The following is a 257,948-nucleotide window of genomic DNA, read 5'->3' as shown; positions in this document are numbered from 1 at the left end:
CAAAATGTATGGAGTTTCAATGTCAACCCAATTTTCTCTGATTTACTGTAATTTTTCTAATCATCATAAAAATAATCTTTGAAAAGTTCCTGTGAGCTTGAAATCTGAAGATTTTTTGATATGTTCAGCTCAAACTCGACAAAACGGTCACTTACACCTCTTTGCATCTGGGCCCCTCAATAGCATAAGGATATGTTCCAGAAAATTTGGACTTTTGGGAATACCGCGTAACCCAATCGTTCTATTCGCATAACCAATCAATAAAAAAAAAAGATTTCTTATTCAAACGAGTCGAAGTTCACTTAAATCGGTTCAAAGTTGAAAAAATATGAGTACTTTTCAGTTTTGAGGGTAGCCGGATACGCTTCCGGCATTCTACGCAATGAAAAACAAGCAAAACTGCAGCCCCTCAACAGCAATTGAATTTTTTTTTTAATTTTTCAATTACATAGAATAAAGCTGTTTCCTTATAAACATTTTCTGATCTTTTACCTGCTATCCATCGACCTTTTGCTCTACAAGCAATGAAAAAAAACGAATACTTAATCAAATTTCTCATTTTTTGTAAAATAGCTTAAAATTAAAATTATTTCATATTCTGATATAATTATGTTATTTTTGCAACTGATTATTTTGTTCAGTTGCAAAAATAACAAAGTTATAACAGAGTTTGTTCTGATTTATTTGTAACAAAACTAGTTACAAAAGATTATAATATATTTTGTTATAATTTAGTTTGAAAAAGTTTGAAACAGTCCATGTCATAACAAAATTATAACATAATTTGTTAGTTATATCACATTAAGATATAATTATATATATATTTTTGTTATGTTCATCTAGTCGGGTATGGCCTCCACTTTAGCATCCTATTCTACATCATATATGACTTCGTGATGGCTGAGAATTCTATATATTTAGACCAACATGTGAGAATGCGAACTTCAGTTTCTCTCTTCCCTAATAGGTGATCGTTTTTTTTTTTTGATCGTTTTGATCGTCCCTAATAGGTGTACTTTCAACTCTTCATGTACCTATCTTTCAAATAGGTAGATCCGACTTCATCCTCTGGAACGACAGGGAAAACATGTGAAATACAAAATATTTCTGAAAAATCCCATTCAAAACCATCTACAATTTTGGATTCAGCTGTCTGTATTAGCTTCGTTCAAACAAGTTTATTCCATAAGTTTGACATTTTTATCATTGAAATTCACATGTCAAAGGCGGAATCTGGAATGTCCCTTTGAAAACCTTAAAAACCTTCAATATCGTCTGCTATGTTCTCGTTTAGATGTATGCAGGGTACTGCGCCACTTGGGCAGTGGCTGGTATTTTGGGTACTTTTCAGCTACAACTCAGTCAATTTCAGAAATTTAGCAAATCCTCGCGCCGCCCAGCAGGGACTTTGTTTTGTACACATTACAGCACCTCCATGTCACGTAATATACCACACCTCTTATCAAATGTGATACCGTAAGCGTACCTTACTTTGCGCACCTAGGGCCTAACTTTGCGCACTTTTAAAAAAATCGTTAAACAGTTTTTCTGATGCATTATACAAACTTTTTCCCACGGAATACTAGCTAGTGATATGGGGCATGCACTTTGTCTCAGTTTGGATGTAATGATAAATGGAAGAGGAAGACAAATTGATGAGTGAATATGCAGTTGCTTTCCCTCAAATGCTGTAAATAACGTTGTAGAATGACGTAGGTTTTGTTTCAAAATTTGTTTTAGTTTAGATAGCAATACCATAAAGTATTTGTGCACTCTCAATAATACAATAATAACCAAACTTGTTCCACAACAGAATGTAATATTGAGATGTTATTTAAGGGCTGCATACCAATTGCTTGGTCATAACAAAATAAGATTGTCCAACAAAACATGTTATGGAAACGTAATGCCTTGATAATTCAATAATAACAAAACAAGATATAAAAACAGGTTTTGTGATTTCGTAGTTATTAATTTAATATTCCCCTCTGCTCGGGTACAATAGACGGGGATACCTTCGAGGTGGTGGAGGAATTCGTCTACCTCGGATCCTTACTGACGGCTTACAACAATGTGAGCCGTGAAATTCGAAGACGCATCGTCAGCGGCAGTCGGGCCTACTACGGGCTCCAGAAGAAGCTGCGGTCTGAAAAGATTCACCCACGCACACACTGGATAGTTCACTCGAAACCCTTACGTAGTTCTGCGCACCGACCATCGTTGCTCTTATCAGTCTGATAAGCTTCCCGGGAAAGCTGTTCTCGTCCATGATTTGCCATAGCTCTGTGCGGTCGATACTGTCGTATACAGCCTTGAAATCGATGAATTTTGGACACCTCATATTTGAAGCGTTCTAGATGAATGTTAAGAGATAGGCTGCCTAGTGCTTCTGTATTAAACATTTTTCATTGCAAAAAGGCTTTTAAATATCTTGAAATTATTGATTCAACCATTTTGAGGTGAATATTTTATGTGACTATGAAGTGCATGTCGTCTTGCATACCTGTGCATTTGAGGGGTTTTAGTGAAATAATTTACACTTTCGATAATTTTTAAGTAAATTTCTTATTGTTAAGCGTATTTTCAACGTAAGTCATCAGAATAGGGTCAATTTGATCCAATAATCGATATTGAGAAGTATCTTCTTTTATTAGCTTTCCGGAACAAGGCATGCATCGCCGTACATGTCCAATTTATATACATGTCCAAATTATATTTTTTATCCTAGTCATTTTCTCCGCTGCCTTGATTCCCTACATTCTCTTCGCCATTCAGGCGCTCGTCGAAGAGCTGCTTACACCTTTCGATCACCTCACGTTTGTCCGTCAGGAGGCTCCCGTCCTTATCCCTGCAGATTTCGGCTTGCGGCACGAAGTCTTTGCGGGATGCGTTGAGCTTCTGATAGAACTTACGTGTTTCTTGTGAACGGCACAGCAGTTCTATTTCCTCGCACTCCGCTTTTTCCAGGCGGCGCTTTTTCTCCCCGAAGAGACGGGTCGGCTGCTTTCGCTTCTGTCTGTATTGCTCCACACCACATTCTGTCGGGTTCCATGCTGCAACAATGCGCTCTCGCCTAGGCCTTACATATACAATAGATGCGTTGTGTGGATGGACATCTAATTCATCCTAAAGAAGTGGAGTCTGTGAAAAAGATAATCTCGGAATTTCGAGCTGATCTTGAACTCTGGTTAATCACTACATCTTCGAGTCTTCTCGTGGTGTAGTTGGTAACGCGCCCGTCTAGTGAATAGGAGTCGTGTGAGTTCGAGTCTCACCGAAAGGACGAGTAACTTTTTTCGCAAATTCCACTCCAATTTGTCCATTTCTTACTCACGCCAGTATTTGTAAAGTCTAGCTTTTGGACAGAAATATGTGTTGAATTGGCTATAAGGCATTAATACAAATTGGCTATAATCATTATACAAATGTTAAGCCAGATGATGGCTTTGATGGCATTGTTTCAAGTTTAGAGCGATATTTTTGACAAATAAAAATGCTCCTTACGTCGATCAATTTCACCCCACTGATCAACTGATGATTACCCGAAATGACGGTTATTAACTTACTCTGTTGAACAAAATAGATGAAAAATGATCTACTTTCCTCCGATTTATGGTGCAAGGTTCTTTTTTGTGTCACGACATTTTCATTTTCATCTCGGGACTCTCCAGGACTAAAACTGTTTGCGTCTATGACTAAAAGTTAAAAATAGACGCAGACATTTTTCTTCCATAAAAGCACTGCCGGTCAGTGGGAGATGGATTGTACATACACAAGGCTATCAGGCTTATTCTGCGCGGCGTGTGAGGTGAGACGAGTCGAATGAGGTGACAAAAGTCGACTCGCCCCATTTGATTTACATTAGTCGTCTCACGTCACGTGAGACGAAACCGTCCGTCTCACCTCACACGCCGCGCAGAATAAGCCTGTATAGTTCATCTCGGGACCCAAGATTTACTTCCCTTCCGTAGAAAGAACTCACTTTGTCGGGAATGGTATTCGATCCCAGGTCTTCCCCATAACGTTCTTCTTGGTTTGTTTCTCTTTACCATTAGGAATTCACTTAAGTTATTGTCGCGCTTATCGTTTATTAGAGCCCTGCGGCGGTCGTACGCTCGCAAGGCATACCGCCGCATGACAGTCGCAAGGCAAAACAAAAGAAAAAGTGTTCCCGCCAAAAACAAAAGCACGTGGGTTTCGCGAAGTGACAGATGTTTATGAATGTATTTGTGACGAACGGCAAGAGTGGCTCAGCGGAATGAGTGTTCTTGCTGTCAAATCCCATGTAATGGAACTATATACTTTCAAATCTGGTGACGCTGTTATGATTAGTGACTGTCGCGCTTATATCAGAAAACAGAGGCAGATAATCGTCATATTCTGATTTTTTTTGAGAGGCATAATACCAATAAATAGCAATTTACCGCATGGCGATATAAAGAAGCCTTCACCAGCCATTAAATTGAGCGTGCTTACCAAGTGCATTCTCTACTTACTGCATTTCCCATTACTTATTATTAAACTACCAATTGCGTTCCACATTGCTATACTTGTGGAAATATAATTTACTTAAAATTTACCTACACTTGAATGGGATCACATGTGCATATGGTTTATAATTCACACTCGGTGTGATTTATCCTCAAGATTGTGCTCCTCTCTGCGCGACCACCTCTTGATCCATCTATTCTTTTTACCGGGGAGACGATAAGTGATAAAGTGACCGATTGTTACTCTGCTCTGCGACTTCGGAGCCAGCGAAAAAAGCTGTACGACAAAAACTGCGGGTACAAAGCTGGAGACGGTCCCTAATTAGATCTACATTTTTAAATGAGATAATGACCATAATGGGTGACAGTTTTCATATATATTAACTAACAACAAGCCCAAGTCAACCGAATGCGCGACACGATATTGAATCAGAACCGTAGATGATCATCATGAGCATTGTTATTCGTTAAATAAAATCAGGGCCACGTTGGAACTGCTTTACTCCGACTCGCTGTGTGGTGAGGCATCATAAACGATGGACCAGTCAGCCAGCCAGCAGAGCGGCGAGACCGAAGAGTGTTGATTATTTAACGAGTCGGATTTTACGGGATGTGTCCAATGAGTGAATGAGCTCGCCCCAAACGACCGCAATGTGTGAAATGTATGGAAACATTGATAATTTTGGTTGATTAGAGCGTAGATAACATCAGAACGGTAGTCAGTTCAACGATGATGAGAACCGCAATGGTAAATTTTATTAGACAGGGTGTTTAGGGCAATCACCGAGAAAATACTCATTTATTTTCAGAATTCTCATTTCAGAAAGAACGAGGTAACCAGATAAATCTGGAACTCATTCCTTCTTTATACAACGCACGTGCCCTTTCGGGATAAAACTATAGAGTAATTTCACGCCATGAAAACACCCAATAGAAAACTACAAGAGTTCAAAACACGTTGACATACTCAAATCCTTCTGGAGAAAAACAGGACAAAACCCCATTTGCTCCTGGAGATTTGAAGTAAGCAGAGCTTTTTAGTGCCCACTAAATTGATTCTATGGCTGCAATCCTCGGGGCCGAAGCTACAAGTCCTGTTCAACGACGCAGGTTGAACTTGCTCGAAGTTGCTGCATCTTGCTTTTACCCATTTGTCATCAAACGGGTAAGAGCGGGATGCAGTAACTTCGAGCAAGTTCAACCTACGTCGTTGAACAGGACTATAGATTCGTAGCTATACAAAAGACTAGTTTATCCGAAGATATTTTGAACTTGAACAGATCAGAATTCCATTCAGGAACACCTCTTGCGATACACACAGAACGCAGAGGACAAGCTTCTTTCAAAGCAATAGTAATGGTATACCACAATTAAGGGCATTGTAGTAACAAAACCACAATGAAAATCTCTTGGAGTGGCAAAGGAAGCGAGTTATCTATAAAATATGGTCGCAATCAATTAGTGCAGGTTCTCTAGTTTGTTGAGCAGATTCGCCTGAATACGCGAAGTTTGCGAAGGAACACTCAAAAGTGACAAGAAAGTCAAATTGAGACTCCTCATCCGACACATGCCAATCAGTCAACTGCATGCCTGCCATTGCATGAAGCGTTTGTTGATTACACGCTCGTTTCAATTTCAAACGAATATGAGTATAAAGCAGTTAGATGTTGGTTCGATAAAATTCATTGATACCAGGGGCCTGGGATAAAAAATTGAAACAGTCGATTTTATGTCATCCCCATAGTTCCAATTGAGCAGAAGACCTGCAAAACGACCAGGATTCGCCACTTTGGTATACCAGCGAGATTCTCGCTAATGGGACACGTTCGGTGTAGTACTAGATTTGTAGTAATTGTAAACCAGTGTGTATGTCTCTATAAGGCCTGAAGAGACGATGTTTTGTTAGAGGGAATTTTGTGCATCCCTAGATTGGCTAGTCGGGCTCTGTAGTCTGTGTGACAAGTCAACGTACAGACTACTACCGCTCTTGAGATGTGGTATTCATTCGTGTGAAATCTGCCCGCCAATCAAGACGCGGTTGAAAAAGGCCGGAGCTCGGCTAGTTTGATCATTTAGTTTTGAGTCAATAGTGCGAATACTGTTCTCATTTCAGAAGTGGGATATTAGCACGTGAAGAAGGCTACGGTTCGCAATTGGTATAAATTATCGTAAGTTGGGAATATCATCGCAGAATATCATCCATTGTTGGTGGATATTATTGAACAGTAATCGCTTCAACTGAACATGAGAAAATTCTTTGTGACGTGTTCGCGACAATCGCGTTGTACCGTATATGTGCGCATGTATGTGTGAGAGGATTACAGGCAACCCGGATAAAAAATTACCATTCTTTACATGGTAAATATTATTAACAAATGACTGGTTTTATTGTTCACAATAAAACACATAGTAGATATATTGTTACTTTTTACAATAGAAATCAAGCCCATATAGTTCGTACAATAAGTGAACATTAGCTTTATTAGTGACTGATTGATTCGATTGTTTTTGAATAGTTCTATCGCAGACAGACGTTCTAGCTCGAACAAATTTATTCAAATTTTCTATATAAATTTTCACTAGCGACACCTAGGCAACCGATTGCCACAGTGCAGTTGACAGTTTGAGAAACCATGTGCTTCCAGCCGCTTACTTAGCACCCAAATCACCACCCACCGAGAAATAAAATCAAAACAAACACTGTCAAAATCATTCCTACATTTGCGTCACATTCACAAAGATTTTCCAATGCGAGTGAAGTTCATCCAAATGCAGTTCTATTCAAGAGAATCTATGTAATATTAAAGTTATAATGTGTAAAATAGTTTACAAGAGTCCTGCGCTAATTTGTGCAAAAGATTTTAGACATTAAATAAAAGTCATTTACTCTGCACAAATTATGTGGAAACATTATTAGCGTGCAGCACGTGCGGTCTTTTCCCGCCATCCGGCTGGAAGACGACCGTGGTGACAGTTGTTGGTCGCAACGCACATGTGAGGCAGCGATTGAATATCCACGTCGCTAACGCCATCTGTTCGCTGATTGCCACTTGGCAATTTGTGGCGGCCATGTTTTTTACACAAGCTGCTGAGTCAAACTTGAACGTCTGTCTGCGGTTCTATAATAATTTAAAGTTACTATCAGTAAAAATTAATTTAAGTTGTTTTTAAATAGTTGCAAAAGTGCCTGCAAAGTTCTCATGGACTTTTTATTAAAAAAGAGTTTATTTCTCAATTACACTTAAAAACAATTTGTAACAAATGAATAACAATAAGTATTATTGTTGCTTGGATCATGTTTCATCAAATACAAAATCACTTGACACATCTATGTATATAAAAATGTAGTGGCATACGTGGGACCGCGCATAACTTGCGAACGGAGGGTCCGATTTGGATCGTCTTAGTTTTGTTCTGTTAGTTTTCACCCAAGGAAGGTTTATGAGCCATAAAACATGGAAAATTTTTAAGTTTTTGAAAATTGATCTTCCATACATTTTGAACGGGGACTTTGCCTTGGCTAGAAATTCAAAACGTCAAAAAACACAGTAGGCAAGACAAAGTTTGCCGGGTACAGCTAGTTTTTTTTATAGTTTTCGTTTTAAATTTGAGTACAGTAGATGTTTCGGTTATCGAATGTTATTCGCTAAAACTGACAGACGTCAAGTCGTGTTGGCAGAGGAAGCTCTCAATGAATAACTGAGGAAGTACTTATAGAAAACTAGCTGAAAAGCAGATTTAGCCAAGTGAGGATGTTAAGACAAGAAAAAGATGAACAATGATTTTTCTAATGTTTTCCAATAAATTAAAGGAATCTAGTAAATAGTAAACTGCCATTGATAACAATACAAATACAAATACAATTGAACCGATGTTAAAATAAACATGCAATAATATTTGTTGTTCGCCTTTGAAAAACCAAAGAATTCATATTTCTCGGTAACATTTTTCTCCAGCATTTACATATACTAATGGCCACATGAATTGTGAACGATTTATGGTATGGATCATACGACCTGAGGTCTGACTTGTGATATTTGGCAGTTATTTGAAAAGATTGAAGATAGATCTTATCAACAGCTGCCAAGCAATACATACCAGACATACATCAGAGTGTTTGAGTCTTATCATAAAATGTGCATTTCATTCTGGCGGACGTTAGTGCTCGTAAATCTATATATATAAAAATGCAGTAGCATACGTGGGACCGCGCATAACTTGCGAACGGAAGGACCGATTTTCGTCGTCTTAGTTTTGTTCTGTTAGTTTTCCCCCAAGGAAGGTTTATGAGGCAAAAAACATGGAAAAATAGAGAGTTTTTGAAAATCGATCTTCCATACATTTTGAGCGGGGACTTGGTCTTGACTAGAAACTTTAAACGTCAAAAAACGCAGTAGGCAAGACAAAGTTTGCCGGGTACAGCTAGTGCTGGATATAAATGTTAGCGGGAAATATAAATTCTATGGATTTTCAAAAGCGAAAACTGCTCGTCTTAGTTTTGTTCTGTTAGTTTTCCCCCAAGGAAGGTTTATGAGGCAAAAAACATGGAAAAATAGAGAGTTTTTGAAAATCGATCTTCCATACATTTTGACCGGGGACTTGGTCTTGACTAGAAACTTTAAACGTCAAAAAACGCAGTAGGCAAGACAAAGTTTGCCGGGTACAGCTAGTGCTGGATATAAATGTTAGCGGGAAATATAAATTCTATGGATTTTCAAAAGCGAAAACTGCTTACAAATAACAACAAATATTATTGTATTTTTATTGTAACAACGATTCATTTGACGCCATTCAATTAATTATATTTGTATTGTAAGAACAATGAAAAAACATTAAGATATATTGTTATCTTTTGAAAATTGCCCTAAAAATGTCTCATAAAAACCCAATACATTCTATTGTTTTTCGCGAAAAAGTGTATGAAAATTTTCTCAAAATTTTATGGTTAAGATACATAACGACCACCATTTTTTATTGTAAAAGTGCCATTTACCATTCGCCGAATGGTATAGAACAATAGGGGTGATGGTGAGTGTGTTGTGTAAATTACAATATGTTTAATGGTGAATATTTTTCGAAAAAATGGTGTTGTAACAATAAAATTTATCGTATTTTTATGATACTTTTTATCAGGGAACAGCAGCGCCTGTATTGATTTCCGGTGCACATACGAGGAAAAAAACGCATGAACACAAGTGAAGTTTTTGTACCCATATTCCCAGTTATTTTGATCTTATATTGTTGACGAGTGTGCGTGTGTGAGTGGGCGCCCATGAATGTCAAAGAGTGTACATATTAGAATGTGATGTCGAGTTTGTGAATGAAGGTTGTGTGCGTGACTGGCGGGGCGAGTTGCTGCAACTGCAGAAAAGGCCGCCATTGCCAAAGTTTTCCTACCGTCGCACGGACGCCACGATAGACGCTCTGCGATTAAATAGAACATTTTGATCGTGTGTTAACTTTTTCAGCATTCTTCATTACACCAACAAAGCTAGCCATGAAAATGTTTGACATTTCTGAGGTCATTTTGACAGACTACACACATGCAGGAAAAAGACGGATCATATATTCTGCTTTATCGAACTTATTGCCGTCCTTTTCTTGCTAATGTTGCATCTGTCAAAATGACCTGTGAATTGTCAGTCATTTTGAGGTTAGGTTCGTTGGTGTAATAAAGAATTTTGTTGGTATTCCCAGCTACAACTTCTTCGTTCAATTGGCCTCCTAAAGTGAGGTTAAGTTTTGTGAAATCCCATTTCGTATTTTAGTGATTGAGTCGTTTCAGATAAAATTTAATGTGGGATCGGGGTAGAAAAATCCATTTTATCGATAAATTTATCAAGAAATTAATGATTAAACTGATGGGGAACTGGTATTTCCCTTTCAAACTTCCAAATTTTCACGACATAACCTCAACTTTTAATCGCCAATTGATCTAAAACTCGCTTCTGGTTATTGGTAAGTGCTTTATCCGATCTAGTGGGGCATGAATGTACATATATTTCGACAACTTTCAACAGCAAACAGTCACTATGAATCGATTGCGTGTTGATTATGATCGTCGTCCGAGACGTGCCGCTAATGGAGACGATAATGATGCAGGTCTCGCGATGCGGTCGAATGAGGTGGAGGCCGTCATATCCGAATTTGATCCTGACACCAATCGCGGTCAGTCTGTTGAAGACTGGCTCAACGAAATTGACTCGATGGCCGAAATTTTCGGCTGGGACCAACGACGAACTCTATTGTACGCCTGCATGCGGCTCAAAGGCCCCGCAAAGTTTTGGTTTGATGGTTGCAAGCAGGAGCTGCGCAACTGGCAGATTTTCCGAGAGAGATTGTTGGAAAATTTCCCGACCGTCGTCGACACCGCTGGAATTCACAAAAGACTTCTCAACCTGAAACGAAAATCGGACCAATCGGTGGAATCATATTTCCACGAAACAGTGGCTCTGGGTCGAAAGATCAGACTGTCGGATGATTTGATCAAGCATTACCTGATTAAGGGCCTACCATATGCATCGACTCGAGCCGTTATGGCACAGGACCCTGCTGTAACCTTGCCGCAGTTCTTGAACGCGCTCATCCGAGTGGAGCGAGCGACGAAGGATATCGAGAAGCGAGATACTGAAGTTGCTGGGTGATATGGATCCAACAAAACTCCAGGACGGAAATCACTCGATGCAAGACTCGATGCCAGGAAGTCGATGGACACCAATCGAGCTGACGCTGATGTACGCAACTCAACTCCAGCACGAGCGGAACCGCAGCCCGGTCCGTCGAAGACAACCCCATTAAACCAGAAACGCCAATGTTTCATCTGCCGGTCTGAAGAGCATCTAGCACGCAAGTGCCCGTAACGCAAGGATTTTCGTTCCGAGGTGGTATGCAACCGCGCCACCATGTAAATAAAGTGGTTTATTCAAAGATTGCTACTATTAAAGGCGTACAGGTCACTGCTTTCGTGGATTTAGGTAGTGAGAGAACTCTTTTGAAAAAACAAACTGCGAAAATGTTGGCGTTGGATATAGAAAACGAGAAGTCATTGCTGAAGGGATTCGCCGGTGGAGTATGCACAACAATTGGAGCAGTAACAGAAAAAATTGAAATGGACGGATACGTGAATAAGCTCAGGATTCTGGTAGTTCCCGATAGCGCGATGCAGTATGACTTGCTGGTGGGGGACGATTTCTTTGGTAGAGAAGGAGTGAGTGTAGTGAAGACCGCAGATGCACTCGCCATCCAATGTGACAAGCCAGCAGTCCTGAGTGTAGAAGCATCGAGGAACCATATCACTACAGTGCCATTAAAAATCGACGATTTGAATGTTGGACCGTCTTCGGAAAACGCGAAAATGCAACTGGTGACCCTTGTGAATCGATATCGCTCCTGTTTCGCAGTAAACCTGAAGGAGATTGGTTATACGGATATTGAAACAATGCACATTTCGCTTAAAGAGGATAAGGTGGTTAGACATGTCCCTTACAGGGTGGCATACGGACAACGAAAATATTTGCAGGATGAAATAAAAGACCTGCTGGAGAATGACATTATAGAGGTTTCAACATCCGAGTATGCTAGCCCAGTAGTAATCGTACCAAAACGGACTGGTGGCCATCGAATGTGCGTGGATACCGTATGCTCAACTCTATCATCCAAAAGGAATATTTCCCCACCAACCTCGTTGAGGAAGAGATCAACAACTTGAGTGGTAAGCGTGTCTTCACTTTATTGGATATGATGAACGGCTATTTCCAAATCGGCGTTGCTGAAGATTCTAGTCTAGTCTAGTCTAGTCTAGTCTACACATACCGTATGCGTGATAATGTTTGCACCATCGTTAAATAAAATTCCAGTTTTACTTGAGAAGACAATGTATTGGTTTTATTTGCAGGCATTTAAGCTATAACTCATATCATAGTAGGCTGTGAATAAAAAGTGTTGATTTTCTTAGTTTAACACTTGCATAATGACTAAATGGCATCCTAGCTCGTGATTTGTCCACGCGCAAATGTCGAAAAGTATCCGTGGTAGTGTCAAAGTCAAGATTGACAATTTTTGAATTTATTTTTTTATTTTGACATTGCCTCATGGTGTAGACATTGACACACAAACAAAAGTTATAATAACTATTGATTCTGGAATTTGGTACGGATCGATAGTTTTTCGGAAATCGAAAAAAAACGGAGGTTGCGTTCGGGTAAATTCAAGACTTTCTTATATGGCGCTACTCGTAGCTCCTGGATGCCATTGGTAATAATGTAATTTTTTTTTCTATGGTCGAAGGATCATAAAAGCCACCGTAATTTTCCTTTTCGATATGCCATGCCGTTATGTCGCTGATTTCGCGTTTCTATGCCATTTTTCTCATTGAGCGCATATAATTCACCCAAATCTTATTTTTGGTGGCAGCGATGGCTTTCTTAATCCATGTTAACCTTGAACGACCAGTGGACACCTTCGGGAATAGTTGCCCTTGCTTTTTTTCGGTATAAAACTGTTTTACGGTTCTCCTGAACACTCCTGAAATGTCTTTTTCAACATTTGCGCGTGGACAAGTTCCGACTACCGCTGCTACCCCTTCATGGTGCAAATTTTAAACTTAAGAAATCGGATTTTTTTTACCCGCAGCCTACTGTGAGATGAGTTAGAGCTTACGTGCATGCAATAAAAACCAAGACATTGTGTGTACAGGTGATATGGGTACCTTATTTGTACGATGGTGCAAGCATTATCACGCATACGGTACACAGTCATTCATTGAAAGAATCCTGGAAAATGATAGAATCGACTACTTCTATCATTTTTCTTGTCATTATCAATGCTTGCAGCACATCGGGGATGTAATACAAGAATTGAAGCGGCCAGGCCTACTGTGCAGCGTTTTTTTGTGGATATTGATACCACGATAATGCTATAGAACGGGGACATCTCGTACCAACCGCTCAGCATAGTATACAGTATAAACGTGAAGTAAATTCGTTGGGAGTGACTTTGCTAAGAAAGTTACTGTCACTCCGTCGATGGTCTTCCTCCTGGGATGGGACATAGGAATTTGACCCTCATGTCCAGGCTCGAAAGCCTAGGCTTAAGCGCCATTACTCGCTCTCTGAAACGAGAAAAAAGCAGAGTGACCCCTTCCCCATGTACATCTAATAAAATATGTATCTATATCCCAAAAGTAATGCATCTAATAATTGTGACAACAACATGATTTAAATCAGAACGAACTCACCAAATTCATCAATTAGAGTGCGTCGTTCATTAGCTACAGAAACGGATTTCATTTTCTTCTGATCAGCCAAACTATTTTTCTTCAAAAGAAGCTGAGAAAATGTTGCATTCATCCGCTACCAACAGCATCTTCGGCAGGCATGTCAGGTTCCAAAAGGTTTCGGTGTAATTTCTCAGTGCTTTTACTTTAACGGTTTGTGTTTTCCTAGCCCGCGATCTTCGGTAAATATACCCAAGTAACCACGAAGCCGTATATAAGTGCATCAATTTTGCCATATATTGATAATTAAAATTATGAATATAATGCTGCATTACTTTAAACACCCCATTGAAGCAATATTAAAGTGGAAAAGGGCCCCACTAAAATCAAATTAGTGCCACATATTGCAGCACGCTGACAGCCATTGCTAAAGTAATATAAATGCATGTGCTGTACATTTGCATTTGACATGCTTGATACGTGCAACACGAAAAACCAAAACAAAAATCTATTTTTAGCACCATTTCGTTATCGACGGTACTGATGCCCTCACACATTAATGTGTTTTAACCATTATTTTTTGTAGTCGGATCGGGAGTCGAACCAGAAGTGTTGATGACCGCTAGATGAGTTCCATACGCGCTGGCACCTTGGACCGTTTCTGCTGCAGTGATAACAACAGATATTTCATCAACTAAAAGGAAAATGTTCTTCTATCTCAATCATTGTAGAAAAAGGGTAAAACGACTATGTCATATGTAATAGAATACAGTAAACTATCACATTCCGATAAATTACTGAAAATTACATAATGCATTTTAGAAGATATTTAATCAACATAAGAAAATAAAAACCTCGACTAAAACACCTTTCGCACATTGCTCATATGCTAATTGTGATTTCTATCGTTATTGGCATGTGATTGCAGCCTACAGAAAAGAGAAAAGTTCATCTCTAAATAGCTTTTGCTGTCGTCGATCGGTGGCTCAAACGGGGATTAAGTTGGTCGGGAGTCGAACCAGAAATGTTGAAGACCGCTAGAGTTGACCGTAAAGTTGTTCAATCTTCTTGATTTCATTTGTTTACCATTAGAGTCAAGCTTTTATAATTGCATTGTTAGAGCAAACTTTGCTAGTTTGTACATTGCATTTATTCAGTTTTTGCAGTGTTGAATTATTGGATTATCTTATATCACCTTTTAATAAACCCGAATGTAAAGAAAAATGCAATGCATCATCACATTGATAATGCCAATCTAAAGGATTATTGCATGACAAGTGTGGAATTACTACATTTCGCATTGCAAAGGTTGATATTCAGTCTAATTCGTGCAATGTTATAATGCTTGTGGTTACTTGGGGAACTTCTGAACATCTAAGAGATAATCAAAAATACGCCAAGTTGGTCAGTTGATTGCAATAAAATTTTAAAATAATAAAGATTTCATGTCAACTTTCATCCCGCTACAAATACTATTAAAAATATTCAAATTCGTTCAATTGTCCTATCGGTCCTACCACAGACATGTCACTTGGAAGAAAATGCGATAAAAATCATCGTCACGCAAACATAATCGCCCAATGCTAATTATGCTGTGGTACGCAAATCTACTGAGTAGATGGCGGTAGTGAGCAAACGTCAAACAGGAGCAAAAACGATGCGAGCGCCATGAGCGAGCGATTTGCGAACTACGGAATATTTGAATAATCCGTTAAAAAGCGAAACGATGGGAAGTGAGTAGAGTGAGACGTCTGTTTGTCTGTGGTCCTACTATAGATAGTAGAGTAAACATAGATCCGCGTGAGATGAATCCGTTGTATCCAACTATCTATAGTCATACACAAGTAACGTTGTTCAGTTAATATAAAGCAGTCAGTTTTTGTCCAAAATGTCACGTCGAACGCATTGACGTCAACAATGCGTTTAAGTGTTCGCACGTTAGCTTTGAATCTATCAGCACAATTAAGTGCTGCAAATCTCCTTCCCACTATTGATTCTTCGGTCGATTTTTATTGCTTTATTTAAAGAAAATATGACGAAAAAGCGACTATGACATTAATAAATCACTATGTAATAAAAATCAACCGAGAAACGTGGGAAATAGAGCCCAAACAACATTTTGAAGTCAGATGGCTGTAAAAGGTTCCAAAACCTGTCACAAATCACGGGGGTGAATCTTCGTCACGAAAAGCACTGCTCGTTTGATAGCTCAACACTAGCGAACCTGGTGGTGGAAGTCAAGCTTTTTCCTACAGCGAGCATAGGGAGACGACGTAGCACGCTTTGATGATTTTTTATTTTCCCATGAAAATTCATTCCAATCTAGTTCTCCAAGTGACAATTTCACTACTTCCACCTCAAAACTTCAAATTTGTTCGAAGATACACATCTGTTCTGTGCACAAATCCTATAATAGTTTTATTAGGATTTGTAACGATCATCAAAACCTTCTCAAATCCAACCGACTTGGAACTATTGCTTGGGAATAGACTCTACTGAGCCCCGGCGGTTCCTCCTGTTTATCGAGCATGTCTGATGCATATGATCAGCCATACTCCATCTGCAGCAGCCGGTTCGTGATGAACCGTTGGAGGCGCATTAAAGTGTTAAAAAGGTGATATGTTTCACTAAAGAACACTACATTACAATAATCAAAATGAAACTCCTTCACTTTAATACCGTCAACCCCTGCGAACTTGGCCAGGGATATTTCCGCCGTTTGGACCAAAATTAGGTCAAAAAGCAGCTCCACTCACGAGGCTTACAGGAAAGGTTCCTTTTGTTTGGGGAAAAGCTGAACAGATTGCATTTGAAAGCCTTAAATTTGCCTTGACTAGACGACCAGTACTAGCTCTTTATGACCCTTCTCTCGAACACGAAGTTCACTGTGACGCAAGCAGTTTCGGGTTGGCAGGGATTCTCATACAAGTCAACGAGAGAAGTGAGGCTCAGCCCGTAATGTATTACAGCAGAGCTACGTCAGACCCAGAATCTCGATACCACAGCTACGAGTTGGAGGTTTTGGCAGTGGTTGAAAGTTTGAAAAAGTTTCGCTACTACTTGCTCAATAAGCACTTCACCGTTTATACCGACTGCCAGTCCTTGGCTTTAACGCGTGCCAAGAAGGAACTTAATCCTCGCATTGCTCGTTGGTGGCTGACTATTCAAGAGTTCTCCTTTGATTTGAAGTTCCGATCTGGTCGGCAAATGAATTATGTCGATAGTCTTAGCCGTAATGTAATAAGTCGTGCTGGAGAAGTTGAACGCGTTATGGCAATAGCTGTCGATAGCTTCGATTGGGTAGCAGCACTGCAACTCCAAGATGGTAAAATCTGTAAGGTGAAAAAAATGCTTGAGGGATTATTAACGCCAGAAAAGGATATAATCAAGAGCTACAAAGAAGCTAACGGTCGCATTTTCCGTGTAACACCAAATGGCCTGAAATTCGTTGTTCCAACGAAGGTGCGTTTTCATGTCGTCAAGTCATTGCACGACGATATGGGGCATCCCGGAATAGATAAAACAACCGAGTTAGTGAGTCAGGACTTCTGGTTCGAGAATATGAACGCTTTCATCAGGCAGTATGTGAAATGTTGTATTTGTTGAATGGTAGGTACATCCTTGGAGGTGCATCACACAGCTCAGTGGAGAGCTCGATATCAACTGGTAGGTAAATGGAAAAAAATTGTAAATATGTTATACCTAGATTGAATAAAGGAGAGGCACTGCGCTGGTAGCGATATCAGTCAGTGCCTGGGTTTGGAGAACAAAGACTCGCCTGTGTTTTTATTTCCAACAGGTTATGGGCCCAGGGACGCCCTGGTGGTGGTTCGGGAAGCGAGGAGACCGAGATGCGGTATCCAAGATACGATGAGGAGGCCAATACCCGATGAGGTGTCAAGATGCGATGAGGCCTGGTGCCGATATTCGTTGAGACACCAAGATGCGGTGAGGGGACCAACACTCGATGAGGATTGATAGCCGTATGGGACCTGCGCTGGAACCAAGAGGCAGAGGGTGCTGGCTGTAAACAGTAACGGTTCTTTGAGAGTTACTTATAAACGTTGCTTATAATGGTCATGCTATTTATGACCCAATAAAGTCAATTAGTAACGGTGCTTTGAGAGTTACTAAGTTTACAGATAACGGAGCATGATGAGTTGTATGTTAGATATAAAATCCTTTAGGCTGATTAAGGCTTTAGTAGGGCCTATCTCCGGGGCGGAGATAAGCAGGATGGCCGAATGTAAACCAGTGTGTATGTCTCTATAAGGCCTGAAGAGACGATGTTTTGTTAGAGGGAATTTTGTGCATCCCTAGATTGGCTAGTCGGGCTCTGTAGTCTGTGTGACAAGTCAACGTACAGACTACTACCGCTCTTGAGATGTAGTATTCATTCGTGTGGAATCTGCCCGCCAATCAAGACGCGGTTGAAAAAGGCCGGAGCTCGGCTAGTTTGATCATTTAGTTTTGAGTCAATAGTGCGAATACTGTTCTCATAATGAGCTGAATTTTCGTATGGTGAGAAGGTCAATTCTCCGTTTCTGCAATGAAATGGTGCAAAAAGCGTGGGTATTATGATTCCTTGCCTAATTTTATGCTGTTTGAGAAAAACTTTGGATAACTATGTTGTTTATGTTTGCAAGAAATGGAGAAAACAACAACTGTTGCCCAAAGTTTTGCTCAAACAGCATCAAATTAGGCAAGGAATCATAATACAGACGCTTTTTGCACCATTTCATTGCAGAAACGGAGAATAGGAGGCAATCAGTGAAGTACTAGATTGAAAGTAGTGAGCTGGATTTTTGTATGGTGAGATGTTCAATTCTCCATTTTTGCAATGAATTGTTGCAAACAGCGTGGGTTATATGATTTCTTGGCTAATTTGATGATGTTTGAGCAAAAGTTTGGGTAACTTTATTGTTGTATTATTTATTTAATGCAAGTTCAACAACACAGTTACCCAAACTTTTGCTCAAACAGCATCAAATTAGTCAAGAAATCATAATACCCACGCTGTTTGCACCATTTCATTGCAGAAATGGAGAATTGATCATCTCACCATACAAAAATCCAGCTCACTACTTTCAATCTAGTACTTCACTGATTGCCTCCTATTGACCTTCTCACCATACTAAAATGAGGCACGTTCAATGCAACGTATCTAAATACCAAGGTAAGAGATTCCCGCAAACGTCAATAACGAGACGCACCAACACATCTGCGTTAGTTATGAAAGTTGGAGTTTTTACACTAAAATGTCATTATTTCTGCAAAGTTTGTGAAGTTTTACTAGTTTGGAAGCTTCTAAATGCTGTTAAACTATGTTTAGAACCAAAAAAAAAAATTTTGTCACCGATTTTCAAATGGTGATATTCCCGGTTTTATGGCATGGAGGCCACTTTTAATCCAGTGAGATGTAATGAAACAAATACTTCTATGATGTGAGTGCTTAATTTCTCAAAAAAGTTGACTAAATAGTGATGTGCCCATACAAATCTTCGCAAATTTCATAACTATTTTTTGCTTTTTTCTTTTTCTCACTAATACATGAATATTAGTTGGAGTATCTTACCTTGGTATTTAGATACGTTGCGTTCGGTGTAGTACTAGATTTGTAGTAATGAGCTGAATTTTAGTATGATGAGAAGCTCAATAGGACAGATCGCTGAAGTACTAGATTTGTAGTAATGAGCTAAATTTTAGTATGGTGAGAAGGTCAATTCTCCGTTTCTGCAATGAAATTGTGCAAAAAGCGTGGGTATTATGATTCCTTGCCTAATTTGATGCTGTTTGAGCAAAACTTTGGGCAACAGTGTTGTTGTTTTCTCCATTTCTTGCAACATAAACAATATAGTTATCCAAAGTTTTGCTCAAACAGCATCAAATTAGACAAGGAATCATAATACCCACGCTTTGTGTACCATTTCATTGCAGAAACAGAGAACTGACCTTCTCACCATACGAAAATTCAGCTCATTACTACAAATCTAGTACTACACCGAACGTGCCCCATTCTCCGTTTCTGCAATGAAATGGTGCAAAATGCGTGGGTATTATGTTACCTTGCCTAATTTGATGCTGTTTGAGCAAAACTTTGGATAACTATGTTGTTTATGTTGCAAGAAAACAACAACACTGTTGCCCAAAGTTTTGCTCAAACAGAATCAAATTAGGCAAGGAATCATAATACCCACGCTTTTTGCACCGTTTCATTGCAGAAACGGTGAATTGACCTTCTCACCATACTAAAATTCAGCTCATTACTAAAAATCTAGTACTTCACCTATCTGTCCTATTCAGCTCATTACTACAAATCTAGTACTTCATTGATATGTCCTACATGACGCAGTCAGTGAAGTACTAGATTGAACGTATTGAGCTGGATTTTTGTACGGTGCGATGATCAACTCTCCATTTCTGCAATGAAATGTTGCAAACAGCGTGGGTATTATGATTTCTTGCCTAATTTAATGCTGTTTGAGCAAAAGTTTGGATAACTATGTTGTTGAAGTTGCAAGAAATAAATAATACAACACAGTTACCCAAACTTTTGCTCAAATAGCATCAAATTAGTCAAGCAATCATATAACCCACGCTGTTTGTACCATTTCATTACAGAAATGGAGAACTGATCATCTCACCATACAAAAATCCAGCTCACTACTTTCAATCTAGTACTTCACTGATTGCTTCCATTCTCCATTTCTGCAATTAAATGGTGCAAACAGCGTGGGTATTATAATTTGATGATGTTTGAGCAAAAGTTTGGGTAACTGTGTTGTTGTATTATTTATTTCCTGATATATCTTGACTTCAACTACACTGTTATTCAAACTTTTGCTCAAACAGCATCAAATTAGACAAGAAATTATAATACTCACACTGTTTGCACCATTTCATTGCAGAAATCTAGAATTCATCATCTCACCATACAAAAACCCAGCTGCCGACCGGGAATGAAACCCGTCACCTTCACCATGGTCATTGCTCATGCTGAATACCCATGCCTGTACAGCTGGGTCCTGTATGATCCAGATAAGCCCAGAAGACAAAAAGAATTAAGATGTAGAAAGGGATCATAACGAAATATTTAGAGGTAAAATTACCACTGGAAGGATTATATCAGTTCGACGAGGACGACATAGGGAACATTGGTATTGAAATGATAAATGAAAACACCATACGTACATCAAATTATTACAATTGATCAGTCAAAATTTTATTATGCTTGGTTCAGTAGCAAAAAAACGCAACTAATGGGAATTTGTTTTCCTGATCTAATTCAAGACCAACTTATCCTCTCGCATTAGCAATATTGCCGAAAATTAGAATTAGAAAATATTTTAGGATTGTTAAAATCTTCTTAAACGATTAACTAATACACTACGCGTATAAAAACAAAATGTTGTGTAGAGGATATAAACTGGAATAGCCTAGGCTTGTAAGAGTTTTTGTCTGCTGGCAAATTGTGTCACCTATTTTTTCAGTAATATGATAGCTAAATACATCGATTCATAAAAAAGATCTACATTACGGGCTAACTTCACCGTCTATCAGCTTGTCCATCACAGGTCCTTGGAATTCGGGATGAACGGAGATTCTCTCGAATTTACTGGACTGATATTTGTTGTAAACGGCGTGCACTTTCATGTTGGGCGCGTTCTTGACCACCTTGGCCAACCGCTGTATGATCGGTGTCAGATGTTGCACAGTGTAGTGCGTGTAATGTTCGAGAGTTTTGGTCCACACCTTGGGTTCGGTGTTGTTAGCCAATGGGAACAAAGTCAGGGATATGTACAATGCGGCGGCGGCGATCTGGAAGAGATAAAGTTTACTTTTAGTACTTCATCACTTTATAACTAAAAGCAATAGCGTGGGTACAATACGTTTACATATATATTTTTCATTTGTCTGTGAGAATAAAATAGTATGCAAGTTGTTACCTCGGACGGCTTGTAGTGCGCCGTGCTGTAATCGATGCTGGCCATCTCGATCAGATACTTCGCGCACAGGTGGTTCTTGTCGGCGGCCTTGGCAGCCTTGGAATAGCGCCGCAAAAAGTGCGTGGGCAACGGCTTGCCCAGATGGAAGTCCAGCACCTTCACGATCTGCTTCTCCATGTCGAGGATCTGTTTCTTCTTGTAGGTGTCGTCGGTGATGTAGACGAAGTCATCGATGTCTGGGGGAAACAGTTCTTCGTACTTGGAGGCAATGAACATGGCCGTCACGCCAACCAGCTGCAGTTCCTTCTTGGGAGTGTCGACCACCAGCTGTGGAGGGGTAAAAGATAATTTATTGCTGTTTTTCCAAAAAAATAATGTTTTCAATCAAATAATTACCTGAAGATATCTGTCGATAATTGAGACAGTCATATGATACGTATCGATCTCTAGCTTGTACTGGTATTGCACTTCATTGATCCAATCAATGAGGATAGTGCGCATTTTATGATTAATCTGCAAGTATTCGAATCCATGTTAATTATAGAATTAACTGAAATTTCTGCGGGCTCCTAAACCTTACCTGTTTATGGCTATCAAGGAAGTTTTCACGAATGGCAAATATTTCCTCCAAACTGTTCAGATAGTCGTAGATATCATTCACGTACTCCGAGACCAACATGGGATTCCAGGCATCGTTGATGTCGATGTTCTCAACTTCCTCGAGCAATTTGTGGGAATGGGTGTCAGGGGAATCCGGTTTCTATCAGAAAACAAGGGGAAGGATTTTTACTTATGCATTCTCAGCTGTCTAACATCCAATTAAGTTACAATGTTGTGAAGTTGGGCGCAGATTTAGCTAAGTGTCTTCGAAAATAAAAACAGCAGAATTGATTGAAATATAACTCAGAAATTACGATGGCGTTGGAATTGTATTACAGTTTCTTACCGATTTCGGCAACAATTATTTTTTACCGATTTTAGCATCACAAATTTTTGACAAAAAAAAATACAGATAAATCGTCTTAAATACATAGGGTAACGGTCGAATTTTGGACTCCTAGAGGACATGAGTTTCAATTTAAGCTAAAATCAAACAGATTCAGAGGGTGTTACACCTAATGATTATGTTGGTATGATCGTAAAAAGCCTCCACTGTCCGTCAAAAATACCCACAAGGTCATTTCAGGCTGAAAATTTGATGAATATACACCTAAACCTTATTTTACGTCCACTATTGGCTTATCGAAAAAAATTTCTACCGGCAAAATAATGATCAAAATACAAATTTTTATATTTTTGTACACTTCTCCTAATCACGAAGATGTTTTAAAAAATATAAAACTGTTGAGTTTGCTCATTGTCTTAGCGGTAGAATTTTTTGTCGCTCAGCCAAGCATGGACGTAAAAAGAGGACGAGGTGTAATTGATTTTTGAACCATCAGTTTTCACTGTTTTGGACACCCCAATGTATTTTGGACCCTCTTAAGAATATATTTTGGACATCCGGTGTTAAAACCCGCTTGAAACTATTTTCGAAGAATCTGCCACTTGGATATTAGTGCGGGACACACATTTTACTCCTGTACACTTTTTGAGTTCCATTTTGCTGCCCCCACTCGCATAACAGTCCCATTTGCAAAAAGAAGGAATTGAGAAAACGGCATTTGAAGTTTGAAAACTTGTTTCCATATAAAACTTTGAAAAATCGCCAAAATTTGAAAAATATTTCGATCATCTTGAAACTTTCACACATTGCTTTGCCCATGCTTTGCTCCTCGGGACATTTGTCAGTTGTTTGCCGAGAAATTTGCTAGCGTGTTCAATGAAGAGAGCTTAAACGCCGACGAAGTTTCTATCGCCGCTAGAAATGTTCCTCCAAATGGCCAAATGTTCAGTTCCATTCATGTCAACGATGGTATGATCTCCAGGGCCGCATCGCAACTCAAATCATCCAATAATCCTGGACCGGACGGCATTCCATCGGCATTCCTAAAAAAACACATCTCCTGCTTACTAGATCCACTTCAACGCCTCTACCGCATGTCACTCTCCAGCGGCGTATTCCCTTCCTGCTGGAAACTCGCTCATATGTATCCTGTACACAAAAAAGGAAGCAAACGTGACGTGGATAACTATCGTGGAATTACCTCATTGACTGCCATCTCCAAGCTGTTCGAGCTCATCATCATGGAGCCTTTGCTCTCACATTGCAAGCATGTTTTGAGCCCTGACCAACACGGGTTCACTGCTGGTCGCTCCACTTCCACGAATCTGCTTTGCCTCACTTCACACATCACTCAGAGTATGATCGAACGTGCTCAGACCGATGTTATCTACACTGACTTGTCAGCAGCCTTCGACAAGCTGAACCACGCCATTGCGATCGCAAAACTCGATAGGTACGGCATTGGCGGGAGTCTCCTAGCTTGGTTCCGCTCATATCTAACCGACCGTCAGCTGATTGTGACCATAGGTGACTGCAAATCGAACTGCTTTAACGCTACCTCCGGCATACCACAAGGAAGTCATCTTGGTCCATTAATCTTCCTGCTCTATTTCAACGACGTCAATTTCGTGATTGAAGGCCCTCGGTTGTCGTATGCCGATGACATGAAGATCTTTCTTCGGATTCACTCAACTGATGATTGCGTCTTCTTGCAACAGCAGGTCACGCGTTTTGCTAACTGGTGCTCATTGAACCGAATGATTGTAAATCCAACGAAGTGCTCTATTATTACGTTCTCACGAAAGAAGCAGCCGATTATCTTCGTATACAGCATGCTAGGCACAGCTCTCGAACGTGTGCACCATGTCAAGGACTTGGGAGTCATTTTGGATTCGACGTTGACATTTAGGCAACATATCTCGTACATTGTAGAAAAATCGTCCAAGACCCTAGGGTTCATCTTCAGAATAGCCAAAAACTTTTCTGATGTCTATTGCCTGAAATCGTTGTACTGCTCCCTCGTGCGCTCTACGTTAGAGTACTGCTCTACAGTTTGGAGTCCCGGGTACAACAATGGCGTCGAGAGGATTGAATCTGTCCAGCGACGCTTTCTCCGGTTTGCATTACGACGGCTGCCTTGGAGAGACCCGTTCCGATTACCCAGTTACGAGAGCAGATGCCAACTGATCGATCTAGATCTACTGCGTACAAGGAGGGATGCCGCCAGAGCATTGACGACCGCTGATACGTTACAGGGACGAATAGATTGCGGAGCGTTGCTGGAACAAATCGACGTAAATGTCCAGCCGCGATCACTCCGCAATAGCATCATGCTGAGACTACCACTTCGACGAACTAACTATGGACTACATGGAGCTTTTGGGGGCTTGATGCGCGTTTTCAATAGGGTGGCGTCATTCTTCGACTTCCACTTGACACGCAACGCACTACGTCGTAGTTTTTTGTCTTTTTTTAGCAACAGAAATAACTGACGAATTCATTGTTATGTACCTTAGTTTAAGTTTCAATACCTTGACTGCGCTATTATGTTCCAACTTGTTTGTGTTTGACCTTTGAATTTGTTTTCTAATATTATTGTTATCATAACTATTATTATTATTATTTTTAAACCATCATTGGGGCTCTAGTAAGCCTGTTGATGTAGATCAAATAAATAAATAAATAAATAAATACATAACTGTAAAAAATATTACAATCACTACAAAGTTGTTCAGTTGTGTGTTACGTGACACAAAAATCCATGATGGGACTGTTATGCGGGTACTTTTGATATGGGACGCTCATGACTTGGTATTTTTTTCACACATTGACATAAAAATTCGTAATTTCTATTATTGTATTTGGAAGTACATCGAAAATGATGACTATTCATAACGTTAACTCAAAATTGATGAAAAGTCAAATGGGACTGTTATGCGAGTGGGGGCAGTTTGTCCCTATCAACAGTGCAAAATTTCAGCTCGATCGAAGAAACTATATTTTAGCGCCAGCCATTTTAAGTTTTCATACGATTTACTATGGGGAAAATCACTTTTTCAAAGAAAAATCGCCACAGGTTGCCACTTAACCGCTAAAAATAAATCGATAAATGATTTCTGTTGGAAATTTAACAAGGAACAAACCCTCCGAAGACCACAAAGCGATCTAAAGCATGTGGAAAAAGTTATTGAGTGAAAACGCTGTTTAACACGTAAAGAATAACAATAATCAGCTCATTACTACAATTCTAGTACTACACCGAACGTGTAAATAGTATAGATTGGTGAAGTACTAGATTTGTAGTAATGAGCTGAATTTTAGTATGGTGAGAAGGTCAATTCTCCGTTTCCGCAATGAAATGGTGCAAAAAGCGTGGGTATTATGATTTCTTGCCTAATTTGATGCTGTTTGAGCAAAACTTTGGACAACAGTGTTGTTGTTTTCTCCATTCCTTGTGACATAAACAACATAGTTATCAAAAGTTTTGCTCAAACAGCATCAAATTAGACAAGGAATCATAACACCCGCGCTTTTTGCACCATTCCATTGCAGAAACGGAGAATTGACCTTCTCACCATACTAAAATTCAGCTCATTACTACAAATCTAGTACTACACCGAACGTGCCCCATTCTCCGTTTTTGCAATAAAATGGTGCAAAAAGCGTGGGTATTATGGTTCCTTGCCTAATTTGATGCTGTTTGAACAAAACTTTGGATAACTATGTTGTTTATGTTGCAAGAAATGGAGGAAACAACAACACTGTTGCCCAAAGTTTTGCTCAAACAGCATCAAATTAGGCAAGGAATCGTTATACCCACGCTTTTTGCATGGGAGAGGGACATTTGGCATAAAGCCATTTGGCATAAGGTCGTTTGGCATAAGGTCACTTGGCATAAAGACATTTGGCATAACGGTCATTTGGCATAATGGACATTTGGCATAACCGAAATGCACTCTTCTTTATTATGCCAAGTGTCCATTATGCCAAATGACCGTTATGCCAAATGACTTTATGCCAAGTGACCTTATGCCAAACGGCCTTATGCCAAATGACTTTATGCCAAATGACACAGACCCATTTTAATGAGCTGAATTTTTGTATGGTGAGAAGCTCAATTTTCCGTTTCTGCAAAGAAATGGTGCAAAAAGCGTGGGTATTATGATTCCTTGCCTAATTTTATGCTGTTTGAGCAAAACTTTGGGCAACAGTGTTGTTGTTTTCTCCATTTCTTGCAACATAGTTATTATTATCATAATACCCACGCTTTTTGCACCATTTCTTTGCAGAAACGGAGAATTGACCTTCTCACCATACAAAAATTCAGCTCATTACTACAGATCTAGTAATACACCGAACGTGCCCCATTGCAATGCATTGCCTTCATTGAATCATAGGTTTTTATTTCGAGTTAAGGAATCGGAATATCTTGAGGAAGTGCCTCTGGGTATTATTCAGGAGAGATTTAAAACTCCTGCCAGATACTCTTTCTGAATGGGGCACGTTCGGTGTAGTACTAGATTTGTAGTAATGAGCTGAATTTTAGTATGGTGAAAAGGTCAATTCTCCGTTTCTGCAATGAAATGGTGCAAAAAGCGTGGGTATTATGATTCCTTGCCTAATTTGATGCTGTTTGAGCAAAACTTTGGATAACTATGTTGTTTATGTTGCAAGAAATGGAGAAAACAACAACATTGTTGCCCAAAGTTTTGCTCAAACAGCATCAAATTAGGCAAGGAATCATAATACCCACGCTTTTTGCACCATTTCATTGCAGAAACGGAGGATTGACCTTCTCACCATACTAAAATTCAGCTCATTACTACAAATCTAGTACTTCACAGATCTGTCCTATTATTCCTCTTGGGAGTCTTTTCCAGAAAGGAGTTTTTTATTCTGCGAATACTCCAGGACTACCTTCTGGAAATCCTTCAAAAGTTCCTTATGGAAATCCTCAAGAAGTTTCTTCTGAAAATCCTCCAGGAGTTTGTCTGAAAAGCATTCTGATGTCCTTCTAGGTGCCTTCCTAGAGATTTCGCTGGAATTCTTCCAGATTTTTTTCTGGAATTCCTTCACAAGTTTCTTCTGCACATCTTCCAGGAGTTCCTTGTGAGGATCCAACAGAAAGAAGCATTTGGAAATTATTATAAAGCAGTTATTTCTAAAAAATCCTTAGAAGCTTCTGGAAGACCTGCAGGATTTCTCGCGTGGTATATTTCAGGAGTTTCTACTAAAAATCCTTCATGCTTTTCTTCTGCGAGCCTTCCCTAAGCTCCTTCTATAGTAGTCTTCTGGTAGTTTCTTCTAGGAAATGCTCCAGAAGCCCCTGTAGAAATTCCTAAATCCAATTCTTAGAAGAATCTTCAAAAGGAATTCTCGAAGAAATCCCAGGATAAACTACTGTAGTAGTAGATATCTCTAAAAAGTTTCCGAAGGATCCACAAAGGAATCATCTTCAGAATGAGTATCCGCAGCAGAAATTTTTGGAGGAATCCTTAGAAATCATTTACGGATTTACAGATGGAATTCCTAAAGGTGATATCTCCAGATGATAATGCTTGATAAATTGACAGGAGTTTTTAAACGGATCTCCCGAAGGACAGATAGCTCGACATACAAATAGATCGAAGCCTCTTTATAATCGAGTCCGAATTGTACATATTATAAATACGTATTATATTATTTGAATATTTTGCTAATTTATCGTCGTGTGATTGGTAAATCATCATAATTGCTAAATCTCAAACTTGTTCTCCAATGGGAACCATAACAATCCTAATTCCCTGAATGAATCTGGAATTTCCTGATGATTCCAGATTTTCCAGGTAGTATAGACAAGACACCCTGCCTAAAATGTGGTGGTTCTAGTGAAAACGGTTCTCTTTCAGGTAGGTAATTCACATTTACAAAATTTAAAACCCAATCTTAAAGACCTAGTCAAGACACATCCTCCGACGACCATAAAAACGGCAAACTTACCTCTATCTTATATTCCTCCTCATCGGAATTGGTTGCTAGGGACGAGCTACTGGAAGAGCTGCTGGACGTCTGCTTTTTCAGCTGCTTTAGTTTGGTGAGCGACCGCCGAGTCAAACGGCTTTCCTCTCGCTTCAGGTTGACCACCTTGACCTTCTTCACTTCCGCACCCTTCGTAACGTGGACCACTTTCTTCTGAGCGGCGGCAGCAGTACCAGCCGGAAGGACGGTGTTGGCAGATACCGTGCTTTTGTTGTACTTTTGCCCGATCCCGACATGGTTCAAGCCCTTGAGGGAGTCGGAACGGGTTACCGGTTTGGACACCGGGAAAACCGTTATGGGACCGTCGGACTTCTTCCAGTGGGTGTCCACTCGTGGTTTGATGTTTTTAAAGGCAGCATCGGTGGATTTAAATACCCCTCCATCCTTGCCACCCTTGCCGTGCTCCACATTTTTCAGCACTTTGTTCCCGAGTTCACCGAGTACGGCTCGTTTGCCCACAGTCGGTTCCTTTAGGACCTTCTTCGCCTGAACACGGGCTGCGTCATTCTGAAAATAAAAAAAACACGATAAATAATCTACAAATAATCGCCTTTTAAATAACAGAATTTTGAACGTGTTTTTTAAATCCAAAATGGTTCGACGGCCATAACGGCCAACTGCTGAGTTGCGTAGCGAACGAACAAAGACAACTACGGAGCAGTCCCTTTAAATTTCAATGGCGTCGGTTGGAAGAAAAAATCACGGGCAGGTGCCTCGTTTATTTTCACTTTTTCCCCGCAAGTAAACTTACCTCGTCGGTTTTTGCAATGCGGAAGTGTGTGGCCATACTTGAAACTTCACTTACAACTAATCACAATCGATAAAAATCACAAATTTCACACGATTTCTGTACAATTGTAATTTATTATTCAACGTAAACCTGTCAGTTACATTAACTTTTGACTTGGTTAAAAGTTAATGTAACTGACAGGTTTACGTTGAATAATAAATTACAATTACAATTACAATTACAAAATGTCCCTAAACACACTGACGAGCGAAAAACGATCGGACAAATTTCACTCCATTTAACGGCCAACTGATCCGGGCCACGATTGGGCAGAGTGCGTGCTCACGGTGAAAGAAAATAAAGCCGTTTGAAATGCAGCCAGCCGCAGCAGCCTTTCATTCAGGCAGGCAGCAGCTGAGAGCGATGAGAGCAGATGGCGCGGTGCAGATTCGCGGAGAAATTTAAAAACAGGTTTACTACTACGAAATATGCTGTCTCTCTTGTGCTAGTGCCGATCAGGGCAACAATTTCGGTGACGCATCGGTTACGAACTGGAGGAAGAAAAGAGAGGTCACCCGTCGGTTGTCCTACCTCAGCTGATGCACAGAAAACCGCGCGGCGAAAACGGGCGAAGAGCGCGCGTGAGGTGAGAGTGTGAGTATGAGAAATTAAAATGACATTTAAATCTTCACTGCCGAGTTGCCATTTTTTACGGATTGACGCTTTCAGCTCTTTTCATCAACAAGTTTTAAGCAAGACATCGCATTGCGAACTACAAAATATTTCACTCAGCCAAAATAAGGTTATTTAATAACCTTAAGATGTCCATAAGGCCCAACTTATGAAACGGCCTTTTAACAATTTTATGCAATTCAGTATCATAATTTCAACTTTATGTTACTCGTTTCTGTATCATAATGACCTACTTTTCCATACTGGTTCATTATGAAACTGAAATGAGTTGCATAATGAAAAATGGTTACATAATGTTCATAATGGAACCCATTTGAGTTGCCTTATGAACATATGCAACTGAAATGAGTTGTATAATTAAAAAAATCAATGCTTAATACTTTGTATTAAACTCGTTGCAAAACTCGATTTTTCAACACTCGGCAAGCCTCGTTGGGTAAATATACGACTCGTGCTGAAAAAATCATCTTTTTGCAACTTGTTACATAAATAACTATAGAATCGTCTCACAGTTGGGCATTTATTTATGTTTAGCAACTTGGTTTTTTCAAGCCTCGGTAGCCGAGTGGATAAAAAACGGGCTCGGTGATCTCGACGTTCATGGATCGAATCCAGTCCACATCATTTTAAGATTTTTTTGTTCTTTTCATAAGTCAATCTTATGAAATTTGTCATAGCAAGCACGATCTATTTCCATAAGGTATTCTTAAGGCATCCATAAGTTTTAATTATAGCAAAAATTCATAATGTATTATTTCGATGAATTTCGTTAGTTATTTTCGCTGAGTATTGAATAGTCCGTTAAAAAGGGAATCGATGGGAAGTGGTAGAATGAGACGTCTGTTTGTCTGTGATTAAGCATTGCACGATCATCGCGAAATCAACGCAGTTGTCGTTTCGTAAATTGGCTGGCTGCCCTGCTGACCATCTCATCTCGCATATCACGCGCTATCGGACGCATCTCACGGAAATCACTATGGTTGGAATCGATTTTTTTTTGGCCAAAATGATTTTCTTTACAAAATGTAATGTTTTATATACTGCATTTAGTTCACCACTGGACTGCGCACTGAGTCTTCATAAGTGCGAAAACGCAAATAAAACTGCGCGATTGCATCAAATCAAATTGATGTCTTCGGCGCACTAATTCTTCGATGTATGCTGAATAAGTGCTCTGAAGACACCGAGTCGATTGGATGCAATCGCGTACTTTTATTTGCGTTTTCGCAAAAATCACAAACTAAACTGAAAACTAGTGCGATAGTCCAGTGGTGAACTAAATGCGCTACACTAAAAATAATCCGCATCTAGTTTGTATATGCCGCGCACATAGATTTTTGCAATCAAGCTTTGCACATAAATTTCACTGGCCTTGCACATAGAACCAGATTTCTAGTCCATCTTAGTTTCTACATGCAATGCAAATAAATAATAAAGGTCTGAACTTTTTAATTTTAAAAGGTCAACCTATTGCATTGTATATGCCATCACAAATAAATAATAAATGTGATTTTTTAGAAATAAAATGATTAAGACTAAATATTTAATGATGAAAACTTGTATTTGGAACCGTTATTTATGTAGAAACTAGGGTGATTGCATGGATCTGTCCAAAAGCGATGTTTCGGTGATAGAGCTTTCCAGCAGGGGTTGTCCGGACCAAACGAAAACGCTAATCGATGTGGGAGGAAGGACGAGGAGATTATTTCTGATACGGTGAAGACTCGCCTCTGGTGTTATCAGAGCCGTAGCGTGGCCCCATGGCGCCCTTGGCAAGCATCAAAATTAGCACCCCACGACAATTGGACATTGTAAACATGTAAAAGTTTGAAATTATTCATTTTTTTCAACTATTGAGTTTTTTTCTTTTTTGAATTTAACGTTCAACTTAATTTGGTGTAAAAAAACTTAATTGAGTTTCAGGGATTTTTAGGAATCGACAAACGATTTGTTTTACCCATTTTCGGAGATAAGTTCAATTGGTTTTACCAGAATTTTCCAATTACTTTTCCAAAGGTTTCTTCTGAAGTTTGATCAACATATTTCCCAGAAGATCAGTAAGAATATTTTCAGTAATTATTAGATGAAACATGGACATTCAGGAGGGATTTCTTAAGAAATCTATATATGAGTTTTTGTTGGGACCTCTGTAAGAATTCCTGCTGAAACGAAATTATGCAAGAATCTCTGGACGAATTCCTGCAGGAATATCCGGAGTAATATACCTGATAAGAATTCGGGAGACATTTCAGCAAGAATTTCCAATGGAACTAATTTAGTAATTCTTTCAGGAAAACATGGAGCAGTTCATTATGAAATGCCTGAAGGAATTCCTGGAAGAATTTGTAAAGAAACACTGTAAGAATTTCTAAAATAATACTTGGAAGAATTTTTGCTGGATTTTCTGTACAAGTTTCATAAGAAATCTCTGAAGGAATACAAGTATTAAGAAATAGAAATATCAACCCTTTGCGGATTTTTTGAAGAAATCATTGAAGGTGGTTCTGAAGATATCCTTGAAGAAAATTCACAAATTTATCCCTGAGATATTTTTTGAAAGAATATTTGCAGACATTTTCAAAGGAAACCATGGAAGTTTATCTAATAAAACTATCGGGAGAAATATTCGGAGGAATCCTTTCTGAATAAATTCCTAGATAACTTCCTGAAAGTCTTTCTGGAGGAATTCCCAAAATAGTCCTTCGAAAAAATTTGAGAGGAATCTCCAGAAGGAATTTTGAATTGATTTTTTTTTTCTGAAAGAATCATCGAAAGATTTTCCGTTAAAATCTCTGGAGCTATTCTCTGAAATCTCTTTCCAGAAAGAAATTCCGAAGAAATACTTTGTGAAATTTATGAAGTAATTTCTTATGTATTAAATTTGTTTTGAGGAAATGAATGAAACTATAAGACTTGAATGGTTTCTGCTAGATTTTCAAGAGTTGATATCCAAATAAACATTTACAGGAAATAATAATGGTAAGAACTGAAAGAGCATCATCTGAATACTTTCCATTTGAAATACTTCTTGTCAAAACTGTAAAATATTCAATGAATGCAAAGAAAATCATCGGAAGTAACCTCAAGACATTCGCCAGTGGGAATGTTTAGGAATTTTGAGAAACAAACTTGCACTAGAATTTCTAAAGCACATAGGTTTCGCTTTGTTCATTGAAAAAACAATTTCTCAAAATTAAATAGTAGGTAAAATGCCAGCTAACATCACGGTATGTATTCGAAATAATGTAGAGAAATCTGTTTTTTTTAGAATTCAGGTGAACGTAAATACACATGATCAATCTTTCATATTATAAGTAATGAAATATTGATAACTTTCAAGAAAACAATAGCATTATCCTGTTTCCTTCTAGCCCTTTTCGGCGCCCCTCTGAGGTTGGCGCCCTTGGCGTGGGCCAACCTGGCCAATCGCACGCTACGGCTCTGGGTGTTATTTATCAAACCGTCGCATCTAGTGTTTCCATGATTGGTGCCATTGGCGTGCATAACTCCGGAGGAAGTTTTCCTTCTAAGGCAGAAGCACCTTTTCTGGTACGTTAGGCTTCTTCAAGCCGAATCTTTCTCCCCGGAAACCCTGAAAGAAAACGTTTTTTTGTAATCAAATGGTATTTTATTAATTAAAAAGAAATAAATACTTACGGGCTCTTGCTTCCAAGTAAAAATCCGGTGGTAGATTTCACCAAATATAATAAATTAAAAAATCTTTGATTTCACCTACTTGTAGGTTTATGTCGATTTTTTTTTTCAAATCATTCGGAAGTTCGTCTTTGGTCATCGTGTATAACCTTGATCTCGAGCTGTTGGCGTATTTTGATTATTATTACGTAAAAGAAAATGATTAAAATACGTTACCTTGCAGGAATTCGACCGAGAGTCTTGAAATATCGACAGTATTTAAACTCGGCCAGCAACAACAGTCTTTTTCCTGGCTTCACCATTTTTCCGTTAGTGAAATGTTTTGAACGTTTTGAGATATTAATCATTACACTCAAAATTTATATTCAGTTAACATAGGTTGTAAATGTATCATTTTTAGAATTCATAGCTGTGCATATAAAAAATATGTGCAACTCAATCAAATTTAATGCAAACACTTTGAAATCTAAATGCCGCACATAAAATGAGGATTTGAGCCAGCGATTCGCTTTTATCTGCTTTACGCACATAAAATCTAATGGAGTTTTCATTTCAGTGTATATTAAGGCCGCACGGGGCGACGTGTATTTTTTCCTATATTCCCTCTCTTTCTAACAATTTGCCTCGCACTTTTGAAGATGGAAATATCAATTTCCACTGCACTGACGTAGCTGAAATTTTAGTCGATTGTGCACCGCAAGTGAGCAAATGAACGATCGTCCCAAATGGAGGATAACGTGCCTCTGGAGCCGGCCTTCTGATACCTGATAATCGTTCAATGCAAGGAGACAATCATAATACAAATAAACAGCTGAGATATTAACGAAAGAGAGGGAAACCAAAGAAAGCCTCTCTTCTGCAGATTGGACCATTACACATGTTTGGCCTGATTTATTTGCATTGGTTAAAACAAGCTTGGGTCTGTTCCAATTGGGTTTTTAAATTTTCAAAAATGTATCGATTTTTCATTTATATACGAAAGAATACCTTTTCTGAGCCACTATGATTTTTTTCAGATTTTCAGAACTTTGTTTTGGTACCTAAAATCAATTTCAAAGAGATAATTTGAAATCACCTTTTGACAGCTGAGCAACTGCGTGACAGCTCCGCCCAGTACAAAATGCGACGAGGGGTGATTCGGCAAATCGCTCCCACACAAACTTCAAATTGATTTTTAAATGGGTTCCCGGGCATCAAAATTAATGAAAATTTGGATTTCGGCTTAGTTTGGCATGCAGATTCAGAATATGGGATTATCTCTAAACCGCTAAAGAAGCCAATTGGCGAATTAAAATTACCTAGTTTTCACTTGAATTTGACAGTTCGACACTTAAACTTGACAGTTCTCCCAAGGAAATAATTATTGAACTGTCAAGTTTAAGTGAACATTAATTTTAATTCTCCAATTGGAACAGATCATGTTGCGAAGTCTTAGTTGAACACAACATTTTTTTATTACTAAATTAATGTTTGTTTTAATGGACAAGTGCGAAATCAACCAAAGATTGTTTCGATATATTGTTATTCTCAATTTAGTTGAAAATCGGAGTTTTCGACTAGCGAAGTGGGATTTTTCTCCAAATCCATGCATCGGACCTAACTTCGGAAGTGGTGCGCTGTATAATAAACCTGGCCCGCTATACAGCGCACCACTTCCGAAGTTAGGTCCAACGCACGGATTTGGAGAAACATCCAACTTCGCTAGTCGAAAATTCCGGGACGGAGAATACTTGTTACTTACAAACAAAATCTGCATAAAAAAGCGTATTTTAATTCACAATAATATTTGTGCGTGTTTTTTTGTTATTGTGTTATTGTAAATAAAACATATTTATAAAACATTTTGATGTTAATTTACCTAGATCTTCAATTGAGTTCTTTAAGGGTATCCATCCATATTATTGCATAATCGGAATCTCCATCCAAAAATTAGTCGAAATCCAAAATTTCATCAATTTTGGTGCTCGGGAACTATTTTTAAAATACATTCAATTTTTTGTTCGGGGCGAACTGTCACTTTATCGATTGAACTGTCATTCTCCACCCAAAAATTAGTCGAAATCCAAAATTTCATAAAGGAGCACGTTTGGTGTAGTACTAGATTTGTAGTAATGAGCTGAATTTTAGTATGGTGAGAAGGTCAATTCTGCAATGAAATGGTGCAAAAAGCGTGGGTATCATGATTCCTTGCCTAATTTGATGCTGTTTGAGCAAAACCTTGGATAACTGTTGTTTATGTTGCGAGAAATGTAGAAAACAACAACACTGTTTCCCAAAGTTTTACCCAAACAGCATCAAATTAGGCAAGGAATCATAATACTCACGCTTTTTGCACCATTTCATTGCAGAAACGGAGAATTGACCCTTTCACCATACTAAAATTTAGCTCATTACTACAAATCTAGTACATACTTCACCGATCTGTCCTATTGTTGGAGTCCGGGAACTATTTTTAAAATGCATTTAAAGTTTGTATAGGGAAAATTTTTTATTCGAATCAAACTGTCATTTTATCGATTGAACTGTTATTATATCCACGGAAATTAAAACTGTTTAGTTTATTTAACCATCAAAACAAAAGCATTGGAACGCAATAAAACCAGGTTATACTAAATACTTGCCGTGGCCAAAAAGTACATATAAAAAGCGGAAATTAAACAAACTACCCGAATAAAACGGTATGATACAGAAATTGTACAGGATATCATTTTCTAATTATTTGTGTTATCATAAACTGGATTATAAACCGACGATTCAACGAATCATATTAATGATAGCAGTTATCGTTTACAGAGTTTCAATGATAGACTGAATGGGTTGTTAAGTATCGTTACCATTCAAAAATGCTCATTTTCTCGTACAAAAATTTTGTTGAAAGATTAGTAGTATAATCACTGTATCATAAACTTTATGATACAGTGAATAATAAACATTTCACAGATCTGCTTTATCGCCCCGAAAAAAGTGCACACCCCTGCGGGAACCTGTCAACTATGTGTATTATTGAGTGAATTGTTGTTTATTCTTTCGCTTGTTTTTTTGTCATGCTTCGGAAAATCGGGATTTGAACTGTGTGATAGCCGGAGTTGCTGCATCAATCTTCGCGCGGTGTGTGCTACATGGACCATATTCGATTAGTGCTCGCGGGTGGTTTGAAGACAATGATGTTCTTGAAGTGAATTGATGTGAGCTGTAAGAAAAAAATCTGTTGTCTGGAAGAAGTATAAGAAAGAACTCCCGAAAGAACACCGACCGGAACCAAGTAAAGAATCTTCTATGGATTCCACCAGTGGCCTAGCATGCGGAGTCCGAGGCGGAGTCGTTACAATGAAATTGACTATTGAAGATAAGCAAAACAGTTTGCTTGAAATCATTCAACATACAATCGACGGACGCACCGACTGAGAGAAAGCAGCCGCCGTAGGAATAGTGCTTGATTTTCGTTGAAATTACAAGCTTTTAGCTACAAACACTATCTTTAGCATGTTTTCCTCATGCATCAACACTCACAATTTAGAGTAAAAATACAAAAAGTGATTTTGGAGAAAACATTTGGAGGAAATCGAACTATTCAAAATGATTCCAGTATCATTGCATGTATCATTATCATACATGTTATAATACTTGCAAAGTATCAAATAATCACATTTTTTCAATTCTAATAATTTGATTGCAAAACTATTATTACTTGTATCATTATTATTCCACGAATAACCACTCTATAATATGAACGATTCCATGTATATTATTTTTCTATTCGGGTAATAATCTAGTTATTTTGATTTTGGATTTTTGATAGTGGTTTTGCGGTAAAGAGAACAGTAAGCCCTGATAAAAAATATCATAAAAATACAATAAATTTTATTGTTACAACACCATTTTTTCGAAAAATATTCACCATTAAACATATTGTAATTTGCACAGCACACTCACCATCACCCCTATTGTTCTATACCATTCGGCGAATGGTAAATGGCAGTTTTACAATAAAAAATATAATAAAACATAATAAATACAATAAAGCCGAATGGTAACCATAAAATTTTGAGAAAATTTTCATATATTTTTTCGCGAAAAACAATAGAATGTGTGTTTTTATGAGACATTTTTAGGGCATTTTTCAAAAGAAAACAATATATCCTAATGTTTTTTTCATTGTTCTTACAATACAAATACAATAAATTGAATGACGTCAAATGAATCGCTGTTACAATAAAAATACAACAATATTTGTTGTTATTTGTAAGCAGTTTTCGCTTATGAAAACCCATAGAATTTATATTTCCCGCATTAACGAGCACTAAAGGCCGCCAGAATGATATGCACATTTTATGATAAGAATCAAACACTCTGATGTCTGGTATGTATAAGGCATTTTATGAGACGTTTCAAATCAGCTGTTTTTTGAATGTTTTCCAGTTTTGAAGTCCAACCGCTGGGCCCATTTATTTACATTTTCGCTAGCATAACATGTGACACAGGCCCATCAAATAAACGGGGTTCATTCGTCTGCAAAAATGCGTCAATCCGCCCACTATAATCAATATCCGTAGACCGTGGGGAGGATTTTTTTTATCTGCTAGTGATGTCTTGCACCTCGGGGGATTGATAAATGCCACATTAGAAATCAAAACATTTCTGTCAGCAAAAATCTGATTGGGGCTCACTACAGGTTATGCTACTTTTCGCGAAAACAAAAACATCAAATGTAAACAATAACAATGAGCGGTCCATCGGTAGCACGTCTCGTAAAATAGCTTATTGCTTGGCAGCTGTTGATAAGATCTATCATCAATCTTTTCAAATAACTGCCGCCCCTTGTGATATTAGTCAGACCTAAGGTCATATGATCCATACCATAAATCGTACACAATATGTACATAAGGCCATATGTAAATGTCGGAGAAAAATGTTACCGAGAAATATGAATTCTATGGTTTTTCAAAGGCGAAATCTGTAAACATAACAACAAATATTATTGCATGTTTACTTTAACATCGGTTCAATCGAACCCATTAAACTAGTTGTTTCTGTATTGTTATCAATGGTAGTTTCTATTTACTAGATTCATTTAATTTATTGGAAAACAACAGAAAAATCATTGTTCATCTTTTTCTTGTCGTAACGTCCTCACTTGGATAAACCTGATTTTCAGCAAGTGTTCTATAAGTACTTCCTCAGGTTTAAATAGACAGCTTCCCTTGCCAATATCTACTGTACTCAAATTTAAAACGAAAACTAAAAAAAATATGTCAAGTGATTTTGTATTTGATTATACAGAGTAGAATAACAGGATCCAGGCAACAATAATACGTATTGTTATTAATTTGTGACGAATTGTTTTTAAGTGTAATTGAGAAATAAACTCTTTTTTAATAAAAAAAAAAGTCCATGAGAACTTTGCAGGCATTTTTCCAAATGTATAAAAACAACTCATTTTTTTTTACTAATAGTAACTTTAAATTATTAAAGCACGATTGAAAAACAATCGAATCAATTAGTCACTAATAAAGCTAATGTTCACTTATTGTACGAACTACATCGGATTGATTTCTATTGTAAAAAGTAACCATATATCTACTGTGTGTTTTATTATGTACAATAAAAGCAGTCATATATTAATAATATTTACCATGTAATGAATGGTCATTTTTTATCCGGGAAGCATGTAAATGCCGTGTCATTAATAGGCTCGGTAGTTTAGCTGATTATATTCAAATATAAAGAAGTCAAGACAGTATATATTTCATAACTATTTGTATTTTCATTCGTTTGTCATTAGTTACGGTTTTCATAGATAAATAAATAGTTTACAAAAGATTTTCCATTAAAATGCCCTATTATTTGACTAATAGTTTATTAGTATATTCTTATCGTTTCACTTCCCGGCCAAACATCGAACTTCATGGACTGAAATAGATTGGATTTCTGAAATCGATGTTATCCTCGTATATTTCACCTAGAACAAAAAAAAACCGGTCCTTATTAATCTGTTGTGGAACATTGATAATAGAATCTTACCCGTAGTCCTTGCAAAATCAATGCTTGCAATCAAGTTTTCGATATACTCTTGACTTATGCGCTCGGTAACATTGATCGGTGAAAAGTACTCAAAATGTCTTTTGACTCTTTTGGCATTTCGTTTCGTTCGCAAATGCGCTAAGCTATTGTAGGATTCGTTCAATGGTGTGTCGTCCTCGCCAAATCGCTGTTTTTGGGAATAGAAAGTGAAAATTAATTATTTTTTCTAAGAAGAAGTAGAGCATAGTGCCTATCTATACGTACCAAACACTTTCCATTGACACAGTATCGGTTCGGTTCGTCATGGTTGCATCGTGCTCCAAATGGAAAGTGACCTTGTTCTCCATTCACAAGGTAAAACCGATGTCGAATGAAGTTATCCTGGCAAGCGATGCGACAGCTCCTATCCGGATCTTCTACACTTGGCGCGATTTGCATACCGACACCGGAGAGGCTACGTACCTTCTGCTGGTATCGTTTGCACAGCCTAGTCGCGTATTCGTACGTAGTGAGAACCTTATCGCAAGCCTGAAACGGGGAATGCATATCTAATAACATTCTATACTTTCAAACTGTGTTGAAGTTATTAGAAATGCAATAAAAAGAACAAACGATTGTATTGGGTGTGCACAGCTGAATGCTGGTGCGGATGTCCATCCTTGAAGCCACTATTTGTATTCCCTTGGACTTTTCCATGCAGCTGAAGTGACAACCGGACTTAATGTCCCACTGGTTTTTACGCGACTGCAACTGCGACAGCTTGTCATACTTTTCCGGTTCGAACTGACGCGCCCTCCAACGACCGTAGTTATCGGCCTTGTAGAAATTCGCATCGGGAAGTCGTCTTCGCTCGGGGTAGCTGTAGAACACTAAAAAATCGCAATAAAAATAATTTCATTTTCAAACATAGCATTCAAGAAGTTACCAGAGTTTTGAGTAACATTTTCCGGCTTGCGGCCCGTTTGATGAGCGTCTTGTATAACGTTAAGACTTTTGTAATCTCGTCCATTCTCCTGCTGGATGCTGTTGCTGGCTCTGTCTGGTGAGATCGAACTCTCCGGACAGAACATGGGATCTATTCGGTAAAAGTTTTCCGAAGAACCATTGCATGAGAATTTCTGCAAGACCAATTTTCAGTTACTTGAGTGGCATTCTTGAAATTAAGGTTTTTATAATAATTGTTTTCAGTTTCTTTCGGTTTTCTGATTGTTGTATTAGTCGAAACAAGAGCATAACAGGCATGCGACTTACTATCTGTCGATCGGATCGTAGATACGAATAAATAATAAAGAGATTCACTAAATACCTAGCGTAAACAGCTGCGTAAGCCATGGTTTTGTACTTTTTAAAAATGTTTTAAGAATTGCGACGTTTACACGGAAAAACATATAATATAGCAGTTTACATTGTTTAGTGAATCCCCATAATGATTTGCTCAGTATAAGTTTGAGAGTGTGGCACGGTAAAGGCTGGGTATGCTGCGCAATTCAGATCCCATTGTGATCCACTAGCCTCTGCCCAGCAACTCCTATCCCTACCTCCACGCGGTACCGGCCGGAAACTATGAGCAACCTTAGGGAAGATCGGGTAACCAACCCCGGTGGGAACTTTGGTCGTAGGCTGACAGGGAAGGGGGGGTTTGCTTCGGTAAACCTGAGTGTCTGTTCTCCAGGAGGAGCGGCTCACAATAGCGTCTGATCCCCATGTTAGGGGCGGCTGATCTACGTCCGAGTGCCAGGGAAGGACTCTAAGCTCATCTGTGCACTATGGTCCTCCGGAAAGTAGGGGGTTGGTGTCAGGCCCTGCGAGCCAGCCGTAAAAAACCATTGTAACGGAAAATCAGCAACAGAATAATACGAACCGAGACCAACGGCAACGACCCCAGCGAACAAAAAGGACTTGCGATTGGAAACTCGGTACGTGGAACTGCCGATCTCTCAACTTCATTGGGAGCACCCGCATACTCGCCGATCTACTGAAGGACCGCGGGTTCGGCATCGTAGCGCTGCAGGAGGTGTGTTGGACAGGATCCATGGTGCGAACGTTTAGAGGTAATCATACCATCTACCAGAGCTGCGGCAACACACGCGAACTGGGATGGGTGATATGCAGAGGCGCGTGATCGGTTGGTGGCCGATCGACGAAAGAATGTGCAGGTTGAGGATCAAGGGCCGATTCTTCAACTTCAGCATAATAAACGTGCACAGCCCACACTCCGGAAGTACTGATGATGACAAGGACGCATTTTACGCGCAGCTCGAACGCGAGTACGATCGCTGCCCAAGCCCCGACGTCAAGATCATCATAGGAGATTTTAACGCTCAGGTAGGCCAGGAGGAGGAATTCAGACCGACGATTGGTAAGTTCAGCGCCCACCAGCAAACGAACGAAAACGGCCTACGACTCATTGATTTCGCCGCCTCCAAAAATATGGCCATACGTAGCACCTTTTTCCAACACAGCCTCCCTTATCGTTACACCTGGAGATCACCACAGCAGACGGAATCTCAAATCGACCACGTTCTGATTGACGGACGGCACTTCTCCGACATTATCGACGTCAGGACCTATCGTGGCGCCAACATCGACTCCGACCACTATCTGGTGATGGTCAAACTGCGCCCAAAACTCTCCGTCATCAACAATGTACGGTACCGGCGACCGCCACGGTACAACCTAAAGCGACTGAAGCAACCGGATGTCGCCTCAGCATACGCGCAGAATCTCGAGGCCGCGTTGCCAGACGAGGGCGAGCTCGATGAGGCCCCTCTAGAGGACTGCTGGAGTACAGTGAAAGCAGCCATCAACGACGCTGCCGAGAGCACCATCGGGTACGTGGAACGGAATCGACGGAACGAATGGTTCGACGAAGAGTGCAGAACGGTTTTGGAGGAGAAGAACGCAGCGAGGGCGGTAATGCTACAGCAAGGGACTCGACAGAACGTGGAACGTTACAAACAGAAGCGGAAACAGCAGACCCGCCTCTTTCGGGAGAAAAAGCGCCGCCTGGAAGAAGCGGAGTGTGAAGAAATGGAACTGCTGTGCCGTTCCCAAGAAACAAGGAAGTTCTATCAGAAGCTCAACGCATCCCGCAACGGCTTCGTGCCGCGAGCCGAAATATGCAGGGATAAAGACGGAGGCCTCTTGACGGACGGACGTGAAGTGATCGAAAGGTGGAAGCAGCATTTCGATCAGCACCTGAACGGCGTGGAGAACGTAGGCACGGGAGCCCACGGCAACGGAGGAAACGACGACGCCAGTGCAGCGGAGGACGGAAATGAACCAACTCCCACGCTGAGGGAAGTTAAGGATGCCATTCATCGACGGCCGGTCGACAACGGACCAGATCTTTACCGTACGGCAAATCCTCCAGAAATGCCGTGAATACCAGGTCCCAACGCACCACCTGTTCATCGACTTCAAAGCGGCATACGATAGTATCGACCGCGCAGAGCTATGGAGAATCATGGACGAAAACGGCTTTCCTGGGAAGCTGACTAGACTGATTAAAGCAACGATGGACGGTGTGCAAAACTGCGTAAGGGTTTCGGGTGAACTATCCAGTTCATTCGTATCTCGCCGGGGACTGCGACAAGGTGACGGACTCTCATGTCTACTCTTCAACATCGCGCTGGAAGGTGTGATGCGACGAGCCGGGCTCAACAGCCGGGGAACGATTTTCACAAAATCCGGTCAATTTGTGTGCTTTGCGGACGACATGGACATTATCGCTAGAACATTTGGAACGGTGGCAGAACTGTACACCCGCCTGAAACGCGAAGCAGCAAAGGTCGGACTGGTGGTGAATGCCTCAAAAACAAAGTACATGCTGGTAGGCGGAACCGAAAACGACCGGATCCGTCTGGGTAGTAATGTTACGATAGACGGGGATACTTTCGAGGTGGTGAAGGAATTCGTCTACCTCAGATCCTTACTGACGGCTGACAACAACGTGAGCCGAGAAATTCGGAGGCGCATCATCAGCGGAAGTCGGGCCTACTAAGGACTGTTCATTTTATAAAGAGGACAACTTTGCAAGGCTATAAAAAGAAAACGCATAATTCAAATTTGAGCAGCTTTGGTTAGTTGTTCAGTACATTATATTAGCAGATAATAACCATAAATAAATTGGGTTAAAATTATTGAACTTCATAGAAATGTGGCAAAGTGTTTCGAGAGATCAATTTTTTAATTCCCAAAAACTAAAGATAAACACAAAATTTCTGTAAAACATCGGTGTATCGTTTTTAATTGCATAAAAGTGTTTGCCATGCTGCAGCAGTTTGAGTGATACATAGTCTGGCAAAATATAAACCTAATCGGAATAATGGTTGTTGAGATATTAAAGTTACAAATTGGACTCGATTTTCAGAATAAAATTTATTTGTTAAACAAAAATGTATAAAAATATTAAATTTTGAATGTTTTCAATGGATCTAGTCGAAAGTACTAATAATGCAATTTCAAATGCAGAAAACCGCTTCTTGATAGCATTGTTGGCTTGGTTACTGTGCTTCATGGCAGTTACCGGAGATAAAACCGCTTCGTTCTTTGAAGGTTCTTCTAAATAACGATGTACTCTATTGCAAATACAACTTAACAATGATGTCGAAAATAAAAATTAACATGTAGTTATTTTCAAATAAGGTATATAATCACATAGGGTCAGACCTTGCTGAAAATAAATAATAATAAGCTTCTCTAGAATCAAAAACTTGCATTTATGGAGCAAAAAGTATGCAATTTTTCATTATGGCCATCACTAAGTATGAAATTTATGATAAAGAATGTACTTTAAAGCATATTTTTCTTCGGTATCATTTAGAATGCGATTCTCTTCTATACTGGACTAATTTTGAACTGATTCCGTAGTGTTATTGCATCACTGGACTTAAATAAGTATTTTTTATCAATTTCATTGATAACAAGGCAACTCACTATATCAAGCTGAATAATGCTTGGTGCATTATTACTGACCAACTATTACACTCTACCTTTAGAAGAATAGTATTAGATCCCAACACATTGGAAAGTTCATGAAAATTTCAAAGTTATGTATGTGGAAAGTTGTTTAGAATTTTGAGAAGTGGGGTTTTATTGAGTTTAAACGAAAACCGCTTCAGTTCAATAACTAAGGACAATTTGTATAATGTTATATTTTTCCTACACTGTAGAATAGCTATGGAAATTTATGCAAAAAACCGATAATGATTTTTTTGAAAAATAAAAAAGATATCACACAAATAAGGTGTCCTCTTTATAAAATGAACAGTCCTTACGGGCTCCAGAAAAAACTGCGGTCGAAAAAGATTCACCCACGCACCAAATGCACCATGTACAAAACGCTAATAAGACCGGTGATCCTCTACGGGCACGAGACATGGACCATGCTCGAGGAGGACCTGCAAGCACTCGGAGTTTTCAAGCGACGCGTGCTAAGAACGATCTTCGGCGGTGTGCAGGAGAACGGTGTGTGGCGAAGAAGGATGAACCAAAACGCTAATAAGACCGGTGATCCTCTACGGGCACGAGACATGGACCATGCTCGAGGAGGACCTGCAAGCACTCGGAGTTTTCAAGCGACGCGTGCTAAGAACGATCTTCGGCGGTGTGCAGGAGAACGGTGTGTGGCGGAGAAGGATGAACCACGACCTCGCTGCACTTTACGGCGAACCCAGCATCCAGAAGGTGGCCAAAGCCGGAAGGATACGGTGGGCAGGGCATGTTGCAAGAATGCCGGACAACAACCCTGCAAAGCTGGTGTTTGCAACTGATCCGGTTGGCACAAGAAGGCGTGGAGCGCAGAGAGCACGATGGGCGGACCAGGTGGAGCGTGACTTGGCGAGCATTGGGCGCGACCGAGGATGGAGAGCGGCAGCCACAAACCGAGTATTGTGGCGTACTATTGTTGATTATGTCTTGTCTTAATGATGTTGAACAAATAAATGTATGTATGTATGTAAGTTTGAGAGTGTATAGCTACACATTTCGGTGCATTACCATACCTCTATACCGAATCCTGTTAGTTGAATAGTTTATTTTTAAGTTTTCTTTTGTTTATTTTTTTTTATTTCTTTACCCCTTCAGTTTTCCAATAGGAGGCAATCAGTGAAGTACTAGATTGAAAGTAGTGAGCTGGATTTTTGTATGGTGAGATGATCAATTCTCCGTTTCTGCAATGAAATGGTGCAAACAGCGTGGGTTATATGATTTCTTGCCTAATTTGATGCTGTTTGAGCAAAAGTTTGGGTAACTGTGTGGTTGAATTTGCAAGAAATAAATAATACAACAACACAGTTACCCAAACTTTTGCTCAACCAGCATCAAATTAGGCAAGAAATCATATAACCCACGCTGTTTGCACCATTTCATTGCAGAAATGGAGAATCGATCATCTCACCATACAAAAATCCAGCTCACTACTTTCAATCTAGTACTCCACTGATTGCCTCCTATTCTCCGTTTCTGCAATGAAATGGTGCAAAAAGCGTGGGTATTATGATTCCTTGCCTAATATGATGCTGTTTGAGCAAAACTTTGGGCAACAGTGTTGTTGTTTTTTCCATTTCTTGCAACATAAACAACATAGTTATCCAAAGTTTTGCTCAAACAGCATCAATTTAGGCAAGGAATCATAATACCCACGCTTTTTATACCATTTCATTGCAGAAACGGAGAATTGACCTTCTCACCATATTAAAATTCGACTCATTACTACAAATCTAGTACTTCACCGATCTGTCATATCGACCTTCTCACCATACTAAAATTCAGCTCATTACTACAAATCTAGTACCGTAAAACGGGGTATCTTTGATAATGCGGGTAAATTTGATAGTTCGGCAGGCATTGTGTAATTATCTTATAACTATGATTCCTTCAACCAGTTAAGAAAAAGGTAAACGTAAATCAATTCTATACATATGAAAGTTCATCTTAGACGTATTTTCATTAAAATCTAGTTTAAATACAACTTTTTGGACAAAAATTAAAAATTGTTGATATTTTTGTCATTTATCAACCCTTTCAAACAATCTGCTATACGACTTCGTTAAAACTATTTTTTCAATGAATGGACTCTTATTCTCGATAGATTCATCATAGCAGGGGTGTTTACTTTCGGTATTTTGACTTTATTTCCACCATCTTTAGAAATCAAATAGAGAATGAAGTTTTCCAAAAAGCTTTTGTTCCCAGTAGGGACCTATATAATAATGAGATCTTTTCTTGATTTACTTGATTTTGTTCTTCCAAAGTAGGATATTTATATGTAGAAGCATTCTCAATCAATCTTCCAGTTTCTTCTTTATATTAATGTAATGTTTTCGAGAAAAGTTTTGAAAGAATTCTTAAAATAATTATTAGTGAAAATCATAGGAAACACACTGAAATCCATACAGAAGTTTCAAGTGAATCTTTTTAAAAACAGTGTAGAAGGTTCCTTGGGATATTGCTAGCAGCTATATGCCCACTTTTATTTATAACTACAATTTGGTCTGTATAACAGAGAAAAACTCAACATTGTATCAGTTGGCTTACAACTTTAACTTGTTTCCTACGTATTTCAATCATTTACAGCAAGTAGAATGTCTTTATTTTGAAGAAACAATGAATTGCAAACCGTGTGTCTTCCAGGGCTGTCAGGAAAGCTACGGGGCGAAATGGACACCAATAGGAGGCAATCAGTGAAGTACTAGATTGAAAGTAGTGAGCTGGATTTTTGTATGGCGAGATGATCAATTCTCCATTTCTGCAATGAAATGGTGCAAACACCGTGTTGTTGAAGTTGCAAGAAATAAATAATACAACAACACAGTTACCCAAACTTTTGCTCAAATAGCATCAAATTAGTCAAGAAATCATATAACCCACGCTGTTTGTACCATTTCATTACAGAAATGGAGAACTGATCATCTCACCATACAAAAATCCAGCTCACTACTTTCAATCTAGTACTTCACTGATTGCTTCCTATTGGGGCATAATGGACGCCCCTTTGCTTGTAATTTCCCATATAGAACATTTTCCACGAAATTCCCTTCCCGGGAAGAGTGCGCATCTGGATATCTGGAAAGAAGTATTTCTGTATGTTACTGTATCAGTTACACCGATGACTCCCTTCTTGAAGGTTGAGCAGGTGCTGGTATTTTCTCTCGTGAGCTAAGACTGCATCAGTTTTACTCACTTGGTAGACACTGCACCGTTTCTCAGGCCGAAATCTTTGCTCATATGTGCGGAGTGCAATCAGCATTTCAGCAGCATGTAATGGGCAGCATGTTCAAATAGCCAGGCTGCTATTAAAGCACTTGTGTCGGCCAACTTCAGGTCGAAGATAGTTATCGCTTGTCGAACTCTAATCGATGAGCTGAATTCAGCAAACGCTGTTCACCTTGTATGGGTACCTGGCCATTCTTCCATCGCTGGAAATGAATTGGCTGATGAGTTAGCTCGCACTGGAGCATCACATGACTTCATTGGCCCTGAGCCAGCTATTCCGGTATCCAAGTGTTGGGTAAAGCTTCAGATTGACACCTGGGCTGCCACTCCGCACAGTTTGGAGTCATGTCGTCAAACAAAATTGTATTGTACTATGCCATCTCTAGGGGTGGCGAAGTATCTAACAAATCTGTCAAAGCAGAATTGCAGCATGCTGGTCAAAGCATTAACTGGCCACTGCCGACTCAGCTATCACATGGCGAATATTCAGCAAGCTGACTCATTTGCATGTGATAGCTGTGAATCCGATTATAGAACTTCGTATCATTTGATATGTAACTGTCCAGGTTTTTTTTACCGAGTACTCGGATAACACTTATTAAGTGAAACTGACTTCAGAAACATGAATCTGCAGGACATTCTGTTGTTCTTGACCCGCTGTGGTAAAGAGCTATAGCCTTTCTTTACACTTGCATGCGCTATCACTGTACTCTTTTCAGGGCGCAGTTTGAACCCATTGTGCTACGCTTATGCGTTATTACAGTACCCTTTTCAGGACGCTATGTGAACCCATTGTGGTAAAAAGCTCCAGAAGAAATCGGTCGGAATTCAGGAATCCAGGAAAAAATACAGGAAAGAAACCGGAAGTATACCTATCCAGGAAAAATTGAAAAAGAAATACTAATGTCGAATTCGTTTTTGAACTTGGGTTGGAACTGGATTGGCGGAAAATGTGTAAACAAACAAACGTCAAACAAACTCAAACAAATTTTAGTTCAAGCGAAACCGAAGTCGTGTTGGGGTTGAAACTGTGATCTCATCCGGTTCCAATCCAGGCTGGAACTGAATCAAAAACGAAAACGACATAAGATAAATGGAATGAAAAATACGGAATGAATTTTGTGAGAAACCTTTGGAGAGGTTCCAGGAGGTATTTCTAAATAAGTTCCAGGCGGAATTTCTGGAAAAAAACATATGGATTTTCACTTCTAGGTTCATCCATGGCTACATCGTGAAATTTGCAGCATCTTATCGGAAATCCACTAAACAGTTTGGAACTCTTTTTCTAAACTGATAAAAAAGGCAATTTCAACAATAAATTATTGACGGATTTTACAGGGATATTTTCCACACGACGGTATTCTACAGACGATTTTCATATTCTCGAAAATGTTGGAATGCGATTTCAGTGTTTCTGATGTAGTTTTCTGCTAATAATCATTCCTGAAATTATTCATGAAAACAAATAGACGAACTGTTGGGAGTATCACTAAGAAAATTCAGAATATTGATCAAATTCTTGAAGATATTTGAGAAGTTTCGCCATAAGCTAAAACACGTAAAAGTATATACCGTAAACCGGGGTAAAATTGATCAGCGGGGTGAAATTGATCATTCGGGTACTACATTGTAATTCCATTCTAGGAACTCTTGAGCGTCGTAATGATCTTAAACTTTTTACTTCATCTGGTTCGTAGCTGTCTAGAGATGTAAGTGTAGACTTTTAATTTTTTAGAAAAAGTTAGTTTTGCCTTATTTTTTTAAGGAATTTGCAATGTATTTCTCATTTAGCTGAAATCAATTGCTAATAGGACTTCCCGTAAATTCTCTGTTTTAACATTTTTGTGGAAACTTGGTTAGGAAGTTATGTAGCTAATCAGAGCATGAAATAGTTACAAAAAAGTTCATTTTATGATGAAATAGTCGATAATTGTGATAGAAATCACTTATTTCAAATTAAATTGCCTACCTTTAGGCGTTTAAGGGGAAATTTCAAAATCTAATTTTGCATTTTAAGTATTAAATTCACTAGTTGTAAGATTTTAAATGCGTTATTCGGTTTAAGAAGAGCAAAATAAAGCGGAGAAGGAAATTTTCCTTTCCAACCGATGCTAAATAGGACGCAATCAGTGAAGTACTAGATTGAAAGTAGTGAGCTGGATTTTTGTATGGTGGTGAGATGATCAGTTCTCCATTGCTGCAATGAAATGGTTCAAACAGCGTGGGTTATATGGTTTCTTGCCTAATTTGAGGAAAACTTGGGGTAACTGTGTTGTTGAAGTTGCACGAAATAAATAATACAACAACACAGTTACCCAAACTTTTGCTCAAATAGTATCAAATTAGTCAAAAAATCATATAACCCACGCTGTTTGGACCATTTCATTACAGAAATGGATAACTGATCATCTCAATATACAAAAATCCAGCTCACTACTTTCAATCTAGTACTTCACTGATTGCTTCCTATTGTATACTAATCAATTTCACCCCAAAGTGGCATTTCCAATTTTTTGATATTTGGAGTTATTTAACTTAAAGTTTAATATTGTTGAACAAAATTCTGTCACATGGTTCCATGGAAATCCACAGGGTACTGGTTTTACAGAAATTCTTTTGGCAATATTTGAATTGGCACTGAAAGTGCTCAATTTGACCCCGGGTTACGGTACCTACATGAACCTATTTTTGTATACTAAAAGTATAATTAGTAAAAATAGTAAAAATATAGACAGCGCACAAACCTCTTATTTTTTAAAATTTTATTGAAGGCGATTACTACCTATGATCGCATATCGGTCCCATATTTGCTGGGTTTCCTATTCATATGGGACAATTATGCGATCATAGGCAGATTACTGAATTTGAAATTTCACCAAAACATTTTTTTCAATGTTCAACGTTGTGGGTGGTCATTTCTCAAACAGTTTCGTATAGATTCTTGTATGATTGATATGGAACCCAAATGGAACCCAAAAAGTGTACAGAAGGTAAATGCTGTTTTTATGCCAGGCTATTATTCATGTCTTTTGTTCACTTCATTCTTATTCGTTTTCTTCTAGTTATTTGATATCTATCTTCTATATACAGGGTGTTAGGTTCCTGAGTGCAAACTTTTTAAAGGGTGATAGAGGACCATAAATGGTGAAAAAAATTGTTCTACGCATATGGTCAAATCTCAACCGTTACGTAGTTATTAAACTCCCCATGTTTTTGACTCTTATTGCCTTAACTATTGGCTATAACTTTAAAATGGTCAAACTTATCGCAGTTTTTTTACCCTTATTCGAAAGATTATTGAATTTTCTATCAAATGGCATCTTTGAACCGATTGGTTTAGTTAAATAACTAAGTTTTCTAATGCAAATAGCTTAAAAGTTGTGTGTTTTAATTTGTTTTTATCAATTATCTTTGAAAAATGCGTAATAATTTAAAATTCTTTCTGTGGCGAAGTTGTGGCCCCTGCTCCACTCTACAATTCGTTCTTTGACATTAAACTTCTATCTCTTATCGTTTTCGATACTGTACGTGCCTAACTCTATACAAAATTTCAAATCAATCGGTTTGAAATTGACTTAGTTATAGCGGCAAGTGCCCAAAATAGGTACACCTGCCCAAATGGTACAACACCCTATTACGAAAAAAAAGACGTGATATCAGTTCTTATTTTACCTGACACCTTCCGCTGATGCAATAGAAATAGTCATCGAAGTCAGCACTACGGATGCGACATGCCGTCCCGTCGGGAAAAATCCAGCTTTTTGTTTTAGGATCACCCGCTTTAGTTTCACAGAACACCTTGCAAGCCTCTTCCGGATCTTCGGCCACCTTTTGCAATCCTATCCCGCGTATATCCGAATCGAAAGCCTTGGCCCGATCACATATCTGGTTGGCAAAATCCAGTATGGTAGTACGAGCGATGTTGTAGCACTAAAATGAAGAACCAACGGATATTTTGTTATTTATCGAAAGTCTACGAGATGATAAGTTCAGTCTACCTGTTTTGCAATGCAGGATTCATATTTTTTGTTGGATCCTGTGCAACTATTTCTACGAAGCAAGAAAAATGTCGGTAAATCTTTTGAACGTGAAAAATATACTAATTCTTTTGATACAACCTCTTATCAAGACAAGTCCTGCTATACTGGCGCAGTCCAACACTACCCTCCTTGAGGCGCCCAGATTCACCGTACAAACATCCTGACTCGCACTCCGACGGCTCACTCCAGGCATCCCATGTTGGTATGGTGTTCAAAGTTCTGGCGGTGTCCTGCTTTAAGCTCGCAAATTTCAAACCCTCGATGAAGGCCTTTTTATCGATGGTTTTGAAGGCAGTGATATGTTTACCGCTGGATTGAATTGTTAGGCCCGGTATCTTTGAAACACATGCTCCACTCCGACACCACTAGAAGGAAATAGTTGTTCTGAATGTTAAGGTTTTTTTACAATTTTCTCATAATACATTACCATTAATGTTCCACACGCGGTACCCTCCAGTGCCGGGTGCGAAGTCCACGTGTACCGATCCCTTTGGCAGTGTAAATCTCGACAAATGTCGGCAATATGTTGAGCTTCTGACCGGATGCTGTCTTTTCCGTACTTGAGCATGCACTGTTGATCCGCATCGAAACGTTCACCGGGTAGCATACCTTGGGCAGTGTGGTCCAAACTCGGTCCAACATGGCCCCGATCGAACAAGCAGACTGCCTGTGTGGTTCTAAAAGTATTGAAAAACTAGTTGTTACAGAACATCTTTGAGTGTACATTATAACGTACTTCAAGAACGAACTCAAATAATTTCGGCTGCATGAGGACCACGTGATTTTTCCACTTCCAAGAGTAGGGGACATTATGTATTGACTGGGATCACAGTTGTTTTCCGAAGTATCGTGACGCATTCCTAAACTAAATTTATTGTTGGAAGAAATGGTATGTTAGTGATGACATATTAGGTAAAATGAAATGACATTTTCTTGCAATAATAAATCTTATTAGTAATGTACCGAATGCAAGTTTTATTATTCGACGAAACGAATAACACTAGTTTACAAAATAAAATGAAAGTCATGAAATTCTCTTAACGACCAAATTTTTTGATGCATAATCATGTTCTGATATCAAGATCGTGCTCCAAAAAATTTTAAGTGGAACAGTTTTTGAGTTTTTGATGAAAATCGAGCTCTAGAGTTTTTAAAAATATGGAATTTACTAAATTATAAATATATTTTGTTGCGGTAAACCAATTTTCAATCTTTTTCCATAAATGGAAACTTCTGAATCTTATTTCATTCTGAATCTCCTAAGAAATTTGTAGGAGAGTACCAGGAGTAATTCCTGAAAAAATCGCAAATGGAATTCATTGAGAAATTCTGAAGGAATCTTTAGAAGAGTTCGTGGAGGAATCTCTGTGGCAGATCCTGAAGAAATTCCTAGAGGAATATCTGAAGAAACTCCAGATGGAATCCTGGAAGATATTTCAAGAGGAATTCCCAAAGGAATATCTAAACAGTTCGTGGAGTAAGCACTAAATAAATTCCTGAAGGAGTTTCTTAGAGAATACAAGGAGGAATTCCTGAAGGAATCCTAAGAAGAATTCCAGGGGAATCTTTGGAGGTTTTTTAAAAATATGTTGTTCCAGAAAGAATCACAGAAGGAATTCCCAAGTAAAGTCCTGGTGAAATTCTTAGAGGAGTCCCTAGAGGCATACTAGAGGAATACCTGCAGGGATTCCCAGATGAATTTCTGGAGAAACTCGTGGAGAAATCTCTAGAAGAGTTCCTGGAGGAATTTCTGGATGAATTTCTGGAGGATAGTTCCTGGGGGAATCCATGTAGAAATTCGAGGAGGAATCCCAGGAAGAATTCATGAAAAAATCGCACATGGAATTCTTGGAGAAATTCTGAAGGAATCCTAAGAAGAGTTTGTGGAGGAACTTCTTGAGGAATCTCTGTTGGAATTTCTGAAGAAACGCTAGGAATAATGCTGGAAGCAATTCCTAGAGGAACTCCTGAAGGAATGCTAAAAAGAATTCCTGGGGGAATCCTTGGAGAAATTTCCCTGGAGTTGTTCCTGAAAGAATCACAGAAAAAAATCGGGTGAATCTCTGGAGGAATTCTTGGAGGAATCCCAGGAAGAATTCCTAAAGAAATCACAGATGAAATTCTTGGAGAAATCCTGAAGGAATCCTAAGAGAAGTTCGTGGAGGTACACCTTGAGAAATCCCTGAAGCAGTTTTTGGAGGAATTTCCTAATAAACTCCAGAAAGAATCCCGGATGCAATACCAAGGGGAATTCCTAAGGGAATCCCTAAACATTTCCTGAAGGAAGTACTGGATTAATTCCTGGATGAGTTCCTGAAAGAATTCCAAGAGGAAATCCTGAAGGAATTCTCAAAGAGTTCCAGGAAGAATCCTTGGAGGGGAATTTTTTAAATAATCCCTGGAGTTGTCCCTGAACACAGAAGAAATTCACGGGTGAACCCCTGTAGGAGATTTTCGAGGGAAACCTGAAGGAATTCCTGAAGAAATCCCATAAGAAATTCCAGAAGCCATCCCATGAGGAATTCTTTAGAATTTTTTTCTTAAGAAATTCCTAAAATAAATTTTGGACGAATTATTGTTGGAATCTTTGGATGAGCTCACAAAATGTAGACATTTAACCAAGCTTGTTATTTGGTAAAATTGTATGATAAGGTTATGATGGTTATCTGAAAGAAATACTTGGCGAAATATCTAGTAGTTTTCGAGTAAAAAATGTTTGAGAATTATGGATAAAAACCTTAATTATTGGACAAGTTTATTTCCTGAGATAATTTTTCTGGAACTCTGAATTGTTGAAAATCTTTGAGTTGGTTCGAATAAAAAAACTGGTAACCAGGGGGGAGGGGCAGAGGAGGCCCCCTCTGCCCCCCTAGCTACGACCATACCTATAAAGCTTTTGAAAAACATAAAAAAACTACATTATGACACTAAATCGAAAATGTAAATAATATTGCACTGTCAATAGTTTTCATTTAATTTTGTTCTAAATTTAAAATTAAGGGAGATCTTTTATTTTGTTTTTCAAAGACACGGACACGTTTAATGCTTCCAGTGAGCTATTTGCTCTTTGAAGGAAGCACGATACTAGACAACGGACTAGCATGCAACGCCCAGTGGCACAGCCGAAAACTTTTCCTGACAGCCGCGGCGGGAATCGAACCCACGCTCCTTAGCACGATGCGACTAAAGGCATGGTGACCTTAGCCGCACGACCACGAAGCCACACCATTTATTTATTTATTTATAGGATAGGGAATTTCTCAAATTCGCCAAGTTTCGGATTGCTTCCCGGTAAAATTTCCAACAGAATTCATTCATTGACATATTTTCGGGGGTTAAGGGGTAACCTGTGGCGATTTTTCTTTGAAAAATATTTTTTCCCAATACTATTTCGTATGAAAGTTTACAATAGCGGGTGCTAAAACATTTATCTTATCGATCTGAAATTTTGGTGGTATCACATTTCCCGGAATGCCACTTCCCGGAATGCCATTTCCCGGAGTGACATTTCCCGGAATGACATTTCTCGGAATGACACATTTCCCGGAATGATAATTTTCCCGGAATGCCATTTTCCGGAATGCCATTTGCCGGAGTGACATTTCCCAGAATTACTAATTTCGAGAAATGAAGTATCAAGTCATTAGGGAGCTAGCGTGCTAGGTTTTTGAATTGAATGGCTTAATGGCTTCTAAGGACGGACATTGGGCAGCCTAGTCGAATAGTTTGATTTTGATATGTGCTCGAGGTATGTGCACCTTGAAATAACAGCCTATTTTCAAAAGAAGGAAAAATATCTGATGGGAGAGTATGTGATGTGGTCAATATTACAGTATCATTGCATCCTAATTAAATGAATTGCTAATGTTGTATACATATACTTCGAAAGAACAGCCTATTTTTAAAAGAAGGAAAAATCTCTGATGAGAGAGTTAGTAGTATGTATATGCATTTATGATAATCAAGCCATTCAACTCGGCTGCTATACTGTACTATTGACGCCACTCTACTAACTTTCCCATCAGAGATTTTTCCTTCTTTTAAAAATAGGCTGTTCTTTCGAGGTGTATGCTGCCTATAATCGCATAACTGTCATACGAATAGGAAACCCAGCAAATATGGAACTGATATGCGATCATAGGCAGTATGTGTTTCATAATAATACCATTCCACTAGACTGCCCAGTGGCCGTCCTTTTGAAGCTGTGGTAGTTTACTTCAAAATGAAGTACAGGCTGATAGGTTGGTTGCATTTGTTGTTTTTTTGGTATGTACTTTGCTATGTTGGATGAGAAGGTATAAGGGCTTTCGACTAAAACACCATCGATTTATCACAGACAACCGGCTGGTTGGTCCGATGAGAATATGCCAATCAAGTTCCCTCACGGACAACCATGAGGGCACGATAAAATCAAATTCCATCATTTTATATATTAAAGGCTCGATAAAAAGCTCTTCCAATTATAAAGAAAAGGAGATGTGGTATTTTTGTGCTAATTAAAGCTGAGGATTATGATTGAATTCACTACCAGTTCAACTGCCAAGAAGATAACACGTAATCCACCAAAAAGTCATCCGACCTGTAATATCCTATTCGGCCTATTGACACTTTCGTTCTGAAGTAACATAGTTCAGCCTCAATGATCCAGCATCATTCCGGGAAATGTCACTCCGGGAAATGGCATTCCGCGAAATGTGTCATTCCGGGAAATGTCACTCCGGGAAATGGCATTCCGGGAAATGTGTCATTCCGGGAAATGTCACTCCGGGAAATGGCATTCTGGGAGATGGCATTCCGGGAAATGTGATACCACCGAAATTTTGCATAGTTGATATGGGGACAAAAGAGAGTCCAAAAAGTGTACTGTATAGTAACGTAAATGGGTTTTCTGTCCCTGGCAAATACTCACTTGTGACCGATTTCGTGCGATACGACAAACACACTTTCGAAGTGTTTTCCCTCGTTGATCGTGCAGCTGGACGTCATCGTGCACATGCCAGCAACCGGTGCAAGTCCAACGACTTGATTGCTCACCTTGCCCGTTTTGCTCACAACGTACAAATCAAGCCCAGTGAGTATCACAGCATGGTCAAAGTGCACCGGATCTGCGTCCGAGATGGGATTCAGCTTCCGCTGCCAACCGCAAAAACTGTTCAGGTACACGTCAATATCACTGGATCGACGGAGCTCCTTTGGATCGTTGTGTAATATTTCCAACCGCTTTAGAATGAAGTTGATCGGGTGGCCTAACGAAGGATGGTTGTAAAGTAGCTGGACACCATTAACCATAGCTAGGACAAAGCGGATAAGGTGAGCTTCGGTGTTTTTTGGAAAATTCTTCGACATGTGCCGATAGAGGTCCTTATCGATAAATATTGCAGTCTCAACATGGAGTGTATCTGGAACTTTTATATTGCCAATGTGTCGTTTGCTTCGATCCTTGCTCGCCATCGAAAAATAGGTGGGTTCATAGTGAGACATATCTGGTTCAAATATCACATTTTCATCAGTCTGGGTTACATGAGCAGTAGTAAAATTAGAGGTCCTATTTTTATTAATTAGTACGTGGTTACTGGACCCGAATCGCTCCGGCAGTGGATGCAAGATCAAGTCCGACTGATTCAGTTTGATCAGCCCGCGGACTTCACCTTCACAAAGATCGAAAGCCGCATGATCGTTTCGGTAGAAACAGTCTGCAAGCTTTTGAACAAGCAGATACGAATCATCCAACAGTTGTGTTGAATTGTCGTAACTTTCGATCAGCGCAAATGAATCATCAATTAGAATGTTCGATTTTTGCAGTTTCACCAAAAAACTTTCGTCTGCAAGATGGGAACCATTTTATGTTAGAGATAAGTAACGTAAGGCTGAGATGTATTTGATTTCTTACCTGTGCTATCACTAATATTGAACTCAATAAGCTTTTCTGTTGATCTCGTTGTCCGTTTCCTCCGTCGCACACTTACAATGCTGAAGTCATCTGAAAAATATGTTTAGAAAAATAGATTCCAATACTTTTCAGACTTTTTGTTTGCTGCTCTGCGCTCCACCAAAGAGTCTAAGAAGGACAACAAATTCTATTTGTTTTAGATTTCAACTAAATAGCTTCAACATGTTTCCCTTAAACATAGGTGGGCTTGATTGTCTACTGGCCATAGTTTCTGATTCGTACATATGCAGAAGATGCCCGAAACGGGTTGAAATATCCGTTATCCTTTCCTTTCAACTTTTCAGTACAGTGCCTGTGCAGCGAAATGTGCCACATCAGCTTCAGAGTAATCAACACACTATCTGTTACCAAAGGCCTGTCATCCACGCACCAACAACGTGAACCCTTTGCCAGGCAGCCACACTTCAACATCACAGCAGACGAGCCAGCGGGTTCAGATCCTGCTAGAGACACTGGCCAAAGTAGATGTCGACCTGGTCAATGCCGGTACCAAGAGTACCTTTAGTCGGAACGGTGTGGAGTCGATCATTGACGTTACTTTTTGTAGTCCTTGCCTAATAAGTACAGTGTATCAAACAATTATCCGTACAGCAATTTTTTGGTCAAAATAATTTTTCATCTAAATCTTTATAACTTTTTTATACGTCAATCAACACCGCTGAAATTTTGACCAATTATAACCCATATAGTAAAGCACCATTGGTAAAATTATGAGCGAGATCGAATAAGTTTTCTGAAAGTTATAGAACTTTTGTTAAAACTTATGAGATTTTAGAAAACATTTTTAAAACATTAAATATATTTCAATATGTACTTGATGAAACTTTTTCAATTTTTTTGTGCAACAGCTTATATTGTCTATCCGGTTGGAATCAAGACAGCCATTCAATCAAAAATAGCAATTTTCTTGGTCCACAAGTGTCGCAACTGTTTTGCATCTAGTGCGCTGTGTTGCTGACAACAACGGGAAGGATGCACACTACTTTTGACAGGATTCAAAAACGTCGCGAGTTGGGTCACGTCGCGACTTGATTGTGCGACGTCCGGTTTGGTGGCGGCACGACAATACCTAAGGCTTTCATATGCAGCTTCGTTCAAGGTTTTATATTCCCTACATAAAATATGAAAAATCTGTATATGTTCAGAGTATCATTTGGAAATTTATCATATTTTGATGAATAAAAGTGCCAAGTGTTTTCAACTTTTTTAAACTCTCTTGATGTAATATTTTTATACAGGACCTACTAAAATACATATGAAGAGTAGGTCATATTGATTTTTCGTTCAGTTAATGCACTTTTATTGGTGGAAAACATTTGGCAGATTATATGTGCAAAATATGATAAAGTTTTAAACATCGTCAACTACATAAGCACATTTTTCATATTTTTAGTATTGAATATAAAACCCCAAACATAGCTGCATATGAAAACCTTAGGTATAAGATGTAACACAAAAAAAGTTGAAAAAATTTCATCGAGTACACATTGAGATATAATGTTTTAAAAATGTGTTCAAAAATCCTATAAGTTTTACTAAAAGTTCTATAATATTCAGAAAACTTATTCGAACTTGGTCCAAAATTTATCAATGGAGCTTTAATATATGGGTTATAATTAGTCAAAATTTCAGCGTTTTTGATTGACGCATGAAAAAGTTATTAACATTTGAATGAAAAATTATTTTGACAAAAAATTTACTGTACGGACAATTGTTTGATACACTGTAGTTCGAATTGGAGAATAGACGATAGCTACACTCACAGCGATCACCTGGCGGTTCGCCACAGTATCGACTACAACAACAGCAGGCAGTGGGTAGAGGAAGAGGCAGCTAGGCCAAGACCAAGCCCTCACAGGTGGAAGACATCACACACGGCAACGGGCTGGTAGCGGTGCTCTTGCGTGCGTACGATGTGACCATGCCTAGGCGAGTCCACCTTAGAAATGGGAGACCACCGGCTTACTGGTGGACTCAAGCGATTGCGGACGTGCGCCGCGCCTGCCTACGAGCTAGGCGGCGGATGCAGCAAACACGAACTGAGAAAGAGTAAAATGAACGGCGGGTAGTGTTCGCGGCTTCTAAAGTCGCACTGAAGGCTGAGATAAGGGCAAGTAAAAAGGCCTGCTTTGAGAGTATCTGTCAGAGTGTCAATGTGAATCCGTGGAGTGATGCCTATAGGATCGAGATGACCAAGACAAGAGGTGTAATCGCTCCTACAGAGCAGTATCCAGAGATGTTGGAGGAGATCATCAAGGGTATTTTTACGCGTCATGGCCCTTATCCTAGGCCTTTTTTCATATGACTGTTGGGGGCTTGGGGCTTGCAATGTGGGGAGGGTCACCGATGAGAAACTTGGGTGATTGCAAAATCCCTAAGCGTAGGTAAGACCACAAATCCGGACGGAGTTTCGAACCTTAAGCACATACCTTGAGGCCCACTATCGACCTTAAGGGAGCTATCCCAGAAGCTCCTGGGATGTTCAGATCTGCTATGCAGAATGGCCTGGACGAGGGAGCCTTCTCAGAGATTGGAAAGCAGCCTGAGCCTGATACTATTGCCAAGGGTGGAAAATCCAACTGGAGACCCGTCGGCATACATACCTATATGCTTGATCGACACGTTGGGGACGGTGCTCGAGAAGACCATTGTCAACAAACTGTTTAGACATACTGAGGATGTAGGTGAGTGGTCTCTCGAGAAAAGGGCGGTCGACCTGTTACCGTAACTAACGGCTACAATGAGATTGATGCACTGTTGGATATCAAAAACTTCCAGATGGGTTAAAATTTGTTGATGTTATTTATATGAAATCAGTTCAGATAGTTGTATAATAAGACACATTTTTTTAAAATTGAGTCCGATAGTAGATAGGCCTCTAAATACCCCCTGTTGCAATCTCACTTCTCACTCCTGCCATAAAATATACATGTATCGGAGAGGCTGGTAACACGATTTCCGGAGAAGGGAAGAGATGAGAACGAGAGAACGATGAGGGAGCTGGTAGATCGGTGAAGGAAATTGGATGGATGATCAGGAATCATTAGCGAGAATCGGACGCGAGTGGTCGAACGAACGATTACCGTCGCGAGGCAATTAAATCTACATACCTACCGCGTCCAAGAGTGCGTGAATTTCTCCAGCCGCAGAAAAGTTCTGCGAAGACCACCAAGTGCTCCGAGAAGCGTTGAGGCCCCCGAAAAGAGTGACCGTTGATCCTACTTCTTCCCCGTTACCCAAACACGGTGACGAAGGCAATTTTGGGACACGACAATGCGGTGTCTCCATGTGCTAGTGATCCCAGCCTGGTAGACAGAGTCTGGGCACCACCCCTCCCCCGGGCATCGAGGAAAGCCGCAACGAACCACCCCTCTCCCGGGCATCGAGGAAAGTGTTGAAAGTGGTGGCGAGTCAAAGGCTGGTGGCCGACGAGCCCCCTCCGTTATTGTCGTGCCACACGTGGCGGGAGAGCCTCAACGGCCGTCATTGAGGTGAGGGTTACTGTGAGGTCCGATGGCAGCGCAATATCCGATGTGTTGAGGCCCCGTGCACGAGTCTTTGGACGTCACCGAGAAAATTGGACCAGAGAACCTCGATGATTGGACTACGCCTTGTAAAGGGCGCCCGGCGATGAAGCCGACTCCAAGAAACTACCGTCAAGAAGACCTGCCGCCATTCCACGAATCCCCTGGACGCTATCCGAACCTGGCCGATTGCCGGATCAAACATACTGATCTCCTGCGATTGGAACAGCACTGCCCATATTTGCATAGTCGATGTAAGCGCCACTGTACTTTTCAACATGCTTTTTGAATTTTAACAATGGGTTAGATCTTGTGATCTATTGAATAAAACTGATCACAAATATACACATGCGTTAGGGTTAGATATTAGCTTTTGTACGGTGGCATTTCCAGTGGTGGTTACATCGACTATGCGAATATGGACAGTGCAGCAGGGAGGTGAGTGGGAAGTGTTGCGGGCCGCAACGTACCCTCCCCCCCTTATTCTATGTATCTTTCCTTAAGGACAGACTTGTTGGAATCCCAAAATGGCCACCACAATGGCACCTACTCACGATTTCGAAAGCACAAATCTCTTCGTAAACAAAACCAGCGCACCTGCGCTTCTTATTTTAAGCTTATTACAAGTGAGCAAAAACAGAATAATAAAATGCACTGTTGTTTGAAGCTTGCTTTTTGAGATTTGTGCATCTGAAGTTCTGATGCACTGTTGAAGCGGGATTTTAAGAAGTTTGTCCTTAAAGAAATATGTATAAGCGTAGCTTCTCTTGTGTTGCGTAAGTCATTTCTAGGAAGAAGGACTTGATTTTCCAGTGGCGTTACTCGTTGTTCCTTTGGTAATGGTATCGTAAGTCTACCCCAAGTAAGTGATGCGATCGACTCTGTGTGGTATTGAATCAGCATTGTTATTCGACTAGCCTTCCAATGACCACTGGTAGCACATGGTCTGCCAAATGCACAACAAGCAATCTAGTAGGCGCGCAAACGGTCGTCGCATCATCACTTCGCAAATGTCAAAAGACAAACACAAGTTACTTCCTGGTGGCACCCGCTTGTCCACAATAATTCCAAGCTTCACATTTGGCGATCCTGCCAGGAGAATAGCGAATCTTCTGGATGATGGCAAGCGGGTGCAGACCCGGATGAGAGTGCTCGTTTTTTTTGTGCGGTTAAGTTTTCCTGGAGTGTGTGTAAAAAAGTGAGTGGAAGTGGAAAGTTATCCGGGAGATCGTATGCCTAGAGCAAACGGCCTAGGCAGGGGTGAGTTTAGATAATTGTCTGGATATTGCTCTTCTTAAACGAATGTTTTATTGTCGGTTGAATCATTGCAAAAACTTTGCTTAATTCATTTACTTGTGGGCCCTGTAGCGTGGTCAATTTAGCGATGTTTATCTTGCCAAAACTCGCTACAATGAAAAATAACTTAGCGTAGTTTGCACATCTGTATGCACAAAAGATTGTGGCGTGAAAATTATTCATACCTTTACTCGGCGGTGCAAAATCGAACAGTTTGTTCTGGTTTGAGATAATCGTCAATACTTTGTAGTATAAAAAACTAGAAACCGACATTTTTCTTATTGAAAACATCATAACTGACAAGATGAATCTGCATAGGCTTAAGCCGTGCCAAAAGACAGTAGCAAAAGAAAAAAAGCTTGACAAAGAGCAAGCAAAACTTTCACATCATGCATGATTCCGATGCAAAAAAAAAATGTCGCTTGTGATAGTATAGGCAAAAAAAAATGTGAAAATCTGAGAATTTGCGATTTTTTCTTAACCTTCCGTAACTCGCGCGGTTGACTACCTGCGTCAGCACCATGCCAATGCTGAGTAAAAAAAGCGAGATTTTTTCAACGTGTTGTACAAAATGCAACAGCGCGATCGCTTGAGGGTTAAGAGATGGTCTTGAATGTATGTTTTACGCAAAGAGAGTTTCGATTGGGTGTTCGGATTTTTTTTCGCATTTCCGTGTTTTTATGACAACGTTTGGTTCGCTTATTAATTGAATCAGTTCTGTAAGTATATACATGCGTGTCATATGATTTACGACAGTAAAAAAAAAATGTTTTACGACTTACATTACACTTGGTGTCCTGTCGAGATGAATATAACAGAAATTTGTTTGAGGATTAAAGATTACATTAATTAAACGTAACTGTGCGAGTGAACACGACAAAAAAAATTGAAACTATTTATGAGAACAACGTGTTGAAGTGTCACCAACTTCTGAAGATTCCTTTTTTATTTGATATTTACTGCACGGCCAGCGAGTTTGAGTATGAGTTCATAAAAGCGGTTTTATGTTCAGACGTGTCAAAATTTGTCTCCATTTGATATTTTAGGTGAGCAGAATGCAGCAGTTTCAATAGTATGCTGTTTTTGAGTATGAATAAATAGCTGAAAACAAGTAAGCAAAATGTGGATACATTTTCGACTGTTTGACTGTTCTTTTGCTGCTCATGCTGTAGAGATGATTTTCAAAACCCACCAAAGAACTAGATAATGATCAACAATCAGATAGTAACGGAAAAGGTTTCATCTTAAACCATATTGCGAGTAAAAAAAAAAACCCTACCCATCGAAACATTATGTTCCCGAAAGTCAGCTGAATGTGATTTTACTCGAACCGCGTTACTCTTCAGTTGTTCACGAGTATGATTGTTTTTGCTCATGCGTTTGTTTTATATTGTTTCTGAACAATGTCCGAGAAGTTAAAAAGTTTGTATGAAGTTGAAGTGTTTGTAGTTTGGTAAAGGTAACTGCAATGTACATTGTGCATATCAGTATATCGCGATGTATTTAATTTTACGTAAGAGGTATTTCAGCTCTTTTTCGTAATTCAACAGTTAATTGCAGTCTTAGTTTTGTGACCATGTTTAGTAATGTGAAATCAACAAACAGTTCACAGCGCGTCCGGATGACCGCACCCTTACGTTTGTAAGAAATTCTGTCTCATGGCGACAGTAAAAACAGTTCACAGCGCGTCCGGATGACCGCACCCTTACTTTTGTAAGAAGTTCTGTCTCATGGCGACAGTAAAAACAGTCCACAGCGCGTCCGGATGACCGCACCCTTACTTTTGTAAGAAATTCTGTCTCATGGCGACAGTAACAACAGTCCACAGCGCGTCCGGATGACCGCACCCTTACTTTTGTAAGAAATTCTGTCTCATGGCGACAGTAAAAATAGTCCACAGCGCGTCCGGATGACCGCACCTTTACTTTTGTAAGAAATTCTGTCTCATGGCGACAGTAAACAGTCCACAGCGCGTCCGGATGACCACACCCTTACTTTTGCAAGAAATTCTGTCTCATGGCGACAGTAAAAATAGTCCACAGCGCGTCCGGATGACCGCACCCTTACTTTTGTAAGAAATTCTGTCTCATGGCGACAGTAAAAATAGTCCACAGCGCGTCCGGATGACCGCACCCTTACTTTTGTAAGAAGTTCTGTCTCATGGCGACAGTAAAAACAGTCCACAGCGCGTCCGGATGACCGCACCCTTACTTTTGTAAGAAATTCTGTCTCATGGCGACAGTAACAACAGTCCACAGCGCGTCCGGATGACCGCACCCTTACTTTTGTAAGAAATTCTGTCTCATGGCGACAGTAAAAATAGTCCACAGCGCGTCCGGATGACCGCACCTTTACTTTTGTAAGAAATTCTGTCTCATGGCGACAGTAAACAGTCCACAGCGTGTCCGGATGACCACACCCTTACTTTTGCAAGAAATTCTGTCTCATGGCGACAGTAAAAATAGTCCACAGCGCGTCCGGATGACCGCACCCTTACTTTTGTAAGAAATTCTGTCTCATGGCGACAGTAAAAATAGTCCACAGCGCGTCCGGATGACCGCACCCTTACTTTTGTAAGAAGTTCTGTCTCATGGCGACAGTAAAAACAGTCCACAGCGCGTCCGGATGACCGCACCCTTACTTTTGTAAGAAATTCTGTCTCATGGCGACAGTAAACAGTCCACAGCGCGTCCGGATGACCGCACCCTTACTTTTGTAAGAAATTCTGTTTCATGGCAACAGTAAAAATAGTCCACAGCGCGTCCGGATGACCGCACCCTTACTTTTGTAAGAAATTCTGTCTCATGGCGACAGTAACAACAGTCCACAGCGCGTCCGGATGACCGCACCCTTACTTTTGTAAGAGATTCTGTCTCATGGCGACAGTAAAAATAGTCCACAGCGCGTCCGGATGACCGCACCCTTACTTTTGTAAGAAATTCTGTCTCATGGCAACAGTCAAAATAGTCCACAGCGCGTCCGGATGACCGCACCCTTACTTTTGTAAGAAGTTCTGTCTCATGGTGACAGTAAAAATAGTCCACAGCGCGTCCGGATGACCGCACCCTTACTTTTGTAAGAAATTCTGTCTCATGGTGACAGTAAAAATAGTCCACAGCGCGTCCGGATGACCGCACCCTTACTTTTGTAAGAAATTCTGTCTCATGGCGACAGTAAAAACAGTCCACAGCGCGTCCGGATGACCGCACCCTTACTTTTGTAAGAAATTCTGTCTCATGGCGACAGTAAACAGTCCACAGCGCGTCCGGATGACCGCACCCTTACTTTTGTAAGAAATTCTGTTTCAGGGCAACAGTAAAAATAGTCCACAGCGCGTCCGGATGACCGCACCCTTACTTTTGTAAGAAATTCTGTCTCATGGCGACAGTAACAACAGTCCACAGCGCGTCCGGATGACCGCACCCTTACTTTTGTAAGAGATTCTGTCTCATGGGGACAGTAAAAATAGTCCACAGCGCGTCCGGATGACCGCACCCTTACTTTTGTAAGAAATTCTGTCTCATGGCAACAGTCAAAATAGTCCACAGCGCGTCCGGATGACCGCACCCTTACTTTTGTAAGAAGTTCTGTCTCATGGTGACAGTAAAAATAGTCCACAGCGCGTCCGGATGACCGCACCCTTACTTTTATAAGAAATTCTGTCTCATGGCGACAGTAAAAACAGTCCACAGTGCGTCCGGATGACCGCACCCTTACTTTTGTAAGAAATTTTGTCTCATGGCGACAGTAAAAACAGTCCGCAGCGCGACCGAATGACCGCACTTTTACTTTTGTAACCAATTTTGTCTCATGGTGAACTGATCTATCATATGGTCTGACGTTGAAACTTCTACATTTTTGTTTTTTGTATTATTGTTGTTCCATCAGAATCTGACCGAAGTAAATAGACGGCATGACAATTGTAGAAGATGCTGCAATTTAAGAATACCGTCAAATGGGGTAACTTGCAACACTTTTCGACTTTGCAGCAATATAATTTAAAATCTAAATATTTGAAACATCCTGTGAAGCATCGTGTACGCTAATTACTCCGAGTAGAATACTATGCAGCACTTGGTTTACCTAAATACGTTGCCACCTAATCAGGAGGTGCGAAATACATGCTTGTTGCAAGTTTCCCCATCTGTGGGGTAACTTGCAACATAGGACATGAAGCTAAGTTAGCTATCATTAAACAGCACTAACATTCTAGTATTTAGTCGTATGGTAAATTTTTGATGTTATGCATGAAACATATCATGAAAAGATGTACACAAACAAATTGGCATATATTTTTTCAATGAAGAATTGATAGTTATTGCAAGCGAGAGTATATCGTTTAGCAACAGGTCTCACGTCCCTCAAACACAAAATATATATGATTCTCGTGACTTAGCACTCATTACAAAATGTCAACAATGATTATTGTCATTTATTGAAAAGGTAGAGTGAGTCATCCTCAAGTAGCTTTCAGTTTGAAGTGGTGTTTGGCAATTTCAGCTAAATTAACATGATTGAAACACACCTATTCTACTTTGTAAATGCCAAATTCGTTATTTTGGGTATTAAACTGAAATAATTTACTCCATCTAGGTTCAGAATTGATGTTGGTGATTGCTTTACAGCGTTCATAAACAAAAATTGAACTTTTCACATGATGAAACATGAATGAAACTTCAAAATGTGGTATTTCCTAACAATGTTTGAAGGTCACGTGCAAAAAAAAAGTAAAAAATTAATTGCCATTTGAAAATGAACGCGTTACGTAATCAATAAATGATCCATTTCGGATATTTCTGTCAAATATATCGTGAAATGAAGATAAACAACAGAAGGTTTCGTCAAATTCAACTGTTGCAAGTTACCCCATAGGGGTTGTCGAATATAATAATGATTTTTTGCATTACTTAGTCGATAAGTTTATCAAACTTTTATCGTTTAGCTAAGCTTACTATTAGGTACTCTAACTGCAAGCAAGGTCATCAGACTTATCGCACTTACTATAAGGGAGAGGTCAAGCACGATTTTCATACTTGTTTTTATGGCATAAAATGAGCAATCCGTTTTAACAGTGTAGCTAAACCATAAACAAAGAAACAAAACTAATTTTTATACTAAATCGATCTTTGATACACATACTCTCTATAACCACAATAGTAGGGAATACTAGTTTTCATTATTATTAGAAAATGCTTCACATTTAGTGTATGTCGTCATGTTGCAAGTTACACCGCTGTTGCAAGTAACCCCGTTTGACGGTAATACATGCAGAAGATACGCCTAAGGGAAGAACTGTGATACTCGGATTACATATTTTGGTTGGGTATGTAGTCATGAATAGTAAAATTGAATTATTTGTTTATTACCTATGCTTTGCAAGTTTATCGTGATGAATAATCCGTATTGCTGGTTTAAATGCGAAAGCTGTGCACAACTTCCATGACTCAGTTGTGCGACGCCAAGTTTAAAAACAGTACTATAGAACAAGTGGGCGCAGGTATTCAGCAAAACTTTGCTGATGGCAGACATGTGTACAGTAGATATATATTACCGCTCAGTGCTGATCGATTATAATTACCAATTCTGTTATTAAAAATTAAATATAACAGCAACAACATCAAAACATGAACAACTGTGGAAGGCTGATGTTAAAATTCATCGAAAAAAAAAATTAAATTCCTGAGAAGAGGGAGGATGTGTGGTATTGAATCAGCATTGTTATTCGACTAGCCTTCCAATGACCACTGGTAGCACATGGTCTGCCAAATGCACAACAAGCAATCTAGTAGGCGCGCAAACGGTCGTCGCATCATCACTTCGCAAATGTCAAAAGACAAACACAAGTTACTTCCTGGTGGCACCCGCTTGTCCACAATAATTCCAAGCTTCACAGACTCTAAGAACGTAAGGCCTGAGCTAGTCAAGACTTACAGACCATAGACGCTATCTTATGGGTTACAAAAATCGCCCGTGCCGACATAGCGCTCTAAAATAGCCACTGTGCAGTAGTGCTAGTGACTGAATACAAGCAACGCGTTCAATAGTGTGCCAGTATGGCAGCAATTTTCGATGCGCTCCTCAAACAGCACTAGCTGAATAACAACAGTTTCTTAAGGTAAGGTTTACTTAAGAATAGTTTGTTCCACTCCTATACAGCAAAAATGTTTGTTGGATTCGTCTGGGGATGCGTCTGGGGATATTCGGGTATTTGTCCAAAATTCTCGGCAGTTACTTCCACAATTGAATACTAATTTACGACACAGAGGTGGATTGGAAGTGCTTTCATATAACCTCAGGAGCCCCGTATGGTTCTATCGTAGATCGGGTATTATGAAATATCATGTACAACGTGGTGTTGAGGTTAAAGTTCCCAGTGGGGGTGACCATCGTCGGCTTTGCTGACGATATTACGCTGGAGGCCTATCGTAAATCGATCGAAGAAGTGGGAACAAAATATCAAAACCATTGATAGTTTGGTTTTCTCTTCTGGAGGGGATGCCAATTTTCTGCATTGTACAAGCCATTTCAGTAGCACACCTAAGAGAATCTTCATGTCAATAAAAGGTACATCAGCCTGAATGGTGAACTTGAACTTTAACAAAAAAAATTCTCAGAATACCAGTTGCAATGGACACCTTCAGCATTAATTGTGCGCTAAATATAAACGCAATCTGATGGTCGAAAAAGCTTAATCTGAAAACAAACGGCTGGCGCCGCCGGTGCGTGAACTGTACCAACCGCACTAAATTGCAAACTGAAAACCGATTCCAACTCCATCCGTACGCGACTCGCCGGTAGGGCACTTCAGCCACCAGCAACCACACCGCGAGAGTTGGTTGGGCTGGGAAATGATCAACTTCCGGTGCGCTTTGTGACCAACCAGCTGATTGTGTTCGGTGTTTTATGTGACAAATGGGTAAAGGCTGAGGCGCGAAGCGTGGAAAATAAAAAAAGAGAGAATGCTTAACCGAATGTTTTGGTTTGGTCAAACGATCACTGCGTCCGTTGTCGCGTCGGTTTGCTTGAAGCCCATCGTAGTATGAAAACGAAGCGCATTGCTCATCATGCAACGCAACCACGTGGTAAACCAAGCGCGCGAAATGAATTGCGCCAAACACCTTGCGTACCGGTATCTACGTAGAGTGGAAGATATAACTGATTATGAAAATCAGTTTAGGATCGGTAGTTCTTTAACCCTATTAGTAAATTAGTAATAAATAACAGTAACAATTCTAAAACATTCATAGCACCTACTGTACTGTGTTAACGATGTCCTATAAAACTACTTAGTATATGCAAATTCTAAAAATACTTACTTGTACTTTCCTTTCCAAATAATAAGGTTTGCTCGTGTTCCCGCAGATACCGGTGCAGATTGCTTTTATCTACCTGCAACAAAACAAGATACAAAGACGATCAAATGTCTTTTATTCACTTAATAGTCAAATTAGCAAACAATGAAAGCCGGCGTTGGACGTTTTCGGAAACATTGCACTGTTAAGCAGTAGACGTCCGTCTGTTCATATGCAGCTGGTCGTCGCGGTGGGTGAAGAGCGAAATCTTTTGTGTTTCTTCTTATTAAGCTATGTAAAATTTATCTCCTGCACTTCCTAACCCCGATTCAGATGCATGATTTGAACAAAGGCCATTGCAATTGCAAATGCAGCATTTAGCGTCAATGTCTTCTGGAAGACAGTATACTCTCAATAGTGAAGAACGAAATGTGCCTCCTCTAACGGTTTCCATGCAAGCAGAAATTTATGACACTTTTCATGTCTTGTTTCCCATTACACGGTCAGGTTTTACATACCTACCTACGTACTTGCAGTTCATTCTCCGATGTACAAAAAAACGTACGCATCTTGTTTGTTCATGGTCAGTCAACCGTGGAATGGTCTGTCAATGTCAGCAACCTACATCATCCTTTTACTGCATGTCGGTTGGTTCACTAATGAGATAAAATCTAACATTGTATGACACCATGACCTATCGCAGTGATGGGCAATTGTTTTTTTTTGTTTTTCGGCGAAGCAAGATTACATCCGAAGATTAGGTTAGGCTTGCGCTCTTGTTCGTGTCATATCGCTATAATTTTTTTCGGTTCCATGTCATCCGCAAAACAGATAAATTGGCCGGATTTAGTGAAAATCGTACCCAGGCTGTTGATCCCGTTTTGTTGCATAACATATCGTTGCATAATATATCGTATCAGGTATCAGAAGGCCGGCTCCAGAGGCACGTTATCCTCCATTTGGGACATTTGTGCCATCGCCATACATATAAGCCTATTTCATCATTTACCTGAGGAAGAATGGGACAAGGGATGGGAATTAGGATAGGGAATACCCTAGGGGTACCCTAGAGGAGGGAATGAACGTATAAGCGCAACGAGAGATCATAGCCCATACCACAACGGGTTTAATCAGTGCCCTGAAAAGGACACTGTAAAACGCATAAGCGTAAAGAGAGCCTATAGCTCATTGGAGGTAGCTTGTGACGTCATGCGACTTTCAATATGACATTGAAAGGCATGTCATCGAAAGCATCCTCAATATTCAAGAAATCATCAATGCAAAAACTACGTTTGAGCGAGTACTTTCTTGAAAACGTGTGCAACTTTGTGTAAAAGAGTCACTGTGGACATCCCAAATTGGGAGGCATGTGAGTTCACATGAATAGGCATGTTAGCCAGACGAACATTGTAACGTTTCGACATTTTTCTCTTTTTAAGCAAAATTACCATTAAGTTAGCTCAATGAAATTATATATTTATGTATATACTTGTTTTGATTTGACGAAGCCCTGTGGCGCTTTTTTCGTACGGGTGGTTTTCGTACGTTATCGTCGAATTGGGAATCCGTTGGCGGAGCGAACCGCCATTTCCGTCAGTGAACCCGCACGGACAGAAATGTTGTCTGATCGATATAACTTTTCCCATAGTTCTTCCAAGCTTCAAAGATATTGTTGGTATAATGGCTTAAAATGGTTGATTCACAATAATTTGATGTTTACACCAGGAATATGTTCCGTTTGAATCAACGTCATTAAAGATCAACCATCAAATGCTTAATCGTAGCTATGATCAGTAGAGTGGGTCAACGTTGTATGGAGAAACTTTAAATTTGATCGTATCAACCCGGAACAAAGCTTTTTCTAAATCTTGCTTTGTTTTTTTAGATTACCGTGCAAATGTTTAATCGTCTAAAATATTCGTTCATACGTCCATGCACCATACGTTCATACACCAAGTAAAAAAAACTGATTATTCCATGCGCCACCCAAAAAGTGTAACCGACGCTTAAAATATCTAGCAGCGAAACGAACGAATGTATGCTGAAACTGGTGGGAACATATTGTGGTGGTGAGACAAAAAATGTCTGCTGGGGGTCGAATACGGTGCAAAAAAAAGCAATATTGGCGTCTTAAACAACTGTGCAATATTTGGGAGCGATTGGATGCGTCTCCGTATTCCGCATTGCGATTGAAATTTGTATGGAAGTTAGTAAGGGAAAACGTACTTTTTTGCATTTTACTCATAAGTTGAATTCTTTTGCCTTATACCCTGTAACTAATGACGTTAAATTATAGCCTAGGATATGCCGAAAAACTTTGCCGAAGACCGAGAAGTAATCCGATGCTTTGTGAAAAATGTTATTCGCCTGGTAACGTAGGCCAAAAATTTATATTTTATTATTGATGTTATTTCTTTACATGTTAAATGTTTAGCACCACCAGTACGTACGTTATAACTTTTTTCACAAGTGTCGGATCACTTTGCGGTCATCGGCAAAGTTTTTCGGCATATCCTAGGCTATACTTCAACGTCATTAGTTAGATCGTTTTAGACGAAAAATTTCAATTTATGAGAAAAATGCAAAAAAGTACGTTTTCCCATATTAAATTCCATTCAAATTTCAATCGCAATGCGGAATATGGGGAAGCAACCAATCATTCCCAAATTTTGCACAGTTGTTTTGGACGCTAAAAGGAATCGAAAAAGCTTTGTTCCGAAATATCGACTTTGTTAACCCAGTCTAATGATCAGTCAAGTAAGCTTCCCGGAGAAGCCGTTCTCGTCCATGATTTTTAATAGCTCTGTACTGTTGTAAGCCGCCTTGAAGTCAATAAACAAGTGGTGCGTTGGGATGTGGTATTCACGGCATGCCATTTCCCACTTTAATTCAACTTTAATGATTTATCTATATATATATGCTCTATATTTATATTATAGACTCTAGTGCAGTTTTTTTAGTGATATACAATTTGCACACTCACTAATATTAGTAGGCGTATGCATAAAAATGTTTGACATTTTACCAAAACAAGGGAGACGAGCTCACAAAATGTCTAGCATAATATTTATGACCCTCACTGAACTAGTTTTTTTCGGGCAGATTTCGTGGTCGTGTGTTGTGTGTTTTTTTTTTCAACACAGCCTCCTCTATCGTTACACCTGGAGATCACCACAGCAGACGGAATCTCAAATCGACCACGTTCTGTTAGACGGACGGCACTTCTCCGACATTATCGACGTCAGGACCTATCGTGGCGCCAACATCGACTCCGACCACTATCTGGTGATGGTCAAACTGCGCCCAAAACTTTCCGTCATCAACAATGTACGGTACCGGCGACCGCCACGGTACAACCTAGAGCGACTGAAGCAACCGGATGTCGCCTCAGCATACGCGCAGAACCTCGAAGCCGCGTTGCCAGACGAGGGCGAGCTCGATGAGGCCCCTCAAGAGGACTGCTGGAGTACAGTGAAAGCAGCCATCAACGACGCAGCCGAGAGCACCATCGGGTATGTGGAACGGAATCGACGGAACGAATGGTTCGACGAAGAGTGCAGAACGGTTTTGGAGGAGAAGAACGCAGCGAGGGCGGTAATGCTGCAGCAAGGGACTCGACAGAACGTGGAACGTTACAAACAGAAGCGGAAACAGCAGACCCGCCTCTTTCGGGAGAAAAAGCGCCGCCTGGAAGAAGCGGAGTGTGAAGAAATGGAACTGCTGTGCCGTTCCCAAGAAACACGGAAGTTCTATCAGAAGCTCAACGCATCCCGCAACGGCTTCGTGCCGCGAGCCGAAATATGCAGGGATAAAGACGGAGGCCTCTTGACGGACGGACGTGAGGTGATCGAAAGGTGGAAGCAGCACTTCGATCAGCACCTGAACGGCGTGGAGAACGTAGGCACGAGAGTCCACGGCAACGGAAGGAACGACGACGCCAGTGCAGCGGAGGACGGAAGTGAACCAACTCCCACGCTGAGGGAAGTTAAGGATGCCATTCACCAGCTCAAAACCAACAAAGCAGCTGGTAAGGATAGTATCGCAGCTGAACTCATCAAGATGGGCCCAGAAAAGTTGGCCACCTGTCTGCATCGGCTGATAGTCAGGATCTGGGAAACCGAACAGCTACCGGAGGAGTGGAAGGAAGGGGTAATCTGCCTCATTCACAAAAAAGGCGACCATTTGGAATGTGAGAACTTCAGGGCGATCACTATTTTGAATGCTGCCTACAAAGTGCTATACCAGATCATCTTCCGTCGTCTGTCACCTAAAACAAATGAGTTCGTGGGAAGTTATCAAGCCGGCTTCATCGATGGCCGGTCGACAACGGACCAGATCTTTACCGTACGGCAAATCCTCCAGAAATGCCGTGAATACCAGGTCCCAACGCACCACCTGTTCATCGACTTCAAAGCGGCATACGATAGTATCGACCGCGCAGAGCTATGGAGAATCATGGACGAAAACGGCTTTCTTGGGAAGCTGACTAGACTGATTAAAGCAACGATGGACGGTGTGCAAAACTGCGTAAGGGTTTCGGGTGAACTATCCAGTTCATTCGTATCTCGCCGGGGACTGCGACAAGGTGACGGACTCTCATGTCTACTCTTCAACATCGCGCTGGAAGGTGTGATGCGACGAGCCGAGCTCAACAGCCGGGGAACGATTTTCACAAAATCCGGTCAATTTGTGTATTTTGCGGACGACATGGACATTATCGCTAGAACATTTGGAACGGTGGCAGAACTGTACACCCGCCTGAAACGCGAAGCAGCAAAGGTCGGACTGGTGGTGAATGCCTCAAAAACAAAGTACATGCTGGTAGGCGGAACCGAAAACGACCGGTTCCGTCTGGGTAGTAATGTTACGATAGACGGGGATACTTTCGAGGTGGTGGAGGAATTCGTCTACCTCGGATCCTTACTGACGGCTGACAACAACGTGAGCCGAGAAATTCGGAGGCGCATCATCAGCGGAAGTCGGGCCTACTACGGGCTCCAGAGAAACTGCGGTCGAAAAAGATTCACCCACGCACCAAATGCACCATGTACAAAACGCTAATAAGACCGGTGATCTTCTACGGGCACGAGACATGGACCATGCCCGAGGAGGACCTACAAGCACTCGGAGTTTTCGAGCGACGCGTGCTAAGAACGATCTTCGGCGGTGTGCATGAGAACGGTGTGTGGCGGAGAAGGATGAACCACGAGCTCGCTGCACTTTACGGCGAACCCAGCATCCAGAAGGTGGCCAAAGCCGGAAGGATACGTTGGGCAGGGCATGTTGCAAGAATGCTGGACAACAACCCTGCAAAGCTGGTGTTTGCAACGGATCCGGTTGGCACAAGAAGGCGTGGAGCGCAGAGAGCACGATGGGCGGACCAGGTGGAGCGTGACTTGGCGAGCATTGGGCGCGACCGAGGATGGAGAGCGGCAGCCACAAACCGAGTATTGTGGCGTACTATTGTTGATTATGTCTTGTCTTAATGATGTTGAACAAATAAATGTATGTATGTAATGTGTTGTGTGTTGGGTTTTTATGGCCTCCGGTCGCAGCGCGGTGGTTTGCAGTTGGTGGGGGAGGGGGCTGCTAGGTTCGTGATTGGGGTGAGGAGTTGTTCGGAGTCGAATAGTAAGGGACACGTCAGGGTGGAGACTGGGATTTTGAGTCAGCAGGACGGCTGCGGCTGGTGGAGTTGGGAGGGGCAACATCTGTGAGGACTGGTCGGTGCAACGCGGGTATCTGAAAGCCGATTTTAACCTGGGTTGTCCCTCCTAGTTCCGCGAGCCCTGTTTTATCCCTGGCGTGCCCTGTCCATACGGACTGAGTGATCCCCCACCTTCATCGTAGATTTGCCAGCTTTCTGACTGTGACCGGGTGTTCGAGAAGTGCAACATCCTCCACATCACAACCACAACACTCATTTACATTCAGATTAGTTCCAGCTCCATGAATCTCCGCATTGTTTCTGGAATCTACGGCTCTAATAAATTTTTAAAATAATAACAATGAGAAAAGAAGTTGTTGTCGGGATAACCGTGAGAAAGTGTTCAGTGAGGTGTGCAAATAATCACTGTGCAAAAAATAATTGCACAAAAGTCTAATCTATATATACAGGGTGACTGGTAATTCGTGTTACACCCGAAAGGAGGTGAAAGTAGACCATATTTGCAGCAAAAAATTGTTCTACAGGTAGGTCCGGAAATCACTGCTAAGTGAGTTATTCAAAAATTAGTGTTATTAAATTACCCCATCTTTAAACATCTCTAACTCAGAAACTATGAACCGTATAATCAATCTTAGCGCATGAATAGAAAGCTTAAAGCTTTATCTTTTAATGCTCTTTGGACAGGTAATTGATAAAAAGTCATTTAAGTGCAGAAATTTTGACTTTTATGTAAAAAGTGCCCAAAAATGTACACCTTTTTCACTTTTTTTGATAGTTTACTCATGAAAAACGTGATAAATGTGAGAAATGTTCTTCTACAAAACATTAATTTTTTGATACGCTACCAAACTGTCCTTTGGTGCAACATTGTATCTTTCATAGTTTAGTCACAATCTTGAATTCAAAATTTTGTGAAATAAATCAATGTTTTTATTGCAATACTGTCTGGCAACCCTACACGTTTGCTTGCTGTTGGTCGTCGTGCGCATGGCAACGAAGTCCAGCGTCGCGGCGGCGGTCATCGTTTGACAGAGCCAACAGTGAACGGCAAATTGCGCGCAATGTTTATGAATCAATCTCAAGGCATCCTTTTCTTTGGGTAAAGATTCAATTCGCCTAGGTGCCATACACCCGAACCCACTCACTGGTGGAATTTAGCGAGATCATACCGCTGGGTGGCACCGTTTTAAGGGATATTCAAACCTACGGGCCGAGACAGGGTCCGGGCCGGAGCCGCGGCCGAGACTCGATAGGGGCTGTCCATTATTTACGTAAGGGTTTATGGGGGGAGGGGGGGTTTGAGAAATCTTACGCGCTATACAAAAATATTTGGCTTCTCATACAAAAAATCTTACAAGGGGGGGTGGGGGTGTCGAAAAACCGTGAAAATCCCCTTACGTAATAAATGGACAGCCCCATAGGGCTTTTGTCGCTTCGTTTTCACTGCACACAATGCTCACCGGGCTATAGCGCCTGCGCACCAGCAATTTATGTTGCGCGAACGCACGCACAGTATGAAGCGGTTGTCATATTTATTTTTGTTTTTATTTCTGCGCACTTTCTCCAGTGTGTTTGATGTACATTCATCCAGAACTTTCTTTTGTGATTTCTACAGGAATCTGGGATTCCTCCAGCTTTTTTTTTATGATTTCCCTTGGAGTGCTTTCTGGAAAACCTCTAATGAGATTCTTCTAGGAGTCCTTCCTGGTATTACTCCAGCTACTCCGTCTGGGTTTTTGTCCTTGAGTTCTACAAAAATTTCTTCTGGGATACTTTTAAGAACTGGTTTAGAATTTTTCTCCAGAAATTCCTCCAGGAGTAGCTTCCCACAGTTTATTTATTTTCAGTTCAACGGGAAGCCCTCCTGAAGTTCCTGAGAGTGAGTCCAGGAGCTCCCCAGGCATTCCTCCAGGGCACCCCCAAAAAATACCAAGGGAATTTCTTTAGAATTAGCCCAAGAATTCCTCCAGTATTTGTCGTAGAACCACCCTAGGATTTTACTGGGAATTTCTCCATTATAACTGTGGAAATTAATGCAGGAGTTCTCCAGCAATAATGCATGCTTCTCTTCAGGATTTTTTCCCGAAAATTATTGAAGGACTCAAGGGATTTATCCAGAAATTCCTGCATTAATACCACCAGGACTTCATCAAGGGATTCCTCCAAAAAATCCTCCACGATGTCAACTAAAAATTCTTCCAGTAGTTCTTCCAGGAATAACTCCAGAAATTCATCTCGAAATTCCTACAGGAATTTCTCTTCAGGAATTGTGGAAGGGATTTCATCAGGAATTCTTCCAGGGATTTCACAAGACAATTTTTCAATAAATTGCTTCAAAACTTTCTTTAAGAATTCCTGCAAGGATTTATCTAGGAATTCCTCTGACGATTCCTCTAGATTTTTTTCCACGGTGTCCCCCAAGAATTCTTCCAGTTATTCCTCCATGAGTTCCTGCAGGAATTCATCCCGAAATTCTACCAGGAAATCCTGCAGGGATTCCTCCAGGAATCCCACCATAAATTCCTCCTAGAATTCCTTCCAGAATTTCTCCCAGGAAATCATCAAGAAATTCATCCCAGGAAATCATCAAGAAATTCCTCTAGAAATTCCTTCAGTAATTCCTCCAGAAATTCCTTCAGTAATTCCTCACAGAATTCCTCTAGGAATTTCTACAGGGATTTCTTCAGAAAATTTCTCCAGAAAATACTCCAGGCATTTCTTCAAGAATTACTTCATAAATTTCTCCATAAATTATTCCAGGAATTCCTCCAGAAATTACTTCAGGTACTACTCCAGGAGTTCCTCCAAGAATTCCACCGAAAATTCCTCAAGGAATACCTCCAGAAATTCCATCAGGTATTTTTCCAGGAAGTCTTCTTGGAAATACTCCAGGCATAACTCCAAGAATTTCTCCGTAAGTTACTCCAGGTATTCCTACAGGATTCTTACAGATGTTTATCCAGGAACTACTGCAAGATGTCCTCCAATTTTTTTCCAGGAATTCCTCCAGTGATTCCTTCACAAATTTCTCCAGTAAATGCTCCAGAAAATTCTTTAGAGAATCCTTCAGAATTCCTTCCTGTATTTCCTCCAGGAAATCGTCCAGAAATTTCGCCAGTGATTCCTTTAATAAATCTTCTATGGATTCCTCCAGAAATTCCTCCAGACATTCCTTCAGAAAACACTCCAGGAATTCCTCTAAGAATTTCGCCAGTGATTTCTTTCGTCCAGAAATTTCGCCAGTGATTCCTTTAATAAATCTTCTAGGGATTCCCCCAGGAATTCCTACATAATATCCACCAGAAATTCCTCCAGGCATTCTTCCAGGAATTCCTACAGAAAATACTCCAGGAATTCCTCCAGAAATTTCACCGGGAATTACTCCAGGAATTCATCCACGAACTTTTCCAGAAATTCCTCCAGGAATTCCTCCAAAAATTCCTCCAAGAATTTCTTCAGGAATTCTTCCATAAAGTCTTCCAGAAAATACTCCATGAATTACTCCAAGAATTGCTTCAGGAATAACTCTAGGAATTCCTCCAGGAATTGCTCCAGGAATCACTTCAGGGATTCCTACGGGAATTTTTCCAGGAACTACTTCAGGCTGTGCTCAAAAAAATCTCCAGGAATTCTACAAGGAAATACTTACGGGATTCCTCCAAGAATTACTCCAGGAACTACTCCAGGAAAGCCGGCAAGAATTCCTCCCGGAAACAATCCAAGAATTCCCATAACTCAGGCCAAACATGTCTAAAGGTCCAATCTGCAGAAGAGAGGCTCTCTTTGGTTTCCCTCTGTTTCGTTAATATCTCAGCTGTTTATTTGTATTATGATTGTCTCCTTGCATTGAACGATGGTCAAAACAATCGTCTTTTGATTTGTACTGCAAAAGTAGTTAAAAAGTGTACCATTACATTGCAATAATTGAAAGAGAAAGTGAACAAAGAGAGCCTCTCAAATGCAGATAGGACCTATTGAAATGTTTGGCCTGAATTACTCTTTGAATTACTCCAGGAATTCGTCAAAAAATTGCTTCTGAAATTTTTCCAGAAATTCCTCCCAGAATTCCTTTTAGAAATACCTCAAGGAAATGCTTCAAGAATTTCTTCAGAAAATCCTTAAAGAACTCCTCCAGAAGTGCCTCCAGCCAATCTTTTAGGAATTCCTTCACGATTTTTTTCAGGAACTTCTCCAGATATTGCTTAGGAATATCTCCAGGAATTCGTCTTGAAGAACTATTCCAGAACGTACTCCAGGAATTACTCCAGGATTTCCTCAAGAAATGTCTCTAGAACTTCCTTCAAGAATTCCTTCGGTTAACTTTCCAGGAATTCCTCCCGGAATTATCTCAGGTACAGTATTCCTCAAAGAGTTACTACAGGGATTCCAGGAATAGCTCCAGAAACTCCGTTAGAATTTGCTCCAAGGATTCCTCCAGGAATCACTCCAGTAATTCCTCAAGGTAGGATGTCATCCAGGAATTTCTGTAGGAATTCTTGGAAAAAAAATTGAACGGATTCTTGATTGAAATCTTGAAAGAATTCTTGGGGGAGTTCCCGTAGCAGTTTCTGGAAAAATTTCTGGAGGATTTTCAGGGAGAATTCTGGAGTGATTTTTGGGGAAGATCCTGTTGGAATTTATGGAGGATTTCCTGGTAGAAATCCTAGAAAAGTTTATTCAGGAATTCCTCCCAGACTTCCGCCAAGAATTGCTTCAAGAATCCCTCTCTGAATTTCTCCAAAAATTCCTCGAACAGTTCTTCCTGGGATTTTTGAAGAAATTTATTCAGGAATTACTCCTCCAGGAATTCCTTCACAAATTCCTCCAGTAATTCCTTCAAAAATTCCTCCAAGAACTTCTCCATGAATTCCACCAGGAAATCCTCCAAAAATAACTTGTGAGATAGCTCCAGGGATTCCTCCTTGAATTCCTCCAGGTATTCCTCCAGTGACTCTTTCAAAAACTCCTTCAAGGCTTACTACAGGTATTTCTCTAGGGATTCCTATTGAAATTTCTCCAAGGCAATCCTCCAGGAATTCTTCCAAGACTCCCTCCAGGTATTTCTTCAAAAATTCCTCCAGGGATTATTTCAAGAGTTCCTCCAAGGATTCCACCAGGAATTCTTCCAGGGAGTAATTCCTGAAAGAAACTCCGAAGGAACTTCTGGGAGGAATTCTTAGATAAATTTCCGGATGACATCCTACCTAGAGGAATTACTGGAGTGATTCCTGGAGCGATTCTTGGAGTAAGTTCTAACGGAGTTTCTGAAGCTATTCCTAAAAAAAAAATATGAAGCGCTTCCCAGAGGAATCCCTGGAGTAGCTCTTTAAAGAATTCCTGTACCTGAGATAATTCCGGGAGGAATTCCTGGAAGATTAACCGAAGGAATTCTTGGAGGAAATTCTAGACATTTCTTGAGGAAATCCTGGAGTAATTTCTAGAGTAGGTTCTGGAATAGTTTTTTGAGAAAGCCTTGAAGTAATTCATGCAGAAATTCTTAGAGTGTTGCTGAGAGGAATTTGTGGAGGCCTTCCTGGAAAAATTCTTGAGGAATTTCTAAAATAAAACCTTGAGAAATTTCGGGAAGAATTTCAGGACGAATTCTTGGAGATATTCGTCAGCAATATTTGGAGGAATTCCTGAAATAATTCGTGAAGGAATTCATAAAAGAACTCAGGCAGGAATAACTGGAAGTAAATGCTCCATTAAATTCTTTGGAGATTCCTCCAGAATTCCTTCCTGAGTTTCCTCCAGGAAATCGTCTAGAAATTCCTCCAGGAATTCCCCCAGCAATTCCTTTAAGAATTTCGCCAGTGATTTCTTTAATAAATCTTCTAGGAATTCCTCCAGGAATTCCTACAGAATATCCACCAGAAATTCATCCAGGCATTCCTCCAAGAATTTCTCCAGAAAATACTCCACGATTTCCTCCAGGAACTCCACCAGGAATTACTCCAGGAATTCATCCACGAACTTCTCCAGAAATTCCTCCAAAAATTTCTCCAAGAATTCCTTCAGGAATTCTTCCATAAAGTATTCCAGGAAATACTCCATTGATTACTCCAAGAATTGCTTCAGGAATAACTCTAGAAAATCCTCCAGGAATTGCTATTTATCCAGGAAAGCTGTCAAAAATTCTTCCTGGAAATAATCTAAGAATTCCCATAATTTCTCTTTGAATTACTCCAGGAATTCGTCAAAAAAAAAACCTTCCGGAATTTTTCCAGAATTCCTATAAGAATACCTCAAGGAAATGCTTCAAGAATTTATTCAGAAATTCTTTAAAACGCTGCTTCAGAAGTGGCTCCAATCTTTTATGAATTCCTTCACGAATTATTTCAGGAATTCCTAAAATATCCCTGGAGGATTTTTTGAAGAAATACCTGGAGGGAGCCCTGGAAGAATTCCTAGAGGATTTCTCTGGAGAAATCGAGGGAGAAATTTCATTATGAATCCCTAGAGGAATACCTGCAGTAAGCCTTGAAGGAGTTTTTGAAGGAGTCACTGGAGAAATACCTGGAGAAATTCAAGGAGGAATCCCTGGAGTTATCTCAAAAGTTATTTTTGGAGGATTTCCTGGTGGAATTCATGGAGAAATTCTTGGAGGAATTTGTGAAGGAATTACTGCAGGAATATCATAAGTTTGTAAAGGAGTTTCTGAATTAATTTCTTCAAAAAATCCTGGAGGAATTCTTGAAGCAATTCTTGGGAGGAATTCCTGAATAAACTCCTCTAGGAATTCTAACCCACCACCCCCCCCTCCCCCCCGGAAATCCACCAGAAATTCCTCCAGGAATTCCTCCAAAAAATCCTTCAAGAATAACTCCAAAAATTCATCCAAAAATTCCTTCAGGAATTCGTCCATAAAGTCTTCCAGAAAATCCTATATGAATTACTCCAAGAATTGCTTCAGAAATAACTCTAGGAATTCCCCCAGGAATTACTCTAGGAATCACTTCAGGGATTCCTACGGGAATTTTTCCAGGAACTACTTCAGGCTGTCAGGAGACATTTCTGGAGGAAATCCTGGAGTAATTCCTAGAGTAGGTTCTGGAATAATTCTTGGAGTAAGCCTTGAAGTAATTCATGGAGAAATTCTTAGAGTGTTTCCGAGAGGAATTTGTGGAGACCTTCCTGGAAAAATTCTTGAGGAATTTCTAAAATAAAACCTTGAGAAGTTTCTGTTAGAATTCCAGGACGAATTTCTGGAGATATTCCTATGCAATACCTGGAGGAGTTCCTGAAATAATTCGTGAAGGAATTCCTAAAAGATTGGCTGGAGGCAATACTGGAGCAGCTCTTTAAGGATTTGAATAAATTCTGAGAGCATTTACTTGAGGTATTTCCAAAAGGAATTCTGGGAGGAACTTCTTAAGAAATTCCAGAAGCACGAATCCCTGGAGTAATTCAAAGAGAAATTATGGGAATTAATTATTGGATTGCTTCCGGGAGGAATTTATGACGACTTTCCTGGATAAATATCGGAAAGAATTCCGGCAGGAATTCCTGGAATAGATCCTGGAGGAATTCCTGGAGGAATACCGTAAGTATTTCCTTGTAGATTTCCTGGAGGATTTTTTTGAGCACAGCCTGAAGTAGTTCCTGGAAAAATTCCCGTAGGAATCCCTGAAGTGATTCCTGGAGCAATTCCTGGAGGAATTCCTAGAGTTATTCCTGAAGCAATTCTTGGAGTAATTCATGGAGTATTTTCTGGAAGACTTTATGGAAGAATTCCTGAAGAAATTCTTGGAGGAATTTTTGGAGGAATTCCTGGAGGAATTTCTGGAGAAGTTCGTGGATGAATTCCTGGAGTAATTCCTGGTGGAATTCCTGGAGGAATTTCTGGAGTATTTTCTGGAAGAATTCCTGGAGAAATGCCTGGAAAAATTTCTGGTGGATATTTTGTAGGAATTTCTGGAGGAGTCCCTAGAAGAATTATTAAAGGAATCACTGGCAAAATTCTTAGAGGAATTGCTGGGAGAATTCCTGGAGGAATTTCTAGACGATTTCCTGAAAGAAATTCAGAAAGAAATTCTGGAGGAATCTGTGAAGAATTTTGGAGGATATCTTGCTGTAGTTCTTAGATAAACACCTGTAGGAATCCTGTAGGAATACCTGGAGTAATTCACGGAGAAATTCTTGGAGTTATGCCTGGAGGATTTCCAAGAAGACTTCCTGGAAAAATTCCTGATGGAATTACTGTGGGTATTCCTTGAGGAGTTTCAGGAGAAATTCCTGGAAGAACTCCTGGAGTAGTTTCTGAAGTAATTTCTGGAGAAATTCGTGGAATAATTTCTGGAGAAATTCATGAAGTAATTCTTGGAGAAATGCCTGGAATACTTTCTGGAGAAATTGTTGAAGAAATCCCTGTAGAAATTCTTAGAGGAATTCTGTGTGGAATTACTGAAGGAATTTCTGGAGGAATTACTGAAGGAATTCCTGGAGGAATTTTTTGATGATTTCCTGGGAGAAATTCTGGAAGGAATTCTAGAGGAATCCTTGAAGGAATCTCTAGAGAAGAATGTATGGTGGAATCCCTGGAGGAATTCCTGGAAGAATCTCTGAATGATTTACGGGAGAATTGGGTTGTTTAGTGAATAAAATATTGCTATTTTCTATATCCTAATCGAAAGAGCTAATTTTTCTGAGTTGAACGTGATTTTATTGGATTCCAATACCTTTGTTTTGATGATTAAATTGACAAAACCGTTTTTATTTTCGTGGATAGAATGACAGTTCAATCGATAAAGTGACAGTTCGACCCGAACAAAAAATTTCCCCCATACAAACTTTAAATGCATTTTAAAAATAGTTCCTGGACTCCAAAAATTATGAAATTTTGGATTTCGACAAATTTTTGGGCGGAGAATCCGATTATGAAATAATCCGGATACCCTTAAAGAACCCAATTGCTTGAAGGAATTCCTGAAGGAATCCCATGAGAATTTTCTGCAGGATTTCCTGGTAGAATATCTGGATGAATCCCTGCTGGAACTCATGGAGAAATAACTGTAAGAATTCTAGGGGGACACCGTGAAAAAAAAATCTAGAGGAATCCTCGGAGGAATTCCTAGATTATTCCCTGCAAGAATTCTTAGAGAAAGTCTTGGAGCAATTTATTGAAACATTGTCTTGTGAAATCCCTGGATGAATTCCTGATGGAATCCTTTCTACAATTCCTGAAGAGAAATTCCTGGAAAAATTCCTGTAGGAATTTCGAGATGAATTTCTAAAGTTATTCCTGGAAGAACTACTGGAAGAATTTCTTGTTGACATCGTGAGGATTTTTTGAAGGAATCCCTTGAGGAAGTCCTGGTAGTATTAATGCAGGAATTTCTGGAGAAATCCCTTGAGTCCTTCAGTAACTTTCGGGAAAATCCTGGAACAAATCCTGAAGAGAAGCATGCATTATTGCTGGAGAACTTATTGATGAGCTCCTGCATTAATTTCCAGAGTTGGAGAAATCCATAGTAAAATACGACAAATGCTGGAGGAATTCTTGGGGTACTTCTAAAGAAATTCCCTTGGTATTTTGGCGGCGCCCTGGAGGAATGCCTGGAGAGCTCCTGAACTCACTCTCAGGCACTTCAGGAGGGCTTTCCGTTGAACTGAAAAAAAAAAACTGTAGGAAGCTACTCATGGAGGAATTTCTGGAAAAAAAAATTATACCAGTTCGTGAAAGTATTCCAGAAGAAATTTTAGTAGAACTCCAGGACAAAAACCCAGACGGAGTAGCTGGAGAAATACCAGAAAGGACTCCTAGAAGAATTAAAAAAAAAACTTTTGTATGAAGACCTTAAGAAACGATTAGAGGTTTTCCAGAAAGAACTACGGGAGAGTCCCAGAAAGCACTCCAAGAGAAATCACAAAAAAAGCTGGAGGAATCCCAGATTTCTGTAGAAATTACAAAAGAAAAGCAAACCCTGGAAGAATCACAAAACAAATTTCAAGTGGAATCCAAATAGGAATTTTCCTGAAATCGCACAAACGTTCTGCCAGTTAAATTAACTTGATTTTCTTGTCTGCATCTAGCTGCATCATTGTACATCAAACACACTGGCAGTGCTACAGAAACAAAAACAAAAATGAATGACAACCGCTTCATAATTACTGTGCGTGCGTTCGCGCAACATAAATTGCTGGTGCGCAGGCGCTATAGCCCGGTGAGCACTGTATGCAGTGAGAACGAAGCGAAAAAAGCCCATCGAATCTCGGCCGCGGCCCGGCCTGGACCCAGTCCCGGCCCGTAGGTTTGAATATCCCTTAAAATGGTGCCACCCAGCGGTATGATCTCGCTGAATTGCACCAGTGAGTGGGTTTGGGTGTATGGCATCTAGGCGACTTGAATCTTCACCCAAAGAAAAGGATGCCTTGAAATTGATTCATAAACATTGCGCGCAATTTGCCTTTCACCGTTTCCTCTGTCAAACCATGACCGCCGTCGCGACGCTGGACTTCGTTGCCATGCGCACGACGACCAACAGCAAGCAAACGTGTAGGGTTACCAGACAGTATTGTAATAAAAACATTGATTTATTGAAGAAAATTTTCAATTCAAGATTGTGACAAAACTATGAAAGATACAATGTTGCACCAAAGGACAGTTTGGTAGCGTATCAAAAAATGAATGTTTTGTAGAAGAAAATTTCTCACATTTATTACGTTTTTCACGAGTAATCTATCAAAAAATGTGAAAAAGGGGTACATTTTTAGGCACTTTTTACATAAAAGTCAAAATTTCTGCACTTAAATGACGTTTTATCAATTACCTGTCCAAAGAGCTTTAAAAGATAAAGTTTTAAGCTTCCTATCGATGCGCTTAGATAGATTATACGATTCATGGTTTCTGAGTTAGAGGTGTTTAAAGATGGGGTAATTTTAAAACACAAATTGTTGAATAACTCACTTAGCAGTGATTTCCGGACCTACCTGTAGAACAATTTTTTGCTGCAAATATGGTCTACTTTCACCTCCTTTCGGGTGTAACACGAATTACCAGTCACCCTGTATAAAAATGCAGTGGCATACGTGGGACCGCGCATAACTTGCGAACGAAAGGTCTGATTTTAATAATCTTAGTTATGTTCTGTTAGTTTTAACCCAAGGAAGGTTTATGAGGCAAAAAACATGGCAAAATTAAGAGTTTTTGAACATCGCGTTTTCATACATTTTGAATTGAAACTTGGGCTTGGCTAGGGACTTGAAACGTCAAAAAATGCAGTAGGCTACAGGGTCGTGCAATTTCGAAAGGAAAACATGACGTACGACGACTGTAGCAAATCGTTTCCCATGCGAACGGACTGCTGTGATGCTTCATCTCTCACCCAGCAACACACTCGTTCGTTGCTGCTACAGAAACAAGTGTGTATGAAACATGGGATGATACACTTGGATTTTCGTTTCATTTATGAGTCATTGAAATACTTCAACATGCTAAAAACACTATTTAAACCACATTTTTAAATAGTGGTGCACGCCAATAGAATGATAATTATGTTTTATGAAAGAGGATAACAAATTCGACCACTGAAATCCAATTAACCGGCCCCCGTAACCATTGAGAGACTAGCGCGCACCAGTGAGACACTAATGCTCTGACGGGTGAAGCACAAGCAATGCGACCGGGTGGGAGACTACCGAGTGCTACGATGAGTGGAAAAGTTTTTTTTAACGACCGAGTCATTAGAAAAATGTATGAAACACTTGAAGTGACTCATTCAAATGTTGCATGAAAGTGTATCATTGAAACGAAATTGTACGCCCCTGGTAGGCTAGACAAAGTTTGCCGGGGACAGCTAGTAAGCTGTAAAATACTCAATACATGCAATATGCTTCAACAGCATGGTTTTTATGTATTTGCCGCACGATGAAGATCTAGTCCGTTATCGAGCGGCCATCAGCAAAGCAGGCTTGACAACATCCTCCTTCTTCTTCTTCTTCTTCTTCTTCTTCTTCTTCTTCTTCTTCTTCTTCTTCTTCTTCTGGATATATTGTGAGGCAAGTACTATGATACTCTATGCCCAAGGAGTCGAGAAAATTTTCCCAATCGGAACGGGAATCGAACCCTCCGTCTCCGGATTGGCGATCCATAGCCTTAACCACTAGGCCAACTGAAGACCCGACAACATCCTACAAGCTCATTCATTTTAGATGAAAGACGATGAAAGATGATCTGGTACCTATAGCACTTTGTAGGCAAAAAATATGATCACTCGGAAGTCACCTTTCTTGTAGATGTGGGAATTCTTCCACTCCTCCGGTAGCTGTTCGGTTTCCCAGGTCCTGATTGTCAACTGGTGTAGACTTTTCTGAGCCTACCTTGATGAGTTCATCTGCTATACTCTCCTTACCAGTTAGGGAAGATTCATTTATCCCCCCCCCCCTCTCTGTCACGCTATTTCGCTATACCTAATACACGTACTGTCACACTTTCTTAGACCCCCTTCCCCCCAAAATGTTGGACGTAATTTTTGAACGTTCCCTTACTTTGTTGACTTTGAGCTGGTGGATGACGATTTCAACTTCCCTCAATGTGGGAGTTCGAACATTTCCATCACACTGGTGTAGTCGTTTTTTTTTTCGTTGCCGTGATATTCCGTACCTACCTTCTAATCACTATTGAGAGCATACTGTCATCGTAGTGCTGCTTCCACCTTTCAATCACTTCACGTCCGTCCGTCAAGAAGCTTCCGTCTTTATCCCTGCATATTTCGGCTCGCGACATGATACCGTTTCGGGATGCGTTGAGCTTCTGTGTTTTAACGGTTTTACTTTTTCCTCTCGACTAGTAAGATTTTTTGTATAAAAGCTCTAATATTTTTGTGCGGCGTATAAGATTTCTCAATGGTGGGGCCGTGGCACAATTTATCACACGTTTGCTTCGTAATGCGAGGTATGTACTTCAAACGGAATCGCTCAAGTAATTTTCGTTCAGAGCATTATTTTTCCGTGACCGGAATGATCAAGAAATTTAGCACAGCTAAATGGGGCTTTTTGATTTGACGTTTGGTTTCAACTCCGTACAAGGATCCGGAATAAAGCGACGCTTTCTTCTTATTTCTTGAGCGATTCTTTGCCTGAATTTCCCACGCATCGAGATAGGCTAAGAATTTTCTTGCGATCTACGTACTACCCATAAGCAGATGGTCATGGGTTCGATTCCAGCCCCGACACTTTCGTCAGTTGCTCTTTTCCCCTGAGAGCAGCTGACACTGACCCTCTTCTGGGCCCATGGCTCAAACGGACCCGGATACTTGGACATCGGCGAACGGCAACTCATAATGGACCCCCAATCGGACTGGAAAAAGGAACAACCAACAGCCACACATCTACATCCTCATGCTCATCATTCTACCACGATAGGGTAGAAAAGGAAAGCAGCGCAACGGCAACCAGTTCGATATAGTAGAATTAGAATATATTTAGGCGCTGTACAAATTGTTAGTACAGCTTCCAATTGGAATCGCTCACGCAATGTCCTAGTGGACAAAAGAGCTGTAAAAGATTTCTCAAAAACCGCCTCCTTATAAACACTTGTGTACTAAATGGACAGCCCCTATGTGAGGTAACATCCGGTTGTTTCAGTCACTTTAGGTTGTACCGTGGCAGTCGCCGGTACCGTACATTGCTGATGACGGGAAGATTTGGGTGCAGTTTGATCATCACCAGGTCGGTGTCGACGTTACCGGCATCGGTAATGTCGGAATAATGCAATCCGTCAATCAGAACGTGGCGAAATCGATGTTTCGTAGGTCGCTTTCGTTCGTCAGCTGGTGGTATCTAAACTTTCCAACTGTCGGTCTGAATTCCTCCTTCTGGCCTACCTGAGTGTTTAGATCTCCTATGATGATCTTGACGTCGTGGTTTGAGCAGCGATCGTCCTCGCGTTCGACCTGCGCGTATAATGATTCTTTGTCACCATCAGTGTTTCCGTAGTGTGGTCTGTGCACGTTAATGACGCTGAAGTTGAAGAACCGGCCCTTCATCCTCAACTTGCACATTATTTCATCGATCGGCCATCAACCTAACACGCATCTCGCACCTAAACCGGCGAGTGCTCCCTATAAAATTAAGGGATCGACAGTTCCATGTACCGAGTTTTCAATCACAAGCCTTTTTTGTTCACTGGGATCGTTGTCATTGGTCTCGGTTCGTATTATTCTGTTGGAAATTTTCCGTTACAAGGCTTTTTTACGTTTTTACGTTTTCGGTTGCATCTATACTTTGCGCATTGCGATTGAAAATTGTATGTGATTTTGTATGGGAAAACATACTTTTTTACATTTTTGTCATAAGTTGAAAAAGTTTGTCTGAAACTTTTCAACCGATAACGCAAAATGATAGCCTAGGATGTTCTGAAAAACTATGTCGAAGACCGCAAAGCGATCCGATGCTTGTAAAAATAGTTATAACCAACGAACCGCATGCACGTGTTTATGTTTTACTATGTAAAGGAATATCAATAGCACAAAATCATGCTGTTTCGCCAAGCAATATCAACGTTATAACTTTTTTTCATAAGCATCAGATCACTTCATGGTCTTCAACAAAGCTTTTCAGGACACCCTAGGCTATGTTTTCACATTATCGGTTACATGGTTTTAGAAATAATCGAGTTTGTAATGAGATAAATGCAAAAAAGTGTGTTTATCATGTAAAATCCCATACAAACTTCAAACGCGTTGCGCAAAACGTAGACATAACCGATCATGCCCAATTTTGCACACTTATTCGGGTGATGAAATGGAACCAAAAAAAGCTCTGATCTGGTGGGATTTCATCGAATGTAATAAATGTAATAAAATTCCTAAGGTGGACCAAAATACGTCAACTACGCTAGGCATAGGAGTTCCTGGGCAGAGACTAATGGATCTCAATGGGATCTGGCAATACCTATAGCCAGCCTTTACCGTGACACTGTCTACTGCACCCTTATCTTTAAAAATGCCAAATAACATCTAATTGTTGTCAGTCAAAAAGATTGATTCAGAAATAAGTAGAAAAAGTTGTAGTAAAAAATCAAATGCCTAATTAAAACATCAACTTCTCCCATTTATCGTAAAAGTCAAAGCTCAAATAAAACAAAAACTTGTTTCAGGAAGTAAAACAACCATGCAGCAGAACGGGAAAATCGCCGAGAACAATAGCATGCTAAAAACGATTTCTCTTTCCGTAGCTCCCAAAATTTTAGCCCCCGCCAGGTCATAAATCTCGTCGGAGATTAGACCTTCCTGGGCCACAGCTTCTCGTTAGTCGTTGACCATCAAAACAAAAGACTAGACCAGATCCAAAATACTAAGTGCGGTCATGTTATAGTTCTGCTCACGGTTACCATCAGAGTAGTTCGTGCATTGTTATGCTTCTTTTGTGGTAATGAAAATTTACATGAAGACTCGTTTAGCGCACTGAGAATTAATTTGCACCGCATTAGCTACGACCGGTGATCTGCAGTGCTTGTACTAGGTACTAGATGAGAACGGCGCATAAATTACCACGATGAGCATGGTTCTCATGCTTCTACCGGTTTGCGCATGACATATATGAGTTTTCACTTTTATTAGCTAATTTACAATTTTCACTCGTGTGGGTCGTTCTGAGAGGTCGTTGGACCCCAACAGAGCTGCATATCAGATGCAAGTGGCATAGATATTATGTAAATTACATGGGAACCATAGCATTTCGAATAGTTGAGAGTAACAATTTTGCCAATCAGTTTGCATCGCACTCTTACACCTTTTTATTGATGTAACTGAGCACTTCCGCAGTTATTAAATTAGTTTCTCTTCCAATAATGGTTATTTTTGTTTAGTAGGTATATCGTGTGGTAAACTTTTTGAACTCTATGTATAAGTTCTGACCCCTGACCATTTGGGCAGGGGGACCTATTTTGGGCACTTTCGATCTAACTCAGTCAAATGTTTAATTGACTTGATTTTTTTACATGGCTAGATTTGTAGCACATATTGCAAGCAACTCATTGACTACCTTAAATTTAAGTCAATTGGTACATAGCTGATGAGTTAGAGTGCAGAATACTGAAAATAGCCCCCTCCCCTGCCCAAAAAGTCCAGACAACAATTGGTTAAATATGATATTGTATGACCCCATATCGTTTGGCACGCACAAGGACACTCCAACAATTTATTTTTAGACACTCTATGCGCAAGGAAGTCAAGGAAATTTCTATTATGAAAAGATCCTGGATTAATCGAACTCGTCATCCTCAGCATGTCTCACGTTTACCGCTCCGGTTATATAGGTCCCAAGTAAATTGTATACCAACAAAAACAAAAAAAATACTACTCAGTAGACTGGGTCAACGTTGTATGGGAAAATTCAAATTTGATCGTATCATCCCGGAACAAAGTTTTTTCGACGCCTGTTATGGTCCCAAACAGCTGTGCAAAATTTGGGCGCGATTGGTTGCGTCCCCGCATTCCGCATTGCATTTGAAATTTGTATGGAGTTTTACATAGGAAAACCTACTTTTTAGCATTTTTCTCCTGAGAGGCCCAACTTTGTCTTGTACTGTGTAACCAACGGTGTTAAAGTATAGCCAAAGGGATGCTGATAAACTTTGCCAAAAAGAGTAAGGTACTAGAGTGACTCTTAAAAAAGTTATTAATGTTCAAAGTTTGATACCTCAGTGAAGCTACTGAAAATCATTTTTTCTGCCAACACTGCTGATGCTTAAAAGGATCAATTCGTCTTTGCTTTATATTCTGACATTTCATGGAACAACAAACCCCGTTTTCATCAACAAACATCAATCATGCTGGCGGTTTCTAGTCGATTTTTGAATTATTTTTCAATTCAATACAAAATTCTTATCATTTTAGGTCAGCTCAGCATTTGGGGAACGATTCCGAAAGTATTTTAGAGGAGTACAGGTGTATCCATCTTTCTGTGACCGGTAACGCCCCTGCAGTAATCCATATCAACATATATCCATCTCAAAACGCATCTTCAATCGGCAAGTTATGATCCTCGATCTCACCACGGTTTTAGCGGCCGACTAACCATTTCCTGGATAACGGATCGACCGTATATACACACTTAAAATCAATTCTCGAGCTCGGCAGAAAAAAATGCTGACTTCAATCGGCAAACCATCATTTTGCTGATATTTCAGCAAACAGAACATGTTTGCCGAGATTGTCTAAAATGTTTTGCTGAAATATCAGCAAATAGTTTGAAAACTCGAAAAACTGACAGCATTTTTTGCTGAGTTTATCGGCAAACATTAATTTTACTGAAATCAGCAAACGAGATTACTGAGAATTCAGCAATTTTATCATCCATTGCCGAATTTCGGTAACACAACTGTCACTTTTGTCGCCGCCACCTCAGTGGAAAAAGACAAACAAAAATAAATCAGTGTTGCTTGAAGATATCCGAAAAATGGAAGGAACGCTGAGTGTAAACTTTTTAAGTAGGTATGTATTCAAGAATACAATTATTCTGTAAATATTGTAACTATTAGTAATTCATGTTCATTCTCAATTTATTACAGGTTGGCGGTATCATCATTTTGATACTGCAACTCACAGTCGCGTTCGAGGAGCTGCTCGGTGTTTCCCCGATGGTGTTGCCTATGGAGTATATGAGGAATAACCGTGTGCCGCAAAATCGTTATTTTTATTGTAAATGTAAACCCTTGTGTAAACCTGAATAAATTTGCATAGCCAAGATTGTTTCATCGTATTTCCAAGCGGGTGCAATGAGGAATTTTTCATTTTATTTTGAGTTTTTTCCTTTTTGATTCCAAAACAAAAACAAAACACAACATGCCGAGATTCAGCAAATATTATTGCTGAGATTTCGGCAAAAATATCGTTAGCTGTCAGTTTTGTGATTGCTGAGATCTCGGCAAATCTATTTTTTGCCGAGATGGTTGCCGAGCACTCGGCGGTGCCAATCTCGGCAAACGGTTTGCCGAGATTCGGCAAAAAAAACTTAGTGTGTACCACTGATGTACATTATTATGCCCGGTGGCACCAACCATACCAGCAAACTTCGTAAATTAGATGTCAAACGAACAGCAACCAATTTCAAAGGATGATTGCGTGAGCTTTTTATACAAAAACCAACTTACCGACACTTTGGTTAATAGCTAGCGACTACGGTATCGGTTATGGGTTTGAATTAAAGATTGCTAACTAGTTCAACTTACAAACATTTTAATCATTACTTCTTAAAGCTAAAAATTAATAAAGCATAATTATCAAAATATGTGACAATTTTGACAATGAAAGTAGAATTCGATCCCCTAATCCATAGGTTCCCAAACTTTCCGGTGCGCGACCCCCTTTTGCTAGCAGACGTACTTCTCGCGACCCACCATAGAAATTCCCTCATTTGTTGTCTGTTACAGTAAAATATTCGACTCTCCCTCGCGACCGCCTGGATGAAGGCCGTCGACCCCCCTGGGGGGTCGCGACCCACAGTTTGGGAAACCATGCACTAATCGGTTCCGGCAGGAGGCAACCCTTTCCCAACGGTCGTTTGAGCTCCCCAGTAGCTGTCCGCAGAGTAACTACGCGAACTAGACCATCTGCTTCGGGGTGGGTTAGCTCGATTCGGCTTAGCTTCCAGGGCATAGGCAGTAGATTATCGTCGCATATCACCACCCTCTTGCCAACTTCAATGTTAACCGATGGCCACCGACGTTTGTTCCGTCCATGGAGCTGCCTCAGATACTCCTGACTCGTTTACCAAAAATTCGGATCTTCCGTTGCACTATATCTAACTGGATGGGGCGATTGATAGGACATCAACCTCCGGGAATGCTTGTACTGAAAAAATGTGCAGGTGAGATCGGTTAGAGATTGCCAGGATTCTCTGAGAGGTTGGTGATGGGTCTGGACTTGAGACATCCCCCAATGTGGACCAACAGTGTAGTCATGTCTTCGATTGACACGGGGTTATCTCCAATGAGGTGGAATTCGGTGTGTTTGAGTGTGAGACTGCGTTGATGAACCTCCCGGTGCATCATCATGCAGAAAAGATCAGGCTAACCGAGAGAATGCATGCGATCGAGAGATTAGTGGAATTAACGTCGACATTGGACTCCGGAGCTAGATCCCAGAGTTTTTAATTATAAATAATCAATCAAGTAATAAATTATGTTATTAGGCAGGCTTATTCTGCGCAACGTGTGTGGTGAGACGGACGGTTTCACTACTAACTAATGGACGGACGGACAACTAATGCAAATCAAATGGGGCAAGTCGACTTTTGTTACCTCATTCGACTAGTCTCCCCTCACACGCCGCGTAGAATAAGTCTGAGGGGCTATTCATAAACTACGTAGAATTTTTGGCGGGAGAGGGTTTTGTTTGGAAGAATCAGTAACAACGCTAGACAACCTGTCGAGCTCTCTTTCCTAGTGCTCAGAATGTGTTTCATATTGATTAATGCACCAAGAGAAAAGAAAAAGGAGTTTTGACATCCAAGCGGTGTGCCGTTTACATCATTGACCAATCGGCGTCGACGATCTTATCGACGGCACACCGCTCGGATGTCGAAATTGTTTCTCCTTTTTCCTCCTTTCTGCATCGATCAATAGCGCTTAACAACAATAGTCCGGCGTGCAGTAGTCGTTTATGGTAACATATCACCAAAAAGCGAGTAAAGAATTACCCATTGGGTAGACCAATTGAATGTTCAAAGTTCTCAGGTTCTGCAGAGTGGACTAATTGACCACCGAGCCGCAAGAATCCCCCATGCGGTTTGTAGCGGTAGATTTCCCGGACACTGGTTTCCCTTCCAATAGATTGTTCCATTTATCGGCTGGCCATACTCTGCGAGCTTTTGAGATGGCTGTCTGCTTCGCTTTCTCAAGATCGTCTAACTGGAACCGTGACGAAATGGAGGATCATAAATTGCCAAACGAATGCACCGCTTCTTCTCTAAAATACCTCCAGAACCATTCTCCAGAAGCAGACCAGACCTAAAATGATAAGATTTTTGTATTGAATTGAAAAATAAATCAAGAATCGACTAGAAACCGCCAGCATGATTGATGTTTGTTGATGAAAACGGGGTTTGTTGTTCCATGAAATGTCAGAATATAAAGCAAGGACGAATTGATCCTTTTAAGCACCAGCAGTGTTGGCAGAAAAAAATGATTTTCAGAGATTTTCAGTAGCTTCACTGAGGTATCAAACTTTGAACATTAATAACTTTTTTAAGAGTCACTCTAGTACCTTACTCTTTTTGGCAAAGTTTATCAGCATCCCCTTGGCTATACTTTAACACCGTTGGTTACACAGTACAAGACAAAGTTGGGCCTCTCAGGAGAAAAATGCTAAAAAGTAGGTTTTCCTATGTAAAACTCCATACAAATTTCAAATGCAATGCGGAATGCGGGGACGCAACCAATCGCGCCCAAATTTTGCACAGCTGTTTGGGACCATAACAGGCGTCGAAAAAACTTTGTTCCGAAAAAATGATCATGTTGACCCGGTCTACTACTCAGTCTCAGTATTACAAAGAAAATGCATTTTAGCTCTAAATTTCTTCTTATTCTTTCCTTTTTGGTTTGTTGGACCCTTTTGCGTTAGAAAAAATTTGTTAAACTATGGTAAGCAGTGCCGGATTTAGGCTTCGGGGGGCCCGGGCAAACCCTATAGAGTGCAGCGATGCCAGATGATTTTCTGTATCACTCGTTAAAAAATCTGTATCCCATATAAAATTTGGGTGAAAAATCTGTATCCGATACAAATGGAAAATCTGTATTTCATATAAACTCAATCTGTACAGATGGTCAAAAATCTGTATAATACAGATAAATCTGTATATATGGCATCCCTGATAGAGTGGGCCCCCAAAAGCAAGATTTTAAAGATATAAACCATATATTAACTTTTTTTTGTCAATATTGTGTAATTCGTATATTTTTTTTTTAATTTTACCTGTTTTTTTGTGTTTTCAGAAGAAACTATGCTACTGTTACGCATTTGTTTTGTTCATTCGAATATTAACTTTTCTTTCATTTCTTTTCAAATGCTTTTATGATGCAGTATTGTTCTTTGAAATATTCAGGCCCAATTTTGCGTACTTTCGATGTTCCATAAGATCAAAAAAGTTGCTAAAAAAGTGGGAATGAATTGGCCTAGCGGGGGTGGGAAGCTATGTACAGCAGGGAGTCGGCTCACATAATAAAAAGTAGTGAAACTGATTTTCATTAAGAACAAGTTGTAATGAACTGGCAATTCACAGTGACCAGCACAAAAAAGATCCACCACCCGAGGAACAACAAAATTATGATTTGTATTCAGCAACAAATTGATATCAGTATATCTTTTTTAATTTAATTTCAAATCTTGTTGTCGGTTTTCTGTCATCTACTATGTTAAGTAATTCTAGAAATATATTATTTACTTTTGCATATATGATTTGATATGAACCGAAAAACTATACATTTAACAATTACAGTACTACATTTAACAAATACAGTTATCAATTTGCTATCATCGATAGCAGGAATTATTTTTAATTTGCTGTCACAGGAACATTTTTCTGCTCTCATTTTTGACGTTTTAACCGTTAAAATGACTAAAATGACAACAACCTGAGTTATCAAAATTTACAACATCACAACATCAAAATTAGCTTTCAATTCGCTATTAGACTTTGGTTTAAGAGTTGGTGAAGGGAGGCGATATGTTGATAGACAATGTTTCATAAAACTTAATTACATATCCGGAAAAATCGATATTTCTAGAAGAATTTTGATATCATTGGCATGCAAATCATCATAAAATCTTCAAGAATAATCGATTTATGGTAAAATTTCATCCATTGAAACAAAATAGAAGCATCTTCAGCGGTTGAAGCACGTGGAGCTCATAATAATCAACCTTACCCCACTGATCAATTCCCCCCAGATAACGGTATACTAGTTTTAAGGATGTAGCATAAGTGCAATAATCTTATCGCATTTATGTTTTAATATCAATTGTTGATTTATCTAATTGATTAACTTAACTTCACATTTAACGATTTTGAATTTTTCTCGCACTGAAAGCAAATACAGTTATCAATTTGCTATCACTGATAGCAAGAATTATTTTCAATTTGCTGTCAATATATTTTTTTTGTTCTTCAATCACTTAACCTAATTTACAGCTCTTTTTGTCCACTAGGGCACTGCGTTAGCGGTCCCAATTGGCAGCTGCACTTACACTTTGTACAGCGCCTAAATGTATTCTATTCTAATTCTACTACATCGAACTGGTTGCTTTTTGCGCTGCTGTCACTTTTCTACACTGTCCATGGTAGAATGATGAACACGAGGATGTTGATGTGTGGCTCTTGTTCCTTTTCCATGGGGGTCCATTATGAGTTGCCGTTTAGCCGATATCCATGTTTCCGGGTCCGTTAGAGCATATGCTCAGAAGAGGGTCAGGTGTCAGCCGCTCTCGGGGGGAAGAGCAACTGACGAAAAATTGCAAGTGCCGTAGCTGGGATCGAACCCATGACCATCCACTTATGAAGTGAAAGTGCAGCCACTACGCCACGGGCCCCGGCTTAATAAATTTTCTGCTCTTATTTTTGATGTTTTAACCGTTAAGGCCGAACGGGGACGGTGGTTGAATCGTCCGCCATTGCTATGTTGTTAGTAAGAAGCAAATCTCAACTTCTACTTCATATTATTGGCTAGAAATTTGATCGTTCATTCGCTCACTTGCGGTGCACAATCAACTAAAGTTTCAGCTACGTCAGTGCAGTGGAAATTGATATTTGCATCTTCAACATCGTGAGGCAAATTGTTACAAAGAGAAGAAAGATAGGAAAAATTAATCGTCGTTCCGTGCGGCCTTAATCGACCAAAACGATAACAACCGGAATCACGATAATTTGGAAATCCACAACATCAAAATTTGTTTTCAATTTGCTGTCAGACTTTGCTCGGGTAACTCGTTACAACTGAAATAAGTTGTGAAAAAATCATTGAATAAAATGTTTTGTGCATTTTTTTTTTCGAACTGGTTTGTTATGCAAATGCAATGAGTTGCATAATAAAAAATAGCTCATTTAAGTTGCACTATGAACATTATGCAACCTAAATGAGTTGTATAATGAAAAAATCATTGCATATAACTTTGTATGTAACTCATTGCAAATCTCGTTTTTTTCAGCATTCTTCGTTTTTATCCAACTCAGCAAGCTTTGTTACTTAGAAGTTTTCTTATCAGTGATCTTAGTATCACATCTATAGTCTCATAATATATATGGTTTTCAGTGTTTCATCCATCAAACGGTCTAATTTGAAATTATGAGGAAGGAGTTTACCTTATAACTGCTAATTTAATTTCCGACTGCTGTGCTGGAAAGCACTTAGTAAATACATAATCCAGTTTTGGGTGTGGAATGTGTTAGGCTACTTGTATTATGTAATGATTTCCTATACTGCCGTTGGGGGTGAGAATGGGTCAAAAAATGCATGCCTCCACATTCATTATTCAATATCATTTGCTTCGTTGCATGAAAAAGTCCTTTGGTCACTGGAATGTGAACTTTGGTGATGAATGCACAAATGATAAAAAAATATTTGGAGTTCGTTAATTTCTCTTAAAACTTCTTCGAGAGGGTGAGAATGGGTCATGGGAACCTAATTTGTTCCGCATTGACAACAAAACAAGTTACAATATATGTAGTTCTGGTCAAGGACTTACCAATAATATGTTATATGATTAATTTGAGTTTGAGATTCTCGAAAGTATCAAGACACCTAAAAAGTGTGATATTTCATCGAGCCTTAAAAGTGACATTTTAAAAAGGCCTTATTTTCAAGCTTCTTCCGATGATTTATCAAAAATTAACTAATTTAAAAAGACACGGACACGTTTAATGCTTCCAGTGAGCTATTTGCTCTTTGAAGGAAGCACGACACTAGACAACGGACTAGCATGCAACGCCCAGTGGCACAGCCGAAAACTTTTCCTGACAGCTGCGGCGGGAATCGAACCCGCGCTCCTTAGCACGATGTGACTAAAGGCTTGGTGACCTTAGCCGCACGACCACGAAGCCACAGCTCTAGAAACCAATTTTTTTACAGGAACTTCTGGCAACTACGAGGATGACACCATAAAAGTTTTGATTCGATGTTCGCAATATTTGATGTGATATTTCAAATAACTTTTTTGACACCCTTTGTCACCCCCAATGACGGTACTGAAATACTGGAACGGTTGTCTTCCAGAATTACTACAAATAGATATTCTATTGCTACGATTAGCTTATTATATAATTAGTTTAGCTAGAGTTGAGGTAGGTTAAAATATGCATTTCTAACACGACCCAAATAAAATGTAATAAGGTTGACTTTGGGTATTATCGGCAGGTTTGTTCTCTTCGTCATAAGAGGGTTTTAACCCAAGTAACACAGAAAACATCTTTAGATATATTAATTTCAAAAGATGTTTTATAAGTATATTATAAGCGATTCATAATACATCTTGTGTTGGAATCTAGCTCTATATATGTTAGGCGATAACAAACAGCACCGAAAAATATCATTTGGGGTACAACGCATAAAATACTTTTGTATTACAATTAAACAACAAAAAAATCCGACACACGAAGTAATTCAATCATGTCGCAACGCTGTAAAGTAAAACAAGAAGAAGATATCTGTAATTGATTAGGGAATTTTTAGGACGCTTATCCTGATCACTTCTACGTTTAAGGACAAACGTCATGAAATCCCGCTTTGGCAGTTCATCAGAATTTCAGATGCACATATCTCAAGAAGTGACCTTCAAACAACAGAGCATTTTATTATTCTGTACTTGCTCACTTGTAATAAGCTCAAAATAAGAAGCTCAGGTGCGCTGCTTTTGTTTACGAAGAGATTTGTGCTTTCGAAATCGTGAGTACGTGTCAAAGTCGGCCATTGTGGCGGCCATTTTCGGATTCTAACAAGTCTGTCCTTAACAGGCGCATACACGGTGAGTGGTTCAAGGCAGCTTGTTTCAAGAACCAGTAAAGTTTTCAAGAATAATCACACATATGCCGTGTTTTTTTCTTGCGACCAGTGATTCGTCTTAGTCGGGCTACCATCGAAGATCCGTTTATCGTATATCCTAATCCTACGATATGGGCTCCGTCGCACAAACAAAGAAAATATTGTAATAGCTGATCAATTTACGCAAAACTACAGCAGCTGCCAGAGTTTATTTGGCCCCTCCAGTCATATCAAGCTTCCTAAAACAAACTATAAGTTGTCATGTAGCAAGATTTTGGTGATCCCGTTTTCTGGAATTAACCGAAGAGAACCAATTTCACATTTCCGGCAGTGCCGGTATGGATAGCAGCTGCTGTTGATGACTACCCACATTCGACCTCCAGCTGGTTTGAAATCCCCCGGGAACCCGTCTCAGCGATCTGATATACGGCTTCGTAATCATGGACTATCCGGAGTCCTCTGTTAACTATAACTATTATATCCTCCGACGGACCACCGCAACCAACAAGCAACGACAATGAGGTTACTGTTGACATTGTTTTGATATTTTGACAGCTGTTGTGTCGTAAAGAATGTAGTTGTATATAAGTTATTTTAACGTTGTAAAGATCGTCACAAAACAAAAATATTGCTAATGTGTAGTTCGGTTGAAAACCTGGTTGAAAACATGTATTTTTGATGTATTATAAATGCTGTTAAAACTGTCTTCCACAAGCTGTTGTGTAGTTGCTAGGGGAATGCAATTTTAACGTAATCTCAACTTATTTCCAAACCCAAACACTGGAAATGTTGAGAAATGTTTTGTGTATTTTGTTCAGATTACAGTACCGGTCAAAAATATGTATACACAAATAAAAATATGTAACAAATTGGAACATTTCTTTTGATTTTTTCTATGAACTAAAGAAAACTATTTTTGTTATGACTACATATTTTTCAATCTTACTTGAGTCATAGCTAGTAGTGAGCTGGCGGGTTAAGATCAATTTAAATTTCTGTCTTGGTTAGAAATTAGAATTGATCTTAATTTATTTGAACGACACTGTTAGCCTCATTAAAGAGCTGCCATATTGCTTCACGTGTGGATTGAGAAAAAGATTTCATCAAACCGTACCATTTAGTTGGTTCAACTTATAATTCTTAATTAAATGCTATGGCGGTTGAATTTTGGATGAGTAAAAACCACTGTTTCACCATAAATCTCAAACCGCAAGTGGAATGTCTCTATTGCTATTGAGTGTTGACAATGTAATTTCATGAATTAAATAAAAATTGGTAACAAAATGTCATGCTTGGCCATTTCCATTTATCACTTTATTTGTTTTTCCAAATTTGCAAGAGTATGTTTTCACCTTTGTTTTGCCAATTGCTGCTAAGTGTACGCATTTCAAATATTTTCTATAAATATTGGTTGTAAAATAAATGATACCCGTAGGTTGTGTTAACTATATATAGCCTAAGTACAACCTATGCATATGACATGTCATATAACAGTTGTGCATCCGTTATATAACGTTGAAGTAACATAATTACAGCCAATGAATATAATTGTATTATTAGAGTATTTTACAAGCTTTTTATTGACACATTTAACTTGATTTGAGCTAATTAATACATAAAAGCTGGATGGAACGCATTTATTAGCACTACAAGTGTATTGGGATACATCTTATATAACCTGAAAGATGTTTTATAAGCCGCCATTTTTTGCGCTGTTTTGAATATATAAGTGTTCAATATAACGTAAATAATGCAAGAAAAATACAACAGAACTAGTACAAAACGTGTATTTTAAACTATTATAGAACAAGCTGTGTTACTTGGGAAGTCGGACAAATTTCCTGAAACTTAGACGTTTATTTCAGCTTGGTTGGGAAAGATTTGAGGCCAACATTCAGTTTAACAGGTTTCAAAAACAAAACCATGGCAAAGAGAAACATAACTGGGATGGTTGAACTAGGTGAAACTATACACATAACGCATAGTTTGAAGTTGATTAATGTAATACCTTAATGAGATGCAAAGATTTAAAAAATAGACAAACAAAAATAATGGGTGTCTAGCAAAGGCCTTTATGCAAAGTAGTTAAAAAAATGGTTGAAATATCTTCTTTGATCTTGCATAGATTTCCCCATTTAGTAGTCCTGATTCGAATAATTTCAATGACACTACCTTCTTATAATTGATACTAGCAAAGCAAACTTGGTCGTATCAGATCATTAATTGGACCCATCTGATGCACCCGAAAAGATGCGAAAGCTTAAAGAAGAATGGCCATTTGTGCAACAACGTTTCTCGCGCCCGCACATTTAGATCATTAAAACCGCGAAACCAACGTGCCATGGTTCTGAGATAGCGCGCATAGACCAACTTAATGGTTCCACGGGTTCCACTACGAAAATCTCGCAAGCATGACAGACATTGTGGTGTAGTCTATCTACATTGCAAACCGTCACCTCCGCCGGAGATTTGTTTTCGCTTTTTTGCGTTATGTAACACCGAAGATGGAATGAACAAAATTCAACTTTGGCACTTTTATACCAGAAGTTTTTCATGCCACACTGCTAGAAGACAGATGCTATCACTCGAAAATCGTTACTTGTTTGCTCTACATTATGGGAGCAGGTTAAGATGGACCTAGTAGCTCTTTGTGTGGGGTTTTATGACTGAGAAAGAGACAATCATCTGCATATATTAAGGTATAGTAGCTTGAGTGATTTGGGGCAATATTTATTTCTGAAGGTGCAATAAGACGACACTAATTTCATTAAAGCCATCTTAGCAGTCAAAAGTATTAATTAGGCGCAGTTTGGCGAATGGTTCGGCATTGAGCTTCAGACAAAAATATGGCCTCAGATCGAAATGATAAACATTCTGAATCAGAAGGAATGTGCGCATCTGAAAAAGGAATGTAAACCCCTTCAATTATATTTAAAAAAAACTTTTACTAAATAGATCTAAAACTTGTATCAACAATAAAACATATGTACATAAATAGTTTGCATCCAATATAGAGCATTTCTAGCTCAACGCACGAATTGCGTAGACGCAGCCTTTTTCAATTCATTTAAAATTTTGCTCAAGTATGAGCTTCTTCTTTTCTGGCCAACTAGCACCGTTCGGCGCCAGTTGTGTTTTACGTCGGCTGGGTCTAGGAGCTAAGCCTTAAATTCCGACGCCCCAGGGAGACAGCCACCACACCTGAGGACCCTACATATCGAACCCATCAACACATGGGCCGGGACCTACGGCTTTACTTCCTATCCGAGGGAAGGCGTGATCACGGATTTTATGTCTCAGAAAATCCCATCGGCGTCGACGGGAATTGAACCCCGACCGACTGGGGTGAGAGGCAACCACGCTTACCACTACACCACCGACGCCGACAAGTATGAGCTTCAATCTGAAAATATTTTTCGTGTTATTTGTTTGTAATATTCTTCACCTAACTTTATAAAAGGGGGTATGGAAAAAATCTCATTTTTTCTTCCACAAATCTAACTCGAAATGTTTTGTAGAAAGGTGACTTCCAGCCTCAAAACTTGTCAAGTATTTTTCATAAGCACTTTTCAAATGTAAATTAAGGAAAAATGAAAGGAAATTTTATAATGTGTTGATGCAAAAGTATATGATTCATGAAATAAATATTTGACTTTGTGTACCAACATCTTAACTATGGAGCAATGGAGGGATGTCCCAAGTAACACAGAAAACATCTTTAGATATATTAATTTCAAAAGATGTTTTATAAGTATATTATAAGCGATTCATAATACATCTTGTGTTGGAATCTAGCTCTATATATGTTAGGCGATAACAAACAGCACCGAAAAATATCATTTGGGGTACAACGCATAAAATACTTTTGTATTACAATTAAACAACAAAAAAATCCGACACACGAAGTAATTCAATCATGTCGCAACGCTGTAAAGTAAAACAAGAAGAAGATATCTGTAATTGATTAGGGAATTTTTAGGACGCTTATCCTGATCACTTCTACGTTTAAGGACAAACGTCATGAAATCCCGCTTTGGCAGTTCATCAGAATTTCAGATGCACATATCTCAAGAAGTGACCTTCAAACAACAGAGCATTTTATTATTCTGTACTTGCTCACTTGTAATAAGCTCAAAATAAGAAGCTCAGGTGCGCTGCTTTTGTTTACGAAGAGATTTGTGCTTTCGAAATCGTGAGTACGTGTCAAAGTCGGCCATTGTGGCGGCCATTTTCGGATTCTAACAAGTCTGTCCTTAACAGGCGCATACACGGTGAGTGGTTCAAGGCAGCTTGTTTCAAGAACCAGTAAAGTTTTCAAGAATAATCACACATATGCCGTGTTTTTTTCTTGCGACCAGTGATTCGTCTTAGTCGGGCTACCATCGAAGATCCGTTTATCGTATATCCTAATCCTACGATATGGGCTCCGTCGCACAAACAAAGAAAATATTGTAATAGCTGATCAATTTACGCAAAACTACAGCAGCTGCCAGAGTTTATTTGGCCCCTCCAGTCATATCAAGCTTCCTAAAACAAACTATAAGTTGTCATGTAGCAAGATTTTGGTGATCCCGTTTTCTGGAATTAACCGAAGAGAACCAATTTCACATTTCCGGCAGTGCCGGTATGGATAGCAGCTGCTGTTGATGACTACCCACATTCGACCTCCAGCTGGTTTGAAATCCCCCGGGAACCCGTCTCAGCGATCTGATATACGGCTTCGTAATCATGGACTATCCGGAGTCCTCTGTTAACTATAACTATTATATCCTCCGACGGACCACCGCAACCAACAAGCAACGACAATGAGGTTACTGTTGACATTGTTTTGATATTTTGACAGCTGTTGTAAGTTATTTTAACGTTGTAAAGATCGTCACAAAACAAAAATATTGCTAATGTGTAGTTCGGTTGAAAACCTGGTTGAAAACATGTATTTTTGATGTATTATAAATGCTGTTAAAACTGTCTTCCACAAGCTGTTGTGTAGTTGCTAGGGGAATGCAATTTTAACGTAATCTCAACTTATTTCCAAACCCAAACACTGGAAATGTTGAGAAATGTTTTGTGTATTTTGTTCAGATTACAGTACCGGTCAAAAATATGTATACACAAATAAAAATATGTAACAAATTGGAACATTTCTTTTGATTTTTTCTATGAACTAAAGAAAACTATTTTTGTTATGACTACATATTTTTCAATCTTACTTGAGTCATAGCTAGTAGTGAGCTGGTGGGTTAAGATCAATTTAAATTTCTGTCTTGGTTAGAAATTAGAATTGATCTTAATTTATTTGAACGACACTGTTAGCCTCATTGAAGAGCTGCCATATTGCTTCACGTGTGGATTGAGAAAAAGATTTCATCAAACCGTACCATTTAGTTGGTTCAACTTATAATTCTTAATTAAATGCTATGGCGGTTGAATTTTGGATGAGTAAAAACCACTGTTTCACCATAAATCTCAAACCGCAAGTGGAATGTCTCTATTGCTATTGAGTGTTGACAATGTAATTTCATGAATTAAATAAAAATTGGTAACAAAATGTCATGCTTGGCCATTTCCATTTATCACTTTATTTGTTTTTCCAAATTTGCAAGAGTATGTTTTCACCTTTGTTTTGCCAATTGCTGCTAAGTGTACGCATTTCAAATATTTTCTATAAATATTGGTTGTAAAATAAATGATACCCGTAGGTTGTGTTAACTATATATAGCCTAAGTACAACCTATGCATATGACATGTCATATAACAGTTGTGCATCCGTTATATAACGTTGAAGTAACATAATTACAGCCAATGAATATAATTGTATTATTAGAGTATTTTACAAGCTTTTTATTGACACATTTAACTTGATTTGAGCTAATTAATACATAAAAGCTGGATGGAACGCATTTATTAGCACTACAAGTGTATTGGGATACATCTTATATAACCTGAAAGATGTTTTATAAGCCGCCATTTTTTGCGCTGTTTTGAATATATAAGTGTTCAATATAACGTAAATAATGCAAGAAAAATACAACAGAACTAGTACAAAACGTGTATTTTAAACTATTATAGAACAAGCTGTGTTACTTGGGGTAATATGAATGAGCTCACTACATTCCATGCTTTCATTTTATTGTGAAAGTCAAATGCTTAGGCATATATCTTGGAAGGTGTGCCCAATTTTTCTAACTGCGACAACCAAAACTGGCCTTCTTTTATGTATGTTAAACAAGCATATGTTGTACAGTACGTTAGTTTTAGTGTCGCCGTCGAATCATGCACTACACTTTCTATACAACAAACAATTTTGGTGTTTGATTTGAATACGTCGTAAGTTTGCTGCAATTCCTATGCAGATTCGACCTACTCAAGCGAGCGCCAGAATTGTCGTGTTTTGCTTTTTTGGAAATATTTGATTGGTTCAGCTGTAGGCTCTTCACCGTCTCTGGAAAACAATCACCATTTTTTATTGTATTTGTTGAACCACTTGAATGGTTTATCACCAGAGGTGTTGCCTAATTCTTGATAAGCATTTTCTTCACGGTAATTATATAAATAGCAGAGTTCTCTAGTTAGCCTTGTGGAAAAGGCTGGAAGTGCTCTGAATCTGGAGATATAACAGCTCTAAATTGGCTTTCTAATAATTATATCGTTTTCTAGAATCTTTCTGAATTTATGTAGAATAATAGCCCGTTCCTTTCCAAATTCGGATCACTGATAGATATTTCATGCCTTTTTCGAAAAGTTACAGTTAGTTGAACATTGTTTATAAGTGAGAATTTCACCTGTCCCAATTATTTTGACTATCCCCTGAATATTCAAGTCAATTAGAGGGAATTTAAATTAACTATAATAGACACATTCTACCGTGACGTTACAACGTGTTGACGCCTTTTTGGCCAGATTTTTCACTATAACTCGTAAATTCGACCTTAAACCCTCTAATATTTTTTACATATTCGGATTCCTTGTAAAATTTCCAATAAGTATGATCTGTTGAACAGTTAGTTTTCATTGGAAAAGTATGTTAAAAATGGAAATTAGTAGCGTGACGTTACAACAGAGATGCCAGATTATTTTATCAAAAATCTTTTTTTTTTTGTCTTTATTAAAGAGATTTTCAGCCCTGGGCTGAATACAGATTTTTCTGTATCGCCGTATTTAAGGGTATAGCAGACACCGAGAGTCCTAGATTTCAATAGAAACTAAAAAAAATTAAATACTTTTTGACGGTTTTTAATTTTTGATGGTATTTTTTTTCTAAAACATGTGTGAAAATATAAAATTTTTCATAGAAATTATTTAATGTTTAAGCAGCAAGTTATAAAATTTTCATTAAATTTATAAAAAATAACCTAAAATGATATGCTTTTTGGAGAAATCTGTATCGGTCTGTATAGAAGGTCGAAATTTTGTATAATACAGAAAAATCTGTATGTCTGGCATCTCTGCGTTACAACGATGTAACGTCACGCCACTCATTTCCGTTTTTAACATACTTTTCCGATGAAAACCAACTGTTCAACAGATCATACTTATTGGAAATTTTACAAGGAATCAAAATATGCAATAATATTTGATGGTTTACGGTCGGAATGGGGCACGTTCGATGTAATACTAGATTTGTAGTAATGTGCTGAATTTTAGTATGGTGAGAAGGTCAATTCTCCGTTTCTGCAATGAAATGGTGCAGAAAGCGTGGGTATTATTATTCATTGCCTAATTTGATGCTGTTTGAGCAAAACTTTGGATAACTATGTTGTTTATGTTGCAAGAAATGGAGAAAACAACAACATTGTTGCCCAAAGTATTGCTCAAGCAGCATCAAATTAGACAAGGAATCATAATACCCACGCTTTTTGCACTATTTTATTGCAGAAACGGAGAATTGACCTTCTCACCATACTAAAATTCCGCTCATTACTACAAATCTAGTAATTCACCGATCTGTCCTATTACGAGTTATAGTGAAAAATCTGGCCAAAATGCGTCAAAACGTTGTAACGTCACGGTAGAATGTGTCAATAACAACCATATCAAATTTTGAAACGATGAAGTTTTGAATAAATTTGTGTTATATTAGAAAAATAGTCTAATCGTTATAATTTTCTTTCGTGTTAAGAACTTTAAATTTAGTCAAAAGTTTTTAATAGCTCATTATATTAGTCATTAATGATCAAAATTTCATTGCATTCGGTTTTATGAATCCGGAGATATAACAGCTCAAAGTTGGCTATTGAATAATTATACCTTTTTCTAGAATCTGTCTAACTTCGTGTAGAATATCCCTTTTCCAAATTTGGACCACTGATATACACAACTAGATGATGAACTTACAGTAAAAAAATGAGAATATTTGATGCCCTTTTCGAAAAGTTACAGCTAGTTGAACTTTCTTTTAAAGAGAAAATTTTATCTGTCCCAATTAATTCGACTATCCCCTGTAGTTCTTAGTTAGTCCCAAACCTGTGAAAGTTCGATTGCTCCGGTCAATAGCAAAATAGTAAAACCAAATTGTAGATGTTTATTCTCAGCTCATTGCCTCCCGCGTGCTGGATAAAAACGGTCGCGGGTGATCAAATTCGACAGTTAGTATGTTTCTGTCTCTATGATAATTTTTGTGTTTAAATTGATTTTAGTTGAATAAAACATTCAATTTCGTGAGCTTGTCCTTCATTTAAATTATTGAGTTTTAAGCAGTGTTGGGAATACTCACTTGCGAAAAGTTATACTCACTTGCTTCTATCTCAGTCCAGAAGCATGCTATCAAAAATGATGTTTGAAGGGCTTTTAGATTGTAGCAGAGAAGAGAAGGCCCTCTCCGGGGTCAGAAATTGATAAATATTGCATGCTGTTGGTCGCGACACCTAGCGGTTGAAAAATAGAGTTAATAAACTATAGAGGACGAATGTCGCTGCTGTTCCCTTTGTTCTCGCTCGCAAACATGTCGGGTATCTATCTGTCAAACTGCATACTTTTTCGCTTTGACACTTATAGCCCGGCCTATCTCCGCCAGCAAGAGATGTTTCGGCAGCGACGCCAGCGACATTCTTCCTCTATAGTTTATTACCTCTATTGGTTGAAACCACACTTTTTACACGGAAAATTTCAACTGTGTTGACACGAAAGAGCAAAGTATTTCGAAGGCAGGTAAACCAACTCCAAAACTGTTTCGCAAAAAGATTGTGTTTAACTAGAATGTATTTCGGGGACACAGTCAAAGTAGCTTATCTCTTAAAACCGTAAATAGAGTACGCGATATTGTTCGTGAAGTTGGAAATCGGAAATTTTGACACGCGAAAATCGATTTTTCTCCTAAACCGTGTGTCGGACGTACGTCGGGCATAGTGCGCTGGATAGAGGGCCAGGTCCGCTGTCCAGCGCACTACGTCCGACGTTAGGTTTCACGTATGGATATTGAGATAATTCGATTGTCGGGTGTGCGCAAACTTCGGGTTTCAACCGCGACGACAATACAATAGTGGTGGGAATATATAATATCTTTATGATAATTAAGAAAAATTGGTAAAACACAATCATTATGCTTTAAATTGCAAAAAACATCTTTGGAACGTCTACCATGTTAATGCAATAGTGGTCCAAACAACAATTGATCCCAACTAACAATCACCAGCCGCAAACAAGCATGCATGCTGAATTGTTGCTTTATAATAGTAATTATAGCTGAACTAAAATTATGCTGTACACATTACTGTACAAATGCTATTTCAATTGAAAAGGTAGCCAATGTTCAACTTTTCGTATTGGTAACAACAATGATAATTAAAAACATTTTTCAAGCGTTCAATAAGATTTTTATTCGACTCGTAGTAATTCCTTTACAACATAGTTTAACAAGACTTTTTTCTGCTTATTGTTAAGTTGATGTAAAAATTAGCACATGTATCTGTATAATGTGTTTTTCACAAGTCAAATAAGCGCTTTCGTTTCATCATACTTCAACTCAGAGTACATGATGAAAAACACGTGGTTTTTACTGAACAACAGCTGAACTAATCTGTTGTTCAGTTGTTAACCATAATGTTGTGCTAATTCACCACTGCTGAATGGGAGTCGAAGTCTGATCATTATTAAACCCCGGAAAGTTTATGTTTTGATTTGAGCGCTGCAATTCATCATCTCTAGGATGGCGCAGATAGGAAGGCATGTGGCTCGTAATCGACGGGTCTCGAGTTCGAATCTGGATTTAGGTAAATTTATGTGTAGTTATTATTCCACAATATTTGTTCACATCATTAAGTTCATAAACTCTCGTAGAAATTGAAAATTTTTGCATTTTTTTTAATTTTTAATCATTTTTTGCTAAAGCTGAATAACAGCTTTAATATATAGTTGTAAAACGATTTAACATCAAACAGTTCAGTTGGTACACAACACTATGCTTTATAGTTTCTCCAAATTTGTGTGAACAAAACCCGAACAAAGGTTGTGCCTGAAAATTATCCAAATGTTATTCAGCATCATGCTGAATCAATTCGTCGTAAAGGTGCTTGTAAAATGAGTAATTGTTAGTTGGGATATGCTCTTAATGAAACACAATTTCGAAAAATAAGAGAATTAATCATCGATATGACGTCATCTATTAATTAATTTTGACTATACCTGAAAGTAATCAATATACTTTGAGCCATGTTGTTGTTTTGACGTTTATACACGATGGAAACGAAATGGGCAGAAACAAAACAAATCGAGTGGATTTCTCACGCCAAAAATTTATCACTTTTCGTGTGGTTGGTTTGTTCTAAGATGCCCTTCTCTTCTCTGATTGTAGTTTAATCTAAAAGTTTGCCGAATAAAGTAAAGGTCGCAGACGCATACAAAAAACCGTGAGAGAGCTGTGAGCACAAGGTGAGTATAAATTACACGAATTTTACTCACCTCGTACTCACAGCTCTCTCACAACTTTGGTATGCGTTTGCGACCTTTACTTTATTCGAAAAACTTTTAGATTCAACTGCAATCTAAAAGCCCTTCAAACATCATTTCTTGATAGCATGCTTCTGAACTGAGATAGAAGTAAGTGAGTATCACTCTTGCAAGTGAGTATTCGCAACACTGGTTTTAAGTTTACTATCGTCAACACATGTTGAAATTTTTAACGCAAGAAGCTTAAACGCAGTTATACTCGAAATAATGATACGGCGCATTCTTTTTAAACAACGGACTGTTGTCGTTTTGATGATGTTTCAAATGTTCTGAGTTGTTTACTTATTTCCATAAAAAAAAAAAAAACAATCATTAGGTATCTCATCCACCGAATCCGACGCACCACAAACTGTGACGAATTGGAGTCTTTGACATTCGAATTATTCAAATGGCATTGTTTTAAAAACGGTTTTTCTGTTGGGTGAGCAGCTTTTCCTTTCGCACTTTTAATTTCAAAGTCAACGTACGGGTGTATGAAAGCATAGAATGAAAATGTTCTCACCTTCGTCATCCCCGGCCATAGCTGCTGGGATGATATAGAAGTCAGCCGAAAGCGTGGTGATAGATAAAAATGAAAATATTTGTCAGCGTCAACGAAATTTGAATGAGCGTTAAAAATTGAACCAACTGCCATAGCACCGTAAGTTTGGTTTACATTGAATCGTACATCTTGGTATTGCTACGAATGCGCTCAATGAATAATATTTGTATTATATTTTCTCATTAACGAAATTTAAGTTTTCTCTGGGAACAACGGCTTAACTTTCTTTCCACAAGAGATTTTGTGAGTCTGTCTGGAGTGAGATTTGATCCCACGTTTTCGGCGTGAAATGCATGTGCTGCAATCATCACAACACATTTGCTCCACTCATTACTAAAGTAGGTAAAGCAAAAGCTACTGAATTCATATGTTATCACTTTTGACTTCTCATTTCATCTGTAATTTTCCTAAAATATGATTTCCAAGAAAAAATACTGTTTTATCAATGTTCCTTTCCAAAGTCGCATCATTTTACAATTGTACGTATGGAAAATTGCCACTACCGGTGATTGTCCAAATAGACTACGTTTTGGTGGGTAATCGTACTACATTTGCACGCGTAACAATTCACAATTATCGATGGTTCGATGACTTACATATAGTGCCACTATATCATAGTCGAAACATTGAATGGGGAAACGGGGGCGTCTGCAAATATCCGACAAATTGTTCTCGTCATACTTAGCATGTAATTAGAATCCAGGTCGTCGCCGTTAAACTCTCGGTGGTCGCATATGCCTCACCGTTGTGGAGGTAGCATAGGGGATTCTGGGGTAATACGCACCACTTAGGGAAGATGCGTCCAAATGCATATAAAAAGGCCATAATTTATTGGTTTAATGCATGCATTCATTGCATATACTTTCATTCTAAGAGAAACCAAACAAAATTTCAGCTTTAATACAGTTCAGCTCTTGAAAATAACGTTTTTTGTAAAGACTAACATTACGGCTTCGTATGTTTATGCGGGGCAGAATGCACTACAACAATGGGGCAGGATGCACTCAAACAAAGGGGCAAGACGCACCACAACATTGAGGCAAGATGCACCGTCGAGTTTAGAAATCTTTTTACTTCTTAGACAAAATGCATGTTTTATAAGGTTTTAAGACAAACAATAGCTCAATTTTGTTTGCGATTACTTACAGAGCACTCATAGATATGATTACAGCTTGTTTTCTATAGGTGCGTTTTGCCCCAACCAATGGAGTGCATATTGCCCCAATCAATAGCTAAACTGCCCATATTCGCATAGTTGACGTAAGCGCCACTGTAGTTTTCAACACGCTTAGGAAATTTTGGCAATGGATAATTCAAAATTTAAAATTTGTTTTCACGTTTACATCTAACTAAAGGTTAGATCTTGTGTTGTTTTCAATAAAACTGGTCACATATACACAGATGCGTCAGATATTAGCTTGTGTATGCTGACGTTGTCAATGGTGGTTACGTCAACTATGCGAATATGGGCAGTAAAAATAAATAGTTTAAAACATATAATTTACGTAGATTACTGTTTAAGTTATTTTTCCTATGCTTAGCATTGCCCTCAATGAACTGAATAAACACAACAGCATTAGATGTTTGGTCGATTTTCACCATCAAATCATTCGACAAACGATCGGGAAAATTACATCAGAATCGTGCTTTTCAATTTTATTCATTTTTCTCACTAATTACGTAACGCAGATATGTAAAATTTTCCAGATGCTCATTTATTAAGACGTTCTATTAGACTGATAAGGTTTCAAAGCTCTAAAACCGAAAATCCCTGAAAAACAAAGGGGGTGCATTTTGCCTCGACAGTGCGTATTACCCCAGATGCCCCTACTAGTGTACAAAAAACCGTGATCCACCACTCAGAGTGCACCATCACCATATGCGTATCAAACGAGATGCTTTTTGATCTGGTTTTGAATTGATTATCATTAATGTCATTCGTGGCCAGCTTCCAGTGATTCAATGTATGGATGATGCTGGATTTTGCTCTGCCTAGACCAACATCAGGTAAGGTACACCGGGGCAAGTTGAAACGGGTGGGGAAAGATGAAACACGAAGTTTTTTCTTTCAATACAATTTGAAAATTTTTCCTTCGCTAAAAGATTGTTGGAATCAAAAACTATGTGTTATGGCGATCGAACTGTTTATCATCATTAGAAAACATTGTGTTAACTCGCTGTTTCATCTTGCCCCACCCGTTTCAACTTGCCCCGGTGTACCTTACAACATGCGGCGGTTATTTACGCAATGACAACGGTAGGTCATAGACACAGCTAGATTGTGTGATAGCAGCTTGCGATACTGTGTCATGAACAACATGATCGATTTAGTTCATTGGCAGTTACATATACTAGGTTCCCGTAACTTTGATTTAAATCGAAAAATGTTCGAAGTGTTACGTCTGTGTGTCTGTGGTTATACTGATTGGCAGTAGAAAAATGTGTTTGCTTCGTTGCCGTGCGGTTAGGGGCGTCAGTCGTCTGGCCGTTTCGTAAACCTCGGAGTGTGGGTTCAATTCCCGCAATGAAAATTCAGTCAATGAAAATTTTTCGTCAAACGGAAAATTCTCCACTGTTTCGTGTGTCGTCCGTTGTCTAATGTTAGTGATCATTCAGTCTGTGCAACCTCTGGTTGAATACGGTATATGTAGTGTATTTTAAACAAATCGTTCAAAAGAAAAATAGATTAATCATGTATTCTGAACAGGCTAAGGACAGCGCTATATTGATTTACTTTTTTCGAAGGAGTTACGTGAGTAAATATCACCAGTAGAAAATCAATTTTGGACACCGAATATATGTTTAGACAACATCTGGTAAATATAATCAAAATACAACCTTTATTTCGAGCTTTGACCATGATAAATAATAAATAAATAATTTATAAATTGATAAATTATGAAAGTAAGACAAAATAAGCTAAAACTATGTTGCAAATTATCAAAATTACAGCGCAACATTGTTTTGCATGAGTCGTTAATTTACAGGGGATAAGGGTTGTGTGCTAGTAGTGGACCTTGCGCCTATAGTGGACCCCCTACAGAAAAACTCAAATATGAATGCCCAAATCAACTTATTCGAGGCTACTTCCACCGGAGGAACATCAATTACGATGTTCCACAGGTGTTCCTGACAAACAAATTGCCAAGTGGTCACAAAAATCGATTATTTTAACTATTTAATGAATGTAAACACTCAAAAGGGTCCACTATAGGGCACATTCGGGAGGGTCCACTATAGGCTCCGTCGGCAGCATGACAAATAACATGGAAATCAAATGGGGGGTCCACTATAGGCAACATCGATGCATATTTTCAAATGCGTATTTCACTGGAATAATGTGTTATTGTTGTATGTTTGACGATCTTAACAAAAAGAGGGGACATAAAACTTGTCATAAAATTCCACTTTGGAACAGTCCACTGACGAAACATGGCTAAAAACCCGCAGAAGTAAATGTCGATGCCAGGGGGTCAACTACTAGTACTCAAACCCTACTCAAAATAACTGGGTCAGGTAAAATTTTCACTTTTGAAAAAATGTTCAACTCGCTGTAAGTTTTCGACAAGGGCATCAAATATTCTCAAATTTTTACTGTGAGTTCATCAACTAGTTGTGTATCAGTAGTCAAAATTTGGAAAAAAACGGGCTATTCTACACGAAGTTATAAAGGTTCTAAACTATCAAATTCGATTTGGTAAAACCAAATATTTTGCATGAGTCGTTAATTTAGATGTTTTGCCCTATAAATTGAGGTATACCTCAAAATTGTGACGTATTAGAGCTAATCTGAGCCCGGATTCGTATTCAGCGGCCCAAAATCCTTCGGAGACACATAAGTTTGCTCTTGAGACAGACAAAAAGTTAATTTTTGTTACGCTGTGTAATGAACTATTAAAAACTTTTGACTAAACTTAAAATTTTTCAAACGAAAGAAAATTATAACGATTAGATTATTTTTCTAATATAACACCAATTTATCCAAAACTTCATCATCGTTTCAAAATTTGAGATAGTTATTATAGTTCATTAAAATTCCCTCTAATTGAATTGAATATAATTATGTTTCAAAGGAAAGCAACCAAATAGCCGGTATTAAATTGAAAAAGTAATGGGATGCATATGAAAAATCTAAATTTACTAAAAAAAACATATAATAATTGAAATCGCTATAACTTTTTTTTTTTTCTTATTAATAATTTCAAATTTAGTCAACTGTTTCTCAAAGTTCATTCTATTAGTCATTAATGATCAAAATTTCATTGCATTCGGTTCATTGAATCCGAAGATATAACAGCTCAAAGTTGGCTATCGGATAATTATACCTTTCCCTGGAATCTTTATAACTTCGATCTTTTCCAAATTTGAACCACTAATACCCAACTAGTTGATGAACTTACAGTAAAAATTTGGGAGCATTTGATGCCCTTTTCGAAAAGTTACAGCGAGTTGCACATTTTTTGAAAAGTGAAAATTTTATCTGTCCCAGTTATTTTGAGTATCCCCTGTAGATGTTAATTGACCAATATACCTTTTGATTGCTTAAAAAAAATATATTTCCATGCTTAATGGCTTGCGGTCAAAAAGCCCAAAATCGTATATTTCACCATATCCCGAGCAAAAGGGAATACCTTACAAATACCATACAAAGAACAACCTGTGCGCTAATACATAAAATTATTATTCTACAAAATGTTATGAGAACATCACAATAACAATTGAAGGTATTTTAGCAGATTTTGGTATTGTTGTGGTATTTCTTGATTTAGCAGTGAAATAGCTGAAGAATATGTTTTGCTATTGCATCATGGAGCTGTCGAACAAATGGGCAATTTAATAACAAAAAATGTTATTACTTTGTTATTAAATACCTTTTGGATAACAAATGCAGCACTCAAAAGTTTGGGTACTCGAGTAGGTGAGAAAATCTAACGAATAACACATTCAACTATTAATAATTGAATTACTGAATAACAAAAACTGATATTGGTTTGATTGAGATAAGAGGTAAAACAGCAGAAATAATTTCAAAATCTAGTATGGAGAAGTGCTCAATAATAGCTCGTTAAGATATTACAAGATCAAAACAGTGGCAGACAAGATTTGTCAACCATTTCCTTGAAAAAATGCCAACATCCAGCATCGAACCTACGGCCTTATGATTCACAGCTGGGATGCTTATCACTCAACTGCGGCTCACTGTTGTGATTATCATGGTAACAAAAGCATGAGTGTCAATTTCTTGATTTTGCTTTGGCTAACCATGCCATGTGGGAAATTACACTGTTGAAAATTCTTTGGCATCCATGTTCACAACAGAATTACATGTGCTCGATGAACAAATTGAGATTTGAATTATGAAAAGAAATCCACGTACTCCGGTGAGACTCGAACTCACGACTCCCAATTTGCTAGACGGGCACTTCTATTCCTTCAAACTGCGGAGTCACTCGACTATCTCCGTCGGCAGCAGGCCTAGAACAGAACTCTATTCCACAGTCGCACATGGTTAGATGAACATTTAACACATACACTCCCGCTCAAAAGTTTGGTGTCACCCCTCAAAAACATGTCATTTTTTTATGCCCATATCTTCGTCAATTTGCGTCCGATTTTAAAAACCTACACACTAAGAATATATCGCAGAATTCTGTGAAAGATTTCACCGAATAAAAACGGTAAAATATATTTTTACAGATCTTTCTGTGAAATTCAAGGTTTTCCAATCCAACTGTCAAAATTTCACCGAAAATTTTGTGAAGCAAACCAATTACCGAATTCTGTGAAATTTTTACATTCCGGTTCGGTGAACATCAAAATTTTCACCGTACACTGCGATTTTTACCGATTTTCTGTAGAACAAGTAGTCGGCCATATTGCCAAACGCGGGTTGTCGAAAATTGATAGGTTGTTGTTGTTATTCCGTGATAGTGAATCTCAGGTGAATATTAAGTGAAAAACAGCAGAAAAACATAAACTGGAAAAATTGAACGATTTTCGACAGAAACACGAGATGCTGGTTTGTATTTTTCGTAAGTATTAATTGAATTTTAATAATATTTGTTTTTTTTTTTTATTTCTTGCAGTCTGCTGATTCTGCCAGGTTGAAGTACCAGCATATGTCATTGCGTTGCATCATCCCGAACATTAATGCAAAAAAAAACAACATGTCAAGTCCTGCTAATACATTCAATAAATAATACAATTTCAAATACATAGATCCAAAAGGAGTTAATTTTATTTTTATTTGGGTTTGAGTAAACCATCCAACTGAAAAAAGCACCGAAAATGTGTGAATAAATCACCGAAAGTTCTGCGAAACCCACACAAATAAACCACCAAACCACAGAAAATCTGTAAAATGTATCACCGAAATATTCGGTGAATTTGACAGATGAGCATTTTCATTATTTACAGTATGTTCGGTGAATCAAAAAATCACCGAACAGTTCACCGAAAATTCTGCTGTTGAGATTTCGGTGAAATTTCACAGAATTCAGTGATTTATTCTTAGAGTGTAGGTCTAGAAACTTTGAACATGATTTAAAAGTAACTTTTAAAAAAAAAATGTATGTAAACTTAACCTTAAAAGAATTAAAATTGAATGAAAGATGACAAAGATGTCAACAAATCACTTTTCCGTGTTTTACGATAGTGACCCCAAACTTTTGGCCGATACATCATTTTGAGGGGTGTCCCCAAACTTTTGGTCGATGACATGAAGAGTTAATTTACTTAATAACTTTTTTTTCTAGATTTTTTAGATAAGTTCTGTAAAAAGCAGTTGAAAGCTAATAGAAAATGGGTTATATTACCGCTCTCATCTTAAAATTTGATCGACCCAATTTCCAGCGACACTGCCGTAAGATTATATTCATTTTTTAGAAAATTTGGCAACTTTGGATTGAGTTTACATACAATTTTTATGAAAAAGTTTCTTTTAAATCATGTTCAAAGTTTCTTTGACTTATTATCTTTTGAATGAAACCTAGGGTTTTGAAATCGGATGCAAATTGGCGGAGATATGGGCCTAAAAAATGACATGTTTTTGAGTGGGTGACCCCAAACTTTTGATCGGGAGTGTACACCGTTGTACACATGTGTGTCAAAGCGGAAGAGGAAATTATTTTTAATTGTCAAGAGCTTCGGGCACTGCCTCCCAATCACTTATTGGTATGACAATAGGCTCCTAAAGTCCTATCGGGATTCTTGTTTTAAACCACAATATATGGTTCAAGAGTACATATTTACGCAATTTTTGACGTTTTTATTAACCGTAGTTGAAAATATATAATTTTTATTTTTTTAGCCTTTTGTCTCGTCCCTAGCTTATAACACATACTTTGAGTGATTTTTTTTCACCGTGTATGTCAGATAGGAACATTTTTGAAATCCCAGTGCGAAAAATGTCGAGCTCAGTCATACAAGGTAGACCTCAAATGTCAAAGTAGAACTATTTACTATTTTACTTATTTCGAATTTTCTCATTATTCCTTTGTATTTCAAGTTCGAGAAAAGCACAATTCCGATTAGAATACCATGCTTGATCGTATCATTCAATATAAGCGAGATTTCGTCTTTAATTTTAGGACCCTATTAGTGTGCAGTCGGACTCTCGACGGGTCGGTCCTCCGCCGACCGATTACGGTAAGGTTGACCGTAGCACCTTACAAATGTCAATTTCTTGATTTTGATTTGCACATGGATGTCAAAGCATTTTCAACAGTGTAATTTCCCACATGGCTTGGTCAGCCACAATACAAAAATACAAAAATCCAGCTCACTACGTTCAATCTAGTACTTCACTGATTGTGTATAAGTTACATTCAATGAAGTGCTAGATTTGTAGTAATGAACTGATTTTTATAAGGTGAAAAGGTAAATTCTTTGTTTTTTTTTTGCAATGGGGCACGTTCGGTGTAGTACTAGATTTGTAGTAATGAGCTGAATTTTTGTATGGTGAGAAAGTCAATTCTCCGTTTCTGCAATGAAATGGTGCATAAAGCGTGGGTATTATGATTCCTATGAGAATAGGACAGATCGGTGAAGTACTAGATTTGTAGTAATGAGCTGAATTTGTGTATGGTGAGAAGGTAAATTCTCCGTTTCTGCAATGATATGGTACAAAAAGCGTGGGTATTAGGATTCCTTGCCTAAATTGATGCTGTTTGAGCAAAACTTTGGATAACTATGTTGTTTATGTAGCAAGAAATGGAGAAAACAAAAACACTGTTGCCTAAAATTTTGCTCAAACAGCATCAAATTAAGCAAGGAATCATAATACCTACGCATTTTGCATCATTTTGTTGCAAAAACTGAGAACTAATCTTCTCACCATACAAAAATTCAGCTCATTACAACAAGTCTAGTACTTCACTGATTGTCTCCTATTGGTGCAAAAGGTGTGAGTACTGCACACCAATTTTTTCGAAATGCTTCCAGCACAAAAAAAAATCAGCAAAATAAATTGCTGAATTTCAGCAACATTTTTGCTGAACTTCAGCACAACGTTGCTGATCAACTGTCAAAATTGCTGAATAGTCCAGTAAGCTGAAAAAGAATTGCTGATACTCAGTAAATTCGTATTGCTGAATGAAATCAGCACAAAAAAATCAGCTAAGTTTGCTGAATACCAGCAAACAAAATTTGCAGTGTGTGATTCCTCGCCTAGTAGGCAATCAACGAAGTGCTAGATTGACAGTAGTGAGCTGGATTTTTGTATGATAAAATAATCGGTTCTCCATTTCAGTAATGAAACGGTGCAAACAGCGTGGGTACTATGATTTCTTGACTAATTTGATGCTGTTAAAAGTTTGGGTAACTGTGTTGTTGTATTATTTATCTATTGCAACTTCAACAATACAGTTACCCAAATTTTTGCTCAAACAGTATCAAATTAGGCAAGAAATCATTATACCCACGCCATTTTCACTATTTCATTGCAGTAATGGAGAATTCATCATCTCACCATACAAAAATCCAGCTAACTACTTTCAATCTAGTACTTTACTGATTATGTCCTATTTTATGCTGTTTGAGTAAATCTTTCAGTAACTGTATTGATTAAGTTTCAAGAAATGGAGAAAACAACAACACAGCCACTCTGTTTGCACTATTTCATGGCAGAAATGGAGAATTTACCTTCTCATCATACACACATTCAGCTCATTATCACAAATCTAGTACTTTACAGATTGCCCAGACAACCAGTAATAAGATGTTGCATAAGATGATAAAGTGAAGGCCAAATGCGTGCATGCCTCCATTTAGGCGCATGTAAAATGTACGCATATCGCCTCCACTTTAACATCTAATGCAACATCTTATACGATCACTGGTTGACTGGATGTGTCCTATAGGACAGATCGGCGAAGTACTAGATTTGTTGTCAATCCTCCGTTTTTGCAATGATATAGTGCAAAAAGCGTGGGTATTATGATTCCTTGCCTAATTTGATGCTGTTTGAGCAAAACTTTGGGCAACAGTGTTGTTGTTCTCTCCATTTCTTGGAACATAAACAACATAGTTATCCAAAGTTTTGCTCAAACAGCATCAAATTAGGCAAGGAATCATAATACCCACGCTTTTTGAACCATTTCATTACAGAAACGGAGAAACCATACTAAAATTCAGCTCATTACTACAATGGGGCACGTTCGGTGTAGTACTAGATTTGTAGTAATGAGCTGAATTTTAGTATGGTGAGAAGGTCAATTCTCCGTTTCTTTAAAGAAATGGCGCAAAAAGCGTGGGAATTAAGATTCCTTGCCTAATTTGATCCTGTTTGAGCAAAACTTTGGATAACTACCCTGATAAAAAATATCATAAAAATAAGATAAATTTTATTGTTACAACACCATTTTTTCGAAAAATATTCACCATTGAACGTATTGTAATTTACACGGCACACTCACCATCACCCCTATTGTTGTATACCATTCGGCGAATGGTAAATGGCACTTTTACAACAAAAAATGGTGGTCGTTATGTATCTTAACCATAAAATTTTGAGAAAATTTTCATACACTTTTTCGCGAAAAACAATAGAATGTATTGTGTCTTTATGAGACTTTTTTAGGGCAATTTTCAAAAGAAAACAATATATCTTAATGTTTTTTCATTGTTCTTACAATACAAATACAATTAATTGAATGGCGTCAAATGAATAGTTGTTATAATAAAAATACAATAATATTTGTTGTTATTTGTAAGCAGTATTCGCTTTTGAAAATCCATAGAATTTATATTTCCCGCTAACATTTATATCCAGCATTTAAGAGCACTAACGGCCGCCAGAATGGTATGCACATTTTCTAATAAGAGTCAAACACTGATGTCTGTCTGGTATGTGTTGTTTGGCCGCTGTTGATAAGATCTATCATCAATCTTTTCAAATAACTACCAAATATCACAAGTCAGACCTCAGGTCGTATATGATCCATACCATAAATCGTTCACAATTCATGTGGCCATTAGTATCTGTAAATGTTACCGAGAAATATGAATTCTTTGGTTTTTCAAAGGCGAAATCTGTTTACATAACAACAAATATTATTGCATGTTTATTTTAACACCGGTTCAATTGACCCCATTAAACAAATTGTATTTGTATTTTTATCAACTCGGTTATCAATGGTAGTTTACTATTTACTAGATTCCTTTAATTTATTGGAAAACATTAGAAAAAACATTGTTCATCTTTTTCTTGTCGTAACGTCTTCACTTGGCTAAAACCTACTTTTCAGCTAGTTTTCTATAAGTACTACCTCAGTTATTCATTGAGAGCTTCCTCTGCCAGCACGGCTTGACGTCTGTCAGTCGTTGAAGTTTTATCGAATAACATTCGATAACCAAAACATCTACTGTACTCAAATTTTAAACGAAAACTATAAAAAATATGTCAAGTGATTTTGTATTTGATTATACAAACATGATCCAAGCAACAATAATATTTATTGTTATTTATTTGTTACGAATTGTTTTTAAGTGTAATTGAGAAATAAACTCTTTTTTAAATAAAAAGTCCATGAGAACTTTGCAGGCACTTTTGCAATTATATAAAAACAACTTAAATTAATTTTTACTGATAGTAACTTTAAATTATTATAGAACTATTGAAACACAATTGAATCAATTATTCACTAATAAAGCTAATGTTCATTTATTGTATGAATTATATGGGCTTGATTTCTATTGTAAACAGTAACAGTATATCTACTATGTGTTTTATTGTGAACAATAAAACCAGTCATATGTTAATAATATTTACCATGTAATGAATGGTAATTTTTTATCCGGGTATGTTGTTTATGTTGCAAGAAATGGAGAAAACAACTACAGTGTTGCCCAAAGTTTTGCTCAAACAGCAACAAATTTGGCAAGGAATTATAATACCCACGTTTTTTGCACCATTTCATTGCAGAAACGGAGAATTTAACTTCTCACCATACTAAAATTTAGCTCATTACTACAAATCTAGTACTTCACATATCTGTCCTATTCTAGTACTACACAAAACGTGCCCCATTGTGCAAAAAGTGTGGGTGTTTATGATTCCTTTTCTAATTTGATGCTGCTTGAACAAAACTTTGGGTAATTGTGTTGTTAAAGAGACAAAAAATGGACAAAAGAACAACACAGCTTCTTTTTTTTCTCAAAATACATCAATCAGTAAGTGAAGTACTAGATTGAAAGTATTGAGCTGGAATATTCTATGCTGAGACTATCAGTTCTCCATTTCTGCAATAAAATGATGCATACAGCGTGGGTATTATGATTTCTTGCCTAATTTGATGCTGTTTGAGCAAAAGTTTGGGTAACTGTGTTGTTGCATTATTTATATTTGCAACTTCAACAACGCAGTTACCCAAACTTTTGCTCAAGCAGCATCCAATTAGGAAAGAAATCGTAATACACACGCTGTTTGCATCATTTCATTGCAAAAACGGAGAACTGTTCATCTCACCATATGGAAATCCAGCTCACTACTTTCAATCTAGATAGTACATACTTCACTGATTGCGTCCTATTTAAAACAATCGGTAGTTTAATAAACTTATATCGGCGAAGTAATGTACCGTCAAATGGGGTAACTTGCAGCACTTTTCGACTTTGAAGCAATATCATTGGAAATCTAAACATATGAAACATACTATAAAGCATCGTGTACACTAATTACCACGAGTTGAATACTATGCAGCAATTGATTTACCAAAATACGTTGCCACCTAATCAGGAGGTGCAAAATACATGCTTGTTGCAAGTTACCCCATCTGTGGGGTAACTTGCAACACATGGCATGAAGCTAAGTTACCTACCATTAAACTGCTCTTACATTCTAGTTCTTGTTCATACTATAAGTTTTTGATGTAAAGCGTGGAAAATGCTTTAAAAAGATGTACACTAACCAACTGATATATGATTTTTTCATTAAAGGGTTGATAGTTATTATAAGCGAGGATATATGGTTTCACAGCAGGTTTTACGTCACAAATATTAAATATATGTAGAGCTCATGACTCAGTACTAGTTACAAAATGTCAACAATGCTTAATGTAATTAGCTGAAAAGGTTAAGTTATTCCACAGAGAACAGACATTCAGGCTAGAACAAATTTCATTCGGAAAGTTGTGTAAGGATTTGAATCTTTACTTGAGTAAGGTTGCAAACCAATACACGATGACAACACTAACGCCACCAAACACCATATTGCCACAGTCAGTGGTGAATTGAAACATTTCAAGTGGTGAATTAAATTAGTATGGGAAATTAACCGATTGCAGCGCCACGCTATTGCCATTTGTGTTGCCGATTTCAAATGGCCGTTAAATTCCTTACACAGTTTCGGAATTGGACTTGAATGTCTGTTCTCTGTGGTTATTCATCTTTAGGTAATTTTCAGTTCGAGGTAATGTATGGCTACTTTAGCTAAAATAACATGATTTAAACACCCATTCAACTTTCTAAATATTGAATTTGGGCATTCTAGTGCAATAATTAACTCTATTAGGTTCAGAGTGCATGTTGGTGATTGTTTTAAGATCGTCCATAAACTAAATTAAACTTTATTCGAGGTAAAACATGATAAAATTTCAAACTATGGAAGTGCTTATCTGTGTTTGAAGGTTACGTACAAAAAAAGATAAATTTAAGTCGACATTTGAAAATGAGCACGATACGTTATTATTGAATGATCCATTTCGATTATTTCTACTTGAAATATCGTGAAATGAAAATAAATTATAGAAAGTTTTGTTAATTTCAACTGTTGCAAGTTACCCCATAGTGGTTGTCGCATATGATAATGATTTTTTACATTACTTAGTCGATAACTTTATCAAATTTTTATCGTTTAGCTAAGCTTACTATTAGGTACCCTAACTGCAAGAAAGGTCATCAGACTTATCGCACTTCCCATAGGAGAGAGGTAAAGCACGATTTTCATACTTGTTTTTATGGCATAAAATGAGCAAATCGTTTTAACAGTGTAGCCAAACAATAAACAAAGAAACAAAATTATTTTTCCCTCCAAAACGATCTTCGGTACACATAATGCTGATAACCGAAATGGTGGAGCATACTAGCTTTCATTATTATTATTAAAAATAGTTCACATTTAATGTATGTCATCGTGTTGCAAGTTACACCGCTGTTGCAAGTAACCCCGTTTGGCGGTATGGTGAGATGGTAAATTCCCGTTCCTGCAATAAAATGGGACAAACAGCTGGGGTATTAGGCTGTTTGAGCGAAACTTTGGATCATTGTGTTGTTAAAGAGGCAAGAAATGGAGAATATCAAATACAAATGGCTCAACTTTGGCTCTCCAGAACTCTAGATTTCCCAACAAAACAACAATTATTTTCCTCATTTGAAAGAACTACTCTTTTTCTTTCGTTTTCTAGCTTTGACTACCTAGATAAAACAGTTATAAAAAATGCGACAGATAAAACTTTATCATGTTCTACGATTTTTGACAACTTTTAATTTACCTTGTTTTAGAAAATCTCACATCAGGCAATGTTAACAAAAGTTTGTTTGCACACATACAAGTACAAGTAATGGCTGAATAGTCCATTTTACGAGCCGATTTTATGAATGAATTTCGACGGAAGGTATCGTCCAATAACCCGTGAAAATCAATATCATAACCAACATTGTTGTCACTCGTAAAATGGCTCATTATCGAAACAGTTTACATCACATAAAACAAAGTCTAAACAGATGAAAAAATATGCAAAACTGTTACCGCTCAACTGCACAATTGTGCTGGTTCGCCACGAAAGGGATATAACAACGCGGTGATCCAAAGGTTTGCTCAAACAGTATCAAACAAGGCAAGAAATCAGAATACCCACGCAGTATGCACAATTTTATTGCAGAAACGGAGAATTTACCATCCCTAATAAACAGGCCCGGATTAAGGATTGTGGGGGGGCCGGGGCCCGAGGGGATGTGGAGGATTCTCGGAGACATGACCAAAAATGTTTTTCCTTATTTTCAGTACAGTACTTGAGTAATATGAAAAATAAAGCTAGTGTTAGCAACCAAAAAAGGTTTTTGTGGGGGGCCCTAAAATCAAATGAAGCTGTCACTTTTCCGCGCGGAAAAATAGTCTTCCCATATACATAGATCAGTTGTCAAAAATACTTGCGGAAAAAGTAGGAATTTTACTTGAGCGCTCTACGTGGGAACAGGAAACTTAGCTTAAAGCGTCATTACTTGATCAAACTCTGATCCTGCTCCATAACGTACCATAACAACGTGATCTACCCACGTTATTGGTTTGATGGTGGTCTCAAAAGCACATACATTTATTAAATTCAAGGTAGATATTTGTCATAAAATGTACATCATTATAAAAGGATATTGTTTTAAGATGTTCAAGGCAGCGATATTTATGAATCGTTTAGCCCAGTTGTCAGCTAGCATTCAATCACAACGGTTGTCTTTGCCTCTTCTTCGCTGTACGCGCTGTGCCTTTGTGCTATTGTGCACATTATTTCCAACCATGGATTCCATCCGTAAAAATACGCTGGTAGTGGATTTCAGTGTATTACCCTCGCATCCAAATACTGCAGAAGTGCACAAATTTCTTGTGCATCAAATCAAGCTTGATGTAAGGCAAGTAAAAAGTCTTCAACTCCACTCGATCCGCAAACAGGCACTCATCGAGCTCAACAACTTGGAGGCAGCACAGAAGTTAGCTGCTTCACACAATCTGCAGCATTCAATGCAAGCAGAACACAAAAATTTCCTGATTCCCGTCTTTTTGGAAGACACAGCCACCACCGTAAGGGTACATGATTTACCCCCTGATATGCCCAACGTAGATGTCGCGAATCATATGAAGCAGTATGGAGTCGTGAAGTCGGTTGTACGCGAACTTTGGAAGAAGTATTTCCCGGGAACGCCCAATGGAGTACGAGTTGTGCGAATCGAGCTTCAGAAACATATCCCATCGTTTATCAAAGTACACGACCAAATGAGCATGGTAAGCTATCGAAACCAACCGACTACTTGCCGAAATTGCGGTCACCGATCGCACCCGAATATTAAGTGCTCTGATGTTACGAAAAAGACAAAACAAAACACCATCGCTGGACCATCGCAGCCGAAAAGTACAACTGGACCTGTCCAGTCGCCGCAGCAAAACCACAACAATGTAAACAGTGAGGTTGACAACAAAAAAGAACCAGTAAGAGAGACCAAAAGAAAACGGGATCGTTCGATCGATACGCAGTCGACTGTTATAGATTCCCAGGAATACGAAGCAAAGGAGCCCGAAAAAGATGAAATGCAGCCGGATGAATGGGTCGTATACACTAATAGGAAGCTTGACCGAGTCATAGAATATAACAAAAAATTATTAGAAAAATGTGAGTCTGTAACTAAGCGAAAATAAAATTAGTTTAGAGATGAATGCCCGTGAAGGGTAAAATCTCTTTAATAAAAAAAAAAAAAAAAAAAAAAAAAAAAATCGTTTAGCGCACAGCACATGTACTACCATTTAAATCAAATGAATAATTTTCTCACCTTCTCATTATCCAACACAATGTGATTTACTTTTTGCACATCCAGGTGAAAACAGTTTACTCCAACGTCGCGATGATCCAGTGCACGAATCGCCACAAGAAACACAACTATGCAAAGCATTTTCACACTAAAGCCATCCCATGTCGAGCAAAACTGGCGCCTCCCGCTAAGACACTGCGGTAACGAACGATATCGATGCAGCATTTTTCGTTGCAGCACATAATCTACCTTCGATCTGGTATTTCGGAACTCTTCATTGCTCTTTCCTGCATTGTATCATGCGGTGTGCGGGCTGGAAATAGTTAAACTCGATGTAAAATTCCCATTTTGTCACTTGCTATGAGCTGTACGCTTTTCCGTTGTAACGTTATCTACCGGCGAGCATTAATCAAAATCACTGCAGCATTACGACCACATTTTTTACGGGGAAAATTGCACGCGACTTCAATCTAACCGTCCATATGAAACGGCGGTTATAAATGCTTCCACTGGGTTTAAAAATTATGCTAAATGTGAACTCTAAGAAATCCACAATCCACTACCAGTTATGTACTTTAGATTAAATAAACACTTTTATGATTGAAACTGTCCAAGGCGTTCTAACTGCCAAAATGTTGATAGTTAGTCACTGAAACGGCAATTATTATTGTTTAGAATCACTAGAGCCAAACGCGATGAGCTTTCCACCTTCGAGATCCACACAGTTTCCCATCGAGTGGGTGCTGTCTGTGGTCTGATCAGAGCAAAGCTGGAAAAGCGTGTTTGAACACCTCGGCGGTTAGTGTTTAACTGAATAAAACGATGGAAAATAGTTCTGCATGCAGCTTAGCCAGTTCGTTCGACCACCACCACCACCATGTCGCATCACTCCCTTATTCGAATACCGTAAACGGAGTAACACTGATCAATGCTTAGGAAATTTTTACTAATTTTAGCCGAAATGAGCGTTTTGGGACATGGCACAATGGTCGGAAAAAGATAAAGTTCGGCCAAAACTCATTTTATGTGTTTAATCGAAGTTATAGGTTGCCTAGATATGTTATATAGTATTTTTAGTATTTAAAAAGGGGTATTCAAAAATTACGTAATTTCAATAATTTCAAAAACGGTGAAAAACAGTAAACCCCATATTTTTTGCCGTTTTTGTTAAAAAATCAATTCTAATTTAAATAAATGATCATCTTTCGATCAAATCCAATCAAGTTTGTTCAAAACGTGTGAAAAATGTAGAAAGATAAATGTTATTTCAGTAAAAAAAATGGAAAAATAACGTAAATATATGAAAAAACATGACTTTTTTAAATAGCTATAATTTGAAAAACTGCAAATTTCTGCAAAATATTTAAACGTTTTTAGGCAGCTCTAAGCATGATGTTTAAGATGTACTATTCGAAATTGCGGCGACACGTGACGACACGAACCGTTTTTTAACTTAAAAATTACCAAAATTTCTAAGGTACAATATATGAAAATTTGAAAAGTTTTGTGACATATTAATTTTGCACCATACGTGCATTCAAACAGTCCAATAACAAGCTTTCATATGCTGGATAACTTAAAACATATATTCCATTCTCAAAATATTATTATTTTACTTTTTTCGAATAATTCATTTTTCAATTTTATGACTTAGGCCACTTTGGCAGTGAAAATGTCATTGAAATACAAAAGCTGGTATGCTTTTAATTAAGAATCATAAAAGTACAATACATTAACTTTGTTATAAGGTGAAATAAAGTTTAAAAATATCAATTTCGTTTTTTGAGAGTTTTGGCCGCCCCTTTGTATGGAGCCCGACCAATGTGCATGGTTCAGCTGTTAGTTTCATATTTATGGCATTTTCATTGTTAGTGGTTTTAATGGAGCATTTTTTTTTCTTTTTCCATGTAGTTGGGGCAATCAAGCCACAGCGTCCAATTATCTGAACTGTTGTGAAATTGCACAAGGAACCAACAAATGGAGCTTGGGAAAAGCTACCACTCTTAATGTGCATTTTCAAGAATTTCAAACTATCTTAAGTCAATAGCGGCACCGGCCACATCCTTACAGTCATCATGGAAGGCAAGGAATGTTAGCATGACGAGCGTTGCTACTGGAGACCGAGATCACCTCATCTCCACGACTGTGATGAGAAAGAGTTTTAATAATATGGAACGAACTCACCGATAAATATCCATACAAGTGTCCTGTGATTATGTGCTCCTATCGCCACCTCGAATCACACTGTAGTGCTCTAGTTACACGGAGTGCGAGGAAATGTAACTGCTGTGCCATTCACAAGAAACACGTAAGCTCTACCAGAAGACGGAGACTACGACAAGGTGATGGACTTTCCTGCCTACTATTCAACATCACCCTGGAAGGTGTTATGCGATGAGCCGGGCTCAACAACCAGAGTACGATCTTCACGAAATCCGGCCAGTTTGTCCGTTTTGCGGATGACATGGATATTATTGCTAGAACATTTGGAACGGTGGCAAAACTGTACACCCGCCTGAAACGTGAAGCAGGAAAGGTCGGATTGATGGTGAATGTGACTAAGACAAAGTACTTGCTGGTAGGTGGGACTGTGCGAGAGCGAGACAGGACAAGCCTTGGCAGCAATGTTACGATAGACGGGGATACTTTCGAGGTGGTACAAAAATACGTCTACCTCGGTTCCTTGCTAACGACTGACATTAACGATGAGCCATACGAAGGCGCAAGGCTCCAAAAGAAACTGCAGTCTACAAAGATTCGCCCCCGCACCAAATGTACCATGTACAAGACGCTAGTAAGGCCGGTGGTCCTCTACGGACACGAGACATGAACGATGATCGAGGAGGACCTGCACGCACTCGGTGTTTTCGAGCACCGCGTGCCAAGGACAATCTTCGGCGGCGTGCAGGAGAACGGTGTGTGGCGGTGAAGAATGAACCTCGAGCTCGCTGCACTCTACGGTGAACCCAACATCCTGAAAGTGGCTAAACCTGGGCGTATACGATGGGCGGGGCATGTTTCAAGAATGCCGGATAACAACCCTGCAAAGTTGGTGTTTGCTAACCATCCGGTTGGTACAAGAAGGCGTGGAGCACAGAGAGCACGATGTGCGAACCATGTGGAGTGGAATCTGGCGAGTATTATGGCGGTTAATTGTTATTTTTTTTCTGTATTAACGAGATTTTTAGCCCTAGGCTACTTCATCTTGGAATTCACGCTTTACTCCCCTCCCGAAGGAAGAAAAAACTCACGTTTTTTGCGAGTTTGTCGGGAGTGGGATTCGATCCCAGGTCCTCGGCGTGATAGTCAAGTGTTCTAACCACCACACCAGGTCCGCTCCGCCTTGTTGATTTAATGTTATCATGAATTTGATGTTGAACTAAATAAATGAATGAATTTTCCTGCTTTAAGTTACCGAGCATTAGTTTACAAATACTAAAAGATCATAGTTTGATGTACTTTTTTGATGTTTATGTAATATTTTTGTTTTAATTTTGCTTCAACCTTTTTATTACAGCCGGAATTAGGTAAAATTACCGTATGATACAAATAATAATGTAAATATATATAACTGTAACGAGCGTATCACTAATTTTTTTTTATTGCCATATTGCCATGTATTACAAACAGTTAAGTTGCTTTAAACGTTTTTTTATCTCTATGAAGGTTTTTAGCCCATGGTTAGTTCATCTCGAGACCCACGCTTTACTTCGTTTCCGAAGGACGAAATCACATTTTGTGAGTTTGTCGGGAGTGGATTCGATCCCAAGTCCTCGGCGTGGAAGGCATGCGCTTTAACCATCACACCAGGTCCGCTCCTGCTTTAAACGTTATTGTTAATGCATCACATACTGTCACACTGTTAGTGAACAATACGAACCAAAAATCATGAACCATAAATAAAAATTAATTTAACGCATACCAAAAATTAACAATCCACTATAGTTTGAACTAGAGTTTGAAAACAATGTTGAATGATATGGACATGTGAAATCTTTTTTTTATTAATAGCAACTTCGAATCACCAAATTGTTGGATTCTATATTTTCTCAACTTGGTAAATATGATTTTTTTTTATCCGTTTTCAGATTCTTACTATTTTGCCATGTGTTAAATGATTTATGGAGGAATACCGTCAATACTTTTTATAACAGAATCATTTTACGATATACAGATGCAAAATTATCATTGGTAGATGAAGCTCTCAGTTAATAAATGTGGAAGTGTTTATAGAACACTATAGTTATAGCTGAGAAGCAGGATTTATCCAAGTGAGGACGTTACGCCAATAAAAATAAAAACAATGATTTTTCTATTGTTTTCCAATAAATTAAAAAAAAATCTAATGAGTAGTAAACTACCATTGCACAATGGTCCGAATCCACGTTTTAGCAGGAAAAAAATCCGTATTTCTGTTTTTGTTAATTTTAGGCATTTGGTGTTTTCAGAGAAGTTGTTTGTATTTGTTTGCTGCATCTTTTCCAAAAATTTTTGATTAGGGTGGTCCGCGCCTTAACTCAAATCTGGAATAGAACTTTTGAATTTCAAGTCATACGCGATCGAGTTCTTCAGCAAAGTTGTAGATAATGCTATTTTGAGCAACTTTGCTGAATACGCCGTTTATCTAGCTCTTAATATGAACATAGTAGGTCAATTTTATGTTTTGACTTAGGGTGAGCCACCCAAAAACGTTTTTTTCGCAATAACTTTTTTATTTGATTTGTTTCGTCGATGAGAGCTTCGGAGCATTTGAACTGCAAGTAATGACGCATATTTGTTCTGAACATTGCACGTTGCTAGGTCTTGTCATTCAAATGTTATGGGCAATTTTGACTTAAAATCAACGATGTCTTCAAATGCTTATATCTCGAGGAGCTGGTAAAATAAAAAATGTTCTTTAAGCGGCATTTGGAAGGTCACATATAAAGCCAAATGTGGAGCAAATATTACAAGAACGTTATTTTTTAAATTGGAATAAATCGACTCCAAAAATCCCCTTGAAAATTGAAAAAACTACTTATAACTCATACAATTTCAAAGATAGAGCCAAACTGTCTTTGGAAAAAATGTAGATTTTTACCATGCCTACAAGTTTCCCATACACGATTTTTTTGCAAAACGTGAAACAAAAGCTTGAAATTGATAATTTGATTCTTAGGGGTACATAGCAACACACATGTTATAATAGAGTTACGACAGCGCAAGTTTTGGTTGTATAGAGGTTTATTTTACGTAATTCTAACATTGTGTTGAAATAACGTAAATTAAACTTCTATACAACCAAAACTTGCGCTGTCGAAACTCTATCATAACATGTGTGTTACTTGGGTGCTATGTTTTTCTAGGAAATCAGAACGATTATATTCTTTAAAAACAAATTATCAATTTCCAGCTTTTGTTTCACGTTTTACAAAAAAGTCGTGTATGGGAAACTTTTAGGTATGGTGAAAACCCACATTTTTTTTTCGAAGACAGTTCGACTCTATCTTTAAAATTGTATGAGTTATAAGTAGTTTTTCGATTTTTCAAGGGGATTTTTGGAGTCGATTTATTCCAATTTAAAAAATAACGTTCTTGTAATATTTGCTCCACATTTGGCTTTATATGTGACCTTCCAAATGCCGCTTAAAGAACTTTTTTTATTTTACCAGCTCCATGAGATATAAGCATTTGAAGACATCGTTGTTTTTAAGTCAAAATTGCCCATAACATTTGAATGACAAGACCTAGCAACATGCAGTGTTCAGAACAAATATGCGTCATTACTTGCTCTTCAAATGCTCCGAAGCTCACATCTTCGAAAAAAATCAAATAAAAAAGTTATTGCAAAAAACCCGTTTTTGGGGGGCTCACCCTAAGTCAAAACTTAAAATTGACCTACTATGTTCAAATTAAGAGCTAGATAAACGGCGTATTCAGCAAAGTTGCTCGAAATAGCATTGCCTACAACTTTTGTGAAGAACTCGATCGCGCATGACTTAAAATTAAAAAATTCTTTTCCAGATTTGAGTTAGGACGAGGACCACCCTAATCAAAATTTTTTGGAAAAGATGCAGCAAACAAATACAAACAACTTCTCTGAAGACACCAAACGCCTAAAATTAACGAAAACAGAGATACGGATTTTTTTCCTGCTAAAACGTGGATTCGGACCATTGTGCATTGATAACAATAAAAAATACAGTAGGGGAACTCACTAAACAGATTAAATTGCTACGTAAGCCATGATTTTCTGCTTATATTTGGAATGTTTCATGATTTTGCGAATGAAATAATCAAAGATTGCCTTGGTGATCGCGACGTTTAAACAGTTTAATCAGTTAACGCTGTTAAGTGAATCCCCCAAGTTACTTTTTGAGGTCTATAGAACAGTTGTTAAAATACACAAACAATAATATTTTTTGTCATATATATGCAGTTTTCGCTGTTGAAAACCCATAGAATTAATATTTCTCTGTAATATTTTTCTCCAGCCTTTACAGGTGCAAATGACCGCCAGAATTGTGAACGATTTATGGTATGGATCAAATGATCTGAAGTCTGGCCTGTGATATTTAGCAGTTACTTGAAAAGACTGATGATAGATCTTATCAACAGCTGTCAAGCAACACATACCAGACAGACATCAGGATTTTTGATTCATATCAGAAAATGTTCATATAATCATGGTGCTCATAAGTGTTCGTAAATGCTGGATAGAAATGTTACCGGGAAATATAAATTCTATGCTTACAAAAATAACAACAAAAGTTATTTATTTTATTTTTATTATAACAACGATTTGATTGACATAATTCAATTAGTTGTATTTGTAATGTTACCAATGGTAGTTAACTATTTATTAGATTTTTTTAGTTTATTGGGAAGCAATAGAAAAATCGTTGTAAGAACAATGAAAAAATATCAGGATATATTGCGTTTTTTGGAAAATGCCCTAAAAATGTCTCATAAAAACACAATACATTCTGTTGTTTTTTTTTGCGAAAAAATGTATGAAACTTTTCTCAAAGTGTTATGGTTAGGATACATAACGACCATCATTTTTCATTGTAAAAGTGCCATTTACCATTCACCGAATGGTATTAAACAACAATAGTGATGGTGAGTGTGCTGTGAAAATTACAATACGTTTAATGGTGAATTATTTTAAAAAAAAAAATGTGTTGTAAAGACACAATTTATCGTATATTTATGATATTCTTTATCAGGGTAATGCTTATGTTTACTGTTTCAGTGGTAGCCAGGTAAATAAATAAACTAAATCTATGATAATTTCTCACACGCTTTTTCGCCAAGGAAAGCACCCAATTAAACCTCATCCAATTTCCAACTCCAGATATCTAGGAAGTGGCCCAGGTTCTTGGACATATTCTGAGTATATACAGGGGATGGCCAAATTGTTTGGGATAGGCAACTTTTTTTTCTCTCACAAAAAAGTTCAACAAGCTATAACTTTTCATAGAGCGCATCAAAAAATCTCAAATTTTGACTGTTTGTCAACCTATTAAGTGTGCATCATTGGTACAAATTTGGGCTCGATTGATTAATATTTCCGTTCGCGTAAAACACTATTTTTCAGACAACTCATTTTTGAGCTGTCATATCTCGGAAACCAGTGAACCGAATTGAATGAAATTTTGGACGTACACTGACAATATATAAATGCTTCACAAAAAACATAGGTACTTTTTAAACGTTGAAAAAAGTTATCATGGATTGACACTTTTTCGATTTTTCTCGAAAAAATGTAATTTTTTTACATCAATGTCAATAAATTTTGGTGTTGATATCCAAAGATTTTCCACTTCTGTTCTCAAGTTATCTCTAATCAGATATATTAGAGCCTATTTAGATTGAAGGAAGAACACATTTAGTAATTTTTGTGTAGTATTGTAAATTTGACTTATTTTCCTCCATATGGGTAAACATTTCAATCCGGTATAACTGAATTCGCCGTGAGAAAATATTACATTTTATAACGTCGTATTAAGTATCAATACACTCTAAGAATAAATCACTGAATTCTGTGAAATTTCACCGAAATCTCAACAGCAGAATTTTCGGTGAACTGTTCGGTGATTTTTTGATTCACCGAACATACTGTAAATAATGAAAATGCTCATCTGTCAAATTCACCGAATATTTCGGTGATACATTTTACAGATTTTCTGTGGTTTGGTGGTTTATTTGTGTGGGTTTCGCAGAACTTTCGGTGATTTATTCACACATTTTCGGTGCTTTTTTCAGTTGGATGGTTTACTCAAACCCAAATAAAAATAAAATTAACTCCTTTTGGATCTATGTATTTGAAATTGTATTATTTATTGAATGTATTAGCAGGACTTAACATGTTGTTTTTTTTTGCATTAATGTTCGGGATGATGCAACGCAATGACATATGCTGGTACTTCAACCTGGCAGAATCAGCAGACTGCAAGAAATAAAAAAAAAACAAATATTATTAAAATTCAATTAATACTTACGAAAAATACAAACCAGCATCTCGTGTTTCTGTCGAAAATCGTTCAATTTTTCCAGTTTATGTTTTTCTGCTGTTTTTCACTTAATATTCACCTGAGATTCACTATCACGGAATAACAACAACAACCTATCAATTTTCGACAACCCGCGTTTGGCAATATGGCCGACTACTTGTTCTACAGAAAATCGGTAAAAATCGCAGTGTACGGTGAAAATTTTGATGTTCACCGAACCGGAATGTAAAAATTTCACAGAATTCGGTAATTGGTTTGCTTCACAAAATTTTCGGTGAAATTTTGACAGTTGGATTGGAAAACCTTGAATTTCACAGAAAGATCTGTAAAAATATATTTTACCGTTTTTATTCGGTGAAATCTTTCACAGAATTCTGCGATATATTCTTAGTGTGTATATTGTTGATAAACGTTAAAAAATTCATTCAATTCGGTTCACTGGTTTCCGAGATATGACAGTTCAAAAATGAGTTGTCTAAATAATAGTGTTTTGGCCGAACGGTTCTAACTTCGCGAAAAATTTACCAATCGAGCCCAAATTTGTACCAATGATGCACATATAATAGGTTGACAAACAGTCAAAATTTGAGATTTTTTGATGCACTCTATTAAAAGCTACAGCATGTTGATTTTTTTTGTGGGAGAAAAAAAGTTGCCTATCCCAAACATTTTGGCCATCCCCTGTACACTCATTGCACAATTATGGGTCACTCAAGGAACAACCATTTCATAATATGAATCGCTTTTCATACAAAAATAACACTTTCATTATTTTTATGTTATATTCTCTTCATTGAAACTCCTTTTTATTGTTTTATATAAAAATCTGCTTGTAAAATTTACTTTAGGCGGTGAAAATTACTGAAATGTTGGTGAATAATGAAAACCACAATTATGGGTCAAAATTGGCTGTGTAACAATTATGGGTCAATTTGTTGCCTATTATGGGTCACTCAAGAGGAATCGGCTCGACAATAATGTTTTGTCTATTTTTTCAATGAATGGTCACTTATTCTAGATAGATCAACTATAGTGGAATCTAAAACTGGTCTCAAACCTCTTAACGAAGCGTGTTTTCACGATTTGGAATCAATTTTTCAAAATTGGGACAAAATCTCCAACACAACCACTGATAAACGCCTAAAAGTATGCAATGCCCATGTACGCAGAACTGTCAATATTATGCTGCACAAAAAGTGACCCATAATTGTGTGATTTTCGGTGTTCCTTGTCACAATAATGAGTCATTTAAATTTTGCCTGAAGTAAGCTTTAATTAGCTGCAGTCACATGAATTTCTACATTTAGAACGTAAATTATACCTTTGTTCTGGTGACGATACCATTTCGCACTCGAAAATCACTAAAGCTCGCCTTTACAGAGCTTACGAAAACAGCGCACGCACTTTCTGATGTTCACAATCGAAGCGTTACTTTGACAGATGGTTTTACTCCGAACAAAAAATTACTGAAAATAGGTATGTTTTGACGTATAAGCCCGTGTGCGATACGTATAGTGACACAAAACAAATCATTTCATTAACGAAAAATGATAATGGCTAACAAAAGCTTGCAATTAATTAGTATTTATCTATTCAAGTGGAACGTGACTAATAATTGTGTTTGACCCATAATTGTACAATGAGTGTATCTAATCAACATTTCGTTAAATAAAAAGTTAGTCTAGTCCCAGACAACTTTTCTGGCGTATTGAGCGTCTCTATCGACAGCCACCTCAGGATGTGTTAGATCGGCTATACCCAGGCCATGCTATACTATGCTAATAGCTCTTAAAATACTAACCTGAGGAGCAGGATTTTCCCAGGGGATAACGTACCGAGGAGAAAAGAAGTAGAATTTAATGTTCTTTTTTTTTCCATCACTTGGCTGGTTGGGATAAAACATTCACTGAGACGATTTTCCGTATCCCTTTTATGTGTGAACCTATAGGAAAAATCCTACATTTTCATATTTTTCAACAATTCTTACAACTGTTAAAATTGTTCCACTCTTCACCGATTGACGGTATACCTACTAACGAATGAAAGATGGCACTTAATAGTGGTGGCCCAAAGAACCATCCGCATTGTCATGAATACAGTAGGTACCACCAAAGCGCATGCTCGCGGCGCTTCACTCGTTCCTGAACCACACTACTGCTGTGTGAACTAATAAACGACGAATGATAATTGTGAATGAGCTTTTATGTTGAACTGTTGGTCTACAGAGCTGTAGCGCAGGTATACCTACCAACTGATGCTGATGGTGACTAGCTAGCGCTAGCTAGACTTAGATGAGCTTTGAATGCAACTCGGTCGGCAGTTGGATGCGCTCCATCTAACCCAGCTCTGCAAAATGAGCATAATTTAATTTGGTGCATTCACGCAGTGTGGTGACTTTATTATGATATCATCTTTGACCTTGGTTATTCAATGAGTTCAGAATATGTAGCAAACATTGTTACTTTTTTATTATATAAGCATTGAGTTGCCTCCTGTAACGTTTAGATTTCAAGCAAATCACTGTTTTCAGACATAATGTATTTGAAGAACTGATTACAATCACATCACAACATTATTTTTACATTTATCGTTTTATATTATCTAATGACTTGTGCCTTTTTGAAATATTCAATTAAGGACAGACTTGTTAGAGTCCCAAAATGGCCGGCACAATGGCCGACTTTGGCACCTACTCACGATTTTGAGCGCACAAATCTCTTCGTAAACAAAACCAGCGCACTTGATCTTCTTATTTTAAGCTTATTACAAGTGAGTAAGAACAGAATAATAAAATGCATTGTTGTTTGAAGCTTGCTTCTTGAGAGTTGTGCGTCCAAAGTTGTTGCATTGTTGAAGCGAGATTTCAAGACGTTTGTCCTTAAGAGAATCAATTCAGGTCTCTTATCAGGGCCGGATTTACAAATGTGGGGGCCCGGGGCCACAGCGTTGTGGGGACCCTTTATAAAGAAAATAAATTTTGCCCATATAACATGAAAAAAAACTAAAAAATACTAATCTTTCTTACAAATATGTTAATGAAGGTATTAACGTAATTGTGGAAGAATGTGCATTTAGAACATTAAGCAGAACTAGACATATTGTCAATATCTATAATGCGACTGTTGGGGGAGGGTTTGGAGACCTTTCAAAATAATTTACCACATTACTCTGGTACCAAAGAGAATATTCTAATAAAAAACACTAAATGAATTTCAGAGGAAATTCATGATAAGTTCCTGATGAAATTTTTTACTTAATTTCCAATAGAATTTTCTATTAAATTTCTTTAATTTTTTTAGCGAAAAACTCGGACAAATTTTTAGTCAATTTCTTTACAAATTTCTACTGAAATTTTCTCAATCCATTTTGGAGTTTGCCATGGATTCATCCTCATTTCAGTAAGTAATTCTCTCTACTCAAAAAGTTCGGGCTGAAACTCAATGATCTGCCTTAAATTCATGATAGATTTCTTTTAAAACATAATTCAACAGATTTGGTGTTCTCCGATTTAAGGAAGTTGTAAGCTGTCCAGCAAAATCAAACTCAAGAGTTCCAAATATATTTCCGAATTACTAAAATAAATCTTTTGGTTCTTTCAAGAACTTTGTACAAAATTCTTCAAAATGTTTTCAAAAACTGTAGACAGAAAAAAAAAAACAAATAAAAATTTAAATGGAGGTAAAATTTAAAATTTCATAAATAGGTGGACAAATATTTGCAGACTTACTCAAAAGAATCATATCACAAACATTTTGCCAGTAGACAGTAATTCGAAGTTCTTATGACAAAAATTAAATCAAAAGAAATTTCTTGCATTATTTTTCTATTCTTGCTTCGTATTTTTTTTGTGAACCTGAATTTTGTGGGGGCCCCTAAAATGTGGGGGCCGGGGCCCTTTCTTCATATTTTTCGACCTTTTTTCTCATCATTGTGAAATTAAGGTGTTCCCTCTAGTTTAGCGGATCCAAACATCCGATTTTTAATAGTTTTATGTACGCTTACAAAATGCTCTACGAAGTTGTATAAAAACTTATTTTGAGCAAGTTTGTCGAAGAAACCATTATTCTATCTCTTATGGTTTCTAACATATCAGGCCAAACATTTCAATAGGTCCTATCTGCATTTGAGAGGCTCTCTTTGTTCACTTTCTCTTTCAATTATTGCAATGTAATGGTACACTGTTCAACTATTTTTTCAGTACAAATCAAAAGAAGATTGTTTTGACCATCGTTCAATACAAGGAGACAATCATAGTTCAAATAAACAGCTGAGATATTAACGAAACAGAGGGAAACCAAAGAGAGCCTCTCTTCTGCAGATAAGACCTTTAGACATGTTTGGCCTGATATATTTTTTTAAAAGAATCAAATGAATTTTCAATCCCCGAATTGCATTGAAAAGATCGTAGTTCGTTTATTGTACAATATGCTGTTAATGACTGTATGCTATATTGTTTGATTATTTTCAAATACCGTCGTGCGGGGCTACTTTTGAAATGCGGGGCTACTTTGGACACTTGGATTTTTTAAATACAAAATGTGGTTCAAATCTGTTTGATGTCTTTTGGATTACAGTCGGAACCCGCTCGTTGAGCCACAACCTCCACCCAACCAACGAATTCGATTCGCTAGTTGGGTGAAGTGACAGCAGCACAAGGGGCGTGCGCATTGTTTTTTTTAATCATGTTTAGGTTGGAAGCAAAAAGGAAAATTTTTCAATTTGTTTCACATTTAGAGCAAAACTGATACGTTTTGCAAGATACATATGTGGCCAATGCAGGAAATAATTATTTTCACTCATTTTTAGTCGGTGAAGTGAAAATATAGATGTTTATGAAATCACCCGGACCAAAAGCAAGCACAAAACGCTTTCAATGATCGACAAAATAAAGATTACCGATGTTTTGCATTTGTTTCGAAGTAATTGTACATATTATTTTTTTTTTAAGAAATATTAAATAGAAATTCTTTTCGATTATTAGTAAAGTTTAAGAAACCAAAAACTCATTAGCTCGCCCCTCGGAAATACAGATTGGTTGTCATTTTCAGTTAGACATTGAATTATGACATCCAGGTACTTTTTAGTTGGCTGACAGCTCAACTAACGGGGCCCCAACTAAAAAGTCACCCAACTATTAAGCCCCCAACCAGCGAGTCATGACTGTATTATGAAGCAATATTTTCCCCTTCATTTGGTTGAAATTATTTTCCAGACATACTCTTAATAGGGTTGTTTAGTGAATAAAACATTGCTATGTTCTATAGGCTAATCGAAAGAGCCCATTCCTCTAAGTATAACGTGATTTTATCGCATTCCTTGTTTTTATGGTTAAATAAACAAAACAGTTTTAATTTTCGTGGATAGAATGACCGAATGACAGTTCAATCGATGAAGTGATAGTTCGACCCGAACAAAAAAATTTCCCCATATAAACTTTAAATGCATTTTAAAAATAGTTCCCGGATTCCAAAAATTATAAAATTTTGGATTTCGACTAATTTTTAGGCGGAGAATCCGATAACGAAATAATCCGGGTTCCCCTAAAGGACCCAATTGGGTTTTTAAATTTTGAATAATGTATTGATTTTTTGATTTTATATGAAAGAGCACCTTTTTCTGAGCCACTATGATTTTTTTTCAGATTTTTAGAACTTTATTTTGATACCTAAAATGAATTACAAAGAGATTTTTTGAAATCACCTTTTGACAGCTGGGCAACTGCTTGACAGCTCCGCCCAGTACAAAATGCGACGAGGGATGATTCAACAAATCGCTCCCATACAAACTTCAAACTGATTTTTAAATAGGTTCACGGGCATCAAAATTGGGTTTTTTAATTAAGAAAAATGTATTAGTTTTTTGGTTTTATACGAAAGAGCACCTTTTTCTGAACCACTATGATTTTTTTCAGATTTTTTGAACTTTATTTTGGTACCTAAAATCAATTTAAAATAGATTTTCCGAAATCACCTTTTGACAGCTGAGCAACTGCTTGACAGCTCCGCCCAGTACAAAATGCGACGAGGGGTGATTCGACAAATCGCTCCCATACAAACTTCAAACTGATTTTTAAATAGGTTCCCGAGCACCAAAATTCATGAAAATTTGGATTTCGGTTCAGTTTTGCATGCAGATTCTGAATATGTAATTATCTCAACACCGCTAAAGATGCCAATTCATGAAAATTTGGATTTCAGCTCAGTTTGACATGCAGATTCAGGATATGGTATCACAAAACCTCGAACAAAATTGCATTTAAAATTCCAGGGTTATTTACAAACAAACTGTGGGCTTCGTGGCCGAGCGGTTAGCGGCGTCAGTCGTTTAGGTGTCTCGCAAGCCTTGGAGTGTGGGTTCGATTCCCGCTCCAGTCGGGGAAACCTTTTCGTCAGACAGAAAATTCTCCACTGGACCACTGGGTGTTATTTGTGCTGTCCGTTGTCTAATGGTAGTGAATGTTCAGTCTGTGCGGTCTCTAGCCGAAGACGGTGTAATGTCTTTATAAAACTACATTGTACCAATTCTGTAGCATACTATTTTGTACATGATTTCAATAAATATATAAGTTTTTAGATGGTTCTGTGCTATCTTTGATATTATGAACAGCGTAATATTGTAATATGTACCTTTTTGCTTTGAATCAAATACAGTAGACGTTCGATAAGTGCAACATGTTTACGTTTCAGTTACCGAAAGAAATTCGCTAACTGCAACGACTGACAGCCGTTAAACAGTTTTCAATTCCGTAACAAATTTTGAAAACGACGTATAATCAATGCTACACCATTGATTATACGTCGTTTTCAAAATTTGTTACAGGATACTGCAAGATGACGTCACGAAGCTATGCACTGACAGTTCACAGAGCTTGTTTACATGGACTTAGTTTCTGGCCAAGATCCGGCAAAATTGCTTTTCGATAGAACTTCGGAATAATGAGAGTTGGACGATTGGTTTTGTATTAGTAGAGCTGAATGTACTCGATATTTACGTATCACAATGATATCGGAACGGAAAACGAGATTTAAATTTTTCGCCGGTCGTTCAAAATTCTAACACCTTGTAAACAAGCTCGCTGAACTGTCAAACAAAGTGAGGTTAGACCGGTGCTTGCAGTACTCTACTGAATTGATGTTGGACGCAGCCAGAATGCACTCAAAAACATCGCAATGCAGCTGTAGTGCATCCGGAAAACATCGCTACTCTGTTGACGTTTAGTTTTTGACAGATAGCGGTGCGATAACTGCAAAATTGTTGCACTTAGCGGACTTGCAGTTATATAAGAGCAACATTAACGGCGGCTACTATTCGAGCAACCCGCGCAGCGCTACCATTTTGACTTAACCACCCTTTTCCACACCGGTAGCAATCAAATTAGTCACCCTGATTCGTATCGGGAGGGCTGTCATATTTGCATAGAATTTTTAGCAGCGCAACTGTCCCGCTACTATATTTGGTCACCCACCCATAGCGCTACTATTTTGCGAGCGCATCCAGCAGCGACCGGTAAAGTTTGCTGCAATGATGGAGGGCTGCCAAACGGGGTATAGAAGCGCACCGTTAAAGGTGCTCTAAAGCATTGCAGTTAAACCGTTTGCACCGAGCGAACGTCTACTGTACATTAGGTATTTGTTTCAAAGCATTTTTTTCATTGCTTTAACAATCAAGCCTCCGCGGCAAGTCTTGTTGACTTTAAATCTATCACATACAGTAGACGTTCGCTCGCTGCAAACGGTTTAACTGCAATGCTTTTTAACTGCAAGTCCGCTAAGTGCAACAATTTTGCAGTTATCGCACCGCTATCTGTCAAAAACGAAACGTCAACAGAGTTGCGATGTTTTTCAGATGCACTACAGCTGCATTGCGATGTTTTAGAGTGCATTCTGGCTGCGTCCAACAGCAATTGATAACTGTTTGACGGCTGTCAGTCGTTGCAGTTAGCGAATTTTATTCGATAACTGAAACGTAAACATGTTGCACTTAGGGAACGTTCAAAAATTACGTCCAACTTTTGGGGAGGGGGAGGGGTTAGTAGAAAAGTGTGACAGTACGTGTATTGGGTATAGGAAAAGTGCGTGACAGAGGGGGGAGGGGGGGTCTAGAAATCCCGAAAAACGATGGACGTAATTTTTGAATCTTCCCTTATCGAACGTCTACTGTATACGTCAAGGAATACTCACATATACTTGCACAAATCTTCTATATCCTGACACTCGATGCAATACGACAAGCTCGGTTTGAGAACGATTGCGACATTGACATTGACAGTAGTTTTTTGTTGGGTTTCCGGTTTCCCAAACCCAAGATCCCGAACCAGCGAAACGGCACTGTAACCAAAAAAAAAATCACTCCTTAAATCAACTCAAACTTAAGTTCTTTTGATGCAATCCCGCACCTCCGTGGAATTACTCAAATTTGCGTCAAATAGCGGTAGTGGTCACTATGCATACAGTCATGACTCGCTGGTTGGGGGCTTAATAGTTGGGTGACTTTTTAGTTGGGGCCCCGTTAGTTGAGCTGTCAGCCAACTAAAAAGTACCTGGATGTCATAATTCAATGTCTAACTGAAAATGACAACCAATCTGTATTTCCGAGGGGCGAGCTAATGAGTTTTTGGTTTCTTAAACTTTACTAATAATCGAAAAGAATTTCTATTTAATATTTCTTAAAAAAAAAATAATATGTACAATTACTTCGAAACAAATGCAAAACATCGGTAATCTTTATTTTGTCGATCATTGAAAGCGTTTTGTGCTTGCTTTTGGTCCGGGTGATTTCATAAACATCTATATTTTCACTTCACCGACTAAAAATGAGTGAAAATAATTATTTCCTGCATTGGCCACATATGTATCTTGCAAAACGTATCAGTTTTGCTCTAAATGTGAAACAAATTGAAAAATTTTCCTTTTTGCTTCCAACCTAAACATGATTAAAAAAAACAATGCGCACGCCCCTTGTGCTGCTGTCACTTCACCCAACTAGCGAATCGAATTCGTTGGTTGGGTGGAGGTTGTGGCTCAACGAGCGGGTTCCGACTGTACATGTAATTCTCGTTTGATCGCTGCAAAATTTTTCACCCAGTGGCAAGTTATTTTCACCCAGCGATGGCCTTATTTGACGCAAATTTGGGTTGAGTCAAGATAACCCAAACACAGACAAACAGACGTAACACTTGCGAAATTTCCATCGACCACGCTTTTAACGATTATTTTAAATTTTCATAGTTGTGGCTTTCACAACCAGAGGCGCGCGCATCGTTTTTCTATGCATTTGACGTTTCACACTAGCGCCTTCTGTTGACGATATTGCACAACACGGTGATTCGTGCAACTTTTCCACCAGATGGTGGTAGTGTGAACTGGGCGATGGATTTCCATGAAAATCGTTCAAGGTGTTACGTCTGTTTGTCTGTGACCCAAATTTGGCTTCTTCCACGGAGCCGCACGGATGTATCGGTGCTTCTCTCTTCATTTTTGACAACGTTCGTGTGGGGAGAGGGAGAAAACAACCCAACGCTGAGTAAAAACTAAAAGCTGTTTAGCCAAATTTGAGTTTTTAAAACTTATTCGCTGGGTTTAAATATTTTTCAGTGTATTTCTTTCAGTGCAAAGGCTTTTTTCTCACAAAAAACATCGCTATGAACCCAACCCTATTCTACAGTGACATTTCAGTCGCTGCGGCATAAAAACATAGAATCCATGCGATGAGTTTTGGTTTTGGCAGTCGGCAGACAGTGACTGTTTATATTTCTCGGCTGTTCAGGTTTTAAAAGAAACTGTAGAAAAACTCGGTGAATTTCCACTTTATCCTACGCTGTGATATAATTAGCTGATTTTGCAAGATGGTATGTATAATAAGTGATAAAAGGTTGCCAAGATTATGTTGAGTTTTAGCGTATAATTGTAAGCTAACATTACGGAATAAATTTGGGGTTATGTTGTGTATATTTTGTGCTTCATCACTAATCGGCTGAATCTCAATCTTTTCCCATCCGTGTCTAGGCCCGTCGGTATGATTCCAGAACGACTATCTTCTCGCCAGAAGGACGTTTGTACCAGGTCGAGTATGCCATGGAGGCCATTTCCCACGCCGGTACTTCGTTGGGAATTTTGGCGAAAGACGGCATCCTGCTAGCTGCCGAAAGGCGGAACACCAACAAGCTGCTCGACAGTGTTATCTTCTCGGAGAAAATCTACAAGTTGAACGAGTAAGTGTTGATGTAAATCGTACCTATTTCGGTGCTACTCCAAATCTGTGGTCTCAGTTTTAAAAGATTTGTAATCTTGTCCAAAATTTATTCCCCTTGTAATTTCTCACAGGAATTTGCTCATATTTCGTTTGCGCAATTCACGAGAAATGATATTTTTTGCTGTGATTTCGTCTGGTCGATTATTTGTCACAAGAAACTTCTGGCCGTCCTGCTCTCCATAGCTGCATAACGTTGAGGGCAGAGCCTGCTTCTCAGCTTTGTAATCTAAAAACTCTCCCACTGTAAATATAAAGAACTGTGAGCTTTCTGTCTTTGGAAGTTCTGTGTTTGATAGTTTTCTATGGTGCGGATCATGCGGATAATAGATCTTTACACTTTTATCGATTCTTATCATACTTGCAGTGATATGGTCTGCTCTGTAGCCGGAATCACTTCCGATGCCAACGTGCTGACGAACTTACTTCGAGTGATTGCGCAGCGCTATCAGTTGAACTATGGAGAAGCCATGCCCTGCGAGCAGCTGGTCTCGCATTTGTGCGATGTGAAACAGGCTTACACGCAATACGGAGGCAAGCGACCTTTCGGTGTTTCCATTCTCTACATGGGATGGGACAAACATTACGGCTACCAGTTGTACCAGTCTGACCCCAGCGGTAACTACGGCGGATGGAAAGCCACCTGCATTGGTAACAATTCAGCGGTAAGTAGTTTGAGTTCTGAGACATTTTTCAACAGGTGAACAGATAATTAATTAAACTTATTTGAATAGGCGGCAGTATCTGCTTTGAAACAGGAGCTAGGAGACAGTGAAATTTCCTTGGTTCAAGCGCAAGATCTTGCGGTCAAGGTCCTATCAAAAACTCTGGACATGACCAAATTAACATCGGAGAAGAGTAAGTCGGAGTAAATGTGTATGAAAACCCAGATTCAATGTTTGAATTATCTTTCAGTCGAAATGGCAGTTCTAACCCGAGAGAATAACAAGACCGTTATCAAAATTCTGTCCAGCACGGAAGTCGATGCTCTCATTGCTAAGTATGAAAAGGCGGAAGCCGAAGCGGAAGCCGCCAAGAAAGAAAAGTTGGCCCAGAAGTCCGATAAGTAAAAAACATGGGAAAAAGTAAGTTACATTCAAATTTCTTTTCATTTAACATTCGTTTCGATATCTGTGAATTGTATCAATACATTGATCTGTAAACCAGACTGGTGCTCCTAGAAGAAGGTAATGAGAAATCCATTGCAATAATCCCGGTTATGCTTCGTTCAAACGCCTGAGAATATTTTACTGTATCCCTTTCTTGTACCGACTTTTCGAAACCTCTAAGCAGAATACCCTCTTAGTTTGAGTGTAATCAGTTTTGAACCTTTGTCGTCCTCTAAAGCTTATTCTTTGGCAGTTGCGCTTGTTTCGACTACACTGAACGAAAACCCCCGCCAGAAATTCAATGAAAATTGCCTCATCCGACTCCCTTGCCTATTTTCCGAAAAAAAATAGGATGATTTTCGTTTGAAGCAGCCTCCCTCAAAATCAAAACAAGGTGAATGACTACCATCTCTACAAAGGATGATTTTCGTTGCATTTTAAGAAGACAATGTATGAATGATATTCATTTCTCTTCCGAATTGGTTTGATCTAGGATCTGTTGTCATAAAAATTTCGATAAAAAATATTTTGAATGAAAATAAGAACTTAGTTATCCATTTTCAAAAATCAATTTATTGACATTCACCATTACCAACTTTATAACACAAAAGCAGTTCGGTGAATTGGTTATTACGGGGGATTCCTGGGGGATCCTGGATACATATATCCTGTACAAATGAATATCAATCATGTAGGAACAGTCGTAAGGGGTGATACACAAATTATGTCATGCAAAAATCGACCTTTTTCAACCCCCCTCCCCCCTATGTCACACTCTTTGTATGGGACCTCAATATTTTTTTGTATGGGTCGTCACGTTCTGCAAAACCCCCCTCCCCCCTAAAAGCGTGACGTAATTTGTGCATGACCCCTAATAACAAAAATAATTCATTCTTACCTATCACGAAATTGTTTTATCTATATATATAAAAATGAGTTTGAAGTTCCTTTGAGGCAACAAAACTCAGGAACGGCTGAACCGATCAGGCTGACCCTTGAACTGTTTGATTCGTTTTCAAGGTGGCTGTGTTTATATGTACAAAAAGTTACGAAAATCAACTAGAAAAGTAACAAAATTGAAAAAGAACTGATTTCAAGGATGGAAGAAAATCACTTCTAACGATAAATGATACGCCATAGGAACAATCAAAGATAGCTGTTGCTCTTGCGGTAACATGATGCGACACCCTCGCGCTGTGCTCATATCACAGAGCAATCAAACATCTGATGCACGCTTTATCGCGGGATCTATCGTTATCGGATCATGTTACAAGTCGCGATAAACTTTATTCTTCACGATTATGGCCACTTTTGCACCCGGAATCATAATTCAATATCTGGAATATTACATTCATATGCAGATCGTGAATCTTCAGCAATAAGAATGCACAAAAAGTGATCGAAAATCGAAATTTATCATTTCGACTTCATGATAACGATCGCATCGCGACCGCACATGCCGAGCGATTCATTATTCGCGAACCATGGTTTGTTATGAATGCTTGACGACAAAATTCTATCGTTGTTGCTATGATCGCGCGATGCCTTCCAACCGCGACACATTTGAGATCCTATCATGATCACTTGTTTTTGCCGAAACCATCGACTTTTATGTAAAACTTTCAATGCATAAGTGTAAAGGAACAAGTCATTGTTCTATTTACCAAAAGTACCATTTATATTCCTTCAAAATAACCAAAATATCATTGAAATTGAAATATGTTTTTCATATGGTGGATTATTTATAATTTCGAAGCAGCAACAAATAAGGTATTACGAGTGATTGAGTGTGTCCACCCTACAAACAAGTGAATTGTGAGCTTATCTACATGTATACGAAGTGTACGAAGTGTACACGTACGAAGTGAAGAAGTTTTTGGAAGTGCATTTAACGTTTTCAGAGAAGACAGAAATTTTCTGGAGTCCCAAAAGAAGTCTGGTGGAGGAGTATTAGGCTCAGTATTTTAGTTATGGCAATAGTACCTCAAATTCGCCATAGTTGATTTTCAACCTTTAAAGATACAAATCAACAAGAAAAAAAATCGTGAACAACAGATCACGATCACAAAAGATGATTGCAATCATTCAAACTTCACAATTTGCTCAAATTATGGTAGAAATAAATAATTTTCCTTAACTTTTCGGCCTCCTTGCACCCTATTTCGCCATAGTGTACCAGTTATGGCAACTCCCATAAGGAATGCATGTAAATAGTGCGAAGTGGAACCCAAATTAACAAATGTGTCCATAACTGGTACAGGGTTCCTATCATTGGCACACGCCGTAATAAATACTAAAAGTAGTTTTGGCTCCATTTCTATATTTTTCCTGTAAAGTATTGAAACAAATCAATCATTTGACTTATTGTTTACATTCGTCGGTCTTCTTCTTATTTTTGTAGAAATTGTTTTTCTTAGGTAGTGCGATAACTGGTACAGGCACCCTAATTGCAATTTCGAATAATTTCAATTCAGAAATTATTTCAGCACCTAAATGCAAAGACTTTGAGCATGTTTGGGTGAAATTTTGCATTTCTGGCGAAACTCACGTGTTTGCCTCCGTATACTTTCCCCCAGATAACGCTCATAAAACTACTTACGATATTTTTTTTCAATCAGCTGAACAAATTTTATCGCAATTTCCTCCCGAGGTTAAAGTTCACATCTATGGTGACTTTAACCAACGCCAAGCAGACTTCATTCAGGACTCTGAAAATGAATGTATCTTACTCCCAGTCGTTGGAGACAATGAAACACCGCAGTTTATTTTTGACAAAACTGCTAATTTAGGCCTCAATCAAATAAATCATGTCAAAAACCAACAAAATTGTTATTTGGATTTCTTGTTCACTAATATTTACGAAGATTTTTGCGTGAGCGAATCATTGAATCCCTTGTGGAAAAATGAAGCTTTTCACACAGCAATCGAATTATCAATATTTATTCATGGACACCAAAATTCCAACGACTTTGAGTACGAAGAAGTCTTTCAATATCAAAAAGCTAACTATGTCAACATAAAGCGTAGACTAGACAATATAAACTGGCAATCAACACTACGGAATGAAGGAAATGTCGAAAATGCTGTAAATCTTTTTTTTGCAATTTCTCATCGTAATAGGCTGTTTTACCTCACGCAGGGCCGGATTTACAAATGTGGGGGCCCGGGGTCACAGTGTTGTGGGGGCCCTCTTTTTAGAGGATATTTTTTTTTCATTGAAGAAAAATCCAGAAAATATGGAAAATTCTTCCAAAATTTAGGGTTGTTATTGATGAAATTAGGCCGATACAAATATGTATTTCACTTTTTGTCCCACCAATGTTTGGCTGGTTGATGGGGGGAAAGGATTTTAGCAGCGAAACGAACCAATGTATGCTAAAACTGGTGGGAACATATTGTGGTGAGACAATTTTTTTGCAGCGGTTCGAATACGGTGCAAAAGATGCAATAATTTGAACAATATTTAGATAGCGCTTTGAGGCCGTTATTGACGTTCAAACGCAAAGCTAAACTGCGCAGGTGGCGCTTCTCTAAAACAGTTAATTACGAACCCTAGACTGAATTGCTTATGATACAAATGGAAGAAAAGTAAAATTCTGACAACTTTTATGCAAAGTATTGACCAGAAATATGTTATTTTTGCTTCCAAAGTTGAAAATTTTTCGTTACCTAACCTCACTTTAGATCGCCAATTGCAAAACCTCCAAATAGAATTTCTTGCGGAATCATTGATGAAATCTCTATAGATTTCACTCTATAGTTGCTGACCGATTACCAGGTTTCTTTTTTAGTGGAACTTAAGCATAAACATTTCTAACGCGACTTCGAGAGGGGTTTCTTGTGAATGCGCAGAATAATTGTTAAGGATTCCTTGTGGAACTTCAAGAGGCAAAAAATCAATAGTGGTATTTTTAGCGTAAATTTTACTAAAAGCTGCTGAAGAAATTTCATCGTAAATCCATGATGAGTTCCTGATGGAATTTCTGTTTTACTTTGAATAGAATTATAAGTGGAATTTCATAATAATCTTTGGCGGACGAATGTTTAACCAATTTAAACAAAAATTGTTAAGAAAACTTTAAATATTTCAGGATCTTTCAATAATTTCTCCACAAATATATACTGCAATTTTCATAAGGAACCTATGGAATTGTTAAGAGTTCGCCTTAAATTACACATTCAAGCCAGGAAGAAAAATTCGCCATGGAATTCATCATATTGAAGAAATTCGGATCAGATCTCCGCATAAATCCGACCTAAAATTCTTGCTTGTTCCTTCAAAGAATAATTCCAACAATTCTGGGGTTTGGTTTGAATAATTTATAAGTTTGGTAAGCGAAATCATATTCTACAATTCTAAAAACTTTTCTTTATTCTGATGAAGGTTCTTGCAAATCTTCAAAGAACTATGTAGGAAATTTTTAGAAATAACACCAATAATTATCGACAGAAATAAACACGAATTTTCAGCAGAAACTTTTCAACTCTCTATTCCATGGCGTTTAAGATTTCATCCAGAATTCAGGTGAAGATTTTCTCATGTATTTTCGTTAAAATAGCTTGTGCAATTCACAAAAGTGATCAGTTCAAACCGTAAAAATCTTAACAATTTTCTGGAAAATTTTGAATTTTTTTTAAAAGGCAGATATCTGCTTTTGTCTGATTTGAACCACAATATTTCACACACATCTTGAGAGTAGAAGAACTTCTGATAAAAATTACATCAAGATGTTTCTAGCACTACTTTTCTTCGGTTCTCATTTGAAGTTACATTTTGTGGGCAAGGATGGGAACACTCACTTGCAAAGAGTTACACTCACTTGCTGTTTTCTCAGCTCATAAGCGTGCAATCAAGAAACGATGTATGGACGACTTTTGCCTTGTGGTTTTATCTAAAACTTTGCCGAATAGAGTAGGGGTCGAACACGCATGCCGAAATCGTGAGGGAGCTGCGAAGACAACTCTCCACAAGGTGAATGTAAATTACACTCACCTCGTGGAGAGTTGCTTTCACCGCTCAGTCACGGCTTTGGTATTCGTGTGCGACCCCTACTCTGTTTGGGAACCTTTTAGACAAAACCACAAGGCAGAAGTCGTCCATACATCGTTTCTTGATTACACGCTTCTGAGCTGAGAAAATAGCAAGTGAGTGTAACTCTTTGCAAGTGAGTGTTCCCATCCCTGTTTGTGGGGCCCCCTGAAATGTGGGGGCCCGGGGCCATGGCCCCCTGGCCCCCCCTTAAATCCGGCCCTGACCTCACGCAAGACCGACACGAATGCACCCTTCAGGTGTAAAGTGTCGTAAATACATTAACAAACAAACAAACTCACGCAAGTCTGAAAGGAAAAGGCCTAATTTCCCGCATCAAATAAACAGTGCTGTAATGGTTCATTACAGCACTGATTTGCGTTGCGTAATGAACCATTACAGCACTGTTTTCAGTTTTGATCAACTTCTTGATGCTTTCTGGACGCAGTTTTAAAAATAGTGACAACTACACAGTATTACCTGCTATAATCAGATTTTAATAAATAAGGCTATGAACATCAGTGTGCAGTTTGATGGAAAAGTTTTATTAAAAACTAACCTCAAGCGGTAATTTATGACATTGCAAAAAACGTTGTACGCGACTCGGTACAGAACTCGATTTTTGCAGCACTCGTCGTAATTATCCAACTCGGCAAGCCTCGTTGGATAAATGTACGACTCGTGCTGTAAAAATCTTCATTCTGCACCTTGTTGCGTAAACTACTATTACAACATTATCTTCAAAATTATTCATGACGAAGTCCCTAAAAAGAAAAAAAAGACGTAATGTCAATTTTAAATATCCCGTCTGGTATAATAAACAAATAAAAAATTTGAAAAATCGCAAACAGAAAGCGCATAAAATTTACAAAAAAAATAATTGCGATGAAAATTTGGAAAAATATTTAGACATTGCTAATCAACTAAATTTTGCCATTGACACCGCATTTGAAGAGTACAATGCCAAAACTGAAAATGAAATAAAGTCTTGCCCTAAGAATTTCTTCAATTACGTAAAAACTAATCTTAAATCTGACAATTTTCCATCTTCTATGAATCTTGATGAACACGTAGGCAACAATCCAGACGAAATATGCAACCTATTTGCATCATTTTTCCAAGAAATTTACACCACCTTTTCAGATCATGACCGTGACCGAGACTTTTTTGAATATATCCCTGAATTTCCTGTGGATATAACTCACAATGAAGTGACGGTACACGAAATCTTGAACGCACTTAAAAATTTAGATGCTTCTAAAGGTGCTGGACCCGACGGTCTTCCTCCAGTATTTTTGAAGAATCTAGCTATGGAGCTCACCACGCCACTATTTTGGCTATTTAAAAAATCTCTCGAAACAGGTATCTTCCCCAAATCATGGGAAAGCTCTTTTTTGGTACCTATTTTCAAATCTGGCAAAAAATCTGACATACGTAATTACCGTGGAATTGCCATTATCTCGTGCATTCCTAAATTATTCGAAGCGATAATCAATAAAAATATATTTGCTCAAATTAAGTATATAATAACGCACATGCAACATGGATTCTATAAAGGGCGCTCAACCGCTACAAATTTATTGGAATTCATTAACTTTTCATTGACTGCAATGGATAATGGCAATCACGTAGAAGCTCTTTACACTGACTTTAGCAAGGCATTCGACCGCATTGATATTCCAATGCTACTCTTCAAATTGCAAAAAATGGGTATAGAACCCCGACTTCTTAAATGGCTTGAATCGTACCTTACAAACCGCCAACAAATAATAAAAGCCAAAGGAAAAACATCACATCCCATTCAAGTCACTTCAGGAGTGCCTCAAGGTTCCCATCTGGGCCCTCTTTTATTTATTCTTTACATTAACGACATTTCCTTCATCCTGAAGAAAACAAAAGTGCTTATTTATGCCGACGATATGAAACTATATATGGAAATAAGGAATCAAGAAGACATCAACATATTTCAGAATGAAATTCGCATATTCCACACATGGTGTTCGAAAAACCTACTACAATTAAACATCAAAAAGTGTAATTTAATATCATTCAGCAGAAAACGAAACACACCAAACATATCAATTTCCTTAGGAGATCAGTATGTGGAAAAATGTAGTAGAGTTAGGGATTTAGGAGTAATCTTAGATCCTAAACTTAATTTCAATGACCACTACAATACCATTATACATAGGGCAAATAACATGCTTGGCTTCATAAAACGCTTTAGCTTTAATTTTGACGACCCCTACACAATAAAAACATTATATGTTGCCTATGTTAGGTCAATTCTGGAATATTGTAACATTGTCTGGTCCCCATTCCAAAGTAAGCATATCGATCGAATAGAATCAGTACAAAAGCAATTTCTATTATATGCTCTTCGAAAATTAGGTTGGACTACATTTCCTCTTCCATCTTATGAAGCGCGCTGTACACACTTAAATCCGTTTCTCGAGCTCGGCAATAAAAAATGCCGAGACTGAACGGCAAATTGAGATTTTGCTGATTAATCAGTAATTTAAATTACTTATGCTGATACTCGGTAAAAATATTTACTGAAAATACGAAAAAAGGTCATCGTATACCGAAATTCGGAAATAAACTTTACTGAACTATTCGGTAATCATTGATTTTGCCGGAATCAGCAATTGCGTTTGACGAGATTTCGGTAAATGCATTACGTTTTGCTGACAATCAGTAAGGCAGCTGTCACTCGAATGCACTCTCCATCGTCACCATCTTGTTTCCAAGTGTTTCCCGAGAGTGCCTGCCTCCTGCTTAGCAAAGTTTTAGTTAAGATTATAAGCGATTTTACGTTGAACTTCCGTGTTCCAGTGAGCGTAGAATCTTTAAGCATCAATAAAAGATGGTAAGATTTAGTGTTGTGCTGCGTGAGTGCACATTAACAGATTTTCAATTTTTGTTGCAGACGCCTTGCCGGAAACCTTTTTGATGAACTACAGCATCACAATCAATGAAATGCATGCGACGAATTATGTAGCAGAATGAAGATTAATTTGATTCAGTGACAAATAAACGTTGTTGAATTTCAGGTAACTGTCTTGTCATTAGTTATAATTGATTTAAAAAGAATTTCATTATTCGGAAATGTATTACAAGTTTAAGTTTACTGATTAATCAGCAATCCGTGTTTTGTTTTGATTTTTTGCCGATCAATCAGCAAAATATTTGCCGAGTATTTCAGCAACATTTGACATTTCATTAAAATGTAAGATTGCCGATCGCTCAGCAACTTGAACTTTTGCCGAGATGATTGCTGAGTACTCGGCTGTGCAAATCTCGGCAATCATTTTGCTGACATTCGGCAAACAAACTAAGTGACACAGAAATACGGCTGTAACTCTGCAATAGATACATTAAAATTGCTCAAATTTTGCCTGATAATATCTTAAGATGTGTTCATTTCACCTGCAAAATTCCATGTGAATCGGTGAAGTACCTTTTGTTGTAGCAATAAAACACTAGAACGCGAGCAATTGAATTTTGTACAGCCCCTGGTTTAGCTTGTCAGCGCTGTAACTTTTTAATTTGATAAAGAAAATGACTGAAATTTTGAACACAAACCTCTCAATCTACTTTACTTACATAGGCAAAATTTCAAAAAAAATCGATGCACTATCAACAATTTTATAGACGAAACAAATATTGGGGCTGACCGTGATTTCAGCCCTTCAGACAACAATTAGTGAGCACCCCTTATTGTTTCGATTGTATTGTTGAAAGTACTACACCAATAATCATCCAATTTTGCAGGCATAATATACACATAATCAACTACCTTCTGTGAAAATTTCATGAAAATTGACAGAGACATTCAAAAGTTATGAATGGGCAAACATCGCACATAAAAAACATGAAACATTTTCACTAACACTGTCCCCTATCAACACCAGTAACTTTCAATCCAATTGATAAAAGTTGATGAAATTTTGCAAGAAAGTGTCTCTATAAGTATCATAACTGCTCACGAAGTTTCATAATTATCCTCACAGAACTTTGAATTGTAGCGGAAAAGAACCATCTAGTATGCGAATGAAAATTGGTGATGATTGTACAAAATCTTAAAAACGTCGTCTGTTTGTTTCTTATCCACAGTTAAAAGTAATGCATCAATTTTTATGAAATTTTGCACAAATAATAAACATATATCAAAGAGTTCTCAGTTAATTTTTGGCCAATTTTTATTGACTTAGTACAGAGTTACTGCCGTACTTTTGTGTCCCGATTATTGCGGATACAGGCTTTAGGCTTATCAATATTCAAACACTGAAACAGCGTCGTGAAACTGCAATGGTTTTATTTGTTAACGACATCGTTTCGCAGCGAATTGATTCAACTGAAATCTTATCAAAATTAAACTTTTACATACCCTCACGGCAATTGCGAAATCGACACTTGTTTAAAACTACCCATAGTCGCACAAACTATGCCAAAAATGAACCTTTGAATCAAATCATGAACATTTATAATCAACACTGTGAAACTATTGGCTTAACTATGTCGCGGCATAATTTAAAGAAATATTTTAACACTATAAGAAATAACATCAGTAGTAGTACTTAAAATATTTAAAAAGCACAAATTATACACACATCCACCAGCATACACTATTTATATATTTTCTTATATGTATTTTATTAACAATATGTACTATAGCTTTAAGAAATGAAACAAAAACTGTATGAATATGTACTAGTCTACGTTGTTTGACGAAACTGAGTAAATAAATAAATAAATAAATAAATACGTAGATTTGGCAATGGATGAAGTATTATATTTTTGATCAGAACACACTTAAAATAGCAATTTCAATGTTGTAGTCTATTCGGGGCGAAATGAACACTGGCAATTATGAATGGATGTATGCGCGTTGCATACTGTTAGGCGTTTTAGAGAGTTTGAAAAAAATCAATCCGATTATTTTAGCCAAAAATTTATTTAATTAACTTTGAAGTTATGTAAACTCGTTTAAGATGGAGTATTATATCTGTGGTATTGATCTCCGTTGGCAAATTACTCAACTGGTCGATATTCTCAAAGATACAGCATAAAATATGCAGGGGTGTCCATTATGCCCCGATGGGTGTTCATTTCGCCCCGTACCTTTCCTGCCAGCCCCAAAAAACACACGGTTTTCAATTCATTATTTCTTCACAATAATGACATTCTACCAGCTGTAAATGATTGAAATACGTAGGAAACAAGTTAAAGTTGTAAGCCAACTAATAATATGTTAAGTTTTTGTCTGTTATACAGGCCTAACATACTCATTTGCTTAGGGTGTCCATTATGCCCCTAATACCCCTGCTAACATTTTATTTGTTTTATGGTGGACACACTCAAACACGTGTAGTACCTTATTTGCTGCTGCTTCGAAATTATAAGAAATCCACCATATGAAAAACATATTTCAATTTCAATGATATTTTCATTATTCTGAGGGAATATTAATGACACTTTTGAGAAATAGAACAATGACTTGTTCCTTTACACTTATGCATTAAAAGTTTTACATAAAAGTCAACGGTTTCGACAAAAACAGGGGTGTCCATTTCGCCCCGGGTGTCCATTATGCCCCTAATCCCCCTACTCTGTAGCAAAACTACAAACATGTAGTTTTTTTTGTTTAAACATGTTCGAAATGATCAAATCTCTTCAATATCAAAATAGGATATGTCCCATTCGCTCCTGGAGATTTGAAAGCAGTATTTAGGACCGATTCTATAGTTACGATATTTCGAACCAAGGCCAGAGAACCATAACTTCTAGAAAAATACATCAGGTTCATCCGTAGATGTAATATCTACACATCCGGGGAAGTGTGTACTGAATAGGCATTCCATAACTTCAAATGAAGCAAACGAAGTTCGTTCACTCGGAAATCCTTAGACTTCGCTAGGAGTTTATTCAACCAATTGATTTCACTAAAACTGGAAATAGTCGGATCGTTTAGCAGATCGATGAGTTCTTTGGTAACGTTTGTGAGACGATCTGCCGAGTTCCACCTGAGGGCTCCCCTTGCGATTTTCACAGACCGCAGAGTGCAAGCTTCTTCGAACGCTTCCATTATGAAGGCCGTTGTAGTATGGTAACCGAATCATCTAAATCACTTGGAGCGTCAATAGATGGTGAGTAACCATGAAATTTGGCTGCAACCAAACCAGTAAAGAGATCCCAGATGGTGTAGGTACCGAGGCTTATACTGAAACACGAAGTTTACGAAGTAAGTGTTCAAAAAAGTTGTAGTGATAATAAGCTAAATCAACCTAGAGCCTATAGGGCCTTACTTACGGGAAGGTCAAATCGCTGCGCACGCGGTATTAGTTCTTGATACTTGCTGTGCAGTTGGTTGCACTGCCTGCCTTCCGAGGACAAAGGGAGTGGTAAGGACCAGCCATAAGAAACGAGCTAATGCGAAAAGCGGTCACGGGAATGTTGTTTAGTGAGTCTAAGAAAGAGTAGTCCTGGCTTTTGTTATATAAGAATAAGACGCATCTCAACCCTACGCTACCTGGAACTCCCTGTCCAGGTGTTTCCAGCTGAGCAGATTATCGCATATGGTTTGGAAGAAAAAAAAAACTAGAGTCTCTCAAGTTAATGTATGAGCTGCCTCAAATGATATGGTGATCATAAGCATCACTGCCAACAATTAGGGGAAGGCCTTTTGAAGTGCAGTATGCGATGACTTGTTTGAAAGCATCCGTAGGAGATGCTCCAGATCTTCACCGTACGGCAAATCCTCCAGAAATGCCGTGAATACCAGGTCCCAACGCATCACCTGTTCATCTACTTCAGAGCGGCATACGACAGTATCGACCGCACACAGCTATGGAAAATTATGGACGAGAACAGCTTTCCCGGGAAGCTGACTAGACTGATAAGAGCAACGATGGACGGTGTGCAGAACTGCATAAGGATTTCGGGTGAACTATCCAGTTCATTCGAATCTCGACGGGGACTACGACAAGGTGATGGACTTTCCTGCCTACTACCTATTCAACATCGCCCTGGAAGGTGTTATGCGACGAGCCGGGCTCAACAGTCGGGGTACGATCTTTACGAAATCCAGCCAATTTGTCTGTTTTGCAGATGACATGGATATTATTGCTAGAACATTTGGAACGGTGGCAGAACAGTACACCCGCCTGAAATGTGAAGCAGCAAAGGTCGGACTGGTGGTGAATGCGGCTAAGACAAAGTACATGCTGGTAGGTGGGACTGAGCGAGACAGGACAAGCCTTGGCAGCAATGTTACGATAAACGGGGATACTTTCGAGGTGGTAGAAGAATTCATCTACCTTGGTTCCTTGCTAACGGCTGACAATAACGTGAGCCGTGAAATACGAAGGCGCATCATCAGTGGAAGTCGTGCCTACTATGGGCTCCAGAAGAAACTGCGGTCATAAAAGATTCACCCCGCACCAAATGTACCAAGAACAAGACAGTAATAAGACCGGTGGTTCTCTACGGATACGAGACATGGACGATGCTCGAGGAGGACCTGCAAGCACTCGGAGTTTTCGTGCGACGGGTGCTAAGGACGATCTTCGGCGGCAGGAGAACGTTGTGTGGCGGAGAAGGATGAACCACGAGCTCGCTGCACTTTACGGCGAAACCAGCATCCAGAAAGTGGCCAAAGCTGGAAGGATACGGTGGACAGGGCATGTTGCAAGAATGCCGGACAACAACCCTTGCAAAGTTGGTGTTTGCTAACCATCCGGTTGGTACAAGAAGGCGTGGAGCGCAGAGAGCACAATGGGCGGACCTGGTGGAGCGTGATCTGGCGAGTGTTGGGCGTGACCGACGTTGGAGAGCTGCAGCTGCAAATCGAGTGTTATGGCGGCAAATTGTTGATTCAGTATTATCATGAATTTGATGTTAACTAAATAAATAAAATGAGGAGATGGTTCATAAAGGGGATGTCCATTTATTACGTAAGGCATTTTTCACGATTTTTCGACACCCCCACCCCCTTTGTAAGATATTTAGTATGAAAGCTCAAATATGTTTGTATGGCGCGTAAGATTTCTCAAACCCCCCCTCCCTCCATAAACCCTTACGTAATTAATGGACGGCCTCTTATGCGATAAATATGTACACTGAACACTAGACATATTTTTTGTTGAGGATTCCAACATACATCAAAACCAATTGTAGCAAATACATCAATGGATTACCCGCATGGGACACGTTCACAGTTGTCAGAAGGAGTAAAATCATTTTATTCTACAGGGCATGGCCAAAATGTTTGGGATAGGCAATTTTTTTTCACTCGCAAAAATGTTCAACATGCTGTAACTTTTCATAGAGTGCGTCAAAAATTCTCAAATTTTGACTGTGTGTTTACCTATTATATGTGCATGATTGGTATAAATTTGAGCTCGATTGGTTTATCTTTCGCGAAATTAGAATCGTTCTGGTAAAACACTATTTTTTAGACAACTAATTTTTGAAATGTCATATCTCGGATACCAGTGAACCGAATTTAATGAAATTTATAACATTTATCAACAATACATTGATACTTCATACGACGCTATAAAATGTAATATTTTCTCATGATGAACGAAGTTATACCGGTTTGACATTTTCACCCATATAGAGGAAAATATGTCAAATTTACAATATCATACAAAAATTACTAAATGTGTTATTCTCTCAATTCAAATAGGCTTTAATACACCTTATTAGAGGTATCTTGAGAAAAAAAGCAAAACATCTTTGGATAACAACACTAAAATTTAATGACATTGATGTAAAAAAAATCATATTTTTTCAAGAAAGATCCAAAAACTTTCAATCCATGATAACTTTTTTCAACGTTCAAAAAGACGTGTGTTTTAATAACATAAGAAGCATCAATGTATTGTTAATAAACGTTCGAAAGTTTATTAAATTTAGTTCACAGGTTTCTGAGATATGACAGATCAAAAATAAGTTGTCTAAAAAATAGTGTTTTGCGATAACGATCCTAGCTTCGCCAAATATTAACCAATCGAGCTCAAAATTGTACCAATGATGCACATATAGTAGGTTAACAAACACTCAAAATTTGGGATTACAGCGTTTTGAACTTTTTTGTGAGAGAAAAAAAGTTATCTATCTCAAACATGTTGGCCACCCCCTGTATATGGCGAAAAACATCTAAACATGATTTTCTCGATATGAAAAGCTTTTTCCGAAAATATATTTGGTAAGCATCAAAGCGGTCATCATTGTGCATAATCTGTACCAATATTTTTTTCCGAAATTGTGTTCCACTGCAAGAAATTCATCTTTAGATGCTTTTCGCCATACATTTTTTCAATTTGCTTTTTGGCGATTTTTCCCGCAAATTAAAGTAGCTACAGTACAGACCAGATTTTGTCAGCCCCATTTTGCTACGAACTTTTAGTTCTTATTATCTAACGGTCAAACTTTGACCAATTCATTTAAGATCATCATCAAACTACTGCTGAAAGGCAGAACATAGAGAGATATTTTGGGCACTCTTCGCTATAACTCAGTAAATTCCAAACCAATTCACTTGAAATTTTGTACACGGCTAGATACTATACGTATCTCATCGCGTTCCAAAAATTGTTTCAGTTGGTTCAGAATTGGCTGAGTAATACAAGGTTGCGACCATTCATTTGCAAATATTTACATTCATTTGCTATTATCTCAGTTCAGAAGCATGCTATCGAAAAACAATGTGTGGATGAATTTAACCTTGTACAGTATTGTTCCGATTTTATCACGCACCTTTGCAAAAATGCTTTTAAATATACTACAAAATCTATACGCATTTTCAATATTTTAAACGTCGCAAAACACGCCTTCAACATCCATCTTGAAAAAGAGAGGAAACACTTGTTCTTCAATGTAACAGTAAATTGATGAAAACTAAAGGACTGACATGCGGAGGGCGTGATAAAATCGGAACATTACTGTAGTTAAAAAAAAGTTTGCCGAATAACATTGGGGTCCCACATGCATATATGCATACACGCATATATGGTATACCAAAGTCGTGAGCGAGCTGTGAAGGCAACTTTCCACAGCGCGTGAATGTAATTTACATTCACCGCGTGGAGAGTTGCCTTCACAGCTCGCTCACGGCTTTGGTATACGTTTGCGACCCCAATGTTATTCGGCAAACTTTCAGATAAAATTACAAGGTTAAATTCATCCATACATTGTTTTTCGATAGCATGCTTCTGAACTGAGATAATAGCAAATAAATGTAAATCTTTGCAAATGAATGATCGCAACCTTGGAGTAATAGCAGAAAAGTGCCCAAAATAGGACCCCTGCCGAGATGGTTCCACTTCCCTAGGCGCAGTTTGTTCGAGTTTGACGTGTCTGCTCCCTCTCTGGCCTGAACAACCACAGACTGCCATTTTAAATCATTTGTAGTTTAATAGAAAAATCATTCAATGTGAAGCTTTCTTGCTAAACGGTCATTACGTAATAGAAGAAAATATATCAACCGAATTACAAGTTTGCGCGACTTTAATTGCTTTTGTTATTTAACAAACAGTCCTAGATTATCTATTTTTGATCCATTTTTTCCTTAAAGACGGTGCTAGTTCCACGTAACGAGCCTGGATAAAACAAAGAGGAAAACGTCAAAATTAGAACAGTCCATTTGCTGTCATCCCCATAATTCCAATCATCGAGCAGGAAACCTGTCAAAACTACAAGGATTCGCCACTTTGGTATACTAGAGACACTTTAGTTCCACGGTGTTTTATGGACGATGTGAATTTTTGGACTTGCATTAGATACTTGGCCTCATGCATGACCCCGTATTCTTAGTTAAAGTTAGGTTTAAATCAGTAATAGCAGGTTGTCTATTTTCGTAAAAATAATACAGGTGCGCAGGAAGAGTGAATATTATCATTAATTGATGGCAAATTCTATCGATATTACTGTTTTGCGAGTTTATCGCAATTCAATTCTATATCCTTCAATTTATTGATAAACAATTGCAGTTCTTCCGGTGTACATGTGAATCGTATGGCAGGCTCTTTTTCATTTCTGTCACGGTTGAATGACTCTAGTTCGATGCTAAAGCTGAGATTTCCAGCCGATACGGAATAACTCGAGGATGATAAATCAGAACGGAGCGTCCAATTAGCATCGGTTACATGGGGCAGCGCTATACCGTATTCTGCATTCTTTGGGGTGTATGTATCACGAAATAGCGAATATTTTGTCACTATTCTCTCGACGATATCTACATTCAAGATGTATCGTTCGAGTAATTCACGCAACTGTTGGTCATCATAGTCGTACTTGCAGGCCAACACTAGTACCGTCGCTAAAGCATATTGCTCACTTCCGGCGATAGGTTCTATTGGTGGAAGACATGAAAACAATCACCCAATCAACAATGCATAATGAATAGCGTGTTACTTCTATATTACCTTTTGCAGGATTCACTATTGTCTCGAAGGCTTTGTTGATCACCTTTGTAGCATTATCCAGTTTTGTTAAATTTCGCAATTCGTTTTGAACAACTCCGGAAAGCTCCATACTTCTTTTGAATGCAACAAATATACAAAACAGTACATCAAATTGTTTTGTCTGGTCAAGCAACCATAACAACAGTCACTCACGAATGCACCTAGGTGATGAATTTTATATCACTATATTTGAAGTCCGGCATATACTTGTGTGTATGTATAGGACACTGCATTGTTATGATTTTGTATGGGATCCTGCTCCTGCTTTTATTCAATTGTTGACGAATGCAGCAACTTCGACCAATTTTAATCAACCTTATTGAACAGAACTAGTGTCAAATTACTCATAACTAGGATAAATGTTAAGGCTTAGTAGATTTTAACTTTTTCTTCATCCCATGTTTATCGGTTGATTTTCGACCAATCTTAGCTGTTTATATTTATCACAATTACATCCACTTGTTAATACTATTTCATAATATTGAATCAATTAAATAACTTCAAACATTTTTTTTTTGTAAAACTATTACTCCTGATCGATTTTTGCGACTAATCTTTGATCAAATCTTGATAACTTTTCAATTATACAAAGAATAGTTTCTTGAACTTACTCAATAAGCAATAAATAAACAGTTATACAAGAATTGATTGATTGATTGATTTGTCTTTATTTAAGAGACTTTGATACAAGAATGTTTTGGATCGCTGAACAACAGTATGGCTAGTTTACCTATAGACCGTTTCGGAGGCTTAGTTTTGGGCTGTGATATTTGACGTTGTCAAAGTACATAATATTCCAACCTGCGAGTATCACTTGGCCAGTCTTAATAATATTGCATATCACAACACAGTTTGAAGAAGTTGTTTGACAGACCAACTCTACAGGTTCTTAGACTTGTGTCACATCTTGGAGATTCGGCTTCTGAACTGAGTTATGGACGGAAGAGCCAAACTCTTGTAAGGTTTTTTCTTCAGACTCTAGTTTAATTTAAAAAACACTTCACTAATACTTCACTTTTGCAAAAGAAAAATAAAAAATGAATAACTCTTTTAAAGAAAAACTAGAAAGGACGAGCAAATTCCTTTTAACTCTACTACTGTGCTTATCTTCGGACAGATAGGCCTATTTCGTCTGTGACTTACAGACTTCTTCAGTGTCAAGTGTTCGACTGAAGAAAACCTCGCATTCGTTGTGGTATTTATACTAGGAGTGTATGTGTAGGTACGTGTGTGGGTAAAAGTGTAGGTATAAAAAAAATGTAGGTACAAAATTGTAGGTACAGATTTGTAAAAAAGGGGGTGTATCTACCTGTTAGAAAACAGGGTGTCAATAAGATACCTAAAACTAGGAAAATTCCTACCGATTTGGTAGGTAGTCAATTGGTGTTTGTCGCAGGATTACACAAGGATATCGCGTTTCTCAAGAAGTGTATAAAGTACAGGCTTACTCCCGTAAGTCACAAAGTAAAAGTTAAAACAGCCACAAACCCCAACATAGTAAAGACACTTGAACAAACACTCATCAAAGAAAGCATAAAAAAACTACACAGCAAGATCAACATGAAAACTTTGGAATGTTATTCTCTCCATTTAAAGTTAGCGAAAGATTATCCTGAATCTTTCCCTAATTTTCTAACAAAAGTAAAAGTTGCAGAATTTTGTGAATCAGAAAGAAAAAGGAAATTACTAGATAAAAAACTTAAAGCATTAAAGATGCAAAATCCGAAGTTTACATGTTCTTCTACACAACCACAAAACACAACACAAGAACTGACTGGGTTAGTGGTCAATCGCTCTTCCGAACAGTTTACGGAAGAACAGTTGACCCTTCTCAACAAAGGTCTTAACTACGCAGTACACTCTAAACCAGATTCAACACAAACCATAATCGACATTGAAACAGCTATCAACACGAACAATTTACAGACACCACAGATTCAAGAAATCAGAACACAAACAGCTAACACTATTCAAAACACACAACAAAACAAATTGAACAAAGAACACCTGAAAGAACAACGAATAATCAAAGAACTTAACCAGAAACCAGTTTTCTATCTGAAAGCTGACAAAGGAAACAAAACAGTAATCATGAACAAAGAGGACTATGATGAAATAATGAATAACAAGATTCAAAATGGACCTTACCGAAAACAACGTACTGATCCTCTTCCAGGATTAGTAAGACGTGTTGACAAAACTCTCAAAGAGTCTACACCAGTTTTAGGAAGCGTCATTAAAAGCCTGAAAGAATCTAACCCTTCATTGCCAAGAATAAAAGGACTTCCCAAAGTTCATAAACCTGGAAATGAAATGCGTGAGATTGTTTCAGCCATTGGTTCACCTACACACAAAATTGCCAAATATTTAGTACAAGAATTCCAAAACATGCCTAAAAAATTTCACAGTAGATCTGTCAAGAATTCCGAACAATTCACAGAACTAGTACAGAATTTATCCGTTAACGACGATGAAATTTTAGTTTCATTCGACGTTAAATCACTATTTCCAAGCATTCCAGTTAAAGAGGCCATTAACCTACTAGAAGATTGGCTTCTGAACCAATATGAAGATTCAGATTGGATTAAGAAAGTTCGTACATACATCAAATTAACCAAACTTTGTATGGAAGAAAATTATTTTTCGTTCAGAAATGAAACCTACAAACAACTTAATGGTGCCCCCATGGGCAATCCACTTTCTCCATTTTTAAGTGAAATTTTTATGGCAAATTTGGAAAAACGCTTAGAAAACAACAAACAGCTTCCTGAAGTCTGGTGGAGATACGTTGACGACGTGTTTAGCATTGTTAAGAAACATCTTTTACCTGAAATCTTGAACAATATCAATAATGCACACAAAAACATCGAATTCACTTGTGAAATTGAACAGAACAACCAACTACCATTTTTGGACATACTCATCGTAAAACAAGAATCAACACTTTCCTTCGAAATTTACAGAAAACCGACACACACTCAACGCACTATTCCAAATTCATCAAATCACTCACATCAACACAAAATTGCATCCTTCAATCACATGATACACCGAATGCAGACACTTCCACTTAGTGAAACAGGAAAAACGAAAGAACTTAATTACATTTTCGAAACAGCACAGTTGAACGGTTACACAAAACAAACAATACAACAGATCATCAACAAAAAGACACAACAACAATACAGACGTTCTTTGACTACACTGACACGGACAGAACCTACACTTAAACGGATAACTGTGAACTACAACAATGACACCAAAAAACTCCGACCAATTCTCAGAAAGTTTGGTTTTGAATTAGTTTTCACAAGCAAAGCTAACCAACTTCAAACTCTCTTAGGATCTACGAAAGACCCGTTGGACAACTTAACAAAATCTGGTGTTTACAAAGTAACATGTAATCACTGTGACAAAATATACATAGGACAAACAAAACGCACACTTAACACACGATTCAAAGAACACATAACGGAAGTATCAAAAGCACACAAAGACACAGACAAGGGACTCATTCATCATTTTAAATCTAAAGTTGCTGAACATATTTTCAATGAAGGACATTTTTTGAATACTTCAAATATTAAACTCTTACGACACATTACAAACCCATGGAAACTTGACGTTGCAGAAAGTTTAGAAATTTACAAACAAAACAATAAAAAACTACTTAACAAGGATCAGGGCAATGGGTACACGTGGCTGTTTAAATTTTTACCTAACACACACAAAACATTACACAATACACAAAACACAAATTGACTACCTACCAAATCGGCAGGAAAAAAAAAAAAAAAAAAAAAAAAAAAATAACAAACACCAATTGACTACCTACCAAATCGGTAGGAATTTTCCTAGTTTTAGGTATCTTATTGACACCCTGTTTTCTAACAGGTAGATACACCCCCTTTTTTACAAATCTGTACCTACAATTTTGTACCTACATTTTTTTTATACCTACACTTTTACCCACACACGTACCTACACATACACTCCTAGTATAAATACCACAACGAATGCGAGGTTTTCTTCAGTCGAACACTTGACACTGAAGAAGTCTGTAAGTCACAGACGAAATAGGCCTATCTGTCCGAAGATAAGCACAGTAGTAGAATTAAAAGGAATTTGCTCGTCCTTTCTAGTTTTTCTTTAAAAGAGTTATTCATTTTTTATTTTTCTTTTGCAAAAGTGAAGTATTAGTGAAGTGTTTTTTAAATTAAACTAGAGTCTGAAGTAACAAGTTCTACTAAAAGCTCTAAAGTAATAGTAAAGTGAAGATGGCAACCAAGCCAAAGTCAGAGCCGAATAAGTTCATCGAGTTGAAGAAGACCATCGCAGGATTACACAAGGATATCGCGTTTTTCAAGAAGTGTATAAAGTACAGGCTTACTCCCGTAAGTCACAAAGTAAAAGTTAAAACAGCCACAAACCCCAACATAGTAAAGACACTTGAACAAACACTCATCAAAGAAAGCATTAAAAAACTACACAGCAAGATCAACATGAAAACTTTGGAATGTTATTCTCTCCATTTAAAGTTAGCGAAAGATTATCCTGAATCTTTCCCTAATTTTCTAACAAAAGTAAAAGTTGCAGAATTTTGTGAATCAGAAAGAAAAAGGAAATTACTAGATAAAAAACTTAAAGCATTAAAGATGCAAAATCCGAAGTTTACATGTTCTTCTACACAACCACAAAACACAACACAAGAACTGACTGGGTTAGTGGTCAATCGCTCTTCCGAACAGTTTACGGAAGAACAGTTGACCCTTCTCAACAAAGGTCTTAACTACGCAGTACACTCTAAACCAGATTCAACACAAACCATAATCGACATTGAAACAGCTATCAACACGAACAATTTACAGACACCACAGATTCAAGAAATCAGAACACAAACAGCTAACACTATTCAAAACACACAACAAAACAAATTGAACAAAGAACACCTGAAAGAACAACGAATAATCAAAGAACTTAACCAGAAACCAGTTTTCTATCTGAAAGCTGACAAAGGAAACAAAACAGTAATCATGAACAAAGAGGACTATGATGAAATAATGAATAACAAGATTCAAAATGGACCTTACCGAAAACAACGTACTGATCCTCTTCCAGGATTAGTAAGACGTGTTGACAAAACTCTCAAAGAGTCTACACCAGTTTTAGGAAGCGTCATTAAAAGCCTGAAAGAATCTAACCCTTCATTGCCAAGAATAAAAGGACTTCCCAAAGTTCATAAACCTGGAAATGAAATGCGTGAGATTGTTTCAGCCATTGGTTCACCTACACACAAAATTGCCAAATATTTAGTACAAGAATTCCAAAACATGCCTAAAAAATTTCACAGTAGATCTGTCAAGAATTCCGAACAATTCACAGAACTAGTACAGAATTTATCCGTTAACGACGATGAAATTTTAGTTTCATTCGACGTTAAATCACTATTTCCAAGCATTCCAGTTAAAGAGGCCATTAACCTACTAGAAGATTGGCTTCTGAACCAATATGAAGATTCAGATTGGATTAAGAAAGTTCGTACATACATCAAATTAACCAAACTTTGTATGGAAGAAAATTATTTTTCGTTCAGAAATGAAACCTACAAACAACTTAATGGTGCCCCCATGGGCAATCCACTTTCTCCATTTTTAAGTGAAATTTTTATGGCAAATTTGGAAAAACGCTTAGAAAACAACAAACAGCTTCCTGAAGTCTGGTGGAGATACGTTGACGACGTGTTTAGCATTGTTAAGAAACATCTTTTACCTGAAATCTTGAACAATATCAATAATGCACACAAAAACATCGAATTCACTTGTGAAATTGAACAGAACAACCAACTACCATTTTTGGACATACTCATCGTAAAACAAGAATCAACACTTTCCTTCGAAATTTACAGAAAACCGACACACACTCAACGCACTATTCCAAATTCATCAAATCACTCACATCAACACAAAATTGCATCCTTCAATCACATGATACACCGAATGCAGACACTTCCACTTAGTGAAACAGGAAAAACGAAAGAACTTAATTACATTTTCGAAACAGCACAGTTGAACGGTTACACAAAACAAACAATACAACAGATCATCAACAAAAAGACACAACAACAATACAGACGTTCTTTGACTACACTGACACGGACAGAACCTACACTTAAACGGATAACTGTGAACTACAACAATGACACCAAAAAACTCCGACCAATTCTCAGAAAGTTTGGTTTTGAATTAGTTTTCACAAGCAAAGCTAACCAACTTCAAACTCTCTTAGGATCTACGAAAGACCCGTTGGACAACTTAACAAAATCTGGTGTTTACAAAGTAACATGTAATCACTGTGACAAAATATACATAGGACAAACAAAACGCACACTTAACACACGATTCAAAGAACACATAACGGAAGTATCAAAAGCACACAAAGACACAGACAAGGGACTCATTCATCATTTTAAATCTAAAGTTGCTGAACATATTTTCAATGAAGGACATTTTTTGAATACTTCAAATATTAAACTCTTACGACACATTACAAACCCATGGAAACTTGACGTTGCAGAAAGTTTAGAAATTTACAAACAAAACAATAAAAAACTACTTAACAAGGATCAGGGCAATGGGTACACGTGGCTGTTTAAATTTTTACCTAACACACACAAAACATTACACAATACACAAAACACAAATTGACTACCTACCAAATCGGCAGGAAAAAAAAAAAAAAAAAAATAACAAACACCAATTGACTACCTACCAAATCGGTAGGAATTTTCCTAGTTTTAGGTATCTTATTGACACCCTGTTTTCTAACAGGTAGATACACCCCCTTTTTTACAAATCTGTACCTACAATTTTGTACCTACATTTTTTTATACCTACACTTTTACCCACACACGTACCTACACATACACTCCTAGTATAAATACCACAACGAATGCGAGGTTTTCTTCAGTCGAACACTTGACACTGAAGAAGTCTGTAAGTCACAGACGAAATAGGCCTATCTGTCCGAAGATAAGCACAGTAGTAGAATTAAAAGGAATTTGCTCGTCCTTTCTAGTTTTTCTTTAAAAGAGTTATTCATTTTTTATTTTTCTTTTGCAAAAGTGAAGTATTAGTGAAGTGTTTTTTAAATTAAACTAGAGTCTGAAGTAACAAGTTCTACTAAAAGCTCTAAAGTAATAGTAAAGTCTTGTAAGGTGATATAAAATATTATTGGTGTGTAACAGAGTTTTATAGTTAAATTTTGAAGCTAACGCTTGACCAATGAAAAGACACATTGTTAACACCGATGAGTCTTGGCATTTGGACGAAAATGACTGCAATACAATTGACGCATGAGTACATTAAACAATAATTATTAAAATATGAAACTCGTAAAATAATGGACATAACTATTTCATGAACTTAAAAATGTCCAACCTTCAAAATATTCAAATACTGCACTTTTCAATAAAGCAACAACTAAGTAACTGATATGGTAGAACATAAAACAAAAAAAACTTACTTGAAGTTTGGAAATGCAGGAAAATAACTGAAAACTTGAAAAGAACCTAACAAATTACATGGTCAATAGGTACTACAAAAAAAACTATTTTCCCACTTTCTATCGTAACCTTCCGGGTAAGTTTTTAACAGTAAATAAATAAATTATTACTAACAAAACTACACTTTTCAATAAAGCAAAGGCTAAAACTGATATGGCAGAACAGATCAATATAACACAATTGACTCTCATTTTGGACATCTACGTTAAATAAGTGACAAATTGAAAAGACCCTAACAAATTTGCAAAAAAAGGGAAACAATTTTTGTTAAACACAGGCCAAAACAATGTCAACATATGCCTACGTACTTCTGTGTGTTGAAACAAAAATAGAAGCTCATAGACACAAACGTAAGGAAACGGCGCGGTGTAGAACATCAGCAACACTACAGTTACAGTTTTTTTTATATTTTATTTTATAAAATAGTACGTATTGTACGCCATATTACTTAAAATTTTACAAAAATATAGTTTTCACAGTCAGCACTGCGTGACGAATGAGTTTCAACGTATCGTTACAATGTATTCATTAAGGCACTGTTTATGGAGCTGTGCTCGTCTATTACACTGCAAAGCAACAATACATTTTTGTGCGTTTCTTGGTGATTTTCTGGATTCAATCGTTTTTTTTTTTGGGAGTTTATCACTCTGCTTGATTCTGTCGTCGTTTCTTCCACAGTAATTTCATATAGTAGACCGTTTCCTTGTGCATATGCTGCCACAACAGGTTGACCATTTTACCTAGCGTTGGTTCGTCGTCATTCCGGGACCAGTCCAAAATGAACTGATAAATTCTCTGAAATCATAAATAATAATTGATCATTAGTATTGGTAGCTCCAACTAGAGAGTACATCAGAAGTGACGATAGCTCGGGAACTATGCTGGCACTTGTTAACCCTTCAGTGATCGCGCTGTTGTATTTTGTTAACGCGTTAAAAAAGCCCGCTTTTTCTACTCAGCATCAGTGTGATGCTGAGACGGAGGTGGCGGCCAACCGTGCGACTGCCGGAAACTCGAATTGCTTAAATATATTAGAAAATAACATTTCAAAACATGAAATGGAAGCTAATTTTTATGTTTGAGATTAGTGATGTACCGAATAGTACTATTCGGCCCTCGGCCGAATACCGAATATATCAAATTTTATTATTCGACGAAACGAATATTCGGCCGAATAGCTGGTCAGACATTCGGCCGATTTTCTTGTTAAAAATCTCATGAAATTATTATGGATGGCAAGATCGTTTACAAGGAAGTACCGTGAGGTCGCCATTCACCGCTCATGCCCCATTCACCGCTCATTTTGGGTCAATCATACAAAAATGATCAAATGTTATTAAAGTATCGTAACAAAAGTGAATGTAACATGCTGTCACTTCAAAAAACTTTCATTTCACTAAGTTTTTATATGGGTGTACCTGAAATCATGTTCTCAAAAAATATTTCTCACACTGCGCTGCAGGACAACATGGGAACTGTTTAGGGCAAACAGCAGAAGAAATATCAAACAGGTGAAACCCGTTAAAGATTCCATTTTGACAAAAAAGGATGAACTGAACGTCATGAATCATCAATACTTTGATGAATAAAAGTTATTTTGTTTTTATAAATGAATAGTTTCTGTGATTCCATGGAAAAATAATCCAGTGAGCGGTGAATGGATCCATTATGAGCGGTGAATGGATGCATGAGCGGTAATATTCATTTTTTCGAATGTAAACATATTTTACAATCGTTTTATATTTTTTCTATAATAACAACATAATTGTTGAGTTGTTAACGTAAATTAAAGTGCAATATTCGCAAACGTCGATTTTTAATGTCATATAATTTACGAAAATGCCGTTAAATGAGCGGTGAATGGCGACCTCACGGTACAATTTGACAGCCATGATCTTCAGAAACGTTTTTACATCACAGAAAAGGCCACTTTTCTCAAATAAAATGCCCCCGAAAATCCACTTTACAATTAATTGAATTCTTGATTCAGCGTGTTGTTGCTATGTTTAGTCATTATTCGGCATATTCGGCCGAATAATACATTTAATATTCGGCTAAACGAATATTCGGCAAAATCGAAAAAAGGCTGATATTCGGCCCGAATATTCGGCCGGCCGAATATTCGGTACATCACTATTTGAGATTACTATTTTTAACCAATTTGTTGACATTCTAATTTTCTGTTTTCATTGTCTATTTTTTTTTTAATTTTTATTTTATTGATAAAAGTCTAATACAAAATAATAGAAATTTCACGTTCTATGGTTTTCGTGCACACTACGCCTTTGCAGCAAAAAAATACATTAATTCATTTACCTCGGATAACGTTTCGTTATCACATTCAAATGCTTGTACTTGTCCGTCCGAGTATTCCAAAATCCTTGCGAAATTCTTCCATTCGTAACCCAGATGCCGGGATATGGTAATCATCATTTCCGTATCCAACTCATCCTCACAGTCCATCATTTGTCGTATTGTGTCGGACAGCTTAAGGTTTGCCCATTTTACTGGCCCGTTGATGTTGCTGGGCGACCTTGTGCGCTCTTCTTCGGTATTGGCCGAGTTGAAGGTAAAGCTATTACCAATATGAACGTTTTTGGCATTTTTTATTTGGAAAACCTGGACACCTGTTGCATTGGTGATGGATGTCTGTGGCGCTGTTAGGGCGTTATTTTGCACATTATTAACAATGTTCTGTGTCAAAGCCCTTGCCGTTGGGCTTAACAGTTGTTGATCTGGTGCAGTATTCTCCGGGATTACTGAGTTTATCTGATTGCCATCGGATGCTGATGTACTAGGAACTAGCTGCGTCTCTTCTGGTCTCGTGAGCGCAGAAACATTGCTCGCACTGTTTGTGTTATCACTCTTATCGTCGTCGACAGCTCTATGTGGAATGATCGCTGCGTCTGTTTCCAGTTTTGAATTCGATTTTGTGAAGATATTTGTGAAAATGTTCTTGAATTTAGCCATTGGATTTACTTTTTTGGTTGCTTTGTTCCAATTATAAAACACTGTACCACTTTACTACCAAAATATTCATGTTTCGCGTAAATAGTAAATCACTGGAAAAGTCAATGATTAATTCTATTTGTCATATCAATAGACTTAATTGACGTACAGATGAATCCGTACTGAGAACCTGGATGAATTTTACTAGTAAGTATATTGACGCTGACAAGTATTGGAATATTTGAAAATAACTATTGTCTGTTTGTTGATGTACCCTAGGATATCTCGATAACAACATGAGGTAAACTCCATGCATTCTTACGCGCAAATAAAAAAAAAAATCGTGCTTCAATGGGTTACATACTATGAGATGATAAAAAATCGAACTTTTGTTTATTGCTATCTGAAAGTATAGCTAGACAATACACATTCAAAATTTCATAAAGAATAAAAGTTACAGCCCATTGTAGCGCGCAAGGACAAAGCAAAGCGTGAAACTTTTTAACACGATTATCTCGAAACATTTTCAAAAAGTGCCGTTACGATGATCACGATATCATAAAAACTAGTTGGCTAATTTGCAAATTTGTTTAATTATTCGTATTTCAAATCTCGAAACGAACCTCGTTTGTTACCTTTGATGGATTGAAGGATTAGAGTTCGACAAAAATGAGTGCGACCCGCGAACCACACATATTTTCTCACTCCATAGAGCAAATCTCGAAATAGGGTGACTAAAGCCATTATCGGTCAAATTGCTTGAAATTTGGGCATATAACTCAGCTGGGTTGGAAGGGATTTGAATCCAACTCTGAGCTCAACAGGTTTAAAAAAAAAACATGACGAAGAGAACAAAACTGCCGAAAATACGTATGTTCCCCTATTTAGAATATTATTGAAATCGTTATCGATAGTTAGGAATAACGCCATGCATTCGATTAAATTGGCAGCTATTGCGCGTTTCGTCGTATATTACCGCAATATCGCTCACAGATCGTCGTCAGTACATACATCATATTATCATGTACGTGTCTTCTATGTACAATAATTGCGGAAATTAGCTAAGGATTGATCGCGTAGAAGACACCGACACGGTTAAATGCAATCGCGCATATCTATTAGCGTGTTTGCACAACTTTACACGATAATTTTTCTTGCCACGCATAATATCTATTTCTTTAGACACCTATGATTTCTTTCTAGTCAAAAACGCGGGAAAATTCCAAGCTCTGAGCACCACTGAACTATACAGTCAGCAAACATAGCAGTCATAGAAAGGGTACATCGGATTTTCTGAAACTGAGTGACCACGAGTGAATAGATTGCTTGATAATACAAAACGCCGGCTGACAGCTGTTCCAAGATAAAACAAAACACAAGGAACAGAATAAAGTTAGGGTGCTTTACAAATTGTTATGTAGTTCTTCGAAACATTCGTGCAAATGGTGTGAAATTAGCTAAAATGCTTGTTCGGATTTGGCACATATCGCTTTACCTTTTCTTAGTTTTCACATTCGCTCTTGCTATATTTTGCTATGGATTTTTTCCGCTTTCGTTTTCACCGTCGACCAAATCGAACATTACCGACCTACCAGGATCGTTGGACAATGTGCAGTAAGTTGTGATAACATTTAAAAATAGGTAGCTATAAAACATTTTTTCTGTATTAAAATCTATTTTCTAGGCTTAATACCAAATCTTACAAGCCACGTAATTCGCGGGCTGTGCTGATGGTGATAGATGCTCTCCGAACGGATTTCGTTTCCCAGAAGAACAATATGCCATTTTTAAATCAGTTGATCAAAGATGGTCGAGCATGTCAGTATCAGCTGCAGGTTCACCCGCCAACAGTTACGATGCCCCGAATCAAGGCGATGACTTCGGGAGCCATTCCAAGCTTCCTGGATGTAATACTGAATCTGGGGAGTCCCCGGGTTAAGTTGGATACCTTTCTGTATCAAATGCTCCAGTTACAACGACGGATGGTCTTTTATGGGGATAATACGTGGACTAATATGTTTCCGAATTATTTCTCTCGTAAAGGCGAAAATGTGGATTCTTTATATGTTAACGATTTCTATGAGGTAAGATGTTTGCGAATTGGATTTCACACGGAGAAGACTACTGAACAGAACCGTTATCCGGGATCAAATTGATCACTTTGAAACAATTTTCTGCGGATAACAATGCGAGAGCAATTTGTTCAACAAATGTTAACTGCCGTGAATCACATATCTGTCCCATTTGCATAGGAAATCCAGCAAAGATGGGACTGATATGCGATTCACAGCAGTTAACATAAAGTAGAATACGTAAATCATTCATTGTACTTCTGGTACTTGTACAGGGCGATCAAAATATTACCAATCAAATGCGAATTGAATTTAATAACTACGATTGGAAGATGATGATTCTGCACTTCCTGGGTCTAGACCACATTGGACACGTCGAAGGACCATTCAGTGACAAAGTACCGGGAAAGCTGAAAGAAATGGACAGTGTCATCGAGGAAATTTATGAAGCCATGAAAATATGGGTTTGTTTGAATATGTTGCTCTTGGATTTTACATCTTTGTAACAAATGCAATTCTTTGCAGGACGAAAAATATCATTCCAAATCGTTACTAGTGATAACCGGTGACCACGGGATGCGTGACGCAGGCGGACACGGTGGATCAACGCATCCGGAAACGCGCGTTCCCCTTGTGGTGCTTGGTAACAATTGCTCGAACAGTGCAGACAATTTCCTACAAATCGATGTTGCTCCCACATTCGCCGTACTGATGGGAGTACCTATTCCATATTCCTCTATTGGATCGCTCATCAATCCGATTCTGAATCACATTCCACCATTGGACAGACTGCATGCGATCTATTATAACACCAAACGATTAATTGAAAAGTCAAAAGTTTTCTATGGAAACGAGCTGAGCGAACAAGGTAAGTTTTATAATCGTGTTTCCAATTATTTATGAAAGTCAATAATGCAAGTACTTTTTATTGTAGATTTTTTCATTCAGTACAAAGAAGCTAAACTATTGCATTCGATGTATTTGAATGACCAAGATGATATGAACCTACTACAACAAGCAATGGGAAAATACAATACTGCCAGCCGAAATTTGTCAAGCCTCTTGATTAAACACTACATTCGATATGATATTCCCAGTATAGTAATTGGCATCATACTGGGCTTGGTGGTATGTACTTTCCGAATAACAAGCTCCATTAGCCTGACATCAAATTTTAATATCTACATCAGCATCACGATTTTTTTATTTCTACTGTTGAACATAAGAAATCATAGCGATTTGAATGTTTTTCAACTGCAAATGCTACTTTGCATTAACTAACACATTAAAAAATGTACATGAGACTGAGACAATCAATTTTTTTTAAGTACCGTGGGCTGCCCTAATTTCATGCGGGTTCAAATTTCGCTAACTGATACGATTTAGAGATCATAATCATAGAATTGATTGTTGAATTGACCATATTTCACTTTCGTCATTAGGAAACGAAAACTGGACAATTGCACATTCTGTTTTATGATTATAATATCTAAATCTTATCAGTTAGCGAAATTTGGACCCGCACGAAATTAGGGCGCCCCACGGTATGATGACGTAATAACGTTAAATTCAAACGTTTTCTGTCGTTTTACCATGAAACGTAGAAACATTTGAATCAAATGTATTTCTGGTGTTTTCAGATTTTAATTCAATTTTTTTTTCTGTTGTTGAACGTTGGAATACATTGCGATTTAGGTTTATTTGATAATGTTAAAGAATCTGTTCCGTACTAAAACGGTGTTTTTAAAAACAAGGTTTATTTACAAAAACTTACTTCATTAACACTAAAAATAGGACATCTGGTGTACTAGATTTGTAGTATGAGCCGGATTTTTGTTTGGTTAAATGATACATTTTCCGTGTTTGCAATGAAATGGTGCAAACAGCGCTAGCGTGGGTAATATTTTCGTAGAATTTTCTGTTGTTTGAACTAAAACTTTGGGTAAATGTGTTGTTGTATTATCAATTTCTGGCCTTTCAAGGTTCTCTGAAGTTGTACATATCTAGGTTGATATTGTTCAGGGTTCCTGATTTCCACTTTGCATTATTTTGCGTGTTTGGTTGTCAGCGACGATAGCAAACTCCGGCGAACGGTAGGAAGCCACACTTGGAAATTATTCATAACTCCACATTCGCATCGCAAGCGATCCAGCAGTAATGCGCGATTCGTGAGTGATACGAGTGATATTGTGCATACGATGTTTTCGAAAAATATTTATATTTTCTTTGCTAATCCAGCATTTCAAAAAATGTATGCATTACATGCAGAAATTCTCTTCTAATTATGATAATAGCCGCTTCGATCGCTCACTATCATTCTTCAACATTCGCCATTCATTCATTCGCTTCCGATCCAAACTGCGACGAACAGCAACGAATATCCATGACAAGCAACTTGCGCATCGGTTTCTACTGGTGATGGGATTGCGTGTTTGATCACGATAATCCGTTTGTTGCATCTTTCTCGATTCGCTTCAGAAAAGAGGAGTGAATATGAATGGAATCAGGCGAATGTACCGATATTTAATATTTCAAATTCTAATTGTGAAAGTACTCACAGAACACTATGTTTCACTCTAGAGCAATGATGTCAGATGAATTACCGTGACCGGCCCTAATTCTGCGCAGTCCCTAATTCGGCGCACTTTCTCATATATACAACAAAATCATGGACGCTAGTTCAATATTAGCTTCAAATATATTTTTTGAATATTGTTTCAATAGTAATAAAATAGTTTGTGAAGAAAAATGTTTCAATCTAACGACCATTATTTTGTTAAAAAATAAAATGGTGTTGCAAGTACTGGAAATTGCCTGAAATCTGTGTCCGTTAGCGAAGCTGCTAAGAAGTTGCCTCATCAACTGAAGCATTTTGCGACATAAATAATGAAGATAATGTCTGCTTTTTCTTGTGCATCATGTACTGCTGTGTTCGAGGAATCAGAATCAACAACAACATTTGAGTTTTCTTCTTCTTTTCTGAATCTTCTTGTTCTTCTTAGGTGCGCAGAATTAGGAACCGGTATTAAATGGTGGTCCTAATTCTGCGCAGACATTTCAACACTACGTTTTAAACATATAATTAATAAACAAACGTCATATAAATGCCACCATAGTTTGTCATAACTAGGATATTCTGTTTCCAGCAATCCGGTGAATGTAATTACGTTTTAACAAGTTAGTTTAGAAACTTTAAGGGCTAATTTATGCTTCTTGAATTTTTGATCCGATAGTTCGAGTGGTTAGTCTCACTTGTTTTAAACATTTGCTATCAACCTCGGAGGAAAATTTATGTATTCATGCAAACATTCGTCAAATGCGACATATAATGCGAGTTCATATGGAATTTTCTTAAACAGAGGAAACCCTGGAGTTTGACAAGAAAGAAGTCTCAGTTTGTAAACAAAGATTGTGCCACCTTTTCATGGCACAAAAGTTTATATTGCCTTTATAAAAGCACTTTAAAGTAAATTTTACTAAAATTTAATGAGTGTACATATTATGCGGATAACTGAAAAGCTTTATATACTAGTATTCGTTAATGCTACCAAATACTTTTGCGTATCATGATGAAAATTCACTTTGCTTAGTAATCAAAGTGGGTAGTATCAATGTTGGGTACATGCAAAGTTCCAATATGGTCGTAATGTCGTATAAAAGTTGAAAATGAAGAATTCGGTTGAATTTTGATCTATGAACCATGTTCTCATTACAATGTGTTCTCTTTTTAGAGTTTTTCCCATGTGCGCAGAATTAGGAGCACTAGTGCGCAGAATAAGGAACATTCTAAAAAAGGGTGCGCAGAATTAGGAACAAAGACACACTTTAGAACTTCCATGATTTTACATAAAAATTGTGTGTTTTGTATGAGAATGATATTTTTCCCTTATTTACAAAGCTAATAACTATGCGCGGTCAAAATTTCAGCCAAATCGGTTCGATTTGGAATTTATGACAGCTGATTGAAATTGAAAAAGTCTTAGGTGTGCAGAATATGGGCCCTCCACGGTACACTGTTTAACGAATCCTAGAAAAGATAACAATGTTTTTTATTCCTGATTAAACATTATCTTTCTTGCAGACTACCGGTTTGGCTACAATGCTTTGTATGATCCCATATGAAATAGAGCAAATCGAGTTCCAGCCTAAACCTGAAAGACTGATGTTTTTGTTGATTGCTGGCGTAGGAGGAAACTGTTATTTTTCAGCACTCGATGGGATAGAAACTGACATTCTCCGGTATTCTTTTATTAGCAACCTATTGTTTACATTAATATCCCAGTGCATTGCGATCCATTGGAGTTTACTCGAAAGCATAGTTACTCTCTTGAGTATAAGGAAAATGGCCAACATTTTCAAGTTACCTGGATGTCTACTCGTGTTCGGTTGCATTGTCCACATGTTGTCACTAGCCAGCAGCTCCTTCATCGAAGAAGAACATCAAACGTGGTACTACTTCAACAATTCATGGTTTCTATTAATCACACTGATCGAGTTCAGGAAAATGAATCGCACAATCAGACAAATAGGAGACAGTAAGAGCAACGAAGTGCTACTATCGCATTGTAAGTGGGAACGAGTACAATTCTGCGTCAGTACAGGTCTATTCTTCTTCGGGCATATCTTGCTTCGGCGGTGGAACCAAACTGGTGACAAGTGGCAACATGTTCCTGATGTTGGCGATTGGTTCGGAAAGGAAGATAACAAGTTTTGGCTGAGTTTGATATTGTTCTTCGGTAAGTTGTAACGTTTTTGTCGGTTTGGTTTATAACAGAAATTATGACGAACACATTATTTTCTTTCAATTTTTAGGTTTGTGCTACCTTCTATTTTCCATTGCACGTTTTACCGGATGTCTAACTATCATCCTGAGTTTGACGGCTTGTATGCTAATCTATTATTATAGAGTTATGATCGGCTCAGTTAGTTTTTGGAGCGTTGTCCTACCAAAGTAAGTATTATCTCAATTGTGCTACTTTTTTCCCGAATGCCAGTTCCACAAATGTCGTTTTAATGATTGCCTCATTACCCTCATTACACAGCGCAACATTTTTTTTTGTCTCAAGAGCAAACTTATGTGTCTCTGACAGATTTTGGGTCGCTGAATCCGAATCCGGGCTTAGATTTGCTCCAGCACGTCACAATTTTGAGCTATACCTCAATTTATAGGCCAAAATATGCGATTTTGGGCTTTTTTGACTGCAAGCCATTAAGCATGGAAATATTTTTTTTAAGTAATCAAAAGGTGAAGTGGTCAATTAACATCTAACTTAACGACTCATGCAAAATATTTCGTTTTATCAAATCAAATTCGATAGATTCAAGCATTTAATGTTAGTATGTAAACTTGCATGCAACTTTTTAAGGGTGACTTGTATGCGCGCTGAGGGTAGTTCAAGATTCTGAGGGTAGTTCAAAGAATTATCTCACTTCACACATTAGAAATAACGAGCAGCAATATTGCCATTCTTCATTCAGCTGTTATTGTTAAAAATCTTGTGTATAATATACTACAAAAAGCCTTTATTGGTATGGGTACATAAGATGATTTATTTGGGGTCATTTGGGGAACCGACAATCGTGGAAAAAAAAATGCACAACCAGTGTTTTCATAATAACGTTCATAACCCAGGAAGCTTATATCACTGTACTATTGTTTTAGACACGACTTCTGCATTTATTTTTTCTGGATAACCCTTATGGAAATATACCTCATAGCGTTGCTTCCTAGAGTGTATCGAGCTGTGAAGCGTCAAACCGAACCTAAAGATAGCCAACTTCTAATCAACTTTTTATGCGTTATACTACTGATCTCAGCATTTATTCATAAGCCCCACAACGTGATCCTAGTAGGAGCGATAGTGTCTTCCAGCGGATTTCTGGTTCAGAGAATAAACAACATAGCGAAGAGTAAAGCGGAAAATATGCTACTCAAAACTGTTGCGCATTTTTGGTTGGGAAAAATGTTCTACTTTTATCAGGTAAGTTCTAAAGCTTTTTATAATAACACTTAAGTTGGAATAAAGCCTGTGTCCGAATTAATTTTGACACAGAAAACACTCAGCACAGAAATGCGTCGGTGAAATCGGCCAAACTTTTTATACTGAAAATATATCTACTGCAAATGCTCCATATTTGATGCGATTTAATTTTTTAGGAAACTTTGTACTGTGATAGTCAAACCATCAGAGAATATAAGAAAATTAAGTTCAAAGTTGATTAACATATATTTCATCATGTTATAGAAAGTTTTCGTGGAATAAATGAAGTTCCTAAATTGGCGCATCGATTTTGCCAATGTGCCTAATTTGACGCACGTGTTCCTTCCTTATTTGACACATTCGATAAAAAAAAAATGTTAAAAAAGACGGTAGTGAAAACGATACTAATAAGGATAAAAACAATGAAACGAAGTATCTACCGGCGCGGAAAAGTTACAACCAATTTTTATTTGCATTCAGGCGTAACCAAAAAAACTTGTGACAAGTTATTGAATATAGAAATTGCTAACACCTGACTTTTTTTTTCAGGGTAACTCCAATAATCTGGCTACCGTAGATCTCAACGCAGGTTACGTGGGACTGAGTTCCTTCAACTTTGCGCTGGTGGGATTGTTTCTCACCTTGAACACTTTCAACGGACAAATCCTGAGTTTTCTAATGCTGGTTTACCATTTAGCTCGTGGAATTGCGCAAAATCCAATCATCAAGTCTGCGGCAATCGAAAAAAGGGAACCAATCGTGAAACAGTATTTAGTGAAGGTATTGGGATTACTAATAATGGTTCCACTTACGTTCTACCTTCTGGTGGTCGCGCTGATGCGGAACCACATTTTTGTGTGGACTGTATTTTCACCAAAAATTATTTACGACTGCTTCTACACTGTGATGTTTTTCATTCAATTTATAGTTATCAGTTGTATATTTTACTAGGTTAATTGTCGATGCAACTTCGGAATTGTTCGGATTAGTAAAACTAGTGTCGACTTGTATTGGTTTATAAAAAAATGTTGCTTTAATGAGAATAAATGAATTGTTACTAAATAAATGTTGCGTCAGACTTTTTAATCACTTAAAAAAAAAAAACTTAAATCATATTACTTGCCTGTAATGCATAGTGCACATCGTCAGCGCTAATGTTGAGCAAAATCTTCTGATAGATATCGTTGCGTGAATTTTCGCAAATCAGTAGCCGCGAAGCTCCTAATCGGCTGCAGATGGCAATGGCTCGTCCTGGATTGGGTACCGTTATGCCATCGAACGTAGCCAACACTTCAAACTGCGAATACACCCCGAGGAAGCTGCATTCTTCTATGCCGGTGCGAGTTACCTGGTGGAATGAAAAACGGATACAAAATAGCAAACATTAGGTAAATTCATGTGGTCGTTTTCCAGAGCAATTCGCTTTGAATTTTAGAGGCGACTGATCGAATAAAGTTTTCAGCAATCCTGAAGCAAGATTCCACGGGTTTCTAAGAGGAATAATGGGCCATTGTCTGATCTTTACCCCAGATGATTAAAACCCTTAAAAGATGTGGACATCTTTTTGCATAGTTATACTTATAGTTTTTGACACAAAGGGTGGATTTTCAAAAACAAAATGTTTTTATCAAGGGGATTAGTTTTGCTATCATATGCATATATGGAGATTATGTTATGCTAGAACATTTTGGAGATATAGCTGCAAATGTAGTGTACGTGGTAGTCATGACCTGGTGATGTTCTAGGAAACTTAAAAAAGCTCTGAAGTTGTGAATGTAAGGCCTTTACCTGTAATAGTATATCAAACTAATGTATGCATGTCAGAACTGATTTCATTAGATCCATGCATGTAAATCAGAGTATGAAAGACTAACTGCACATCAATGGCGATACCTTAGGCCATCCAAATCATTCTGGAGTTAAGGCCTTTATATCTACACCGGTAATAACGCATCGGTTGCCGGAGAAATATGTTTTGAATTTGAAATGATGTACCAACAGAAGTGAACAAACATAAGGTTTTGCCCATTTTATTTATACAAATAGTGCAAGCCATGGGAGAGAAGTTTCCAGATCTCAGGGATATCTGAAGTCACCTTTCAGTATTATGTGGTTAAGGCCTTCAGATCTATACTCGTAACAAAGCATCCTGCACGTTCAAAACTTGGTGTAGTGTGTTTAGTAGACATAGATTATGGATTCAACAATATATCATATAACTTAAAGCTGTTCTAGATCATCCAAACCATTCTGAAGCTGAAATATACGGTTTCCTTTGTAATGACATATCAATAAAAGTGCACTAATAGGGTAGAGCGGGGCAAGATGAGCACCCTAAGGATCACGTTGAGTTTATTGAAAGTGAATACAATTTTTCAAGGTACCTCTAGGTAGTTCTTTTCTATATCATGTTATCTACCACCCATAAACATGGCAGAGTTCAAAGTTCACAATAAGGATGATTTATTTGACTAAACAAAAAAGATGTTTTATGGTCAGTTCGAACATGCTGCGGGGCAAGACGAGCACCCCTAAGGGGTAAGAAGAGCACTTCATTAAAAACCTAATATTTTAACTATAAATTGGCCAATACAGTGATTGATATAGCAAATCTTGTTTATAGCTATGGTATCACGTTCCAAAATTATCAGTTTCTCTTTAGATTATTAAAAAAAATGCTGGCCGGAGTCGACACCGTCGATGCAAGCATTGAACGAGCCAAGAGATCCTTCAGGACTTCCTGTGAGATGTCAGCGAATCCGCTCATCGGAGCACTCTTTCCTCAACATCTGTGATACTAGTTTTAAGATAATCTGAGATCTAGGGTTTTTCGCATTCTTTTCCCTAAAATAGCCGAAAGTAGCTAGTAATTTTTGTTCTGTGTATTTATGTCTCATAATATGAATTGAATTATTCTCTCAGTTGAAAGGTAAACCAAATCTCTGAAGTGTAAATGTGAATAGTAGATATAAGAAAGTTGAATTCTGGACAAATAAATTAAATTGAATTGAATTGTAATACTTTATACGAAATGACCCGAAAAACATTGAACGATTATGTATTAAGTGGCTTATTTTTAGAAATTTGCGCAACCAAATACCTAGTTACAGAGGATACGGAAATCTATGTTTGGCACTATTGAGTGGATTACAATAATTTCAAAATATTTTCTATACTCCCATCAGGGGTGCTCATCTTGCCCCCATATAGAGAAATAACTAAAATTGAATAAATTTTAATGTTTGTTGTTAGAAAATATTTTCTAATATAACTAAAAATGTTTTGTAGTATGCTAGTAATGTTGGCTGATAACTAGAATTATGGTAAAAAAATGATTCTGACGTAAAAACCTTATTTTATTTTGATGATTTCTTATAAGAGAATACAAAAAATCCATGCTATTGACTAATTTGACGATATTTTTCAATTCGTTCGTTATGAAGTAATGAAGTACCTTTTTGAGGTTTACAAACAGGATGAATTTTATTCTAACGGATTATGATGTTGTTTGGACAAAATTCATCATAAAAGTAGTGAAACGGAGTGGTCATACGCGCCAACTTGTGACGTAGTTGGGGGGGGGGCAAGGCCTCTCAAAATCAACGCAATTCGGAAAATGTCGACGCAGTTTATTCTATTTAGGTATATTCACGTGAAAACCAGTACATTGAGCTTAAATTAAATATTGTCCAATTTTGGAGAGCTTCGCCAACCCCCCCCCCCTGCTTTTTTTTTGTCATAAGAAGGTAGAAAAGACATGAAATGAGGCGGATGATTGTTTATTTACACATATTTTTATTATAGTTACTGTTTCTTCTGGTGTTCGGCCGTTGAACGCCGTTCGGCCGAACTATGATCAAAATAATTCAGAGGCGCGGCAAACTCTAGATTACATTCTAGCCGACAATATGATCATCAGAAATATTTCCTTCTTTCAATAGTAGGCTATTGTTTCTAGTTTTACCATTAAGGGATCATTTGGCGTTCAAACTGTGAATATTTTTGTCTGCGATTTTTCCTTCTTTGAAGCATAGGCTATTCTTTCGAATTATACAATTAGTCTATGGTTATACTGCTATAGAAAATAATGGCATCATCACTTAAGTTCATCATTCCTTTTTCGGCCAAACGGCATTCGGCCAAATGGCGTTCGGCCAAATGACCCGGAACCGTTCCTTCTGTAGAGCGAGGTGGACCACGGCGGACTGACCATGCAGTGGAATCACAACTGATTACAGAACCAGGGAATCGGTCCGGGGAACTTTCGGTATTCGTGTATACAGTGGGAAACGACGCACACTGGGGCAGAACGCTGTTATGGATAGACAAAACTTCTAGTGCTGTGGATATCCATCCTAGAGGTTTGGTGTCTTCAGAGAAGTGGAGAGAAGTGTAAGAGTTTGCACTAAAATCTGGTTACATGATATTTGATCTAGACAAGTTGCAACTGATCTAGATCAGTTTTAGCTTTTTATAGAAGCGTCCTAGAAGGAAACTTTCTTCTGCAAAGTTGTTTATTCTGCTATTTTTGACATTTCTTCCGAAGACACTCATATATGATAGGGTATCGCGCCACTTGGGCGGTGGCTTCTATATTCGTCTGTTTGCCACTATAACTCAGTCAATTTTGAACCAATTGACTTGAAATGTTGTACACGGGTACTATACCTATACCTATCTCACCACATTCCAAAAGTTGTGTCAATTGGTTCAAATTTGACTGAGTTATAGTGGAAAACAGACGAATATAGAAGCCACCGCCCAAGTGGCGCGATTCCCTATATATCGGAAAATTGATTCACATCATGTTTGGAGTCCAAAAAATTGGCCTGAATTGGGTTCTTTAGGGGTATCTGAATTATTTTATAATCGGTTCCATATTTGCGAAGGTGTTCGACCGCACATTGATAGCACCGTCCTCAACGTACACGGGTATTTATTTTATGCTGCAAATGACGTGTGTCTTGATAGTGCTTGGCGATGTCCATGTCTACCATCTCGACGCAAACACAGTTTCGCACATAATGAAACTGGACTTTCGGGTGTGCTTTAATGTCCAACTTTAGTTCCTCGCATATGAATTTAAGAACTGCTGGTACTTCAGGTGTTCTGGGTAAAACACTGAAGTCTACCACTAACGTGTTTTCGCGTTTTGCACTCATGACGCACTTATGACGAAATCGATCGAATGAAAGGGACGCGTCCGGTTAGTGCAAGCTTCGGCTGTCAACTGAATATTTAATTCACTTAACAACCCAATTGCTAATTTTCATTTATTTTCATGATGATTTCATAAGCCCCGAGTTACCCCACTTTTCTTTCCCCATAATATCGATGCTAGTGGTATTGACATGTTTTGGCCAAAAAATTAGCTGTCTCCACCTGCTGCTTCATGAGTTATCAAATAAATTGTGGATCACCTTCAAGTTATTTTAATAAGAAAAACTTCCATTTTCCGTGATTATTTGTATTTTTGGTATGGAATAATCTATTTCATATTTTTTTTGCTTGGTTTCTAGCTGCACTCTGAATAGAGTTGAAACCTCTACACTAGACCCGAAGATAGAAAAGTGTACGTAATCTTTCAGAAGCAGTTTGCCAGCCATACGCGGAAAATGATATCCATTAAGACACTGTTGCAAACTGACTCAAAAAGTTACGGTAGAAGATTGGAAAGTTTTCAATTTGGTCAGTCAGTCAGGATTTGCCTATGTAGTGTTATGGTCACACGGTTTGTGTTTGTCTTCTTGTTTGATTTTGTGGTATTGTTCAATATGTATTTCTCCTCGTTAAGTCAGTTGACGTAAGTTTTTTTTTTTCATCGAATCAATCGAACCCCGATTGTTAAAATATAGTCGATCCTGTGTAAAATTGTTTTCTTGATTTCGCTGATCGTTTTCTACTTCTCTGTGTTCATCTCTTGTGTCCTTAAATTGTCATCGGTCCAAAACCCACAGAAACATGTAACTGAACTTCTGATATTTTTCTGTTGGTGTCATAATACCATCTAAGATATAAACAAAAATACGCCAAGTTGGTCAGTTGATTGCAATAAAATTTTGAAATAATAAAGATTTTTTTTTTATTTGTGAATTTTAACTTAAGCTAATTCTTCACACCAAATAATAAAGATTGCTTGTCAACTATAATGTATTCATCCCCCTACAAATACTATGAAAAATATTCAAATTCATCCAATTGTCCTATCGGTCCTACCTAGATAAACCATGTCATTTTCTCAAGCGTAGCCTAGAAATGTCAACCTAGCCATACACAAGTAACGTTGTTCAGTTAATAAAAAGCAGTCAGTTTTTGTCCAAAACGTCACGTCGAACGCATTGACGCCAACAATGCGTTTAAGTGTTCGCACGTTAGCTTCGAATTTATCAGCACAATTAAGTGCTGCAAATCTCCTTCCCACTATTAATTCTTCAGTCGATTTTAATTGCTTTATTTGAAGAAAATATGACCAACTAGCATTGTAAAAATTCGAAAAAGCGACTATGACATTAATAAATTACTAATCAAAATCAACCGAGAATCGTGGGAAATAGAGCCCTAACAACATTTTGAAGTCAGCTGGCTGTAAAAGGTTCCAAAACCTGTCACAAATCCTATAATGCTTTTATTAGGATTTGTAACGACCATTAAAACCTTCTCAAATCCAACCGACTTGGAACTATTGCTTGGGAATAGACTCTAATGAGCCACGGCGGTTCCTCCGTGTTTATCAAACATGTCTGATGCATATGATCAGCCATACTCCATCTGCAGCAGCCGGTTCGTGATGAACCGTTGGAGGCGCATTAAAGTGGTAAAAAGGTGATATGTTACACTAAAGAACACTACATAAGGGGCCGTCCATTAATTACGTAAGGGTTTATTGGGGGAGGGGGGGTTTGAGAAATCTTACGCGCCATACAATTTTTTTGGGTTCTCATACAAAAAATCTTACTAGGGGGGGAGGGGGTGTCGGAAAATCGCAAAAATTCCCTTACGTAATTAATGGACAGCCCCATACATTACAATAATCAAAATGAAACTCCTTCACTTTAATACCGTCAACCCCTGCGAACTTGGCCAGGGACCAAAGCATGCAAACTTGCATTCTTTAATTAACGTACAGTCGAATACGCTCCTTGTCTCTGTATTCCAAGTGATCGATAAAGAGAAATTGATTATTTTACTTACGCGGTAAAATTCAAGACACCACATGACATGAGTTGAAGAATAATTATTTCATCAAAATTCCCCAATGTATGAATACGAATATCATTTTGCTTGCGACATGACATTCATAATTACAAATATTCCGTATCATCGCTCAAACTACGGCTACAACAACCCACTGGACTCATGCATTCGAGCATTTAATGATGTTTCAAACGTGTACGATTTCAACATCACGAAAGCTGTTTTTAAAAACCGGATTAGTCGAGTAGTTTAGTATTTAAGATACATTAGATTAAGTGCAGTCTGTACGGTTTTTTTTTTATTATCGAAGACGGTGTAAATAAATAAATAATTTCTATAAGTTTCAGTAGTTGATTTCAATAAGAGCAAACATACGATAGTTATGGCTTTGATGCAATGGTATTCCTAAGCAAAACTTATGATTTTGGAAAGTGTCTAGATATACAATTTTTGCCTTCTTAATCATAAGTGAAATTTATGGCTTTCAACAATAATCGTAGTGTCACCAAATTTTAAGGGGATCTTATGCTTTTCCCAAGTTTTTTTTTGCCTCAGTGTAGTTATACTGTTCCTTCGAGGCCGAAGCTCAGGGTGGTCATATTGCCTCCTAACCTCTTATATATCATCTAGAACCAGAAACGGATCGAAAAACAAAATCCATTTCCATCCCTTCCAACTTTCACAGCACAGTGTAAATCTACAAGTTATGCAACCGAGCGAACTGTGCCGCTTTACAGTAATCTTCCCACAATCTATCACTTTACGTGTGGCATCACGTATCAATGCCAAAAGAATAAAACAATTCCCAACAACACTCCGACATCCGCCTGAACTTATTCAGATGCAGAACTCCGCGATCTGTTGGCAACAAGCGATTGCAATCAACACTTTCCTCCCATCCCCACATAGACCTGCAACCTGACGTAGCAGGTGCTATTGTCGCCTATAAATAGAAGATCATCAATGCTTACACACTGAAGATGCCTGTTCGTCCCAAGCAGTTATCTCATTGGTACCTTGTGTGAGTCAATCATTTTTTTGCATTACATTTTGCAACATTCATAGCTTTATTCGGAAATTTCAACGAATAGCTTTTGTCAGTTAAGATTCAAATGAGGTGGCGAAATGCTCAAGCTGCTCATTATGCCCCGCCTACCCCTAATACATATGTATTCGAAATATTGAAAGGATCCAGTAATAGTATATATACTAACCTCAGATGTGACTGCCTGCAGAAACAGCTGTTCCAGTCTTGAGCAGCTTTTGATTGTCTGCACTTTGGCGCTGGCAATCATTTCGCCGAGAGCTTGCTGAACATGGCCCATGGAAACGCTGATGGACCTACCGGTCAGCTTCGATTTGTCGTCCGCTATTTCGGTCGCCCGGCGACAAATGTCTAACGCCCGGCGAGCATCCCCGGAAACGGCTGCCACCTTACGCGCCACCAATTGGACGGCCTCCGCATCAAAAGCGGACGTTCCAGTCAACCGGGCCATCACGATTTCCTGCAGTTGTCGGAAGTTGTACGGCTGAAAGGTGAGCCGGGTCAATCCCAATCGGGAGGAAATCTTCCCCATCAGCAACCGTTCCGGAAGGTCCATGGTGTTGGCAATGGTGATGACCACCAGCTGGGCCGAATTCAAGGTGGGCCAGTTGAGTAAGTTGTAGACGACATCCTGGCGGCGATTACACAAAATGTCCAGCTCGTCAACCAACAGAACGGTCGTTACACGGCGAGGCGCTTTGGTGTTGAATCGTTTTTCAAGCAGATTATAGGCCTGTTCCCAGGCAAGCGTCTTTCCGGTGAGCTGCCGATAGATGTGAACGTAGGCCTGTCTGGGTTCCGTCAGTCGCATTCCGTTGATCTCCACAAAGTCGAATCTGGGAATTTCCTCTTCGTCGGCTGAAGCTTGCAGCGAACGAATTACAGCCGTCGTTGTGGCCGTTTTGCCCGTTCCTGGAACACCGGAAACGTACATGCAGCCGCCGCAGCCATCTATAATTTTTCCCTCAACGAAGTTATAAATTTCGTTGTATTCCTTTTCGCGGCACGGAAGACTAGTGGGCACTGCCGAGACATGCAGTCGTTCACGGGCCATTGCCAGTTGATTGTCCAGCGCAGTCTCCACGGGGGCCGCTCGACTGTGAATCGCAGGTTTTATGGCACCCGAGCGAATGAGTTTTTTCTTCGCGGCACTACTCGGAGTAGTGGTCTGTGGAGTCGCTTTGCCATTTGCCCTGGATCGAGGGGTTCTAGCTTCGCTGGAGACATATTCCGCCATTTTGGGGGTTTGTACTATTTTCCGCGACATTCGTCGGCCCTCTGTGAACTCTTCAACAATGTTTGAAAGTTGCAATCGTTTCGGAGTACCGATCATTTCAGAAGTTTTGGTGCTGGGTGTTTTGAGAATACTCTTTCGTCGCGGTCTTGTAGTTGGAGTTTGTGAACTCTCGTCCTTGTTTGAAATAGGTCTACTAGATTTTCTCGGTGATGTTTCGCTATTCAAAGGGTCGGCATCCTCTTGTGTGGACCTTTTTCTGACCGATCTTCTCGTAGTGGGCGTATCGCATCCAGATCTATGACGTTCCGACACTTTTAATTTTATTTTCATGTCCGGAGTGTTTTTAGAATCATCTGTAACAATTGAATAGTTCATTATTTCTTCACCTCCAGACGTGGGTGATTCTCCTCGAAGACTATCGTTTAAGTTTCTGCGAAAGTTGCCCGATTTTCGCCTGGCTTGGTTCATTCGTGCCATTTTATTTGGTGATACGTTCTCCTCATCGCTTACGTCGATTGCGTTTAATCTTTGTGTGACACGCGAAAGATCTTTCTTGTAATTAGAATAGTCTTCACTGTCGATTATCTTGACCACCCACTTGTCTTCGCCCGAATGAAATTGGAAATTTTCAACATTTTCCTCTATGGCGTCAACATTCACAAACTCAACCGATTTGGATCGCGTTAGTCTTAACTTTGGAGTCTTTTGTAGTTCTTTTGATCCAGATTTACCAACAGAACGAGTATTGGGCGGCTGATTCAAAGATTTTCTCTTACGAGGTGTTGTTTCTGTTACGGAATCAATTAAAGGTTCCAAATGGAATTTTCTAGTGCCATTTCTAAGGAGTCTATAGCGCGCTACAAACATTGGACCCTTAACTGACTTTTTGGTGACTAATTCTGATGCAACGACCCCAGGTTCCGCTATCTCCACACGACAATGGTCGAAAATTGCGTCCACATTTATATTACAATTGAAGCGAGAGTCTTCAATAATTTCGCGATCAAAATCAAATGTATAGTTGTCATCATTTGAAATACTTTCAGGCAAATCGATAGGTCTGCAATACCATTGTACGACTGCTTTGAATGGATCACTGGAGTTCTCATCGTCAATTATTTCGTACATATGTTCAATGCGCGCTATATCACAACTCTCGATCGTTCCGGGATCTGCTTTGTCAAAGTTGGAAACCAGTACATAGTTCCCAATCTCTAGGGTCAGATGTCCAACGTAACATTTTCTAGAAACAACATTAAACAGTTGCTATGAGTCTAATTTAATTATATTTTAATTATTCCGCTTACCTGTAAAAATACTTGTTCTTATTTTTGTACGAACAATCTAGACCTTCCGGCACATACTGGCCACCGACCCAGGTGATGGCAGTTTCATTATTATTGATTTTGTTTTTCATTGTAAAATTTAAATAAAAACACTTAACTTTGGAAATACTCTTTTACGATGTGGTTCACAATAATTGTTTAAATTATTTAAACTTTTGTAAATCCCGTAGATAGGTAGATGCACTAAACTTTAGATTTTTGTTCTGCTGGTAAAACAATTAATAAGTGGCGCCTTCGGATTGAACTACGCGAATGCAAACACTCTGACGGGTCTGCAAGATTGCGCGCTGTTTTGGTACATAGCTGTCAAATTTTCGCGCCCACCAACGATTTTACCGACCAACCGGTTCAATCGCGACGTTAAGCCCGTTAAGCAGCCATGAGCCTCTGTACGAATTTGCCCTGTCCTGCTCACTCCCACAGAAAATTTAAAAACACCGCGCACAGTAAAAGTCACATTTGACTTTTACTGTGCGAACTGTTTTCAAATTTTCTGTGGGAGTGAGCAGTACGCCAGATTCGTGCAGAGGCTCATGGCTGCAGGCCTTTTTTCCAGTTTTAGGCCTTTCAGCCCGCCCGATTAGACATTGTACACGCTCGTTGAAATCTACTCAGAACTGTCCATAGAGTTCGACTCGATTTTTTTAAGGCTCAAAAATTTTGATTATTTAATAATTTTCCGCACTCAGCCAAATTAACAGCTTAAGATTTTCTTAAGGCCTAACTTATGAAACAGCCTTTAAATAATTCATAATGATTAGGATTTGGATTAGGATGAATTTCGTAAGCACGGAGAAAATAATAAAGTTATGTCAATCGTATTCCGGTCGCGAACAAGCATATTTGTGCACTACTTTTATATAATCCTTTTTGAGATTGTATTACGCATATTACCATAGGGCGAAGCATAGCAGATGCTTGAAATGATCAAAATTGATGAACTGATTAGAGTAACAAAAATGGTTGACTCAATCATAGTATGGTTACATCAATAATAGTTATTGTTAATGATTTGACAGTTCATTTATTATCATGGTAGATTCAAGCACGTTTATACTTGACTTAACCCGAAACTTGAGGCTCAAACTAACTATATCGGATGGTTGTTTTGAGCACTCGCATAAAATCGTTCAAATGAGGTTATGTTGGATTTCTAGAATCAAGAAAATGTTTTAATAAGGAATAAACATTTCTATAATGGTCGTATTTAGTGTAATAGGTTCCAATTGTAACACATTGTAATAAATACCACCATTACAGAAATGTTGGGTTAGCAAACATGTTTTTCTTGCATATTCTTTATTTTTACAAACGAGCAACAAAAATCTGACTTTCTCCCCTAAATGTGATCGCTGCCGTTTCGTACAATCCCACTCTTTTCGCTAACTGGTGAAGAAACTGTCTGTGAGGTTGCTCTATGACGCAAAATCGTCTCACAGCCAGGGATTGCGCTGAAATTTTGCACAGTTCATATGGGACCTAAATGGAATCAAAAATGTCGACTGGAGCGAGAATTTGATATTTGTCCCATACTAGTGTGCACACTATTGTGTCAGTCCAATTCGGGGTGCAGTCAGCAATATTGGTTTTCACAAGTTACAGTCCATTTTACGACCCGATTTTATGAATGAATTTTGACAGGAGGTGGCGTCGAATAACCCGTGAAAACCAATATCATCATCAACATTGTTGTCACTTCGTAAAATGGCTCATTGGACGCTACCTACTGTCAAAATTCATTCATAAAATCGGCTCGTAAAATGGACTATTGGCTTCTTTAACGGTGTTGAGATAATTCGATATTCTGAATCTGCATGTCAAACTGAGCCGAAATCCAAATTTTCATGAATTTTGGAGTCCAGGAACCTATTTAAAAATCAATTTGAAGTTTGTATGGGAGCGATTTGTCGAATCACCCCTCGTCGTAGTTTGTACTGGACGGAGCTGTCAGGCAGTTGCCCACACACTAAGATCAGCTCGGTATTTTTCCCATCTTTTTGCTGAGTTCTCAACAGCAGATTTAACTCGGTACGCTCGGTTATTTATTTTGCGGATATTCTGTAAATGAGTTACCGAGCTCAGCTCACAAACTGTCAAAAGTTACTGAAGCACGGTAAATATCGTTACTGGTGAACGGTAAATACGATTACCGAGTGTACCGAAATAAATCTGCTGTTGAAAACTCAGTAAAAAGATGAAAAAAATACTGAACTCAGTGAAAAAATTACTGAGCTGGAACATCTGAATCTTAGTGTGCAGCTGTCAAAAGGTGATTTCAAAAAATCTCTTTGAAATTAATTTTAGGTACCAAAACAGAATTCTAAAAATGTGAAAAAAATCACAGTGACTCAGAAAAAGGTGCTCTTTCGTAATCAAAAAATCAATACAATTTTCAAAATTTTAAAACCCAATATTGTCTAATTTTGCGTTACGTAATATTTGAGTGAACCCTTGCATAAAAGTTCTCAGTGCACGATTCGTTTGTTTTGAAATAATACACCCGTCCTTTATTTTCTTGCCGAAGGTGCGGTAAAAGAGCTTGGCGCGCTTTTCTTATTTACGATTTGTCGCAAGTGTCGTCGAGCTGATGAACTCGTTGCAAACGAAAAAGTTTTAATTTTGTGGTTTTTATTCGAACTTTTACTATTTCTCTGTGATTTGAATGCGATATTGAGTTGTTCCGATTGTCCCTGACGTTTTTTTTTGTGATTGAATCATTCGAATATGTCCAGCCCAGCGAGATCCACTCGAGGCCGCCGACAGGAAAATGGCTCGCAAAGCACTCCTTCAAAGCAAAGTGAGTACCATTTGAATTCTAGTCGGTATTGGTTTGTAAAATGATGGATTTTTTATTGCAGCTACCTCCAACAGCGAGACGGAAACCCCTCTGCGTATGGGAAGTAGATCCCAGAACCCAAACGTTGTAGTAGACAGTTCCGATAATGTTACCGTTCCTACGTCGCCGGCAGTGGGGGGCTCCGGAACGGCCATGGCTCCACCAACGAGTCCTTTCAATGCCGGCGGAGGAAGCGGGGCCGTAGGGTTGAGCGAGCTCGATCTTAGTTCGCCGTTGAATTATGGAACGCCTAGTTCGATGGGTTCAATCCGTACGCCGCGGTCGGGAATCCGTGGCACTCCGAGGAGACAACGCCCTGATCTTCGGGGAGATAGACACGCCCGCCAAGTCAATGTTGGCTCCGATCAGCTGGAACCAATTCCGGAAGGAAGTTTGCAGTCGGAGGCCGATTCCGTTGGAGCTAGCCAACCGAAGATGGTTGTTTGGGGCACCAATGTGGTGGTCTCGGAATGTCTGAAGAAGTTCAAGGACTTCATGATGAGGTACATAGATCCGGATGCAGCGCAGGACGAAATTTCCGAAGGCATGAACTTAAATGAACCGCTGTATATGCAAAAATTGGAGGAGATTAATACACTGGAAGAACCGTTCCTCAACGTTAATTGTGCCCATTTGAGGACGTTCGATGAAGCGCTGTATCGCCAGTTGATTTGTTATCCGCAGGACGTGATTCCGACGTTCGATGTGGCCGTTAATGAGATGTTCTTCGAGCGTTATCCGGCCGCTATTTTGGACCACCAGATTCAGGTTCGTCCGTTCAATGCGGAGAAAACACGTAGCATGCGTGCGCTGAATCCGGAGGACATTGACCAGCTCATCACTATCAGCGGAATGGTGATTCGGACCTCAAACATTATGCCGGAAATGAGGGAAGCATTCTTCAAATGCATTGTCTGCAGTTTCAGCACGGTCGTTGAGCTGGAACGGGGAAGAATAGCCGAACCGACGCTCTGTTCGCACTGCAACACCAACCATTGCTTCCAGTTGATTCATAATCGGTCACAGTTTGCTGATCGCCAGATGATTAAACTTCAGGAAGCACCCGGTATGTATCATTATTTAATTCCTTAACTAGATGAAAAGCATTAAGGACAGACTTGTTAGAATCCCAAAACGGCCGCCACAATGGCCGACTTTGGCACCTACTCACGATTTTGAGGGCACAAATCTTTTCGTAAACAAAACCAGCGCACCTGATCTTCTTATTTTAAGCATATTACGAGTGAGCAAGAACAGAATAATGAAATGCATTGTTGTGTGAAGCTTGCTTTTTGAGATTTGTGCATTTGAAGTTGTGATGCACTGTTGAAGCGGGATTTCAAGACGTTTGTCCTTAATGAAGTAATGTCTATAAAATTGAAGCAACACTTTTTTCAATTCTTGATCATTTCTGCATGCTGAAATGTACTAAAATGCAGAGTAGAATAGCCGATTAGCTTAGTTCAGCTTAGATTATACTAAATGTGATTCTATAACATTCCCCAGAAAACCATTCCCCAGAATACCAATCCCCAGAATTCCATTCCCCAGAAAACCATTTCCCAGAATGTACCATTCCCCAGAATGTACCATTTCCCAGAAATCCATTCCCCAGAAATCCATTCCCCAGAATGCACCATTCCCCAGAAATCCATTCCCCAGAAAAGCTTAATATACTCTGCTAAAAAGTTTTATTCGATACACAAACAGTAAAATGTTGATCATAATGATATGTTTACCCCGGACAGACATGTGATACGAGTATGATTCCTGTACAACGGTACGCAGTGTCAAGAAAATTCTAACAAGACTGACTTGAACTGAGAGAATTTTCAGTATGGCACTCATTTCAAGCGCAATTGTACAGTGATTCTTGTATCACATGTGTGTCATAAGTATTATAGGCAAGGATTTTAACATTATAGTGTTATTACGAGCAAATATCTATTTCTTGTACGGTATATTTAACAAATTAAGGTAAAAATGTATACATGTACATACATACATATCCATAAAAATATTCTGCAATGGTTCAAACGTTTAATTACTATTGTACACAGTTGCATGTTGATATTTAAACCTATCTTGAAAGTTCACAAACTGTTAGTTGCGTTGCTATAAAATGTTTTGTTTTTGACAGATTTGTGAAAATTGTGCAGCACTTGTTTTACGATGAATAACGTTTTAAAAGTGATGTGCAAAATTTACAGAGAAAACGCATATTCTTCTGATGTTGTTCAGTGTACAAGATACTGAAGACTCAACTGACCACGTTTTTCTTTGCAAACGGTTGGAGGGATCTATCCCAATGGATGTTCCTAATTATTCGCTTCAAAGGCTCTTCATTCATGCGGTATGAGAAGGGCTTTCATCATTATTCCAATACTATGGAATGGAATAGAAAAAGTGAACATATAAGCAGTTTTAATGCCAACAATTCTAAATATGTTTAATGAAGAAGGGAAAAAGTATCATTGTTTTCCTTTTGGCATTCAAAAACCCAACAATGTTCCTTCTTTTTAAACAATATTCTTCTTAAATTTAAGGCAATTAGTAAATTTTTTAAAGTTATAACTGCTTACATTTTCAACATAGATTCTCCCTTCTTTTCTACATAGGCAGTTCTTTCGAATTGCACTTTTCAGGAAATTATGGGCATTATTACAACCACCGGTGTTAAATTGCTGTTATATTTATTATATATTTTTTTTTTTCAAATTTCTAAACATCTGTGCTTGTGGTGCCGATTGTAACTAGCCTAAACATTGTAACTTGAAAGAACAGCCTATGTAGAAAAGAAAGGAAAATCTATGTTGAAAAAGTAAGCAGTTGTGATGCCGATAATTTCCTGAAAAGTGCAATTCGAAAGAACAGCCTATGCAGCAAAGAAGGAAAAGTCTATGTTGAAAATGAAAGCAGTTATAATTCCAATAATTGTACCAATTGCCTAAATTCTAAAAAAAGCTTGTTTAAAAAAAGGAACAGTGTTGGGCTTTTGAATGCCGCAAGGAAAACAATGTCACCACAGACAAACAGACGTAACACTTCAAACATTTTTCGATTTAAATTTTAGTCTCGGAAATAGGTTCGCTTAATTCTAAAAGGAATGAATTTGGCCAATCATCAACTAGATGGCAGTAGTGAGCAAACGTCAAACTCAAACAAAAACTATGCGAGCACCGCGAATTGGCAGTTGGTCAACTCTCAAATTTTCAAATAAACCGTTAAATCGATGTACGATGGCAATTATCAGAGTGTTACGTTTCCTTCTTCGTTAATAAAAATGTTTGAGTCGTTATAAGAATTATTGGCATTACAACTGCTTATATGTTTATCAAAAATTTTCCCTTCTTTTGCATAGGCTGTTCTTTCCAGTTGCACTTTTCAAGAAATTATCGGCATTGCAACTGCTTACTTTTTTAACATAGATTCTCCCTTCTTTTTTGCATAGGCTGTTCTTTCGAATTGCACTTTTCGGGAAATTATGGGCATTACAGCCTCCACCGGTGTTAAAATTGCTGTTATATTTATTTCATATTTTTTCTAAATTTCTAAACACCTGTGCTTGTGGTGCCGATAATTACCTGAATAGTGTAACTTGAAACAATAGCCTATGCAGAAAAGAAGGAAAAAACTACGTAGAAAATGTAAGAAGTTTTGATGCCGATAATTTACTGAAAAGTACAATTCGAAAGAACAGCCTATGCAGAAAAGAAGGAAAAATGTATGTTGAAAAAGTAAGCAGTTGCGATGCCAATAATCATACCAATAGCCTAAATTGTAAAGGCAAATCATGCTTATTTCCGAAGTTTTTCTTGTCAAATAAGAATTTTTGGCAGGATGTTTCTTCCGGTGATTTTTTACGAACAAATATTTGATTTTTAGCTATTAATATAAACCATTCAGAATTAAAGCAATAGTTTTATTTTTTTTTCTGGGGAATGGTACATTCTGGGGAATGGAATTCTGGGGAATGGTACATTCTGGGGAATGGATTTCTGGGGAATGGTACATTCTGGGGAATGGGTTTCTGGGAAATGGTTTTCTGGGGAATGGTACATTCTGGGGAATGGAATTCTGGGGATTGGTTTTCTGGGGAATGTTATAGAATCCTAAATGTAGTACATGTGAATGGTTGTTTCTTTGCGATTGATCAGACCTGCTATTAAATGGCAGTTAGATCCAAATGAATAAGGGTTGTGACCCTCTACTTTTTCTCGAACTGCAACATTTGCAGCTAAGATATTGTTAATAACGGCACGGCGCAGGCCAAGTTCTTGCTGTCAGGGAAAGGGATGTTAGGGTGTGATGATTTTTGCTCATAGATACCCTCGACTATGTACAATCCATTAAATACATGTATTTTACAGATGATATGGCTGCTGGTCAGACACCTCACAATGTGCTGCTACTTGCCCATGACGATTTGGTGGACAAGGTACAACCGGGAGATCGAGTTACGGTTACCGGCGTTTATAAGGCAATGCCAATTCAAGAGAATCCACGTGCACGCAACGTCAAGTCAGTTTACAAGACGCACATTGACGTTGTTCACTTCCGCAAGGTTGACGAGAAACGCTTGTATGAGCAGGAGGAAGGCAAAGACCACATGTTCCCTCCGGAGAGAGTGGAACTGCTGAAAAAGTTGTCGCAGAAACCGGACGTGTACGAACGACTGGTTAGAACAATTGCTCCCTCCATCTATGAAAACACCGATGTCAAGAAAGGCATACTGCTGCAGCTGTTCGGCGGTTCGAAGAAAAAACAGGCCACATCCGGCCGACAGAACTTCCGTGCGGAGATTCACATTTTGCTCTGTGGAGATCCCGGTACATCCAAGTCTCAGCTGTTGCAGTACGTTTATCATTTGGTGCCAAGAGCGCAGTATACGTCTGGAAAGGGATCGTCAGCGGTGGGTCTAACCGCATACGTTACAAAAGATCCCGAGTCGCGCCAGCTGGTTCTGCAAACGTAAGTATCGTTAGAGAAGATAATTTGTTCGTCATCGTATGTTTTAATTATTGCTATTATTGCTATCATTTCAGAGGTGCTTTGGTGTTGGCCGATAATGGTGTATGCTGTATCGATGAGTTCGATAAAATGAACGACTCCACTAGAAGCGTGTTGCATGAAGTGATGGAACAGCAAACGCTCAGCATTGCAAAGGCTGGCATCATTTGCCAGTTGAACGCCCGTACCTCGATCCTGGCAGCGGCCAATCCAGCCGAATCAGAGTGGAACTACAATAAAACTGTCTACGAAAACGTTCAGCTTCCGCCCACGTTGCTGTCGAGATTCGATTTGATTTTCCTTATTGTGGATCCCAAGAACGAACAATTTGATCGGCGTCTCGCAGCACATTTGGTCTCGCTTTATTACGCCAGCCGTGAAGATGACGAGGATACCCTTTTTGTAAGTATTAATTTGGTATATGTGGTAGCTTCCGCTGATATCCAATATCTTTTAAGCTCATAATATTTAGAGTTGGCCAACGTAAGGTAGAAAATTTCACCCTCTAATCTCTTTAGGAATATCTCAGGATTTCGTTCGAAAATTGCTCTACTGAATTCATGATGAGTGCGTGTTAACCTGATGCTATTATTTTATATTTTTTGGAATCTGTGTGATAAATAAACGTCATTATGACTTTGTAGCCTTCGAGAAAGTTTTTCAGCGCATCCTAAGCTAGACGTTTGTACCATTATTATACATGGTATGAACAACTTGAGGCCATAATAAATACCTACTAAATCTTACAATCGCAATTCGAATCGCGGGGTGCAACCAATCGTGTCCTACGTTTGCACTTAAAAAATGTTCTATGTTGACCCAGTCTAAAACTACTTGCTTATAAAGAAAATCCCAATAAAATAACTTTCTCTATCTGAATCTGTAGGACATGAGTGTTCTGCGCGACTACATCGCCTATGCCAAAGAGCACATCAACCCGGTAATCTCCGAAGAAGCACAGCAGCGACTGATCCATGCATACGTTGAAACCCGCAAAGCCGGAGCTTCCCGGGGCCAACTATCAGCCTACCCGAGACATTTGGAAAGTTTGATTCGATTGTCCGAAGCGCATGCCAAGATGCGCTTCAGCCAGACCGTTGATGTAGTCGACGTTGAAGAGGCCTGGTATCTGCATCGCGAGGCGATGAAACAATCAGCCACCGATCCGCAGACCGGAAAGATTGACGTTGCTATTTTGGCGACTGGAATGTCCACTTCCGCAAGGAAAAGGCGTGCTGAGCTAGTTGCCAGCATCAGGGAAATCCTGAGGACCAAAGGCAAAATCTTGACACTGCCATATCAAAAATTGTTTGGCGAAATCAAAGAGGCATCTCAAGTGGTAAGTTGATCCATTTTTCTTAAAGGCTTTTGTTCGTGTATGTTTATGTGTGCTCTTCACACATGTTCGATTAAACATATCAGAACATAAGCTTCAAATTAACATTAAATCTTATTGGGAACCCTATGTCTAATTTTATTTTTTCTTGCAGCTGGTCGAAAAGGATCACTTCGAGGATGCCCTCAAAGAACTTCAAGATGAGGGCGTTATTGTTATTGTGGGTAACAACACCATCAGGATATGCTAACATGCAATGAGCCACATTGCTATACGGTACCTTTCTTCTTACAAATAATCATTATTCATAAGGTTAGTATTAAGTTGTTTTCACGCTGATTGCCTATACAAAATACATTTCACCTGTAAAAATCCTCGTAATACGCTGCGATGACATCCTTGATTTGACATAAGGTATGCGGGCGTAGTGATCAGCTTAAGCATTTTATCGCTAAATTCAGTGTCACATTGGTCTAGGAGAGTGACATTTTGGTAAAAAATCAATAACTTTTTTTTCCGGCTGAGATATCATTGGGGTCTTCGGCAACTTTTTTATGCATTTGAAGCTGCATCTTCTGTAGGGGTCGTCCATATTTTAAATTCATTTTTGAGAAATTTAGGACATAAAACTTTTTCTGGTGCATTTTTTGAGGACAAAATTTCTACAAAAATATTGCCCAAAGTATGCGAAAAAACTTTGTTGAACAAACTTATGTTTGATTTTTTTTTTCATTTTCGTTGAGTTTGGAAGCGGTTTTCATGGACGACCCCTAAAACCAGTGTTTGGCCCATAACTTTTTTGTGTGCGATTTTCGAAGCCTTCTTCAATATTCACAAATTAGCAGTAACTTTAAAATCATCATGGTGAAGGTCCACTCCCCCATTTTAATTGTTGGATTTTGCCTTGTCTCAATAATGAATCTGGAGTTTGGAGTTTCGTCAAACTTACATACTTGGACTTGGATTATTGATGAACTGCAAAGTGCTGCGTTGGTTCTACGTAAAACGAAAAATCATGATGTGCACATTTCTGTGAGTCTGATCGTGGGCCAATCGCTCAGCCCCCCTGGATTAAGGTTCAACTCACAATTTATATGTATTGGTGAAAGCGCCAACTGACTCAACAGAGAGTAAACAAACACTCCTGCATAGTTTCGAAGGTTTTTGTCTGTCTTCTTCTTCTTCTTTTTGGCTCTACGTCCCCACTGGGACTTGGCCTGCCTCGCTTCAACTTAGTTTTCTTTGAGCATTTCCACAGTTATTAATTGAAGGGCTTCCTTTGCCTGCCATTGCATGAATTTGTATATTGTGAGGCAAGCACAATGATACACTATGCCCAGGGAGTCGAGAAAATTTTCCCGACCGGAACGGGAATCGAACCCGCCGTCTCCGGATTGGCGATCCCTAGCCTTAACCACTAGGCTAACTGGAGACCCCAGTTTTGTCTGTATTTTCCTTTAAAAAAATTGGGAAAATGCAACGGTCGATTGAATGAAAACCATCGTTTTCCGATAGTAATTCCCATACAAACTTTGAAGGGCTTGTGGCTCGACGTCCCCACTGGGACTTGGCCTGCCTCGCTTCAACGTAGTGTTCTTTAAGCACTTCCACAGTTATTAATTGAAGGACTTTCTTTGCCTGCCATTGCATGAATTTGTATGTTGTGAGGCAAGAACAATGATACACTGTGCCCAGGGAGTCGACCAGAGCGGGAATCGAACCCGCCGTCTCCGGATTGGCAATCCATAGCCTTAACCACTAGGCTAACTGGAGACTCCAATCTGCACGCATAACAACTGTTTATGCCTTGTCCTACACTAGGTCCTACAATACTTTTCATACATAGGGTTTGGGATCATTTGGGCAGGGAACCTATTTTGGACACTTGCTGCTGTAATTCAGTGTTCAAGCAATGGGACACGCTCGGTGTAGTACTAGATTTGTAGTAATGAGCTGAATTTTTGTATGGTGAGAAGGTCAATTCTCAGTTTCTGCAATTAAATGATTCCTTGCCTAATTTGATGCTGTTTGAGCAAAACTTTGGATAACTATGTTGTTTATGTTGCAAGAAATGGAGAAAACAACACTGTTGTCCTATAGGACAGATCGGTGAAGGGTGAAGTACTAGATTTGTAGTAATGAGCTGAATTTTAGTATGGTGAGAAGGTCAATAGGATGCAATCAGTGAAGTACTAGATTGAAAGTAGTGAGCTGGATTTTTGTATGGTGAGATGATCAATTCTCCGTTTCTGCAAAGAAATGCTGCAAACAGCGTGGGTTATATGATTTCTTGCCTAATTTGATGCTGTTTGAGCAAAACTTTGGGTAACTGTGTTGTTGTATTATTTATTTCTTGCAACTTCAACAACACAGTTACGCAAACTTTTGCTCAAACAGCATCAAATTAGGCAAGAAATCATATAACCCACGCTGTTTGCAGCATTTCTTTGAAGAAACGGAGAATTGATCATCTCACCTTACAAAAAATTCAGCTCATTACTTTCAATCTAGTACTTCACTGATTGCTTCCTATTCTCCGTTTCTGCAATGAAATGGTCCAAAAAGCGTGGGTATTATGATTCCTTGCCCAATTTGATGCTGTTTGAGCAAAACTTTGGGCAACAGTGTTGTTGTTTTCTAATTTTCTAGCAACATAAACAACATAGTTATCCAATGTTTTGCTCAAATGACATCAAATTAGGCAAGGAATCATAATACCCACGCTTTTTGGACCATTTCATTGCAGAAACGGAGAATTGACCTTCTCACCATACTAAAATTCAGCTCATTACTACAAATCTAGTACTACAGCGAACGTGCCCCATTGACTTCAATTTTGGTACATGGCTAGATACTGTATGTATATTAGCGTGGGACACCAAAAGACATTTTACTCCTGTACACTTTTTGAGTTCCATTTCGGTCCTCTATCGATGTCCTCCTATCCAATACGGCCGACAACCACACTCGAATGATCACTGATCAGCACCGCAACCGAAGTGAGTAGCCGCGAATCAAACACGAGTGCTGTGAAACGTAGTGTTCGTCGACTTTGCTCACCCGAGATCAACCCAGCGCCCCAGAAAAAAGCAGATCGGAAAGCAGATACTGTCGGAGCAACTACATCGACCGGTGCGACCGTCGCGATTGATGATGCTATGATGACCGAACCTGTTGTTAACATCGTTATAGACGTGGATAGCAATATCGATTCAGGCCCTGATCCAGCTCCAGATGACGTAGATGGGTGGATAATTAAATGTAATAAGCGAACAAAGCGAATTGATAAATTCATAAGAAAGTATTGTAATTAGTTTTTTTATTGCCTGACACGAATGCACTGCCGTAGTGTAAAGTGTCATAAATAAATAATAATAATAATAATTTCGGTCCCATATCGACTGTGCAAAATTTCAGCTCGATCGGAGAAAGTATATTTTAGCGCCAGCTTTTTTAAGTTTTCATACGATTTACTATGGGAAAAATCACCTTTTCAAAGAAAAATCGCCACAGGTTGCCCCTTAACCCCTAAAAATAAATCGATGAATGATTTCTGTTGGAAATTTTACGAGGAACCAACCTTCCGAAGACCGCAAAGCGATCTAAGGCATGTGGAAAAAGTTATAGACTGAAAACCGAATGGCATGCCAACGCTGTTTAACATGTAAGGAATAACAATAAATAATAAAATCTCGTCATTTTATCGATCGGGGGAGGCTTAATAACTTTTTCCACGAACGTCGCATCGGTTTGCGGTCTTTGGAGGTCTGATTCCTCGTAAAGTTTTTTACAGAAATCATTCATCGACTTATTTTTAGGGATCTAGGGGTGACTCATAGCGATTTTTCTTTGCCGAAGTAAAGTTTCTCCATAGTAAATCGTATGAAAAACTAAGAATGGCGGGCGCTAAAATATAGTTTTTCCGATCGATCTGAAATATTGCACAGTTGATATGGGGCCAAAGTGGAACTCAAAAAGTATACAGGAGTTAGAGTTTTTCCATTTTTTTGTATTTTCCCATATAAACCGTGTACCAGGCTAATGTATATCTCGCCGTGTCTCAAAAGCCAAGTTGATTGGTTAAAAATTGACTGAGTTACAACAGCAAGTGTCCAAATGGTCCAGACCTTACATGAACATAAACGATACAAACAAAAAGAAATTCCTTCGATGCAGAATTTGGGAAAATATTGGAAATAATGTTGATATACAGATGCTTTCCCGTGACGTTACAACGTTTTGACGCCTTTTTTGTCAGATTTTTTTTTTGCATATTCGGATTCCTTGTAAAATTTGAGATAAGTATGAACTGTTGAACATTTAGTTTTCATTGGAAAAGTATTGTTCAAAATGCGAATCAGTAGCGTGACGGCGTGACGTTACAACGTTGTAGCGTCACGCTACTACCTAATTCGTATTTCGGAGACGAACCAGCCTCGGGCTGAAAGTCTCGATAATAAAGATAAAAAAAAATCGTATTTCGGACAAGCTATTCTAATGAAAACTAAATGTTTAACAGTTAATTACTAACTTTACCGATCAGGCAAAGGCCGGGGTGTCCTCTGTTGTACATAGTAGCCGTCTCCATTCCACTCGGTCCATGGCTGTTTGTCTCCAGTTCCGCACTCTGCGTAGGGTCCGCAGATCGTCTTCCACTTGGTCGACCCACCTAGCTCGCTGCGCTCCACGTCTTCTCGTACCGGTCGGATGACTCTCGAGAACCATTTTAGTTGGGTTGCTATCCGACATCCTGATGACGTGATTTTCGCGGTGTGGGCGATGGTTGGTTCTATCAGCAGCTGATGCAGCTCGTGGTTCATTCGCCTTCTTCAAGTCACGTCTTCCATGTGCACTCCGCCGTAGATGGTACGCAACACCTTCCGTTCGAAAACTCCAAGGGCGCGTTGGTCCTCTGCACGTAGGGTCCATGTTTCGTGTCCATAGACCGGTCTAATCAGTGTCCAACAGTTATTACTTAAGCGCAGTTTCGAGTTTAAAAGGAATCGCTCAAGAAACTTCTTGAGCGATTCCTGGCAGAAACTTTCTACGGTGACTGCCATTTGAATTGTCATTTCTTTGCAACTGCGTACTGCGATGGAAGAAAAACGGTTTCTTGAGCGATTCAGGCAAGGAATTTCCCATGCATCAAGATAGGCCGAGAAATTCCTTCTGAACTGCAAACAGCCCTTTATCCCAAATTTTACAAGGAATCTGAATATGAAGAAATATTTGAGGTTTACGCTCGTATTTATGAGTTACAACGTTGTAACGTCACGGTCAAAAAGGGGCCAGAGGATGAGTAGATAAAAGAATAACAGACAGGTGGATTTTTTGAAAATACCTGTGAAATAACGACTAGAACTAGAGATAAATAAAACGATCTATTGACAGTACATATTGGATATCAATTAAAATAATATAAGAATAAATCTCTTTAGGTACAATTATTTTATTTATAGCGGCAGCCTGTATTAAAGCACTTCGTCTACGCCAAGGAATTCTCATTCGGCTGGTTTGACTTCAACGGTTTCAAATCATTCAAATAAATAGAATGCCTTTCGAACAGTTCCACCAACGGCTCATCCGGTTTGTTGCACTCTTTATCGTACTTGGCTCCGATCGCCCAAAGTGATTCCAGGTCGTATTGTTCCCGAGCCGTCTCTGAGAAGATGTGCAGCGCAATGTTGCCCAGATCTAATGCCATCCAATCGCGACTGTTTTCGCCCTCGATTTTCGGTATGATATCCGTTTGGTGTCGCTTCATTTTGTACACTTTGCGTACAAACTCCGATATACCTCGCATGTGCCGAAAGCTCATGCCCGTCGCGATGCAGATAAAGTCCACATATTTGTATTCTTTGGGCACGGAACACACGAAAATGTTCTCGGCATTATTCAATCGAAGCACTGTGACCAGGTCATCTATCTCAAAGACACCTGTTTTGCCACCTGAAAATATGAAAAATAAAATGCGAATGTGTTTAAATATTGTAAAATTTTAGAAGCTTTCAATATACCTAATTGATTTCCTAAGATTAATTAGGGATTAGTCCGTTCGGACTCTGTAGTTACAACGTCACAAAAGTCTAGATTCATTAAACGATGACCAACACATAAAATTATGTAACTTACGTTGCAGATTGATTCCATTGAAAATGCTTGGCAGTGCTTTACTTCCGTCAGCATCTTCGATGTCTGCTCCGGTTCCATCTTGTACTTGTTGCCTCTGAAGCTGTCGCTCTTCCTCGACATCCAGAATCACCGATGCATCCACATCGCGGAAGATTTGGTACTTGTTTGCAATTGATCCAGCAGAAGGAACATGCTGTTCGTTTCGTTTGTTTCGATGTTGCCCAGCTTTGGGAGGCTCTGGTGAACTGAATTCATCGTGAAATAGGCGCGTTATTTGCGTGCAGGGTCTGCTGCATCGAGATAGTAGTTTTTGCACGACTAGTGCCATTTGTGAGGCCGATTGTACTTACGCGCGAACGAAGAATGTGTTGTATCGTAATTTTGTCTTCAGTAGTGTTGAAAACAAAACAAATCCACTTCGCTTGAAATGTCAAATGAGTCGCGTGCGTGCGATGAGAGAGCTGAGAGTGCAGAGAGGCAGAGAGAGCTTGCACACGTGCTACGACCAGGGTCGCCAGGTCAATTTTTGAAAAATCTGGATGATTTAGGAAGTTTTGTCTGGAAAAGTCTGGATTGTGGGAAAAACCCTACAAATTCCGGACAAAACCTTACAAATTCCGAGAAAAACCTTACAAATCCCAAAAACAAATGTCTGGATCTTCCAGATTTTTTCAAAATGAGACCTCAAAAATCTGGATAAATCCAGATAAATCTGGAAGGTTGGCAACGCTGGCTACGACCAGGGGCAATGAGAGTCTAACACTCTGAAGAATTTTCACGTCCGATTTACGTGAAAAGATGGGTAGTTTTCGTCCACCATATTTTTCACGTCGCCTTCACCGGAACTTCAGGTAGCTGGATAAATGTGAGCTTCGCTCATCGACGAGGTAAGTCACGTAAATTTGACATGTATTGTACGTATCGTTTACGTGAAATGTGGGTGATGGCTACCGGAATCACAGGTAACTTTTACGTGAAAACATGATTAGCTCTACGTGAATTTCACGTAATTTGAACATCATTTTTGAATGAAAATAAAGCAGCAGCACCAGCTTGCAACGTATTTGAAGAGGCAAGAGAGTTTAAATTCTTATAAAATGCAATAAAAAAGCATAACTTTTACCCGACCGTAAAATATATCATTGCATCATATAGGTATTTCAAAACTCTTGTCTCCTCAAATACGCTACAATCTGGTACACATAACAATTAAACAAAAATATTTATCAATCTTTTATTTTTGAATATTTAATAAATCCATACTTACAAATGTATCACATACGCATGGATAAATCATTATAACTATTGTGAACACTAAACACGCATAAATTTCCAATACGGATGGCGTGAAAAAGTCTTGATGCAAAATCTTCGTAGTCCAGCTGTTCAAAAACACTCGCTGAACTGGTCCTTCGTCACCGTCAGGAGACAGCTGAAAATATTGTAAATGAAGAAAAGTTCACTGATTACGTAATTATTCACAATCTATTGCTTTAAATAATTAAATTACCGTTTGATAATTGCAGCTACTTGCTCGGAAACTACATCAGCAAGCAGTTGTGGTATCAACTTATTTTCCGACGCCATATTGAATTTATTTTTGCACACCGGAAATTCACGTAACTTTCGTTTCGCGGAAACTTCCAAGTCAGAAGTTCACTAACACAAACGTATTCAAACGATTTACGTGAAAATTGGGTGGATTTTACCAAACAGGGCGGTGCATACGTCGTGTTTATCGGGTGATAGTTACTAACGTCAGGTAACTTTTGAGATTTTGTGAACAAGGATGAGCTACGTGATATTTCACGTAAATCGGACGTGAAAATTCTTTAGAGTGAAGGCACCCTACACACTACTCAAACGGTTTGACCAACATTGGCTCCGCCCCCAGGTTGGTGGTTGAGTTGGTGCTGTGTTTGACCGATTTGGCAGTTCGTCAAACCGATTTGACGGTTGACGGTTTGGTCGGCAAAAATAAAACCAGTTTGATTTTACTCAAACCAACGGTGGGCGGAGCCAATGTTTGACGAACCGATCATACCTATAGAGTACTGCAAGCACCGGTCTAACCTCACTTTGTTTGACAGTTCAGCGAGCTTGTTTACAAGGTGTTAGAATTTTGAACGACCGGCGAAAAATTTAAATCTCGTTTTCCGTTCCGATATCATTGTGATACGTAAATATCGAGTACATTCAGCTCTACTAGTACAAAACCAATCGTCCAACTCTCATTATTCCGAAGTTCTATCGAAAAGCAATTTTGCCGGATCTTGGCCAGAAACTAAGTCCATGTAAACAAGCTCTGTGAACTGTCAGTGCATAGCTTCGTGACGTCATCTTGCAGTATCCTATATACACTATAGACACTATAGATTCCATAGACTCGCGGAGACGTAGACAACTGTAGCCAAACGAACTGTCAGTTCGTGTAGCCAAACGAGCATGACGTCACGTTTTCAATAGCGACAATGGATTGCGTGACGTCATATTTGCTTGGTACACTCTAAATTCATAGTAAAACACACTAAAATCGTGTTGCTCAGCCATGTCTCCGCGAGTCTATGGAATCTATAGTGTCTATAATATACACTATAGATTCCAGAGATGTCCATATCCTCAGTGTACACTGAATGAAAACCCCATCCCGAAATCGACTGATTTGTCCGACCATCCAGTCCAAAGTACCAAAATCGTGTTTTCGAATGACGAATCAGTCATACGGCAATCATCCCAAAAATCGGATGACGATCATCTTATTCGCATATGAGTCGACGCACGCTATGTGAATGAATATTAGTTGCAGAGCGAAGGCTACACAGATGCACCGAATTTATTCATCGATAGCGTAACAAGTTCCTTGATCGTGACACCCGGGACATTGACGACTTAGATTCGCATGTCCTATCCTGGACATGTCATATTTTTGAAAAGGGTGCCCGCAAGGGTACCCTGGCCCTGGCCATTAAGCACATATATTTTTGAAAAAGATTGCGGTGATATTGTTATCAATCGCTAAAAAACAAAGTTGCTCGACCATATGGTCGACATTCTATTTTCATATCGCTGTCATCCGGTTTTAAGATGACATCATTCGGTCGGTGGACCATACGGTTTCCGACCGAATGTCGTTAAGGGGCGCGATCGTATCGCCTCTCAGTCGATCTTGGGCGGGGGGTTTCGTTCAGTGTAGAAAAGAGAAATAGAAAATACACCACTCACGCTGTACATCTCAACAGGAGCCCGTCTCTTATATGTGGATCCACCACAGCGATTCGGATGCGCGCAGTCTTGGTGGGTAGAAATAAATCTCTTAGCTCCCTGAGCACTAGGCCACATAACAGTGCGATGAGAGCGCTTTAAAATTCTCTCCGGTGAAAATGTAAAAAATCACCCGGGCGCGCGCTGCAGTGAGGTTTTTGCGCCAGAGTGCGCGCTGCGGTGAAACACCGGAGAGTTATCATACCGTGTGTAGCGTTGTTGCACAAACATAGTGCGATTTCAAATTATAGACACTATAGATTCCATAGACTCGCGGAGACGAAGACAACTGTAGCCAAACGAACTGTCAGTTCGTGTAGCCAAACGAGCATGACGTCACGATTTCAATAGCGAGAATGGATTGCGTGACGTCATATTCGCTCGGTACACTCTAAATTCACGATAAAACACACCAAAATTATATTGCTCAACCATGTCTCCGCGAGTCTATGGAATCTATAGTTTCTATATTTCAAATGGGAGAAGATGTTGGTGCAACCAAAGTGACATGTTGGTGCAACACGATTTGGCAGTTCGTCATACGGTTTCAGAAACATTCGCTGGTTCGACCAACCTGGGGGAGGTGGCAATGTTGGTCAAACGGTTTGAGTAGTGTGTAGGGTGCCTAATAAAGGTGAGGAAGAAGATACTTCGTGTGCGTGAGATCCGTGTCTGGCGCAAAACATGTCACTACTACAAACAAAGCGAGCTCCCATAAGAACGCGTGTCAAATAGTGACGTCACTATTTGTGTTTACATTTTTCTTTGCTTACTAATACACTAACACTAACTAATACTTACCTGGGAACAAATTTCGCCAACCCTCTATTATGCTTTAGAACCAGTAGAAAGACGTACATAACTGCCAAATAAGAAAATTCCAATAGTCTATTTTACGAAACGACAGCAGTGTTGATATTGATATTAACACTCACGGGCTTGGGCGCAACCTCCTGTCAAATTTTCATTCATGAAATGAGCGATCAGCTGATCCGAAACGTCTCGTAAAATGGCTCATTTTCGTTTTCATATTTGATTTTAATACAGAACAGAACAGAATATTTGATTTTAATACCATTTTATCATGCTGTATGCAAATCAGTATGTGAATCACGCATAAAGGATGTAATATTAAACATATTGATTGAAAAATGTCATTCTAAAAAAAAAAATCGGTGTTCTGCTTTCACCATTATAAAATATTAGCCTGTACTCTCGTTTGTTTTTGTTGTTGTTTTGTTTGGAGTGCAAAAATCGGCTGAATCTTAAAAACTCGGGGCTATTATTTTGCTCAAATGTGAGGATAATTCAACACCAAGACTCAACAAATGTCGACAATGATCGAAAACACTGATCATATATGATACTTATAATTATTTACCTTGCCCGAAGGCATTCTCGTAGAAACCCTTCAAGGAATACTTGGAAAGAAATACTTGATGAAATTGTTGGAATACGTTGATTGCACTTTTTTTTATACGAAAGCAAAAAAAAAAAACGACAAAATACTGTTATTACGGTTTTGACTTGGCATGTGTTTAGATCATAATTTTCATAAATACGGCCCCTGCATTTTAGCTGCTACCTTAAGCAGAGTCAACAACTATAGGCCTTGACGGCGCCGCAGTGCTGCCGCCTGGCGGGAGTCGTATGGCAAACGTGAGAAAAAACGAGACAAAACACGTTTGTTTACACACTTAAAAATGATTTAAGAGTTCGGTAATGTTTTTAACTGAACTGAAATTGTAAATTATTAAAACTACGACAGTTCAGTATTTATTACTGCAAAATAAATACCGATCTTCAGTCAAATAATTTATATTTTACTGAGTACAGTAGTTGCAAATACTGCATTCCCAGTAAAATGCATGTTTCACGGAACACAGTAAAGAGCCAGTAAGAAAAAATACCGACTTTCAGTTACATATTGTCAGATTTCTTGAAACGTAAACACCGCGCGGTCGTTGAAATGTTTCAAAAGGGGCTTTGCACAAAAGTTCACGCGGTCTATCGTTTTCGAAAAGAACAGCCGCACCGTAGGAAACGCCGCAATGTTATTTCCCATAAGGATGAAGTAAACAGGGAGTGAAAACCGCGGCTGTACCTTTCAGAAGCGATAGGCCGCGTGCACTTTTGTGCAAATCCCTCAATATAATTGTTTCTGCTACTGAAGAATCAGTTATAGCAGAACAAAAACATTGCATGCAGCTGTCAGACAACATCCAGCATCATTTATCAGCAGCTGCAGAAATTATCTTGATTTAACCAATATTTTCTAGATTATCTCCTCTAGATTTACTGACTTATTCGGTAGATTCTGACAGATGAGCAATTTTTCAATTTTCTGAGTTTTCGGTAATGGCCAATGTTACCGAGTGGTCAGCAGTTCAAAAACCCAGTAAAAAATTACCGAAGTCGATAATCTGGAATAGCTGTGTATACTTCACGCACACGATGACAGATACAAATGGGATTTCCCATTAGAGTGAGTGCATTTTTGCTGCCGTCAGAGCCAATATTGTCTATCCGGTTGGAATCAAGACCGACATTCAATCAAAAATTGCCATTTTCTTGGCCCACAAGTGTCGCAACTATTTCGCATCTAGTGCGCTGTGTAGCTGACAACAACGGGAAGGATGCGCACTACTTTTGACATGATTAAAAAACGTCGCGAGTTGGATCACGTCGCGACTTGATTGTGCGAAGTCCGGTTTGGTGGCGGCCCGGCAATATTTAGTCCTGTTATCAGGATATCAGGGACGTTTTGACAATGCTCATAAATTTTACTTCCAAATCGGTAATTAATTTCGTAAAATTCAATTTTAATTCCTACCACATTTTTCTTGTAATTTTGGGGACATCCATGTGCCCCATGATAACCACGAAGGGCACATACCTATCAACAGTTCTGAGAAGTGTTGAACTTATATTTATAGGAAACTTTCGCTATTTGAAGAACTTAATTCAAACTAGTGTTAGAAACCTTCCTTGATTTGGAGGCCCCCTGAATTCGGGGGCCCGGTGCGGACCGCACCCATCGCACCCCCCTTGCTACGCCACTGGTTGTTGGTATTATGATTGTGTTAATTAAGAGAGGTAAAATATTCCATGAGTGTTTTAAAATTTCCAATATAGCTATGGTAAGCCGTTGAAGGGTTTCATGGAAAATCAAAGGCCTTCATAGATATTTAAGGTCAAAAAAGTTGTTTTCGCATAAACTTTAGTTCGGCAAATACGCATATGGGAAGGATACTATACGAATAGTATTAGTATACAAGAAAACAATGATTTGATGTAGAACAATCCCTGGCCAAGTTCGCAGGGATTGACGGTATTAAAGTGAAGGAGTTTCATTTTGATTATTGTAATGTAGTGTTCTTTAGTGAAACATATCACCTTTTAACACTTTAATGCGCCTCCAACGGTTCATCACGAACCGGCTGCTGCAGATGGAGTATGGCTGATCATATGCATCAGACATGCTCAATAAACAGGAGGAACCGCCGGGGCTCAGTAGAGTCTATTCCCAAGCAATAGTTCCAAGTCGGTTGGATTTGAGAAGGTTTTGATGATCGTTACAAATCCTAATAGAACTATTATAAGATTTGTGACAGGTTTTGGAACCTTTTACAGCCATCTGACTTCAAAATGTTGTTTGGGCTCTATTTCCCACGTTTCTCGGTTGATTTTTATTACATAGTAATTTATTATTGTCATAGTCGCTTTTTCGAATTTTTACAATGTTAGTTGGTCATATTTTCTTTAAATAAAGCAATAAAAATCGACCGAAGAATCAATAGTGGGAAGGAGATTTGCAGCACTTAATTGTGCTGATAGATTCAAAGCTAACGTGCGAACACTTAAACGCATTGTTGACGTCAATGCGTTCGACGTGACATTTTGGACAAAAACTGACTGCTTTATATTAACTGAACAACATTACTTGTGTATGACTAGGTTGACATTTCTAGGCTACGCTTGAGAAAATGACATGGTTCTTCTAGGTAGGACCGATAGGACAATTGAACGAATTTGAATATTTTTAATAGTATTTGTAGCGGGATGAAAGTTGACATGAAATCTTTATTATTTTAAAATTTTATTGCAATCAACTGTCCAACTTGGCGTATTTTTGATTATCTCTTAGATGTTCAGAAGTTCAGTTACATGTTTCTGTGGATTTTGGACCGATGACAATTTAAGGACACAAGAGATGAACACAAGTAGAAAACGATTACACAGCGCAACATTTTTTTGTCTCAAGAGCAAACTTATGTGTCTCCGAAGGATTTTGGGCCGCTGAATCCGAATCCGGGCTCAGATTTGTTCCAACACGTCACAATTTTGAGCTATACCTCAATTTATAGGGCGAAATATGCGATTTTGGGCTTTTTTGACTGCAAGCCATTAAGCATGGAAATATTTTTTTTAAACAATCAAAAGGTTAATTGGTCAATTAACATCTAAATTAACGACTCGTGCAAAATATTTCGTTTTACCTAATCAAATTTGATAGATTTAAGCTTTTTATGTTAGTATGAAAACTTGCATGCAACTTTTGGAGGGTGACTTGTATGGGAAATATCGAACCTAGCATAAATCGCTCAAAACTATCTAATTCGATTTGGTAAAACCCAATATTTTGCATGAGTCGTTAATTTAGATGTTAATTGACCAATTAACCTTTTGATTCCTTAAAAAAATATGTCCATGCTTAATGGTTGTCAAAAAAGCCCAAAACCGCATATTTTGCCCTATAAATTGAGGTATAGCTCAAAACTGTGACGTGTTGGAGCAAATCTGAGCCCGGATTCGGATTCAGCGGCCCAAAATCTGTCAGAGACACATAAGTTTGCTCTTGAGACAGACAAAAAGTTAATTTTTGTTACGCTGTGTTAGCGAAATCAAGAAAACAATTTGACCCAGGATCGACTATATTTTAACATACAGGGTTCGATTGATTCGATAAAAAAAACAACATACGACAACTGACTTAACGAGGAGAAAACCATATTTAACCATACCACAAAATCAAACAAGGAGACAAACACAAACCGTGTGACCATAACACTACATAGGCAAATATGGTATGGACTACATAGGCAAATAGATAGGTCATTTTCCGCGTACGGCTGGCAAACTGCTTCTGAAAGATTACGTACTCTTTTCTATCTTCGGGTCTAGTGTAGAGGTTCCAACTCTATTCAGAGTGCAGCTAGAAACCTAGCAAAAAAAAAAAAGAAAACAATGATGTGATGTAGAACAATATAAGTAATCGTGGCTCGAAAACTGTATGGACTATTGACGGAAGCTGGATTTGATCCATCGTTTAAGATCCATGAGCGGGATGCTGTCAGTGTGTCGTTCACGGGCGTGAACAGAGCCAGCGAGATGATCGGCTTTTTCATTTCCCGGAACACCGCAGTGTCCGGGGATCCACGTGAACATGGTATCAGCTGGAGCGTTCATAAGTATACCCTGAATCCAGGGGTGTGTCGGTGTATCAGATTGAAGCGCCGATATGACGCTCGCAGAATCGGTCAGAACCAGTATCGGGCGGTCAGATGGCGTGGTAGCGGCGATGAAGGCTGCTGCTGCTTCAGAGAAAACTGAGCACTGTGGAGGAAGACTCATGCTGACCGGCGGGATGTCGCCTGATACACCTATCCCGACTCCAAGATGGGAGAGCGATCCATCAGAAAACCGGTGAGCAAAGTTTGAGTAGGAGACACGCAAAAGTTCAGTGACCGACCTTCGTAGAGCAGCAGAGTTACAGCCGGCGGAGAAACGGTTTTTTATCCGATTGTCAAGTTTCGGCGTTACGGAATGCCAACTCCTATCTCCAAGCCAGTGGAGCTTTGCAACTGGAGGGAGATTCATGTTGGCACTGTGTTTAGAGCTCTGTTCCCCTCGATGAGAAGAAAGACCCTGCAGGGCATGCCATCGCTCGTGTTCTTGCTAGAGAAGGTCGCACTCTTGATGCAAAGAGCTGCGAGGATAAATATCTGGAACGGTAGCAGACCAGCCTCTACGCAGGAAGAATCTGCCGGAGTTGAGGGTAGCAGTCCGGAGATCAGTCGAACATATGAACTGTAGACGGGACTGAGGACTTGAACCAACCTGTTGATGGCAATGCTGATAATTTCGAGTCCGTATACGAGCCGACTATCGATGATGGCGTGAGCCACCTGGAAGCGGATTTTCCGATTGTTTGATCTATGCGGACGAGATATGGATCTGATCAGATTTAACCTCGTTCGGCAGGCGGCTTTTACAGCGTCAAAGTGTTGACGAAACGATAGTGTACGGTCCAACAGTACTCCCAAGATGCGGATCGACTTACGAAGTGGAATTGCCTGTTCTTCAATTGTTATAGGTGGACCTTTTATTTTATGCCCGAGTCAGCACTGGGGTAACCTATGGAGCCAATCAAGAACTGCTTTCCTCTGAAAAATAAAAGACACGGTTGAACCATGGACTGATTTGCCAGTGCTCAAAGACCAGAGAGTAATCTCTCGATTGCGAACCGGGCACACATTTCTATCACATAACATGGGAGGCGGTCCGTTCCGCAAGGAGTGTGAAGTGTGCCACATCCCAGCCACAATAGAACATGTTCTTTGCGTGTGTCCCATCTACGAAGGCCAACGTCGACTTCACAACATCGCTGGTAATATTGGAGAAGTCCTACGGGACGATCCGGATATCATCAAAACACTACTCAAGTTTCTCCATGATTGTAACCTGTATGAATTCATTTGACAGCTCTCTCATTCGTTCATTAATTTAGTGTGTTGAACTAACATTAAAAGTTAAAAAACACAATAATAAAGAATAAAAAAAAATGTATGGACTATTATTGCTGACGAAACTCATTGGATGTGTTTTGATGGCGTGAAATATAAAATAATGATTTTTTTTTAATAAAACTGAATTTACTCAAAAGTTTCTTATTTGTGTTCATACTATGAACTTCATAGAATCACATCTATAGTTCCATAATCTATATGGTTTTCAGTTTTTTTTAAGTTTCTTTGTATTTGTGAATTTTAACTTAATGCTAATTCTTCACAATGGTTTTCAGTGTTTTATCCATGAAAACTATCTTATTTTAGGCTTATTATGAGGAGTAGGTTGTCCCAAAATTGCACATGGTCAAAAAGCTTAGGGGCTCACCCTGCAGATGATAGCTAAGGGTGTTAGAAACAAACTTTTGTATGACGGAAACTTTCAGAAATGATGTTTAGAGGTCGCTCCGGAAAGATTTTTGAAAAATGGCCATTTTTCGTAATAAATTTCATACAAATATTTTTTACCGTACAAAAATTGGCAATACCCACTATTTTTATATTTTTGCCTTTCTCCTCGGGTTGAGGTAAAATACTCACGATCAAAACATGATATTGGTTTGATTGATATAAGAGATAAAAGATCTGAAAATAATATCTGAAAAATGTTCCTGGAACATCTGAACAATATCAAAATTTGATATTTCAAGATCAAACGAATAACTCGATGCTATTGGTTAGATCTTACAAAATCTAGATATGATATGATGATGATGTTCCAGGAGTAAATTTTTGATTTTAGTTTAAGATCTTTTATCTCTTATGTCAATCAAACCCATATCACTTTTTGATCTCCATATCAAAATATGCTATTATTGAGCTCTTTTCCTCTACTCGGGTCGTACACTATGTGTACTAGAAAGGCTATATGTTCACTCCAAAAATGACTTTCTGATAGAAGGCCCGGAGGGTCGAGTCACATATACCAATCGACTCAGCTCGACGCATTGAGGTGATGTCTGTGTGTGTGTATGTGTGTGTGTGTATGTGTGTGCGTGTGTGTGTATGTGTGTATGTATTTGTACAAAAAACTCACATCACTTATTGGCAGTAAACCTCAACCGATTTTAATGACCGACGGTTTATTCGACGCGGCATACAGTCACATTGTTTCCCATTGAAAATGGTTCGGATCGGTCCCGCCGTTCCGGAGTTATGGCCATTTAGGTGTTCCGGATCGGTACCTCTGGGAGGGGCCAGACATGAAAATGCAACAAACTTATGCATGCGACCTATCAAACCACGGCATTTTCGATCATCTGATAAATGGAAAGCAGGAAAATTGTCTCAGACCATATCTGAACCGGTAGTGTTCCGGAACCGGTTCCGGATGTCCCGCCGGAAGTGGCCAAATATAAAAGAACCAAACCCATGCATGCGGCACATCAAACCACGGCATTTTCGATAATCTGATGAACGGTAAGCAGGAAAATAGTCTCAGACCATATCAGAACCGGTAGTGTTCCGGAACCGGTTCCAGATGTCTCGCCGGCGGAAGTTACCAAATATAAAAGAGAATCAAACCCATGCATGTGACACATCAAACAGCGGCATTTTCGATAACCTGATGAACGGTTAGCAGGAAAACAGTAAAAGACCATATCTGAACTGGTAGTGTTCCGGAACCGGTTCTGGGTATCCCGCCGGAAGTGGCCAAATATAAAATTGAACATAACTCATTCATGCGACACATCAAACAGCGGCATTTTCGGTAACCTGATGAACGGTTAGCAGGAAAAGAGTATCAGACCATATCTGAACCGATAGTGTTCCGGAACCGGTTCCGGGAGGTCCCGATGGGTGAATGCAAACTTTTTAAGGAGTGATAGAGGATCATCAATAGTGAAAATGTGTGTACGTACAGGGGATAGACAAAATGATCGGGACAGGCAAAATTTTCACTTTTCAAAAAATGTTCAATTAGCTGTAACTTTTCGAAAAGTGCATCAAATATTCTCGGCACCGCTCAAACGTCAAATTTTCTGTGAGGGTAAGCAGGCCAGCCTTAATTCGTGCAGTAATCCATTATGCTCGTATAAACCATTGTCAGTACACAACCGTTAAAAATGCCATGGCCTACTGAGGCATCTCAAAATGGTACCTAAATGATAAAGTTTCTCGCTAGTAGGTACCTTTCTATATCAAAGAAAATGGATTTGTCAACGGAAACAAAAATTCAATAAATGACGCCACCATAATTCCTAAACACAATTAAGACAAAAACTTGTTGAGCATACGTGATTTTTTACTTTGTATGTGTTTTTGGGAAGTTCTTATCTCTTATGTGGCATTTTTAGAAAAGATACCTAAAAAGTCAAATTTCACCAAATAGTAAATCGTCAATAACTCTAAAACGGATAGAAAAAACGCCATGCTGTCGTCGGCAAAGTTTTTCCTAAAAAAATATCCTATCTTTTTTGGAAATTGTTTTAAATTAGCATTAGGTTCAGATTCTTTTTATGATGGGTAAAATGCACAGTATATCAAAAAATGACAAATTTTAGTAAATTCAAAAAATCAGTATCAAAAAGTTACCTGCAGAACATGTCGTTTATTATTTTTCCCAAGTGGATCTGTATGAAGCTGTAAAAAATATAAAAATAGTGGGTATTGCCAATTTTTGTACAGTAAAAAAATTTTGTATGACATTTATTACGAAAAATGGCCATTTTTCAAAAATATCGCCGGGCGACCTCTAAACATCATTTCTGAAAGTTTCCGTCATACAAAAGTTTGTTTCTAACACCCTTAGCTATCATTTGCAGGGTGAGCCCCCAAGCTTTTCGGTCATGTGCAATTTTGGGACAACCTAATGAAGAGTTAGCCTTATGACTGTTAATTTCCGACTACTGTGAGGGAAAACTGCTATTAATTCCAAAAATAATCTAGTTTTCGATATGTTAGGCCACTTGAATTGGGGAATTGTAGATCCAAAAAACGATCCCAGGATATATTTTTTCATACAAAAATACTTTGAGTAAAATTTTGTTTTGAATATTGCGTGAATGGGCAATAAGGCTATAAGTTTATTATGGTCTTGTGAACCATATTTGTCAAGAGTTTAATATCGTAACTTGTTTTGAGCATATCTTTGATGAATACAATTTTGTTTCTTGGGGAAATATCAGCCCGTAAGCTGTAAAATTTGCAAATGTTGATGAGAATTGGTTTGTGCAGAATAAAATGGCATGAATTTTACAATCAGGTCAAAATTTTATCTTGAAGAAATAAAAACTGAATTATTCATATTTTTCTACAAAATACAATAAATAAGCTTCATTTGTTTCTTACAACATGTTTTTCTAGGTTAAACCGTTTTTGATCTGCAGTCGGTTGAAAGTGTACCGATTCTAAAGTGCGCAGGCTTTAGTCGTTTTGCCCTCTACTGTAATGATTTAGACAGAAGAACAGTCATGTTGTAGTGATAACAACAGATATTTCATTAACTAAAAGGAAACTGTTCTTCTGTCTCAATTATTGCACTAGAGGGCAAAACGACTATGCCATATGTAATAGAATCCCTGATATCTGATAAATCGCTGATAAATACGTAACGCATTTTAGAAGATATTTTAATCAACATAGAAAAATTAAAATACCATTCGCTTCTTCTTCTTCTTCTTTTTTGTGGCTCTACGTCCTCACTGGGACTTGGCCTGCCTCGTTTCAACTTAGTGTTCTTTGAGCATTTCCACAGTTATTAATTGAAGGACTTCCTTTGCCTGCCATTGCATGAATTTGTATATTGCAAGGCAAGTACAATGATACACTATGCCCAAGGAGTCGAGAAAATTTTACCGACTGGAATGGGAATCAAACCCGTCGTCTCCGGATTGGCGATCCTTAGCCTTAACCACTAGGCTAACTGGATACCCCAAATACCATTCGCACACTGCTCATATGCTTATTGTGGTTTCCATCATTATTGATATGTGATAGGGGAACCAACGTATTTTGGACACAGCGTTACGCCAATATATTTTGGACACTTCCATTTGATTTTGCCGTAAGTGTCCAAAAAATATTGACGCGTTGCTGTGTCCAAAATATGTATTTTCCCCTAGCAGCCAACAGAAAAAAATGGGCCATCTCTAAAAAGATTTTGCTGAAGAAAGTCGTCGATCGAAACGGGGATTAGGTTGGTCGGGAGGCGGGAGTCGAACCAGAAGTGTTGATGAGCGCTAGAGTAAAGTTGTTCACTCTTCTTTATTTCATTTGTTTACCATTAGAGTCAAACTTTTGTAATTATATTGTTAGAGCAAACTTTTCTAGTTTGTACATTGCATTTATTCAGTTTTTGCAGTGTTGAATTACTGAATTATCGTACAGTATGCGGCAGGAAAAAATGCGAAAGTGTTTTTCAACTTCAAACCTCTTCCCATTTGACGTTAACCAATCTATGTTTCAACGTTCCATGATCTCTAATAGGCTAGTTTTCTGAAAAGTGAATTAAGAATTTTCCCATTTTGGTCACTAACCTTTACAGGGCAGCGCCTGAAACTGAAGACAATCAGAATTTTAAAACCGCAGAAAAGTCACTAAATTTCGTATCTGATAAAATATTTTTTTAATTTTCTCTACAATATCATCAAATATATGTACTTATTTCATCTAATATGTGAAACTACATGGCTCTGGATCAGTGTGGTCTGGTTGTTCAACGAATTTAAGCTATTTTTTTACTGTTGTAGTCAATTTGTTTAATGACCATTGGGCGTGCAGTTTATTGATACCCGCTTACTAGGCTTTTTTGAGTATTCCATAAGTGAAACTTAAAAAGAATATAAAAATAAGATAATAAAAAAAAAACTACAGTGTGTTTACTTTAATTTGAACCAAGTAAATGAGAGAAATTGAAAAAAATTAAAAGGTGGGCACTTTATTTTGCCTATCAGTGTACATTATCACATGTTAAACATCAATAAGGTTCATTTTTATTTTGCACTGCTAGAATATAGACATTGACTAATACACTGTCATGAAAAAATAGTCATATATATCCAATATTTAGCGTGAAATATTGCCTTGAACTTTTCGCATTTTTTCCTGCCGCACCCTGTATATCACCTTTTAATGCACGCTAATGTAAAGAAAATTGTAATGCATCATTACATTGATAATGCCTATCTTAAGGCTTATTGCATGACAAGTGTGGAGTTACTGAATTTCGCATTACACAGGTTGATATTCTGCCCAATTCGTGCAATGATATAATGCTTGTGATTACTTGGGCAGTGCCGCTTAAATGGAGGCATGCACGCATATCATCATATGCAACAACTTATACGATTACTGGTTGTCTAGGTTTTCACCTAATATCAGTGCAAGTGGAAAACACTTATAACAGTCTCTGTCCCAGTTGGGATGTAACGATAGAATTAGGAAGAATTAAACAAACCAAAGAAGATCAGTTATTGAAAAAATCCTTATCGAATTCAACGTTGTGAACGAAACCTGTTCAATCAGCATACTTGGTACGCTCTTATTACCTTAGAATATCTCAAAGGCAACTGAAGCTCTACTTTGAAATTCAATGACCATCTCAGACCTCCACTACATCGAAGTTGTAGATCTGTATAGACGAATATTGTCTCGGTGGCTGGAAAAAGCTTGTCCAAATAAAATTGCGTCGAGCCTTCAGCGCGCTAGGTACAGCTGTTCGTATACTGCTCTTCTCTTATCAGGCGAGAGTATACAAGAGATGATAAGAAATATTCAAAATAAGGTTTTTGAGCTACAGTCTTCAATCGGAGCTGGAGCTAATTTCCAATATCAGTCCGGCCAAGCTTGATACTGGTTAATTCGCATTCGCTAGTCGATGAGAGCAGATCATCAGTCTTGTCTCGCTCACAGGACTGGTTGTTGGTTTTAGATTTGTATTTAGCGCTGGGGCTCGTTTGCATTTTAGGAGTATCATTATGAGCTGCTTATCGCGTTTTCGCTTAATCACATTCGATGTTCATAACACGTTGCTGCAAATTCGGTCGGCGCCGGGTAAAAAGTATGGAGAACTTGGAGCTATGTTCGGTATTAGTAATAATAAGAATCAGCTGGTAGCTAATTATGTACAAAGTTGGTAAGTATATTCTAATAATAACAAACGCTTCGTGCACACGAAAGAAGCCACAAGATATGATCGAGTAATGGGTACGAGTTGATTATACAACAAATATTTCTTATCTTCACGTAGGCATAAAATGAACCGGTTGCATCCGAACTTTGGACTGAAGACGAAAATCGGATATAAGCAGTGGTGGCAAATGATGATTGGAGGTAAGCGTTTCATTAGATATGCTTTAGATTCTAGCTGAGTTAAGGCTAAATAATGCATCCGCGAAATTTGTTAAATAATTCTTGCTTAATCTAAGGAACGCGTTGCGATAGTGATAATCCAATTTCAAATGATTTCATTTGTTGTGTATGTGTGCTCGCCTGTTGATTTGTTCAAAATTTATTGTGAACACATAGCAATAAATTTGAATGATTAATATTATTTTCAATCGCACCATATGAATGTGGGTTCAAGGTTGAAAATTCTACAGTATCAATGATTTTTTATTACTTGAATGCTGCGCACTTTAGAATCTGGATTTTTTTCTGCAAAATGCAGATCAAATTTGGTTGGACTTGAAAGTAAATGTGGCAAGAAACAAGAAGCTTATTCGGTTGCATTTTGATGAGGTCAAAAAAGCCATTTTGCCTTAAACTTTAACTAATCATCGTTTCACCCAGAGCCAGAACAATATGCATAAACAATATGCACTCGACAGCTGTATATACAGGGGATAGACAAAATGATCGGGACAGGCAAAATTTTCATTCTTCAAAAAATGTTCAACCAGCTGTAATTTTTCAAAAATGGCATCAAACATTCTCAAATTTTTACTGTAAGTTCATCAACTAGTTATGTATAAGTGGTCCAAATTTGGAAAAGATCGGGTCATTCTCCACGAAGTCATAAAGATTCCTGAAAAAGGTATAATTATCCGATAGCCAACTTTGAGCTGTTATATCTCCGGATTCAATGAATCGATTGCGTTTAAATTTTGACCATTCATGACTTATATAATTAACTCTGAAAAACATTTGACTTAGTTTGAAATTTTTAACAAGAGAAAAAGTTATAGCGATATTATCTTTTTCACGATTCTTTAGTATATTGGCCTATTTTTAATATGCATTTCATTACTTTTTCAATTTATTGGCGGCTATGTTGTTCCTTTCCTTCAAAACACATTTATATATAAGTCAATTAGAAATTAAATGAACTATAATTTGCATCTTGAATTTTGAAACGATGTGGAAGTTTTGGATAATTTGGTATTTTAATAGAAAAATAATCTAATCGTTTTAATTTTCTTCCGTGTTAAGAATTTTAAGTTAAGTCAAAGGTTTTTCATAGCTCATTATATAAGTCATACCTAAATAGTCAAAATTTGATTGCATTCGGTTCATTGAATCCGGAGATATAACAGCTCAAAGTTGGCTATAGGATAATTTTACCTTTTTCAAGAATTTTTATTACTTTGTGGAGAATGGCCCGATGTTTTCCAAATTTGGATCACTGATACATGTTGATGAACTTATAGTAAAAATTTGAAAATGTTCGATGCACTTTTCGAAAAGTTACAGCTAGTTGAACATTTTTTGAAAAGTGCAAATTTTGCCTATCCCGATCATTTTGTCTATCCCCTGTACGTGTGATAACGTTCGTAAGCTATACTTCAATGCCAATGGCATGTTATATGGAAAAATAATATTTTTAAAAGTCAATATACCTTGAAAGTTAAGATGCATATACACTAGTATGGGACACGCTTGCATGGAAAAAATAAATCCTCGCTCCAGTCGACTTTTTAGATCCCATTTAGGTTCCATATGAACTGTACAAAATTTCAGCGCAATCGGTGAAACTATAATTTAGCGCAAGCGGTTCAAAGTTTGCATAGGATTTACTATGGGAAAAGTTACACTTTCAAACAAAAAATCCTAGAGGTCGCCCTTTGTCTCTTTAATTCAAATCGATCAATGCTTCTTGTAGAAAAATCATTTATGAAACTTTCCTTCTAAGACCGCAAAACGATTAGTTGCTTGTGGAAAAAGTTATTGATTTATTACCGATTAGTGATCCAACGAACGGCTTTTTGTTTTGTTTTATTAGCAGCACTGTAGCTGCTGCCTTGGCTGCTGCTGTTTCTGGGGGTGGTGATGCCTCCCGCCACCCCATGCAACAACGGCAGCAGCAGTGCTGCTGATAAAACAACAAAAAGCCGTTCGTTGATTCACTAATCGGTAATAAATCAATAACTTTTTCCACAAGCATCCAATCGTTTTGCGGTCTTCGAAGGAAAGTTTCATAAACGATTTTTCTACAAGAAGCATTGATCGATTTGAATTAAAGAGACAAAGGGCGACCTCTAGGATTTTTTGTTTGAAAGTGTAACTTTTCCCATAGTAAATCCTATGCAAACTTTGAACCGCTTGCGCTAAATTATAGTTTCACCGATTGCGCTGAAATTTTGTACAGTTCATATGGGACCTAAATGGAATCAAAAAAGTCGACTGGAGCGAGAATTTGATGTTTGTCCCATACTAATATACACTACAGTGACCCAAATATCAGATCTGAATTTTTATATTCTGCATAGTTTTAAGTTTTCTATCCTTGAAAACTCTTTCATTCTTATTTAACTGTATCCCGATCTTTTTTGGATAACTTTATAAAAAAATCGGCATATCTTAAAATTCGCCAGAAGTAAGCTTAGACTTTCCCCTTCCACTTGCGACTAAGGACGAAAAAAATTGTCGGGTGTGTTGTGCAAATTGTTTAATTTTTTTCATGTAAATTAACGTTTATTTAGCCAAGAGAAGAAAAATTTAAGTGGTAGGAATTTCTTAAATTGGTTAAGATGTTATATTAACAAGTTATTCAGATGTTAGAGTAACAAAGCCCTCTTAAGGCGATAGTTAAACGAAGTCACGCATGAATTTTCATGAGCACAATATTGCTAAGAGCCTGTCCATAAACTACGTAGACTCGGAAGGGGGGGGGGGGGGGGGTGGTGTTCTGGCCAAAGTCTACGGTCTATACAAATTTCGAAAATTTTGTGTGGACGAAAGTCTACGAGAGAGATTGCCAAATTAAGTCTACGTAGCTTATGGACAGCGCCAATGTGTTTTGATCGCAAGTGTGTCGTGTGAATTTGTTCATCGTGTTTCGCGTGAAATAGCTGATAATTGATTATCACAATAACGGAGTTTAGCCTTAAGTTAATACGAATTGAAAACTGCTTTAACTGATACAGTTTGCAAACGTTTTTTTTTCGCTAGTCACCAATAATCACATTAATTAGTGTGGTGATTATTGCATCATCGATAGCAGCAAATTCTGTTGTTTCTTTTCCATCTCTCATCTCATCTCTTTGAACCTGAACCTACTTCAAATGGAAGTCGTAAGTTCTGATTATTTTTCGCTAGCCAAACATGTTTCAGTGGATGCAATGCGTGATATCGTCGCAAATTCATTGCAAACGCAGGATCCGCTTGGTCAGTAGGTCGGCTCCAGAGGGACGTTTTTCTCCATTTGGAAAATTTGTGCCATCATTAGGATTCGCCTGATGCTATTAAGCTGGTACACCACGCTAGATCGACCGAGAACATCTGTGCTACGTTTCGTTTACAGTTGGTGTTGATTGGAAGCTCAAGGGAAAAGCCATCTTGGAGTCAACGGACTACCTTCGAAAAATTGATATTCTACTACTGCTATTGCGAACCGTAATTAATTGTTACCGTGAATTCGGGTGAAATTGGTCACTTTTAGTTTTGATGCAATAATCTGCCGTGAATCGCAAGTCAGTCCCATCTGCATTTTGGGCAAAAATGAGTTAATGACCATTTTCGATATTTCTTTGGTTGATCTTTCACCTGCGAGAAAAAAATATATAGTTTGTTCAGTAAAATTGAAAAACAACATCAAGTCAGATTGTCCCATAATGAAATGTAATCGCAAGTCAGTCCCATTACGAACTTGTGCACCCTCCAGTACAAAACCTAACACTGTTTTTAGCCTGTTTAATATTTTTCAGTATTACGTTTTCAGGTTTGAAACAATGTGTGAAAGTTTCATGTTGATCGTAGAAGTTTTCAATTTATGGTGATTTTTCGAAGTTTCACATAGAAATCGAATTTGAAAACTTCAGTGTCCATTTTCTCAATGCCTACTTTTTGCAGATGGGACTGACTTGCGATTCACGGCAGTAATGTTATTACGTATTGTGCTGAATTTGGATGATTGTTGATTGTTTCGAATGTTTTTACAGTTGATTTTTCCCTATTTGTTATGTGTTATTTAGTTTATAAGTATATAAATCATTGGGGCTGTTGATTTGGATTAAATAAAGCACATATCCAGGGAATCGACTGGTGAGTTACGTTGAAAAATTGAACAATCGATCAAGTTGTCAGCGAAATTCACCTTTTGGTTTTCTAGATTTGTGCTCATGACATTTCGAGACGTACTTCGTTCTACTATCACATTTAGAGGGCCCATACGCAAACCAGAGGCTTAAAGAGTTTTTCTCCATTACTCGCATTTTTTCGGCTCGGAGAAAGAAATGAGGATATTCAAATAGAGGACCATTCAAAATCACGTTGTGTATCGTCGACAAAAAAAAATCAAAGAAACGATAAAGACGGAGGAAAGGACCCAGGAGTCAAAAAAAAAAGGTTATTGCTCGTTGTTGTAGTAGTATTATGATTTTGGTTGAAGTCCAAAGTGACCGGCATTTAAATTAGTGGATTAGGCATTTGGATTAGTGTATTTATATTGTGTCTCTTGATTGGCTTATTGCGCGTTTTGCCGTACACGGTAAAAAATCTGCACGCTCGATGTAAGGGAAAAATCCACTAACTATTCAACATCCCAATCAACATGATCACCAATGTTTTTCCTTTGAAATCGCAATGCTGTAACTGTTGATTTCAGAACCAAAACAAACCCACCGGAGAAATTTAATGAAAACCACTTCAATTTTCACTACTGTATAAAGCAGTACGATCCAAAGTGAAAAGCTATTGGTTTGGTAATGGCTGTTTTGAACATGAAAGTAAATATAGATGACAGGTGGTAGAAAGTGTTTTGCTTCGATACGCACCTCTCTAACAGATATGAAGTAGTGTAGTGGGGAAACAGATAATAGTGAATCTCAAGGTGCTGGTATCGAATCTGGGTGAGATGAACACTTATTTTTTTTTATTTTGGATTTGAAATCAAAACATTGTCAACAACGAATTGAAGTGAATTTCCACTTAAAATTGAAGATTATTTATTATTTATTGGCTCTTTATTATGGGGATTTTCAGCCCGAGGCTGGTTCATCCCCGTAAAAATTGAAGATGCATTTAATGTTCTTTTTCGAATGATATTTAATTGATAACAAACTGATTAGACAGTAGTGCGAATTCAAGTGCCAATCAGTTCATATCAGAGTGCAGATTTTTTACCGTGTAGATTCTCGCGCAAAAATGTGCAAAATGGGTTATAGATGTTCGCCAGTGCATAAAATCATGTTCGTGTCTTCTACAATAAGTGCGGAAATTACCTACGGATTAACCGCGCATGAGATAGCGAAATGATTAAATCTGGCATTCGATTTGAATAGATCCTATCTGCATAGGAATCACAGCAATACGACATACATACGACCTATTCAAATCGAATGCCAGAAATCATCATTACGAAAACATAATCATTTAGTGCTAAAACCGAGACGAGCCCAATGTCAACTGTAATACATCTCCGTTTTTCTATATATATTTTCCATTCTAAGGCTTGAACGTGGCCTTGAACTGTATTTTACTCATCGCTTGTTAAGAAAGTTGTTTATAAATAAGGTTAAGTTCGATTGCAATCATTTTGCTTATCTGCAGTTGTTAACCCATTATAGTAAATATAGGCGCATCTAGTAACAAATGCTTGGTTGCAGTATGAACAATCAAGCTATACCTATGTATATACGACCAGTCTCAACATTGAATGCAGCGGTGAATTATGAAGTGCGGTGAAGTGTGAAGTAGGTCTCCAGTTAGCCTAAGGGCTATGGATCGCCAAACCAGAGACGGCGGCTTCGATTCCCGTTCCGGTCGGGAAAATATTCTCGACTCCCTGGACATAGTGTATCATTGTGCTTGCCTCACAATATTCACAATATACAAATTCATGCAATGACAGGCAAAGAGAGCCCTCCAATTAATAACTGTGGAAGTGCTCAAAGAACACTAAGTTCAAGCGAGGCAGGCCAAGTCTCAGTGGGGACGTAGAGCCATAAAGATGAAGAAGACGAAGATGAAGTGTGAAAGTCATCGTATGTGTTAGCAATATTCATAAAATATTGTAATATCCTATTCGAGCTACAAAATTAAATCTAATATAGGGTGCCTGTAACTGAAAAGCTGGCTCTGTCCCAGTGGGGAATGTTACAGTTGTCCACAGTGGAGCTTACTTGTATCTATAGATAGTAGAGTAAATCTATACTTGTATCTATCTACCCACAAATCAAGACAACTACACGATGAAGGGAAACTACATTCTTACTATGCACTCTACGGTTTCGAAACAACGCTTTGGTGACAAATTGCAATGAAATGCAGTGACGTAGCTTCCCTAACAGAAGAGTGAAAAAAATACTTCTAGTGTTACAACTTACAGCTGGATCGAGACCCAAAAAAAATCCTATTCAAGGGCTCGAACCTTGAATCTTCGAATCGACAGTCTCATCGTCTCATGCTCAACCATCTGCACCAATTTGAAACTGATGCAGATAAGACAAAGAAGTGTTATGACGTTTTAATCATGGGTAACTTTGTTTTATTTCGTGCTGGCAACTCTGTGCGATTTTTCAGCTCAACGTGGCATATTGTCGCGCTTATCTTTTATTAGAGTCCTGCGGCGGTCGTACGCTCGCAAGGCATACCGCCGCATGACAGTCGCAAGGCAAAACAAAAGAAAAAGTGTTCCCACCAAAAACAAAAGCACGTGGGTTTCGTGAAGATGTTTTTGAATGTATTTGTGACGAACGGCACGAATGAGTGTTCTTGCTGTCAAACCCCATATAGTGGAATTACCTACCTTGATACCTTGTTGGCTACAAAGTAACTTTACTCCAATGCCGAGCGTATAGTAGAGCACCATCTTCGTCGGTCTTGGGCGATGTTCCTCCAGTTTCCCCGAACGTGTAGGGATCGTAGATCTTCTTCAACCGCGTGCAGCCAGCGAGTTCGCGGCCGCCCACGGAGTCGCCTACCTCTACCGGGTTCTCTGCTGAATATTGTTTTCGCTATTCTTTCTTCCGACATTCGCACTACGTGTCCAGCCCACTGAAGTCTGCCGTATTTTATAGTTTGACAATATTCGCATCTTCGTACACTTGGTACAACTCGTGATTCATGCGTCTGCGCCACACTCCATTTTCTTGTTTCCCACCGAGAATTGTCCGCAGCACTTTGCGCTCAAAAACTCCAAAAGCTTTTCGGTCTACCTCCTTTAACGTCCACGCTTCGTGACCGTAGAGGGCAACCGGATGAATCAGCGTCTTATACAGAGCGAATTTTGTTTGCGTTTGCAAGTTACGGGACCTAAGCTGGCTACGCAATCCGTAAAAGGCCGTATTCGCAGCTGCAATACGCCTTTTCACTTCACGGGAAACGTCATTGTCACATGTCACAAGTGTTCCAAGATAAACAAATACTTCAACAACTTCAAACACTTCCCCATCAATCACTACCTCAGCACTAACACCACCAGGCCTGCTTCTGTCTCTACCCGCTATCATGTACTTCGTCTTGGTAGAGTTAATCGTCAAGCCTATCCTCGCTGTCTCTCTCTTCAGAGGAGCATAAGCTTCCTCCACTGCCCTACGATCGATGCCGATGAGATCAATATCGTCCGCAAAACCGAGGAGCATGTGCGACCGTGTGATGATAGAGCCATTCCTCTGCACGCATGACCTCCTAATCGCTCCTTCGAGTGCAATGTTAAACAATAAATTTGAAAGAGCATCCCCCTGCTTCAATCCATCCAAGGTCACAAACGACGTAGACACTTCGTCCGCGATCCGATTACTTGATTTTGATCCATCCAGCGTTGCGCGTATCAGCCTAATTAGTTTCGCCGGAAAACCATGTTCTGACATTATCTGCCAAAGCTCATTTCTTTTTACTGAATCGTACGCTGCTTTAAAATCAATGAACAGATGGTGAGTCTGCAAGTTATATTCCCGAAATTTATCTAGGATCATCCGCAGGGTAAACATTTGATCCGTCGTTGATCGGCCCTCACGAAAACCAGCCTGGTATTCGCCGACGAAGGACTGCTCAAGAGGTCGCAGTCTGTTGAACAGGACACGCGACAGTATCTTATACGCCGAATTTAAAAGGGTAATCCCTCTGTAATTGGCACACTCCAGTCTGTGCCCTTTCTTGTAGATTGGGCATATGAGGCCATCCAACCAACTAGTGGGCAATTCTTCATCCTCCCAAATCTTTATAATAATCTGATGGATTGATTGATGTAGCTGCTCGCTTCCGTGCTTAAGAAGTTCGACCGGGATCTCGTCCTTCCCAGCAGCCTTGCTGTTTTTCAGCTCCTTAAGGGCCTTTTTAACCTCATCCAGTGTTGGTGGTTCCACTGCTTGACTGTCATCCATTATGTTAATCCTGTTCCTGGGTGCTCCTTCGCTGCTACCATTCAACAAATCTTCGAAGTGCTCCTTCCACCTGGCTGCCACCATTGTTTTGTCTGTCAGCAAATTTCCTTCCCGGTCATTGCACATGGCGGGCACTGGCGCAGTCTTGTGCCGCGCGCCATTGACAGTTGCATAAAATCTCCGCATATCGTTCCTGTCCATACTTTCCTGCGCTTCAGCAATAACACTCTCTTCGTGTTGCCGTTTTTTCCTGCGGTGGATTCGTTTCTCTTCTGCTCTTGCAACCCTGTACCGCTCTCTGTTCTGCCGGGTACCGGCCACTAGCATTCGACTTCTGGCGGCATTCTTTTCGTTTGTCGCTCGTTGGCAGTCCTCGTCAAACCAACCATTACGTTGGCGTCGCTGAGCGGTACCAATCACCTCTTGCGCTGTTGTTGTCACTGCTTCGTGGAGTTATGTACTTTTAAATCTGGTGACGCTGTTATGATTAGTGACTGTCGCGCTCGAGGTCGCGCTGATATCAGAACCCAGAGGAAGATAATCGCCATATTCTGATTTTTCTTGAGAGGCATAATACTTTTGATAATTAGTCAATGCAAACGAATTTCTACATTAAAATGATGTATGGATGAAATGTTCGTAACACATACAAGCAATAGCTTATTAAGTTAGTCACGTAAAACAATGTAAATTTACATGACTTTTATATAAAAAATCGTAAAAACTGTTTTTTCGTGATTTTTAATGAAAACTGATGAATAACTTTGAAATACGCATTTTAAACACCGCAGTATCTTCGGCAAAGTTGTAAAGTATTGTTCTGACCGAGGTTCTGACTATATTTTAACTGTATTTTCGGTACTTTTTCGGAGCAATTTTCTGGATATTGGAGTACATTTTCGTGAAGATGGTCGCAAAACAAAATCGATTTGATACACCTCTAAACTTTTTATCAATTTAGGCTCATTTTTGGACTGAAGACTTGTTTTTGCATTTGGATTGATTGCTTCAATTTGGGTTCCTTAGAGCACCGCCACGGGAGTCCCTATCTGGGTCCCTATCCCTATTTCCGGGCCCTGAATAGGGACCCATCTTCACACCGGCGGTATCTAAACGGGAATGAAAAATAAGGACGCGACATGGGATAAGCGATGGGTTTCCACATTTGGGGACCCACTCAAATCTTGCACTGAGTTGCTATACCGATGGTTTGTGTGACGTCACTTTCTTTATTTATATTTTGCGGTGAAGTGAGCTGAGCAGTGGTGTGGAAAATAAACAGCAGTGGATCAATAAACCAAGAGATGAATATTGATGCACTTTGTCTTACGTGACTAGATGTTTTCCAGAACCCTATCACAAACAAACAGACGCAACACTAATAATTCCCACGTACACCGATTCAACGGTTTTATTTAAAAATTTAATAGTTGGTCAACTGCCCATCTGTGGCACTCGTAGTGTATTTGTTCAAGTTTTACATTCGCTCACTATTGTCACACCTAGTTTATGATTGGCCACTCTATTGGCCAAACTCAGTCCTTTTATACCCCGGACAGACATGTGATACGAGTGTGATTCCTGTACAACGGTACGCAGTGTCTAGAAAATTCTAACAAGACTGACTTGAACTGAGAGAATTTTCAGTATTGTAGTATTTAAATATTCTTTTAAAAATAAAACGACAAGAAATGACTAGAGGGAGACCGGAGACTGCTTGTTCACAAATGTCATAACGCTTGAGGGGGTGGGTGGATGTCCTTCATGGTGTTACAGCTCGAACAAATAATTTTTCTTCCCATACAAACTGTGTTACGAAGGGGTGGGTGGGTGTCAAAACAGGTCAACTTTGGCGTTATGATATTTGTAAATGAATCCTGACCCAACCAGCAAATCCAGGCTGTACTACGTCCGATTTTAATAGTGGTTTCTGCTTTTAGTGGTGTTGCATATGCGTACACGTTGCATTACACGAACACTACCTGTGTTACTGGTGCAAAATAGTGAACAAAAATCAGCTGTTCCCGGTAAAATCCAACCAGCATTATTTTCAACCAGTAGATTTGCATAAGTGTTCGTGACGCAGCGCTGCGAAACCACAATGCACTTACTTTTAAGTAAGGACCACTTTTAGCAACGCACGGTGGAAGATCAATATGTTTTTGAGTCCCTAAACCCAAAATAGAAACCACCGGTGGAAAAGTGGGGTGCTAACCCAAAATAGCACCCGAAAAGGAGCGGTATAATAGGGATAGCGATGAGGACTCCCGTGGCGGTGCTCTTAGGGGTATCCAGATTATTGCATAATCGGAATCTCCGTCCAAAAAATAGTCGAAATCCAAAATTTCATCATTTTTGGTGCCCAGGGACTATTTTTAGAATGCATTGAAAGTTTGTATAGGGACAATTTTTTGCTCGGGGTGAACTGTCACTTTATCGATTGAACTGTCATTCTATCCACGGAAATTAAAACTGTTTTGTTTATTTCACTATCGAAACAAAGGAATCGGAACATAATAAAATCACCTTATACTCAGACAATTGAGCTCTTTCGATTAGGCTAAAGAAAATAGCAATATTTATTTCACTAAACAACCCAATTCGATGTGACACGGTGTGTGACGATGTGAACAGGTCTAATTGACATGTCTGGAGCAACATTTGAAAAGGGCATACAAGCATTGGTAAACAATGACTTCACAAGTTGCTCCTGAGCCCCCATTAACTTATTCACACAAACTAAGACCGTTATCAGATAGAGCGAACATCGATCTTTCGGATAACGGTGATCATTTGCGTGGGCGGGCTGCTGTTATGCCCTACGGAGCGTTTTCGAAAAAAGACACAAGACCTATTGGGCCCTTTTCAAATGTTGCTCCAGATCGTTCGTATTTAGTAAATGGTGTTAACACAAAAGCTAACATAATAATGTTTAACTTCTTTCTATCTTACAGGTATTTTCAATGAAAATGGAACACACAACATCCCGGAAGACAAGATCGAACAAATGACGGAACATTTCATGGAGTTCTTTAAAACTAGTGGATTTTGGCAGCACTGTTACGGTTCGGTTGATTTTCTAAACTATCTAAAGCTTCAGAGGCACATAGAATCGCAAGGCAGTAAAGAACCTCCGTTCAAGCTGGGCGTCATTTCGAATTTTGATCCGCGGCTAGACGTCCTGTTAAGAAACATGAAACTGAATCACTATTTCGACTTTGTACTGAACTCGTACGATGTTGGATACATGAAACCTTCGAAGGAGATTTTTGCTGCTGCTATGAAAGCATCTGAATTGAAAGACCTCAAACCGCAAGAGTGCTTGCATATCGGGGCAACACCTGCTACCGACTACTTTGGAGCTCGGCACGCCGGCTGGTACGGTTTACTGGTGCATGAAAAATCCGCAGATGAATTGTCTCGAAAATACGGGCAAACGGTAGATGACAATCACGTTTTCTCTAGTTTGTTTGATATTCATAAAAAGATTTCGAATGATTACATGAAATGGTAAATACACGTTTCAATAAAAAAAAGTCGTTTTATATATTTATATTAGTCTGAGGGGGAGTGACACTAGTTTCACAGACAAACAGACGTAACACTCTTCAAAACGGCTTGGCACATGCATTTAACGGTCAATTCAAATTTCATTTGATTTGCGCGATCGTTCCACCAGATGCGCTAGTGTTCGATCACTTTGACGTTTGCCAGTGTATACGTTGCTGAATGATGCAAACGAAAATTACAGGCAATTTGTGTAGTAGTGGGCGTGTCAGCATAACGTCAAATCGAAATCCATCATGGCCGACAGTGTCGCACGCGGTTCTACCAACAGGTTGCAGTGTGCTCATGCAAATGACACCGGGCAAAAGTTTTTGATGAATTTCCTCTAAGAGTTACGTGTGTTTGTCTGTGCTAGTTTTTCCAAGCCGAAAAAATAAAAAAATCGAAAAACCCGAAAAATCCGCAAAAGTTTTACCGTCTTTCATTGGAGAAAAATGCTTTTTCTTTTTTTCTTGCTCACTCCCCTTATCAGACACGAGAAAGAGTTGGTAAGAAAGGTGCAAGTGAACCCCTTTTCAACCCGCTTTTTCTCGTGGTTATCATTAGGAGTGAGAAAAAGCTAGATTCGCCAATGCCGTCTTTTCAGTGGATATGTCGACTTTTTGTGGGATATAGAGATAAGTGACATTTCAACACACGAACACTAGCTTAAATTTTTCCATACACAAAAGTGCACGCTAATACAAAGGCTATTCAGATTGCATATGCAAATATTACCCAATTGATTTGGGTAAATCGGCTAAATAATGATAAAACTAACAACCGGGGTAAGAGTGCACATATTTTCCCCCAAGTTTCACAACTACACTCATTGCACAATTATGGGTCACACACAATTATTAGTCACTTTCCACTTTAATAGATAAATACTAATTAATTACAAGCTTTTGTTAGGCATTATCATTTTTCGTTGATGAGTTGATTCGTTTTGTGTCACTATACGTATCGCACACGGGCTTATACGTCGAAACATACATATTTTCAGTATTTTTTTGTTCGGCATAAAATCATCTGTCAAAGTAACGCTTCAATTGTGAACATCAGAAAGTGCGTGCGCTGATTTCGTAAGCTCTGTGAAGGCGAGCTTTGGCGATTTTCAAGTGCGAAATGGTATCGTCACCAGAACAAAAGTATAATTTATGTTCTAAATGTAAAAATTCATGTGACTGCAGCTAATTAAAGCTTATTTCAGGCAAAATTTAAATGACTCATTATTGTGACAAGCAACACCGAAAATCACACAATTATGGGTCACTTTTTGTGCAGCATAATATTGACAGTTCTGCGTACATGAGTATTGCATACTTTTAGGCGTTTATCAGTGGTTGTGTTGGAGATTTTGTCCCAATTTTGAAAAATTGATTCCAAATCGTGAAAACACGCTTCGATAAGAGGTTTGAGACCAGTTTTAGATTCTACTATAGTTGATCTATCTAGAATAAGTGACCATTCATTGAAAAAATAGACGAAACATTATTGTTCAGCCGATTCCTCTTGAGTGACCCATAATAGGCAACAAATTGACCCATAATTGTTACACAGCCAATTTTGACCCATAATTGTGGTTTTCATTATTCACCAACATTTCAGTAATTTTCAGCGCCTTAAGTGCATTTTACAAGCAGATTTTTATATAAAACAATAAAAAGGAGTTTCAATGAAGAGAATATAAAATAAAAATAATGAAAGTGTTATTTTTGTATGAAAAACGATTCATATTATAAAATGATTGTTCCTTGAGTGACCCATAATTGTGCAATGAGTGTACATCTACAAAAGATACACCCACACATTCGAACGTCATTACCACTATAGACCAGGTAAAGAGGCCTATTCAGTTGACAGGTCCGTGTATGCCACTGTTGACAACTGCCGAATAAATGCTCAAACGCTGAACTGTCATTTTCATAGGAGAATTACCTGTCAACGGCGTAGCGAGCTTTTTCTTTTTTCTTGCTCACTCATAAACAAATCTAGATTGAGTTTAAATAAGGGCGAAAGTAACATGAGAGAGTTCTCTTCGTCGACTCTCTCTTCTGCAAATTAAATAAAGTGACAAGATGCAAATTCAATCGAACTTTTTTACACTTAGACGCTAGATTGCATCGCAACCTAGCGATATAAATATGACCAAAAAGTTCAACCCAAGGTTCAACCATACTTGCATCTTCCCTGATAAAAATATCATAAAAATACGATAAATTTTATTGTTACAACACCATTTTTTCGAAAAATATTCACCATTAAACGTATTGCAATTTACACGGTACACGCACCATCATCCCTATTGTTCTATACCATTCGGCGAACGGTAAAAGGCACTTTTACAATAAAAAATGGTGGTCGTTATGTATCTTAACCATAAAATTTTGAGAAAATTTTCATACACTTTTTCGCGAAAAACAATAGAATGTATTGTGTTTTTATGAGACATTTTTAGGGCAATTTTCAAAAGAAAACAATATATCTTATTGTATTTTCATTGTTCTTACAATACAAATCCACTTATCCGCGAGCGGTAATGGCGGCGGCGGGCACAATTAACCGATTCGAATTTTGACGTTTCTTGGGGATCGCAATCGGTTGGCGCCACCAAACGGTAGGTGAAGGGGTGAGGAGGAGAATGAAACTGTTTTGACTTTCCCCCATGAAACGTCAAAATCTGAACCGGTTGGATATGCCCGCCGCCGCCATTACCGCTCGCGGATAAGTGGATACAATTAATTGAATGGCGTCAAATGAATCGTTGTTACAATAAAAATACAATAGAATTTGTGTAGGTGTTTTCGCTTTTGAAAATCCATTTTTTTTTATCCTCCCCTGTTGGGGAATTTAAGCCACTGCGTCCAATAAGCTGAACTTTTGTGACATGTCCCGTTTTGATATTCGCATCTAGCCAGCTAATTACCATGTGTCAAGTAATCAGCTTCTGCCACGACGCGTCGTCTCCCAGTCAGGTGCAATGGAATTAATAAACCCCAAGACCTTCCCAGGTTCTGCAGACCAGATCTCACTGGGTTGCAAGCAACCACTATTTAGAAATCTTTGCCTGCGCATGTATAAAGCACCACAACTGCAAAGCAGATGTTACGAGGTTTCACGTTCCGTATCACAGAAACGACAGATATCACTCTGAATCTGGCCAATATTTTTCAAGTGATACCTGCTCGAACAGTGTCCAGTTACTAGGCCAGTGTATGTACATAGAGCTCTCTTGTTGAGCTCTAAGAGCTTTTTGGTTTTATAAGCATTTGGTGTTATAAATCGTTTTGACTGATTGCAATTTTTGACATCCATCCAATTGGATATCACTCTCTGCTCAGCCCAGCATTTCAGATCCATTTTAATTGTACAGTTTGATATTCCGCAGAATGGTTCTGGACCAACAAATTGTAAATTGGAACCACTTTTAGCAAGCTCGTCTGCCATTTCATTCCCTTCAATGCCGCAGTGACCTGGAACCCAGTATAAGTTTACTGAGTTCCCTTGACACAGCCTGCGCAGTGAAAGAATGCATTCCCAGACAAGCTTTGAAGTACATTTGTAAGCGCACAATGCTTTTAGTGCAGCTTGACTATCTGAGAAAATACAAATATTTGCATATCTGTATTTTCTCTCAAGGCAGATATTTGCGCATTTCAAAATAGCAAGAATCTCTGCTTGAAACACCGTAGGATAGTGTCCCATCGCCACTGAAATTTGTATTCCAGGGCCGTAGATTCCTGCTCCCGTTTTTATTCCAACTTTTGAGCCATCTGTATAGAATTTGATTGATCCTTGACGAACAGTGGGACCTCCGACTTCCCAATCTGCACGAGTTGTTTCGTGCAACTTGTAAGGAGCATCATGGTTCTCCACAGGTTTCATCCAGTCTTTAATCATTTTCATTACTGGCCTATTTTGGAAGTATTGTGAAATGCTCAGGTGACCTACAAGATCACCTGGCATAAACTTTTCAACTCGTTCCAGTCTCAGCAATTCCTTTTCTGCTTCTAATTGCACGTACTCGTGCAAGGGTAGCAGATTGAGAATCGCATCTAAAGCTTTTGATGGAGTGCTACGCATCGCTCCTGTAACAGCAATGGACGCAAGACGTTGGATTTTCGCAAGCTTTGATTGCGTGGTAGCCTCTTTTGTTTTTGGCCACCAAACAAACGAAGCATACGTCACTTTTGGGCGGATTATGGCAGTATAAATCCACATTATCATTTTTGGTTTCAAGCCCCACTTCCTGCCAATAGTTTTGGAGCATAACCAGAACGCACTTGTTGCCTTACCGATCACGGACTCAATTTGAGCATTCCAGTTCAGTTTGGCATCCAGAATCAAACCTAGGTATTTGACTCGATCACTAGGATGAATTTGTATCCCTCCAAGCCGAAAAGCTTTTAGGTTGATCTTCCTTCTCCTAGTGAAAGGGACAATTACGACTTTTGACGGGTTGATGCTAAGGCCCTCCTTAATACACCATGAATGTGTATAGTTTAGGGCCCTTTGCATTCTCTCCGAAACAGTTTCGTCATACTTTCCTCTCACTATTATGACTATATCGTCTGCAAAGCCCACAACTTCGAAACCTCTTTCCTTCAAGCTTCTTAGAAGATCGTCTACAACTAAGGACCACATTAGTGGTGAGAGGACTCCTCCTTGAGGGCAACCTTTCGTTGCCCTTACTGTTATAGAAGAACTTCCCAGCTCAGAGGTGATTTCTCTTTTTGCAAGCACAGTATGAATCCAATGTCCAATCCTTTTTGAAAATCCATAGAATTGATATTTCCCGCTAACATTTATATCCAGCATTTACGAGCATTAACGGCCGCCAGAATGATATGCACATTTTATGATAAGAGTCGAACACTCTGATGTCTGTCTGGTATGTGTTGCTTGGCAGCTGTTGATCTCTATCATCAATCTTTTCTAATAACTGCCAAATATCACAAGTCAGACCTCAGGTCGTATGATCCATATCATAAATCGTTCACAATACATGTGGCCATTAGTATATGTAAATGCTGAAGAAAAATGTTACCGAAAAATGTGAATTCTTTGGTTTTTCAAAGGCGAAATCTGTTTACATAACAACAAATATTATTGCATGTTTATTTTAACATCGGTTCAATTGACCTTGTTCACGCCTAACGTGAACAAAGTTTCGCATTTTGTCCACTCGTCCGCACAGTTCGCACCCATAGTGCAAAACACATTAATCTAGCCACGGGTACATACGTTTGAGTGATAGCCAATATCGCACACAGCTGATCATACTTCAGTTAATATTCCACATAGGGTAAGAAATCAAACTTTGAACTAGTCAAATTGTAATCTTAATTTGAACCATTTCCAAATTCATTAAAACGACGTACTTTTCAGGCAAATATTGTCCCGAAAAAGATGTGAAACAGCTTTCCGTAATATAACCTGATAACATGGACTTTGAAAGCATTAAAAAAAAGCGTTTTTGTCATGGAAAACAGGCAATTGAAAAATCACTGTGATTTCACCCATTTCCATCAAGAGAAAGCACATTTTCGGTGCACTCGTACAGCTCATGCATTGTATCACACGCAATATGTGAACACGTCAAATGAAAGCCTATTTATCGTAGAATCGACCAACCGAATAATATTCAGCATTATTTGTCATAAAATTATCAAATTTCAGTGATTCTTACTTGGAGAATGTTATCTTAAGTTGAACCATTTGTAATCTAAATTTGAACTAGTAAACAGGGGTGAGCTTCTAGTGTTGGCCTGTAGATTGCGCTAGTGGTTGCTTTGTTTACTCTTGGGGGATGAAAAAATCCAAATTTAGTTTCCAATTTCCTAAAGAATTTCGAGCATTCTTAGTTGAGATTCCACTGCCTAATGAAAAATAGGTATGAGAATTAGCAGATTCATGTGATTTTTCATTGATTAGCATGGAATTGGCTGTTTTGTGAGTTGCTCGAGCTGCTGCCGCCAGTAGTTCAAATTAAGATTGAAATTGGTTCAAATTATGATTGCGATGGTTCAAATTAAGATTAAAATCATTGTTGATGAAAAATCAAATATTTCAATGAAATTCGGTGCAAATACAAACTTTTTACCATTTAACAGAAAGCTTATACCCGTGGCTTTCATGTACATACGATTTGCCGTAGTAAATTATTTCAATGTGGGAGAAAAAATCACTTAAAATTTGCACTGCTTCAGAAAGCCGCAATTTGGTTCAAATTTTGATTACCTACCCTAGGTTGTGTGTAGAGCCACACATCTACTATTTTGTAGTCCGGGCCAATTCTACAGTGATTCGTAACAATCATCTGCTTCTCTCTACGAATAGCAGATGTTGTTTAGTCTGCAACCAATAGAATGGACAAAGGAATCTATCGCGCATCTAACCGATCGTATATATTGGATACGAGGCAGAGCTACAAAATGCCTTGTAAGCAAACCCCCCCCCCCTCTTTGTACTCCTGTCTTTCCACTGTTTCCTTCTCTATGACCAACAACAGAAAATTCCTTCAGTACAGTAGTTGACTGCCACCCAATACAGTCCTGCGGGCTCAATCAGAGCACCCTCCGCGCGCGCTCGTAAATATCATGTGTATATATGTAAATAGAACAATAAAGATGAACTAAGTGTACCAGTTAATTGGAGTGTTTAGTGGAAGATCACTAGTTACTGTTTCGAAGATGACCATTATGACCTTCATCCCCGGCCCAGAGCTCGACCATCCACAACGGCGTCAACAGACCCCATTAAACAAATTGTATTTGTATTGTTATCAATGATAGTTTACTAGTTACTAGATTCCTTTAATTTATTGGAAAACATTAGAAAAATCATTGTTCATCTTTTTCTTGTCGTAACGTCCTTACTTGGCTAAAACATGCTTTTCAGATAGTTTTCTGCAAGTACTTTCTCAGTTATTCATTGAGAGTTTCCTCTGCCAACACGGCTTGACGTCTGTCAGTCGTTGAAGTTTTAGCGAATAACATTCGATAACCGAAACATCTTGTACTCAAATTTAAAACGAAAACTAAAAAAAAATATGTCAAGTGATTTTGTATTTGATTATACAAACATGATCCAAGCAACAATAAATAATATTTATTGTTATTTGTTTGTTACAAATTGTTTTTAAGTGTAATTGAGAAATAAACTCTTTTTTAATAAAAAGTCCATGAGAACTTTGCAGTCACTTTTGCAACTATATAAAAACAACTTAAATTAATTTTTACTGATAGTAACTTTAAATTATTATAGAACTATTGAAAAACAATCGAATCAATTAGTCACTAATGAAGCTAATGTTCCCTTATTGTACGAATTATATGGGCTTGATTTCTATTGTAAAAAGTAACAATATATCTACTAGGTGTTTTATTGTGAACAATAAAACCAGTCATATGTTAATAATATTTACCATGTAATGAATGGTAACTTTTTATCCGGGTTGTCACTTAAATTTGAAGAAGAGAGATTCGATGAAGAGAACTCTCTCATGTTACTTTCGCCTTTATTTAAACTCAATCTAGAAATGGTCCCTCTCTCCATCCTTCTCCTTCTCGTGTTTGCTTAGCAGAGTGAGCAAGAAACAAGAAAAAGCTATAGACACCATAGATTCCATAGACTCGCGGAGACATGGTTGAGCAATACGATTTTAGTGTGTTTTACTATGAATTTAGAGTGTACCAAGCAAATATGACGTCATGCAATCCATTGTCGCTATTGAAAACGTGACGTCATGCTCGTTTGGCTACACGAACTGACAGTTCGTTTGGCTACAGTTGTCTACGTCTCCGCGAGTCTATGGAATCTATACAGTCTCGATTCGCTGGTTGGGTCACGACTGCGCCCCGATTAGCGAATCGTGTTCGTTCGTTGGGGCAACTGACAACTGATCAAAATGCTCTAGACACACGCAAGTGACGAGAAATACGTCAAGAAACACTCACATATTTGCGCAAACGTTCTGTATACAGGGGCTGTGATGCGACGGCGCTCAGACGTCAAACTCGTTTTGACATCTATTTTGACATTGACAGTGCTTTTTAGTTGGGTTTTGTCCCAACCAGTGAACATTCAACCATCGAGACAGCCCATCTAACGAGCTCTCAACGAGCGAATCGTCACTGTAGTGTCTATAGCAGGCCCCCGACACGGCCTATATCAATGCATTGGAATCATGGTAGACAGGATGTCCTGGGCGCTAGTAAATAGCGCCCACTGTCAAATGCGAAAACATCAACAATTGTTTGTTTAACGTTTATTTTGGTTTGTTGATCAATTTTTGGAATCATTATTTCCACCTCTTATGATCACAAAGCACTTCAAACTCGCTTTAATATTAAATGTACGGTAAGAGGAGCATGCGATTAGTTGAATAAAGCAACCCAACAAACACGCATTGTAAATGTGATTTCGTGTGTGGCTCACAACATCAAATAAAAGCTGCGTTTGTTGATTACACGCTCGTTTCAATTTGCACGAATATATTGTCGGGCCGCCACCAAACCGGACTTCGCACAATCAAGTCGCGACGCGACCAAACTCGCGACGTTTTTCAATCATGTCAAAGGTAGTGCGCATCCTTCCCGTTGTTGTCAGCAACACAGCGCACTAGATGCGAAACATTTGCGACACTTGTGGACCAAGAAAATGGCAATTTTTGATAGAATGTCGGTCTTGATTCCAACCGGATAGACAATAAGTATAAGGCAGTTAGATGTTGGCTACGATAAATTTCATTGATGCCAGGGGCCTGGTCTATAGACTTTACCCATAAAATGAGGTTGTGCACTCTTCGGTGATTGTGGGTAAACGTTACTCATATTTGGGTAATCCGACCTTAGCGTGCAAATTTGGGTGAAATTTGCAATATTTAATTTCTCCGTGTAGTCAAACCGGTTTTGCGCGTGGAAATTTTCGTCTGGCAGCCCGGGACTGACCGAACTTTCTCCCAAACAGTTTTTGACAGCAAGCAAGAGTGAAGAGTGGTTTCTGCTTTTAGTGGTGTTGCGTGTATGTACACGTTGCATTACACGAACACTACCTGAGTTACTGGTTGAAAATAGTAAACAAAAATCAGCTGTTCCCGGCAAAACCAAATGGGCATATTTTCAACCAGTAGATTTGCATTAGTGTTCGTGACGCCGCGCTGCGAAACCACTAGAGAAGTGAAGTGCCCATCAGTGCCGACATCGAGCAGAAAAGTTTCCTGTTTTCAAAACAACATATTCTTTTTGTTCAAAATTTTATCATAAAATTACATTTTACCATGCCATTACCACTAATTGCACCGGTAAGTTTTGATTTTTTTTATATTTGATCACATTTGACATAAATTAACGAATAAATTAAAGAAAATTGTAATATTTTGAGTTCGGTTTTTCCTTTGTGAGGTAACCGAGGTGTGCCCAAATAAGTAGCTTCAATTTTCTTCATCGCCAGAATGCAGTCGAACCGATGCAGGTGGATGCTCAGCCGGAAGACAACGAGAACAACGAGGAGGATGCGTACATCGTGGAAAATCCTTCCATCGATTTGGAGGTATACGCTAATCAGTACACTGGACTGGCCAAGTTGCACCGGTTGATATACATTGCGGACCATTGCTCGACGCTTCGTCTGGAAGCCCTGAAGATGGCAATCAACTATGTAACTACAACGTACAATGTGACGCTCTACCAGCATCTGCACAAGAAGCTCGCTGACATGTCCGGCGGCAGTACACTTCCGGATGTTGCGGCTCAGTCGAGCTCTCAGGTGAGTGGAGCTAGGACAACCGGTTGAGGTGTTTGCTTCATCAGGGTCAAATGTAATTTCTTTTTTTTTGGAGTAACGTTTCAACTGCGATAAAGCTTGGTTCTTATCTTAGTGTTCTATGCACTTACGTTACATAGTTGTTAACTCGGGAGCGGTCGCATCGTGTACTGAGTACACGCACCATAAAAAGGCACGCTTGTGGTACACAGTGTAAGAGTGGTGTCGCTAAGGGTGATATAAGACGCGACTGCTCGATAGCTTCCGACTGACAGCTTCCTTTGCCAATGATCATCTTGCGTGTGTATTAGACTGGTCCTGTTGAGGCGCTGGGTTGCCGCAAGGGAAAGGATCATGACGCGAAGGGGGTGGGTTATCGGGTAGAAAGATGACGGGTATTTTACCCATTAACCTTAATTACTATTGAATTGACCCTTGGCTAGGTCGAAATGGACTGTATGCTAAAGGATCCTAGGGGAGACATCTATATTGTGGACGCATTGCGCAACCTGTTCATGGAATAGACTAAGAAAGTTTGAGCCTAGAATGTGCGGTGCGGCAATGGCCGCCGATCTCGTTTGCCTTTTGGAACGGAGTGGTCAAAAGTGAATTATTGCCAGAGAAGGAATTGATTTGGGACGGGACTCCAATACATGAACTAGCTTCCAGAAAGGTCGTTAACGGCCATCCAGATTTTGGACAACACGTCCGAAATTTTCTAGAAGCGATCTGCCTGCTCAGATCAGCCATCTCCTCTGAAACGGGCGTCTACGGATGTTACGCAATCTGGTCAATATTTTTCAGATAAGGTAATCAATAGCGACAAACTTCCCGTCACAGGAACTCGCCGGACGCTCTGCCACGGAAATGGCTCTTTAAAGACCCTCCAGGGCCTGGTCGATGTCCTCCTCGGTGTCGAGCAGCGAATTATCCTCGATGTTTTGGTCCAGCGTTTGCGCATATAGACCACCCAGTTCACATAGTGATCAGTGTACGCAGAATATGGTACCGCAAACGACAAATATGCTGCAAAAAAGGCACGGCAACAACGCTTTGTGTTTTCGTTAGCAGATAAGGACAAAGATCGCTCTCGAGATTGTTTGCAACAAAAACTGTAAGAATATTTGTCTCGTTCTGTTCACATCGTGATTTTCGCCTTGTTTTACAACTAAAACTTGATTTTAAGGTTTGCAAGAGTCCTAATTCGTCCAAATGCTTATGAATTCAATGATGTGGGTCGAAAATTTCTACAGAAAAGCCGGAATATCGACACAGACACGGCAAACGATGTTTGTTTTATTGCTTTCATCTCATCGCCTAACAGGCATTTGTTGCGGAGCGCGTTTGTTATTAAAATGCACCGCTTAGGACATAGCGTTTGTTTTTTTTGACGTAATCCGTTTTTCGTATTCTGATAGTGATAGTTTTTGCGTTGGTAAGCTAGTGAAGGAACCACGTTGATTTGTATTTCAGCCACCACCGGATGGCGATCGGAGCGGAGGTCCTTGAGTATCATTGGTTTCGAGAAGCCCATTTTTGACAGCTACACGTCCAAGGTGGAGGGGTTTCCTGCCGTATAGACGAAGATGGACTCGTCTGAATGTTGCACAGTGTACAGATCATGTTGAGTGATCGTAAAACAGTCGTCGGTTTTGGTTCCGCCGGTAGTTTCCCCATGCTTCATGGCGTTTAGACCTCCTACAATGACAAAACTCCAATAACGAGCATTTGATCTAGTGAGAGCCGTTAGGTCGTTCTTGAAAGTAACTCCCAGCCTAGGGGCGGGACAGCTCTAATATTGATTAGCGGTATTAGAAGTATTAGGAAATATTAATCCCAGATCCCAACCATGTTTGAACTAAGTAAGCCACGCCGATTCAACAGCATCAATATGGAATGACAACACAATAAATTGAAAAAAAAAATGTCAATGAGCTATTATGAATCGGACATCTGTGCTGTATCGTAGTAATATTGTATGAATAAATAAATTAGCACTATAGACTACCAATAGAGCAATAAGTAATTGGTCGATTTCGGTGCCGTTCTGGATCGTGCTTCTTATATCAAGAGAATGTTCTCTGGACATACCGCTGGCGGACATGATCGCCAAATTGATCTAGGTAGTGATAGCGTTGGTACGTACGCCTATTATGCAAAAGTTTGTTCGTTGCCTATGTAAATATTACACCCGTTCCAATCTGAAGATTTGATACAACACCTAGGTCCTTGCCTAGGTCACACAACCGGAAAGTATTCGTTATTCAATATTCGATGGGCTTGGCTGAATAGCCTAGAATCAGCCGCGATATCCTTGCTCAAAACACCTCGGATAAACAAAACTGAACTGCTTTATTGGAAAAAATGAAAAACGCACCGTCATACACAATATTTTCTCTATTCATTGAATATCCAACTTAACAATAAACAGTAGTAAAAGTGTTTCCTCGACCAATTTGACGAAGCCGTTTCTTTTGTTGCCCCTAAGTACAGCCTCATCCCCGATGATACAAGTTGCTGCTCAGATTGTTTTCACAGCTGTTAACAAATAAACAGAAATTAAGAAATTTTCAATTGAAAGAAACTGCAGAAAACCACGGGCAAACCTTATTTCCTCTTCTCGCCTACGTGACAGTTAGTTGTGACATGGAAAGTCATGGCATACTATCCAAAAAATGTTGCGGTGGACGGTTAAGATTAAGACATTAATATTTATTAGGCAGTATTAGAGTCGGTATTAGAAGCTGTCCCGCCCCTAGCTCCCAGCCTAGTAATGGTTCATGCACTGCCGAGGATAATATGCAGCAGCGAACCGCTTAATCCCCTCTATGCCAAGTTGCTCGGTGATGAAGACGCGGACTTCTAAAAGAACGAAATATTGTAGTTATTGACGATACTCGAAACACCAGCCCTCCTCTGGAGTTGGTGCGATCAAGTCGAATGATGTTTTGAAGCCAGAAGCTATCGCCAGATTGCAGGTGGGTCTCGGTAATAAGCCCAACGTCGAGTTGAGTCGACTCGAGAGATGATTCTTGTTTCGGGCTTCTTTTTTGCTGTCTCTGCTTACTACCTATAGCATCGCAAGTTCAAACATTCTTTGCAACGATGAACATTGGAATTTGAAATAATACCTTTTTTGGTCATAAACCTCTCTATGTAAGTTAGACGGATTTTTCTAGTGCTCAAATACCTTCATTATTAATCTATCCAAACGAGGATTAACAGGACCTTTATTTTTGACCCAATTTTTAGCTTATGCTCAAACGTGTTCTTCCCACCGCGCTTCCTGTTCACTGCTAACATGATTTTCTCACCTAACTGGCATTTTAAGCTCTCTGTACATCATTTATGCACAATTTGCATTTTTGGCGAGATTGTCCCAAACTGAATGTAAGTGACGACGACGACGATGATGATGAAGAAGAAGAAGCTAAAGTTTCAACGGTGCAATCGAAGATGCGGCAGCTGACTCACGACGACAGAAATGTTTGTTTTGCTGCTACTGCAGGTGGAAAACGTAGAGAAGTGGAACCAGCAGAAGATTGGTGTTTGGATTCTGCTTGTTTGATGCATTTGACTGGAAAAGCGTTGAGTGGTTTGTAAAAGAAAAATTGTTTTGGCAGATAGTAATGGTAGGGAAATTTTTGCAAGAGAAATTGGTACAGGAAGATTGACGGTAAATAGAGAGAATGGCAAACACGTGATTCCGATTAAAAATGTGTTGTTCGTGCCAGGACTGATTGGCAATTTGTTGTCTGTTATGCCTGGTTTAGACTGTTCAATTGAAACGAGCATGTGAGTTGCAAACTTCTCAAACATGTTCAATCCAATGGAATGACGTGTTTAGACTGAGCAAATGACTTGGGTGTCCACTTGCACGCTCTTGAATGCATCTCAATTGAAGCAAGTGTTTACATTCTTCAACTCGTGCGGTGCGTAAGCAAACTGAATTGAATTCAGCTCATTTGACAGATGACTTGAATTCAACTCACATGAATTGCGTGTTCAGACGGGGCAAGTGAGATGATTTCGTTTGACTTGAACAAAAAAGTTGAACATGTTCAACTTTCGTTCAAGTCAAGTCAGTTGCTCAACTGAGATGAACGGTGGTGTTTACACGTTCAATTCGCATTCAATTGGGCATTTTCCATTGACTTGAATCAAGTCACTTGCACTGTCTAAACCAGGCATTATGCCTGGTTTACATGGAGCAAATGACTTGATTCAAGTCAATGGAAAATGCCCAATTGAATGCGAATCGAACGTGTAAACACCACCGTTCATCACAGTTGAGCAACTGACTTGACTTGAACGAAAGTTGAACATGTTCAACTTTTTTGTTCAAGTCAAACGAAATCATCTCACTTGTCCCGTTTGAACACGCGTTTCGTGTGAGTTGAACTCAAGTCATCTGGCAAATGAGCTGAAGAATTCAATTCAGTTTGCTTACGCACCGCACGAGTTGAAGAATGTAAACACTTGCTTCAATTGAGATGCATTCAAGAGCATGCAAGTGGACACCCAAGTCATTTGCTCAGTCTAAACACGCCATTCCATTGGATTGAACGTGTTTGAGAAGTTTACAACTCACATGCTCGTTTCAATTGAACAGTCTAAACCAGGCATTAGTTGTGTCGTTGAGAAAGGATTCAGTGTGAGCATCAAAACTAAAGAGTGTGTGATTATGAAGGAAAACGATGTAATAGTGGTAGGCAAGAAGAACAAAGGGTTGTACGTTGTACAATGAAATGGAGTCTTAGGAAATGCGGGATGATTATTCAGATTGATGTAGTATGTGGCTTGTGTTGTTTATAATGCAATTTGTTTTAGTTATAAGTCAACTGTTTCTGTAGAAACACCGAATAAATATTCTGTGATCCGTAGAAGTGTTCCGTGTGTTTCTTTTGGGATCGTGTAATTTGACCAGATATCGGGGGTCGGCCAACACATCTCAGTGGAAATATCAGGAATCTTTTTATAAATAACATAATTATCGATAACTGTGGTATCATGCATTTCAACAATATCGAGAAATTCAGAGTAGTTTTAATGTTTTTTTTTGTCAATTTCAGGATATACCAAGCTTCGATCAAGCATGGGTTGAAACAAAGAGCAAGAAATCGGCTCTGAAGCTGGAAAAACTGGATTGCGACTTGAAGAACTATCGAGCAAACTCCATCAAGGAAAGCATCCGACGTGGACATGATGATCTCGGAGACCATTACCTAAACTGTGGCGATCTGTCCAATGCGTTGAAATGTTACTCCAGGGCTCGTGACTATTGCACCAGTGGCAAGCACGTGGTAAACATGTGCCTCAACGTAATTAAAGTTTCGATCTATTTGCAAAACTGGTCGCACGTTTTGAGCTACGTGGCTAAAGCAGAGAATACTACGGAAGTGGCGGAGACTTCCAAGGATAAGGATCCTAATCAAGCTGTAATTACGCGCCTAAAATGCGCCGCCGGATTGGCTGAGTTGGCAACACGTAAGTACAAGTCGGCCGCAAAGCACTTTCTGCAGGCAAACTTTGATCTGTGTGACTTTCCGGAAATGATTTCCACAAATAATGTGGCAATGTACGGTGGACTCTGCGCCCTGGCAACGTTCGATAGGCAGGAACTGAAGAACGTTATTTCAAGCAGCTCTTTCAAGCTTTTCCTTGAATTGGAGCCGCAGCTGCGTGACATCATTTTCAAGTTCTATGAATCTAAGTATGCGTCCTGCCTTAAGTTGCTCGACGAAATCAAGGATAACCTGCTGCTGGACATGTACATTGCACCGCACGTGAATGCCCTCTACACACAAATTCGCAACCGAGCCTTGGTGCAGTACTTCAGTCCGTACATGTCCGCTGACATGCGAAAAATGGCAACAGCCTTCAATCGCTCGGTAGCGGCCCTCGAGAACGAACTGATGCAGTTGATACTGGAAGGACAAATCCAGGCCCGAATCGATTCACACAACAAGATCCTGTACGCCAAGGATGCTGATCATCGCAGCGCAACGTTCGAGAAGGCTATCAACGTGGGCAATGAGTTCCAGCGGCGTTCGCGGATGCTCATTTTGAGAGCTGCCATGGTTAAGCACCACATCCATGTTAAGGTAAGATTCGGAGACTCAAACAAGTCATGATTTTCCTTTTTTGTAATGCCATTTATGTATATATTTATTAGTGTGGGTCATCGGAAGCGTTTTCTCAAATCACAGCTTTTTTGGTTCCGTTTCGGGTCCTGAGTATCTGTGCAAAATTTGAGCACGATCGGTTGCGTCTACACTTTGCGCATTGCAATTGAAATTTGTATGGGATTTTGTATGGGAAAACATACTTGCATTTTAGCCATAAGTTGAAATTTTTTGTCTGAAACTTTTTAACCGATGCTGTAAAAGGATAGTCGAGGAAGAACTTTGTTGAAGACCGCAAAGCGATCCGATGCTTGTGAAAATAGTTATAACCAACGAACCGCATGCATGTGTTTATGTTTTAACATGTAAAGGAATAACAATAGCAACAAAATCATGCTGTTTCGGCAAGCAATGCCAACGCTATAACTTTTTTCATAAGCATCAGATCACTTCGCGGTCTTCGACAAAGTTTTTCAGGACACCCTAAGGTATGTTTTCACTTTAACGGTTACACGGTTTTGGAAAAGTTCGAGCTTGTTATGAGAGAAATGCAAAAAAGTGAGTTTTCCCATGTAAAACCCCATACAAACTTCAAACGCGATGCGCAAAACGTAGACATAACCGATCGTGTCCAAATTTTGCACACTTATTTAGGTCCTGAAATGGGATCAAAAAAGCTTTGATCTAATGGGATACCACTGAATTTTTCACTTTTCCATATGAACGATGACCCACTCTAATATTTATAGTTGTTCTACTATTCAAGGAATGCAATCGAAATTCATAATTAAAGAATACCTATACAATTGTTCGAATTGATGTTTGAAATTTGTTTCTTTTCCATTACAGAATCAACCCCGTGAGAGCAGCCACGCTACGGAAATTCTTCCAGCTACGGGATCATCCTCGTCACCACTGGTCCGTAACTGACTGAATGAGGATGATTTTTTCTTTCGGTTCAAGAGGAAACTAAAATAAGATGCGATTCGTAGAACACGTATGGCTACCCTTGGAAGTAGATTTTTTTAAGTCCCATTGAAATAACAGAATTCAGAATAAACGGCTTTCGAATTTGACAGAGCAAAAAAGAATTAATACTTACACAAATCCACTAATGTAATTGATATGTCATACCGATTATAACTTGCAAAATAAACAATACTCCGGAATCATTACAAATAATTATTAAATCTAACGCCTTTTGCGATCACGCCTTGGGCTCCTCGAACGAGAACGATCACGATCTCGCCTAGCGTAGCTGCTTTCGCCATAATGCCGGCTGGTGTGTGCTGGCGAGCGTGACCGTTTCCTGGGCCTATCCTTATTCGACCTTCTTCGGTTGTCATCTGCTTCCGAGTCCGATTCGTCTTTGTGGTAGGACTTTTTCGACTTCTTCTTTGCCGATCGTTTCTCCCTTTCGTCGTCGGAATCGTCTGAACTACTGGATGAGCTGGAACTAGATCTGCGCTTCTTCTTGTGTTTCTTCTCCTGCTTATGGCGCTTTTCAATTTTTTCCAACTTTTTCAGCAATTTCTTCTTCTGCTTCGTCGAGAGCGATCTGAGAAAGTCGGTTTCCGTTTGAACTTTATCCATGCCTGGTTCTTCCACCAGTTTGTGCGAAGTGGACAACTCTTGGGCACTTCTTTTCATTGCAAGTCCATCTTCACGGAGGCCTTGCTCCAGATCATTTTTGGAGAGAATTTGGTTACTTTCCGCTTCCGAATGGATTTTCTTTGCTTCGCTCATCGACAGGCTGTACATGGTACATTCCTTGTCAGTGTTTATGTGTCCCCATTTGTGGCATTTAATGCACCGCACGTTTCGAACTTGGATTCCAAACCTGGAATAAAATGGGAAGGCGTGTTAATGGATTCAATGAATTTTCAAATTATAACAGAAATCGAAACATTAATGATAAACCTAATATTTTTAAAGATATTTATGACATGAGTTTATGGCTACACTTTTAGAATTCAGCAATCCGAAAAATCAAAATTTGATTTAATTATTCCATTTAAATTTCCATTTCCATTTAATATTCCAACTTACGGCTGATCACGAATCTCCGTGTCCCCCTTACAGTAGCTTTCCCTCGGGGCATTGTACTTGCGCTGCCATTCGAACTTGTACTCGGCCTCATCGGTCGGTCCGCTTTCCCGTTCCTTCTTCATGCCCGGAGGCAGCTCGTACATAAAATTAACGCTGAGTTTGTCCTTGCTCTCCTTACTCAGCATTGCCTTGTTGTCGTGCAGTTCCTGCTCCTTTTCGTATTGGTTCCGGAGTTCCTCCTGTTTCTTTTTGTAGGCCTCCGCCTGTTGTTCTGCCATCCATACCTGCGGAAATTGTATCAACATGTTTAGAATCAATCAAAATCTACTGCGTCGAAAATAAAAACTTACCCGTTTCAGATTATCTCTGGAGGCTGGATGGAAGAACTTCTTGCACATGTAATTATTGAAGCCTTTCCCCATTTTGGAATACTTTAGGACACAATTACAGTTTTTTTCTTGGATAAAAATGTAAAGAATGCGATGGAAAGCAAAAATTTTTCTTTCCTTTGTTTACAAACGTTTGACAGAATCTGCAGATGACGAACTAGGCACGCTTAAAAACAGTAACACAAACTGCCTGAAGAACAAACTGTCACTTATACACGAAACCGCCAAACTACGCAAAATTGAGTTCTTTTGAGGCAATCCCGCATACACAGAAAAAACTGTTGTGTAATATAATAATAATATTGCGCATTGCGCGGTTATAAGTGCCAAAGTATCTTAATACCAAGGTAAGAGATTCCCGCTAATATTCACGGATTAGTGGGAAAAGGAAAAAAGCAAAAAAATAGTTATGACACAGACAAACAGACGTCTCACTCTACTCACTTCTCATCGTTACCCTTTTTAACGGATAGTTCAAATATTTTGTAGTTCGCAAATCGCTCGGTCACGGCGCTCGCATCGTTTTTGCTCCTGTTTGACGTTTGCTCACTACTGCCACCTACTGAGCGATTTGCGTAACACAGCCTGGTTAGCATTGGGCGATTATGTTTTCGTGACGATGATTTTTATCGCAATTTGTTCCAAGTGATACGTCTGTTTGTCTGTGGTTATGAAGTTTGCGCTGATTTGTATGGGCACATCACTATTTAGCAAACTTTCTTAAGAAATTAAGCACTTCCATCTTAAAAGGGAACGTTCAAAAATTACGTCCAACATTTGGGGGAGGGGGGGGTCTAGAGAAGTGTGACAGTTCGTGTATTAGGTATAGGGAAATTGCGTGACAGAGGGGGAGGGGGGGTCTAGAAATCCCGAAAAACGATGGACGTAATTTTTGAATCTTCCCAAAGCTATTATTTAATTGCATCTGACTGGATTAAATGTGACCTCCATGCAATAAAACAGAAAATATCGCCATTTGAAAATCGGTAACAATTTTTTTTTAATTGGTTCTAAACATATTTTTTCAGCATTTAGAAACATCCAAACTAACAACACTTCACAAACTTTACTGAAGTAATGACATTTTAGTGTAAAAACACCAACTTTTCATAACTAACGCAGATGTGTTGGTGAGTCTCATTTTTGACATTTGCGGGAATCTCTTACCTTGGTACATATTTATATACTTTGTTATAAGTGCGACGATGAAGCACCGACTAAACCGACGTGCCACTCAATTCCGAGACTTGACCGAAAACATTACACGGTAAATTCAAATTGCAGTGATCGCTAGTGTCAAATTGAAAGTGACGTTTAGCCCGTCATGACATTTATACAGCCGGCGTCGCGGCGTCTTGATCAAACGCTGTGTAAACAAAATCACGTGATGGCCAGTATTGTCAGTCTGTAGCTTTGCGTTGCCTCAGAATGGAGCATTACGGCAATTACGGGATACTTAAGAATTTTAGGAAGCAATTAAGGATGTTATAATAAATGTCCCAGCCTGAAAATAAATCCAAACATTGGCGGCTGTTACCATCTGCACACTACATTCCCATCGGATTATGCAAGCGTCGCGACGATGATGCTACTCCTGCTGCCGTTTTAGTGACGCTGACTGGGCTGACTACTGTTTCAACTTTTATTTGAAAAAAGAAAATTTCCCAGAAGTCAATACTTATATGAATTAGGCCTATTAATAAATTGTGCTTTCTGAAAATTAAGATATGAAATTGTGTTCTGATAAAATCAGCAGTGACTGCAGTATGACGAAGGCATGACCACCGACGACGGCGACGCCGCGGAATACAAACAAACACTCTATGTTTAAACCAATCAAAGTATGAAATTCTGTAAGCTTATTGAGTCTTTTACGCTCCTAAAAAGTTTTGCTTTGGACATAGTTCGTGAATCTATCTTTCCTTAGTTTATCATGAGAAATTTTTGGTAATTATTATGAAATAAACAGCATTATTCAATGTTTGAAAAATCTGTTCATTCCAGCACACCTATGGGTGGCATTATTTAAGAGTGTTCGAAA

General features: G+C 38.6%; 12 protein-coding genes across 13 annotated transcripts; 5 read left to right on the top strand and 7 right to left on the bottom strand.

Moving 5' to 3' along the window:
• Positions 1 to 20,892: 20,892 nt before the first annotated feature.
• On the bottom strand, positions 20,893 to 29,470 carry LOC115270215 (G2/mitotic-specific cyclin-B). The gene is made up of 6 exons (XM_029879474.2): positions 29,366 to 29,470; positions 28,576 to 29,121; positions 22,231 to 22,410; positions 22,047 to 22,163; positions 21,651 to 21,977; positions 20,893 to 21,522 (listed from the first exon to the last, which is right to left on the bottom strand). The coding sequence occupies exons 1-6, from the start codon at positions 29,399 to 29,401 to the stop codon at positions 21,238 to 21,240; spliced, it is 1,491 nt and encodes a 496-aa protein (XP_029735334.2). The 5' UTR covers positions 29,402 to 29,470; the 3' UTR covers positions 20,893 to 21,237.
• A 9,938-nt stretch (positions 29,471 to 39,408) lies between these two features.
• Positions 39,409 to 128,993, bottom strand: LOC115270244 (A disintegrin and metalloproteinase with thrombospondin motifs adt-1). 2 transcript variants are annotated; one of them, XM_062852166.1, is made up of 15 exons: positions 128,565 to 128,993; positions 128,190 to 128,481; positions 70,056 to 70,128; positions 57,860 to 57,949; positions 56,879 to 57,791; positions 52,706 to 52,834; positions 52,397 to 52,646; positions 52,048 to 52,334; positions 51,928 to 51,979; positions 51,602 to 51,859; positions 40,638 to 40,830; positions 40,325 to 40,581; positions 39,977 to 40,240; positions 39,713 to 39,899; positions 39,409 to 39,650 (listed from the first exon to the last, which is right to left on the bottom strand). In XM_062852166.1, exons 2-15 carry the CDS (start codon positions 128,391 to 128,393, stop codon positions 39,595 to 39,597), a joined length of 3,213 nt encoding a protein of 1,070 aa, XP_062708150.1. In that variant the 5' UTR covers positions 128,394 to 128,481; positions 128,565 to 128,993; the 3' UTR covers positions 39,409 to 39,594. The 2 variants fall into 2 exon arrangements, with proteins under 2 accessions (XP_062708150.1, XP_029735370.2); XM_029879510.2 differs by having other exon boundaries at positions 128,190 to 128,993.
• A 17,358-nt stretch (positions 128,994 to 146,351) lies between these two features.
• On the top strand, positions 146,352 to 148,077 carry LOC109430680 (proteasome subunit alpha type-4). The gene is made up of 5 exons (XM_019706759.3): positions 146,352 to 146,510; positions 146,668 to 146,873; positions 147,279 to 147,576; positions 147,646 to 147,769; positions 147,827 to 148,077. The coding sequence occupies exons 1-5, from the start codon at positions 146,508 to 146,510 to the stop codon at positions 147,979 to 147,981; spliced, it is 786 nt and encodes a 261-aa protein (XP_019562304.1). The 5' UTR covers positions 146,352 to 146,507; the 3' UTR covers positions 147,982 to 148,077.
• A 15,804-nt stretch (positions 148,078 to 163,881) lies between these two features.
• LOC115270218 (COMM domain-containing protein 3) lies at positions 163,882 to 164,684 on the bottom strand. The gene is made up of 2 exons (XM_029879477.2): positions 164,482 to 164,684; positions 163,882 to 164,408 (listed from the first exon to the last, which is right to left on the bottom strand). Exons 1-2 carry the CDS (start codon positions 164,588 to 164,590, stop codon positions 163,981 to 163,983), a joined length of 537 nt encoding a protein of 178 aa, XP_029735337.1. The 5' UTR covers positions 164,591 to 164,684; the 3' UTR covers positions 163,882 to 163,980.
• Positions 164,685 to 172,472: 7,788 nt separating this feature from the next.
• Positions 172,473 to 175,184, bottom strand: LOC109430681 (protein immune deficiency). Its single transcript, XM_019706760.3, has 2 exons — positions 174,398 to 175,184; positions 172,473 to 172,876 (listed from the first exon to the last, which is right to left on the bottom strand). The coding sequence occupies exons 1-2, from the start codon at positions 175,049 to 175,051 to the stop codon at positions 172,724 to 172,726; spliced, it is 807 nt and encodes a 268-aa protein (XP_019562305.1). The 5' UTR covers positions 175,052 to 175,184; the 3' UTR covers positions 172,473 to 172,723.
• Positions 175,185 to 176,261: 1,077 nt separating this feature from the next.
• On the top strand, positions 176,262 to 184,149 carry LOC115270239 (GPI ethanolamine phosphate transferase 2-like). Its single transcript, XM_029879506.2, has 9 exons — positions 176,262 to 176,644; positions 176,715 to 177,114; positions 177,378 to 177,566; positions 177,628 to 177,970; positions 178,037 to 178,230; positions 181,184 to 181,838; positions 181,915 to 182,053; positions 182,765 to 183,083; positions 183,633 to 184,149. The coding sequence occupies exons 1-9, from the start codon at positions 176,493 to 176,495 to the stop codon at positions 184,032 to 184,034; spliced, it is 2,793 nt and encodes a 930-aa protein (XP_029735366.2). The 5' UTR covers positions 176,262 to 176,492; the 3' UTR covers positions 184,035 to 184,149.
• LOC115270213 (origin recognition complex subunit 1) lies at positions 184,103 to 194,184 on the bottom strand. Its single transcript, XM_029879473.2, has 3 exons — positions 193,867 to 194,184; positions 191,492 to 193,802; positions 184,103 to 184,431 (listed from the first exon to the last, which is right to left on the bottom strand). Exons 1-3 carry the CDS (start codon positions 193,974 to 193,976, stop codon positions 184,189 to 184,191), a joined length of 2,664 nt encoding a protein of 887 aa, XP_029735333.2. The 5' UTR covers positions 193,977 to 194,184; the 3' UTR covers positions 184,103 to 184,188.
• Positions 194,185 to 196,455: 2,271 nt separating this feature from the next.
• Positions 196,456 to 203,482, top strand: LOC109430667 (DNA replication licensing factor MCM4). Its single transcript, XM_029879483.2, has 6 exons — positions 196,456 to 196,702; positions 196,764 to 197,807; positions 201,112 to 201,712; positions 201,787 to 202,153; positions 202,638 to 203,090; positions 203,242 to 203,482. Exons 1-6 carry the CDS (start codon positions 196,630 to 196,632, stop codon positions 203,335 to 203,337), a joined length of 2,634 nt encoding a protein of 877 aa, XP_029735343.2. The 5' UTR covers positions 196,456 to 196,629; the 3' UTR covers positions 203,338 to 203,482.
• A 5,034-nt stretch (positions 203,483 to 208,516) lies between these two features.
• On the bottom strand, positions 208,517 to 209,711 carry LOC109417485 (uncharacterized). Its single transcript, XM_029878555.2, has 2 exons — positions 209,220 to 209,711; positions 208,517 to 209,036 (listed from the first exon to the last, which is right to left on the bottom strand). Exons 1-2 carry the CDS (start codon positions 209,545 to 209,547, stop codon positions 208,573 to 208,575), a joined length of 792 nt encoding a protein of 263 aa, XP_029734415.2. The 5' UTR covers positions 209,548 to 209,711; the 3' UTR covers positions 208,517 to 208,572.
• A 15,037-nt stretch (positions 209,712 to 224,748) lies between these two features.
• Positions 224,749 to 238,139, top strand: LOC109430663 (rhythmically expressed gene 2 protein). The gene is made up of 3 exons (XM_019706748.3): positions 224,749 to 225,404; positions 225,519 to 225,601; positions 236,985 to 238,139. Exons 1-3 carry the CDS (start codon positions 225,247 to 225,249, stop codon positions 237,542 to 237,544), a joined length of 801 nt encoding a protein of 266 aa, XP_019562293.1. The 5' UTR covers positions 224,749 to 225,246; the 3' UTR covers positions 237,545 to 238,139.
• An 8,404-nt stretch (positions 238,140 to 246,543) lies between these two features.
• On the top strand, positions 246,544 to 254,651 carry LOC109430674 (COP9 signalosome complex subunit 1b). The gene is made up of 5 exons (XM_019706755.3): positions 246,544 to 246,576; positions 246,757 to 246,883; positions 247,033 to 247,347; positions 252,417 to 253,448; positions 254,319 to 254,651. The coding sequence occupies exons 2-5, from the start codon at positions 246,860 to 246,862 to the stop codon at positions 254,397 to 254,399; spliced, it is 1,452 nt and encodes a 483-aa protein (XP_019562300.1). The 5' UTR covers positions 246,544 to 246,576; positions 246,757 to 246,859; the 3' UTR covers positions 254,400 to 254,651.
• LOC115270233 (corepressor interacting with RBPJ 1) lies at positions 254,561 to 256,070 on the bottom strand. Its single transcript, XM_029879489.2, has 3 exons — positions 255,869 to 256,070; positions 255,519 to 255,802; positions 254,561 to 255,309 (listed from the first exon to the last, which is right to left on the bottom strand). Exons 1-3 carry the CDS (start codon positions 255,938 to 255,940, stop codon positions 254,661 to 254,663), a joined length of 1,005 nt encoding a protein of 334 aa, XP_029735349.1. The 5' UTR covers positions 255,941 to 256,070; the 3' UTR covers positions 254,561 to 254,660.
• Between the last annotated feature and the right edge of the window lie 1,878 nt (positions 256,071 to 257,948).

Source organism: Aedes albopictus, chromosome 2 (assembly GCF_035046485.1).
Source record: "Aedes albopictus strain Foshan chromosome 2, AalbF5, whole genome shotgun sequence".
NCBI lineage: Eukaryota > Metazoa > Arthropoda > Insecta > Diptera > Culicidae > Aedes > Aedes albopictus.
Note: the sequence above shows the minus strand (reverse complement) of the source record. Positions and strands in the feature narration are given on the sequence as shown.

Excerpts from the sequence above, each read along its gene's own strand:
- LOC115270233 (XM_029879489.2), bottom strand. The coding sequence starts at position 255,940 with ATGGGGAAAGGCTTCAATAATTACATGTGCAAGAAGTTCTTCCATCCA. Across the intron at positions 255,803-255,868 it reads CCAGAGATAATCTGAAACGG|GTATGGATGGCAGAACAACA; the intron begins GTAAGTTTTTAT and ends CAATTTCCGCAG. Across the intron at positions 255,310-255,518 it reads ACGGAGATTCGTGATCAGCC|GTTTGGAATCCAAGTTCGAA; the intron begins GTAAGTTGGAAT and ends ATTTTATTCCAG.
- LOC109430680 (XM_019706759.3), top strand. Across the intron at positions 146,874-147,278 it reads AAAATCTACAAGTTGAACGA|TGATATGGTCTGCTCTGTAG; the intron begins GTAAGTGTTGAT and ends TCATACTTGCAG. Across the intron at positions 147,577-147,645 it reads GCATTGGTAACAATTCAGCG|GCGGCAGTATCTGCTTTGAA; the intron begins GTAAGTAGTTTG and ends TTATTTGAATAG.
- LOC115270218 (XM_029879477.2), bottom strand. The coding sequence starts at position 164,590 with ATGGAGCTTTCCGGAGTTGTTCAAAACGAATTGCGAAATTTAACAAAA. Across the intron at positions 164,409-164,481 it reads AATAGTGAATCCTGCAAAAG|AACCTATCGCCGGAAGTGAG; the intron begins GTAATATAGAAG and ends TTCCACCAATAG.
- LOC109417485 (XM_029878555.2), bottom strand. The coding sequence starts at position 209,547 with ATGGCACTAGTCGTGCAAAAACTACTATCTCGATGCAGCAGACCCTGC. Across the intron at positions 209,037-209,219 it reads CAATGGAATCAATCTGCAAC|GTGGCAAAACAGGTGTCTTT; the intron begins GTAAGTTACATA and ends TCATATTTTCAG.
- LOC115270215 (XM_029879474.2), bottom strand. The coding sequence starts at position 29,401 with ATGGCCACACACTTCCGCATTGCAAAAACCGACGAG. Across the intron at positions 21,978-22,046 it reads TTATCGACAGATATCTTCAG|CTGGTGGTCGACACTCCCAA; the intron begins GTAATTATTTGA and ends ACCCCTCCACAG. Across the intron at positions 21,523-21,650 it reads CGCACTACAAGCCGTCCGAG|ATCGCCGCCGCCGCATTGTA; the intron begins GTAACAACTTGC and ends TATCTCTTCCAG.
- LOC115270239 (XM_029879506.2), top strand. The coding sequence starts at position 176,493 with ATGCTTGTTCGGATTTGGCACATATCGCTTTACCTTTTCTTAGTTTTC. Across the intron at positions 177,115-177,377 it reads ATGTTAACGATTTCTATGAG|GGCGATCAAAATATTACCAA; the intron begins GTAAGATGTTTG and ends GTACTTGTACAG. Across the intron at positions 177,567-177,627 it reads ATGAAGCCATGAAAATATGG|GACGAAAAATATCATTCCAA; the intron begins GTTTGTTTGAAT and ends AATTCTTTGCAG.
- LOC115270244 (XM_029879510.2), bottom strand. The coding sequence starts at position 128,393 with ATGCTGCATCGATATCGTTCGTTACCGCAGTGTCTTAGCGGGAGGCGC. Across the intron at positions 40,831-51,601 it reads GCATCAGCGGAAGGTGTCAG|AAATTCTCATGCAATGGTTC; the intron begins GTAAAATAAGAA and ends TTGGTCTTGCAG. Across the intron at positions 40,582-40,637 it reads AAATGTTACTCAAAACTCTG|TGTTCTACAGCTACCCCGAG; the intron begins GTAACTTCTTGA and ends GCGATTTTTTAG.
- LOC109430667 (XM_029879483.2), top strand. The coding sequence starts at position 196,630 with ATGTCCAGCCCAGCGAGATCCACTCGAGGCCGCCGACAGGAAAATGGC. Across the intron at positions 197,808-201,111 it reads TAAACTTCAGGAAGCACCCG|ATGATATGGCTGCTGGTCAG; the intron begins GTATGTATCATT and ends TGTATTTTACAG. Across the intron at positions 201,713-201,786 it reads CGCCAGCTGGTTCTGCAAAC|AGGTGCTTTGGTGTTGGCCG; the intron begins GTAAGTATCGTT and ends CTATCATTTCAG.
- LOC115270213 (XM_029879473.2), bottom strand. The coding sequence starts at position 193,976 with ATGAAAAACAAAATCAATAATAATGAAACTGCCATCACCTGGGTCGGT. Across the intron at positions 193,803-193,866 it reads AAGAACAAGTATTTTTACAG|AAAATGTTACGTTGGACATC; the intron begins GTAAGCGGAATA and ends TGTTGTTTCTAG. Across the intron at positions 184,432-191,491 it reads TGCAGGCAGTCACATCTGAG|GTAACTCGCACCGGCATAGA; the intron begins GTTAGTATATAT and ends TCATTCCACCAG.
- LOC109430681 (XM_019706760.3), bottom strand. The coding sequence starts at position 175,051 with ATGGCTAAATTCAAGAACATTTTCACAAATATCTTCACAAAATCGAAT. Across the intron at positions 172,877-174,397 it reads ATAACGAAACGTTATCCGAG|AGAATTTATCAGTTCATTTT; the intron begins GTAAATGAATTA and ends TTATGATTTCAG.
- LOC109430663 (XM_019706748.3), top strand. The coding sequence starts at position 225,247 with ATGAGCTGCTTATCGCGTTTTCGCTTAATCACATTCGATGTTCATAAC. Across the intron at positions 225,405-225,518 it reads GCTAATTATGTACAAAGTTG|GCATAAAATGAACCGGTTGC; the intron begins GTAAGTATATTC and ends ATCTTCACGTAG. Across the intron at positions 225,602-236,984 it reads GTGGCAAATGATGATTGGAG|GTATTTTCAATGAAAATGGA; the intron begins GTAAGCGTTTCA and ends TCTATCTTACAG.
- LOC109430674 (XM_019706755.3), top strand. The coding sequence starts at position 246,860 with ATGCCATTACCACTAATTGCACCG. Across the intron at positions 247,348-252,416 it reads CGGCTCAGTCGAGCTCTCAG|GATATACCAAGCTTCGATCA; the intron begins GTGAGTGGAGCT and ends TGTCAATTTCAG. Across the intron at positions 253,449-254,318 it reads AGCACCACATCCATGTTAAG|AATCAACCCCGTGAGAGCAG; the intron begins GTAAGATTCGGA and ends TTTCCATTACAG.